Below are 288,358 nucleotides of genomic sequence, written 5' to 3' on the forward strand. Positions count from 1 at the left end.
GAAAAAAAAAATTGTTTTAATAAAAAGGTGTGCAAGGAAAATGTATCTCTTCAAAAAATGTTTAAAAGTGGAATATGTTTTCAACTTAAACGACTTTTTTCCCAAAAACTAATGAACCAATGATTTTCGTTCAGTATAATTTTTAAAATAATATGCAATAATCAGCTTTTACATAAACAATCAAAAAAATCAAAAGTTTTTCTCAAAAAAATTTATTTCTAGCTCATCTCTAAAACAAAACCACATCGGCAATCAGTATTTAACTTTCCTCCATTTTGATAAAATGCCCTTTCTTTAGTACTAATGCTGTTCAGTAAATATTAATATCTATTGAAACTGCAGAATGATTCAAGATATATTTGACCATAGGCACTACATCTTACCCTTTACGTACATACTTGTACAATATCGTTTCATTAAATTCAACCATAATAATAATAATGTACTTGATAGGTTGGTTTCCATGATAATATTAAAGCTATTACGTTATATTATGTTAATAATGATATTTATCACATGATAATATTCTAACAATATTCTATATTATTCAAGTTACTATGATTTGATTGTTATTGATATTTATCTTATTAAAATATTTTAATGTTGCTTACATTTATCATCAGTTTATTGCTCCAAATGAGGTTTATCGAAATCTTTACTCCTATAAAATTTATGAAAATGGACGTTTAATTCCAGTGAGTGTAGCTCCCGAGGTCAAGTGTTTTTTAAAAGCCTTTTTTCAAATACAACACTAGAAGCTTTTTGTTATTGATATTTATTGTATTAAAATATTTTAATGAGCCATTTGAAATCTTACTCCTATAATAAAATTAATGAAAATCAAAATTTCCAGAAAAATAAGACAATAAAAAAGTCGATCTGCTTAAAAAATCTAAGTGAAGTTTAAGAAATGACCTATGAAAAGTCCATTGCAAAATCATGTGCACAAACAAAAATATTCAAGGTCCAAGTTAGTTAGTTTTACATAAAAAATGTTCTATACAAAATATCCGTGAGATCAATTTCTAGAAGTGTGTCTATTAACAATGTTTGCTGATGGGCACTGAGTTTTATTTCGAAATATGAATAAAAATAATTTTTATGTTCATTTGAGAATATATATCATTCAATCAGCATTTACAATCATAATTTTTATGTGAAAAACTATAAATTTTATAACAATACATAACGTAACAAACATGGTACATCTATGGACTACTCTCTTCCATTGCTGGAATACACTATACACCTTTAACTCTGGGTTCACCGATATAGAATTTCGCCCATATAAAATAGAGAATATGTATGAAGTTTTGTATCTGCATTTCTTCACAAAATAAATTGGCAGTACATAGTCGTTGTGGCATAAGTCTTGTGTGTGCGACCTCTGTAGTCCACACGAATAACTTCCCAGAATGGGAAAAACATTAAAAATAGGGCTTGTTAGCCTTCATAGATTATTCTTCGAACATGTACTGCAGCTTATGCTAGAACGATCATTATTTCCATAGATAAATGCTGTGTTTTATCCACTTTTCAGATTCTGTTTATTCAGTTTTTTCCAGTTTTTTTATTATCATTAAAAAACGGTTAAACTAATGCTGTTGAAAACTCCATTTTGTCCAGGTATAATTATCAAAAAAATTTTAAGTAATTTCATGAAAGCCCCTTTTTCAACCCTCGGCACAAAGCGATAAAGAATAATGATAATTTGTGAGTTCTATTTTTAAATAGTTAAATCTGCTTACTTTCTAATGAAATGTATACGGGGCCATGATCGGATCATTTTTCACTAAGGTACAGGTGACAATTCTATTTAGCTGAATTTCTGTGACGGTAAGTGTATCTAGTTATCGTAATAACGTGAAAGGTACGTACAATACTTTAATAAAAATAAAAATATAATCATCGTTTTTATTCGAAAAAAATTGTATATAATAGGAACTGACTTTTACGAGAATAAACGATATAACGTAATATAAACTGAAGTCCATTATTTTGTAAATCGTATAAAATGAAATATTTTTCTTGCTTTCTAAGCAATAATGGAGTGTAAAATTGCTGTGTGACCCACTAACAGAGAAAAAAAATTTCCTTCTTGCACCAAGAAATTTTTCTAGCTTACGATAAATTTTTTCTCATATATTTTTATCTACCTTGATTTGAAATATTCTTGGTTAAAGAAAACATTTCCAGCAACAAAAAATCATTTTCTTTTTGTCTATGTACAGTGTCCTCAACATCAACATCGCCTGAAATAAATAAGAAAAATTTTCTCTTTGTATGGAATTACTTATAGATGAACCTGATTTTTGGATCAAAATTATCTTATGCACATAGTTTTATGAAAAATTGGAAACAAATATAGGTTTTTTCTTTGCAATTTTTCCTCTTCAAATAAATTGAAAAAAATGTAAAATAATGAGGTACCAATTATACTGCTTCAAATAGGTATACAGCTGACGTACATTTTTTGAAATAATGTATTTGAAACAAGTAAGAAATTTGTATGGACATAGTGCTTTGGTATAATACAACAACACTGGACATGAGTATTATCGAGAGAGTATTAAGCACCATGTCTCTTAAATTCTAGACCTGACCAATTTTTAAATGAAAATTAGAATTTTTAAAATGTTAGTGCTACAAGTGGACAAAGGCAGGAATTATCTCGATTATCTCCCAATTGGAATAAGAAAAAGCAAATATTCATGAATTTTAAGCTGACGGCGAAAATAAAATATTTGTCGAGTCCGGAACTCAGTCCGGAACACCTCTCTTGCTCAGTTTTGTTGGACTATCTTTGGCTTAAACCGCACAATTTTTTGTCGTATTGCAAATATGTACGCTAGTTTTATACCTAAAAATACAAACAATTTATTTAAAAAAATTTATTTTCAAATATTGTCATCAATAACATTTTTTTGTATTTTTCTAATTATTATTTTTCAGTTTTTGTTTCTTATTGAACATAAACATCACCTGTTTATTTCACAACAATTCGTGTGTGTAAAAAAATTTTCCGATGAAAGGAAAATAAACAAAAATTCAATCAACTTCTAAATTAAAAATTTACCGGTGTACAAACAACTAAATAAAAAACAAAATAAAATGGATAAAAAAATAGCACAATAAAAATTAATGTCGTCATATACGATATTGTTCTACGTGACGAGTTTCATATATTTAAAACAAATATTTTAATCATAATAAAATTTTAAATAATAAATATAAAAAAGTTAATTAAATCCAAAAAATAATCAAACAGCTCATAACTAACGGAACAATACAATTATTATTTTTATACCATGCATATATGTAATATGAAAGGTATACTAAGTTTAGTCCAAAGTTTGTAACGCTTAAAAATATTGATGATTTGAACAAAATTTTGGGTAGGTGTTCATAAAATCATCTTAGTAGGCTCTTTCCGGTTGTCTGGCTGTCTGCCTGTCGTTTGTGTGTCTGCCATCACGATAACTCAAAAACATCAAGCTGAAATTTGTATAGCATGCTCAGGATGTAAAAATTGAGGTCGAGTTCGCAACATAGGTCAATTGGGTCTTGGGTCTGTAGGACATAAAAAAATAAACAAGTTTTGTTTGAAACATTTTTTTTTGTAAAAATCACTGCTTACCCACGAAGGCGCAATTTAGGTGCAAATTTTAAAGTATGTATCATATGGGAATATCAATTATGAATTTGTAACTATCTAAGAGTGGATATCTTTTTTTACTTACTTGACGTCAAAACGATTGCGTTATAAACACTGTCTATACATGGTATTTTAGCAATTAACTCAATCAATTGTTTTTTTTTTTTCACTTGTTTTATTTATAATTAAAAGCATTAATTAATTAATTATTGTTTTTTATTTTAATTGTTATAGATTAGAAAACATTACTTTCAATTGATTTTATATTTTAATTAAATTTATTGAATGTAATATAATTTTATATAATATATTGTATATAATAATTTATTGAATACTACAATGAAAGATTTATTAGACGATATTCAAAAATAAAATATTTTAATTTATTGTATGAATGTTAATTTATTATATATAGAATTATAGATATTATATTCCTAACTAAATTGTTAATAAAGATGAAATTATGTCTATTATCCAGTATAAATCAACTTATCAAAAACGTTACCCTGCAAACGTTTTATTGTTAGAGGCGGATTGAACTTTTTTCTTAAGCTTAAAGAATGGTATTATCTTGATTGAAATTCGGTTACCAATCTTTTATGAATTATATTCACGCAAATTATATAGTTAGGTTAAAATAAATTTGTTATAAATGTACTTTTAAAAATTTATCAAGTGTACGTTTGTTGTTTTACTGTCTCGTACGGGATTTAGACGTTAATAATGGGTTTTATTGGTCCTATTTGCAGAGAGACCTACAGCCAATAAAAGTTATTCTAGGGTAAAAGGCAATCTTGAAATTTTTTATTTGAATGAGATTCAAAAATGACTAATACATTCCGTAAGATAATATATAAGTAATAATTCCATTCCTGCAATGTATGATGGAAAATGTGTCCAAACGTCAGTCAGGTTGTGTCAAAACATCAGACAAATTGTGTTAAAAAAAATCAGGCAGATTTAATATCATAAGTAAATTATGTAACACTAACAGATACCCGCACGCTTTGCTGGTCAATGTCTCCTTTAAAAACAAAGACTATCACGTTATAGCCCTCACTTATCCTCCCTTTTGTTCACAATTTTATGGATTTTAATTTTTTGTTGTGGAACTCTTAACTTTTTTGAAAATGAAGTTTTGCCCTAAATAGTCGCTGATAATCGATCCAAATATTGCACTATCTCAGAAACTCTGTATCTAATCATTAAATTAACCCGATTTTTATACTCTTTGGATCAAAATTACCACCGAGTTTCATCAAATTCCAAAACAAGAATTTTTTTTGCGATTTTTTCGATTTTTACAAAAGGGTAACACACCTTTAAAAAATTGGAAAAAAACGACAAATTTTGTTATCTCTAATTTCGCTAAAACTCAGTAAATAAAATTATTTTGACCCAAAAAGTACAAAAATCAGGTGCATTTGCTGACTGGTCGAATAGTTTTTGAGATACGGACTAAAATCGATCCAAATCTTGCGATATCTCAGAAAATCTGCATCCAATCATAAAATTAACCCGATTTTTATACAATCATTAAATTAACCTGTTTTTCCTTTAGAAATATTTAAAAATAATTCAAATTTCTACGGATCCCCAAAAATATTCTTGTGAAATGGCTTAATAATAATATTGCTATTTCCGTTTTTTGTTTATATCATCATGATTTTTAATATAAATCTGTTATTATCCTTATGTGTATTGGTTCAACTTGTTTTACCTTTAAATACAATTTAAATTATATTCATATTAAAAACAACTTTATTATAAAAACAGTTACGTCAAAATAAATTTTATCGTTAAAACTCGATCTAAAAAGTTTTTTATTTTATTTCGTAATATAATTTTGATTAATATCTCTTTCCCTTCCCGTAGTATCATTTTTATTTTATAAATTGTCACAAAAATAAATTTCAGGAGTAAATTAATGTTGATTAGATGAACTTTAGGAAAAAAATTTTTATTTTACGTTTACAACATTTATAAAATACAGGATGATTCAGAGTTCTTTATGGATTTTTTTTACATTTGGTTATTAGTAAGTTAAAGGAAAAAGCTTTCAATATCTTGATAATATTTTCAGTAAAAATTAAAAAGTTTCTTTCAGCAATATCTTCTTTTAAAACAAAGACTATCACGTTATAACCCTCACTTATCCTTCCTTTTGTTCACAATTTTATGGATTTTAATTTTTGATGGATTTCTAATTTTTTTGAAAATGAAATTTTTACCATGATACTCGCTGATATTGTAACTTGCTCAATTATTAAACTAACCTGATTTTTATACTTTTTGGGTCAAAATTATCCCATCCACCGAGTTTCATCAAAATTCAAAACAAAAATTTTGTTTGCGATTTGCTCGCGTACACCACTTGAAAAAATTGCAAAAAATCGAGAAATTTTTTTTATCTCCAATTTCGATAAAACTCACTATATTAGGTAATTTTGACCCAAAAAGTACAAAAATGGGGAGCATTTGATGACTGGTCGAATAATTTTTCAGATATGGACTAAAATCGATCCAAATATTGCGATATCTCAGAAACTGTAGTAAAAACGCGAACAAAAATATTCAAAAATAACTTCTAAATAGTATGATTTCTATCCTTTACGTGTTAAATATCGACAATTTTCATAATTTAAGGTAACAGAATCGTTAAAAATTCTTTGCATAATTTCGTGCAAAATTACTTTTAGTGTCATGTTGTTAAAAATACTTACCTGGTAATCATAATACAGAAATTATTATTAAGGTATTAATGATGTTTATTTTAGATTAAAGCATTATTACCAACATGTTGAAGTAAGTTTAAAATTTTACAATATTTATGTACAATATTAATAATTATTTTGCATGGATGACTATTATACTAACAAAGATAATTATAATCTAAACTAGAGGGAATTATATGTTTTATGTACTTGCTGAGTTAAAATGATATATATTTTTGGTGTACTTTTCTTTGTGTATCCAAGTATATGGTACAGGAGCTCGCAACGACGGCAAAAAAAGAATTTTATTATGGCTGATTTTATGATGTGTTGTTCTTCTTGATCTTTCAGTTAGAGCTTGGGCCATCTGGCTGGCGATAGTGGTTGCGTTTAACCTCTCTCGAAAACGTTGAGAGCTCCTATACTGTTACCAAGATTTTATGAAAATATTGAAAGTGACACTGTCTCTCAAAATTGCAAAAATACAGAGTGCGACATACAGAACACTATTTTGAAAAGGTGTATCAATAGAGAAAAGACTTATGTTTCCTTAGGTAGAATCCCTCTTAAACAGAGTGAAACATTGAGACAAAAATATGTTAAATTGTGCCGTTAATTTGAATCAAAAATTTTCATTAGTTTTAATTTTTGGACCGCCATTCATATAGAAAATAAAAACATGTGCCTAATATTTGTTCAAGCCTGGGTGGAGATTTTGAGTCTTTAAAACTAAGGTTGGTTCAGTCTGTTTTATTAACATCAAATGTTAACATCGTTTCATGTTTGGTTGGATATTGGTAAGTTTTTACTTTGAGGCGCCCCTTTATCACCCGTGTACTTTTTTCATTTTATATATTTCCTAGCTGTACCCTGCTACGCTTCGCTATTGGACTGACTCCGATAACTTAGAGTATTTTGTTTTTTTATTTGATATCAGACTTGGTTATATTTAAATATTCGATTGTTCATCCCCACTTTCACCTTCATCAACCGTTGCACCGTGGTTGTATGATACCCCACTTGAATATATTTGAAAATATTCGATTGTTCATCCCCACTTTACGCCAAACCTTTCCACACCCGAAGTTAATGATTAAATGAATTCACTATAAATAAATTCACCTTGAAGTGACCCTCATGGCCAAATCCAAGACCATCATTAGATTGTACGAACCTAATCCTACATACCTAAATCTATATAAGTGGTGCTTGATGTAAGTGCATTTTCTCTAACGACCAATTCTCTTTTATTCTCTAATAGAATAAACATAAATATGAATTAACCTCAAACTTAGTTTAACAGCCTTGGTTAGGCTGGCTGAAAAACCTTGACTTAGTTTAGATCCGGAAAATTTTGGGAAAATTTGGGAAATGGTTGGTAACTTAGCATTTATTTAAATAGTCTTGTGGTCCACCTCGGTTCTTTCGTCAAGTTTGACATCTCTTACTATAATTGTACATTTACAAGCTCCAAGTATCGTTTCAATAGATATTTGAAACATTTCTATAAACCACAAAAAAAAAACCAATTAATTTAATAGTTTCTAAAACCATTAGGTAAATGCCATCAGTAAAAAATTTTTTGTATAAAAAAGTCGTTCAAGAAAAAACGATTTAATTAATGATGATTTTTTTTTCATACCCTTCAGTAAAGAATCTTAAAGAATATTCAAGGAATGAAATATAATTTAAATAACAGTAGATAATGGAACATTTTCTCTTGCAGATATTTTCTTTACATGCAATTTAAGTGTTACGACATTGTAACCGTTTTATGATTAAATTTTATATCACTCATACGAGGAAACTACAAAAGAGCTTTTTATGTGTGTTGTCGATGTCGTGTTAGCATCTCGATGATACCTGTATAGTGCATTGTTTTATCATCAACATAAACCATCTAAACGTGTTTTACCAATATGTAAATTGTATATCTCTTTGCTAGATAAGAATGTGATGAATGTCTGTTTCATCGACTTGTAAAACGTTGCTGACCTAAACCGTGTTTTTTCCTGTATATATTGTAATACCCTGTATACCTGTATATATCAAGATATACTAAGTTTAGCCCCAAGTTTGTAACGCTTAAAAATATTGATGCTACCAACAAAAGGTTTGTATAGGTAATCATCTAATAAGGCCATTTCCGGTTGTGCGTCTATCTGACTGTCTGTCCGCCTGTGATCACGATAACTCAAATCGAGAAGAGATTCCAAGCTGAAATCTATAGCGTGCTCAGGGCGAAAAAAGGGGGGCTAAGTTCGTTCGTAAATGAACAGCATAGGTCAATTAGGTCTGCGTCCCGTAGGACCCGTCTTGTAAACCGTTTAAATGTAACAAAAATTTAAATGTAAAAAATGTTTCTTATACTTTAAAATTAAAAAACTTTTGTTTGAAATTTTTTTTCCAAAACTTCACTATTATCCCCTGAGAGCGCAAAGTAAAACAAAACTTTGTTGTTAATATTCTGCAAAAATATAAAAGATAGGGATTTGAAAATTTGCAGGTGGTTTCAACTAATGATCTTGTGAAACGAAAAAATTCTAGAAAATACTTTGACTGAGTAAATTATTAAAACACCTTGTTTAGAAAGTGATAATCAGTGTTTATATTATTTTTTTTATAAAATTAGAAGAGTTAAAATAATAATGCAAGCAGTGATATTCAACAATTTCGATACATGGTATTTCAACAATTAACTCAGTTAATTGTTTTCTTTCACTTGTTTTTTAAAACTTATATCAAACAACGGACAATCTGTCATATTGAGACAATATGGTTTTTGCGTTTGTTAATTATTTTTCTATTAGAATAAGAAAAGTACCAATATCTTTTATATTTTTAAGTTTTTCCGTAAATTCAAAAATTTCTGTACATCGTAGACTTGAAAGCCCTGCTTACGCAAATTTGCATAAAAACACAATTTGTATGTTCAGCAAGCATTACACACACAGCTTTTAGCCTAAGGAGTATGAAACAGATACTTTTGGTCTAGAAGGAAGCAAAATAGAATTTCAAAAATTTCAAAAATTCATTAGTATTTTCGTATAAACACACACTCAGTTAAGTCCTGGTCCAGGTGGGAGCAGCTTCCCTGACCTATACCCCTCGAGAGGCTCATGTTCGTCATCCAATGCTCTCATCTCAGACAGCTTTTACAATGATAGGCCATCAAAACATGTCCAGTTAGGTTTATGTTGATGGTTTACATTTTATGTGTAACACGGTAAATAAATACAGTTAGTAAATTACACATATTCTTATTATCTAGAATAACAATAACATCAAAAAACCTGAAACAGCATCAGCATCAGTATCAGTAGCAATAACAATGTAAGTACTCATAACATTGTTGTACGGTTCGTTGATTACATTTAGTAGACTAACGTTACACGACCATGCTAGATGCTACTATGATCATTGTCTCTGGTTATTTTTATTATTATAATATGAATATGTTTGTTGTTATATGTAATACGTAGCTGTAGGTAGCTAACAACAAGATGGTATATCATTACACAAAGTAAAGTGGTCACGTCTTCAATTTGTTTAAACATTAAAAAAACTTTGTGTTATCTATCTACTAGCTTTTACTTCCATATACACAGTGACCATTTTAATCTATATAACGGCTACTATCACGTTTTGTAGTTAACCAATCAAAAAAAAAAAATGACTTAAATAAATGTTACAGGTATTGATTGGGGTCGGTCATATTCATATTCTGATTGGACCTAGTTCTTAAGAATGCTTTAATAGCCAATTTAGATCCTAAAAGATAAGAGATAATTTAAATCATTTCTTCGAAAATCGTTATATTTCGAAGGAAGTGCGACTTAAAAATATGTCATTAATTGCATATTTAATCGAAAGAAAATATGCTAGCACAGAAAAATTTTGCAGACAAAAGTTATCAAGAACAATAAACGTCATTTGTCTGTGTTAATAATAACTTCAAAGCTCCAATATTTTTTCAAGATCATTTGACCTTAATTTTCAACTAGAATTTCTGGTCAAAGTCAAGGATACAAGAGAATGCCTTCTATTTCCCTTGAAAACTTTTGGCTAAAGAATTTTTCTGTAGCTAGCGTGTTTTCTTTCGATTAAATGCAATAATGACATATTTCTAAAGTGTTATTCTATCTCGTAAGATTTAAAGTGACCAATAAAGCAACTTGGAGAACTAGGTTAAATTTGATGTAAGGAAATTATGTCTCCCATCAAGCTATGCAAGTTTTTTTAAAGTTATTCCTTGATTAGTTAACTGAAACGACGAATTATATTAAAATGGTTCACCCTGCGCACTGTAATATTTGGTCACGAATCTGAGAATTTAGAACGGCAATTATTAACGAAATCAAGGCAATTTCAGAAGAATCAAAAGCGCTTGCAAACTTTTATATCCAAAATATATAGACATTTTTTATGATTTTGTCGATTTTACCAGTATTGCTGTTTTGGGAATTTATCAATACGTCCTTATTTTTGTACTTTTTGAATTAAAAATAATACACCGAGTTTGATCAAATGCCGATACAAAAAATTATTTGTAATATTTTGGAATCAAAAAGGTAGGTACATAATTTGCTTTCTATTATAGCGATAATAGCGATAAAGCTTTTTGGTCAAGATATTTTTTAGCCACAATTTACAAAATGAACTGAACAAATTTTCTTAAAATATAGCTAAAAACATACTCCATTAAATTAACTTTCAAATTAAAAAAAAAAAATTAAAATCCGTTCATCTTTTTAGGAGCTACGATGTCACAAACAAACAGACACACAAGCATAGGGGTCGAATTTATGGTTCCCTTTTTTTTTATAGTTAAAAACTATAAAAATCGAGTTCATTTGATGTGATAGGTGCAATTCAAGTTTTCCAGCATTAATTAAGATCTGAATAATAAATGAAAATCACAAAATTTAAAAAAAATTCGACAAATGTTTCGATTTTAGAACCCTAAACTCGCAATTGGAACACATTTAAGAACAATATCCATTAAATAATCTTTTTCTCTATAACTTTCACTAAACTGAATTTTTTCGGGTACGGAATCCTATACTCACACTGGAAGCAAAGCTAAGAACGCTCTGCATTAAATCTTTCAAACAACAGACAGGCAGACATATTATATGGATGAGTGATGGTATATTTAAACCAAATTTTTACAACACTTTTAGATTAAGTCTATAATTTTTAGTAGTAGTTAGGTATATAAAGAAAGAAAAAAACACTAAGAAAATTTTTATAAAACGTCGAAAGTTTTAAATGTTTATTTGTTTATAAAATATCGAAGAAAAAATTTTCAAGATGAATAAGATAGCAAAGCCCAGATCTCTTTCGCGTTTAAGATTAAATGACATTTTTTCAATGTTTCTTCTTTTGACTAAAGCCATTTTACGACCGTGGGACAGAAAGAGTGCTTTGTAAAATGATTAATACATAATTGAAATTTCATTAGTGGCTCTGCGACTTTTTTCGAAAGCGCTGCGTTCTCAAATGTGCACGATGAGCAGGGACTTTGTCATACACTATTACCACTTGATAACATTACAAATTAGGCAAAAATGAACTGCGTATTAGGTGAGGAATTTTTAAGGTCGTAAATAGAAGATTTCTCTACTTTAATACTTTCACTCTCAAACATCATTTAATAATGACGTAATCATATTATTTTTAAATAGCTAATGCATTAAGAAATAAATTTATATAAAATTATGTAGAGGTTAAGATTTCTAAAGATAAAGAATACATAATGCTCGAAATATTTGACTCATGCGCAGAACGCAAATCTGTTATCTGCAACGAAAAATTACCGGACGGTTAACGCGAGTGCTAACGAGTTAATACCCTTACCCTTTATGGTGTGGTCATACACACTTAACAATTCTCTAATTAAAATCAAAACATTAAATTAATTATTTGTTGTGAATGTATATATTCAGAATAGTTTTTGCTAATTTTATTTTGGTAATAATTTGATTTATACATATAAATTAAACACACACTTTGTTGATACTATCTATCATCAATATAAACTAAAACTAAAAACTTTTAATAGTTTATAATAGTTAACTTTTGTTTAGGTTCAGATACGAGCAGATAATTAATTTATGTTATACATTCCAAAATACATTTATACTTTATTATCGATAAATCAACAAATTACAAACTTTTGTTACACAGGTACTATCAACCTGTGTATATAATTATAAGAAAATAATTGCCTTGATTCTAAGGAATGAAATAATTCAATTTATGGTGTGGAGAAAATTGAATTATCCAAACTTTATATTTTCGAAAAAAATTTTTTTTGTTAGTTTTGTAATTAAATTGAGCCTCTGAACCGGTTATTCTGTTTACTCGGTAAGCTTTGCGGGTAGTTTTCGTATCCTCCAATGAGAGTAAGCAAGAAAGATATGTTCTGAGGTGAGACTAACTCACTTACACACAAATTAAAATCACTTACAAAAAAAAATACTTTTTCATATCAAAGTAACCCTCGCAGAAATTCAGAGATGATAAAACAGTAAGACTGAACCATTGATGAAATTGATTTAATAATTTAATCTATATTTTGTTCTTTCTCAACAAAAAAAAACATAAACAACTTTATTTTTAATCATTTTATAAACGTTATCACTACATATTTTCTATAATGTTCATTCTTAAAAAGATTCAGATATTTATATCATGTTTATATACAGGCTGTCCCTTCACTCGAAAACATAGATTAAGAGCGTATTCTTTGGCCAATTTTAAGTCGAAAGTGCCTTATATACTTTTGTCTGAAACCTAATAGTTAAGGAGGAATGGGCACTTTTGAATTTAACCAATACATTGTTGTGTAAAGTAGTTCAATGTTTTATTAATTAAAAATTTTTCTTCGTACACTACTAGAGGGACTATTTTCGACCATGTTAAGGATAGCTTTTTGGTTGGAAAGTTGTTGCTGTACGGGTCGTTTTGTATTAGCTTTAGGAAAATTACCCCTTTCTCCCAAATGACGGATGAACATTTAAGCACATTTGTTTATTAGGATTTCTTTGTATTCCCGCACTGAGGACAATATCCGTAAACAATTTCCGTGACAATATCCGTAAACAAGGTAAATATTGGGGTATTCTTGATTTGTAAACGTAGCCATTAAATTAATTTTAAAATTACAACAACCTTAAAAATAAAAGACTGCACATAAACAATCAAACGTCACCATAACAAGAATATCGAAAAATAATTACCTGACCTACCAGATTAATTTACTATAAAGTTTACTCCTCTTGACTATCATCGAGTCACGGGTCACTCTGTATATTTATTTAATACCTTATACACCATTACAAGTAGTTCAAAGTTGAACAAATTTTTGGCACAAAACCATATCTATAATATAATGACATACATTTTGGTGACTATATAATATCCTATCCTGTTCTACAGTAGATATGTCTCAGAAGTTCTTAACCACTTTTAATTAAGACATATCTCCTAAGTGGGATACAGATAAAATAATTCAAGCTAAAGTTATACGTATGAGGGAAGAGTATCTCATATAGATACTTTAAATTTAATCTTGGATACTCGATTTCGTTTCAGGTATAAGAAATAGAACAAATTTAAAATCTGTTGCACGAATATGAATAGATTTCACAGAAATTTAATGTAAAAATTTACTAAAACAATTAATTTTAAGTTTCAGCTCCAATTTCAGTTTTTAAGGGATGTTTTACAAAAAACGCTATTTGGCATTCAAAAACCCTATCTTATGACCAGAGTTAAAAATTCCAAGAGATTCTCATGTATAGATAAATTTCTACATTCAATTTCTGACAAATCTATTCATATTTCAAACACAAAAAATTAGTTTTTTTTTTTAAATTAACAACTTTCTAATTTAAAATTCTATTTCTTATCTGTAAAGAAATTGATTACTCCTTTAAGTGATCTTCAAAGTCCCATTCTAGAAGGGCATGAATTGCGCCATCTTCGATATAAACAGTTTTTGCTTGAAACATCTTTCTGTGTCTGACTTACCTTCGCAAAGAAGACTTGAAGGTTAGCTTAAGACTTCTGGAAAATACTGTACATTCAAGTTTAACATAGTTTCATTAAACACAAACTAAATATCCTGTGTAGAATACCTTTACAATACAAACATATTATAATGTGTAATATATATATTATACATTACATACGTAATTTGTTGGCAACGATTCTACTCTGGCCATGGACACATTTTATTTTATTTTACACGAATAGGTTTGTATTACGTTATATCATTTACATACAATATTGAGAGATTCAAAAATTTTGTAGGTGGAATAATCTTGTTTTTTATAAAATTCGATAAGTGTTCTTAAGATATGCGAAAATTAAGAAATTTTTATTCTGATTTAAATGAATTTAATTTTATAGACATTTATGTAGGAAAGTTCCTTGATGCTTTCGTATCCGATGAAATATTGCAATAGCAAAGTTATAGAAAGTAAAATTTAGTTTAATTTATTCTCTTTTTGTACGGGTATTCATGCTTACAGTTCAAATATTTACTGATAATATACCAAAATACAAAATTCTTTGAATAGTCGGTTTTCGATGACAAGTTTCTTAAATTACCTTCAATTACACTTATCGCATGGATATATTAATATTAAAGCTTTCTCAATCTTAAATAGTAAGAAGCGAATACAGGCGTTTCAGAACATTTATTTTAGTCCCTGAAATATAAAACGAATACTTGAAGACGATCAATACAACATTTAATCTTTTCAGTTTACTTTACGAAACAGTGTCAGAAGACGTATGTGAAAACCCTAAAGATTCTTTTATACAGTAACAGCTTTTATAAGGCTTAGGATGAATTAATTTTTTTCCTTGAATTATGATAACTAATGCGCTACTTATAAAAAAAAAGAGAAAATAAAGAGAAAAGCAACGTGCTAAATACATAAATTTGCTTAGGTTTTGAAGAATATAATACCGGAGTTTTACGCTTTTCTTGAAAATTGTTTCCTTAAAATAATATCAAATAACATACATTAAAGATATTAAGAAAACACTATTCGCTCCGAGCGTGAATTTCGTTTCCATGACAACGATACACTACTTTAATTATAGAATTAATGGATGCATATATAATTGTGTGGATTGCATTGAAAACTTACATTTAAAATTTAATATTCTTGTTTCACAAATTTAAATAAATAATTACGATAATTAACATTTGAAAAATAATATTTGTACAATTTGATTTCTTATTTTCACAATTTTTAATGCATTAAGTTTAATTAATTAGTGTTTTTCAATCATTTTAATTTGACAGTTTCTATATCATTAACATGTAAATAATTGCAAATTAGTCATAACAGCCCACTTTATCTCCAAAATTTTTCACTTAAAGCGCTGGCATCGATTTTATTATCCCTACCATGACTACGCACACAACGAATATCGTATATTAATTTATCGCATGTGTTTATCGGTTATGAAAGTCAACCAAAATGTATCAAAGTTCTAAATGTATATAAGGGGTGTTTTTTAAGAGGTTCACAACTTTAAATGAAAATAAAACAAAGAAAAATATTTTTAATATTAATGAATACAGCTTTATTTAATTAAAATAAAAAAAGAGTGTGATCGTGGGACTCCGTTCGAATTTAAACGTTAAATAAATACTTATATACAATTTTACTAACTTACTTTCTAAATCTGTATAATACATATAAGCCAATGAACCGATTTAAATGAAATTTGGTATAGAGATAGTCTAGAGCCTGAGAAAGGACGTAAGCTACTCTTTATGCAAATAAGGACTGTGAAGGGTTAAAATATGGGCAAATTTAAGGGGATGCTACTAAAATGTGATATGAACCGATTTAAATGTTTGGTACAGAGATACGAAATAGGGAATGCAAGTTTGTATGGAAATTACCCCATTTTTAAAGGTAGAAGCTTAACACTTTTTTTTTAGGCTTTTGATTAGATATAAATAAATACAACATTAGGAGATAAAAGGACAAAAAAGCTTAGGACCTAGAAAATAAAAATTTAGAAGAAATACAGAGTCATTACAAAATTTGAAATTGAAATTAACGCAATAAAGCAAAATAGGCGTTCATTTAGAAAGGTGAATGCAACAGAGGATATGATCGAGGCCACAGCCTTCAAGATATAGATTATTTCTCGTATAGAAAGCTTCATTATCACCGAGCAACATAGACTGTTTGCTAAAAAAATTAGGCTTCCTCTATTATATTATTATACTATTATTAGGCTATTCCAAAATAATAAAATCGACGAAATTGTGAAGAAAAGAAGGATAAGTGACGGTATACGAAGTTATAACACAATTATCTTTGTATTTAAAAATGAAGTTGCCCAGCGAAGCGGTTAGTTTACAGCTAGTACAGATATAAACTAATTAGTTACAATATTTTATGAAATAATTAACTTTATAATTTGTGGTTCGTTTAACACCTAACAGAATAGTAAGGAATTAGGTTAGTATCAAGTAGGCGAACATATAGTGATTGCCATGGATTTGGTACACGCTCACACACAAACAGCATACCTCACACTGTTACGTGACGATTTCTATGAGTTAGCTCACCATGACAACTCGCTTAGACAATCGATATGAAGATCAGTGACTTTAGATATCGTTAAAGAAGATAATCTTATAATCCATTTCATAAATAATAAAATTACAATAATTTGCAACTTTGATCAGGTGGTGTGCCTATTCCTTTTGAAATGACAAACTATTTTCTCCTGTAAAAACACTTGTTCAACAAACGAATGTTTCCACCCACTGATGTTAGCCTTTAAATAAAACATCCTTTATTAGATAAATAAATTTTATGTTCTTTTTGTATTGTATATATTCAGTATTTACACTGGGTAGAAAAGTGTACACTTTAACACTGTAATAATATTACTTTTTTCTCCTTACACTCAAAGTACTACACCAATGCGAAAATAACAAACTTATAGATATGATGTTACTATCTAAAATCTAATTAATGTGTAAAAATAAACTATACATCCTAGTATATATCTTCAAGAGAGATATCTTTTCTAAATATGCTAATGTTAAAATTATATCCTATATATATGCTTATTATATCTCTTATATGCGATATTATTATTTAAATGGGTTACTAGAAAGCTACTTTCTATATAGATGTAAGAAGTTTAATATTGTAACACTTCGGTCTCATAAGAAATTCCTATTGGGTATGAACAAGCAAGAAAGTTAAACATAGACATAAAAACTACTTGACACAAATGTGCAGGAACCTGAAAAACAGCCGATTATCTGAATTTACCAAAAAAGTTTTTCAAATATATCTATAACGCTTATATTTTTTATTAGACACAGCTTTTGGAGTTATGCCATGCTGTTACTAGAAACCTGGGTCTTGTACTAATTGGAAGTAGTTTTATGAAAGTTGCTAAAATACTTAGGGTAAACTGTTCTAAGAGTACGCAGTGAAGCTAGCGACCAAACGGTGTGCGACTTGAAGCTAATTTCAATTGTGCTTAGACCATCTAACAGTATGAAGGTGCGCCACGAAAAAAAATCGAAATAATAGTAAGACGGAATAATACAATCAAAATTGGTTGTAAGGGCAATGATGGGATCTACAATTTTGAAATGATCGCTATAATCGATGGTCGTTATAAGCGATATGTACATTTTATATTATTTTAAAAGTAAGTGCGTATGACCATATGTTTGTCGATATTGCTGACTAAATTCCAATGACAATTGATCGCTATAACCGTTATGGGAATTAATAAGATCCAAATAAAGTTAATCAGTCTCAAAATAAACTTTTTGCTAAGGTTCAAAATAGTGTAATGATGTAAATTTGTAGAAAGAAAAAGTATGAAGTACATTTATTGGACACTGTAGCCGATATGCCGACCTATAATTCCAAAGATTATCGATCGCTATAGCCGATATGTCGTTATAATGATGTTGTTAAAGACGATGCATTCATTTATGTGTTAAAATATAGATGTTTAGTCGGGACTTTTCAATTTCGTCGTTTTAAAACAGATTCGTTATTATATTCGACGTCACTATAATCAGTTTTGTATGTTGTCTGTACATGATAAAAAAGCTGTTAAACAGAAAAGGCACACTTCAATGAATTATGTATAAATACTTTTTAAATACACTGTAGTTACGGAATTCAACAAATATATCATCGTCACTAAACTAAATAATTCTAAAAACAATAAGCACATGTCTTAATATTTGATTCAGTGTTAGTTCTTCAATTACAACTACTAAGTATGCAAAATCATTGTTTCGTTACGATAATTTTATTGTTTCAACAACTACATGCCATTGTTGAGTTGAAGTGTGTGTTTTTTGTGTGTGCAAAGTTTTAAAATGAATCTAAAACCAAATACAAATGTGAAATCATTTGATACACGTTTATCAAATGAAAGTGTTTTTCGTCAATTTTGGGATTATGTTGTAATTTCTGCATTACCTGTAAGTACAATGCCATCCGTTTATTTTTAAACCTTGACTTATTTATATAAACAAGTGTTTTTTGTGAAATTTCTATGGCATGGCCATTTATCTATTGGAGAACCTGCGTATGATGGTTGTAGATCACAAACGGGTTGGCCAATTTTGAAGCATGTTTTTTATTATTTAATCCAGATAGTCCTTTACTTGAAAAAAAATTAGGTTTATTTAGAAAAATTCAATAATTCAATTATTTTCCTAAATTTTAAGGAGCCACTTATATTTTTACAAACAATAATCGGAGAAGTTTCAGTTACCACTAATTCCTTAATTTATACTTTGAAGTTTTCAAATCAAGAGTTCAAAAACAGTCACATCTTGCTTTTCGTTGTATCGTGGCTTGAAAGGTTAACAAAACTTATATCACCATCTTGATACTAATTTTAGTATTATATCGGTTTTTGTTTTATGTTGCATTATAGCGTACACGTGGCTCGAAATTCATTATTTAAACGAAATGTAATACTTTTGAATTTAAATTTTGTTCTTCTGGAATAATAATCGTAAAGATATTTTCTTGACGTATAAAGATATTTGAGGTTAATTTTTGTTAAATTTATAGATTTGAGCTGTTAAAGTTTGCGTTTTTAACATATGTAAATCCTATATTGGAGTGTTTTTAATGATATGCTTTATTATGTGACAGAGCTAAGTTTTTTAATATTTATTTAGAAAAGTAATATTCATTAGTTAAAAGCATGAAAAATATTTTCCTATAATGAAAATTATAACAAGCGCCACTCGTTTTTCCATAAAATACATTTAAAGTGATGAAATGAATGGAATTTGTGATGTTATTGCTTCTATAAGTGACTTTCTCTACATCTTTTGGCATCAATGTTTCAAAAACCATGATATATATCAAACAATTTTACTTTAAATTTTCGCCTAAAGTTCTAACAGAATCCACCATCAAAATTTGATCGTAAGTATTAAGCTTGAAAGTACAGATGATAAAATATACAAACTTAAAATTCTTCAAAAAATAGAAAAAAACAAAATTACAAAATTTTTATTTCGTTGGTCAGTTTTTCAGATTTACTTCGTTGATCAGATGAGAAGGTTTTCCGAATTACACTTATTTTTCCAAATTTAACTAATTTTTATTTAATAAAATTTTTTTTATTTATTTTTTTGTTAAAATTTTATTTGTTTTTCTTTCAATAAATTATTTCCTATTTTCAAATTGTAATTAAAAATTTACATTGAGATAATTGATTCTAATTTTCAGTGCACATAATTTTTAAATTAAAAATGTATATTGTAATTAATTTTGATAAATGTTTGTGATAAATAATTTATAATAATTAGTTATAAAGCTTTCATTCGTTTGTTGACAAATGAATTTTTCGTTGGTTTAACGTTTATTAATCTATAAAATAAAAAAAAATTATGAATTATTCATGAACTTGTTTGTGAAATATTGAGCTTGAAACATCTGTGTAATTGGCCATTAAAAATTGATAGCACATTGTTTTTTGGACATGATGCTTTTTGCGTAAATTATAAACTTTAACTATTTAGTAAAAGAAGGCAAGAGACAGCAAAAGAAGACAGGGTCGCCCAATAAGAAGATGGGAAGATGAAATACGCCTCACTCTGGGACCTTTATTGGACAAGGGTTGTAGGAGACAGAATACAGTGGAGACAGTTGCAGGAGGCCTATGCCAAAAGGCACATCGAATTGAGAGATACTATAAAAACTTTTAAGAAGTGGCCTACAATTCGGAAAAGAAAGGCTATTATTATATTATTATTATTTAGCAAAATAAACGATAACATTTTTTGTTTCTGATAAAAGGTCTGTGAAGTTTGAACGTAATTTAATTCTCAGTGTGCATGCCTTGAGTAAAAAAAGTCAACCTTGTGAGAAAAGTCGGTATCCCTGTAGTCCCTAATGTTTTTTATCCTGACGACAGGGCATAGCTTTTAACTACTTTTTATAATTTGACAAACGAGGTATCGTTGAAAACGTATTGATCGGCCACTGGTTATTGACTATGTAGCGTCATATTAAATTGGCCTAAAGTCATGAACTTAAAACCAATTTTAATTTAACGGTTATGTATGAAATGAATCATTACAATCGTGAAACCTCTTGCGCATCTTGTGTAAAAATGTTTATTCTTAAAGGGCCCCCCACTGTAATGACAATTTTATTTATCTTATTAAACATTTCAGATGACAATATTTTCTGATTTTCATACTTTTGAGAGCGTGATTTTGTAGTCGTGGGGGATTTTTTTTTTTGTACTTTATTTACACCGGTCAAATTTCTCCTACATTTTTACTTTATTATATTATAAATATAATATTACTTTATTATATTATAAATTTAATATTACTTTATTCTATTATAAATTTAATATTACTTTATTATATTATAAATATTGCGATCGAAAAAAAAATCGATATCGGGGTTTCAACGGAAATACACGTTTTGAGGGTCCCTGATTCCAAAAAAGTGGTTTTTAAAAAATTTTGCGTCCGTCGGTATGTCGGTATATCTGTTACCAAGCTGGAGCCTTCAATTTTCAACCGATTTTTCTCAAACTCGGTACATAGGTTCTGTTTGGTGATAATTCCAGATGATTTTTTCATTTTTTTCCTAGGCCTTTTATCAAGGGTACTTCCGTCTAGGCCAAAACAAGATTTCTGGGGTTCTCTCAAAAACGGCTCTAACGATTTCGATTAAACTTGGCACAAGGCTAGACCAAGGTCCTAGATTTGATATAACTCTCCTCCCCCTGAAGCCGTAAAGCTGGAGGGGATGAAATCGTCAAAAGTGGTCAAATCAGACCTACCCAAAATTGATCAAATATAATTTAAAATGTCTTTTTAAGTAACTTTTGTAACTTGGTAATCTTTGCTTAACCTCACCCTTACCAAACTACATACATCCTTTTAAATATTATATTAAATCCTGTAAAATAATTCTTTGGCTGCTTTCAATAAAAATATGACAAGAACAATATATCAATTTTATAATATAATAAAGTCTTGCCCGATATTTCGGACCGTTTATCATTGACTATTATCATTATGTAAAATGAAGGTAAATAATACTTTTGTTGTTGTTTTTAACATCCTCATATTATTAATTAACTAATCCAAAATTAATAAACAATAATAATAATTTTATGTAACATACAATCAATACTTAAAGTACATTATTACATACACATTTTAAATCAAGATTAGTTCCTACATGTAGATTAAAACCAGTTTGCAATTTATATTACAATATCAATATTGATCCGAGCAATTAAATTTTAAATATGTTTCTCATAAATGTGAAGTTTGGTGCCAAGTACTCGTACACTCTCTGTGTTTAGCTAGCTTTATTCTACAAGTTGACCTGGTATATAATTTAGATTCATTATATTAAACTCAAAGAGAACAGTTGCCACAATTTTCAACAAATTAAAAAATATTTTATGTAACAAATTGATTGAGTTTTAACACTAAAGAAGAAATTTATACAGTCGTGTATATGGTCAATTTTAAATGATGGTTATGAAAGTTTGACAATAAAAAAAAAGAGAAGTGTCGTGGGACACTTATTAGTAGGTAGGAACTATATTCCTTTCGTATCTTGGTAAATTATAAATGTTGCGCTTACTTTTTTATTTACAAGATATTTTTCTGAAACGTATTAATTTTAGAATTCAAATATTTGTTTGATTCGTTATAGAATTAAATTTTATAGCTACTTTTATTTTTTACTGTATGAAATAATTGTAGTATTAGTTTAAAAAAGACATACTTCTGATTTAATAGTCAACCGAATATGTATGTACATTACGCTTGGTTTGATTGAGATATTCATTATGACATAACATAAAAATTGCATTGTAGGTAATCAATTTTCTCAAAATTCGTTGGCAAGCTGAATCGATTCAAAAAGTTCCTTAGGTAACCTACATATTGGTTTTTGGGGTCGTTTTTTTTTGTTGCACTTTTTTGGTTTTTCCTCCTAACCAGCAAACAAATCAGATCGATAACGTACGATAGGGAACATAGTTTCAAAAATTGAAACCTATGACCTTAATGATCCATTTCTAACGCCTCTTTAATTTTGTAAATGGAGGTTTAAGTAATCAAACGACAGATATGATTAATTTTAAATAGGATTATTAGAAATGAATGTATGATAAATTCATGTATAATATTGCGGTGCCTCTAATCATAAGGATTATTAGTTAAATAACTAATGGACTATCTATTCGCACCGTGCGTGAGGAGGCGTTTCCATGGTAACGATACACTACTTTAATTATAGAATTGTATGGGTGCATATATAATTATATGGATTGCATTTATAACTTACATTGAAAATTTAATATTATTGTCTCACAAATTTAAATAAATAATTATGATAATTTACATTTGAAAAATAATATTTGTGCAATTTGATTTCTTATTTTCACAATTTTAATACATTAGACAATTAATGCAAAATTTGACATTTTCTATAAGATTAACATGAAAAGAACTACAAATTAGTCGTAACAGCGTCCTTTATCGCCAAAATTTTTCGCTGGAAGCGCTGAGATCGATTTTATTGCCCCTACCATGATTACGCACACAACGAATATATACCTAACCATGTTTAAAAATGCGATGACATTAAAAAACATTATAGTTTTATCTATCTCGTGATATATATTTTTAATTTTTTTTTTTATAAATAATAAAAATATTTTTAATATCACCATTTACTGATTAACTGAACTGAAAAACCAACAAAAAAATTATGGTTTGTTAATTTTGTAATTTAGTTATAGGAACAAAAAAATTATTATGAAAAATTATATCTAAAGGTTTTGTTAAAATTTTTCAGTTATTTGGATTTTACGTAAACAAAATAATAACAATTCGTTGAATTTGGAATCGATAAGTTTTTTAGGTATAGTGTTATACAATTATTTAGTTATTTAATTATTTAATATTTAATAGTCATTTTATGTGTATAAATTTTCAACCCTTAATCAATCTCAGGAACTCTGCATCCAATCATTAAATTAACCTAATTTTTATACTTTTTTAATCAAAATTACCCCTTCCACTGTGCGTTTTTCTCGATTTTTTCAAAGGGTACGAAAATCAGGTGCATTAGATGGTCGAATAGTTTTTGAGATATGGACTAAAATCGATCCAAATATTACGATATTTCAGAAACTCTGCATCCAATCATTAAATTAACCACATTGAGACCTTTTGAAAGTACTTTTCAGCGATATTTGGTGAAAAATTTATCAAAATTTTAGAAAGTTTGAGTCTCTCGAAATTTAATTTCGTGTGATAAAGACAAATAATTATATTTTGAGTTTTTATTTCATTCAATTTATTTTCCATATAATTTTCAATCATTTCAGTATATTTTTCGTTTTTCAATAATGTGTTCACTTAGAATCCTAAACAAAAAAGCTCAACCTTGATTAAATCTTTTTTATTTTTAAATGCCTTTTATATTATTGTCTGAAGTATGGGAAAGAGCGACCGTTTCTATATAAAAAACAAGTGAAAACAAACAATTGACTGAGTTAATATTAGAAATACCATGTATAGACAGTGTTGATAACTCGATCAAATTACACATACATACATGTCACACATAGATTACTAATATTTCCATCTCATACATACTATAAAATTTACGCCTAATTTGCGCCCTCACGGCTAAACAGTGATGTTAACGAAAAAATGTTTCAAACAAAAGTTGGTTTTTTTTATAAGGAATATTTTTTATATTTAAATTTTCGTTCTATCTCTTATGGTTTACAAAATGGGTCCTACGGACCCAAGACAAAATTGACCTATCTTGCTCATTTACGAACTTGACCTCACTTTTTAAGTCTTGAGTACGCTGTAAAAATTTCAGCATGATATCTTTTTTCGGTTTTGAGTTATCGTCTCCACAGACGGGCGGACGGACGGACAACCGGAAATGGATTAATTAGGTGATTTTATAAACACCTATACCAAAATTTTGTGCGTAGCATCAATATTTTGAGGCGTTACAAACTTGGGAGTATACCTTGCATATTACATATATGCAAGGTATAATAAATAAATCAAAATAATTCCATGAAGCTAAGCGAGCATAGCTACTGTACTTCAGATGTTTTGAAAATCGTGTTTATCTTGGTATAAATCCACCATATCATAAACAGTATAATATTTAAAACATTATTTTAGCTAGTTAAGAACAATAATTCTCATTCATGATGTAGAATTCGTACATTTGACTAATGTATTATAGAACTAAAAATAAACAGTCGATAACAAAAATAAATATTACTATTTTCTATAAAATATTACTTTTAAAATTCAAGGCTATTACATTTGAAAGCATACACACTTATGTCTGATATTTATTAGTTTGAAATTTATTTGATTGCAATATTAATGAATGGTATATAACGAAGGAGAAAAAATCAAATAGCTAAAAAAAATTACTGGTTTCAGAAAATATGGTCTTAATATCGTAAAAAGTAAATATTTTTTGGATCTAAGGAAATTATAAATACTTTCGCCCTATTTGCTCAGTTGATTAAGGCGTAACCAATTCCGTCCGCGGTATGCTTAGGGTAGCGGGTTCGATTCCCGTCGTCGACAAAACAAAATTAATTTAATTAATATTTGTGATGGACTGGTGTAGTGCATGGTATATGCATGAAGGAGGTGCACTCTGCCTCTGGAATTGAGAAGCTGATAAATGAAATTATCAGCGGAAAAGGTGATAAAACACATATATGGTATCACAAGCCTGAGTGTGTCCTTCGTGGACAGCTCTATAGCCTTAGTGTGTCCTTCGTGGACAGCCAATATAACCTAACGTAAGCTAACCTATATACTTAAATTATAGCTACAATATTCATTTTAGTATTTTTTTGATTCAAGAAAATAGTTACTTACTTTACTTTAATTTTTAAACAGTCAATTACTTATTTTCTTGAGTATTTAGATAATTTATTGAAGATTCGATCGATTTTACTGCGCTATCTATGAACATCATTGTAAAGCACAAATTAAAGATTTCTGTAAAAAGTTAAATGTGATACATATTATGGCCCTCAGTTCAACCAGGCTTTTCTGATATTCTCAATGCATTATGACTATTTTTACATTTAACAAAAAAATTGAAAACTGTATATATTTTTACCTGTATAGAAGAATCCCTATCCCTTGTTCGAATATTATGGCATCAGTGAGCCCAAGAAGGTGAAGGCTATTACGCGGTGGTCTTAAGGTACTTTAAACCGAGCGATATGGGCGGATATCATGCAAGTAAGAGCAGGTAAATTAGGTATTTAAACTAGTGAAAACAAACAATTGACTGAGTTAATTGTTGAAAAGCCATGCATAGACAGTGTTGATTACTCTATCACATTATACATACATACATGTCACACATACACAACTGATATATCCATATAATACTGAGTATACAATTTGCGCATAATATGCGCTCTCACGGTAAACAGTGATGAAATGTTTCAAACAAAAGTTGGTTATTTTTAAGGAATATTTTTTACATTTATACTTTTGTTCTATCTCTAACGGTTTACAAGATGAGTCCTACGGACCCAAGACGTCCTGAGTACGCTGTAAAAATTTCAGCTTGATATCTTTTTTCATTTTTGAGTTATCGTATTGACAGACAGACAGACAGACGGACAGATAACCGAAAATGCGTTACAAACTTGGGACTAAACTTAGTATACCTTGCATATTACATATATGCATGGTATAAAAATAAACTGTCCTCGTCATTGTTTATAAAAATATTAATTTAAAAAGCTTTTTTTAATAAGGAATTTCATATTCCTTAAATTGGTATTAAAATACAACTGTTTTTGTAACTATTTCTAATATTTCTGAGCAGAAAAGGCCCAAAATTAATATGGTTGGCTCGCGATAGTGATGAAAACTGTTTTTATTGGATTTTACCCATATGCCACCAAAAATTTTCTTAATTGTTTCCTGAAAGAGTGTTATTGGTCGAATAATCTGTTTATAAATGACTGTAGTATTACACTAATATCAGTGAAATATATTAATCAGATAACAGTGGTAATACTTCTAAACAAAGGGGTTTTTAAATTCATTTCACTATATAGTAAATAAATAACATTTAAAGAATTCTTTCGTTTATTTTTTGTGACACTTTTCATATTTATAAACTGTTACTAATTTATATAAAGTACAATAGGTGAACTGTTACAAAAGATAACTTTATAGGTCAGTGATGGTAGTTTAGGGTTTAGTACCGATTTTATTGCCAAACAATTTATGAAGCACAATTTAAGTTATGATTCGCTTTCAAAATTAATCGCAGATAGATAAAGAACGTTGTTATAGAAATTAAATCACCCTTAATCAACATTGCCGAATAGTTCGCCTTGAAAGCTTGTATTCGACCTGATCGTCGATATTTTAACAAGTACAAGTTACTCGTTAACAAGTACATTCGACGGCGAATGATTGCTAGTGTAAACAAGTCGTGGGTAGAGTCTGGTGTGACTCTTCAGGTCCTCACGAATAACTTCCCAGCATATAAAAAGTTAAATAAAATAAGTTTAAAAAAAAAAACACGTATTGCCGTTAATACGCTTCGATCGTCACCTCAACGAAGTGGATATTATTTTTTTTCGCGCGGTATTCTTTTCGGATTATTTGTCTTTAATACGCTTCGATCGACTTCGTTGAGGTATCGATCGAACACCTCAACGAAGTCGATATAAATTTTATCGACGAAGAAAAAAACGTCTACGGACGCACATACGAACAAACACACGCACACACACATACTTCTCCTCCAAATTGATGTTAATGCCTTATCCTAGCCATGAAACGTAAAGATATGTTGAAAATTTCAATTCGAAAATCGGTCCCATTACAGCTATTTCCTATAGTGGGAAGTTATCATGTTACAAATTCTATCTTATTTTTTTAAATCAATTTTCAGCGAAACTACTTTATCAACACCAAACCTACTTGAATGCACCCTCCTTCGTTAAAAATCAGTTTTAAGTAGATTAATTTCTACAACAGAATTGATTAATAAAGTATTAATTTTTTTTTTTAATGAAGGTTTTTTACAAAAATATTTTTTTCATATCTGTATTACAATTGAAAAAAATCAATCCATTTAGTAACTTTTACTGGAGACATATTTTCTTTGACTTACTTTTGTGGCAATTCTTTTTTGTTTCGAAAAGTTTCAAACTTTTTCTTACGGTACACTAAACGTTATTTTATATGTTCATGTTTAATCGATCTTTTAATATTGCCATTGCATAGTCAATAGTAGAGGAATATGAGGTGTTATTCGAATTTATTGTGTATACATTTAATAGTTTCCAACTTTTTTTTATGGTAATTATACTACTTTTTTTCTAACTAAATGTATAATGGATACATTTTTATTTAATGTAGAATTCATTGATTTTCAATTTACAAGATAAAATTGTTGCAGATACAAATCAAAATTATCATAGACTAGGAGTTACCCACCCGATATGCTATTTAATTCAATTTTCAAAACAAATAATGCCATCGTCAGCCTTGTCTTCAATTATCCCACCTCCAAAACACTCGCAATAATCGATAATCCCAACTTCAAATGCAAATCCACCGAATGCTATCGTTCAACTCACTTTCTATCGCTTTGCTCGCTCCGTAAACACCAACTTTACTTCAATTCTCTTCCTTCAGCCATGGAGCTCGCTGTGTTCGCAATTTAGTATGCATTGGCAAGTCCAATCATTGAGTCGAATTCTGTTCACAATTTCATGTGGTTTAATATTTTTCCGAGAACTTCTAACTCTTTTTCTTAAATTAAAGTAGTAAGAAGTTACTTCTTATAACATCAGCTATCCACCAGGGAAATTTCCGTCAAAAACAGTTAAGCAGTTTCGAGATTAACTGGGACAAACAGAAAATAAAAATAAAAATATTAATTGGTTTTTCATATTAGGTCTGGCTAAACATTAATATGCATTGAGTAAAAAGCTATTGATATTACAAACAGACACTTAAATTTTTTTTTATTTGTATAGATTACTCATTATTTACTACATTCTAAATTTTTCATGTCATTTGACGAGATTTAATCGAGTTTTTGATCTTCGTTGATGTCATTTCACGATAAATATTTATGAAATACGTCAATTTGTGTTTACGATGTTTGAAGTAATCAAATTTTGCTAATCTAAAATGTGGAATGTATCGGATTTAGATCTAAATTCATAAAATAATAGGTCACGGTAATTAAAGTCAAAATAAAAAGTAATTTTAGATATTTCAATAAATTTGTGTGTATTTTCCATATCATATTATGAATTAAGAGCCAGGCCAAAACAATTCTTTCAATTTACTAAAGCTAATCATTTGAGGATGGAGGGTGGTTATAGTAGTTGTGTACACACATACTTCGGTCAGTCAAGCGAACGATACAACAGAGATCAGATATATGCTATCGAAACGGTTGGGATTTCCGTGGTATTTAAATGATACACTAAAGCTGAAAATTGTTATACAGATTGTATATTGCATGTAAATAACAGTTATGCCTGTCAGTCAGTTAGGTATGAGAACAGAGCTGGTCAGTCAGTCCTAATATATGTACAATAAATAAATAAGTTTTAGTTGATTATGATTTTTTTAACACGAATATAAAAACGTAGTAAGTAATACCCAGTAATGAATATTTATTACATTTTTTTTTGTCTAACACGAAAATTAAGTAATTGACATGAATTGAGTTTGGCAGGGTATATAACTAAACTTCATTTAATATCATTATTAAAAAATTGTAATTTGTTTATTTTATAAATGGAATTAGTTTTATTTTTTGTACATTAAATTTATTCAAAAAAATTAACGTAAAATATTTTTTATAATAATGTAAAAAGCTTTTATAAAGTTCTTGAATAAACATTTTTTTTTTATATTTTAAAAAAATTAAGTGTTTTTTTATGTGTGGGAAATATATGTGATATAATACAGTCTAGTACTTATTTGTGTTCATTTTTCATTCAAATTCATTTTTCATGTAAAAAAGAGTTACTAAACTCTAAATTTTTATATTTATTACAAAAAACCTGTTTTAACAGCGATGGTACAATAAACAAGTGAAAACAAACAATTGACTAAGTTAATTGTTGAAATACCATGTATAGACAGTATTGATTACTCTGTCATATTACACATATTACATACATGCCACACATATATATAGCCATAACAAGCATACTATACAATTTGCGCATAACTTGCGTTCTCACGGGTAAACAGTGATGTTTACGAAAAAATGTTTCAAAAAAAGTTTTATTTTTTTATAAGGAACATTTTTTACATTTAAACATTTGTTCTATCTCTAACGGTTCAAAAGATTGGTCCTACGGACTCAAGACCCAATTGACATATGCTGCTCATTTACGAACTTGGCCTCACTTTTTACGTCCTCAGCACGTTATAAAAATTTCAGCTTGATATCTCTTTTCCTATTTGAGTAATCGTGATGACAGACGGACAGACAGACGACAGACAGACAACCGGAATTGGACTAATTAGTTGATTTTATAAACACCTATACCAAAATTTTTTTCGTAGCATCAATTTTTTTAAGCGTTACAAACTTGGGACTAAACTTAATATACAATATTTATTTCATATACATTATACATGGTATAAAAATTCTGATTCGACAATAGGGAACTTTCGGTAGTGAACAATTAATTATAGAATTAGAAAAAAGTTAAACTTTATGTAAAAATGTACTTAAATATTCTGATATCGAGTCATAAAAGCACATATTTCTTTTATAATTTTAAAATTAAAAATCGTAATTTTTAAACTGTATATCACGTGACCTAAAACGTGGGCAAGCCCTGATGTCATATCGGTATGAACCATAGACCATCAGTTAGTTCAGTGTAAACAGCTGGGTATAATATATCCATAGATAATCAATATTTATACTTATTATAATTAGTTGTTTATGAATATATCTGTGTTATTTCGTATAATGATATCGATATTACGTCACCAAATTGGATGCCCGCGTTTTTGACAGTTTAAAAAAGGTTTAAAATTTAATTTAAGTTTTTGGCAAGAAAGCGTATGTATTTTTCCGAAATAAATTTTTGTGGCTTTTTATTAGCAAAATCAACATTTTGAATTGCTTTTTCTAATGTAGTAGAATATCCTATTTTGACTGACGCCGTAAAAGCATTCAACGTTTTTGTTTTGTATTAGACCTCGCACATTTTCAGAACTCTAAGCGATTATTGGGATCGGAAGCAATGTTAAATGAATAAAAATGAATATTAAATATAGTTCGCAATCTCTACCTGTGCCAAATTGAAAGTGAGCACATTTAATTTTTGATGTATGGAAAACAAGAGCATCGGACAGAGTATATTTATAAAAATCATCTAAAGTTAGTTAATATTTTTTATAAAATACAGAATAAGTTTTACACTGAAAGTTTATGTGCACAAAATTTTTATTGATTTTTTCTATTTTTTAACACGCTTTTATGAGCTTGGTATGTATCTATGTATCTACAGTGTGCCGCATTTAAGATGGAGACAGCACCATATTTTCGTTTTTTAGAGGAATATAGATTTGAAATTTTGCCAAGTCATACAGGGTGATGGGTCACATGTTTTAAAATGTAACTCTTAACTGACCCTATCTCTTAATTGAAATCTGAAAATATTTTGCCTAGCGGTAGAGATGGTTTGAGAAAAAAAATATTAGAAAAAGATAATTCGAAATTTTTATTGTTTCATTTTTTAACGTGATTTTCACTCACTTCAAGATGTGTTGCCTTGAAACTTCGCACACTTATAGAGGACCGATGACAATAAAATAATTCAGAAGTTTGTCCAATTATCCTGTTCAGAAACGTCAGGATTAACGATTTTTTCCCATAGCTGAAAACACGGAAATTAAAAAGTAGGAAATAAATAATAGTTTAAAAAAATTAGTTCCAAAAAAAAATTAGAGTGATTACGATTTATCGTAAAAAACGTGGAGTGCTTTTTAAGATATTTTCCAATTATTTTACTTTTACCAATATCTTTAGTTTAGTTTTCTTATTAGTTCAGCTAGTTACAGAAGCGTGTTTTTTTAGATTTTTTAAACTATTATTTATTAAGAATGAAATAAAAGAGATATCAATATGTTCCCCTTTCTTTTTATTAACTTCCAACAGAATTCTTACAATTTTAATTTTTCTTTTTTTCAGGTAAGCATCACCTTTTCATACAATATTATTTTGGGAATATCCAGGTATAGTTACATAATTTCATATAAATATAATTGTGAAATTAAAAAATCAATTGTCAAAGTTTGCCTTTTTATATCCGAAATTTATCGAATAAATTAAAAAACTTTTTTTTTAAAGAATATCATGACTTCAACTGTAGTTAACACAATATCGCAAGAGGGTCGTTGCAAGAAACGATCATTGTTATGTGACTCAGAAAGTACCTTTATAAAAATTTTTGGTAAAGTATAGAAAAAATCATAACGAATAGTGAAATTAAAGTAGTAGCTACTTTTCCGAAATAAATCGCAAATCAAGCGCCTGTGTTCAAATTCAAAATACAAATATTATAAAACTTTCGAACCAAAGGTAAAGCTTCACTTTATGTTTAACTGCCTTTTCAAATTTCTTCTTGTTTCGGTATCTAATAAATTTTATAAATTATTAACTAAACTTTCTGTCTTATTTTCCTGTTAATGTTAAAACTCGTGTTAAAGTTGTATAATCTGCTTACGTTTTTACAGGAAATAAATTTACCAGATATTAAAACCGACGATCTTACAGTATTTGCAAAAATGTTATAATATACTAAAAACGTGTGGATTTACGCTCTCGTAGTCACCGTTACCCGTGCCTACCCTGTACCCGTGGCTAAAAATAACAAACAAGAAATTTCGTAGAAAAGTGGTGAAAAAAATCCAAAGTTCTTAAATTAATATTATTAGAACATGTATTAAAAATAGTACTTATATATCTAGAGTATTAGGAGAGGATCTGTTAAAACTAACATGTTCGCCTAATAAACTTATTATTTAAATTTATTTTTTCATACAAATTATTTGTCCACCGTGTTTTTTCCTGAGCGGTACACTTTTAGACTGTAACACTCTTAGACATAAATAGCTTGAAAAGGAGGGGTGAATCATAGAATTTGATAAAGGAATAAGGGAGATAAGAGTAGGACAGACAAAAAACTAAGATTTACACAATATTATATTAAAAATTTAAAGAAACCCCCGTCACAAAATCTTGTCTGATCGATTTGTTTACGATGTCGTGGCTTTTAAACGAATGAACCGATTAAAATTTTTTTTTTAAAGTAATTTGATCGAAAGTGTTTTTAGCTACGTTTATATAAAACCTGTTAAACCGTTTGAAGAAACCTTTTCTGGTTGTTATATACGTACGGAATCCTAAACTTTAACTTGTGATATATCTATGAACACATATTAAAATTACCTTTCAAACGGAAAGTCAAAATAGGTTCTTAAGCTTAGGAGCTACGATGCCACAGATAGACACACAGACACAAAGATATACAGACACGTAAAATTTAACAACCTTCTTTTGAGTCGGGAATCAAAAATAGTATACTTTTTTTTGCATTATTGAATTTTTTTTCTTTTCAAATAGTTGGTAAATTTTTTCGATAGTGTTTAATAATATTTTTAAGCATGGTGTATCCTTTTGATGTTGTGCGATTGAATGAATAATAAAATAATTACACGAACGTGCATTTCACGAACGAAATATTCAATTCACTGGAGAAAATAATATTTTTAAATTTTTTAAAAACTTCGGCTTTGAATTTTTTATACAAATTGTGCGTATTTGTGTAGATGATTAAAGCGGAAAGAAGTAGAACAGTTAACATTAATTTTTAAACAAATTTTTATTATTTTCTACTTTTTTTGAATGTTCTTTTCATATTTTTTCTACATTTTTCGAATGTTTTCTTATAATTTTCTTTCATCAAGAATTTTCATATACATAACAGTTTAAAATAAAAAAAAATAACCGTTGTTTTCAGTGCCGTATTAAGCCAGCGCAGGGAATGTAGCAAATTCAATTAACGAGTGTGTGTGTGTGTGGTTTTGTTAGTCTTCATAGTTCTTAGTCTTCACAGGTAGCGGCCTGTGGCCTTTACCTTGTACGAGATCTCCAAATGCGAAAGACCTCTAGTAGTATAGGAGCTCGCTACGTTTTCGAGAAAGAATTTGATACTTGCTGATTTTATGATATGTTGTTCCCCTTGCTCTTTCTGTTAGATCTTGGGCCATCTGGCTGTCGGAAGTGGTTGCGTTTAGTACGGCGCAGCCTATATGTACAAATATAGTAGTGTGAATAGGTAATTTAGAAAACGAATAAATAAATTGACAAAAGTTTGCAAAATTGAGGTAATAAGCGCAAATGAGCCAAATTTGTCAAAAGCATTAACATACAAATTTTGGTTGTGTTTCTAGTATTTTATTATTGTATTTTAAATAAATAATGAAGCCATTCACATGTTTAATTCAACATGTTTAAATGATTCTCGTCCGTAGTATGCAAATCATAAGCATCGCTTTCAACATGTGTTGAAATTTGATTTTACTGTCCAGTTCATCAAAATTGACATTTTTCAAAATTAAAAGTTTTTGGTATTTTTTGACCAGTTTTAATAAAAAAAGTACTCTTGTTATTTTTTATCTAGACGCTTAGTTATCGAAATAAAAATTCTTGAAAAATGAAAAATACAATATTCGATTTTAAGAAAAATGTGTTATTTTTTCAATCTCTGAGCGAATTCGCTTAGCTAACGCAGCTCCTGCGCTATGAATTTTTTTAGTTTTATTATTTCGTGATAAGGCAAAGAATTTCTATAAATTCGAAACAAATTTTATTGATCCGCAGAAAAAAGAGTGATGTTATAATTTCTAGTTTTCATGTATACTTTGTGTTTTAGTTAAAATTTTAATGAATAATGGTAAAGTCCTTTGCTAAGTTTGATGAAATTGAATGCGGCTTTACTATATTCATACGATACGTTCTGCTATTAAATTAAATACGTCCACTGACAAAGAATGAGAATTTTGACAGCCAAATTTTTTTTCGGCTGGATCAGATTTTTAAATTTGTTGTATACCTAGTGAAGAAAAAAATCCCTTTTTTTATTGTTTAATTGTTAACTGCAAACTTTTTATTTAAATCTACGTGTTTGCCACCAAAACGAATGTTATACAGAAAAAATCTAGGTTAAATAAATACGATGAATTTTGTCCATAAAATTGTAAGCATACCCGTGGATAAATTTTCAAATACTAAGCCAATTATACACAGTCACTACTATATCAAGTTTGTTGAGATGAGCTTGAGGACTGAATAGAGATTTTTTTTTGTTTATTTATTTTTTCTGTAGAAATTCTTTTTATACCGTGTATATATGAAATATTTCAAGGTATACTAAGTTTAGTCCTAAGTTTGTAACGCTTAAAATTCTTGATTCTTAAAGCAAAATTTTGGTATAGGTGTTCATAAAATCTATTCCCGGTTGTCCGTTTGAATGTCTTTCCGTCCGACAACACTCAGGACATAAAAAGCGAGGATGAGTTCTTTAATGTGCATCATAGATCAATTGGGTTTTTAGTTCGTAGGACCTATCTTGCAAATCGTTAGAGATAGAACAAAAATTTAAATTTAAAAAATGTTCATTATAAAAAACAAAAATTGTTCTTTGAAACATTAGGCGCAAATTAGTCACAAATTATAAAGTAGTACCTCGATGACCGAGCTTTGTATTTTTTGAGTTAAAAAGACACAAATTTTATCACTTATATAAGAACCGTTTAAAATATCTTCACACAAATACCAATTTGAATGTCCCGCTAATGTACTTTCTTTCGTTAATTACGATAAACAGCAATAGATGTCAGGAGTTTTTCCTGAAAACGCGTATAAAACGAAATTTTCTAAAAATGAAACCTTGCGCAATCAACATTGTGTATAGATGGTATTTCAACAACTAACTCAGTCAATTGTTTGTTTTCACTTGTTATTTATTCTTTTTATTTTTTACAAAATACCAACATATTTCACAGATTTATTTATTTAGTTAGACGAGAGCATATTTTTTTAAATCGTATGATCGTGCCTACATCTGTGTGAAATTTCATTCGAATGAACTTTTATGTATTTCGTCTGATGTAAATTTTTAATGAATATTTAATTTTTTATGCTTTGCAATAATAGAAGTAGTAATTTATAATTATAACAAGCCGTGGGTAGGGTTTGGTGGGACATTTGAGTTTCCACATGAATAACTTCCCAACATCATAAATAAATATAAAAAGTTTTTAAAAAAATTAAAAAATTAAAACTCGACCGAATTTTATGAAATTCTTTTGGATCATATTGCCATTAATACTCTTTGATCGACACTTCAACGAAGTCGATATCATTTTTTGTTCACGCGATATCGATTAGGAAATATTTTTTAAAAAAACTAGCCCTACTAGAAACGACTAGGCCGAATGTAATGAAATTCTTATAAGATCATATTGGTGCTAATACGCTTCGGACAACATCTCAACGAAGACGATATCATTTTTGTACGCGCGATATCGATGACGAAAAAATGACCATGAACGTACCTAAGTATGTACAAACTTACGTTCATACATACATACTTCTCCAAATTGGTGTTAAAGCCTTGTCCCAACCATAAAACGTAAAGATATGTTTAAACTTTTGATTTCGAAAATCGGACCCATTACAATCTCTTCCTTTACGGCGAAGTTAATAAAATGGATCGATTTGTAGGTATATAATTTTAAAGATTTGATTTGTTTACCGTTTTGTTTTCGCTCAGAGCTTCAACTTGAGGTTCATAAGTTCTTTACAACTTGAAAATTTCCTTTCTAATCCTTTAGTTTGAAGTATTTCCATTTATTTAAAGTGTTCCCTTTCTTTGTCGTGCAGAAAAGTGTTTTTCTCTGGCTCCTCCTTCAGAAAATGATGCAATCTAAATCTTAAATCTGACTTCGACGATGAATATTTTAGACTTCATCATCTTATACTTCTTTTTTTTCACCTAGACAATTGCATCTATAATCTTATTTAACCTGTTGATCGGTGGAATTGGTGATCTTATTAGCCTATAAATTATTATCCTTGTTTGTTTCCTTTCTTCATTTCCAGCATTGCCAATTTATCTGATGTAATAATCTTTTTAAGCTTAACTGCTACTTACTTAATTATCATTATTTTTCGAAAGGCAGTAAATGTTAGTAAGCTCTGAATTCAAGTTACGGTTAAGACAAATTATGTTTAGAAATTTTATTTTTTTCCTTGTTTTCATTGACGAAAAGGATATAATCAATAGAAATCAGGTATCAAACTAGAGAACATTAAACTTTCAATGCATAATTTAATTTTTCTAGGTTCAATTAGAACTATTTCCCATAAATATTTGGTCAAGAAACAACATTCGTATTAAGAATATGTTTAAAACAACATTTCGTGTATGAAATATAAATCAAAGTTCCCATCTTCATCAACATATTATAAAACCGATTTCAAAAGATATATTACGTAAAATTAAACTTGAAATGCTTTCGACTGAATGAATGGATGCATCCCTTAAGTATTTTAAAATGAAAATAGTTGACCTAAAATATATATGTCGTTCCCTGCATAGAACCTATATCTATCTATATGAGATTACACATTTATACAGATGCATGTTTCGTCTTCGGGCTTGATATCGTCATCAGAGCATCCCATTTGAACCGAATGTAAAACAACTTTCATTGCAATTGTCTTGAATAATATCTGTACGATATCGGATATCCAATATCTTAAAGACATGCATGAAATGCATGAAATATTCTTCAATACGATAAGGGAGCACAAATTTTATTTTAGGATATTTCATTTGTCTAGACCAGAAATTAATCCAATATGCGTTATAGTTCAAGACTCTAAAAGTAAAAAATAAGGAATATTCTTCTTGAATCGGTGTTTAATAAAGGATTTTTTTAATCAAGGATAGTGTACTTTCTGATTTCAAAGGACCGAAACTCGATTATCGCAGCCTTAGACCTCACTTCTATATATATTAGAAGCATGGAGTTTTCGGCATAAAAATTTTTCAAACATTCCAGTTTTCCAGACGAATTTTGTCCCAAACTGAACTATTTGACAACAAAATAGTTTCTACATAAATTAAGAAAAATTCCATGCGCCTAACTCGCCTTGGCGCCGTAGTAGCAAATAATTTTGTTTTCAGTTTTTAAAACTAAACAGACTTGTATTTGAAAACATGGTTTTGAAAATAGCTACTAAAATTTGTGTTTAATGCGTACCTAAAATAGAAATTTTAATTTTCCCTCCAATAAAAAAAAGTGGACGTAGTTACTTTTGAAGCAAATGTGTGAAAGATTTAATATTTTCTTTAATGATTCGAGTCACTCCTAGTAGCTCAGTTGGTTAAAGCGTAATCAATCCTGTATGCGGTATACCTAGGCTAGCGGGTTCGATTTCCGCTGTCACAACAGAAACTTATTCGTTGTGCTGGGCCATCCACATCATTTATATTAAACTACATCCAATATCCAATTAAATTTTTGTGATGTGGGTGGAGTCGGTTATTTCGTTCTTATCCAAGCGACGAAAGTGATCAATTTTACCGCCCCATTAATTATAATTGCTCTAAGTCCCACTGCCTGGATTCGAGCCCGCAATCTGCCAGTCAGTAGCCGAACGTTTTAAAAATGATTTAACTCGCTCGACCATTGAGCCGGTTGTGAAAGTGACAAAGAGAACAAAGTAATTGATAAAAAAATGGAAACGGTGATTTTTCGTCAGGTTTTCTATTCGTCTCGCAATAATAATAATCACATCTATGTAGTCGACAAGTTAGTACGTAGTTAACACTTGTGATTCACGCGAAAAGTAGATAGGAGAGAGGATATTGATCTTCAAAACTGCTTGAATACTTTTTTTTATGCATCAACATAGAGGTTTTTATCATTACTTCACACGTATAATGACTTTTTTTTAGAACATAGAATAAACACATTGAATGTTTGAGCTTACATTCTCGAATCTGATTTTTAACATACTTTTTACATTATGTAAAAAATCTCGTAAATTATTAGAATGAATATACCACGAATTTAAATACATTAACTTTGAAAATAGGTCGGTAAAAGAACTAAAAGACAATTTGTCGCGTTGGTCAATCCGACTTTTTCACTAGAGACGATTAAATGCTTAATATTCAAACCCTAAGAAAAAAGAAGCGGGCGGCTGAAAAAGGCTTTTCAAATTTCTTTAATTTCTTTTGAAATTTAAATTTGTATCAAACATTTTTCTTCCGTAACTTTAATAACTAAACATTTCAACTAAACCATTATTTTAGTCATTAATATCTTTTTAATTACTTAAAATTAATTAATAAAAGTACAAATTCAGTGAGGGCATTTAAAAATTTCTAAAACGGAAATTAAAAAAATAATACAGACGTGACATCATAGTACGGGCTTGTCAAATTTGTTGACATACTTGTATGATATTAATTACTTACATTTTATATGGTATTTCACTAAATTATACTATTCTACGGCTTTTTAATAGCGAGTGTAAATTCTGTGTTGTAAATTCATTTTTTTGACGTGTAAATTATACATTGAACTGTCACCAATTGACAGATCACGTACTTATACGTCATCAACAGAGCGCGCCAAAAAACACAGTTCTGGATTAACAGTTCTGGATGATAGAGTCTGTTGAACTACAGTTTTCATCGCTTCTATCACTGATTTTGAGTCTGAGATGGCTTTATTTTCAACGTTGAGCTGTTCAATTAATTTTAGACTTTTTAGAATGGCAAATGCCTCTCAAGAGAAGATAGAGAAGGACGACGGAAGTTTGTACCTATGAACGTCTTCGTTGATTACAATTGCACACCCTCTAGCATCGTTGCAAATTGACCCGTCGGTGAAGATTCGGGTGAACTGTTGTGAAACTTTATCTTCCGCATTTAAGTAAATCTATTCATTATTATATCCGCATAAAAAGTCTATTTTCTAAGCAAGTATGAAGTTTTTGTTCGTTTATCTTGTTTTTGAATATTTTTTCGTATTACTGAAGAAAAAAAAAACATTTCCAGAATCCTTTTGAGTATCAATTTAATAAGTATTATAACAAAAATCTTTTAATACCGTTTTACCAACCATTTAGATACCTAAAGTTTTAAAAGTTGTGTGTGTTTTCACATTACATAAATAATAGTTCCATTAATGACTACACAAACCTACCTAGAAGTTATTGTTAGTTTTCTCGCTATCAAGGGATTTCAAGATGTGTAGAACTCTATAGAGTTATGTATGTAAAGTATGACTATTTATTTAATATAAAGAGTAAAAAGTTCATAATAAAATATTCATTTAACTTTTGTATTATAAGTTAGAAGTTGTTACCTGTATGAATGTTTATCTATACGAGTTACCATCGGGATATATCCCAAATGTATAGAAAGACAAAACTAAATCTGTGCGATGCATTTGAAAATAGAATATGCAAACAGAATAGTTTATGTATAATTTGTTTGGGTGAATAATAAATTGCACTTTTCCATTTATTTTATATAAAAATATTTTAAATAAACAAGTGAAAAGAAACAATTGACTGAGTTAATTTTTGAAATACCATGTATGGACAGTGTTTATTAGATAGCCACTCTTACACACAAAGTAATAAGAGTATCTTTCTTCTCACTTTCTCAGTGGAAATACTCTATAATGCTATAAGAAACATAACACATACATAATATATGTAACGTAAATAAACGTATATAATTTGTGCCCTTACAGGTTTACAGTGATTTTTATGAAAAATGTTTTCAACAAATGTTGTTTACTTTTGATAAGGTACATCTTTTACGTTTAAACTTTTTTTCTGTCGCTAACGGTTTACAAGATGGGTCCTAACCAAAATCTAATTGACCTATTTTACTCATTTACGAACTCGACCTAACTTTTTAATTTCTAAACACGCTTAAAAATTTCAGCTTAATATCTCTTTTCGTTTTTGAGTTATCGTGATGATAGACGGACAACGGAAATGGACTCTTTAGGTGATTTTATGAACATCTATACCAAAATTTTGTTCGTACCACCAATATTTTTAAGCGGTACAAACTTGGGACTAAACTGATTATACCTTGATATATTTCATATAAACATGGTATAAAAAAGCTTTTTTAAGTTTTTTAAAAGTAAAAAATAAAAAGTACTTTTTAATGGACAAGCTTTTATTGCTCTTAAAACTTGAAAGTAATTTTGTCTACGAGTTAGTCATACATGACTATTTGTAAAAGCTGTAGGAGCTCAATTTCAAAATGAACTTTTCTATTTATTTGACAAGTTTTTATTAGGAGCGCCTCAAACTTAATTTACTCAAATAGTCATGTTTTAGTGATTCTTAATGAAAATTATTTTCTACTTTTTAGTACAATTAAAACTTGCTCTTTGCGTCATTAAAAAATAATTTTTAATTTAAATTTTTAATTTAAAACTAAAAAACTTATCAAATATGTTGGAAGCGACGGGAAGGAAAAGCAGGTCATTCTTACCATAAAAATTCCATTGTCATCCGATTAACATATGTCATTCATATGCTTCAGCAAAATCTTTCATTTGGAACTCATACCGTGGGAAGGTAAAAAACAATTACCTCGCAATCTTGTCCGCCCAATTTGATTTAAAATCAGTTGAGGATATCTGCTTTAAAATTCAGTCTCAAGATTATACGGGAACACATGCATACTTACATTATAAGTTAAATAAAAGCATGTAAAAAGAGCAAACTTAAAACACATGTTAAAGGCACATATGCTTCTGTATACGCCTTATTTCGTGGCCCAAGACACTATCATGCTTTCAGATATGAAAAACAACGTTTATCCTAAAGGTCTTGATCAGGATAATCAGACAAATTTTTCCAATTATTGTATTGCCATCGATCCTTGATAAGTGTGCGAAATTTCAATTCAATCTGACGCTTTGAAGTTTGTGAAAATCACTCAAAGATTTCGTTACAACCAAAAATTCAATATTCTACGGTTCATAGGTGCGGTTCATACGACTATGTAAAATACACGTACGACCTGCATACGTGTGAACGTTACAACAAAAGAAGTCAAACTAGCTTGAAAGCTGCAATAACAATACTTCCTTTATTTGCATGAGAAAATAAAAATAAATATGAGAGAAAATATTTTGAATAAAAAATTCATATTCCTAGAATAATTAAAATTAAAAATTTCCTCTTCAATAAATTTACGATCAACATCAAAAAAGTAACGTTTATAAAATCATTACCAAATCCGTGTATTTTTAAATTGAATGGAAATTGTATATTCTTTTAGATACGAGACATGATTCAACATAAAAAATGGTAATGAGTATCACCTGCAGGAATATATCTTGTTATGTTTAATAATTGGATCAAATACATTTACACTACTACCTTAGTGTAAATTAATTGATCCCAATGTTCAAAAGCATGCATATTATTTATTGCCTGTGGGATGTTATCGATTTTCCTCTCATTTACAGACAATTTATTGTCGATAATTTATATACCCTGTGTATATTTCATTTGAATATTTTTTCTTAACCCGTCAGCACTCGCGTCAACCGTTCAGTAATCTTAAGTCGCGTGATACGAGATTTACTCACGTGTTCTGCAAATATTTTGCGCGTTTAATATTCTTGCACTTTGTAAATAATAACCTCTACATAATTTTATATAAAATTTTTCCATGCACTAGCTAATTAATAGTAGTTTGATTACATGATTATTGAATGATGTTTGAGAGTGAAAATATTAGAGCAGAGAAGTAATCTAAATAATATAATTCATTTTGATTAATTTCATCATATTTCTGTCAGAAGTTCTTTTAATTTACTGAGTACGACTTATATTAAGCTAACAAAGAAGGCCCAAAAATTTCCGAAGTTAATATTTTTTGCTTGTACCTTTTCTCTCATGATGAGAGAAATTCTCACAATAGCTGAAGGACTTCAAAACTGTAGATAGGTCGAAAAAAATCTTAAAAAAGTCAGCAGAAAAATTGGATGCTCGAGATTCTATAAAGTTGAATAAGGTCGTTTTGCCTGTTCTTGACTGTCGTTCTACCGGTGAGAAAGTCATAGAAGTGCTTGAAGAGATCGAGAGTGCTTGAAAGACTGAGAGGTCTGGGGAGTAGGGTGGGTGAGGCGGAACTTCGACACTCAATTCGTTTAATTTTCGAATGGTGATTTGTGAAACGTGCGGATGAGCGTTGTCGTGGAACAGGATCGGACTTCTTCTGTTGGCCAGTGCTGGCTGCTGCTGACGCAATTTTCAGTACTTTTCGTCGATTTCCTCACAATAGAACTGTGAAGGTTTGGTTCGGTTGCAGAAAGTTATAGTGAATTACTTTTCAAGCTTTTAGGCCTCTCATGCATCTCATCCCACGCAGGATTCGCAAATCCCCGCCCAGAACAACTCTCTGGGCCGACCATTTGGGGGCTTATCTTCGAAGCTAAAATCTCTGAAATTTTGCAAACCAACGTCGAACAGTGCCTGGTTGCCCGTCGATCATTGTCCAAAGCCTGATTAATTTTTCGAGCTGTTTCAGCAGCGCTTTGGTTCAGTTTGAATTCGTAGAGAAAAATTGATCAAATATCGCTTTACGAAAAAAAATTAAAATTTGTAAAAAAAATGAACAGCATCATCACTGGTATATACTTCTGCATCGATCGATATATACCAAGACACAGTTGAAAAAACATTTATTGAGATATGGAGCTAGAAAATAACATGACATTGAAACGGACTAAACTTTCGAAATAACTTAATATAAACTGTTTATATGGGGAAGTTTACTAATTGAATCTTGATAGGTATTTAGTTGCCACATGAATGAACAATGAAATATTTAATGAAAAAGTTCAAGCAACTAAAGATAAAATTTAAATTGCTTGATTGAAAAGTTTCGGATGGTATATATTTAAAATTTGATAAAAACTTTTTCGTCACCTAAAAATATTAGGTCACCATTTTCTCGACAACCTGTACGTGCATCTAAAGCATCTGTAAAGTAAGAATATAATTTATATTAAATGTGCACGTAATATTATTACATAACAGAAAATTATTATTGCATGCTACAACAATGTTTTAGCTTAGAAGTTGTAGAAGCTAGCCACATAATATGCCAGGTGTAAAGAGCACAATTTTTTACAATAAAAAGTATTTAAAAAAAAACTTAGTAGAGTATTACAACTTTGAATGGGAATACTGTTTAGCAGGAGAGCTAATCATAGTAAATCCTTTCTAAAAATATTAAAAGCTTTACTTCTTAACGCGGATCGGCAAACGACTTAGGTTGAATCGAAGTTTTAGTGGATTAGATAAAGATAAAGAGAAAATGCTAATTCTGTTAAAGGATTAGTTTGGTAAGTAAAAATATTGAGATCGTTCGTTTATAATGGCCCTATATTTTCCAACTCTTTCCTCAACATCGTCTCTTTGTTTTATTTCGTCCCATTTAATCCATCGAAGTGCAAAATTTTCAGTTGATTATGAGCTCATTTTTTATGATAATTGTGTAACCTCATAATTTGAAATATATTTGAGTATTAACTTTGAGAGTGGCACTAATATTTTCTACCCACTTTATAAACGTATAGCATTGTAGTTTTTTCTCAAACTTTAGTTAATAAAAAAAATATTTCATCTAAAGCTATTATACTAGGTAAAATCGTCATTAGAGTCGTGGGCCTCTAAGATTAAAAAGTATTCCACAGGACCATCCCCCAACTGTAATGATCATTTTAGTTATTTATCAAAACAATTTAAGATGAAAATATTTGCTTGTTTCATACTTTTTGTAGCATAATTTTGTAGTCGTCGGGATTTTAGTTTTTAATCTTTTTTTTATTAAAATTTTGGGGGTATAATTTCGCGTGAGATCCATCTTTCCAGTTTTGAGATTGCTTCATAATTTTTTTTTTAATATTTAGATTCTAGGTACTTAAAATAGTGAAATTAACTTCTAGATTTATATTGGGAGAATCGTTTCAGAACTGGCTGAGTTTTGAAATTTAAATAAAATCTGCTACCTTTTGGTAACTAAAAATTAAACAAAGTTTAGTGTTTACAGAGAGGATTTACTACGGTCAGCTCTTAGACCATTTAATTTCTTTCTGTACAACAAGTTTGTGTAAAATTAAATTGAAAATTATTTTTTGTACTTCTTTTTTTCTTTTCGTTAAACAAAGTAATATTTCATTATGAAATCACTGTAGTTGGTAATTCTAGAGCTAGTTAGATAATGAAAAACTAAGCATAACTATAACAATTATCATAAAAAAAAGTACAAAAAAACTCTTTAGAAGTGGGTCATGATGTTATGGGAGCTTTATTGTTTTTTTTTTTTTTTATTAGGTATGTGGTACGTCGAAAGTAAAAAGTTTTTCTTAGTCCTTCAAATGTGTATATTTTTATATATGGTTTCGGAAGAATGTATGAGAAAGTTTCTAATTCTGTTGAACTTTTCATTTCTAAAATAGTAGACATGTTTATATTATAGTTTTGCATATTTTTTCCTGTTTAACCTTTTCCAGTTATTCTTTTAGGGATTGGTTTCTTAAAAGAGAAAATTTCTAATTAAATTTTTAAATTCTTAAAAGAGTAAATCTTTTGACCCTAAAGAGGAAGAAACAATAATTTTCATTTAGAGGAGGGCAAATCCCAATTTTTTTATCTAAAAATTTCCTTTCAGCAGGATTTTGGTATAAATACGTAGCTAGAAAAAATTTGTGGTATGTCTAAGTCCAACATGCTACTTTTCTTTTCCTCTACTCGATACGATACTCTTGAAAGTACTTATTCAATCTTGAAATATTCTTCCAACTACCTACTATTTTTTGTAATCGATCATAAATAAGATCTCATCATAAAAAAGAAAAATACAAAACTCAATGATTTCTAATTCTAATATAGAAGATAATAAATATGTGAAAGGGAGTGATATGGTTTTCTCGTTTGAAAGTATACCGAGTAGTCCGAGAATCTATAATTCGCTTAGAAAAACTTTAAAAACAAACATTTAACGACAAGTTTTGTTAAAAGAACAGTTAAACCTAAATGGTTTTTGTTGAAGGCGCTGCAGAGATATATTTAATAGTCCACCCGATAGTTCTTTAAATCTTTTCGATAATGGAAGGCGTATATTTTATTTTGAATTGATTATTATCGGACGCAAGCACTGTGAAGCGCTTTCTGCAACAAGAGTCAAATATGGTATCAAATTCGCATTAGTAGGTACTTCTATTAGTCGAAACTACGATTGTAGTATTTACGACCTAGGCCACCTAGGGGCTTGTATAATAATACTGAACCATTAAGATCCATAGCCATACTATTTGCGCTTAGTCGGTTATTTTCTTGTTAAAGAAATTAAATTTATTTTTATAAGAAAAATATTTTTCTTGCATCAAAGTTGTGGGCGAAATAATAACTATTATTGTACACAGCAGATGGTAAGCTTGGTGGTATAAAACTTTGATATGGAGTTAAAGAGAGTTTTACTCTTTTAATTAAGTTTCTTAAAGTCTTTCTGCCTACATGGGCACACTTTAATTTTTTATTATACGGACTAGATATCTTTATTAGTGGTTAAAAGATTTAGCGATTCTGTACAAATTTTCCAAAAGAAAAACAAATAAATGGCGGTCGGAAGGCCACCATAATTACCTTGGTTTTATAAACTCTTCTAATTTATAGAAAAATAACGCACTCACTGATATTCAACACTTTCTATACATAGTATTACAACAATTAACTCAGTCAATTGTTTGTTTTCACTTGTTCTTTTATTAACTTTTTCTATTTGATAAAAATAACTTTAATTACGATAGTAAGATAAAAACCTGATTTTCTTATAAAAATTGGTCTCGACAAAATTGTCGTAAAATAGTAAATAAAAACTTGACTATCTTATTATTTTTTATTATTTCCCAAATAACAATGGAAAAATTTTCTTCTTATATCCATGAACGAGCTATTATTTTGTCTAATAGAGATCATAGCATGAGTAATATTCGCGGACCGAATTTATAGAAATCAAGTTGTTCGATTTTCATGTTTCGTATTTCGTCGATTTTTTTGTCTATCGCTTATTGAAAAAAGTAATTTAATAGCACAATCGTAGGAAGTTTGAAACTCTCGAATGTTATAGAAAATAGCAGACAGAAATTTTGTTTCATTATTGGCTCACGATCTAATAGAACGAGCATACTGCATATCATACAAATTTTGAACTAAACTAAACAGTGGTTTTCAAAATGTTTATTACATAAACATTTCTATTAACTATTAGTCTAAGAGGTGAACGACCAAAAAGTGCAAGTATTTTCTAACGACCTACTTTATAATATTTACGTTATATGGAGTCGAGAAATAGCCTGTCGTCACTCAGCCGGTTCCTGTAGCGTTTGTCGCGGGGGTGACTTAAACTTTCTAAAATCTGAAGAATTTTATATTGGTGCAGAATATATTATTATAAATATAAAAATTATAATCAATCAGTATATTTCTGTAACCTGATGCGTCTGTCATGCGTTAAACTTGTCACTTTCAATCGGCGACTGACACTCTCTCTTACAGAAATATAATGCACCACTATACAAATTTTCATATTTTAGAAAATACTTACACGTTTTTTTTCAAAGTTAAACCGGCTGACGGACAACAGGTTATTTCTCTACTCCACCAATATATAACGTAACTATTACAAAATCAGCCTTTAGAAAATGCTTGCATTTTTTTGTCACTCACCTCTCCTACTATATATATAAACTTTGTCATCAAAACTTTGTTAGTTTATTTATTTTAAATAGTGGTTTTGAATAATGTGGTTTTGTCAGGTATTTGAATGTCATTTGGGAATTGAGTTTATACATGTTTTATACAATTAGTATTTGACACCAGGGGGTGGTAAATATTACCTATATTCATCGTAACAAAATGTGCACTGTTTTTACCATTCTAATAGAAATTACAATAACAGTTCATATAGCTATATCACTTAGAATGGTAAACTATATGCACATTTTGTGACGCAGAGTATACATAAAGGCTTTTACTTCCTTGTATAAAATAGATTTTTGTAATTGCAAAAAAAATTCTGTTACTTAAAGATGTCAAAAACAAAATTTTTTTGAAAAAGTGTCATTGAAACATATTTCATTGAAATTCGGCTTTTGAACTTAAATGCAAAAATTTTTTTCGAAAAATACAAAAAAAATCTTTTTATCGTTAAATAACTCGAAAAATAATGAAGTTACAGAAAAAGTTTTGGCAAAAAAATTAAGCTTTTTTTCAGCAAAATGTTTTTTCTTCTAAACTTTTTTTTGTAACATTTTTTTCGAGTTATTTAACGATCAAGATTATTATTATTTTTTTGTTTTTCATTTAAATTGAAATATTTATCCGAAACTGCTAGAACTATTTAAACCGGTTGCCAGTATCTAAATAAAGTTAATTGGAAAGAGGGAGACATTAATTTTAGTTCCTGTAATAAATTCATCAGTTTTTGTACTGAATAAAACATAAGAAGGAAGGTCCGATAAACTTTGTTTTCATCATAACTTCGTCAATTTTTATGCAAATGACTTGAAACTTTTTTAATTTTTTTATTATTTTCAAGGTTTTTTATAGTACTTTAAAAAGTGAACGATATACTTTTTTTCAAAAAACGTCCAATTTTCTATTATTTAACGTTAAATACTCCGAATTTCAATCGCCAATAACTCGGAAATTATTGACATGAGACGGTTTACAGGTTTTTTAAGCTTTTTTTGTATTCATCTATAATAAAATAAAAACTGTATAAAATAAATAAATATTTATTTTTATTACAGTTCATGAGTTTTATTATTATTTTATTATTAAATTAGAAATTTATTTGACTTTATATAAATAATATCACAATTGTTATTAGTCTTTATCGTTATTGTTGTATATTATTATTATTACACAGTTGTTCTTATTTTAGCTGTCATGTAAAATGTAAAATAAAAAATTTATATGGAAAATTTTATGTAATTTTTGTTTATTTTTTGTTATACTGAATAAGTAACCAAACGTCTAGATGGAAGGAAAGTTTTACCACACATATAAAATATTAGCCGTAACGCGCCCACTTCATGAACCATTTCAACTTTCTTTTAAACAAAATTATAAAATGAATTATCGAAGGAATGGATTCGATGTCAGAGAAAAATATCCTTTTTCTCTCTTCTCAATTCAAGCCTTTGATTGCATTGCAGTGGCCAAGGTATTCTCTTCATAAATTTCAATAAAATCGGTTTGACCCTTTAATGTTTACAGCCGAACTGATAAGCAGACAAATTTTGTAATATTTGCAACAGTATTCGAGTGTTTCAAACTAAAAATGCAATTTTTATAAGAGTGACAAAAAGATTACCTTATATACTCAAAATTACCTTAAATGCTTAATTTTATCGAAATTGAACACCAAAATTTTTTCTCGATTTCGGAAAATTTTCTAAAGGGATTGCTCATTTTTGAGTAGTCTTCTGATCAATGACTTGAATGTGATAATTGGTAATATTATTTTGTCGATTCTTTTAAGGAGGGTAACTCGCGAGTAATAGAAAAAAATAAATTAGTAGAAATTGATCCAATTTTTTAGTATGCCATAGTTAACGAAACATCTTATTATGTAAAAAACAATTTGGGTACCTTACCGATCAATTAAGAGGGTAAAATTATTAATTAAAAATACACTTAATAGCATATCCATCCTCATAAAAGTTATTTAATGTATTTTTAATTAATTAATTACTCATTTAATTGATCGGTGAGGTACCCAAATTTTTTTTATATAATATGTTTTGTTTACTATAACATACTAAAAGTCCGGATGATTGTCGATTAATTTAATTGATATTACTGGCGAGCCACCGTCTTTAATCTTCTTATTTAATAGTCGTCTTATAATCCGAGTTTATTTGACGTATCACATTTAAAAATTGAATTAATTAAACACCTATTTTATTTTGGAACAATGCAATTTCGATTTGATCGAGAATGAATAAAATTTGTTATGAAATATATGTTATAAAATGAATTCATTAATGTTATCTATAAAGCACAGTTTGAAAAAAGTTTTAATTAATCACGTACAAACAACATTAATCATCCAATTAATATGCATTCAATCATTTTCCATAGCTATTTCATATTTATAAATTTATGCGGTTGGGTGGTTTTTAAAACTTTTCAATTTACTGCTTATAATCTTTTAATAACAAATTTTCAACTAAGTAACTTTTATTTTATAAATATTTAATTTCATTTTTCTTTCATGTTACTTCTTATAAATTTCAAACAGACTTATTTTGTTTATTTTATTAATTTTAATTTTTCTTATTTTTCAGGTAAGCATCATTTGGTTTTATTCTTACAATTTGATTTTTGAAGAATTCCGGTACAGGTTTAAAAATTTAATTTATTTTTATTTCCATTAAAGAAAATAACAAGAACGATTGAGATAAACAATAAATTATATATTTTTGACTTGAATTCATCTTTTAAATTCCGGTACAAAACTTTTTTTTGATGCTTTCAAATTACTCAAGGCGGTTTATGTGCCACAAATAATTCTGAAATTTTGCATAATATATAGTTATCGAAGTTATTTTGAGAGATATCGATTTATATTGCCCGTTTAGTCACAAGTATTTATTTATCATAATTTTTTATAATCTACTTATGTCGTTGACGCATAATGCCCTTAAAATCCTAAAAAATACAAGAAATCCATAACAAATATTTTTTTTTCGATTTCGATGAGATGGTTATTTGGACCTTAAACTGCAGAAATTATAACTCCTTTTAAAGATTGGACGATCAGTTTCCGAGATATCGTACCTGAAATTGAATACAGAATCAAATTATTGTGTTCATATAATTCACCCTATAAAATCCCAAAATCATAAAATTTCTTTCAAAAAACATATTGGGACAATCAACTATGATTTTGTTTTTGGTCTTGTTTCAACCGCAAAATTTTTAATAAATCAACTATAACAATAATTTACTGAAAGAATTTCCTAATAGGAGTCTATTTAGGAACCGACACACATATACCCGCTTGGAACAAATAATATTTCATATTATTATTTTCTTGTTCAATTTGTTCAAATATCATTTTTATACGTTATGATTTTCCCTACATTTTTCTTGTGTACAGTTGGGTTCCAAAAAACAGAACCTTTATTAGACAAATTACCGGCGCAAAACAAAACGTATGTTTTATACGTAAGACAAAAGTAAAAAAATCATGTAAAAGGTTCATTAATAATTCATTAATTTACATAAAGTCATAAAGTTAAAAATTCGATTTTTTTGATAACACAGGCAAATTTGATCCGATCTTATTGGAATTTTTTTTGAAACCCACTAATTTTGGGTCATTTTTTTCAGATGCGATGTCGGTTTTTCGCTAGCTATCATTTATGTGCTTAATTCCGGGATCAGGACTCCACATTCTTGAAACCAATTAGAGCTAGCTTAATTTTGATCACAAATTTGAAAAGTATGATCCAAATTTAGTAGGACTACATACTTGGTTTATCAAAATTGGATAAAATTTGGATATGATAGAGCAAAAATAAATTTTTTTGGATTTTGATGACGTCAAAAAGTCAAAAAATTCGATTTTTTTGATAAAACAGGCAAATTTGATTCGATCTTATTGAAATTTTTTTTGAAATCCACTAATTTTGGGGCATTTTTTTCAGCTGCAATGTCAGTTTTTCGCTAGGTATCATTTATGAGCCTAATTCCGGGATCAGGACCCCAAATTTTGAAAACCTATTAGAGCTAGGTTAATTTTGATTACAAATTTGAAAAGTAGGACCCAAATCTAGTAGGATTACATACTTGGTTTATCAAAATTGGATAAAATTTGAATGTGATAGAGCAAAATTAAATTTTTTGGATTTTGTTGACGTCATCAAGTTACAAAATTTGATTTTTTTGATAACACGGACAAATTTGATCCGATCTTATTCGATTTTTTTTTTAAATCCACTAATTTTGGGTCATTTTTTTCAGCTGCAATGTCAGTTTTTCGCTAGCTGTCATTTTTATGCTCAATTCCGGTAACAGGACTCCGAATTCTTGAAACCTATTAGAGCTAGGTTAATTTCGATTACAAATTTGAAAAGTAGGACCCAAATTTAGTAGGATTACATACTTGGTTGATTACAATATGGTACTTTTTAATACTTTACACTTTTCCATATATATAGTTATACCCGGTTAAATTTTCTTCGTTTTTCCACAATTGCCTAAGAAGTCTGCCAGCTCTTTATAATAATAAAATTTTACATTGTGTCAATTTCCTTGAATTTGAGCTTACATACATCCTTATACCATATCCATACATTTTGAATGGCTTTGTTTGTTATAAAGTAATGTTTTTTTTTTTTTATGTTTTCATTTCCAGCCCATTCCAGTCATATCATTCCCATACGAAAGTTGTGTTATTTGTACGGCAGATGTGAACTTAGAGTTGTCTATACATACAAAGAGCATTGATTATTCCTTGAGAAAAAAATTTATGTTTATACAGAGTGGCTTTTTTAAGTTGACATATGTTTGAAACTCTAAAAATAACTTCTATTGATAAAAATGCTTCAAGCGAAAAATGTTTGGTGTGTAGGCGCACATATTACGCAGATATTAAACTTAACCTAGGTTTTCAAGCTCTACAACTGGTAATCGATAGATGAACATTTTAAATTAGAAAGAAAAAATTAACATTATTTCGCAATCCGTACAGTTTTCGTATCAAAAATGTTATTTCGTATAATTGTATCTGCGAAATCTAGACACTCTTCGAAACAAATTTCCTAATTTATCCAATAAAAGTGGTTTGTTTTTCCATAAAGACCATTTTTGTTCAAATTGAATGAACACACGCACATAAAGCTAGATTTTTGCTATCAATAACTGTCTAAATTATTTGGTTTACAAAAAATTGTTTCATACAAATGTTTATGTATTTATAAAGAACAACTTTTGAATTTAAAGCTTTCAGCTTATGTTTGTCAGGAATGAATCAGAGCGACGTTTTACTTGAACTTGAAAACTTAGATAGATTATCTTGAATTCGATGTATTTTCAAGAACAAACTTTCACATTTACTAAAAAATTCGCTAGTGTGTTTACAAATAATCTTTTGAATGTGGAGTAATAGAAATCTAGTTACTTATATTACGTTGAGATTTTTAAGCTAATCTAAGTTTACTAACTCGTGGAGTAAAGTAGACTTTTGAAACACCTTGTATATGTGTACAATAAAATAAGTTATGATTCAAGACATTGTATTATTTGTATGTATCTGTTACAATACACATTTTTAGATATTTTTTATTTTATATGTATCTTATCCGACTTTCTTTGATTTTTCCAAAAAATACATGAACCGTAATAGAAAAAGATTTTTTAAAATTATTTAAAATCGAATCCAACAAAAGCTCATATTGATTTTTAGTAGTAGTACTACCAAGTTATTGTAAAGAGAATTTTTTTGGAAATACTATGAACTCTTGTTTTGGTGAAGGTAGCTGTCGTGCTATGGACACAATGTCGTAAAATTCTAAATTTTTGTATACTTATTAACAGATATCCATTCGCATTGCTGGGCAATTTCAACTTTAAGAATTATAGCCCTTCACTTTCTTTGACCTCACTTATCCTTCCTTTTGTTCACAATTTTATGGATTTTAATATTTTGAGCGGAATCCTAATTTTTTTGAAAATAAAATTTAGCCCATGATACTAGCTGATAATGTAACTCTCTACAGGTGAAATAATTTTTAAATCGATAAAGTATTCAATCGATTATTTCAAAAATGACGAATATCAATTTCGATGCAAATCACCCCCAAAATAATTTGCTACTTCTTTTTAACCTCGTTAGGTGATGAATCTCAATAAAATTCTTCCATCAATTCTGTTAAAGAATAACTATACAAAATTTGTAGTAGATTATAACAAGGAATCACGTTGTCAAATACAAAATTTGCACCCGTTTTCCATTCCTTTGTTTGTGGAATTTCTGAAAATGCGGATGTCTACGCCATACAAAGAACACACCCACAAAGTTTCAGGTCCCTACGATCACCGGTTTAGGCTATGCGTTGATTATAACATGTATAATAAATACCATCAAATTGAAGTTGATTGACCGTCTTTAACTCGAGATAAACTTAAATTTATTAGACAAAAAGTATGCCTCATTTTTCTACAAGTTCATTTATACTCTTACCGCGTGTATAATCCAAAATTTTTTAACAATATTGTACCACGAAAATTGCCTTAAAAAATGAAACTTTAACTTTAGAGAGACTTAACAATCAGTCGTTCAAAGCATAAGATTGTCGACTGCCAATCAAAACTATGGGTGTCAGATATATTGTTTAATAGGAGATAATAGAATAATAAACACATCTCATTATTCTATCGACAGATTATTCGCCATTTCCGATTTCAGTGTACTTAGCTAATTAAATTTACTTTTAATATTAAATTCGAAATACAAAATTAAGAAGTAAGTGATAAAATTAAAGTGTTTTTATTGAAAACTTAAACATTTCTTTTTAAGAAAGTGATGTCTACGCACTTCCGTACTATGTTACAAAATCATTTCGACTAAAGACTTATCGCGCATTTGAACTATACCTTTAATTTTGTTTTATATCATATGTTAAATTAATGGTGGTTCTAGATTTTATCGATTTAGTTGCAGGTACAAAACAACGTAACAATAGCAATATAACTAATGACTTACTATTACAACAAATAATAGAAAACATCTTTTACTATTATTATTTTTATTAAAATGATGTACCATTGTACCATTTATTATTACAAATGTCAATACATTATATTTGATTCTTACAATCATGTTATTGTACCAAGCAAGCGATCAAATGTCTGCAACAGAATTCATGTTATAATCAATGCCTGGGCACTACGTAAATCTGTCAGTTTTAGTCAAATATACTTTTTTTGATAGGAAAAAACGATGTATCATCTTCTCTGTCACTGCCCAGCTCTTGCCACGAGGAAGCGGACTCACGTGTGCCAGCTTTTATTTGACAATCTCACCGACCTGAAGTTCATTGACATCAAAGCACTCCTACTGTTCTTAAACAGCTTTTAAATGATTCATGGAGTAGTGGCCGGGGATGGGCCAACGCTTTTTCAGTATCACAACGGACTCTATGGGCTAAGTGTGTTCCACTTCAGGGCAGCCACTTTAAGCTAACCTAGCCTAACTTATTGCGAAATAGCGTAAAGGTCCTTCTACCCGACTGTCCGGCGCAAAGGAGTAGTAATGTATTTATCAAGCTATACATGTATGTACGTTTGATATTTTGCACCACTTAAGAGACCAAGTACTTGGGCCGATTTTCAACCTTACGTCGATCGATTAGTCTTAATCTTGCAAGTTTCACAAAATGAATGGCAGTAATTTAAATTCAATATGGCGGCAACCAGGCGTTATTTCGTGAATATATTAAGTGAGATGTCATTAAAGAATAGGTATTAAGTAGACTAATCAATTTACGCAAGAAAAATTAAAATTAGTCTCGCGTTTGTTTACGCCCGAATGATCCTAAAAAATGCTTAAAACAGAATCGGTTTTTCAAACCACATTTAAAAATGTGAAACGACGAACTCGAACGTCGGGAATACACCAAAAACATTACTCATCCCATAATTTTTCATGGTCAATCGATCGTCGTCTGCTTTGATTATTGTCTAAGTGTCTAACTGTATAACAATCGTTAACGTGATGTGATCGGAGGGGTAAACAGTATTCTCTAATGGTAGGTCGAGAAAATCGGGCATTGTTGCATTGGTGTAAGCTTTGATTGGTTGTTTTAGTTTAAACTTCATATAACTTTTACAAAAACGATTAATGAGTAAGTTATAGAAACATTTAAACTATTGTTATTAAATTATCGGGCGGTTCATTTAGTAAAAACAAGAACACGCCAAATTGATTTTGAATTTAAAATGAAAACACATTACCACTCCTTTGCGTTGCTCAGTCGGGTAAAAAAATCAAGGATTCGTAGCAGCTTGTCTTTCTTGAATACCTTGGAGTTTCACATGGTTTTTTAACTTCATGGCTTGTTCGCTTTGACGCTTGTAATATACTATGGACGTATAATAATATACATTTTTCTTGCACTCATATTCTGTTTCGGAAATAATAACATAGCCAACCCCCCAACAATTTATTTAAATGTGAATTTTTGTTTTTTTTATTATAATTTTTAAAATGTTGAGTACAATTTTTTACGAGAATAATATTATTAATAAAATTTTGTTTTACAAAAATAAACTTGTATACTTTATATTATTAATAGTTGAAATCCGTTGAAAAAGTTTTCTACACTTTTTTAACTAATAGCAGATGCACTAAATTGGTATACAAACAAGTGAAAACAAACAATTGATTGTTAATTGTTGAAATACCATGCATAGACAGTGTTGATTACTCTATCACATTACACATACGTACAATATCACACATATATAACTGATATTCCCATATAATATATACTATAAAATTTGCACCCTCACAGGTTAACAGTGATGTTAACGAAAAAAAGTTTCAAACAAAAGTTGGTTATTTTTTTATAAGGAATATTTTTTACATTAAAACTTTTGTTCTATCTCTAACGGTTTACAAGATGGGTCCTACGGATCCAAAACTCAATTGATCTATGTTTCTCATTTACGAACTCGACCTCACTTTTTACGTCCTGAGTACGCTGTAAAAATTTCAGCTTGATATCTTTTGTCGTCTTTGAGTTATCGAGTTGACAGACAGACGGACGGACGGAGGAACAACCGAAAATCGACTAATTAGGTGATTTTATGAACACCTATACCAAAATATTTTCGTAGTATTAATATTTTTAAGCGTTACAAACTTGAGACTAAACTTTGTATACCTTGCATATTACATATATGCAAGGTATAAAAAGTTTATTTTTTTATTTTGCCACGACATTTATTATTTGTTTAAATTCTTATTCTCTCTCTCTCTCTCTCTCTCTCTCTCTCTCTCTTCCCCTCTCTCCATCTATCTATCAATTCGTTCTCTCTGTTTTGCACAGATTTTTTAATAAATTAAGCAACTGATGATATATTAAGAAAATAAATTCACACTTTTCATAGATTCAGATGACAACTCGCATCGAACCGTAAACAAAACTAAAAACTAAGCGCATAGAAAAATTTTATATTTATATCCTATCGTTTATTTCAAATAACTCCTTTTTAGGTTATTCAATGAAATATTTTTAAAAGGCTATGATAATAAAGATACATTTCAGCTTGAATCAATTGGTTGAATTTTATAGAATTATTTTCATTTAAAAAGATAATTGAATTAAATAAATAAGTAATTGAATTAAAACGGTGACGAATTTATAGTCGGATAAAGAAATACATAAAATAGCCAAACTTAGCACGCTATAAATATTTCAGCTTGATATGTCCTTTCGTTTTTGAGTTATCGTGCTTACGGACAGACAGGCGGATAGACAACCGGAAATGGACTAATTAGGTGATTTTATGAACAGCTATACCAAAATTTTGTTGCTAGCATCAATATTTTTAAGCGTTACAAACTTGGGACTAAACTTAATATACTATTATATATTTCATATATACATGGTATAAAAACAGTAATTTATATTCCTTCCATTAAGTAAATTATGCCACGGTATACACCATTATAATAACGTTATTTTTATTACCCACTAACGCAGGGTGAAAAATAATTTTATTGTTTTTTTTTTTATCTAGAAACGTATAAAAATACCAAATCAAAATGGTATATGATGTTTATATCGTCTTTATAAAATAACGTTTAAAACACTTTGTTACACGAGATATGAAATCATTTATCAACATTTAGCACATACCGGTTACCTGCCCGCATCGATAAACAGTTACTTTTGTTTTTCCTTGATTTGTTCTTCTACATACCTTCACACCCGTTCCTCCCTTCCTCTTGAACCTTCAACCTGGCGTAAGCCTTTTGAATTAGTAATGTTCATACAAATTTTCAGCTTCTTTACATTAGCATTTCTGATAGCAATTGATGTATTTTGATACCAATATATACTCAATGTCAATAAAAAATGCGCGATTTAAACCATTGTTAGTATTATTACTGTTAAATTATATGTGATTCAAATATAATGTTTTAGAAATAACACTTTAGAAAGATAAAACACATGTGTATTTTTTGTGATAAAGAGTAAAATGAAAACGATACATAAAATTTAAAATTTTATTTATCAATTAATCACTCTTTTGCTCGGTTTTTCTTACTTCTTTCATACGATAATCGTAAATTTAAGCTTAAAAATGCTTAAATTTACGACAAACAAAATTTAAGCTTAAAAATGCGATTTTTTTTTTAAATGCCTATATTTTAAAAACGGTAAGGAGAGGTGAAAAGAGTCAAGAGACAACAATTATTTTAAATCATCCAAAGTATGAGATACAACAAGTTTGAAGTCACATTTTCATCAAATTTTGTATCTAAAAAACGCGAGACAAAAAATGTTTGGAATACACCAAAATATAGGTTCCAACGACTTATCTCAAATTTCATGATTTTTCTGGAGCATAGTGAAGGACACTTTCTAATTAATTGGAATTAGTTCTATACACTCATACGAACATTTTGAGCCGGGTCCCCGAAAAAGTCATTTTGTTCCATAGAATTGCAACCTTATGACCATTTTCCGGCTTTATTTCTTATAGTATAAACTTGAATAACAACTAGAATCAATTTGCTATCACACAAAGTTAGACGGTATTACACTACAGCTACGTATCGTGTACTTTAATCAAATCAAATATTTGTGAAAAGGTTTTACCTCTTAACTGTATATCGTCATCGCAGGCACACCGTAGATAAAATTATTGATTTACTTATGTAGGTACTTCGGAAAGTTTAATTGAAATGCAACACCTACGTTCAAATAATATTCGGTAAACCCTAAAACGGCCGTCCATACATATAAAGATAATTTGAAATAAGTGTTGTAATCAGTAAGTCATGGCAAATTTTAAATTATAATTATCGTTTATTTTCACATTTTAGAATCGTTGATAAAGTTTTTTACGATATACGGATCTCTCAGTTTCAAGAAATCAAACATGCCAAAACGAGTTTCTTAACACTATCGATTGCTTTTCGAATTATAACCTGTTCAACAATGTCGCATATGTTGACATCTTTTTAGTAGTTTTGATATTGTTAGTCGAATAGTTAAAGTATCACGCAAAAATTTTTTGAAATCCTAATTTTCGAAATTTAAAATTGCTATTTGTATTCGAAGTTTTTCGACTAAAATCTTCTCTTTGTAAAATTCAAAATAAGTTCTACGAAAAGGTTGATAGTGTATGGTAACCTAAACAAATTGAAGTAAAAGTTTCTAGATATCTTTTCTGACCAATTAATTATATAACTTTATATAAAGTCAAACTTTAAACAAACATTGAAATAAGATAAATTATACATTATTGCATCAGGTAATAATTTATACATATATAATGGATTGTTATTCTATAATAAAATTTAACTATTCTATTTATACAAAATTATGAACAGTGATTCTTAAGCCTTGATTCATGAGATATCCTTGATCCAGATTATGGTCTCTCATTTTTGTCTCGAAGGTGGTTGAAAAATATTTCATTCTGAGTCTTTTTTACGTGGCAATCCCCAGACTTTATCCCAAATTTTTTTAATGGCCTTAATGATATATCTCTTTCACCCTTTCGCTGCGAAAATTACCATGTTTCCTTACATAAAATTAATACTCCTACTCTTGTAAATCGTAAAAATATCAAAAGGCTGTATTTTCGTTAGCAACTATTAAGACGTATTTGAAATCTCAATCCAATCGTAAAATTAGAGCTAATTTACAGGTACAAACTTAATTTAAGAAAATTTTTTTTAATTTCAGTGGCAAAAAAATACGTTGGATTAGAGACCTTCTAATCCAATTTGGAGTTGGATCTAAAATCCAACAATATAAATATATATAAGCAAAATGCAAACAACTGACTGACTGACTGATTGACTCATCACAAGGTCTCGAAAACTATACACTAGATTTATTAACTGCTAGTTTTTAATAAAAATAATATTAGTTAATAAATACTTCTCTTAATAATCATCCACAAGAGAGTTCAAAAAGATTGAGAATCACTGTTACAAAAAGTATATTTAATAATATCATTATTAAACATTAAAAACAAACACAAACTTTTGCAATTATTAGAATTGATAATGGTATCGTAATTGTCTGGATGATAATGAAACTTGTAGTCATTTCAAATTGAATTATTCAAATGCACAATTTTTTGTCGATAGACAACAATTTCTTAATGCAAAGATTAAGAGATCTGTTTAAAATATAATTAACTGATAGTTTTTAAAAGTTTCGAGACAATGAAGTGATGCTTTCTGTTTTGTCTTCCCCTCTCAAGTCTTTTGGACCTTTTTTCATGTAAAAATTACAGAAAATGACACATCGCTAGCTATGCCTATATCATGAATATGCGGTCAAAATAGGCGAAGCGAGATAATAGGTCTCATTGAACATGCTTGCACAAAACACCTTATTTACGATACTGTTATTATAGGAAATGCAATTCTTTTTCAACAAACCAAATGATGTTATATCCCAAATACCCAAACTAGGGAAACAAGTTCGAGTAATATAGATAACATGTATTCTCTGCCAGGTCCATCCAATTTTTTTCAAAATAATCTTCAGTTGAGAGATTAAAAATTTTTGAAACTATGTTCCTTATCGAACGTTATCGCACTGATTTGTGACCAAAAAAAGTACAACAAAAAAATCGATACCAAAACCGACATCTAGGTTACCTAGTAAACTAAAACTTTTTCAATCGCTTCAGCTTGCCATGAATTCTGAGAAAATGCAAAATATTTTTATCATTTGTCAATTTATATTTTTTGTCAAAGTTTTATGTTTTATCATTTAAAACTAATTGAGTTGTGACATCAGAAGTTAAAGCTTAAGTACAAGGGAATTTTTCTGTCACAAAAATATCCTGATCAAACCAAATGTAATGTTCGCACATATAGGGTTGATTACTAAATCATAAGTATGTCTTTTTTAAACTAATATTACAATTAATTCATAAAGTATACAGTTAAAGTAGCTATAAAATAAAATTCTTTAAATAATCAAGCAAGTATTTAACTTTTAAAATTAATACCTTCAATTTTCAGAAAAATAATAAAGATACGAAACTAATATAATATAGCTCCTACCAGGTGTTCCACAAAAATTTGCTTGTTTAATTAATTTAAATGATTTCCTTCTACATCAGAAACTATCTCTTCGGCATTTCGAATTTTTTAAAACTTTTTGCTAACAAGCAAAATTACTTACAATTGTGTACAATTATGTAAAAAAAAAAAAATAAACAACTTATATCTACTGAGATACAGAAATCTTTTATTGAAAGAAAAAATAACATTTTGTTTATAATAAACTTATATAGAACTTCTTCGTTAAGCTTTATCATATCATGTTCTAGAGCTTTAAGTAGAATGGTCGTCTATATTTGTTGATCTAGAAGTAATCCGACAACGAAGCTGTTACGATATATATAATTTTTTTACGATACATTTAACAATGATTTTTATTACAAAGTTCATAAATATCTTAAATAAAAATTGTTTTTATCTTTATATTTTTTGCGTTCTTATAATTTTTTTATTTTAAAGTGATTGAATTTATATATTTTTTAAGGTTCTACTGCCATTATTTTTATGTTACAGTTAGTGAAGTTTGAGAACTTTCAAGGAGCAAAACTATTGTGTCAGTCGTTGGTTGGACCAAATAAAATTTTTTTAATTCTTAAATACATGAGTCATTCCTGAACGCCCTAGAAATTTGGTGATTTTTGTCAAGGTCGTGGACCATATTTATATAGGCACATATTGAATAAAAACTCCAAAATCGCTGTAATATACACTAATAAATAAAAGACGCTAGATTTCACAATACTTCAAATTTTCAGAATTACCAAAGAAACTAATTGTACTAGACCTGCAAGGTAACGTACCACAAAATTAATCTTTTATAATTAATTACTAATACAGCTATTTGTGTTTTCAAATAATTTTTATCTTGATGTATATTCTTAATTTTTTTTGTCGCGCTTAATATTTTTAAAAAAATGGACAGAAAAAAAGCACAAAATGATATTACAAAATTGAAAAGGTGCATAATAAATCATTCAAATCAGCAAAAATCAAAGATCAAAGCAAATCTGAATAAAAAAGTAAGCGCTACGGTGTCCCTCAACATCTCTCACTTTTTTTTTATTTTAAGGTATTTCGAGCATGGTTACTATTGTAAAACCTGCTTTTCGATAGAATTTAACCATTTTTTCCCCAGGCTAAGAATAAGGGTTCCTATTAGATCTCTAAGTTTCAGAAATTTTGACCGTTTAAAAGGTGAAATAATTAAGGTCCCAATTTTGATCAATTTACATCAAAAAGACGAACTTTGGCATTATTTATCTCGCGTTCTAATCTGTCAAAATTCATGAAATTTTGAAACTTAGTATTACGCACTATTATTAGTCCGTGAAAAAAATTGGTTTAAAAGTTAAAAAGTGGTTAAGAAATTGGTTTAATTCTGTCGAAAAGTAAGTTTTACCGTGAAAGCCATGCTGGAAACACCTTAATGTTGCTCTAGTGGGTGTATAGCTTTAATGCATTATTGATGAGTTAAAAATATGTTTTAAGTTTTTTTTTTTTTTTTCAATAAAATGTTCAATAAAATCGAATATAAATACAGCAAAATTAAAAATTCTTTTTTATAAAATCCATATTTTAATTAAATTGAAAAATATGCTTTCCTCATACTAAATGAAAATATTGTAGATACAGTGTATCTAAAAATTCATCGAATAACTAAATAACTTGCCAAATAATATGAAACAATTGTATTCAAACTAAGTTAGTTAGTTAGTTATCGAAGTGATTTGTTAATGAAGTGATTTGAACACCTATATCCAAGTTTTGTTCTTATCATCAATTAAGCGTTAACAACTTAGTATAACTTGATATATCTATCTATATAAATAAAAATGTAATGTTGGTTTGTGTACGCTTCAAAAACTCAAAAATTTCTGCATCGAATCAGTTCAAATTTTTACACGATATACAACCTGCTTAGTGAATGGTTTTTATCTAATTTTACTCTCGGTGCAAGTGGGTTATGGAGGGGGAAGTGGAGTTGAACAATCGATTATTTTCAAATATACCCAAGTAAGGTATCGAATAAAAGGGCATGACGTTTATATTACCAACTATAATCTCCGACGCAAGGGGATATGGGAGTGGAATGGAAGTGGGGACGAACAATCTGAATCGGGAGGTTGTCAAATTTTTTAAAATTTTACAAGCTGATAAACTTTTCATCTATTTTTATGCAATCATAATGTGTGACAGCGGAGCGTGAAAGGGTACAGCTAGAATTTCATATAATTAAATACTAAAGTTAGTATACCTTGATATATATTTGATACATTCAGGGTATTAAAAGAAGCTTAAGTACACCTACATAATCATTGAGCAATTTTATAAAATATTAAAATTTATCGTATACAAAATTTACCTTTATTTTTTAATAAACGAATTTCCTTTTCAAATTAAATGCGCTATTGCTTTTATATTAGTAAAATGAATCACAGGAAAAAGGAAAAACATCTGGCTTTAAAGTGAAACCATATCGATGAGTATCAACATTTATTGCCATTCTGTACGTGAAGCTTTTTTAAAGACACGGTAAATTTTATCAAAAGTTCAACTTGTTGAAGTTATATATACCTATTCAATCATATTATATACCTATCAACTGCACTCTGGTCGTCTTATAATTGCGAATATATATTTTTACTAAGTATAAAATTATACCGTTACTTAAACCTTATGCAAGCGCGACTGCGGCTTGTGAAATGCAGGATTCGTATCTTTTGTTTTATACACATACTACCGTGATACCCACCCGCCTCGCTGGGTTAAAAGGTGAAGGCTGGTAAAGACCACCGTACTATAGCCTTCACCTTGCTCTCACTCATCCCTTTTCCATAATATTTGAAATATGAAGCACGAATACCAGAAACCTAATATCGAAGCTGAACCAGCGGCCATCCCGGCTAAAGACCTTCTTGATCCCTGCACCTTTCTTGTGGTAGACACAAAAGATTTGAACACTAAGAGTGCAAATCTTTTAGCGTAATATAGAAAACGAATCCGAAAACCTTCATGACTTTCTTTTCCTTTCTTTTAACAGTCTTAAGAAGTATCGCAAAGACAAAAACCGAAGTTTACTTGAAAGCCTATTTGATTTCTTTGGGAATAAAGGAGATATTATCGGGGTCAAGTTGCGAGGAAGAATATCATGTGGCGACTTTTTCTTTTATAAAGTTAAAATTATCCTGCAAAGCGGGCGAGTAACAACCAGCTAACTATAATAGTATATAGATAATGTATCACATATCGATATTGATTTAGCAATTAAATGGATTATTGCTAAATTCATGTATATTCATTACGGACGGATTATTGTTGGAGTTAAGGTTCCTAGAAGATATTACTTTAAAACCATTGCTTACACAGATAATGCTTATTCGATAAGGTTTTAGAATAATTCAACAATGATGTTTGTCTCCGTGCAATATTGTAAAAATTTAGGATTTATGACAGCAAGAGTACACATGCTTAGTAAGTTAGTATACATACTTAGTCAAATAAAGTATTCTTTTTAACTCTAATGTACAAACGCGATTTATTCTCGCAGTCAAACTTCTGTATAATCGTATTAAAGTTTATATGATAATAGACATCTCTGTCCAACTGCTCATACTCTAAATATAATTGTTTCTTTTCAACAATAAAATTTAATAACTTTGATGAATTATATCTCGCGGTCAATAATTTTAAATATATATAAATCCATATAAATTATCCGAACTTTTTATGGTAAATCTATTATTATATTATTAATAAGTATACAAAGATTTAGAATTTTCTGTCGATATGGCCATAGCGAGACAACACCCTTAAGTCGTCATTTTTCATCATTTGATAAGTAAAAAATACAAATGATCTTTATTTCGTCAAATATTAGAGTAAAATTGCCAGCAGATGGTGATCAATTGTTTCTCATGTTGATTGAGCTTGTTGAAACAGTTAGAAGGTAATTTTTCCGATGTTTCTCTTCTTATTGTTTTATTTTACTTATACCACAATTGTTTTGTTCCCTACAATACAGTAAAAATGGACAACAAAACAGTAAAAATAAATTTTCATAAACATTATAAACAATAAACATTCAAAAACAATATATTTATTTTGTTTATACATTTGTATATTTTGTACAATTTAAAATGAGTAAACAAAAATATTATTATTTAATTATAAAATTTACTACAGTATTTAACTGACATAAAAATAACATTCTGATAGGCTATCCGATACCTATGTACAGAGGATCCTTAGGATTGTTTAGACTGAATTATAACTGGGAAGAAACCGATTAAGATAATATTTATTAGTTGAAAATATCAACTATTGCTGTTTTTGAAAGGACTCCGTTCGAAATTTTTTGTAATTTCTATAATGAAAAAATTAAACTCATTTGGCTATTTTCATTTAATTTTTTAACATGTTTTGCATTGGACTTCTAAATTTATTTGAAAAGTGAATATGGTGTGATTAGGTTAGGTTAGGTTAGGTTTGGAGCTGTTTGGGAATATTAGGATTGCTTTGACGTCAACGGACTTCAGGTCGAACAGATCGACAAAGAATGGCTGGCTAAAGTGAGCCCACCTCTTCGTGGCCAAAGCTGGGCAGTGACAGAGAAGGTGAGACATCATTTCTTCCTCCTTGTCACTGTTACAGCTCCTGCAGTATTCATGATACACTGTCATGCTCAGCGTTCAGTGCCTACCGCCTAGCCAGTTACTTATAGGCGCAACAATTTTGCTAATAGAGGTCCTTGGAAGTGGTATAAGAACGTTCCTCCCTCAATCTTATATTGGCCTTTTTTAAGGTATTCTATTTCAAGAGCAACTTGCAGTTGGCAAATAAAACGTCATACAAAGAACACACCTTCCAAGTTTCAGGTCTCTACGATCAGCGGTTTAGGCTTTGCATTGATCAGTCAGTCAGTCATTTAGGACAAAGTATAAAATATATTTATATAATTTATTTATTTAACGTTTACGATCGCACTCTTTATTTAAAATTAAAATTTTTAAGAATGCTTCTCTTATTAAGAGACCATATAACTCCACAAAAATGAAGCATATCCAGTAATTCGGAGACTACGATAAAATCAATGTAAAAATTTCTCTAAGGTTTTTCACAAACTTCCTGTATTATGATTTCATAAATGTTTCATTAAAATGTAAGAAAAACTTGTATCAATTTTAAAATACAACAAATTATGTTGGTTGGATCAGGCACACATACAATGTAGTTCTATACACATGAACTATTTAAAATAATAAACAACAGTATAATATAATAAATTATATTTATAATATGAAATGAAAATATTATGATAAAATTGTACCACAAATTCTTGCAACAATGTATTATTGTTATATTATATTATATTGTGTAGGGATATTATATTTTAGTTTTGAATTGGTACTACTGAACAATATAAACAATATATAATTAAAAATATAATATTTTCATTAATTTAATTAATTCTTTAATTACAATTATAATGATTATATATTGTACTGGTTGAAGTTCACAACTAGCTGGTATACAAATTCTAAGTATTTAGGTCTTATGAGGCAGAATTTTCTATGTCCATTATACCTTCTGCACTGTAGTCTAGAATCTTGTGGTCATAATGTCATTTTCAATCTTTTCTCTGAATAATTCGTATATGTTGACTTTTGAAATTGTTGCGTATCTCTTGTTGATTTTCGGTCTTATTTCGAACGATATGATCTAGTCTTGGAAAGTTTTTAACAGTTTTTTTCGAATTAATGTAAGTTTTATGTTCGATACGTAAAATAAATCAAAAAATTATTGTTGTCCAATGTGTATATATCCAATAACATTTGATCGTTAAATTTTTACAATTTCAGATACTTCCCGTGATAATGTTTACTGAAATTATGGATTATTAGTGATTATTCGTTTATATTATTTCCCTAGCCTGTTTTTTCCTGGCCAGCGTTAGTCAATTTTTTAGGCCAAAAATTTTAGGCGTTAGGCCAAAAGTAGACACGGTCTAAAAATGTACCGTTTAGAAAAAAACTAGAGAAATAATATTAACATTTATTTTTATTCTTTATGTACACGGTTAGAAAAGTATGGCGGTACGTGCAATGCTGGTGTGGTATAGAGACAGATATAATATAGCCTATGTATCTATGTTAACATAAAGAAATATTACAGTTTTAAATAGGGCTATCCACCAAAAGTATTGTGTTATCGTCAACCATTATGGGCCTGACGCCCATATCGCATTGACTCGTCCGCCATAACTATTTCTAATGTTACTATTACCACAACGATCAAATCAATACGATGTACACATCGATACTAACATAGTGTAACAAGTTCAATCGTTTTTTAGTGATTAACAAAGCACATAAAAAACAGTTTATTGTTTTTTAATATTTTAGATTTAATTTCATTCTACTGAAAAATTATCAATGGTATCACACCGTTTAACGAAATTCTAATACTTTGAATATAGTAAATCAATTAAAATTGAATATTTAACATGGACTTAAACTAGAAAGTCTCCTGAAATGCACCTTTTACATCAAATTGAACCACAGTGTCTATTTATCGTAACTATTTTAAAAATGCCACTAACTCTTCAACTATAATAAAGAAAATATGAAAATAAACTCTTTCAAACTCACAAGAGAATAGTTAGTTAGCAGCCGTACGAAAACCTTAATTATATTTTAACTATTCTACATTAGAATAGTATAAAAAAAAGGAATAACTGATTTATAATTATGTTAAATACGAGATTGTATTAGTGTACAAGGTCTAACAGAACCGATTTTTATATAATTATCATCAATGTAGAAGGATGAACATTGGTATATCGACAGGAAAATTGATTTTAAAATTTAAATAATTATGACAATTTAATGAGTATAAGTGCTGGATAGTGAAGCATCCTTGTGATGATTTAACCGACTATGTTTGTTACATCTGAACTTTTGACTGGGTGAACCGATTTTGATAATTCTTTTTTGAAAGCTGGTGCTTCAAGTGTGGTGCTATTTCAATTTGGTCCAGATCCAGTTCTGGTAATGGCATCAATGAGAATGTCATATGAGTCTTAAATTTGCATTAAGTATGTCCGCGACAAATGGACAAATAACTCAATACCAACCGACTTCGATGATTCTTTTTTAGTGAGAAATTAGTTAGTGTACTTCAGATTCACTAAAAATCACAACAAAAAACGACTTAAAAAAAAAAAAACTATTCCGGAGCAAATTTAGTCAATACCTAAGAAAGTTGTGTTTCAATCACAAAATGAATTAGATTTTCGAAAATTGAAAAATAATTGATAATTATAAAATTTTGATGTCTCCGATTTGGATAAAAATCGTTTTCTAGACTAATTTTGATTCAAAAAATGCCAAATTGAACCCATTTGACGATTGGACGCGTAATTTTTAGTTGTTGCCTCCAATATTAGCAAAAGGCCATATTCAGGGTCAGAAACTTTTCAATAAAACTAAAAATTAATCATATCATGTCAAAATCAACTATTATTTGTTTCTGCAGTTATAAATTTCACACAATTTTGCATCCTGTATATGTTTTTTTTATTTAAAATTTATGAATAGACAGCGTTAAATTAACATTTCTTTTATATTCGCTAGCAACTAACTAAAAGTATATATCCTTACCTACATAAATATTACATTATACATATAATATATAAAAACTATAAACAATAAAAATAGAAGACAATTTTTATATTATATTAAAGCCCTACGGGTATTCTATTATAGTTCTAGGTTAGTTTCGTATGTGCATTAAACAAAAAAAGAACTTTTAATCTGCAAAATTGAGGTTAATAATATAATTTCGAAATTATAATTTTTCTTCGTTATCATTTTTATTCTACAAATGTATATGATAAATATGTCTATTGATATTTCTAGAAATTCCGTACCATTGACCAGAAAACATGAAACCGTGTAATCATACAATGAATTAAAACGATCTACAATTATCTGATCTACAATTTTCATCTGAACTAATTTTATGATTAAACTCACCGTTTCGCTGACAATCACGAAAAACCCGTTTTGTGACCTTTGAGCCTGCGTCAATTTTTTTTCCGTATCTAGGATCGATGAAGACTTCTCGTTACAAATTTCAGTCGGGTGCGAATTTTTCTACCTTCGGATGTTTAAATTGACCGGATAAACACAAGAGAATAATAGTGCTCCCAGTTTGATGAGGCTATAGTAATATTGAAAAGGAAATCGTAATTATAAAATCATATCTTTTCTCAAACAGCATACAATCTTAAACACTCATGATTTTCAACTTTTTGAATGAAGAATGTCACACCCATTAGCCAATAGAAAAACTAATTATTTTGGGTATCAACATCAACAATGAAAGGCAATTTGTTTGTTTGCTTCTTTCACTCAAAAACTACTCAATGGATTTTAATGAAACCTTACAATAATATAGCTTACACATCGATATAACGCATGAGTTAATTAAACGCATTAACAAAAATAATGGGTATCATGGTAGTTAGAAATAATACGGTAGGTAAGTCCTATTAATTTTTCTACCGATTTTAAATATAGTCAGGTTGATTTTTGAGGAATTCGAAAATACGTTATACCTAGAAGGGAAACTTTGACTAGGAAACTTTATACTTTTAGTTATTTTAATCTCACGAGACCTAAACTTACGTTAGAATTACATTAAATTGAACTTAAACATGCGTTGGTATTATCTCACTTGTGAAAAATTTTATGAAACGCAAGTTATTATTAAAAAGCGCGTAAATTTTGACACTCATATGAAGGACCAAAAATTACGCACAAAAAATTAAATATGTAAAAAAGTAACTTTTTTAAAAAGCACTTTTAAGTACTCTAAGTGTATGATTTTTTATAATAAGTTTTATCCTACGAACTTTCCTTATGCATCGTAATCATGCTTAATTACCTAATTTAAAAAATAATAAATTCTAAAACTACACATGATATGTTGCCAATGCCTGGTACAAAATTTTCTTTTCTATTTATTCAAATAATGCTGTCTACAAAATACTTTATAACAGGGACTAAATTAAAAGTATAAATTTTATTATAAAATATATGGGTTGTTTATTGTAACAGCTAGCGATTTAGTATTTGTGGTTTTTTTTAAATAGGTATTTGTTAATAATATAATTTATATTATCCATACCACAAATTCAATTATATGTCCATTATATTTTGAAACTTGATTATATTCAAATACAACGGTTTACGGTTTAACACTAACAAAATGTGGTCGAAAATAACACTCACGCGATATAGAGCTTAACTTTGAAAATAAAATTGGATTTAAATTTAAAAATTATATATTCAAATTAAGATGAGCATTTCTGTGGGCTGTATTATGCATTTTGTTAAAATATATCCCCTTACGGACCCACAATAAAATATTTAGCTAGATTATAAAATTATTAATTAGCTAGACCGGTTTCGATTGCTTTGGCAATCCTCTTCAGTAGCATTTCAGTAGCATTTAGCAATGCTACTGAAGAGGATTGCCAAAGCAATCGAAATCGGTCTAGCTAATTAATAATTTTATAATCTAGCTAAATATTTTATTGTGGGTCCTTAAGGGGATATATTTTAACAAAATGCATAAATTATATAGTTTTTTTTAAGTTTAAATTTTTTTAGAAGTTTAAATACAGCTTATATTTTCCGTAAAACAATTATTTTTTTTGTTCAGACCAAAAAAATTTCCAGATCTCTACTATTTCAAAATATTTGTCAATTTTGTATCCACTCAAATATTATCATTAACTCGTCAGAACTCGCGTCAACCGTTCGGTAATCTTTAGTCGCGTGAAGAGAGATTATCTCAAGCGTTCTGCACTTGAGTCATATATTTCGCGCGTTATGTATTCTTTAACTTTGTAAATCATTACCTCTCTAATCTCATAAAAAATTATTTTTAAATGAACTGGCCCATTAAAAATAGTTTGATTTCGTTATTAATGAATGAAGTTTTGAGAACGAAAATATTAGAGTAGAGAACTAATTTTACCATATTTCTATCACAAGTTTTTTAATTTACCGAGTACGACTTACATTAAACTAACGAAAATAAACAAACAGGCTCGAAAATTTCCATTAATTTTTTTTTGCTTACACCTTTACACTCGTGATGAGAAAAATTCTTAGAATTTCTGAAGAAAAGAAAATTATTTTCCAAACTGTAGATAGGTTGAACAAATCTAAAAAATTCATAATTAGCAAATACATAAAATTGTATGAAGATAGTTATTTATGTTTAAAATCGACCGTGAGCAAGATGCTCGAAAAGTGAGTCCTGGTTAAAACAAATAGAACATAGATGTTTTTGAGGTATGTTAATTTATATAAAACATAAGGCTAAACAATAAATTCGTGACGTGTCATGTTCGTAACATTAGAAAGTTGAAGTTGAAACTAATTTATTGAATGTCGCAGAAAAAGTTGACCAAACTTTGATGTATGAGGATTTAATATCAAAATAAAATAATTGCATACTTCGAATTACATGAATTGGTTTGAATGAAAACAAGTGGAAACAAACAATTGACTGAGTTAATTGTTGAAATACCATGTATAGACAGTGTTGATTACTCTATCACATTACACATATACGTATACATGTCAGACATAAATAACTGATAATCCCATATTAATACATACTATAAAATTTGCATCTAATGTGTGTCCTGGTGAGTTTACAAAAAAATGTTTCAAACAAAAGTTGTTTATTTTTTTATAAGAAACAATTTTACATTTAAACTTTTGTTCTATCTCTAACGCTTTACAAGATGGGTCCTACGGACCCAATTGACCTATGTTGCTCATTAACGAACTCGACCTCACTTTTTACGCTCTGAGTGCGCTGTAAAAATTTCAGCTTGATATCTTTTTTTAATTTTTGAGTTATCGTGTTGACAGACGGACGGACAGTCGAAAATGGACTAATTAGATGATTCTATGAACACCTGTACCAAAATTTTTTTCGTTGCATTAATAAGCGTTACAAACTTGGGACTAAACTTAATATACTATTTATGTTTCATATATACATAGTATAAAAAGAAAAATAAGGAACAGGTTTGAAATAATGTGTTGAAAGTTTGAAGAGCTGCTTTTTCGAGATGCGGTCGCCGGCTATTTCGAGATGTTTACCAAATGTTGAATAAAAACTATCCAATTTTATTTTGGATAAAAGTATACCCAAGAAAATTTTTTATATTTTAATAATTGAGTTTTATGTTCAGTTACAACTACTGTATTGTTTTTCCAATATACATTTTGTCACTCCATAAAGCGAATTTAAACTACTGTGAAAATCACATACAAAGTGAATAGTTTTTGAATTCATTTTGTATGCATTTATGTAAATATTGATATTGATTTAGTCAAATACAATAATTTATTAGGTATATTTCAATTTAAATTACAAATTACTTTTACAATTTAGTAAACAATATATATTTTAGGTAAAATGGTACCATTTAGCTCGAATAATGATGTGATGTAACCTTGTCGTGTACTGTATCATTTTCAATTTACATAATAATGATAAAATTATTTTATTTATACATTGTAATTATATGAATAAAAATGCTAAATTAATTTTAAAATATTTTATAACTAAGTAGCCCAATGTTTCTGTATTGTGTACTTTTTGGGTCAAAATTACCTTATATACTGTTTTTATCGAAATTGGAAAAAAAAAATTTCTCGATTTTCTGCAATTTTTTTAAGAGGTGTACTCCTTTCAAAAATCGAGAAAAACGCAAAAAAAAATTTTGGAATTTGATGAAACTCGGTGGATGGGGAAATTTTGATCCAAAAAGTACAAAAATCAGCTCAATTTAATGATCGGATGCTGAGTTTCTGAGATATCGCAATATTTGGATCGATTTTATTCCGTATCTCAAAAACTCTTCGACCAGTCATCAAAAACACCCGATTTTTGTAATTTTTGGGGTCAAAATTACTCTATAAACAGAGTTTTATCGAAATTGGAGATAAAAAAAATTCCCCCATTTTATACCATTTCTTAAGGGGTACCCCTTTGAAAAAACGAGAAAAACCCGAAAAAAAATTTTTGATTTGTAATTTGATGAAACTGGGTGGATGAGTTAATTTTTATCCAAAAAGTATAAAAATCAAGTTAATTTAATGATTGGACCTATAGAAAGTTACAATGTCAGCGAGTATCATATATTTATTAATCAATTGGGTAAAAAGTAGCCGGTTGTTAATAAATTTTCATGCACCCGTTTTTCCTACATGGTTTCTCAGACCTACGCCTAAACATGTCAGTTTAACGACTATATGCTAACGCCTCAATTTCCAAAGTTTTCGTAAGTAAAAATGTTGTAGGTTACACTGAAGCTTCGTAGTCACGAAGTCATACCCCCTTCTGTACTGTAGACTATTTCCTAAGACAAAAATGACACGACCTGACCATTTATCACTAATGATTTCACGCTCAATAAGTGCTCACTACAATTCGATTTCAACAGTATTTTCAAGAACAAAGATGTGTTGTATGAGTCAGCTATAAAAGTTATTTGTATAAAATAAATATTATTTGAGTTTAAAAAAGCTTTTTTCATATTCCTTTAATAAAAAAAGTCCTTTTGATTTAACAATAAACACTCTAAAGTATATATCCCTGGATATATAATGATAATAATAATAATAATAAATGATAGCAAAGAAGAGGTTACCTTTTCAAATTCATTTTATCTCGTCTGTGGCTATCCAACCGTATACTTATCGCCTCCTGTCTGACATAAAAAAGAGACACATACAAACGTATATCGTTTAACCCAACCAAGTAAACCTTTTTTACGTTTTATTATTACAAAAAGCAATATGGATTTCATTTTTAAATTGTTGTGTGTTTTGATAATATCGGTGAAGTATAATACATATAGATACATGTATCGAAAATAAAATATTAAACTTTATACAAGATGGTTTTGAAATTCAATGATGGTCCTTATACAGGGTGTTCTGCCATTGACTGCAGATCGTTGGTCTACAGAATGAGCTCATATAGACGAAGGGAAAAGTTATTTACCAATTTTCTATCTGAGCCCTACTTTGAGAGATAATTAACTAAATAAATTTATATAATATTAATACAAAGTAAATAGTTTTATCGAATCACAGTTCACTTAGATATTAAAGGCAATACCAGCCTATTACATGACTTGATGATTCAGACATGTTTATTGTATGTATGAAAATTGTATACTAAAGCAGACTAAAGCTTTGACTTTTTTTATTTTGCCCTAACTCCAGTCGTTTGGGCTATGCGTTGATACATCAATCAATCAGTCAGTAATTCTTTTATATATATTTTAATTTTTCCGCCCCGAAGAGTGTCATTCTCCTCAATCCAAGCATTGGTACAACATGGATATAAACTTTGTAAATTTAGTCGAACTAGAATGATTTTCATACCCCAACTATTCCTAAGATATTTTTATGTATTTTACGCCATCAAACCAAGTTTCAAATAAACTTTTCTCTAAAATGTCAAAACTTTTTGCTTTGGCAAAAATTTGTTTTTGTCCATTTAAAACAATAAAAAGGTCTCTTTTCGTAAAATTGATTTTTTCTGTTACAAAATAATTTAATGTCTTTTTTCGTTTTTGAGTTATCGTGTTTTCAGGCGGACAACCGGAAATGGAATAATTAGGTGTTTTTTTGAACATCTATATAAAATTTTTATTCGTAGTATCAATATTTTTTAGCATTACAAACTTTGGACTAAACTTAGTAATACCTTTATTTATATTTCATAAATATTGGGTATAAAAATAACCAATTTAAGGTCATTTCTATCGTTATTTTTATTGTAGTATTTTTATTAAGTAGATAGAGAAGAAACTAACCCATTACAGAAGTTGTTCATACAAAATAAATTCGGCTATAGTTTTTATTCGAACATAAATTCTTCAAACGAAAAGTTAATAAAACTGTTCAAATAAGATTTATTATGGTGTTTATTTCATGTGTTATACCAATTGCAACTTCCTTGTACTAAATAAACGAAGTATTCAAAGCACAAGGAAATTTAATACTCAACTTTCAACGAAAATATCCATGGTTTCATCTATCGAGAGAACTGTGATAGCTTTTAGCTGTGACACTCTTCCACTTCGAAACTTCCTTGCACGATATAGAAACTGCTCGATTTTCAGATTTCAATAGAATTATTTTTGTGATTATCTCCAAATGCATGTTTCACTATTATAAGTGAACAAGGAATTCTTGTGTTGTCCAGGTTTTTATGCGGGAACATAAATACATATGTTCACTTATACATAGCATACTATAATCTTGTTTTGCATACATTTTAATAAATGTACTTGTAATCAGTATGCAACTCGAAACTTATATTCATTCGGAAGCTATATAAATCATAATATTTGATAGTTTTCGTGTTACACCAAATTTATTTTCGTGGATAACCACAAACCATCTTCTCTAGTTTTATAGTTTTTTTTTTGTGCCACATTTTAACCAATATACCACTTTCTTATTCTAAGAAACGTTTTGGATTTAAACCAGAATATATTTTCACAAAAATGTTTCGGGAAAAATTGTATGTTTGTGTACGATTTACAGAAAACAGAAAACAGTTTGTGTACGATTTACAGTGTTGTCGATTGACAATAACTTACTTCTAGATAAGAAAGCTATAGAATTTCGAGATTTTTGAGGAAGGAGGCTGGATTGCTGGTATTATATAAACCAAAATAGTTCTTGCGTCATCATGTATTTTTTCCTAGAAATTCAACCCTAAATATTTAAAAAAATCCCCTTTTCCCATTTATTTGAAATCATGTAACACCGGAAAGTAGTATTTCTTACAAAACATTTTACGCCATCAAACAGTACCATTCATTTTCCTTCAAAAAGGAAAAGTCATTTTTAATTTTTTCAGTACTATTGTTTTTATTAAACAAATTGAATAATAATAATAAAATCCTATGCATTTATTATGGGTGTAAATATATAATACTACCGTGATACCCGCCCACTTCACTGGGCTTAAAAGTTAAAAACACTGCTTAATAGACTCCACCTCTCTTGATCTCACTTATGCTCCTTCCATAACACTCGCAGGAATTGTTTTACACAGCTAAAATATATGTACCGTATATCAGAAAATATGACCATGAATTGTTTGACATTTACTATTTTAAATTTTTACAGATATCTTTAATTTATGGTTTAAAATTATGATCATAGATGGAGCAGTAAAATGTCAGATTAAAGTTAATTTTTTTTCATTTTTTTCTTTTTAAAATATATCTTTAAAGATTGTTGTTCAAGTGTTATATTCTGATGTATGAGGAATATTGTTGCACAGTTTCATTCAAATCCGTTCGGTAGTTTTTGCGTGGAAGCGTAACAAACGAACAAACAAATAAACAAACAAACAAACAAGCAAACAAACATCCTTAATTTCACATTTATAATATATAAGGATAATGATCAGGAAGATAGTTATAATAAATTAATTGAAAAGGAAAAACTGTTGGAAAAATTCAAAGTGAATTTATAATAGAGAAAAGGAAAAAGAAGACTTTCAATTTCCATATGGAATAAAATTATTGTAAAAATAATTCATAAACTAGATGTATTAGAGAAATTTCTAAGTTGAATTCGAATTCAGCACTCCAAGAACTATAAAAAATGCTCTTTTGAAGTTTTGAATCAATATGACAAAAAAAAAATCAAAATTCTGTCGACCTGTGGTATTGAAAATATAGGACTAATGAGTAAGAAATATTTTAATAGATAAGCTCAATAACATTTTGACGTAAAACTATTTTGATCTATAATCTATATCATTCAAAATGCCGTAAAATACTATTTTAATACAAATTCTATGATATATCATTCACAAATAAAATTTAGTTTGGTCATTTAGAAAATAATAATCAAAAGAAAGAAATCGTTTTATAATTAAATAGGCGTTGACAATTATTATATGATCCTTTTTTAATTGAATATAATTGGATTTAGGTTAAAATTTCCTTTTTAATTTTCTAAACTATATTATTTAAATGAAAACTTATTCTGACAAAATTATAAACTACAGATGGTAGTAATTTTAAATAGTAGGTATTATTATTTTGCACAAATGTATTTGTAACAATGTAATAAGGATTAGGGAAAAGGATTGTTAGATATAGGATAATAATAGGATATATAATTATGTACTATTATGGAAAATTGTAAAGTACCTTTCTATAACATGTATAGATTATTATATATAGGTTGGCTAGGATAATTCGATGCAAACCTTGAAAGATGTTTTTTACTTGAATCTAAGGTTTTCGCAGTTTGGCTTTCGGAAAGTACTATTTCAAAAAGGACAAAAGTATACGGGTGTCGGAAAAATCGCGTTGAATAAATTCTTCCATCAATTTTTAAAATGTCTGTAAGATTGAGTTTTAGTTTACTCCGTCAAGAAATTTTACTATTTTCTTAATAATTGCATAAAAAAATACATAAAATATTCATTCCTAGAGACTCCTCAATAACAGCTCCGATTTTGAGGATTTTTTTTAATGTTTTGATATATTTATTTAAAATCAGAAACCTTTTAGAAATGGAAAATGATGGGGGAGAACGCAATGTCGCGACTGATACATCGACGGCCAGCCTAAATCGCTAATGATAGAAATTGGTAATTTAGAGAGGATATTGATTATATACTGTGTCATTTAAGAAAGGTTTTTTCGTAATTTATCCTCTAAAAAGATGAAATAGGGTATGAAAGTTTGTATGAAAATATATACAAACCAAGACTTTAAGTGCGAACTCCTAATATTTTTGAAAATAAAATACGGCTTTGTCACTTGCTGATAATGTAGCATTCTATAGATGAAAGAATTTTCAAAATCAGTTAAGTAGTGAAGTTTGTATATATTTTCATACAAACTTTCGTCTCCTATTTGATTCCCTTTAAGGAATGCATTTCGAAAAACCTATTCTTAAATGACACCTACAGTATAAAATCAGTCGGGACATTGCATTTTCCTCCTTCAGAAACATTAATTGATGCAACTATAAACAAAAGTTTTTCTCTATATCTTTTGTTACATTACTTTCTGAAAAACGAAGTACAATGGCGAGTGGTGAAAATGTGTGAATATAACAGAGTCTTCCAGAAATTGGAACTTTCAAAAAACTTCTTAAAATAGCAAAAGCCTGATGATCAATATTAAATTTTTTTAAACGATTATTTTAAATCATATTGAAAATGACAGAACGTTCTTAAATGTTATGAAATTTACAAAGACAAGGTTGACGTTACAGCTAGTATGTTGCAACAAAAGACAGTATACTCTTCCTGTAGATATAATTTTGATCTCAATAGTTGCAACACGTATGTGTAAAGTATTATTATGATATATAGAATACATGGTATTGTTTTCTACTAAGCGTTCAGTAGACTCTTCGTCTATTGTTGTAAATTATTCATGTAGTAAGAAAAGGAAAGGTCTTTGTGAACACCGCCAACTGCAAATATTTTAAAGTGATATTGGCGTCGACATAATTAATTTATAAGTATGAATGCCAATGCCGATAAGTTTAGTCGTTACTAGTAGATTAGTATTTATTGTGGTATAAAATCGCAGGAAGCTAATATTTACTCTCAAAATATGATTAAAATAGACTGATATGATTAAATAGTTTGCAAATGTAAACAGAACCAGAAAATTATCGAAAGAATGCCAGTTATATTACAGAAAAAAACATCAAAATTTAGAAAGATAAAATATTTGTGAAAGTATTTTTTCGCAAACCTTCGCAGTTCTTTGAATATATGATCATTGTAAAAATCCCAATTAAAATGACAAATATGAGCGGCTGTAAAGATTGTGAAATAATCCTGACATCTATTGACGAGTATATACATTGTACGTGGTTCCCTTCTTGTATGTCCTGTATAGTGTGAAGTCCGTGTGGAATTGTCAGTTTTGGTTGATATATACCTGGTGTGATATATACGTATATCGTAGATATCGAAATAAAAAAACATTACTGGGATATATATTAGTGATAACATTTGTGTATTTTAACTAAAAAAAATTAAGGTACTTTTGTATTATTTAATGGATACCAATCTGTAAGCTCTATTGCAAATACAGATATATGAATAGATATGTGCATATGTATGAATGTATGTATGTATGGCACGCCATTTTACTATTTAATGTCCGAAAAAAAATGATCGTAATAATAATACATTATTATTATGTAATCATCATAATAATAATCATTTTCATTATGTACATAATTTTAATTCAATCATTTTTATTATGTACATAATTTTAATTCAATCATTTTTATTATGTACATAATTTTAATTCATATTAAATAGTAAAACGGCGTGCCATATATTTCCATTATGTACATAATTTTAATTCAATCATTTTTATTATGTACATAATTTTAATTCTCTATTTCCATTATGTACATAATTTTAATTCAATCATTTTTTTTTAATCTAATTCGAATAAAATTAACTGATTTATTATTATGTATCATCATAATAATAATACATTTTTATTATGATGATAACATAATAAAAATGTATTATTATTATGTATCATCATAATAAAAATACATTATTATTATGATGATATATAATAATAATACATTTTTATTATGTTATCATCATAATTTTAATTCTCATCTCTCTTTTCTCATGTTATCTTATATCAATCTCTCTTTTACTAAGATTTATTTTACAAAATATAAAATATAAAATATAAAATTTCTGATTGAAAAAAAAAAATTAATTAATTTTTTTCTCGATAAAAATTTGCCTATTAAATAGTAAAATGGCGTGATATGTATGTATGTTAGGATTCAATTTTCTGCTCATATATTTCGAGAACAAATGATGATATTGACATGAGACCAGTTTCATTTAACGCATTATTATGTAACTTAGACCTGATTAGGTTTTGAGCAAAATCGGTCAAGCCGTTTTTTGTACCGAATGAAAAATTGTGTATTTGTCATTGTTATCACTAATCATTTATATAGTTTTAACGTCATAGAGGGTGCAGGGGGCGAAGCCCCCACTGGGGGGTCCACGTAAGCATGAAAAAAATTTAAAATATTAAAACATATTATGGTATTTATTTATCCTTTCCACTGGACGTAAATATTACTTGAAAATTGTCGACGCCGCGCCGGTCAAATAGACATTTCTAATGATAGAGTATAATGATATGATTATATTCCGACCTTTAGTCTACGTTGACAACTATTATTATATACAAAATGAGGTTTGATTGTTGTAATAATATTTTTGGAACTCGTTATATTATCAAATTATCCATTCAGTAAGTGTCGTAATGATACTCACATAATAATAAATTAATAATTATACTATATTTAATTAGATTAGATTGTAATATGTCTTGATTGTTCCATATACTATCAAGATATTTTCCTATTTATGGTCGTTGTTATCTAAAGACTTCATATCTAACCAATTAAATAACCATTACATTAATTGTTCTTTGATTACTGGCATTTTCTTGTTCTTGAAATATACAGTCTGTTTCATAAACATATCGATTAAAATTTTAGGGATGGTGAGGGCAAAACAAGCATTTTTTCGCACTAATACTTCGTTTTCCAAATACAAAGCACAATGAAATTAAATATTTCAAAGTGAAACAAGTGAAAACAGACAATTGAGTTAATTGTTGAATTACCATATATAGACAGTGTTGATGACGCAATTGTTTGTTTTTTGACGTCACGTAAATAAGATATCCACTTTTAAATAACCACACACAAATAACTGATATTCCCATATTAATACATACTATAAAATTTGCACCTAATTAGCGCCCTCGTGGGTAAACAGTGATGCTTACAAAAAAATGTTTTAAACAAAAGTTGTTTATTTTTTTATAATGAACATTTTTTACATTTACTTTTGTTCTATATATAACGGTTTACAAGATGGGTCCTTCGCCCAAGTGACCCAAGACCCAATTGACCTTCATTTACGAACTCGACCTCACTTTTCACGTGCTGAGACGTAACAGGCAACCGGAAATAGACTAATAATTAGGTGATTCTATGAATACCCATACCAAAATTTTATCGTAGCATCAATATTTTTAAGCGTTACAAACTTGGGACTAAACTTAATATACTATGTATATATCATATATATACATGGTATAAAAAATCTTATAAATTTTCCACAGTTGTTTATTAGGTTGTAAAAACTTCGTAAAAAAGACGACTTATCAGAGGCGCCTGATTTCCTTTTTGGGGTTTAGTTGGGGGGTTGTAATCAGTTTTTTACGAATTAAAAAAAAACTATGCAGCAAATAAAAGAAAAGTTGAACTAAAAATTCTAGCTGATTTAATTCTACACATTTTCCGACTTTCTAGTTTCAAAATTGACTGAGATAAGCAAATTTTAAAATGGAATTTATTCCGGATTCAATCAAAAGAAAAAGTATCTATCTTGTATACCATCTTGTTAGAAATAGAACAAAAGTTTAAATGTGAAAGTTATTTCTTATAAAAAAATTAACAATTTTTATTTGAATCATTCTTTCGTAAACATCACTGTTTACCCCTAAGGGCGCAACTTTTTGATTTCCATTTTCTTCAAAATTCCCCCCCTCCCATAAATGTGTAGCGTGATTCATGGACGGGTAAACCCAATGATAATATAATTTTACATCATATCACCGTACTAAGGAAAATACTGTGACTTTATAAAATAATAAAAAATTTCCCCAATTTTTAATACTTTTCGTATGATGACGATAGAGTAAAATACATAAAAAAATGGAAAGTTTTCTTTCTCAATAAAATATAAAATTTTTATTATATATCGTAAACGAATTTTTGCTTTGAAAAACGATATATTATATTGTACATACATATGGTATAGGTATGGGTACAGATGTGGTATTTGAGGGAGTTTTGTCAAGTTTGTGTGTTAAAACTGGGAAAATTTTCTTTCCTGGAGATTTCTCTTTAGGGGCATTGAAAATTTTTAGTTGCGCGCCGAGCTTTTATATACAACAATTAACAATTAAATTTATGAATATTCATTGTAGACGATATTCAGCAAACAAGTTAATTGGCTAAAGAATACACAATCATTTTGTCTGACACTGGTGAGAGGTTGCTCTTACATCTGAAAATGTAGAAATCTAAAATACGAAATAAAACCAAAAGAAGCATATTTGAGAATTTATTCCGAAATTCTTTGAGTACAAATAACAGGTGTTGCTTAGGTAATGTTTGTCTACAAAGCAAAGTCGCATCTATTCGTTGTGTGCGTAGTCATGTTAGGGAGAATAAAATTGATGCCAGCGTTTCCAGTGAAAATTTTTGCGATAAAGGACGCTGTTATGACTAATTTGCAGTTCTTTACATGTTACTGTTATAGAAAATGTCAAATTAAAATTATTGAAAAACACTAATTGATTAAACTTAACGCATTAAAAATTGTGAAAATAAGAAATCAAATTTCACAAATATTATTTTTCAAATGTAAAATATCATAATTATTTATTTAAAGTGAGACAATAATATTAAATTTTCAATGTAAGTGGTAATTGCAATCCATACAATTATATATGCATCCATACAATTCTATAATTAAAGTAGCGTATCGTTACCATGGAAACACCTCCAAAAAAACTCACGCACGTAGCGAATCGAATGTACATACATTCGATAGAAACGCAATTGCAATGTCGTTACATTACCTCCCCGGGCCAGAAAAGAAGAGTGTGTGGGAACGAACTAAGAATAATATGAATTTCAGTTTCCAGATACTTTTTTCTTAACGAAAACAACAGATTCAAAAAGAAAATTTTGTATATATGTTTTTTATTCGTGTGATTATTCGTAGTTAGTATTAAAAACCGCATCTACCGAATGTACATACATTCGATAGAAACGCAATTTCAATGTCGTTACACACTCAACTAAACCGAACAAATCAAAAATTAATTAATTTGAATAATCGCCTTCAGTTAATATTGATAAATTTTCTCCAAAATAAGAGAGAAAAGTCCTGAGGTATGAAAATTTTCGTAGAGGCTAAAGTTGTAATGCACGACCTAACAAATATATAATTTAACATATTTTCCTGAATAATCTCTGAAATTTCCAGTTGTGTTGAAATGACGGTCAAATAGATTCTATGTCTGACTCTAGTCCTTATATTATATGTAAGTGTAGTGTAACTGATCTTTATTTTGTTGGGTATACATAGTTCGGTCGCTTTGTATACTTCATTCAATGAACCTATAATATTAAGTTTATGAGAATACTACAATGAAATTGTATACTGTGTTTTATGTAGGTATCCAATACCTAAAAATATTTCTAATAAATTGATTTTTCGAGGAAACTATAAAAATAATTCGGAAAAGCTTTGTGAAGTATGTTTTAAAGAATTTTTCAATGAATCTTGAAGATTCAGTAAAGTTTACGACAAAAAAGAAGAAAAAAAAACTTTTTTTAAATCTTATATTTAAATCGCTTTCTTGTCTTTTGCCTGCTACAAATTTCATATTCAAAATGTCGACTAATTGATCCCACTTTGGCTTTCGAAATTCTACAAATTCGTTTTAATAATTGTTAAAACTATGGCAGTATTTATTTGATTTACCTTAATTCTAACAAAAAAATGGACACTTCCAATTTATGGTGTCAACGACTCACATTTTAATTTAATTTTTTTTATTTTTTAGGTAAGAATCATTTGGGTTTATGTTTAAAATTATTAAAATTACCATTTTGTGAATATTCAGGTACAGTTTTGTAATTTTATTTTAGAAAAAAATTTTTCTGTATTGCCTAGTAAAAAAAACGTACTTTCTGACAGCATTTGACTCTAGAAAGAACGACTTCTGTGGCTTGCTAATAGATTACAAGCCCATGCTAGAATCGGGAGAAATGACCCACCAGGAATCATGTTGAAAAATATATAAGTAAGATCCTATATATAATCCTAGGGGTAGGGTTTCGGAAATTAACGGGAGATACAAAATTCTGTTTAACTTCCAGGACCGAAGTTACCGGGATTATTTCTGTACATTTTAATTATCTATATAAATATTCGCTTCGACGCTTCGAATATTTGTACAGAGTTAGAATCAGCAACGCCGTACACTGATATAATAGGGGTGCGGCACCAAGGGGTGTGACATTTTTACTCTCACCTGTACTCACTTGTACCGCACAACTGACGTTATGATGCTTAAACTTAACTTTATGTATGGGAGGGTCATTTCACCCGAAAAATTTTATCATGGGCTTTAAGTTTATAAAGCTAATAAAGTGAAAGCGTGCTCTGAATTTTGTTACTAAGTAGCATAGCAGCATTTTGTTGGCATGATCTGTCAAAATAAATCTGCGTAAATATAAAAGTTCCTCGTATCATTCCTCATCATTATTGAAATCACCTGTAATTGTATTTTTGTATTTTGATGACAACAGGTTTTATCGCATCCTTTTTACTAGAAGACTTTTCACATGACTTTTCATCGTATATAGGTTAGCTATGACTATGACACCTAAACGTATGCTTCTTATATACAACATACCATATACGGTATGGTTCAGAATCGCATGACACTATTTAAGATATGCGCTCAAAATAAACAAGAAAAATTTATATAAACTTTTGCTTTTGGGCTTGTTATTAAATGGCCCTCACGATTCCCGATTACCGACAGATTATTTTGTGTGTGGCTGGATGAAGTCTATGTGAAAGCTATTAGGCTTTCAATTAAGATTTGAGAGCCCTAATATCACAAATGTCATAATCTTCGAAAAAACAACCTTTTTTGTTTACCAAAGGTTTTTCATCTGGCCAAGTAAATCATTCTTATTGAATTCATTTCATTTTTAAGATTATATAGCAGTTTTCTTTAGCATAATAAATTTTTAATTCCATAGAAACGAAATAACAAAAAGTGAAAATTAATTTTAATTTATGTCAAATAAATTTTTTTCCGAATTCTCGACCTTTCAAAACGTCACTTTTCTCTTTTAAATATTTAACAATTATTTAAGAGAAATAATAAAAATAAGAACAATACAATTTTGATTTCTTCTTAATAAAAAGCCTAGATAGGGTATCTCTTATCTAGAAAACCCAATAGTAAAAATTACTATGGATTTGATATTGATAAAATTAATATTTTTAAGCTTGAGAAGCTTCTCGATAACAAATTATTTTTAGAAATATGCTACATGCAATTTTGAAACACCCAATATTTGTTGTTTATAAATGACGACATTGGATATACAAAACTTATTGACTTGCAATATATTTGTTATACTTAAAACCCTAACCTTTCTTTTATGTGAATATATCGAGATAGGTTTTTTTCTTACCAAATGTTTTAAAATTGATTGACACTATACACAACATTTCCTTTTTTTAGAAAATAATTATTTTAAGTACTTTATTTATTTATTAAGTGCAGAAGAAATTCGATAAAACTTGAAAAAAATTCAACATTTTTCTTTAAAAGTAAAAAATTTGGTGGAAGCGCTAATAAATGCACTGTCCATGGTAAGAATTGATATCTTGCATAACTGAATTGCGCTTCCACCATTTATTTACCGTGGATATTGATATTAAGTCTTCCTGCTTATCTTTTCGTAAGTGTGATTTTAAGAAATAGGTAAGCGGTTAGTGCTCCTGTTTGATTATAAAAAATTTTCATAAAGGCCAAAAGTGAAAAGATCTTATTGTACCAAATGAGCTAGTGTGATATGTCGGGAAGCTACTATTCACGGTATAAGAATCTGGAAGTCGTTGAAAAAGGTCTTTTCCCAGGTTTTATGAAGTTATTGTAATCGATCTGAAAATCCACATCGAAATATTCAGCATATCTTTACGTTTCATGGTAAGGAAAATGTATTAAAATTACTTTTAGATTGAAGCCTGTGTGTTCAAGGATATTTTTTGTTCACTATTTTTCTAGAATAAAAGGTGATTGCGATGTAGGATTTGCGAAAATCTTTACTAAATAGCATTAAAAGTGCATGTGTTGCAAATACTTTCAAACGGTGCTTAGGAATTGGGACGTTGGAGGTGAGTTGCCGGAGAAAAATTCTCAGTATCTCTTGCTTATGTAACTTCTACACATCTCTGTTCTTCCAACAATTAACATTGAAGTGTTTTACGATGTTGCATTTTACGCTTTTGCGCTTGCTTTCATAGATACATAACTTCAGCTGTCCTGTCTACTCATGTGGTTGTCTTAACTACATCACTACTTTGCGATTATTTTTGTATGTCGTTGCACCAACTTAAAAAAGATTGTTTAAAACTATGTTGCATTTCAAACCAACAATATTTGAAATTTATTAGACAATATATTACTTTCAAAGAGACATAAGTTCAGTATACCACTCAACCCTGTACGGCAGCTGCATCACATTCCTGGCTCGATTGGCCAAATTTGCTCTCACGGCGAAGTTGGGACAACCTCATACCGGTTGATAATAAGAATTTTTTTCAGTTCAATAATTAATATTGCAGTGTTTTAAGTAGTTTGGGAAAATTATCTTCCCAAACAATTTATAATTAAAGAAACTATTTTCATCATCTGGGAAGTTAAATGTGTGGTCCATAAGGGTGGCATTCAAATGAACAGTTTGTTTGTGCTATGTTCTTATTTAGAACACTTTGTTTTTTCTCAGGTATATAAAAAATTGGAAATATTTATGGTTATTACGTTCCCGTATATGTAAAGAAGCCTGACTGGGATCTTTCTTGAACATTTCATGAATGAATAGAATATATTGAACATTGACAAATTTTATGAAATATATTTTCTTTATATACATAACTTTTCTAAGTTTATATGTGTTGAAATGAAAACATATTATTTATATTTTTCATTTGACGCGAAATTTTTACTATATTAGGTTTTATCACCCAAATGGGTAAAAAAATGTTACGTTGGTTTTAAAGTTTATGACCTTTACGAGTTATTACGCTTACAGCTAATATATCTAGTCAATTTTTGTCATTTTTTTAATGAAAACAAATACAAAAAAAAAATCTTAAAATAGAAAGGCATATTATCAATGACATAAAAAAGAAAAAAACCAAGTGTCTCCATCCATTATGAAGGTAGCAGGAGGGTAGATTTAAGGTTGAAATAATTTTTATCTTATTTTCATCTTTTATGTTAAATTTCATTATAACTTATTGAATTTAGACGAAAAATAAGAATACAATTTTTCGATATCTACTTTGGTTTCCGATATGTATAGCTGAATTTTCAATTTCGTATTTGGAAAATTACGCCAGTAATCAAAAAATTGTATTATTATTTTTCGTCTTACATCGTCAAGTCAAAACAGTTCAGCATCAAAATTGAAAAAATATATTGTTGGATTCGAATAAATAATAAAACAAATACTTCAATAAAAGATGTGGGAGATTGTTTTTTATTTGTTTATCTGAAATTATTTATATCATATACGCTCATACATCTCAAAGTAGCCCAAGTTCATATTTGTCCTTGATGCTTTCTCTATTACTGGTACATGGTGTAACAAAAAGTGAGTTTTCAAAACGAAAATTCGGAAAAAGTGACACAATGAGTTAATAATACTTTTTTCAGCCTTTTAGTTACAGATAGGGCAGTTCACACGAACATCAATTTCAACGCATATTAAACTTTCATTATAACTGACACCATATAATTATCCCTGTAATCTTAACTTCTTTATATTCACCATTCTTTTTTTTAAATATTGCCCGCTTAGGTCATTCTTATTGTTAGTTATATATATAATATCTGGATGACCGAGCTTTGCTCGGTTATTCGCCAATAGATGTCAGCAAGAGTCATATTTTTCACTTTAGACTACTCAAACGCCTCCTTTTTGTTATGTTATAATTTGCATTGTATTTCATTAACTACGTTATACACCAATATATGTCTGATGAATTTTTCATGAAAAGACGGATAAAACGACATTTCTGATAAATGAAACCTAGCTAGATCGACTTATCGCCCCAAAAAACCCCTACATACTCATTTTCATGAAAATCGTTGGAGCCATTTCCAAGATCTTGTATATATATATATATATATATACAAGAATTGCTCGTTTAAATATATAAGAATAAAAAATAAAAAATAAACTTTAACCTTCTTGAAAACCACCGTGCCTATCTCATAAATTACGAAATCTGAGGGTTAATGAAACGTTTACTTCAACACTTTATTTCTTCCATGTGATAATAATTATACAAATGGAAAAGGTAACATTAGTCAGTCACATTTGAAGAAGACATTTTAATATATATAATCGATAATTCAATTTCCTTTTGTCGAGTAGAAAGCTTTTTTTCTATAAGGAAAGTTCATTTTCTTTAATATCAAAGAAAAGAAAAAAGTCAATCATTTGTAAAACTAAACTGGCAGACATGATTTAATTTTAAAAAGGGTTTCGTACAAAAATCTTGACAAATTGCTTAATTAATTTAATTACTTTTAAATATTTTTAGCATTACACAAACTTTTTGAGAAGACATTTCCCTACGATTGTTGATGCAAAAATTTATTTTTCTACTCAAAAATAGGCGTCAAAATAACGCTTGAGTAAAAAAGTCAGTTGAAGATTTTTATTTTATTTTAAAGATTCCAATCTACCCAAATCCTTAGACAAGAGATGTTTGAAAATTAATTTGAATCCAGGTTTCAGAAAATTCATTCATTCGTTGCAGACGTTTAACCCCCATCCTTCAAACTAGATTTAACACGTATAGATTTGCTTAATTTTGATTTCTTAGCGTTAATTGTTAAGCAATGAAACGCTATATCTACATGGGATTTTAATAGCTTTATTCTTTTTGGTTTAAAATTATAAGCTATATGCCTCCAAAATAAATAATAAACAAAACAAGTGAAAACAAACAATTGACTGAGTTAATTGTTGAAATACCATGTATAGACAGTGTTGATTACTCTGTCATATAAAACACACATGCATGTCACACACATATAACTGATATACCCATATAATACATACTATACATTTTTCGCATAATTTGCGCTCTCACGGGTAAACAGTGATGTTAATTTTTTTATAAGGAACATTTTTTACATTAAACTTTTGTTCTATCCTTAACGGCTTACAAAATGGGTCCTACAAACCCAAGATCCAATTAACCTATGTTGCTCATTTACTTACTTTTTACGTCCTGAGTACGCTGTATAAACAGCTTGATATCTCTTTTCGTTTTTGGGTAATCGTGATGACAGACGGACAGACGACAGACAACCGAAAATGAACTAATTAGGTAATTTTATGAATACCTATACCAAAATTTTGCTCATAGCATCAATATTTTTAAGCGTTACAAACTTGGGACTAAACTTAGTATACCTTGGTATATTTCATATACATGGTATAAAATGTAGGTAGGGATCCCTAAACAGAAAAAACTAATAGTTTCTAATATAATAATTCCGGAAATTGGTAAAATCACTGTCACTAATGCAGATAAAATTTTAAAAAAACGATCATAATATGAATTACAGGTACTTTTAGCATAATTCTAAAACTTTTTTTCGTTACCTATCATATTTTTTCAAAACACTGTTTTCTGTTTATTATGTAAATCATTTTGTTCATACCCATCAGCAATGTGGGGTAGTTGTTCAAAAACCATACCAGAAAATTAGAATAAATATTCTATGGACTCGTTCATGAAATCTTGATATTATTATTTATAATGTAGAAAAGTGATTTACCTACTTTGATAATAATAGTTTATCTTGGATCATCTTTCAGATTCGTGAAGAATATTACAAGACTGAAAAGCTTACTTATCAGGGTGTGAAATACAAGTTTTAAGTTACAAAAATTAAATAATGATAATGTTGAAACTCGAATCATTTGTTTCTAAATTCTCAGTCAGAATCATTCATTGATGATGAACAAAGACATTTGATTTGTATTGTCTTCTCTATTAAGTTTGAAATAGTGAAAAGTCAGTACAAAATAGTGATTTATTATACTTTTCACTATTTCGTTTTTAGTGAGTAACTTTTGTATATCTTTATTTTCATTTTTACGCGTCCATATTTCGAAAAGTTAGGTATCAAAAATTGTACTTATTCTTTCTTTCATCAATTTTCACCATCAAATTTTCCAACTTGTGATTAAACCCGTAATTGTATAAAATATTAAAAAATTTACTGTACCGGACAATGGACATGTTTCCAATTTTTATTGCACTAAATTGAGCAAAATTATTCTAAACGAGAACAGTCGTAAAATTAATCATGGACTTTGAAAGAAGCGGAAAATTCATTATTCTCACAAACAAAGAGAAAATGATCATGAATAGGTTGTTAATAAATTATTTTCTATGTAAGTATAATTATTTTAAAGGAAATAATTTATGTATTTAACCCCCCATAAAAATGATTTTTGTAGGTAATGTAACATTTATATTTACACAGATCAAAGATATACATAAAGTAAATTTAATTAAAAACAAGTGAAAAGAAACAATTGACTGAGTTAATTGTTGAAATACCATGCAAAGACATTGTTGATTATTCTATCACATTACACATACATACATGTCACACATATATAACTGATATTCCCATATAATACATACTATAGAATTTACGCCTAATTTGCTCCCTGACGGGTAAACAGTGATGTTTACGAAAAAATGTTTAAAAAAAATTAAAGTTTGTTATTTTTTGTTAAGGAACATTTTGAAGATACTACGGATCCAAAACCCAATTGACCTATGTTGCTCATTTACGAACTCGGCCTCACTTTTTACGGCGTGAGTACGCTGTAAAAATTTCAGCCAGAAATGGACTAATTAGGTGTAATTTTATGAACATCTATACCAAAATTTTGTTCATAGTATCAATATTTTTAAGCGTTACAAACTTGGGTCTAAACTTAGTATACTTTGGTATATATACATGGTATAAAAATATTGTCCCAAACCTTCACATAACTTCTATTAACACAGCAAAATATTGTCTCCTAAATTTAAATGGATTTTTAGCACAAAACAAAGCGAAAAAAGGAGGAGCTTTATGGCGGGGAGAAGCATACACATAAAAGTTTCGCAGTTGTTATGGAAACGAAAGTTTTAAATGCTTAGTATAGAGTTGTAGAAAATCAAATTTTAAGAGATTTTTATGTTAAAACCTAACTTTAAATTTCTATATTTAAATAAGAATAAATGATCTATAATCTAGGAGTGGACAAGATACATTAAAACAAACCGGAAATGCTTTCCTTCAGAGCTACAGAAATTAGGATTTTCAAAAAATTGTTTCTAACCAAAGTTTTTTAACTCCCGAACTTAAAAAAAGGGGTGTTATAAGCTCGGCCTATGTATGTGTGTCTGTCTGTCTGTCCGTCTGTGGCATCGTAACGCCTAAACGGATGAACCGATTTTGATTAATGGTAATTAATTTTTTGGTAATTTAATGGAGAGTGTTCTTAGATATGTTTCAAATGAGAGTTTAGGATTTCGTTTATGAAAAATTTGCCGCGCGCTTTGTAAATTTTGTAAATTTCACTTGTTTTGTATCTGTAACGATTTGTTATGTTAAGAGATATTTTTGTTCTTTCGGCTTTCCTAAGTAGTTCTCTAACTTTATTTCTGTATCTCTCACAGTTTTTTACAAACTATAAATGCCAAAAATGTTTTTCATAAAAATACCAACAATTTATTATTCTGGAGTTCACGAATTCATTGTTGTTGTGCCTTTATGGAAGTAAAATATTTTTGTTGCTTGATTTTAATAAATTAATTTATTAAATCTCTCTTAGAATAATTATTATAAAGCCCATTTACGGTCTTTCTACATCCATGGTATGTAAACAGCCTCAGGTACATTCAGAACATTATTCATACATTAAATATATGTATTTAGTAATTTGCCCCCAGAACGATATTTTTTGGAAAATGAAAAATTTTTTTTAACAAGCAGTTTTTTTGTTTTTCTGGGAAAACTATTGATTTTCACTTATAACATTAAATGGGAAAGTATAAGATATTTCAAAAATACGTATTTCGAGCCAAGACCAAAATCGACGAACTTTTCTCGAAAACGACGGGGGGGGGGATATAATAAAAGTATGAATAGGAAGTACTTTTTATGTACTATTTATGATATTTTTTTCATATTAATGAAAGTATTTCACTTTTCAATTTTATTATAAAGGTTTTTGACGTGTGTGTATGGTAAAGTTGAGTGTAGCCCTCTTCCTACCCTCACTCTAAATTTTTCTTCATTGATACAACAAATCGTTGCTTGTATACACTATTGTATACACTAATGGTATTATTAGCTAATTGCCGAAGGAAAAGAGCTATTGCTTTTGTACTGATGGTGGATATATATATATATGTATATATATATATATATATATATATATATATATATATATATATATATATATATATATATATATATATATATATGTTTGTGTCTATGTATGTATGTATGTATATGTTTATGTATCTGTAAACTCTCTAGCGGTCGCAATATAAGTCCGATTTGAATTTAATTTGATATCAAGAAGGGTTGATTTTGGTATTGGAAAGGTCATGTTAAAAATTTAAAATTTTTCAATTTTTCAAATTACTCTTGTGATTTTTTCTCCAGGCGCTTAGTTTTGAAATAAAATTCTTGAAAAATTAAAACTGCAATATTCGATTTTTAGAAAAATGTGTTATTTTTTCAATCTCTGAGGGAATTCGCTTAGGTAACGCAGCTTCTGCACTACGAATTCTTTATTGAATGTTAATATGTATAGAATAAAATCGATGTATTGAAATTACATTGAAACAATTTTCCTTTCAGTACCTATGTTTTACTATTTGTTTTGTAATGTTAGTTTTTTTTTCCTATTTGTATAATATTGTTTTATTTATTTTCCAATATCAGTGTAAATAGTATTTTTGTTGTATGTTTTTCAACACTAGAAAATGTATCACAGGAAAATAAATTAATTAATTATATGTTTAATAGATAGATATAGATCCTTTCAAAAGTTTTATATCGTTTCAATCATTTGTATTATACTATGATACGTTATAATGTCATATTTTCTGTTTTATACAGGGTGGGATAGAGAAATGTGTAATTACGCCACACAAAATTTATTGTTTAAACTGATTTTTAAGTAAATTTTCAGTGGTATTTTTAACTAATAAAGTTAATTCAGTTATAAATTGATCAATCTAACTTTTAACGAAATAGAAGAGTATTGAAGTGAGAGAAACTCAGGACAACCTAACACCTTTGAAGCGCTGAAAGATCGGAATTAACAATAGGGTATTCCACTATTTTTGAAAAAGTACTTCAAAATGTTAATTTTGCTAATAAAAAGCCGCCAAAAATTTATTTCGGAAAAATACACACGCTTTTTTGCTAAAAACTTAAATTATATTTTAAACCTTTTTTAAACTGTCAAAAACGCGGGCATCCAATTTGATGACGTAATATGGGTATCACTATATGAAATAACACAAATTATTTTGACCGATATATTCATAGACATCTGATTATAATAAATATAAATACTTATTATCTATGTATATATTATACCCAGCTGTCTACACTAAACTAATTGATGATCTATGACTAATACCGCTATGACATCACAACAGGGTGATATACAGTTTAAAAATTACGATTTTTAATTTAAATATTTTAAAAGAAAAATGTGCTTTTATAACTCGAAATCAGAATATTTAAGTATATTTTTACATAAATTTTAACTTTTTTCAAATTTCATTATTTATTTTTGACTAACGATAATACCCTATTGGTGTTTCAAATTCTGTGGAATTTAATGAATATGTTAGTCCTCTAAAAGAATGTGCAGGCCTGGAATGGACGTCACAGTACTGGAACTGTGTATCTTATTTAAAAATACAATTTATAATTGACTTGAAAAAATAATTTATGTAATTTTCTTAAATCTTTTCTTATTTTAAGATGGTAAAAAACAGTACAGAGTTTTTAAAATCGCACTTTTCTTTGCCTTAATCTATACATTTTATCTTCTTTTACCTACCAACCTTAAAGTTTTTTATGGGCAAACCATGAAAAGACAAAGATGTTATTCTTGGCTGAAAGTCGGGTAAAAAATGAGACACTAAAAGCCGTCTTCACAGTTTTTACTAGCTTTCAGTAACCCAATGTAGGTGATGAAAACACATCGTTGTCCACTTGCCACAAAAGTTTGCCTCATGAGATCTTCATACGAAGATCTCATGAGGCTTGGCAGCCCCTTCAGAGAAATATTTATTTAGACTTATTGTAAACTTTTCTTTTTTTTGCTTTTTTGAATACAATATCAAAAATTTTTACTTAGTTAAAACCTCAAAAACTTGGGATAAGGTTGTAAGCTAAAAAAAACCTTTTTTTGTAAATTTGAAGCCGGTCGTATTTTTTTTTTTTTTTTTTTTTTTTTTAATTTTTTAATTTGATTAAAAATTGTACTTTATATTAGAAAACTTGTGTAAATAAAAAAACGAACATTTTCAATTTTAATTGCTTTTTACGCCTGAAGTATTCTTTACATTTTGATTGAAATGTTGATATTAATTAATCAGAGTATCCTTTTTGTAACAAATCTAACAATCAATGTAATTTAAAACCCTTCTGAAATTTCTTATAAATGCAATTTTTTTGTAAAATTTATTTTCCATTGTTCAACATATTCCTTAAAATTAATACCTGATAAAATGAAATCAGATACAATATGATTACAATAATACAAAAATATTTTAAACTTAGTCCAAAGTTTTAACAGTTAAAAATATTTAGGCTTATTATTATGTTTTCCTGGTTGACTCAATCAAATATTTCTTCGATCTCAAAAAAACAAAAGACTTTATAAATACTCCATGTATGTAAAGAATAAACCTCGAAAGCTTTTATCAAGTTTCCAAGCTATCCTAAATTATGGTCCGCTCAAAATAATACTTTTTCGTGAACTTATTCAAAAGCAAAAAAAAAAAATAAAAAAAAGAAGGTTTCGACATCTAGTTTAAGATTCTACTAACGCGTAGTCTTAAAAGTGCTGGGGTTAAAATCTCGAAAACCACCAACTTTATGAAAAAAAGTTTCAAACAAAAATTTCCTTCCTTTTTTTTTAGTTTTTTTTTTTTTTTGCCTTTGAATAAGTTCATGAAATCGCTTATTTTCTGTTATTTTGAACGCCCTACTAATCAAATTGTATGTATGTTTGATTTTTTAATTCGCTTCAAAGCACACAAATGACCCATTAATATAATATTTATATCATATGTGTTACATATAAATATATTCGAAATAGCATATTTCGAATATATGTTACGCTAGAGAATTCTGAATAGAAATGTATTATTTAATTTCTGGAAAATGTACAAATTTGTAATGTGTATAAAAGTACATTCAAATAAAATATCAAAGTCAAAATTTCAGATTGAAAACATCGTTCTATATTATACAGAATGCTTTTATTATTTATAAGTTCAATAGAAATTATTTCGAAATAATATCATGTATCATCAGTTTCATATAAAAAATTTAAAATTGCAGTCTAAAGAAATGATAATGTGTACTTTAAACAATGTGAGACACAAAAACTGGTTGTTTGAAATGGCTGAGGGTCGTTTTCAAATTAACGCAATTTAATCGGAAATAGCTTTTCTAAGTAATTTACTAAAATTGAAATACAATATTAATAAAAATTATTCTTTTTCAACGTATTGAAACATTAATTTATGACGAATTTTTTGGTACCAAGAAAACAGAATGGATGAGCAAATCTCTCATCACGCAACTAAAGATTACCGAAAGATTATCGAAATCTAGAAATGTTTTTTGGAAACTATCAGATCAGATTTTTGACTCATTCTTCAGGCAGGAACTGGTCTATTACGGTACATTTAATGTTAAAACTTTCTAAATATAAAAACGAAATAAAATATTGTTTGTTTTTTGTTCTTTCCCACGTGTTAAGTCCGTTATTACAATGCTCAGTAACACATAAAATATTCAAACGAAAAATACCAAAAGGTATGCTATAAATTATTTAAGAATGAAAAACTTCTATATATTTTTCTGTTTAACATAAGATATAAACATAGCGTATCTTCAATAAGTCAAAAATTGGAGTTGAAATACTCCATAGCTAGTTCACGAACATTAAATAAAAACGCTAAACGCTTTTAAAATCGCCAAATTTTTAAATTGATGATTATTTATTTATTTTTTTTTTTTCATTTTTGTTACTTATAATAAGAATCAAAAACTAGGGCAAACATCCTGTAATACCGACACCTTAGTATACCGACACCATGTTTTTTTACTTGTTGTAAATAACTCCGAAAAGATTTGTGGCTAGCTTTATACCTTTATATATCCAAGGGATATAAAACTTATTCAACCATGTTACAGAAAAGTATTTGTCTACAAAAAGCCCTTTAGTCAATTTTAACACACTTAGATAATTAGACGAAGGAAGTTTAATATATTAAATTTTATAATTACATCTTCATTTTCATTAATTAAGAAACCAATTTACAACTTATGTAATTGACTTCTGGGGTTCATATTTCGTGTATACATATAATTTCGACCTTGCCTGGATAATATATTGAGTGAAATAAAATTAATATGTATTTAAGATTATTCCCAGCATGGTAATTTATGACTATCTATTAAGTCTCAAATATCTCGAAAAAGAAAATTAATATCAAAAACTTTTTTTATTTATATTATTCTGTCGAGAGAATTTTTTAATATCATAAAAAATAGCTGAAGTGAGTATTACATGCTTTGAATGGGGAAATTGTGAACTTTGCAGATAATTATCTCGGGATTTAAACGATCCCTAACTCTCTGAAAAAAACGACCAAATCTCTCAACAAGTGCATTGACGCTAGAAAAACCTTAATACACTTTTGAATAATAAATTGAATGAAATAATAAAGCATTCAACTCAAAATATAATCCAAATTTTACAAATATTTCCCTTCAGCAAAAATATTGCTACTTTTGAATTTTCTGCGTTCCATTTTACAAATGGCTATTGCTAAAAGTTAAGAAAGTCATTCAAGTTCACTATATGAAAATAATCCTGGTACTTCAAAAAATGTACTTAAATTTTAGAAAATGTACTTTAAATTTTTTAGAAAACTATAGAGATTAACCAATTATTCTTTTCTTTTTTCCAGGTAAGCATCATTTCATCTCTTTTATATAATTACACGGAGTATCCTGTAACAACATATTAGTGTATGTATTACACGTAAATCAAAAATTTTATTAAAAATCACACAAGCTGATTAAAAAGATTCCAACTGATAAATGTGTTAAATGTTTAAAAACCATAAAAAATTAATTTTCTTAAAAATCCCGTAAAACAGATAAGTTTGCTTTATGCTCTTTTGAAATGGAAAACGAATCTGAAATCGATAACGAATTCGAAATACTTGTTTCTAATTTTTAACTTACATGTGCTTTTAATTTATTTATTCCTTGATAAATGTAAATTTGTATAAATGTTAACATGTAAACCGTGAGCTGAAAATGAAGCAAAATTTCTATGATTATGCTGTCTGTCATTTGGAAATTTGATAAAGCTTAAAATTTGATGATTTGGAGAACGAAAATGTGTGTTTAATCGTCGTTTAATTTATTGAAGTTGAGTTATTTTGATTTTTGCGTTTTAGGGCGATGTTTTGCGTGTAGGGTATATGTCACAATACGGGAAAAAAATAGCAAGTTTGTAACTATCGCAGGGGTTTAAACATGGAGAAAAAATTGTGAAAAATATAAACCATTATTCAATCCTTCCGTAAAAATCGCTGCTATTTTTTATGCATCTAATGTTGATCATGACTTTCGGCAGTCAATATTAACCATCAAATATCCATGAAGCCACTCGAACCACGACTTAAACGAAACAAATAGCAGCTAAAAAAAAAATTCGCTTCATTATGGGCTTATGGTTTAATATCTGGTTCGTAATAATTATACAGATTTTAACCGCATTATATAATATGAATGTCAGACAGTATAGAAACAACATTTATAGATGAAATAATATTTTATACCCTTGAGTTTATGCTAATTACAAATTAATTTATTAGTATTCTTGCAAATTAGCATTACCGAGATATTCTATAATACATACAGCACATACATGGCTTTAGGGTTGTAACGAATGTTTGTTTTGGCTTTCAAAATATGATGGCATTCACATAAATTATTTATCACCTTAAAATATGCAAAGCATATAGGTAAAGTTAACATTCAAAAAATAATTTTCGGGCCTTTTGCGAAAAGTACAAAATTTTGAAACTTGAAATTTCACTTGTAAATTTTCCAATAGACGCTAAGTTTTCGAGATAAAAATTCTTAAAAAAATAAAATCTCTGAGGGAATTCGCTTAGCTAACGTATTCCATCGCTACTAATTTTTTAATGACGACATGTATGGTTAATTTCATAATTCGAGTGTAGTTATGTCCAATACGGTTTATTAATTCAGATTGGATTATTCATGAAATCAAAAATGTTAAAATTGTTCAAGCATATTAGTTGATGTGATAAAAAAAAACTTTTAACAAAAAGAAAACTGAATTCAAAAGAAAAAACTTTTCCAAAACAAATTAATATGCACTAAAAAGTAAAAAAATAACGATAATATAATGTAGTTAAAATTATTGTTATTTTTGGAGTCGGTGTCAGCCATGAAACAACTCTGACAGAACAGTTTACACAACAGCTACATTAGCTTGGCTATTTTAACTACATTAATTTTTTACTTTTTAGTGCATATTTATTTATTTTGGAAAAGTTTTTCTTTTAAAGTCGGTTTTCTTTTTGTTAAAAGCTTTTTATTTTGTGATTTTTAGTGAATCTGAAGTATAATAACTAATTTTCCACTAAAAAAAGAATCATCGAAATCGATTGGCGTGATATTAAGTTATTCGTCCTCTTGTCGTGCATAATTAATGCAAATTTAAGACTTGCATCGTTTTCTCATGGATGCCGTTGTCAGAACTGGACCAAAATAAAATGTAACCACACGGGAAGCATCAGCTTTCAAATAGATAAAGAATCATCAAAATCGGTTCACCCAGTCGGAAATACTGAGGTAACAAACATAACAAAAAAAAATACAGTCGAATTGAGAACCTCCTTTTTTTGATTGAAGTTTTTTAAAAATACAATTTAATTAGTATTTATCATAAATGTATTCGTTACAGCCCTAGCTTTGTTTTTTAACCAATTAAAAATTATAAGTCAATTTTTAATATATTTTTATACATATCGCTGCATTAATGTTTAAATTCCTGACCTATATTTAAAAACAAATTTTTAATGTGTTTTACAAATCAAATAAATAAAATTATATACCTATACCTACGTTTTTTTTTATTCAAAATACAGTCAAATTAAATTTTACGATTTACAGTTACGATCGTTATTAAAAATTTTTATTACGACACATAAAATAATTTTATTAGTAGTATTTTTTTTTGTAGATTTTTTTCCCCTAATTATATACAAAAAATTAATGCAGTTTTTTTGCACTTTAATAAAATTAAAAACAACCTGTATTTTTTCAAACAAATTTTATTATTGGCTAATGAGAAAGATTTTCAGAAATTGTTTTTTGTAACGTCTCTTATTGAAATACGAATTATAAGCATTTTTAAATCTGAAAAGAAAATGTGTACTTTTAATTTTCTATTTATTGGGCAAAAAATCGAATTTTTGTTTCTTTTTGAGAAACTTTATTATTTGTGGCAAAAAAGTTTACATGTATCGTACAAGCATTGAAGAGTATAACAAAATTTTTTCACGAGTGATAGTTCTAAAAAAGGAGTCTTAATCGCTTACCACTCTAGCATCGCTTTCAGTGGTCAGAAACAACTAAACCAAACAATATTATACTATTAATATCATCTTCTTGCCTCTAAATGACAATATCAAGTTATTAAAAAAGAAAAAATCAAACTAAATTTCAAATTTTTTTTAATTTTTTTTGTGAAAAAAGATGGGTTTTTTTGTCAAAAATTAATATAAAAATGGCAATAAAAAATTATTTATTTTGTGACAGATTTTGGACATTTGGCAAATGGTTTTTGGCAAACAAGTTTAACAAAGATTTAATTGATTCACTAAATCAAATAGTTTTTTCAGAAATCGTGGAAACTGTAAAACCAGATTTCAAGGAAAACCTGAGTAAAGTTTTATATAAATTGTATATTATACTTACCTAAATATACTTACCTATCATTAGAGATTTCTGGTCCATTTAATAATTCAAATAAATCCTCATTAGCAGTTCCTCAATTAGGTTTTAATTTTTTAGAACTGATTATTGAGTTCGTCAAATAACACGCTAAAAATTGGTATTTTTTGTTTTGTACTTTCGAATTTTGCTTTAAAATTTTTGAAGTATATTTTCTAAAATCCCTTCTTTAAATCATATTCGATTTTTTTTTAAACTTAAAAGAAAGACCTCTTAAATAAAAAAACTACCCTTCTTAAACTTTTCTATAGTAAAATACATCCAAACTAATAAATATTTTGTGTTAAGGTAGCAACCTAAGTAAAAGAAAAACATACAAAGAATAAGAAATAACTCTTTAAAGGGATGTGATGTGTATATTTATTTAAAGCATCGAGAAAAGAACACTTTCTGAGTTTCTGAGTAAACATATGTCGTTCACAATAGAAACAATTTAAAGTTTAGAGAAAACTTTAATTTGAAAAAACTTTCATATTTATTTCTTTTATTCTTGACTTTTTTCAAGTGATTGTAAATTGAGATATTCTATTTGAGATTGACTTAATCAAGAAAAGAAGAATATCGAGTGTTTATTCCGTTTTTTTCAAATAGGTTTGAAACTTTTTCACATGTTTAAAATCGATGAAAATGTTATTTATTTTCAATTCAACCTTTTGTTTGTTTGTTACACTTTCACGCTACTACTGCCGATTACATTTGAATGAAACTGTACAACAATATAGCTCGTACATCATAATAACACATGAGCTATAATTTATAAAGATATATTTTTAAAAAAAATTAAATTTCATCTGGCATTTTACTGCTCCATCTATGATTATCACTTTAAACCATAAATTAAAGATTTCTGAAATAATGTAAAATAGTAAATGTCAAACAATATATGGCCATATTTTTGATATACTTTTCTGATATACTGTGCATAATAAATTTTAGCTTTGTAAAACAATCTCTGGTAGTGTAATGGATAGACGATAAGTGAGATCAAGAGAGATGGAGGCTATTAAGTGGTAATTTTTACTTTTAAGCCCAATGAAGCGGACGGGTTTCACGCTAGTTGTTGTATAAATATGTTATGATATTATGTACGTAAAATTACTTGTTTGCATAGAAATTCAAAAATAAAATATATCTGGAATAAACCTGTTGAGTAAATATTTCAATCAATAATTGCACTAATGTTTGCTGATACTACTTTTCCGTATAGGATGCAGATAGGTGAAGTGCTCTTGATATACAAGTGGAATTCTATTACCATACATGAAATTCATACATTTCTCATAACATTTATATGTTACTAGCAGATACCCGCTAGCTTTGTTGGGCAATTTCTCCTTTAAAAACAAAACTATCAAAGACGTTATAGCCATCACTTATTCTCCCTTTTGTTCACAATTTTATGGATTTTAATTTTTTGAAAATGAAGTTTTACCCATGATACTCGCTGACATTGTAACTTTCCATAGCTCCAATCATTAAATAAACCTGACTTTTAAACTTTTTGGATCAAAATTACCCCTACAAGGGGTACCCCATCCACCGAGTTTCATTAAATTCCAAAACAAAAATTTTTTTTGCGGTTTTCTTGATTTTTACAAAGGGGTGTACCCCTTAAAAAAATTGGAAAAAATCGAGAAATTTTTTTTATCTCCAACGAAAATTTTACAACCTAATAAACAACTGTGGAAAATTTCAAAGATCCATAATTTTTTTTCCTTTTAGATATTTAGTTTCATTGTACTATAGGGTATCATAATCATTTAGTATAAAAATTTAAAAAATGCTATGTGGTTAAGAAACAAAACCATTTAGGTAAGCCATTAAAATTAAAGCATTATAAATTTCCGACATTTAGCTACTAAAATGTACATAACTTTATGCTAAAATTTCTAAACCAACGACCATAATATTTGTTTATTTTAGAAAATTAAAGCATTTATTATTCTAAAGTATAATAAAATATTCGTCTAATAAATACTATGTAGTAATAATAAATATTACTATTTTATTAACGCAACAACTCAGTGTTAGTAATTAAGTATAGCTAATGAAGCAGCAAAAAGACCAAATCGTAAAATTTTTTCGGAACTTTAGATTTGAATCAAACCTGGTGAAATGTGTTGTTTGGTGTGCTTATAAAATTCTCTGACTCTTAAGAACATATGTTCCCTAAAACGGGATAAATTTAGTCCGATCCGCTTAGTTTTGCATTTATTGAAAATAAATGTTGTAATTGTGATTCTTCAATTTTTCAGTTTTTATACAATTTTCAAGCGTTAAGATTCAACCGCCTCAAAACTAATCGATATCATTTCGAATTTCTGCTAAATTCGTCGAGTAAAAGTTATTGTTATCTATATTCTATGTATATAAAAATGTTAAGTTAGTTTTTTGTTTCAAAAACTCAAAAATTTCTGCATCGATTAAGCTCAAATTTTGACGCGAACACAATCCTCATCGAAGATTATTTTTATTTATTTTTAAAGCCCGATGTAAGGGAATATAAAGGGTAGAAGTGGGAATGAACAATCAAATATTTTCAAATATATCCAAATGGGAGTTTTTAATCCACGTGCTCATTAAAAAAGCCTCCGACGCAAGGGGATTCAAGGGTTGGAAGTGGGGATAAACAATCGAATATCTTCATGTATATTACAAAACTGTGAACTTGCAAATCTGTTGAGCCGTTTAACAATTGTAAACTCTATTATCGGGGGTCTATCAAATTTTATAAAATTTACTAGCTGTTAAACTTTTCATCTATTTCACAGCGGCAGGGTATATCTAGTAATATTACGTATTTTGAAGAGCAACTTTTGTTACAAGAAATCTTTTGTTTCAAGAAACTTTACTATTTGCTACAAATCGGAAATGGTGCGATGAATTTGAAGCAGCTGTATCTCAGCCATTTGTTTAGTAGAAAATCACATCTTTTAGAAATTTTACTTTAAAAAGTTAAAGTTTTCTTTTTTTAAAGCAACGTACCAATAAAATCCTAGATATTTCGCTTCGATAGCTAGACTACATATATTGTGCATGTTAAAGTGAACTTATAATCGATTTAATAATTTTATTACCATGATATTTATTTATTAAAATTATAACTGTTTAAATTAGTCATTATAGACTAATTTAATACCATAATGTGTGCCTATATCAATATTATTGTTGCATTTATTTAAGGTCATTATGAATATAAACCTATTTATATATATTTTCTATTTATGAATCTATGGGTCTCGTTATTTCGTCATACAATTGATCGTAATTCTATCTTAAATTTTACAAATACACAATATTCTAAATACACTCGATGCTCATAATATGGATAAAAAATAAAAATACAAAAATTCTTTTGTTCCACACTTTTTGAGAATATTTTTGACTGACTAAGTGCCTGGTTTAAAAATTAATATACAAATAGATATAACTGGTATAAAAATTAATAAAAAATTAGGTTCAACGACCAAAGCTTGTTTATTTTACAGTTATAAATATTTGGCTAGTTTAGTTAGGTTTTGAGACAAATAAATTCATAACAGGCACTGACTTGGTGGAAATTTTAGTAACAAAACATAGTTCAACATAGGTCAATTGGGTCTTGGATTCGTAGGACCCATCTTGTAAGCTTTTAGGCATAGAACAAAAGTTTAAATATGAAAAGTGTTCGCTATAAAAAATAAGCAACTTTTTTCGTAACATCACTGTTACTGTTACCGAAAATTAGGTTAGAAAGGCTATCTTTATTTATTTATTTATATATTTTTTTGAATTATTTTCCTTTTACTTATTACGCCAACTTATACTTTTTATTAATTACACTAGTGTATATCTATTTTTTCATTTTTTACATCTCTTTCTATCATTTTTTAAGTTGTATGTAATGACAATGTTACCATAGGCCAAAAGTAAACTGTATAGGAAGTTATGGCAGACGGAAGACGGAAGAACAGTAGACGTTTTATGTAAGGATATAAAGACAACACTCAAAAAAAACGTTAAAGTCAAAGTCATGGACACACATGAATTGTCTTCTATTGCCCTTGACAATTTTTGGCTAAAGCATTTTTCGTAGTTAGCGTGTTTTTTTTCGATGAAATGCAATAATGAGCTGACGGTTTTCGAATAAGTGGTTTTGTTAAAAAATATTAGTTTTTGATGAGGATATACTTTCTAATTTAAAGTGTTATTCTATCTCTTACCGTTTCGGATCTAAATTGGCTACTAAAGAAACCCGAAGAACTAGGTCTAATATGATGTCAGCCACCATCATCAAACTCTACAACTTTTGTTTAAGTTATTTTTTTAATGGTTAACTATAAAACGAGCTATGAGCCATTATATATTAAAACGGTCCATCCTGTATCAATGAAACGATAATTTTAAAGATGCTGAACCATATTACATGCACAAAATATAAAACGTTATTCGCCTAAATTGTCAACAATCTCAAAATATCTTCACCAAACATTTCCTTCAAGCAAATTGTTTATTAATTCACAAATGTATTTGATGAAAACTATTTTATTAGAAACTCTCTACAGATGCAAGCATAGTTGCATCAAATTTACTCCAAAAGTGCAGTGAATTGCTCATATTTGACTCACAGATTATACTAAATCAAGTATGATATAAATCCCAAAGAACTTCATACAGTGTTTCAATTTAATATAACTGTAGTGATTTTATTAAATAAAATGTGTAAATACAGGAGAAGGTAAAACATATATATTTAATTAAAATGCAAATATTAGTATATTGTTTGGGAAGAAGTTAATGTTATATACACACCTTTATATTATACAGGTTGGTTCACTAATTTTAGATGCAATGTAAGATTTGAAAATTTCGATAGATCAAACTTACAAAAATGTTTCGTTTCATAATTTCAAAAACTTTTATCATTCCCGCAAATTAAATTTACTAAAATTACGCTATGAAGTAACAAATACGGCAGATTATATCTAATCTTTAAAAAAAACTTTTAACAAAAAGAAAACCGAGGTATTCGTCCTCTTGTCGTGCATACTTAATGCAAATTTAAGACTTTTATGGTTTTCTCATGGATGCATTTGTCAGAACTGGATTAAAATGAAATGGTACCACACGGGAAGCACCAGTTTTCAAATAGATAAATCGGTTCACCCAGTCAAAAGTTCTGAGGGAACAAATATAAAAAAAAAATACAGACGAATTGAGAACCTCCTTTTTTTGTTTGAAGTCGGTTAAAATAGAAGGACTGCCGATAGAAGTGAAAAATTAAAACTGTTTAATTGATTAAACTGCCGTTGTATGCAGAAGTACCGAGACCTAAACTCATGGTGGCTCTACGGTTTCCCAGTTCCTCTTTTCTAACCCCTTTGTCCTCTCACTTTGTAAATATTAGGTCGTAAAAATTCTATAAGATAAACAAAAGACATAATAATAATGTGGATGACCTCTGTTTGGTTGTCATATTACATTTAGGAAAACTCACTTTAATGGTGCCATGCTGTAAAATTAACATGATAAAATAATTGTATTCATTGTTTAAAGCTTTTTACAATCTTTTATACATATATATATATATATATATATATATATATATATATATATATATATATAAATATATACCGGAAACTCGTCAAAGAATAATTCCATCCGGCTTTGTTATTCTAAATACTAGAGAAAATCACGAAATAAAATGAAAAAAATTCAAAAAATATAAGAGAGAATAAGCATGTTATAAATGAATATAAGCTTAATTATAAGGAACATAAAAATAGGAATAAGGAGGAATATTTTTATTACCAACAATTTCTATGTGAAAAGTTAATTTTTTTGTAACGTTCTAGAATAATAAAAGTAAATTATAAAAAATTTATCTATGTAACTAAAAATATATACAGGAGGATGGAGCATTTTGAACCATAGGTTGTAAAATCTTGTAGTAATAAGTCACCTCGGGCTTGTTACTAACTATAAAAAAAAGGCAAAGGTCTTTGCCTTTGGTCCTAAAATTTTTTTCGTAAATTGAGTAGGTTAACAACTATACATAAAAATATAATTGTTTAGTTCCATTTGTGAGACTAGGAAAAGATGCAGGAGAGATTATTCACTTTCTCTTAGTAACTATCACTTCTAAAAGGAAACAGCAACTTACTTAATAAGACAAAGCTTATTATATAATCCAGAAATCACTGACTAATGATCGATAAATATTGATAAGATATACATTTAAAAACAACTTTAAACGTGTTTTCCTTGTCGAAATGTGGTTTTACAAATCGGTTCCCACGATTCTGAAAGAACAATTTGACCTAGGCACTTAAATCTTCGTAAAAAATAACCAAAAAATGTTCCTAGATGTCAATAATCTATTTAAAAATTCATCAATTATATACCAATATAAATCAATTTTATACCAATTTTTGACCAAAAAACCGTTTTTTTTTTTTATTTACTTGCTTTTTTCACAAAAACACGTGCGTTTGTTTTGGTTTGTTTAACTATGACTAATTTTGACATTTAGGGGCTAGAAGGCGATATTACTAACAAAATTTTGTTTTATTTTTTGTTTGTTTCTGAAGCAATGCTGGGAATCGATATTTTGAGCTATTCCCGACAACGTGTTGTAAACATGTGGGCTACAAACATTTTAGAATGTTTGTGAATCTGAGCGCCTGTTGTCAAACACCTCCTTATTCTTCGAAAAGAATTGCCGTTTCAAAAGACTTGTAAACATTTTATATTGCGAGGCTATAATTTTGTATTTGTCCGTTTTACCAAACCCTAATACAGGAGCAATCAGTTTTGAAATATTTACGTTGTATTACGAGCGAAATATTATCTTTTACGAGCATTCGATTTGAGACAACTAGAACAAAACTATTGTAATTTAGTTTCAAAAAGTCAAAATAAATTTGAGCAAGGGTGGTCTTAATATAATTTTTGTTTTTGTAAATAAAAAGCTTCGACCAAATAAAATAAATTTGTTTTAAATTATTTATTTATCTAGATATAAATCTCGTACGAAAACCCGTTGGTTAAAACATACAACTACAATAAGCTTTTCAAATTTGAGAAAAGGACTTCATAAGTCCATACTAATTTACATTTTTTTTTTTAATGTAAAAATTTTATTATTGTGATGCATTTTTCAAAATTCGACGTTAACCTCCTGAGGTTAACGAAACAATATGCACAAATAACTAATCTTTTTCGTATTACATAATTTCAACACATATTTCATCGAATTTCACGAAAAAGACTACCTAAACAGGAAGAGTTAACTTTGACATCTCTTTTGGCATTCAATATTTAATTTTACATACTCAAGAAATTATCTATACAAGAAAATAACATTATCTCCAATTCTTTGCTATATTCCAGCAATGACGTAACCTTCAAAACTGATCACTTCCATTTCAAAAAATATCGTTTATGAGATATTCTAAGGCAACTTTGGACGGTTCAGAAAACTATTTCTAAATATGTAATATAATATCTCATTTATATAATACAAAATTTTCAAACCATATCGTTTATTTGTAATACGAAATGTGGTCTTTAGAATAAATAATATTTTGTGGCTACACAATCCTTCAGCTCTAGGTGGGATACCTTTATCATTTATACGAAAGCAATGTGATTTAGTTTAATTTGAAACAAACTAAAACATATATACATTTCCATTCTCATAAATTTAAATTCTGTTTTATTCGCACGATATCATATGACATTTAACAATTAATTTTAATCGTTGTTACTTCAATTAATGATAAAATATATTTTACTAGAGTGATACCCACCCGCTTCGCGCTGGGCTTAAAAGTAAAGATTGATAAAGATTGCTCTCGCTTATCCCCTTTCTATAACAGTCGAAATAATGCAAGGATTGTTTTACACATGTAAAATATATGTATGGTTTTCTATTTTTTTAAATGTATAACTCAAACCTTGAGGCTAGAAAAACTCGATAAATTTATATTTCCCGAGCTTTGGAGGTTCGAGCTTTCGAATTTGCACTATATCATTGTATATATTTTTGCGTGTGGAATAATTCAAACAATTGTGGTGCGTGTCTCCCAATTTACCCAAACACTCAATCTTAGTCTCTATTGTTTAATTAAAGATATTATCCGTATATTTTATCCCAAATTTTGTGTTGAATAAACAGAAAACATTTAAAACTTCATAAACGAATGTTATCGGTAGACATATAAAATATAATACCTAAATAAATAAAATGATATACCTAAAAAGGGATAAAATGGTACAGGGTGGGTCGTTTTAATCAATAACGACTAAGAACTCGTTTTGTAGTTAAACAATCAAAAATAACTTAAACAAAAGATGTAGAACTTGATGGGGAACATCTTGTTCTGACATGGCGTTAGCTTTCGGATGATATGCGACTTAGAAAAGGTCATTATTGCGTTTAATCTAAAGAAAATACGCTACGAAAAAACATTTTGGCCAAAAGTTGTCAAGGGTAATAGAGGACATTCGCCGGTGTCCACGACTTTGACCTACAATTATCGATAAACTTTAAGGGTATTTTATATCGATTAAATGCAATAATGACTTATTTTTTTAAGTCGGATTTCTTCCTAAATCTAACGTTTTTCGAAAAAAAGGTTACTACAAAAATTATTACATTTTTTACGAGGATCAAGTTTTTAATTTAAAGTCTTATTCTTTTTCTCTATTGCTTAGAATCTAAATTAGCTATTAAATGTCTCTGATGTCAAAAAATGATGCCTCCCATCAAACTCTTCAAATTTTGTTCATGATATTTTTGATTGGCTAACTAAAAAACTAGCTATTACCTATTATAGATTTAATTAGCTCATCCTGTATACCTAAATATGTATTCAACAAAGAAACATGATCCTTTATTTTTTCAAATATATTTATATTAAATATGTATATGATTATATAACATTATATATTCTCTTTGGTTCAAACTATCATAGAAAAGTAGACTAAAATATTTCTAGATAATACACAAAAGCAGATTATTTTTCAATTCACAAATCCAAATATAAATATGTATTTTTATTAACTGTTGGTAATGCTATAAATTCTTATGTAAGGTAAAAGGCATAGTTATCGTATTAAAAATGTTTCCAATATTATATTCACAAATATTTATAAACTCACTGACTGCATGAAATCATTTTTTTCAACAATATATAATTATTAATCTATGTTCCAATTTCCATAAAACTCAGTATATAAGGTAGTTTTGACCCAAAAGTTGCATAAATCGGGTGCATTTGATGACTGGGTCAAATAGTTTGAGATACGGAATAAAATCGAAACAAATGTTGCGATATCTCAGAAGCTTTGCACCCAATCATTAAATTAACCTGATTTTTATACTTTTCTTTGTACTTTAGGTAATTACGAGATTAAGTAAAGCGATATTTTTTTATAATTTGTTTCGAACTTTTGAGGACTTTAACTCAAAACGAATTCACAAACAAAAATTCATGGCCGTGCTAGTTCAATAGAAATATAATAAATTCCCTTGAGATTTCAAGTACCTATTATAAATTCCCATTCAATTACCTCATTAATACCTCTATCGATTAACTTAGTGAACAATTTTTGCGAATTCGCGGAAAATGATCCATTTTCCATCTTTCTTGGCAAAAGCATTTGAAAAAAATAATTGAAAATATTTTTACGTATGTATTCTTTTAAGAATTTCAAAATAAATACGATTATTATATGCGAAGGAAAATGTCGTTGTATTTTAGGGTAAAATGAATTATTTGAACTGTATAATACATATATTTTCGCATTCATATATATTTTATATTAAGGCATTACTATATACCTGACATCGTTTCAAAACTATATAGTAAGTAGGTTAAAAAGAATGTCTCATATATCTTCTTTTTTTTTTGTAAGGGCAATGTGAAGGCTACACATCCATATACCATACATACTACGTCTACCGAATTACGAAAAATAAGTACTTTTGGAAATATGAAATAATAATTTTTATTTTATGAAAAGCATTTTAGTAACGTTGAATCTTATAAATGAATTTTTATAATCATTTTATTCCAATTAGTTTTTTTTCAGTTATTCCTGATTACTTATACTATACTATTAAAATCGAAAAACTCGGTGTAATGCTGCTTTTTTGGTATGTTATTTGGACCCCTTAGAGAATGTCAAACTACGTTTATTACGTAGTTCGCAGGAAGCACAGCTTTTTTTGCTTGCAAAACTTACTCTAATGGGTCCAAATAACATACCAAAAGAGCAGCTTTACATCGCTTTTCGGCACGATTTGTACTAGTTTTCGAAAATTTAGAAAAATTTTTTTCAAGAAATTTTGATAAGGCTCACTAATTGAAGCTATTTACAAATTTTCGTCTCTTTATCTTTTATATTTTTGGAGAAAATGGTCACCAAAGTTCTGCCAAATATATTATTTTTTACGGTTCTACGGTAAAAATAAAATTGAGTTTCATTATTACCTCACTTAAAATTCACGGTTTTCGAAATATTCTTTATTTTCTGAAAATTTAGTAGCAATTTTAACGTATAAATTCTCCGTTAATGATCCGTTAAAGCTTATATCCGTTTTCAAACCAAATTCAACTTGGAGTCTACTAATCAATCACATTTTGTGTGTTATTTTGGCTTATTAAAAGAGGCAATAAATGCTTTCTTTTAATGGGTTTTTCATACCAAATATTAAGACTATTTCGAAAATTGTGAACTTTAAGCGAGGTAAACTCTGATGAAACTCTTTTTTATTTTCACCATGGAATCTAAAAATAAAATAATATACAGATTGTTCCATTTAAAAAAATAAAACTTTGATACTTTTCTTGTTTTTTGGATGTCCTGTACATTACGAAAATAATTTTAAAATAAGCCTCCATCTTTCCCAGAAACAAAATTTTCTTAAAATAAAGCAGTTAAGCCATAATCATTCGTGTCGTTTAACGTGAATGACTCTATATATGGTTCTAAAGTAATAACTCTTTTTTAATAGTCGAGTAAAAGATGATATGCGTATCATAATTAGATTAAAATGTTATCAATATAAGAAATAAACTATACTATGCATGCATACAAGCTTTAACTTATGCTAGAATATAGTATATATTCTTAGAAAACTTCTATTCAAATGAATAGTAATACTGGATATGTATAAAAGTTCTAATTCTAGTTTTGCTGGCGGGGATTTAAGATCAAGTTTTTTATATTTCATAACTAATTCACCAGACCTTTTCACGAAGTCTTATTTACTAAATTTTTCCCCAGCAACATTTCTTTAAAATTCGATATTAAAATTCATATTTATACACAAGAACTAATTTTTTTTTGTTGGTTTACACAAACAAAATACAAAAAATTTTGATTAAAAAAAGGTATCAATAATTTTTCAGTATAGTCAGAGATTTAATACATTCAAAGGTATAATAGATTATGGAAGATGAAATAAATCGCTCACTTTTTGTTAAAATCTGGTGGAATGTGTTTTTGAGGTACCAAATGTTATTTGCATAAAATGATATCGACTTCGAGGAGGTGTGAATCGAAGCGTATTAACAGAAATATGATGCGAAAAGAATTTCATAACATTCTTTCGGATCGTTTCGATCCCGTCAAATTTATTTATTTATTTTTATTTTTTATTTTTTATTTTTTTATTTTTTTTTTAACTATTAAACATTATTTTTTTTTTAAACTATTTACAATGGTGGGAGACCCCGTTCACGGCTTGTTTGAATGCGACGTAACCATCACCTAAAATCCGTTCCGATGATGATTCTCAGTAAAGATTAAAAAATGTAATGAATAACTATTATCCATTGCAGGATAAAAAAATATAACCGATATGAATTATACACAGTTGTCAAGCTATACTCAGGGATGCATAACATTTTATATTTTTCGTTTAGAAAAACATAGAAGCATTAATTTTTCTCCGTACACAATTTACATTACTCAGAAAACTTTATTAAAGTGATAATTATAAAAAGTTTTTTCTTTCTGCTGACAAAGATTGTAAATTATGAAGCGTAATGTAACACATTTTTCTTTTATCAAAATAAAAAATTACTCGAAGTGTCAAGGTATAATATGATTGTCTCGACTTGATGATAACCGCACAAACGTGATATAAATATTTTAAAAAAATAAAATTTTTATTACTAATTTAATAAAAAAATATTTTCTATTTAATTCAAACATTAAAAAAGTACATAGATTGTTTTAAAACATTTTTAATAAAAAATTTTATACTTTTAAAGCGTAAACATTAATTAATTTTATGCAGATTTAATTTTATTCCTATGCCATGCCTAATTAATAAGCATACCTACTCTCTTCAAAATTGCAATGGTAATTTTACTAAAAAAATTTTGAATGCTGTAACATTACTAACATTTTTTTTCAAATTATTTTTGTTTCAAATAAAAGTTATACACTTTTTGCATGAGTGCTGTAAAGTCGAAAAACTTATCTAGTAAACAGACCCGGTAAAATCCATTATTGAGCATGCAGCATCCCGAACGTGAAAATGCAGGTTGCCGGTGGTTGACCTGGTAGGATATTGTTTAAACTAAATAAATAATATTGTCCAAATCGTTTTGGCCTAATTGCATTTTAAGTGCATTATTGATAATAATTGTTAAGATAACGCGTGAAAAACGACCCAAAAATAACGATTTTCTATTCTATACATGCTAGAAAGATGGCATTTTCATCAATAGACTCGAAATAAAATCAAATTAACAGAAAAGGTCGAATAATTTTATTTACCGATAATTTATAAGGAAAAATTGTTTTTCCGATTTTCCAATTTCTTTATTACGCCGTTAGAAATACGTTAATAATTGAAACTATTAGCAAATCTTACTCCATCTTATTATTATTAGTTATAAAAGATTTCCATGAGGACTGAAATATTCAAAATAGTGGCAAAATTGTCAAATAGCGAAAAAAATTGAGAAACTGCAATTACTTTGTCTTGGAATTTCAGTAAAATGTGAGTTATACGATTGCGGAATTCACGTTTTACTGGATTGTTGCATTCTGTAGTGCATTGTATAACATTAAACACACTACGATAGCCCTGAGTTCAAAATTTGGAGTTGTGTTTCATTTTAATGGTAGAAAAATCAAATAATAGCAGACAGTTAGTGTCCTATAAAATGTCTGGTTAATTGAAAATTTAAAATACATATTCGTAATAAAATTTAAAATACATATTTTTGTATATGAATGGAAGTCTTCGCTTTATTGTTTTACAACTAAACGAGTATATATATGTACATCAAACTAAGTGGTATGTGGTTTTACACATAAATTTCCCATTTTACGACTGAACTATAATTGAATTACATAAGTTTTATTATTCACAAGTATCAAAGATAAACAGTAAATAAAATACTTAAAACAATACACACAAATGTCAGAAATTAAAAATTCTTTTGGGAAAACTTCAAGCAAATTCTAGAAACTGTTATCATAAACAATAATAAAAGCCCGAAATATGAATATTAATGTGCAATTTGCATGAATTAATGACTTTCGATTCAATTTTGAGAGTTCATATTAAGAAGACGAAATAAATCACTATATCATGAAAACTAATTCATAATTTATTAACTATCAAAATCTCAATTTTTTTACTTGTTAGGCTTAGCATACTTTTAGTAAAAAGTCAATTCGAAAACGTAAAAGAGAAACAAAAAGGATGATTTTGTATTGTTCCATAGCGTACGGTTATCTCGATTGTCAAAAACCACTATCTCTGTTTTTAACCCCCAAACTAAAAAGAAAAGGGGTGTTATAAGTTTAACCGCTATGTGGATGTGTCTGTGTGTTTGTCTTTATGTTGCATAGTAGCGCCTAAACAGATGCGAGCTTAGGGTTAAAACTAAAAAATTGGCGATGATCTCAAAGTTAATTCAGTTTGGAAAAGGCATGTCATATAATTTTAACATATAAATAATTACTATGGAAATGAATGGTCAAATAAACCTTGCTCAATTCATTTCGAAAAGTGAAATGGTAAAATAATTAGGTAATTCATAACAATAATACAAAAGAACACAGTCAACTCAAATATTTCAATTTTAATTAAAATATTTCCAAATATTGGTCCCCAAAAATGATAGCTAAGTATCTTTTCATCTCATCTGATGTCCTAGACCATCACTTTGATATTGATTTAAGAAGGAGTGTTATAAGTTTAAAGTGTTTATCTGTGCGTCTGTGTGTTTCTCAGTGGCATTGTAGCCCCTAAACGACCGAACCGACTTGATTGAGAACATTTTATAGCTAAGTTTCCAAAAGTCGGTTTACAAGAATTAATTCGCATTTGTCGGGGGTTTTTTTAATTTTGTAAATTTCACTTGTAATATTTATCAAAAGTTTTTTTTGTTTTGACCCATTAGCAAAAGTAGCAAAACCCATTAAGAAAATTTTATGTTATTCGGACTTGAACGGTAGTTTTTTACACATAGAAAAACATATTTATGTATAAATTTTATATTTAAAACATTTGAAAGTAAACTTTTCAATTCTTGAGCAAATTATTCGTGAAGTATCATTTCAGAAAATAAAGAAATAATATAACATGAAATATGCTAATTATTCATCCGGATATACACAATGTATTTATCTATGTAGTAGTTACTTTCTTACCTTCGCTATAGGGGAGGGTGTCGTAACCAAAGAATACAAATTTTTGAATTCGGAAGAAAAATTTTAAGATTAAACTGTTTTCAATAAAAACTGCAATCAATTTTTTTTTTAATAATGTATTATCCATGGTACACAAGTGAAATTTACTAAATTTAAAAAACCCCCGACAAATGCGAATTATTCCTTGTAAACCGATTTTTGGAAACTTAGCTATAAAATGTTCTCAATCAAGTCGGTTCGACCGTTTAGGGGCTACAATGCCACTGAGAAACACACAGACGCACAAATAAGCACTTTAAACTTATAACACTCCTTCTTAAATCATTATGAAAGTGATGGTCAAGGACATCAGATGAGATGAAAAGGATATTTAGAGAGTTATCATCACCGACATCTGGACTATCATTCTATCGCTTTTTTGCGTTCTGATTAAAAAAGCTGTGTCTTCATGTAGTTTCTTATATAAAGCATTATCTTTCAAGAAAGTGAAGAATGATCCCAAGGTACAACATCTTATCCTGCATATTATATTGTATTATATACACATTTTCAAATAATTTTAAAAAATAAAATTAAAAGTAAGTACTTACTTTTCATATTTTTATTATTCACATTCCATTTAATGTGAGTAATATTCTTCTTTTTTTTTAATTTCCATATTTTATCCTCTATATTTTTACAGTAAATTGCTTTAGCTCGAATCGAGCTCCAAATATTCGATCTTAACTCGATTCGAAGAACTCGATCAGAAACGACTCGAGCAAAAGGATCCGATTTAAGTATTTTTATAATCGAAATTACACTAAAAAATAATTTTAATCGAAATCCGAGACAAAAAAAAAACAATTTTTCCCTTTTCTGAATAGGTTTTCTCTTAGAAAAATCAAGAAAATCACATAAAAATTATTGTTTTGTAATTTTATGAAACTTGATGCATAGACAACTTTTGATTAAAAAATAGAAAAATCGTTTTTAATTAACGAATTCCTGTTGCAAAATCGAAAAAATCGTACACAAACTTGTTTCGCAATTGAATAAAATCTAGTATACAGGTTATAATTTTGTCCTAGAGTGTTCACTTAATGATTTAGAGAGTAGCCTATAATACTGAACGAAAATCGGTTAATTTCGGAACGATTCTTGGATAATCTTGGTAATTATTATTACTCATCTAATCGTTAAATGAGCTGGATTTTTATGTTTTTTGGGTTCTTAATAATCTAAAAATACAAAGAATTTGAATGATTTACGATTGAACAACAAGTTTAATGTTCAATCTGGACAGGTTTTACTGTATTTTGATTGAAAGCAATCTTGAAGTAAAAAATCAAATAGGAAAATAAAGAGTAAAAATATAATAATTACTACGATTTCGAATGTATTATATCAATTCAGATAAATAAGCAACATGACTGCTGTGCTAATAAATACTTAGAATAAACTTGGTCGATTTTATTCAATTTGTAGAAATACTCTTGACAAACCACTCAAGATACTACTATATTCAATGCATTTACTTCGATTATCTCCATACCCAACCTCCGAATTCTTTGTATGTTGAAAAATATTATTATACGCTACACTAGTAGTTACCCGCCCACTTCGTTGGATAATAACTATTTTCAACATAGTTCTCAGAATTATTGTAAATAATGATTTGATTCATTGACTTATTCATTAAATAAACTTGCTTATTTGCCTAGATTCTCTATTTTAAATACAATACACATTATCCCTTCTTACCCCTTCTTATCCCTCTAATCTTCCTCATTTTATTCCATTGATTCCACAATCCCTCCTTAATTCAGAACAATGCCTACCATCTCGGAATTGGTTATATAATATATGTAGTATCTTTTTCATCTTGGTTTACTGAGAACATACTGTTCATTCTCAGAACTTAAAGTTGTCCCGTAACTAATGTCATCTAAATCCGTGAAATTAAAGCAGACAGACAGACCGACAAATAAAACATTTTCGTATCTGTAAATCTTAATATATATATTTCTTGTGTTCGTGTGTATGTGACTGAACTCCTCCTAGACGGCTGGACCGATTTTGATGAAATTTTTTGTGTGAGTTCAAGGGGATTCGAGGATGGTTTAGATTTACAATTTGGTCCAGTACAACTGTTTTTGAGGGCTCCGTACCAAAAAAATGAAATTTCATTAAATGGTGGGAGCGCATATAAATCATATCACATTATGTATACTATGTGTACTATGTATTTTTAATAGTATTCAGGTATTGTCAATAGGCATTTATTAGAGCCATATGCGAGCGCAGCGAGCTCTACTATCAAAGGTCAGGCCAAAGGTCGAAGGTCAGGCCACTCCAATAAATAGGAGTTAAATTGGGGTTTAGCGGGATGGGTTTAGCGGACAGGCTAAACGTAGTAGAGGTATTCATGAATTGGAGTTACGTTTTTACGGGACAACGTCCGTCGGGGCCGCTAGTCCTCTAATAAATTTCATAAAAAAAAATGCCAACGAAAAATTTTTACTTATGAAGAAGAGCTTGTTGCAAAAGGTTTGCAAGAAAGAAATACTCAAACTAAATTTTTTTTTTCTTCTAATTCATATTTTATTTTATCTAAAAGAATACAAAAAAGTTGAATAAATTTATTATGAAAATTATATAAGTTCAATGACCCATAAACATTCGGCAAAAAACAACTGTATTTATACAAGCGGATAAAACTATTTGCTATTGTGACAAAAATAAAACTCGATAAAATATTTATGAATTATATAAAACTGGATACAATATAAAACATAGTTTCACAACTTATAGTACGTCGACCATTGAAATTTTTGGCGTAGAATATGCGCATCGTTGTTATCTTGATTTGGTTTGTTGTATTATTCGTGCTGAATGCGAATTTAAACTCCTTTTGATCTACCAGCAGGACATGTTCAGTGTCGACATTTTTGATATTATATTAACGTTCAAAACTATCTGAGTTTTTATTTTGGGTGTAATTAATTGAAATTTTTCTTGTTTATAAACTGCGCAGGCAGAAAAAGAATACTTTGTAGGGTCTTAGACAACATAACCTTGCTTAAATTTGTTATAGGATGATTAAGTATTCATTCTTTACTCAAAAAAGTAAAGCCATTGCTGTAACCAGAATATGGTTTGGGTTGAAGTGTAATTTTAATTGATACATTATTTTCCGAGGCCATATTCCTTTGAATTAGCTGATGGACTCGTTTTTCTGGTTAGAAAATATATACGTTCTCATCCTATACGAATTTTAAAGGTGATTTAAGGGTTTTATAAGTCCCTGCCAGGGATTTTATCATTTTTCTCTATATTCATTTGTCCCGCTGAAAAATTCAAGAGGAAAACCAAATGGTAACGGTGTACATCCTACGTTGAAAATTTTTACTGTTCGACGTACCATAAGCACCTAAATTATATTAACTATGGTTTTATTATACACAAAAATTGATAACATCAATTAAATGGAAAAAAAAATGTACAATTAAAATTGAAGGGGATGTATTTATTATCTAATATTTTCAACTTGTATTTACGTTTTTTATTTATTTATTTTAAAACGTAAATTGTGTTTTAATCGATTTTCATATATATATGTTAGACCATGAATAAAGACGAAATATTTTAGGTTCTATGCGATTTTGCATCATATTTGAGTCTCTCTAAGAAAAGCTTTCTAAGCATGCTGTCGTAAGGAAAGCCATTTTCTTATGTTATTAGACAAATTTCTGTAATATCGAAAGATAAAATACCTCGAAACCTATTCTTTATATCGTCAAACTATTTGATTTTTGTATTCTGTGAAAAAATCAATAAAAATATTTTATTTCGAAATTTAATAAAACTTGGTATATAAGATAACTTTGAACCAAAAATTACAAAAATCGGTTCATTTCACGATTGGAAAAGTAGTTTTTGAGATATCACTTAAAATCCTTTTCGAAAAGCTTTTATCTTGGAATGATTTGAATCTTAATCAACATTTATAATAGAGACACTACTAATATTTGGTTGATTTTGCGATTATAAGGTAAGTTTCTGTAGTATTTATCGAATGAAGAAATTGGTCCGGCTTAAGACCCATTGTAGACAATTTTATTCGATCAAACGGACCCAATTTTTGAATTTGATGAGTCAAAATTACTAGTAAAAAATCGAAAAAAATTTATATTTCTTTAATCTTGGTATAAACCAAAAATTTGGTTAATTTTATAATTGGGTGATTAATTTATGATCGCTTAGAATCGTGTATGAAAAACTTGTATTCGAATCGATTCTTAAGATATCTGAACAAATATTCGTTTAATCTTTAAATAATTTGGACTATTATGTTTTTGTGTCCTAATTATCCTAAATAATCCAAAAAATATCAAAATATGAAACAATAATTTTAAAATTCTTTTACAATCGTTAAGGGAAATATTAAAATAGTTTTGAACTGTAAGAACTTTTCACACTAAAGATAAAATTTTCGAAGCTGTTATTTTATTGCTACGGAATCCTGAATATCCATAAAATAGTGTACAAAATTAACTTTTGATTAGGAACTTTGATTATAATTTCATATATATATATATAACGCATGTATTAACGATCTATTCCATCGAACAAATATTCCGTTCGTACTTCGTACTCATATAAATATTGTACCTAATATACAGGTTTGCGTGTTCTTATAAAATTTAACCTTGCTGATAAAATTGAAAATTATTTGTTCCTTTTTTAACTCATGAGTATGAGGTCTTTCAATAAGAGTGGTACCTCTATTAAAATGTGAATAGAGAATAAACAATTAAACATCTCAAATTAAATTGTCCTTTTTTCGTCGCTGGTTCAAATCCGAATTGAAGAAATACCATTTTTTTTAAATAAATCTATTAGCAGGTATAAACCTTTTATTTATTTTTTACCTGCTCGTGTAGTTGTGACAAACACATCAGTATTTTGTTATAATATTTATAAGTGGTAGAAAAAAAAAAGTATGTTGCATTTCAAAACAACAACATTTGAAATTTGTTAGACAGTATATTACTGTCATACAAACAACTCATGCGTTTGTGTCAACTTCACCACTCAACCCCGTACGGTAGTTGTATCACATTCGTGGCACCATTCGCCATACATGCTGAGGTTGAGACAATCTCATAGCGGTTGATATTAAGATTTTTTTTTCACTGTAAGCTTTAAAATAAAGCACAATACTTTAACTTGTTTTTTTTCTTCAAATTTTAAGATGTATTTTTCTTATTGGAAAACTCAATATGTTGTGAATTAAACAAATCCATATTCATATTTTCAGCATTTTCCTTTTGGTATATTTTCCTTTGAGTAAACATGCTACCAGCTCTCATCACTACACCAAAAAAACCACCAAATGCTATAATTTTATTTAGATCTATCACACAAATCTTATGATAAACCACTCATAAATTAAAAATTACCTACTTTACTAATGCGTAATTTTTGTTAAGAAAAATAAATAATAATTTTGCTTGTTGGAAATTTTGCATATTTACCCTAAAAATGTTAAAGGATTGTATAAAAGGGTCAGCTTTTCTTAAAAGGGTCAAACTAATAGTGTTAGTCACGCATTTTGCAACGTCGATGTAATAATTAAGTTCCCCGCCCTTTTTTTGTTATTGCTGCTTCTATACATATAAAATGCTTTGTCGAAACAAATGTTTAAACTAAATGTTTTAGGAAATTTGTAGATTTAAAAGTCAATCTTTCAAAAAGTCAAAGTAAGTAATTATCATTTTCTTGTTTAAACAAATATTAGAAGACATATCGGGCAAATAGTCAATAAGTAAATCGTCATAGTCGTATAAGTCATAAACGGTTAGTGATACAAAAGTTAATTTACAAAAAGAGGTAGATAATTTAATTATCTACAATAAGGATTATTATCATTTTTGGTCTAAAGTGCACGGTTATGGAGATATAGCCTAAAACGGTTTTCGTTAAAATGGAGGCATTTCCCCCATTAATAAAATAACTCTTGTTATTTAGTGCATTATACACAAGAGTAACTAGCTTCTATATAACCTGTAGTATCATACTTACATCAAAGAGGAATATAAAATATTGTATATTAATCATTAATTTCTTTTTTGATGACTGAATTCATCATATTTAAATTTTCAAATCAAATTATAAGAAAATTCGTATTCAGATTTGAAAGGTTGTCATCACAAAGTGTTTATTATTAATATATTATTCTTTAATTTAATATTATATTGAACTGTTTTATATACGGAGTGTTTTATTTAACTGCTGACACAAACGAAAAGGGTGTTAAAAGTTTGATGTGTGCAAATGTGTATATGTGTCTTCCTGGAGCATCGTAAAATCGATTTTGTTTGGAGAGAGTTGCAAGGAAAAAATCGCATTTGTGTTTTTTTTTTTTTAAATTTTGTACAACAATTTCTATCTGAACTATTATGTTTTCAAAACAAATGTTTCAACTAACAAATGTTGATCTTTTAATAAGGTACAGTCAATCCTAGTAGCTCAGTCGTAGCCAATTCCGTCCGTGGTATTAGTTTAAGCGATTCTCTTGAAATGTATTCCACGAATAATTTAATTTAAAAAGAAACGAAAAAAAGAACAGTGTTTATTAATTTTTTTATTATTATTATAAACCGATTTCTTGTAGAAAAAAGTGATGAAAACTCTCCATTGTCTTCAAACAACATTTATAATAAAATAAGGTATTCTACTATATTTGAAAAAGTACTTCAAAATGTTGATTTTGCTAATAAAAAGCAATCAAAAATTATTTTCGGAAAAATACACACGCTTTCTTGCCAAAAACTTAAATTAAATTTTAATATTTTTTAAACTTTCAAAAACGCGGGAATCCAATTTGATAATATCGGTATCATTATTCGAAATAGCACAGATAAGTTTGACAGATATATTCACAGACAACTAATTATAATAAATATAAATATTTTTTTTCTATGGATATATTATACCCAACTGTCTACACTGAACTAACTGATTGTCCATGGTTCATACCCATATGACATCACATCAGGGCTTGCCCACGTTTTAGGTCACGTGATATACAGTTTAAAAATTACGATTTTTAATTTGAATATTATAAAAGAAAAATGTGCTTTTATGACTCGAAATCAGAATATTTAAAGTATATTTTTACATAAATTTTAACTTTTTTTAAATATCATAATTTATTTTTCATTACCGAAAATACCTTATTGTTTCTCAATAAAAAAACTCATTAAAACGGAAAAAAAGGATTTTTATAACTCAATCTGTATAAGCTAAAGCAGTAGTGTCATATTTTATGTATTCGTTTACTATATAAAAAAAAATATTTTACGTTTATTCAGTATTCATAAAATATTGAAAGATATTCATTTATTCAAAGAGTCAAAAGAAAATTGAATTATTTATTAACTGTGAGTGAATGAGTATATATCATAATATTATTATTGAGACGGGAAAAATTACCCGTTCTAAAATTAACAAAAAGTCAATTAATTTTCATATTTATTCTCTAAACCTAAACTAGAGTGATACCCACCAGCTTCGCTGGGTTTAAAAGTAAAGATTGATAAAGATTGCTCCCGCATATCTCTTTTCTATAACACTCGAAATAATGGTGGTAAGAATTGTTTTACACAGGTGAAATATATATGATTTTCTTTTTTTTTTTAAATGTATAATAAATAGTAGTAATTATTCATTGAGTATATCAGAAAAGATGTATATACTAACAGTCAATATACAACATAATAGGGTATTATCGTTATAAATCAAAAAATTTGAAAAAAGTTAAAATTTATGTAAAAATATACTTAAATATTCTGATTTAATAAAAGTCATAAAAGCACATTTTTCTTGTAAAATATTAAAATTAAAAATCGTAATTTTTAAAATGTATATCACGTGACCTAAAACGCGGGTAAGCCCTGCTGTGATGTCATAGCGGTATGAGTCATAGACCATCAATTAGTTCAGTGTAGACAGCTGGGTATAATGTATACATAGATAATAAGTATTTATATTTATTATAATCAGTGTCTATGAATATATCTGTAAGTTATTTGTGTTATTTCATATTGTGATACCCATATTACCTCATCAAATTGGATACCCGCGTTTTTGACAGTTTAAAAAAGGTTTAAAATTTAATTTAAGTTTTTGACAAGCAAGCGTGTGTATTTTTCCGAAATAAATTTTTGGCGGCTTTTTATTCGCAAAATCAACATTTTGAAGTACTTTTTCAAAAATAGTGGAATACCCTATTTATCCATCATTTCTCTGATATTACGATGAACGTGATTTTTTTTATATATCAACGATATGAGACAATATATTATGATAAATAATCATATTTTATTATTTTATCCTTTGAAAAATTGTTTCTTCTTTTTCGTCGACTTTTTTAATTAAATATTTTTCATTTTCAGTTCGAATTTTATTTTATTATGAATTCTTGTTTTACGTTTTTTTGGTTTTTTATTTTTTCAATTGTATTAATGAATCCATCCGGTAATTTTAATGTTCATTCTATGAAAAATTAGTTTCTGAAATGTTTTAATATTACCTACCTCTGTGTATTACCTACAATATGAAGATTCTGTTAGAAAATTTACATTTGAATTTTTCCATAAATATTGCTTTTAAACAATAACAATTCAATTAAACCATGACTGTGGCAGAAGAAAATTCTTATTTTTCATAATCCGCTATTTACATTACACTAGCATTATATACAAAGATTTTGACAAGAAATTCTTTCTGATGCAATAGTTAAAACAAACACTTGACATGTGATATTACCGGCTGGCAAGTAGTGCATTTTTTTTACCAAGAATTGCCTGAACAACACGATATTGAATTTTAAAGTTATGACTGTTTGTTTACCTACACGATAAGAAATGCATGACGTTTATTAGAATGATGGTATGGTATAGGGAAACAAATCTAATAATACTCTATATAATATTGCCGTAAGAAGAATAACTATGGCGTTATTTACAATACTGTATGGTATAAACACTTACATGAGTAAATACTAAGTTCAACTCAATAGTATGATCTTGAGTTCCAGTCACATTGCAGATGTCGCAAAGATATCTGTTTTTCCCGCTATGATTTTCGGCACGTTTATCATACGCATTATTGAACTACGATCCTATTCAGTATAGGTGTAAACGCTTTGTTTGCTGTCGCACTGCTCGTCTCGGTATTATTCGTAACCTATTTTGTCATTTTAATAAATATTGCTGATATGCCATGAGTATCATCATGTCACTGTGTTAAATATTACCAGAAGTATTGTGGATATCACTAGTCAGTATGGACCAGGCACCCATACTGACATAGGCTCATGCGCCCTTACTGTAAAATTTTATAGGAAATTACTATGTTTAAAATTTTACAGCAAATCATCGAAACCATACAGTATTGCGTTCACGCCTATACTTGCATACTGACAGCAAAAAGTTTCTTTCCGTATTTGTGATTAAAACAGCAAATCATGAAATTTTAGCTCAAGAGCCGCCTTAACAACTCGGTAACCGTAAATATACCGTGGTCAAACCACAAAAATAAAAAAAACCACTTGGGATATAAACAAGTGGTAAATTTTATTATTGAGAACTTTGTATAGGAAAACTCCTTTCCCTGGTTTTGAAGCATACAAATAATCATAGTTTTCAAAGATATAAATAACCAGCTTTCAAAAAGGGTATCTTTATGAATTTAACGCAGAAATAAAACAAAATATATAATCTCTGCTAGCATGCCTTTTCAAAAGTGTTTTGGTCCTTGTTGAAAATTTGTAAAATTCCAAATAGTATGTATGCAGTGTACTAATATTCTCGCACAGAAAACCAGTTCGAAAGTAAAGTATTTATCCTGCTCATCTACTCATATAGATTTTCACTTTTTATTTTGTTTTACAACAGCTTAAACTTTTCAACTGTGAGCTTGTGGTCTGTAATTTAGTTAGCATCATAAAAATTGTATATTTTATGAAACTAATAATAAAATTGTATAAAATAACACTTTAATCATTGTATATAAAATACATATTTACATTATTCATCAACCTTATAGTCCCCATATGCGCCGACATACTCAATTTCTGCATATTACATCGTTCTTTGACAATCGTATTACCCGATTTAATAATACTATTAAGCATACGACTCCTTAATATAGTCGAATCAGGGATACTAAAATATATATACAGCGCGAAATATATATAAAATATATATCGTCGAAAACTTACACTACATCCTTTTAGGCCCTGGCATATTGTTTCGTAAAATATATTATAACTTTTAAAAAGAATTTTTTCATATTTTGGGCGTTTTATCACCTGGCCGCCATTTTATTAAAAATGGCGTTATCTAAAACCTTATTATGCTCATTAGAAAATTTGTACTTTCTAGTTTTGGAATCTATTGCGAAAAAACTTTTATCATCCCCTGCTGCTTTGTACGGAGTATGAAAATGGTGAAAAATGTAAAAGCTTACACAAATTTAAAAAAAAATTATTTTCCAAAAATTTTGATACGCTTCAAAATTTTATATAAAATTCAGGGAAAACATTTCAACCCTCCGTGCAAAGCGGTAAGGAGTGATGGAACGCTACCACTCTTACGTACGAGGTATACTTCAATACCCTTTCCAAATTCAATAATTTATGAAATCACCTAAATTCAACCGTCTTCAAATAAACTATTGAAAATTTTGCCAATATCATATCTAAAATGTTGGTTTTTTTGAATAGTGTATAATATTCTACACCTATATGACATGTTGACAGACATTTTATTATATGAAAACCTGTAATACTTTGGTGGTGTAATAACGGTTGCATGTATATTATGTTATGAAATATTTTATATGGGTATTAAAGTTTATACACTTCATACACCATGAGTCAACTAATGACGCAACAAGTATAAAAAAGATTGTTAAACATGATGTAAAAAGTATCAAAAAATTATTTTTTTTATAAGATTTAAGAAGTGACACATCATGGTTTATAAAAGTTCATTTCTTAGATGAAAATATGGTTGCTTAATACAAAACTTTAAAAAAAATGTATAAGATGTCCCAAGAAATACGATTAAGAAAATAAGTAATTTTACAAAACATTTTGAGAGGTAAAAAATAAATTTAATAAATCAAAAAACCCGACTGTGTTAAATAAAAACACCAAAAAAATGTCCAGTAGTTAACTGAGCGACTTTAACAGTCGGAATACATTAAAAATCTAGACTGGCTCAACTCTTCCATTAATGGCCCCCGACTGTTAAAGTCACTACGTAAACTATTGTACTTGTTTTTTTCTATTCAGTTTTTATTTAATGCAGTGGTTTTTTTTATTTATTAATTTTTATTTATTTATACTTTTTAGTTAGGATTCTTAAATACTTATTCGAAGATATCCCACTTATAGTTCGTCGACTTTCATTTTTCTCTTTTTCACAATCTGCTGGTTATTTCTGTAACGTTTAAAAATAGAATCGATGTTAATTAACTTTCATGTTTATTTTGTTTACCTGAATACATATCTAAATTTTACTGTTATTCTTGAACCACCCTATATATTATACTTTATGTCTAATGCAGAATTTTCAATGAAAACTCGATTTAGAATAGTCGATATTATACTAAACGATGAAGTAAATTGATAAATTTTTTATCATCATTGCAGATGAGTTCTGTCGTAAAGGAAGATGAAATGTAACAACAGTAACTAGAGAATATGACGGAAAAATTATAATAACTTTAATATATGCGGAAAAGTAATAATATTCTTGACGTTTTCTAGCACACAAAACATACGATGTGACAGCAAAACGGTTAAACATATTTAATTAGAAGGAAATTTCCAGGGGAAACGCCTTTTGAGTTGTGGGATTGAAAATCTGTACGTAAGCTAAAGAAAGAACAAGAAAAAGACCTGATATGCATCAATTTTAAACTGTCTTTGCCATTCAAAATTTTCTAGGCCATAATTTAAGGAACATGTGGCACCCTCAATAACTGGAAAACTGTGGAACCACGAAAATATTTACTTTCTTCTATGTTTTCCATACAGAACATAATATTTTCTTGTAACTACTTGGTACATTTTTCCACAGTGTAATGTTGTTGGGTCTATCAACAAAACTTTTGACTTGTTGCAAATAATTCCAAAAAATGTACAATAAATTTGTGTCTATTATATTCAAAGAAAAAAGTACTCTTTCTTAAAACGTCCTGTGAACTAAAGTTAACGAAAACTAGGAAAGAGTGCCAACTGTATAGAAATAAACATTAAATGAAATAAAAAACGTATATTCTCTTTTCATTATTTTATTTTGGACTTTTGTTAATTTTTTTTACTATATTTTCTTGTTATTATTTTCATAAAATGTAATTTTTTTTCTTATAAAAATGTACAAAACACAGACATAATATTGTCTAAACACAAAAATTATTTTTTTTTTTTGTAATTTTATTTTCAATTAAATTAATTACATATTCTATACTTATTTTCTATTTTCATCTTTTGTTTTGTAATGTTTATTTTTTGTAATACAAGCTTTCAAGAATTCGTTTTATGAGAATGAAAAAACATTTTCCAATTATATCTCAGACACAGTATTTGCATGTATAAAATTATGGTGTGAACAGACACATAACCTCTATATTAGACTAGTTCTTACTCTGAACAAATGAAATTTACAAAATTTAAAAAACTCCCGACAAATGCGATTTATTCCTTGTAAACCGATTTTTGGAAACTTAGCTATAAAATGTTCTCAATCAAGGCGGTTCGACCATTTAGTGGCTACGACGCCACTGAGCAACACACAGATAAACACTTTAAACTTATAACACTCTTTGTTAAATCATTATCAAAGTGATTATCAAGGATATCAGATGAGATGAAAAGGATACTTAGAGAACTATCATTTTTTGGGACAAATTTTTGGAAATATTTTAATTGAAATTGAAATATTAGAGTTGAGTTTGTTTTTTTGAATTATCCTTTCACTTTTCAAAATGAATTGAGCCAGGTTTATTTGACCATTCATTTCCATAGTAATTATTTATATGTTAATATTATACGTCATGCCTTTTCCAAAAAGAATCGATTTTGAAGATCATCGCCAATTTTATAGTTTTTTCTAGAACGAAACTCTAAGCCTGCACTTGAAACATACCTAAGAACACTCTCCGTTAAATTAACTTTCAAACTTATAGCACCCCTTTTTTTAATTCGGAGGTTAAAATGGGTCAGGATGCTACTTACATTAATTTTGAGAATCCATCTAGAAAGACTGGACAGGATCAATCGTGAATCCAAGTGTATTTTTTTCCTTAATTATTCATTAAATACTACTTAAATAATATTCTGACTAATTTTGACTAAGATGATCGGGTTACAGGGTATTTTTAACGCTCAAGACCAAAAGAATCTTTAAAAAAATTTTATTTTAATTTGTTTAAAAGTAATTTTTTTATGGAATGTAATTCCATCTAATTTGTATTTGAAACAAATACTTAGTTAAGTATATAGAAAAGAGGATTAATTTATTTAGTAAAAGTATTTTATACTTTTTAAGTAGATTATCATAATTATCATTAAATTTGAATGTAAAATTTGTTTTTGATATCATATTTCTCGCCTGATTATAATTAATTATTTTATAAGATTGTCTACCATGTTTGAACATCATCAAAGCAAAAAAATTTACTAAAACTTTCATTGTTATCTTTTTCTAAATGCCTCTATCTTCGTTAGAAGAGAGAGAGTTGGAGAGCCTCAATGGCCAAGCGGTCTAAGGCATTAGACTATGACCATCCGTCTATTAAGATTGCGAGTTCGAGTCTAGGCGGCGGCAGTGTGAACAATTAAAAATTAAAGGGACGGTAGAATTGATCACATTGTTGTCGATTGGATAAGAACGAAGTAACCGAATCCACCCACATCAAAATGTAATTGATATGTATGTAGTTAAATAAATAAAGATTAATAAATAATGATGTGGATGGCCTCTGTTATAGATGTATATGTCAGAGAAACGGAGGTTAAGCCCCATTATTATCTTCGTTAGACAATTCCAAAAAAGTAGGTAATGTAAATAAACATTTTAACCTTTTGTTGTATTTTAGGATCTCCCTTCGAAGACCCGATATCCAAAATGATACGGGAGTATCATCTCTTACATCATGCAAAATGCAAACATAATCGATGACAACACTCCCCGCCCCACCTAGGTAAACTTGCAAGGTCCAATATTTTCCAAACATATTCTATCATGCAAATTTTTTATTAAATTCATTAACTTGTGTATTCAAACTTCAATAAGTAAATTTCTATACATAAAAAGTTTTTTCTATTTAATTTACAAGCTAGTACCTTCTCACAAAGTATCCAAATCTTTTATTTAAACGTTATAAGTTGACATCTTTACCGTTTATAAATAAAAGATACTTTTTCATGGTCTTTTAATCTTTTACTTTACTGTTCTTCAATTTATAATAATGAATCGTAAGAGTTTGGTGAACTTAGAAACATGAAAAAGGTTTGTTTCATAAAAGTTTTATTGATATTTTATAATGTAGCTGTCGGAATATGCTTTTTATTTTATTAGAAAAAGACCTTACATATATGTTTTTCCGGTTTTGTCCATAAAAATTAATTAAAATTATCTCAAATTAAAATATTTCTGAGGATGTAAACATGCTTAGAATTTTTGGAATGAAAACAAATTTCATACATGAGAAGCAGTTTCAAAACTTCAACAAAACATCGTACCCTGAAAACCTCTGTTTTTCCTTGTGTCTAATTCAAGTTTTGCTTAGAAAGTCATGAATTCATTTTAAGCTACCTTGACCTTAGCCCCGACTTTCCATAAAAACTGTATAGGATTCTTTTACATTCATATTTTGTTTTTCAAATAAATTATTTTTTTTTAATTCAGTTACGAAATGTTGAAATTATGACACTATGACAAAAACGTTCATATATATATAAAATATGGTGGGAGCGCAATTAAATACATAATATATTGTAAAAGTGTATATATTACACTATTTCTTTGCGTTTCCACCATCACTGCTTATGTACTCTTATGTCATGTTTACACGATACAAATTAGTATTTCATTTATAATAAATTATTACATTAAATAGTTTTGCATCTACCGCAGGAATCAAACTTGATAACATTTTACTTTAAAACTGTTGTATCGTTGTTTATTAAATTTGTACGTGATAATGATTAACATTGAAGCAAAAACTACTCCTTATAGCCCTTGCGGTAAATTAGCTTCCAAGGGATATCTATCATAATGATGTTTATGCCTAATACACGGTGAAGACGGGGAAAGCCCACGCTAAAATTTTTCGGGTGAAAGACCCATTCCATTAGTTTTGCACTGTATGGGTGAGTACAGGTGATAATTGAATGCCACACATCTTGATGTCTCATCGCTATACCATCAAATATGTACGGAGTTGCTGGAAACTAACTCTGCATAAGTTTTAGAAGTGAATTACATAAATGTCGTATACAAATAAGTTACGTAGGCGTTCGGAAATTAAAGAAGATCCAAAATTTCTTTTAACTTCCGGTACCGCTACTTTCATCGTAACTTCTCATTTGTACCTGTGACCGCGAAATTCTCACTTGTACCGCGCAAAACTGACGCCAAGGTTTTAACTTACTTTTACATATAAGAGCATCTTTGTCAACATAAAGAAGCATCTTTTTCAATAATTCCTGGCTCATTTTACCCGAAAAATTTTAGTATGGGCTTTTAGTCTATTTAGGAAGAGATATAATTTGCATTTTGTGGATGGTGAATATCCGAGATATTAATTAAATACAATTATGTACGTTATAATATCGAAAGGAAATGTCAAACGAAAAAAGTGTAAAATTTTCTAGACATTTTATAAAATCATAGAATTTACAATTATTATCCTTGTAAAACGTGTATCCTTGTAAAACTTTTGGATTGTTCTTTTTAGCTTCGTATTCAGTGTAGAAGAAAACAGTCTTACACTAGAATATCACTATATTTTTTAACACTTAGTATATCACACCGAGCTAAAAAAAGACAAACCATTTATGTTTATTTAATAAACAATATAAACAAATAGAGAATATGTTAGAAATATGTCTAAAATCCGGTAATAATATATTATTTAAATAAATTCTAAAAAGGTATATGAGTTTTTTTTTGTGAATATTTCATTTGATTATGTACCTAAGGATAAAGGATATCTATTCGGATTAGGTTTTCCCTTTAGAGATATTCGTCTTTGGTTTCTATATTTTGTATCAATTTATCTGTTTCAATGTATTTCATTTGATATTTGTTTCTCCGGGAATTCTATTTCTTGTATATTCCAATTTGTATTCGCAGAAAAGGAATAATTATTATTTATCTTGATTGAAAAACCGACTAGCAGATTGAAAAAAGACGGAACCATAAATTTAGAAATATAAGAACTTTAATCCAAATACTGAAACATTGTTTGCTACATAATTTTCAGAAATCATATCCTGCAAAGCATATTTTGTATGTTTGAATCAATACTATCGATCCCCTTATCATTGAATACTATTCACAAAAAGTCTGTTCTCGACAACTAATTCCGGAACACTATATTCGAATCCATTATTAAGCTCCATGTGGGGTTACATCAAAAGAATTCAGAACTGCAATATTTTTTCCCATAGGGTTTAACCTCCGTTTTTCAGATTTCCATCCAAACAGAGGTCACCCACATCATTGTTTTTAATATTTATTTTATTTTAAACCACATCCATAAATACAATTAACTTTATGACGTGGGTGCAGTCGGTTATTTCGTTCTTGTCCATGCGACAACAGTGTGATCTCAATTTACCGCCCCATTAATTACAATTATAATTGATCAGACTGCCGCTACCTGGATTCGAACCTGCAACCTCCCAGTCAATAGCCTGGATGGCAACTGAATCGGTTCAGAACTGCAATGTTTCCCTGTTCTTGATACACATATTTTCTTATTTTTATATCCCAGACATGTTTTAGTTTTCAATAAAAATTTATATCAAGAAATTAATTTTTATGTATACTGGTTTAAGTCACAGTAAAATTGTTTTTCAAAACCAAAATTTTTATCCAAAAAGAAAATTAGACCATTACGGATAATAAATTTTATTCAATGCTAGTAGAACTATTAAAGTCATTGGGAGAATTTAGTTACAGTATACATTGCTTTAGTATCTATGTAATAGCAACTATAACAATAAAATTACAAATAGTTTGAAAGAAATGTAATGGGTAATTTTGATTGATTCATTCCATTAGGAATTTAATTAATATATCGGGTGAACCAATAGCTATATGGTCAAAAAAATCAAAATCGGTTCATACATTTAGGACCTACGATGCTACAAACAGGCATACTTATAACAGCCCTCTTTTATTCTCAGGGGTTAAAAAAGATACTTAAAGAGAAGTTTCCAATAAAAAAACTCCCACTCTCTGAACTATATCTCCTTTACTTATAATTTTAATTTAACGTTAGAAATATTTCTCCGCGCGTCATATTTAGGTTGTTGTAGTCGTGTTATAAGCGAGTACGTCACACTAAATCATTTTTGTAAGGTAAATATCAATTTAAAAATTTGAAAAAATTATTGTATATCCCAAACACTTTAACGAATGTATTACCGTTAGAAATTTATCTTAAAGTAAATTTTTCAACAAGTTACACTATTGTTAATTAACAAAATTTTATCAAGTATAATTTATATTTTTTTCAAGTGTAATTCATTTCAAAAATAAATAAATATACATATAATAGGCTTTTTCCCACTAAGAATAAATCACTTAATAAAAGTTTCTAATGGTTAATCATAATATGTAGATAACAAAACAAAAAATTAATTTTAATAAAATTTGAGGATCATTAATATTTTTAGATAATAATATTCATAAAACTACGCATTCAGTCACGTGGCAACAAACACAACTCAGATGTACTTTAATGGTACTACGTCATCATATGAAAGACTGTGTAAGATTACAAATACAAACACATAAAAAATTGCAAATACTTGTAAAGATGCATATACATAAATGATTACTTGTCATGAATTGACATCATTCAAGACGCCATTACACTCTACTGTGTTTTAGTACTAAATTTGAATTTAAAAATTATATGATACTAATGTAACATATAAATTAATTTTTCAAATTTAGGACAAAAGCCTATTACGTATTCCGACGATTAAAAATTCTTAAAAAATCTTTTAGAATTATTGTTGAATACCCGTCACTATTTTATAGAATAATATTTATTATCTTAAGACGAATGACTTTTGTTGTAGAGGAAACTTCTTGATAAATAAAATAAACCATACCAAAACCAACCATATAGTAGTTATTTATTTCTTTAGTAGACTCAAGTGTATTGTGTGAATAGATGATAAGTTTTCTTTAACAATACAGCATACATACAACATACTATCCTGCTCAAGTCTGACTTTACTATATGTACCTCTGTCTACTTGCATGTGTTCCTGTCTTCAAAATATTTTCTATACATTAATCTAGATATAAATATAAAACTAATAAGTTGATTGAAATTAAAATAGAAAGAGAGAACTGTCCGTGATATACAATGCTTAAAGATTTTTTTACTCCTTTATTAGCTTCCTTGATTAAAAAACGGGAAACTATACAGAGTGTTGGAAAATTATGTTTTATTTATCGTTAAAATGAGATACATGAAATAGATCTCTATTCGTTGTGTGCGTAGTCATGGTAGGAACAATTACATCGATGCCAGCGCTTCCAGTAAAAAATTTTGGCGATAAAGGAGGCTGTTATGACTAATTTGCAAATCTTTACATGTTAATGTTATAAAAAATTTCAAATAAAAATTATTGAAAAACACTAATTAATTAAACTTAATGCATTAAAAATTGTGAAAATAAGAAATAAAATTGCACAAATATTATTTTTCAAATGTAAATTATCATAATTATTTATTTAAATTTATGAGACTATAATATTAAATTTTCAATGTAAGTCATAAATGCAATCCATACAATTATATATGCATCCATACAATTCTATTATTAAAGTAGTGTATCGTTACCATGGAAACGCCTCCAACAAAACTCACGCACGTTGCGAATAGTAATTTATTTTAATTATTTTATTCATTAGAAATACAGGCTTGTTTAATACGATGTTTCCACTGAAATGATAGATATTTTGTCTAAAAATGTGTTAGCACTTAAATGGAAGAGTCGTGTATTTTAAGCATAATATAAAAGTAATATTTTAAGTATATAGAACTATTATGTTATTTCCTCAAAGTAAACGTCAAGAAATAAAAAGTAAATTTTTCTACCATTTAAATATATTTACTTTTTTACGCCATTACTTTTTGTATTACCTACTTATTTTTTATGAATAAAATTTTTAATATTCAATATTAAATCCATTATTAGTTCACGAATATGGTTTAAAATATTTAAATTAAAAAATTTTTGAAAATACGCAACTATAAGTAATTTTAACAGTTTAAATAATAACAAAAATCAATTAAATAATAACGTGATGTGAATTTAATATGATGTATAATATGCCATGAACTTAGCTATTACATAATTTTTAATTGATGTCGACTACGCGACTTCGCTTAATGTAATTTTCATAAAAGTAAATTTCCATCTTACTGGTAGGCAGCTTGATTAAACAGGTGTGTTTACAAATTATATTTCGAAAAAGTTATTTTCATCAAGAATTTTTTTTTAAATATAAAGAAGGTTAGATAAGGTTAGGTTATATTATCTGTCCACGAAGGACACACTTAATCTATAGAGCCCATTGTGATACCATATATGTGTTTTACTACCTATTCCACTGATAATTTCATTTATCAGCTCCTCAAATATTTTCAGAGGCTGAAAATAACCTGTAATCGCACCGTGCGTGAGTTTTGTTGGAGGCGTTTCCATGGTAACGATACACTACTTTAATTATAGAATTGTATGGATGCATATATAATTGTATGGATTACATTTATAACTTACATTGAAAATATATTGTCTCACAAATTTAAATAAATAATTATGATAATTTACATTTGAAAAATAATATTTGTGCAATTTTATATCTTATTTTCACAATTTTTAATGCAGTAAGTTTAATTAATTCGTGTTTTTCAATAATTTTAATTTGACATTTTCTATAACATTAAAATGAAAATATTTGCAAATTAGTCATAACAGCCTCCTTTATCGCCAAAATTTTTCACTGGAAGCGCTAGCATCGATTTTATTGTCCCTACCATGACTACGCACACAACGAATATGTGCATAGTTTTATAATAAATATTTTATTTATTTATTTAACAATGATTCTCCGCTAGAAATGCGTTAGAAAACAGCCTGTATATATTTCTACGGCATCATAAATATTTCTGGCACAAAGTTTGATACTGCTCTAAACGGATAATCAGAGTATTAAAATAAAGAAACCTATTCTGATTTCCATCTGTACATTTTAACAGAAAATATGAACAAGAAATATGAAAATGAATGGAATATCCTTTTTGTAATATGTCTACATTTAATAGAAGAGTTACCTTCCTTCTCATTTATAGATTATAGTCTTCTTCGCGTCGTCTTCTTTATAAAAGATTTTATTCACTATTCAAGCCTTTCTATTATTTAAAATGTATGGCAATGACATTAACAATATATACTCAAGCTCAAAAACAAAGTTTTCGTTAAAAAATTTTTACACAATGTTAATTGAATTTTAAATATTGAAGAAAATAACCTATCTTATCTTTGGTACAGTAAACAAAATTTACTGGATTGAAGCTGTTGATGTTCTAACAAGTAAATATTTCTTAAATCTCTAATGGATAAACAATAGTTTTTAAGTGCATTTAGTTTGGAAATTATTAATTTCTAAAACAAACAGGTTTTTATCCTGATATATCTTTCTAATCTTATTTTTCCCTAAAATAAAGACTTATGGATTGTATCGAAGGTCAACAGATAAAGGCGAGCGTGTGATATAAATCCGTTTCATGTCCCCTAGAATATGATTCATGGAGTTTTGGAGATATATATGTGTACAAAGCGGGGTTCGATTCCTACAATTTGGAAGGGATTCTTAGGAGAAAAATCTTCTTTTTTTTTTAATTTTTAAACCTGTGCTCATCTCCACAGCCCCTCCAAATTGAGATAGCGGGTTGGAAATTTTATGTTAAGAAAGTGCCTTTTGATAATGTCGAGTACGTGACCCGCTTCAAAACTTTTATGCAAATATTTAATGTGTTCAGAAACATGAAAATTCAGAATTCCAATAAAAAAATCCCACGACACCTGTCGTTCTTCTTACACACCTCTTTTCAAAATCAAATCGGACATTTTGATATTATTACGCAACGATTCACGAGATATCGTCAATTTAAAAGTGGTGTTAATATATTAACGTGGCCATGAAACGAAAAGATATATTGAAAATTTCGATTTGATTATTCGGATTGAGAAGTTAATGATCACGATCATCTAATGAGGAGAAAACATGACTTTAATGATGAAGCTCTGTTGACCAAAAGTTTTTGAGTTCTAATACGTCATGCCCACACTTTGAACATAAAATTTCATATAAATTTATATTAAAATTTATTTTATAACATAAATGCTGCTCTATCATATTATATTCGCTGATAAAATCGTAAGTGTATGTACTTTAAACTAATTTATTCTAGCTCAATATAAATATCCTTGGAATTACACTGCTCAACGTGAAGAGCTTGGTTACTTCACCAATAACAATAGATTAAAACAACATGCTCTCTAAAGTTATATATTATTAGTTTATACATTATGAAATGTTACGATATGAATATTCTACTATCTATTTTGACATAGTTCATCTTACAGAAAAATACCTTCCACCACTGGGCACTAGTTAATTAAGTCCTTGAAAGTTGTACGTACTACCAGTTTAATAACATAATTGTTATAAAATATTTATTCTATAATCATTTAGCAATTGGTATTTTGAAAATTAAACTAAATTTTAAAAGTTAAATCAACGCGGAAACAACAGGAAATATGTTTTAATTGCTTGGAAATTTGGTAGGACTAAGTATATTTTTTGAAGGTATAACAAGTGAAATTTACAAAATTTAAAAAATCCCCGACAAATGTGATTTATTTTTTGTAAACCGATTTTTGGTAACTTAGCTATAAAATGTTCTCAATCAAGTCGGTTCGATCGTTTAAGAGCTACGATATCTCTGAGAAACACACAGATGCACAGATAAACACTTTAAACTTATAACACTCCTTCTGAATCAATATCAAAGTGATGGTCAAGTCCATCAGATGAGATAAAAAGGATACTAATAGAGCTATCATTTATGGGACAAATTGTTTTAATTGAAATTGAAATATTTGAGTTGACTTTCTTCTTTTGAATTATTGTTTTGAATTACCTAATTATTTTACCAATTCACTTTTCGAAAAGAATGGAGCCATGTTTATTTGACCATTCATTTCCATAGTAATTATTTATTTATTATGTTAAAATTATATGTCATGCCTTTTCCAAGCTGAATCGATTTTGAAAATCATCGCCAATATTTTAGTTTTTTTGGGTGTAAAACTTTAAGCTCGCTCGAACACTCCGTTAAATTACCTTTCAAATAAAACCAAAAAAATCGGTTAATCCGTTTAGGCGCCACGATGCCACAGACAGACAGACTCACACACATAGCGGTCAAACTTATAACACCCCTTTTTTTAGTTCGGGGGTTAAAAATGTTGCTGAAAAATTCCATTAGAGTTTGGAAAGTTTAAAAATTCTAGCTTATTTGAAAAAATAATCTCAACAATAAGCCACGCGAAAGTTTAAATTATAAACATTAATAATAAAATACACACAGGATATTTAAACAATTTATCAGCTATCATATTTCTTGTTAGACTAGTTTTAATCCCGTTCGCTTGAACAATGCATACTGAATTTATTTAAATCAATTCATTTTTATTCATTAGCACGGAATAGTACCGATAAATTATTACATAATATCAAAAAAAAATTATACAATAGCTTATGTAAATATGTTTATTATTATATTATTATTAAAAAATTATTTTATTATGTTATTATTTTATACATGAAAATTTAAACCGATATACAGCCCAACATATGTACCGGAGTTCCTAACGCAAAACGTAACTCATTTGATTCACTTCGTTTACTTGGAAAAAGAATTACTTAACGGTTCGCAGATTGGATCTAATAGAGTATACAAATCTGAACAACTTTTTTATATTTTTTTAATATTTTAGACCTGTTTTAAAATAAAATTGACCTGTTTTTATACCATGTATATGATATATATCAAGGTATATTAAGTTTTTTCTCAAGTTTGTAACGCTTAAAAATATTGATGCTACGAACAAGATTTTTGTATATTAGTTCATAAAATCCATTTCCGATTGTCCTTCCATCTCTCCGACTGTCCGTCTGTAAACACGAGAACGCAAAAACGAAAAGAGATATCAAGCTGAAATTTTTATAGCGTGCTCAGGACGTAAAAGTGAGAAAAGTCGAGTTCGTAAATGAGCAACATAGGTCAATTGGATCTTGGATCCGTAGGGCCCATCTTGTAAACCGTTAGAGATAGAACAAAATATCCTTCCTTATAATAAATAAAAAAACAACTTTTGTGTGAAACATTTTCTCGTAAAAATCACTGTTTACCCGTGAAGGCCCAAATTAGCCTAGAAACATTATATAGTATTTATATAAAGGTACCTATAATTTATATTTTAAATTTATACGTTACATATATTATGTATGTGTTTGTCTGTTTATCTTTCTTTGCTTACATGACGTAATAAAACAAACGAATGCGTAATCAACACTGTCTATACATGGTATTTCAATAATTAACTTAGTCAATTGGTTGTTTTCACTTGTTAAAATTCGTTTTAATTCGTATCTAAAGAGATCACGCGCCATTTATCAAGCACATTAAATTTTGTATTGAATGTAATGGTTTTAAATTAAAATCAAGTTTAAGAAACAAAAAATTCAAATCATTGTATATTTCGAAGTAAACGTTAATAAAAATTATCGAAATAAATTAGAATTGATTTCCTGTTAATTGAGGTTAGTTGCTTTTAGACCACAAACCCGACCTATTTTCGGCTGGATACCGATCTATGTACATAATATAAAAAATTTATACGCAATGTTTCGTACACATGATACATTCAGTATCGTTGTTTTTTACATCGTTGTTCGTCATAATAATTATTATTAATTTTTTTTTTGTATTTTTTTTACATACTTTCTTTGTCTCTGTGGTATATAACATGAATACCTACAGTTCAGAAAAATTGAACTTCCTTAAGAAATTATGGAAGACGTACAATCTGTATACTCATGTATACTCCATTATCTAAACCAAAAAGCCCAACGAATTCAGCGCCAATAAATACTGCAACATAATCCAATCCATCGATAACTTCTACCTTCAAAATGGCAAAAATTTTGTATAAAAAGATGTTAAAATTTAAATTGGACATGCATATTGTCCAAAAAGATAATTATACTTAAGTGGAGAAACCTATACGTCTTATAATAACATATCTTGGACTATAAAGTTGTTTACACTTGTTGAAAGTAGATTAAATGGATTATGAATTTCGCGCAACGATTCAATTTTTTTAAATTTTGGCTATACATTTCTTTTTTATTTACTTTATTTAGTTTATAAAGCTTCATTCTCGCTTCATAAAAATCTATATGCTGGTTACAAACACTACGACATAGCGCGTTTTGTATTATTTTTTATGTTGTTTATTTTAATTAAAAATTCATATATTTATTTATGATATAAATTCTATACAATACACTAACCTACTCAAAGTATTCTACAGAGGAACTTTTAACAATTGATAATAGGATAATTGAGAACAACGGTGATAATTCCGTAAATCCACATCATGTTTCGCTTTCGTCCATCCCTCTAATTTGGTTTTTTAACTTTCTAATAAAGGAGGGGGGTGCAATTTCAGGCCAATCGATATAAAAACGCCAATCGATGCGTAATTATATCGAGAGGGGCTGAGTAGATTACCAAAAGTGGCACTTGGAATCTACACAATTTACCTGAAGTCACTGCTTATTGGTAGGTATGTTGTAAACACATCGGCATGCACCTTGAATCAACAACATACTGTAACCACTGGTCAATAATTGAAGATATTCTCTAAATTTTTGAAGATATTCACAAACGACAGGATAACTATAAATAATATATATATAAATTATGAATGTGTTTAGATGATTTTCTTTGTAAACTTTTTGTTGGAAAAACCGGAAATATCTCGGAGCTAGAATCAGATTCAGCAACTCAACAAAGATAAAGAACTGTTGACGAACTGACTACTTGAATAACCACAAAAGAGGTTATTTCTCTCAGCTGTTTTATTGAATTTCTTGAACTGAAATAAATAAGTTCCACAAATAATTTGTACATGTTTTATGATCATTAATTATTAAAAATCACTCGGTTTGTGGTAGTGTCGTATATACAAGGCTTCTGAAAGTATTATTATATCTCTGGTATAGAATAGAATAACAACAGTACCTACTACCGAAACAAAACAAAATTTTATGTTAAATATATATATTTTTTTTATATAAATGAAAAATCGTAATAATTTATGTCAAGGAGATAAAGCGCTGTGTAACAGCCGAAATGAAATTGATACAATTTTTACTCAATTATTTCATTAAGCAATTTCAAACGTTAACTCATTTTTTTTTACAGTTTTCCTTCGAGATTATATTTTTTTAAATTTCAATTATTTTCCGACTTTTTAACTTTTTGATAAAAATTTTTTGTTTTCATATTTGCTTGGACTTAGTCTTTACAACATTGTGTTAGTCTTACGAAACGAATGCTCGTAGCTCGACACTTTCGACACTTTGAGAATTGAAATTTTCCATATATCGGAATACGGGCTTTTTTTTTTACGTCTTTGATCGGTGCTGTTAGACAGGCTACCTAAGCACTTCGTCTACATAAATTTTTAGTAAAAGTTCAGTTTAGGTACTTTTCTTAAAAATCATCCTAGCACATCAAGGAAAGTAGATATGTATAAATATAACAATAAATATCCCTCAAACAAAAGAAGATTTAAAACATTTACAAAATTAATACAATCATAAATCTCTTAGAATGTTCCTTAACTTTTTCAAAACACAAACTTTTGACTTATTGCAAATAAAAGGGGATAATTCTGATGTCGAATTGGCCATTAAAATGTAAAACTAGACTTGATACAATGATTAAACTTGATATTAAAATTGATTCAAAAACGAAGAAGTTATAAGCAATCGAAGATTGCATTCAAGGGTGGTCCATCTCCTTACAGCAAAACAAAGATTTATATGTAATCTCCATGGCGATGTATTTATCGCCTCTCGAAATATAATTTTAAACGTTCATATCTTAAAAAACCAACTTCAATTTTCTGTATGTCTAGTTAGAATTCTTCCCCTGAAATGAAGTGGTAAAAAAATTTAGTCCGATTCCTTCTTGCAAAAATATACGCTAACTTTATATCCATTAGCTGAACACTAAATTTTTCATGGATATTTTTTTTAAAATTACATAGTACTTTTTAATTCATATATCAATAAATTATACTAGAATACCATTATCCAAGTCAGTATATACAGAGTATTGCAATATTAACTCGTTTTCGTATATTTTTCTGTAAGAAATTATATATTTCGTTTCTATATGTTATTGACCTATAACCTCAATTAAAAAAAAAATTTGCATGAGTCTACTACATTTGCATAAAAATTTTGAACACTTTGCCTTTGAATGAAGTTTATTTTATCTGATTTCACTCATAAAATGCTGTTACACGCAATAATTCATGAATAAGCCATCCACACCAATTTATATAAAAGCATTATAATAAAATGAAAATTAAATATAATTATTTTTTTCCACATACAATTGTTTGTATTTCATTTATCCTGAAAATGATTTTGATAGCTGCTTAATTAAATTATACCCAATTTAATAAATAAAAGACACTGGGTGGTCTGCCAATAATCAAATAATTACAATAATTATATAGAAAAAAGATAACAAATTATTATTGAAACTATTTCTATTCTGATGAGGTCAAAAACTAAATTAATGTATGATTTTTATCTCTTTAACCCCCTAACTAAAAAAAGGGGTGTTCTAAGTTTGGTCGCTATGTGTGTGCGTCTGTGTAATTGTCTGCTTGTGGCATTCTAGCGACTAAACGGATGAACCGATTTTAATTTTTTTGGTTTCATTTGTAAGATAATTTAACGGAAAGTGTTCTTAACTACGTTTCATGTGCGAGCTTAGAGTTTTGTACCCCAAAAAACTAAAAAATTGGCGATGATCTTCAAAATCGATTCAGTTTGGAAAAGACATGATATATATTTTTAACATATAAATAATTACTATGGAAATGAATGGTCAAACAAACTTGGCTCAATTCATTTCGAAAAGTGAACTGGTAAAATAATTTGGTAATTCAAAACAATACAAAAGAACAAAGTCAACTCAAATATTTTAATTTCAATTAAAATATTTCCAAAAATTTGTCCCAAAAAATGACAGTTCTCTAAGTATCCTTTTCATCTCATCTGATGTCCTTGACCATCACTTTTATTATTGATTAAAGAAGAAATGTTTGTCCGTGTGTTTCCATAGCCCTTAAACGGTCGAACCGACAAATTGATTGGCGTAAGAATCATTAAATCTATCTGGTCTATCTAGACTCTTTAGTCATTTGGGGCCCTCGGGCGCGTTTAGTCATTTGGAACCCTCTAGATTCTAAAGGGTCCCAAATGACTAAACATACATGGGCTGAAAATTAAAGTCGATGAACGATACTGTAAATTTTCATATTTGTGGAACATCCTATGTTTTTGAAAATTAAAATATTGCATCTGTCATTTTCATAAATACTTTTGTTTTTATTTCTATAATAAAGGCATTGAAAGTTCTTGTCCATATTCCTTCATAAAAATGTAGAATGTTTTGCAAATAATAATTATACCTAGTTAGAAAAAAGACTGACCTCGTTATAAACAATACAAATACTGCAGTCACCTAAATAGAATATCTACCTATTAGAATAGGTAGATTTTTTTTTTTTTATTTGAAAATCTTTCGATTCAAATTTTCGTGTTCATGACTTTTTGTACCTGACGTACATGTTTAAAAAAAGCATAAACGACACTTCGTCCCGAATAATCCGATTAACGCATGCTTAAAATTCAAATTTATGCACCCGGTAGGAACTATTTTCCTTTCGTATCTTGGTACATTATAAATGTACATGTAATTACTTTTCTTATTTACTTACAAAATATTTTTCTGAAAATGTAAAGTATTAATTTTAAAAGTCAAGTACTTGTTTGAAGAATTTAATTTTATAGCTACTTTTAGTTTTTACTGTATGAATGAATTGTAACATTAGTTTAAATGAGACGGATTGTGATTTAGTAGTCAACCCAATACGTGCGTACATTACGTTTGGTTTGATCAGGATATTTATTATGGCATAACATAAAAATTTCATTGTACTTACTTTAAATTATCTCTGTTATCTTTAACTTCTGATAACTTTCTTAACTCAATTTTTTTAAATGATAAAACATAAAATTTTAACAAAAATTACAAATTCACAGCCATAAAAAAATTTTAGCATTTTCTCAAAATTCATGGCAAGCTGAATCGATTGAAAAAGTTTTAGTTTCCTAAGTTACCTAGATGTCGGTTTTAGATGTCGTTTTTTTTTTTACCTGGCAACTAGCTAACAAATCAGAACGATAATGTGCGATTAGAATCATGTTCCAAAATAGATCTTTAGAACTTTTTGTACCTCTCCTCTGGGGTAAATTAGTTAAAACATTTTATTAGTTAAGCATCTTTAGCAAACCGTGTTCTTTAAAATCTCCTCATTTTGTACAATAATATTCCGTACTCAATTTCCAAGAATACTAAAGCTATCTTTTTCATATTAAATTACCTATTCTTAACACGTAAGAAGTGAATGTGGATTTTATTCAATTTAAAAACAATTTATGGTGAAAATTTTTTCGGTAAAATAAAAAATCCACAAATAAAGAAAGAAAAATGAAAATAAAAACACCTTTTTCACATACCAATAAAATCAACAAGTTATGAAATATTATGAAAAATTTCTCTATAGATGGATATTATATTAATACAGCGACAACATAAGGATACTACAAACTCCAACCTTGACACTATATGGGAACGCGATTGAAGAATATTAGGTGTAAAAATAACTCACTTTTTACATAATAATAGAAAAATTCAATAAGTTCATTGTTAACTTTGATAAGAGTAATTAGTGTGTTTAATGGCGTATTTTGAAAAATACTTAGAAATTATAAATTTTTATCTACACATACAGATTACAATATTAGTTGTATTGAATTTTGGGATATCTATAAGCAAGAAACTAACCTCTTACAAAATGATTATCATAAAAATTCCAAAAAAGAAATTACAAAAATTTCTTAATGTCACTAAAAAAGAAATTTATAAACTTCCTATGGAAAAATTTTTTGAGTTATCTACCGATCGTAAATTATTCCCGCATATTTGAAGATTCAGGAGAACCTCAGGAGGATTCCTCTTCTTTAGATGTTCTCAAAGGTAGTCTTTCTATTGATAAAAAGATGTAGATCATAATCTGAATTGGTGTATAGATCCAGATCAAAATCTCAATGGACCAATAAGCGTAACATTCAAAATACACATAAACATTTGGAAACTACACATTATCCGTCTTTGAATTTTTTGAAACTTTTGAACAGGAAGTGTAGCGGGAATATTTCCATAAAGTTTCAAACAAATCAACAAGGAATCTTATAATACATCTATTAAAAATGTCAATGTTCTGAACATTTTTAAATTTTCAATGTAATATTTTTTCATTAAATATAGAGATTCGCCACTAGATTTTTTTTTTTTATATAAATTTAATCTTTTTACTCAAATAATCCAAGTAAGACGCACTACAAAAGTTATTATAAACATTTAAGTCAACATCAAAAATTAATGATAACAGATATCTCAGAAATGTAATCACAATATTTTTTTAACACCAAATATGCTATATTAAAATTTTGCTATCTTTTTTAAGATAATCTACTTGTATTTAAAAAATAAAAATTTATATTTTCATTGGTTAGAGTAATCTCTGTTGTGGATTCTCCTTCAACGGAGTTTGTTCCACTTATTGGCAGTTCCAAAAGAACAATTACGTACATTCAAGGCAGTCACCTCTCATTAAATTGGGTAGTTCTGACCTGGAGCTCGAAAGTGTCACATAAACGTAAGGGAAAGAAATTTCTGTGCCGTAGTGCTCAGCAACCGGATTATATGTTATTATATCAAAATTTTGAAGGGCAAAAATGTACCCGCATATATTCTACAATTACAAGTGGAACAAACCAAAATTTAATCTTAATTTCGTTTAATACTTTAATGATATTGATAAAACAAATCAAATATTTCAATGTTTGCTGATTTTATATCAATATTTTTTTTTTTGGAAACGATATAATTTAAACTCAGATATCCACTATCTCTAAAAGATAATAAACTTTATTAACCACCTGTAAAATTTTTTATCAAACTCGCAAAGAAATAAATCTTTGAAAAAACGGGCTGTAAATTACATGACCAAAATTGTATAGCCTCCATACGACTCAAGTGCGCGTTAAAACATTATAAATTTTCTGACGCCCTAACGATATCATTTTTATGAATTCGTATGAAGTTTACTACTACGTCGATACTTGAGCATCATGTCTATTTTATATACTTTTAACAATATATTATTGTTTTAATAATTTCTTATTATTATTATTATTATTTATAATAACCGATAAATAATATTAAAAATTTTCAAAAAAATATAATCCCCCATATGGTATAAATCTCGTGTGGCCTAAAGCGTGTGAACTAAAAGTTACACGGTGACTTACATACCAATCATGATTATGGTTACTAGTAAGAGAAGGTGAATGTGCGTCAATTTGTAGTATGTTAATTTTTTTTTCAATAATATTTAGATTGAAAGAAAAAAGAAATTGAAAATAAATATATTAGTAATTTACACCGTTGATACGTTTACTACGTTTTTTAAACAGTCCCAGGTCTACTCTACTTGAAAATTGTTGATTATTTACCTATTTACTAAAGTATTTTCATTATAAGAAAAATAAAATATTTATTTCATTTGAAATTAATAATATTAATTAAATTAGTTATCAATTCGTAATTCAATATGTGAAAGATATAATATATTTTATTTTTATTAAACCTTTTTTATACATATTTTATTGTTTAAATGTGTTAAAAACACTGATTTGATTATCATTTTAAAAAATATTAATTACCTAATATGTCGGAATGTGTAGTTTAATTAATAATTATTTGTTAGTGTTAATTTAATTTATTATTTATGTTTTTTTTTATAATATTTTTGTTTATTGAATGTAATGTTTTGCTCCCAAAATAGTATCAATAGTTTGTTAGAACTTAATGTTAAAAAATTGTTTAAAAAGGTAGGTCAACTTAATCAATTAATTTAAAAACGCACGTGAATCAATGTAAGTTTGGATTAACGTAGGTCAGTTTAGTAATAAAGGAAGGCTTGATAGTGGCGATATATTCGTAGAAACGAAGCAATGAAGTTCGAAAAATTTGAACAGTAAGTCGAATTTGCATGCGGTTTTCGGCATTCGATTCGTTAGAGCTTCAGGAAATTTGGTGACCTAAATTGATTTATAAGAAATTCAATATATGCAATTTGCATAAATAATATGCATTTAATATTTGCATTTTAAATTAACCGTATAAATATACAAAATTTACAATTCGATTAATTGTGATGAAAACGATTTCAAACTAGTTTCTTGGGAGTTTTCGGGGTCCCTGAGCTCAGAATTGATCTCTGATACCCACGGTACCTGCAATACCCTGGGTACCCCGGCACCGTGTCCAATTCTGTCGCGATATTCGTGTTTAGTAACCCCAAAAAACCCCTTCGAAAAAGTTCGAAAATATTCCCTTGATTCATGATCTGAAAATAAATCGTAATTATTTGGAATTTATTCAATTTAAAAAAATTTTTTTTTTTTTTTTGTTACAGCAACCGGCTAGAAGCTGGATTGAAGCTACATTTCAAAAACGAGAATGTATTAAGTTTATTCCTAGTCCAAAAGATGAGCACCGGTAAGTCAAAAGTTTGAGTATATTTTTAATTTCTCACTCTTAGTTAAGACATCTCAGCACTTGTTCCGTAGTTTACGTTCTGTGACGAACTAGCCGCAGCAATCAGATCCTTTCGGTTGATATACAAATTTTTCTTTTTAAATTTTATAAATTAATTAGTAAAATGTTAAGTTTAACAATATAGCTAATATTAGTAGTAATGCGCCGGGTATCCTTCATAAAACGAAGATACGTATCCGTTTCGATTTTGGCGATTTGTATCCGAATCTTTTCTATACTTTGTTTAAAATTATTATAGCATATAGGAATTATGGAGCAAGAGCTTGCTGCAAAAAACCTGGCCTATCGAGTTACCGGATGAAGTATTTTTTAAATGATACTACTCACTGTAACTATTAAAAAAATCATTTAGTGCCAGGGCAAATATGGTGCATAACCTTGCTATATTTTTTCTAAGGTACATTTTTTGGACATAAACTGTACCAATCGAGTAACCGCTTGAAACTGATTTTAAAATGTAGTTTCGAGTGAGTAGAAAATAATTATGAACAACTGCCTCGGTCAATCTGGTGCTAACCCGTTGGCACGACACATTTTTTAATTTTTTTTTTGTTGTGTTACCGTACCTATCGAGTAACCGCTTCAAACTGTAATTAAATTGAAGTTTAAACATTTCTTATTAAGAAAATATATTAGTGCCACTTCTATTTTAGTGACAAATGCCCGGCACGATACTTTATATTCCTTCAAGTCCCATACTATTGCTCATATAATCTATAACAGATACATTGGGGACTAAATGAATAAACATCAAGTATCAACATAAAATACAATGAAAGTTCTCTCATATATTTTACTATAAAATTAATTAAAAAAATTTAAATATCAAAACTTGTCAAAAGCTGTCCAAACTTGATGCGAACATTGAGCGCGAATATAGACGAAATTGATAATTTAAGAAGTATGGAAATATTGCAAGAATATACTTGTAAAATTTATGGAATAAGTTGTAACAATGTAAATGATGCGAGATTATTAATGTTTCAAAATCGATTTACGTCAACGTCTGTAGCAGAATATTTTATGAAAAATGTAAAAAGATTTGATTCAACTCAACTTCCACCATGTTGGAAGTCACTGAAACAAAAATTTTTACGAACTATCTATGTAACTTCAATGTGGCAGAATGCTACTGAAGCTAACTGCATCAATTTCTCACCAGAACAATGCGGATGGACAGTAAATGACAATAAAATTGAACCGCTTTAGTTCGAAGGTGATCCAACACCTCTCTTAGTTGAAGACATTGTTATGGTAGAACTTGATGAAGTAGAGCTTAATGAAATTGATAATTGTGACAATGATCATGACGATAGTGATGATGATGATCATGATGACATTTAATAATAATTCTATATATATAGTTCAATGTATATTTTTAGATATTTAAGTTTTTTAATTAATTTTATAGTAAAATATGTATATGAGAGAACTTTCATTGTATTTTATGTTGATACTTTATAAAATACTCGTATAAATAAAAAAAATCACTTAAAAATTACTGTAATTGTTATCCATTAGATGTTTATTCATTTAGTCCCCAATGTATCTGTTATAGATTATATGAGCAATAGTATGGGACTTGAAGGAATATAAAGTATCGTGCCGGGCATTTGTCACTAAAATAGAAGTGGCACTAATATATTTTCTTAATAAGAAATGTTTAAACTTCAATTTAATTACAGTTTGAAGCGGTTACTCGATAGGTACGGTAACACAACAAAAAAAAAATTAAAAAATGTGTCGTGCCAACGGGTTAGCACCAGATTGACCGAGGCAGTTGTTCATAATTATTTTCTACTCACTCGAAACTACATTTTAAAATCAGTTTCAAGCGGTTACTCGATTGGTACAGTTTATGTCCAAAAAATGTACCTTAGAAAAAATATAGCAAGGTTATGCACCATATTTGCCCTGGCACTAAATGATTTTTTTAATAGTTACAGTGAGTAGTATCATTTAAAAAATACTTCATCCGGTAACTCGATAGGCCAGGTTTTTTGCAGCCAGCTCTTGGACCATTAGACATATAGAAATTAGAAGAAATCGAAAATTAAAATCATCAATAAATTGCATTAACTACAGTATTTTTAACAGTGCGAATAAACAAATCGATAAAATTTACTCAACGTATCACAGAATGCAAGTTATTTTAGAAAATATTTTTTAATTTTTTACTTAAATTCTACATGAATTAGTTTAAACACACATTAAACGAAATTTGTAGCTTTAAACCAAAGGTCTTTATAACGTTTCCGTATCCATATCTGCTAATTTACTTTTTGGCTTTTCCGTAACATCACAAACAGCTACAATAATAATTGTTTATATTAATTATAAATCACAAATATCTTCATTATATTTTCTCTTGAGTTTGTTTAATTTTTAATTACGAGTAAAGCATAAAGTGTTTCTATATTATTACATGGTAGAGAGACTTCATTATGACTATTACAACTATTATACAACTTGCTACCAGGCACAGTGCTATCTATAGTAATTATATTCAGGGATGGATAGTATTGGGGGATCCAATTATTTTTAAATATTCTAATAACTTATTTTTTAAATCTACAAATTACCTAACACTTTTGCTTAAAACTTCTTTTTTCTAAAATAAATATTTATGAAGTCATAACGCGTTTAATTTTGCAACCACCGGATGCAATATTAATAAAAAAGAAGTATACATAGTGTAATGATAAAAATTCAAATAATAGTTAATAATAATTAGCAATAAATAGTTTGGCTTTATACTAACAAAGGCAGCGACCATCCCCGAAAGTGCACGGTACGGGGCTAACGGCCTCTTTAGGCCGTAACGGTTCTTCTCAAAATGGCAACACTTCCGCCCTCCAAATTTGTAAGGATTTTGAGCATTTACATTCAGTACGTGATAATTAACCTACTTTTAGAAAAAAAAACTCCTGTAAATTATTGCAAGAAAAAATTCTCAATTATCTGTAGCTGTAGTGCGACATTGAACGTGTAATATCTTCAACAATATTAATTTTACAATGAAAAGTTTAAAGTAAAAATTTTAGAATATTTGTAGATTTAAAAGTTAAGTTATTGTTTAAACAAGCATTTTATTGTTTAAACAAATATTAAAAGAGATATTTTCAATCGTATAAATCATAAACGGTTAGTGATACAAAAAAAAAAAATATTTTACAAAAAAGTACAAAAAAGATAGGAAATTTAAATATCTACAATAAACCCTTTTGCCATTTTTGGTCTAAAGTGCACGGTTATCGAGAAATAGCCCAAAACCGCTTTCCTTAAAATGGAGACACTTCCTCGGAGATAGCGTTTATTACACTGTCACATTACACATACAAACATGTCACACATACGTAACTAATATCTCCATATAATACATACTATTCAATTTGCCCCTAATTTGCGCCCTCAAGGGTAAACAATGAGGTTTACGAAAAAATGTTTCAAACGAAAATTGTTTATTTTTGTATAAGGTACAATTTTTACATTTAAACTTTTGTTTTATATCTAACGATTTACAAGATGGATCCTACGGATCCAAGATCCAATGAAACTATGTTGCTCATTTACGAATTCGACTTCACTTTTTACGTGCTTAGTACGCTATAAAAATTGATAAGGTATATTGATTGATGATACGCTATCAACTTGATATATCTTTTCGTTTTTGAATTATCGTGATGACAGGCAGACGACAGACAGACAGACAACCATAAATGGACTAATTAGGTGATTTTATGAACACCTTTACCAAACTTTTGCTCGTAGTATCAATATTTTTAAACGTTACAAACTTGGGACTAAACTTAGTATACCTTAAAATATATATTACATATATACATGGTATAAAAACTCCTGTAATTTAATGCAGAAAAAAATTCTCTGTAGTCTGAAGTATATAAGAGGTTTTTTATTAACTGTTGATGTGATTTATATTATTTTTAAATACGTTTTGCTCCGCTCATGAGTGCTGATGACAAATGGTTTTACATGAATATTACAAACAAACACATATATTTACAGAGTGTATAATATAGAAGATAATTTACACTTCATAACTAATTCATGTGAACAAATAACTTCACAAATGTCAATTGATTTAAATATACCGGGTTTAAAAAAAATACCAGTACCTCAAAATTACTCGAAGTATATCGGTATTTAAGTTCAGTTCATTTGCTACTTTCGACCCACCATTTCTTTTATACCCGGTCTCCCCTACTAAAGTTGAAGGATTTAAAAAGTTGTACCATTTTTAAACTATACCTTAAAGTCTATTTTCAATGTTATTTTGTGCCTAAATTGAGAATTTCAAATGAAAACACCCATTTTTGGCATCGCAAATAAATTAAGCACAAAATTTTACCTGGGAAAATGTTCACGTGGCCCGGGTTAACATTGAATCAAAAGGTTGTGTGAAAATCGATTTATAACACTTTTTTAATTTGTTTATCTAAAATTACTTGATCATATTAGCTCATACTTATTTAACCATCAAAACATAGTATAAAATAAATTCGCTTCTCCCTGTCTGTCCGTCCCTACGTATGATTAGATCTTTAAAACCACGCAACGGATATTGATACGGTTACTATTTCGCGCCAAAGATCCCCCGTTTTGGGGGAAAATTTTTTTTAAACACCTATCTAAAGACACTTGGGTTTTTAAGACGAATTCAATGAAACCGTAACTGTCGAAATCCATTGTGCCATTTGGAAGTACGAGGTATTAAAGAAATTAACAAATAAACATACCTACATACAAGATGACCCTTGACAGTCGGGTAAAAAAGTGATGGCTTTGAATTATATGGTTAATTGTAACACAAGTGAATAGTGTCTTTGGTTTTCAGAATGAGGTTTAGTGAAACAATAATCCTATGGTTAATATTGTGATAAGCATACGATGTAGATATTCATATGTTGAGGTGATATTCTGTTTAAACATAATGTATCAAAACACTTCAAACATAATATAATACTTATTAAAGTAGAGTGTATTTCATGTAAATTGACATGATCATCAATTCTACGTGTGTATTGTGGATTTGTGGCTAGATATCCATCCTACTACTATAAAAGGCATATACAAAACACAAACTACATTTATTTACAATAAACCCGTATTATGAAAGGGAATAAAATTTATTAAAATATTCTAACGATTTATATTATTTAATAAATTTTTTTAATCTACATACAGTAAAACTTGTATATAGACCGAATTTGAGTTACGTCTAGTGTCTCGAACCTTTTTTCGGACTAAGGACTTTTCTATATACATAGAAATTTAAATCCAATTTTACATATCAAACAATGGTAAACAGTTTTAATTCTATAACGTTCTTTGACATGATTTTATTTTAATTAATTGCATACGGAAAAAGTAAATTACTGCTTCCATTTGATTGTGATAAAGAAACGAGACAAAGACATTTTGACATATTAAACACGCTACACAATCAATCGAATAAAACTCTGGGCATTACAGAATGGCTCATAAAATTTTACCATATTTAAAATTTTTTACTTGAATACAATGAGGAAAGGCAGTTAGTCTTCTCGTAGTATGCTGTAGGTTGGAACATTTTATAGGCCTTGTACTGTACAACCAATGTCAATTTAATAAGTAACAATTGTTGATGCTGTACATGAAATATTTTTCATTCATTTAGGTCCTTAAAAATTTCAGACACTTAGCTTATAGCATACAGTCCTGTTGAAATCTGTAAATAATATCAAAATGTATCATCTGTAAATCGATAACATCATAAATAAAAAGCTTGACCCAAAATTAGTGAGTTTCAAAAAAAATTCAATTCAAATTGAATAAATTTTGTCTGTGCTATCAAAAAATCGATTTTATGAACATAGTGACGTCATCAAAATCCAAAAATTTTAATTTTGCTCTATCACATCCAGATTATATCCAATTTTAATAAATAAAGTATGCAATCCTACTAAATTTGGGTCATACTTTTCAAACTTCTTGTCAAATTTAACCTACCTTCAATAGATTCAAGATTCTGGGGTCCTGGTCCTGATATTTACCACAAAGATGAGTGGCATCGAAAAACTAATATTAGAAATGAATAGTTTGACCAAAATTAGTGGGTTTCAAAAAAAATTCCATTCAAATCGAATAAAATTTGTCTGTGCTATCAAAAAAATCGATTTTATGAACATAGTGACGTCATCAAAATCCAAAAATTTTAATTTTGCTCCATCACAGACAGATTATATCCAATTTTAATAAATAAAGTATGTAATCCTACTAAATTTGGGTCATACTTTTCAAACTTCTTGTCAAATTTAACCTACCTTCAATAGGTTTCAAGATTCTGGGGTCCTGGTCCTGATATTTACCACAAAGATGAGTGGCATCGAAAAACTAATATTAGAAATGAATAGTTTGACCCAAAATTAGTGAGTTTCAAAAAAAATTCCATTCAAATTGAATAAATTTTGTCGGTGCTATCAAAAAATCGATTTTATGAACATAGTGACGTCATCAAAATCCAAAAATTTTAATTTTGCTCTATCACACCCAGATTATATCCAATTTTAATAAATAAAGTATGTAATCCTACTAAATTTGGGTCATACTTTTCAAACTTCTTGTCAAATTTAACCTACCTTCAATAGGTTTCAAGATTCTGGGGTCCTGGTCCTGATATTTACCACAAAGATGAGTGGCATCGAAAAACTAATATTAGAAATGAATAGTTTGACCCAAAATTAGTGAGTTTCAAAAAAAAAACCATTCAAATTGAATAAATTTTGTCTGTGCTATCAAAAAATCGATTTTATGAACATAGTGACGTCATCAAAATCCAAAAATTTTAATTTTGCTCCATCACAGACAGATTATATCCAATTTTAATAAATAAAGTATGTAATCCTACTAAATTTGGGTCATACTTTTCAAACTTCTTGTCAAATTTAACCTACCTTCAATAGGTTTCAAGATTCTGGAGTCCTGGTCCTGATATTTACCACAAAGATGAGTGGCATCGAAAAACTAATATTAGAAATGACTAGTTTGACCCAAAATTAGTGAGTTTCAAAAAAAATTCCATTCAAATTGAATAAATTTTGTCGGTGCTATCAAAAAATCGATTTTATGAACATAGTGACGTCATCAAAATCCAAAAATTTTAATTTTGCTCTATCACATCCAGATTATATCCAATTTTAATAAATAAAGTATGTAATCCTACTAAATTTGGGTCATACTTTTCAAACTTCTTGTCAAATTTAACCTACCTTCAATAGGTTTCAAGATTCTGGGGTCCTGGTCCTGATATTTACCACAAAGATGAGTGGCATCGAAAAACTAATATTAGAAATGAATAGTTTGACCCAAAATTAGTGGGTTTCAAAAAAAATTCCATTCAAATCGAATAAAATTTGTCTGTGCTATCAAAAAATCGATTTTATGAACATAGTGACGTCATCAAAATCCAAAAATTTTAATTTTGCTCTATCACAGACAGATTATATCCAATTTTAATAAATAAAGTATGTAATCCTACTAAATTTGGGTCATACTTTTCAAACTTCTTGTCAAATTTAACCTACCTTCAATAGGTTTCAAGATTCTGGGGTCCTGGTCCTGATATTTACCACAAAGATGAGTGACATCGAAAAACTAATATTAGAAATGAATAGTTTGACCCAAAATTAGTGAGTTTCAAAAAAAATTCCATTCAAATCGAATAAAATTTGTCTGTGCTATCAAAAAAACGATTTTATGAACATAGTGACGTCATCAAAATCCAAAAATTTTAATTTTGCTCTATCACAGACAGATTATATCCAATTTTAATAAATAAAGTATGTAATCCTACTAAATTTGAGTCATACTTTTCAAACTTCTTGTCAAATTTAACCTACCTTCAATAGGTTTCAAGATTCTGGGGTCCTGGTCCTGATATTTACCACAAAGATGAGTGGCATCGAAAAACTAATATTAGAAATGAATAGTTTGACCCAAAATTAGTGGGTTTCAAAAAAAATTCCATTCAAATCGAATAAAATTTGTCTGTGCTATCAAAAAATCAATTTTATGAACATAGTGACGTCATCAAAATCCAAAAATTTTAATTTTGCTCTATCACATCCAGATTATATCTAATTTTAATAAATAAAGTATGTAAGCCTACTACATTTGGGTCATACTTTTCAAATTTCTTGTCAAATTTAACCTACCTTCAATAGGTTTGAAGATTCTGAGATCCTGGTCCCAATATTTACCACAAAGATGTGTGGTAGCGAAAAACTAATATCAGAAATAAATAGCTTGACCCAAAATCAGTGGGTTTCAAAAAAAATTCCATTCAAATCGAATAAAATTAGCCTGTGCTATCAAAAAATTAATTATTTGAACATAGTGACGTCATCAAAATCAAAAAATTTTAATTTTGCTTTATCACATCCAAATTATATCCAATTTTGATAAACTAAGTTTTGATTAATAAGTATGTAATCCTTCTAAATTTGGCTCTTACTTTTCAAATTTTTTGTCAAATTTATCCTACATAATAGGTTTCAAGATTCTGGGGCCCTGATCTCGACGATGAGTGACAGCGTAAAACTAATATCAGAAATGAATTGCTTGACCCAAAATTAGTGGGTTTCAAACAAAATTTCATTCAAATCAAATAAAATTTGCCTGTGCTATCAAAGAATCAATTTTTGACGTCCAAAAAGTATAAGGAAGATTTATCAGAATAAATTATATTTTTTGAGTTTCTTCAATTTTTCTCAAAAACGAATGCAGTTATTTTTATCACAGATTTTTTAACTCATTTTGAAGCCTCCCAATTTTTCTACATAGGAAAAAACCAAAAGTTTTTGTTTTTCGAAATTTCGATTTGAATTTGCGGCAAAAAACATTTTTCTTAACGCTCTAAAAAATTGTATTTACAAATTTCGAATTCGGATTCATTACGCTTAAAATACATAAAAATCCGCAGAGAAACCGACTTGAATTTATGCCAGGTACAACTATCCGTTTACTGGATATAATTAATTCAACAAAACAATAGTAATAGCAATATAAAGAAAGGAGAAGGACGAAAGAATCGTTAAATGTAATTGAAAGTTCAATAAATGAAAAGTAAAAGGTGAATGCAACAGCATTTATTATATTATCTTCCTCTACATATGTGTTGTAGAATGGTGTCGCATTGCAGCATGTTGAATTTGAGGGTAGTTCTGAAAACAGCTCCGATCCGATCCGTTAGTCACCTACATGTAGTTAGAATGTATGCTTACTTACTTTATCTACTCGTATATGCGAAAACTATTTCATGACATGTGTTACTGTTCACACATAATATTTCTGAACATCGAAAAATACATATACATATTATACCGAGTATATCAGAATATATGGTCAATAACCTTGATAGTGATAAGGTTCTTATCCTATATAAATTTTTTCTTTAAAGCTATAATAACATGAAGAAATAATTACATAAAGTAAGCTATAAAGCTCACAGAATATTCGAATTAAGGGGATACCTTTAAATGAATACGTAGAAAAAAAAAATTACTTCAATGAACCATTTTAGAAGATTCAATAATCTAAAACTATGTAGTGTATTCATGTGTCAAAATTCAATATCCTTTAATGTTTGAGTGGATATGATAAAACAATTTTCTTTATCAAATTTTCATCGTTTATAAACGGTATGGAATCCTAATCATTCCTTATAACTTGTTTCATGTGCAAGAGCCTTAAAAACGTATCATATCCTTCCTTATCATCAGCAAACTTTAGATCAATGACATTATTGTATATCTACTGTGTATATAAACTGTTAGTATTAAGTTCATCATAACATATTACAGGATGATTCACCGAGTGTACGGCAATTCTTTGTTTTTGTCTTAAATTGCTGTTTAATTAGCCTTTTTCCTCTGAAGATTAAGAAAATATCCACTAGATGTCAGCACTAGGGGAACTACATCAAAGAACGCACATGTCAAAACACCACGATAATTTTTCTAAACGAAGAAGTCAAAATTTGACAGCCAGACAAGTTGCAACAGATAGATGTTAAACTTTTTTTTTTAAATCCAAGGAGGTGTTATTAAGTGCATATTGTAAAAAAAAAATAATTTATAACAAGAGGTCTGTCATTAGCTCAGTTGGTTAAGGCGTAACCAATTCTGTCCGCGGTATGCTTAGGGTAGCGGGTTCGATTACCTTCGTTGCAACAAAATTAATTTAATTAATAGTTGTGATGGGCTGGTGTAGTACATGGTATATGCATGAAGGAGGTGCACTCAGCCTCTGAAATTGAGGATCTGATAAATGAAATTATCAGCGGAAAGGTGTTAAAACACATATATGGTATCACAATGGGCTCTATAGCCTAAGTATGTCCTTCGTGGACAGCCAATACAACCTAACCTAACCTAAGAGGTCTGTTAGAAATTAATCCACAAAAATTGTAAGCCAAACAAATTTTTTCAAAAATAGGTTATTATTTACTGCAAGTTGTGTAAATTTCTAGCAGTGTTTTGAAAAAAAATCTTTTTTTCAACTTAAATTAAATTAAAAAAAAAAAAGATAACATGTAACATGTTTTTCAGTCTTACTAGTCTTTCTAGTAAAAATTTACTTTATATTTTTGAGGTGTTAGATGGGTGCCTTTTTCTGTTATGGGCTCTTATACCATGAATGTTACAAGAAAAGGGATTTGACGACTCGATATACCATTGTAAACCATAATTGGAAAGAATTTTCAATGATTTTTTTCTGCGTGGCCTATTTATTTTTTTCAAATAATTCTGTACTGAAATATATTACAATTTGTATAATATCCTTCCTATATTCTGCAGTGTTGACATTAAAAGGTCACATTTTCGTAGATATATATCGAAAAATATATTTGTAGCCTTTAATAGACACTTCTTATAATTATTTTAACACTCAAATGAATAATAATATGTATCAGATAAAATTTTATGTCAACTAATAACTTTTAAAGGATTATTTTGTGTGGTTATTTAAAGATTTATGTAGAATTTACATCTTAATCTTAATACTACATATTTAGGTTTTATCTGACATTATCGGATAAACTAATATTACTTCTTGTCCAAACTTGTACCAAAAAAAATTTCTGTGATTTTTATCGATTTATCCTATTAAATTTGGACGTCAGAGTTCAAGTTATCGAGTTTTTCTACTTGTAAAGGTTCGAATTGTCGAAGTAAAAGGCTTCAGGTTTTTCAATTTTTCCTTCCCTTCATGATTTGCAAAATTATCTCCCTATCCATGTAGTTAAGTAAGTAATTAATCTGATTATTTTTCTTTTAAAGATGTTGCTGTGGTTTATCATTTACATATCATGCTGGCTTACGAACGGATATCGGTGAAAAAGGAGAAATATGGAGTCCAGCCAAATATACTATGCCATCACCCACCGACGCGTATGGAACAATTGAATTTCAAGGGGGTCCACATCCAACAAAAGCACAGGTTTATAAATTGCATTTAATCTATATGCATATACAAGTTGTCTCCCCATAAAACTATAGTCACAGAAATTCCAGCTTGATTTTGACACAATTGTTCCGCCACTTAACAGGGCCAGATTTAGAATTTAGAGCTCAAGTTGGACAACATGCATAATACATTTTAAAAGTTTATTCTTAATGTTTTGTTCATTTACAATCGTTTTGCAATTCTATGCAAAAACAAACTCTGCTCGATTTCTTGTTCGCAAAAGTGTTGATAATATCATTAAAATTCATACCAAGTATGTCGTTTTCCAAACTGAGACGTATCAAATTCGACAAGCGTTCTTCATTCATTAATGTTCGTAATCTATTTTTAATGATCTTCAATTTAGAGAAAGATCTCGCGCCACTACAATTTGTCACCATAATCGATAAATACGTACCTACGTAGTGTAATTTCGGCATTACAGAAAATAGATAATTAGATTGGATATAGATTTGAAAAATTATTCGATACAGAAAATTTTCGTTTGATTCATCCTTCTTTCTTTCGTCATGGAATCTTTCGGTTAAAAAATTTAGTTACTGTCGGGTTATAAGGTGAACCGACAAAAAATAAAAGAATTTCCGATTTTCTAATTAGTGGAGGCCCTGTGGCCTCGGTCCCGTTGGCCTCATTCTAAATCCGGCCATGCGCTAATCACAGAAACATGAATTTAGAAGGTATGCTTCTCAGTAAATTTTTTAGCGCATTACGAAGATATTTTTTAAAAATACAGTAGAGCTTCGATAATCCGTACCCCACTCCTGCCTTTGCAAACCCACGTATTTCTAGAACTTGGAGTGCTACGCAGTAATGTGTCCCACATTTTAAGTACTACACATGTCGATTTTCATACGCCACACAACGATTCATCTTTCTGTTTTATCTACCACTGTAGAATGCCCACACTTTGATTATTATTTATCCTTCAAAATTCCTATATTCTATAAAAATGTGTTTTAATATTTCACATACTATAATCTATCCGAACAGAATTTCAATTTTGGGTGTTTGGGTTATCGAAGCTCTACTGTATATACAATTACCAATTTGTTTTTTCAAATATTGTAAATCAATGTTTTATCATTGTATTTTTCAGTATGTTCGATTGGCTTATGATACACGACCGGATCTCATAGTACAATTATTTACAAGAGAATGGAATTTAGAGTTACCAAAACTATTAATTACTGTTCAAGGTGGCAAAGCAAATTTTGAATTACAACCAAAATTAAAAAAAGTACTTAGGAAAGGGTTACTTAAGGCTGCAAAAACAACAGGTGCATGGATATTCACAGGTGGAACAAATACAGGTTAGTTTACATAATTTATCACAATTTTTGTTTCAATAAATTTTTTTTAAATTACCACCAAAATACATCATGGTTTGAAAGGGAGCGTTTTTGATACACAAAAATAAACAATAAATAAAATTTCCAATAATTTTTAGAATAAATAAAAACTGATCATAATGAATACAAGTTATATCGACTAAAAACTCTAATAAAATCATCGCTCATATCAATTTTTCTAGGTGTAACGAGACAGGTTGGAGACGCATTACTTTTGGAACGTTCGCAGCGAAGCGGGCGTGTTATAAGCATAGGTATTGCGCCATGGGGAATTGTAGAAAATAATCATGAACTTGTTGGACATAATCGTGACGTACCATATCACTCAATATCATCACCTAGGCAAGTATAATTTTGATTTGAAAGAACTCTTCCCCTAAAACTTTTATTTTTCTTCTCAATTTTTAGTTTTAATGTGGATTTAAAAAATATTTTTTGGTCCTGTAGATTTAAATAGGAACATTTAAAAATATCAAACTTTCAAGAACGAATCGTGATTTCTATAAGCCACGAATATTCGTGTTTCGATTAAGCCACAATTTGAAACGTGTTTATTATTACAGATCAAAATATGCAGTATTAAATAATAGGCATGCTTATTTCTTGTTAGTGGATAATGGCACTGGAGGACGCTATGGTGCCGAAATTATTTTACGTCGAAAGTTAGAAAAATATATATCAAATCAGAAATTACATCCATGTAAGTACAATTGATTTTTATACCGATTATAGAAAGCAGCAAAGGCAATATAATGCTTAGTCTATATAAAACTAAAAAGTCAATGATAATTTGCAAACATCGAAGATCCTTTTTCTGTTCTTGGACAGAGTTACAAATAATGCAAAGCGTAAGGGTGGGTTTCGGTTCAAGCCCCTTTAAGTAACTAACTAACATCTCTCACAAAAAGGTATCACCAGAAGTCTAGTTCTTAAGTCTAGTTCTAATTCTTTTTTCACATGATCCTCATTTTCAGATACTCATAGTAGTACCCCAGTGGTATGTTTAGTCATCGAAGGGGGTACAAATACAATTAGAGCTGTGCTAGAATATGTAACGGATACACCTCCTGTGCCAGTTGTTGTGTGTGATGGCTCAGGACGGGCTGCGGATTTAATCGCTTTTACACACAAGTATGTAACTTGACTTTTATGTACCGATCTTTATATCTCTAATTTTTAAATTTGTTCTATTATAGATACGCTTCCGAAACTGGGGAACAAAATGTATTAGAATCAATGAAAGACTATTTAATAAATACAATACAAAGGACATTTGAAGTTGGTTTAGAGCAAGCTGAATGTTTATATAGTGAATTATTACAATGTACGAGAAATAAAAAATTGGTAAGTAATAAATAGTTTTTTATATTTTTAAACATAATATTTATAATTTAACTTGTATTTTCATTAAAAAAACAACTGGTGTTAACATTTAACTTAATGCTTATTTTAAGTAGAAATAAAATTTAATGTTTTGTCTCTAATTTTCTGAATAAATCATATCAGCTTGGAGAGGGAAATATTAACTTTTTATAAGCGTTTATTTGTTAATAACACAGGTCTGAAAAAAAATTTATTGTCAGCTGCATGAGATATTTTTACTAAATTATATTTTTTATAATGTGCTGATTTCAGAAGTGATGGCCATTTTTTTCTATCACGTAAGTTTTTTTTGCAAAATCAAACACAAAAAAATGGTAAGCATAGTGACATCCCATCTTCCTTGGTACCGTGTCTCGATATCGCGGACATCCTGGTGAAACCGCTCCCCCTGTTCTTCACTGTAAGCTCCCAGGTTTTCAGGAAAATATTCTATGTGGGAGTGTAAAAAATGGACCTTCAGGCTTATTTTGCAACCTTGAGCTTCGTATGCTTTGTAGTCAGAATCCTTATTATTTCCCAAAAACTTTCGCACTACATCCTTGAACGATACCCAAGCTTCTATTTCCTTCTTAATCGTACTTTTCACAGAGAGGGAGTCAGTTAAAAGCCTTCTTATGTCGGAGCCAGTGAAAACTCCCTCTTTCAATTTTGCTTCTGACAGCTTCGGGAATTTTGTACATAGATATTTAAAACAGTCTCCATCATTTTGCAGTGATTTCACAAATTGTTTCATCAACCCCAATTTGATATGGAGAGGTGGCAACAAAACTTTTTCTGGCGGCACCAAAGTAGTATTGATAACATTTTTCTTCCCAGGTTTTAAAGTTTCTCGGGGTGTCTAATCACTTTTAGTCCAGTGCTGTTTTCTGACTCTACTATCCCATAAGCTTAAGAAGCATGGGTATTTAGTATATCCTGCCTACTCACCCAAAAGCATCGTGAGTATTTTGAAGTCCCCACAAACCATCCATTGATGGTCCTGATATTTGATTTTTCCAGGGTAATGGCCAAATTGTTATAATTAGTTTTCTTCCATATGGACAGAATAACCCATTGGAAGCGAAACTAATTTATTTTTATTGTGCAATAATACAACTTTAAGACTAGTTTTATATAATATTACTATAAAATACTATATAATACTACTTTAAGACTAGTTTATGTTACTAATATCTATGAAAACCTATGTGATAGAATGTTTTGAATAGTTTTCCTGTTTTTGGGAGGTCAAAATCTATAAAAAAATGTAAAAAAATCCTATGCAGTTTTTTAGTCGCAGACCTGTGTAATTTTATACTTTAACTTTTCATACTCTTACCTTTTAGTTTGCTTACTGAGACTAAACCTGTTTACTTGAGAAAAATACTGAAATCTGGTTCATTTCGTGGTTGAACCGAAGGGCTAAAAATTACTCTTCGTATACGACTTTGGACCCAATCACAAAAATTATTCGCCCAATCGTCATATGAATGCGAATTTTGAATATTTTTTAGTAAAATTATTCTAAAAAATGATTTTTAACCAAATCGGACTCAAACAAATCTTCACGATTTCTTGCAAACTTAAAGAGTAGTTTCCCTTTTAGAAAATCGAAAATAGGATAATTTTGACATAAAAATACAATATTTGGGTTCAATATGTGTAGTTTTTACAAAATAACGTAAAATTTTGAACGAAAGAATAACACTTTAAATTAGAAAGTAGATCCTCATAAAAAACTAACAATTTTTGTTCATAACTTCTTTTCGAAAATCGTTAGTTTTCGAAAGTAATGTGACTTTAAAATATATCATAATTGCATTGAATCGAAAGAAAATATTCTTTTAGTTTATCAATAATTGTAGGTCAAAGTCATGGACACATGTGAATATCGTCTATTGCCCTTGACAACTTTTGGCTAAAGCCTTTTCCGTAGTTAGCGTGTTTCGTACGATTAAATGCAATAATGACATATTTTTAAGTCGCATTTCCTCCAAAAGCTGACGATTTTAGTTTTTTTATGAGGATCAACTTTCTAATTTATAAGTGCAATTCTATCTCTTACCGTTTAGGATCAAAATTGACTATTAAAGAACCCCAAAGTACTAAATCCAATCTGATGTCAGAACATGATGTCCGTCATCAAACTCTGCAACTTTTGTTACAGTTATTTTTTGATACCCTGTACACCTTTGAAAATTTTAAAATAAATGATCTAAGCTGTACACCTATTCGCTCCGAGCGTGAATTTCGTTTCCATGACAACGATACACTACTTTAATTATAGAATTAATGGATGCATATATAATTGTGTGGATTGCATTGAAAACTTACATTTAAAATTTAATATTCTTGTTTCACAAATTTAAATAAATAATTACGATAATTAACATTTGAAAAATAATATTTGTACAATTTGATTTCTTATTTTCACAATTTTTAATGCATTAAGTTTAATTAATTAGTGTTTTTCAATCATTTTAATTTGACAGTTTCTATATCATTAACATGTAAATAATTGCAAATTAGTCATAACAGCCCACTTTATCTCCAAAATTTTTCACTTAAAGCGCTGGCATCGATTTTATTATCCCTACCATGACTACGCACACAACGAATAGAAATAATTAACAGTATATTTGTTAATTCACACAAAATAATTAACATTACGCATAATTTACTCAAAGTCTTTCAAAATCATTATTCACCATATATAAAATTCAATTTCTATAATATCATTTAAAAAAATCATTTTAACTCATTAATCTGTTTATGTTTTTTATTTATTTTCTGTAAATTCTCTCATATTTTTCACATTTTTGTTCATTTCCTCCTACAGTTTGCTTTTGTATTTCCATTTCAGCACAAGAAGACTCCTATATTGGGACACAAAACGTTTCATCATTACATATTTTAAACTATTCTATATTACAAGGTAACTTCTTCAAGACCTCTATCACTTCAATTCTCTCTTTTTTCGGGATATTTTTTTTTAAACCATCATAATAGTAACGACTTTGACTAAATTATTGCTCAATTCTAAGTCTGGACATCTGGAGTGGTTTTCGAGTTACGGGCGATTAAAGCTACGAATATATTATAAATTTCGTATATGACTAGGAAAAAGGCTTTCTGTGGAATTTTTTCAAACTGCCCCCAAAATGTTCTTCAGATCTTTTTAATCAGAAACCCTCCCGACTGAAAAACTTTTCAACGGGTAGTTTTCGAGCTACGGGCGATCAAAGCTACACGTATATCATATTTACAGTACCTATATGACTAGTAAAATGGCTTTCTGTGAAACTTTTTCAATCGCCCCCGAAAATGTTTTTCGGATCGTTCTGATCAAAAGCTCTCACGACCACAAAATTTTTTAACGAGTAGTTTTCGAGCTAAGGGCTATTATCTATAATGTTTGTGTAGCTTTAATCACCCGTAGCTCCAAAACTATTCGTTAAAAATTTTTGTGGACGTGTGAAATTTGGATCAGAATGATCCAGTAAACATATTAGGGTGGGTTTGAAAAAGTTTCCCAGAAAGCCATTTTCCTATCTAATATTGCAGGGTCCTTTCCAATTAGAACATGATCTGACAATCTTAAAACATTTTACCAATTATAGGTATCACTTACTCGTTTCATCAATTGAGACGTTCAAAGACTTATAATTAGACCATGTTTATTCAATAAATTATATATTGTCAAAGTCAAAGTTGGTACTAATTTTTCATTGAAAGAAAGTCTTATCCACGGAAACTTTAAAATTTAATATTCCAAATCTAACATTTTCCGTCATCTACATATATTCAACATTTTTTATGAAATTTGCTCTGATTACTGCTACAAAAGTCGTTTACCGATCTTTAAAATGACACATTTCACATTTTCAAACTTCAATAGGTAGTTATTGTTTAAGAGTAGGACGATTTTTTATGACGAAATAAATAAAAGAAGAATGATTGCTGAATTTTGCGCTCTTTCTGTCTTGTGATGAATACATATACTATTTATTTATGCATAAACTATTTGTATTGATCTTCATAGAGTAATCAAAATTTGTATCTATTATAAAGGAAAACAGGTCTAAGAATTCAGCATTTTGACAATAAAAATAGTGATTTATTTTATAAACCAATTCTCAGAAAGTTTCAAATCAAAGTTTTATATCTGTTTATTAAATATATTAACTTACGTATGTCGCAGCTTACTAGTTAATTAGCAGTTCAGTTAAAGGTCTAGCCTTTTTACTAAACGGCGCCGTTCAATAAGTGGCCTGAATGATATTCAGCTGACTAGAAATATCTAGAAATTGTTTATTTTCATAATTTTAAATATAACATATTTTTCTCAATAACAAAGTACACATGTAAGTAACTAAAATATTTTTTGTTAACAAGTTAAATCTCCATGACATTCGCAAAGAACTTTGTTTCTAAAACACATCTATTATTGCGACATTGATTCACAGAAAATGGACTCTCTCAAAGAAAATGAATGGGCGTTCTGAAATTTCCTCACTATAGTTTGTATTGAATACTGAAATACTTGCCGCAAAAACTTTTTTAATCGTACAGTACTTATTTCTAACTTTTTGTCACTACACTATTCCATTGTACTTTTCTGCGTAAACGCAATCAAACTGTGAGAAATATCAACATATTGACAGTGTGTGAGATTCCAGGTGGTAGAATTCCATTTGCCTTGCTGTTTGATTGAATGGCTGAATATCGTTCAAGTCATCAGTTTAACGACGCCGCTTATAAAAAGGATTGCCTATTAATATTTAACGGCTAATTAAGCTAGTTAGCTTTGTCTGAAGGGAAGGTTTTCATAAATTTAAAAACAAATATCGCGCTTTAATAATAGGCATGTAAATTTGTTATATTCCTTTTGCCTTCTACCAGGACTCACTTTAGGAGAAAAAAATGAATTTGAGGTGAATTTCCGCTTGCTATGATATCACTTCAATCATAATAGTAATTGGAGTGATGCATCTACAATTTCATTAATCTGCTTTTAAAATGAGCACGCCTAGATGCCAAAAAAGATAACAAAGTTACATGTCTGCAAATAGTGTCACGTTTTTATTTTTCCGGAGTGTATTTGGTAAATATTATAGAAATAATTAGAATTAAATTTCCAAATACAACAAAATGGTATTAGAAATATTTTCTGACAAATGGCTTTTTAGTTTTTAGTACACAATAAATATTAAAGCTTTATTGAAATTCGCGTAGCTAAAAAAATTTGATTTCAGAGACAAATATATTTATTTTGTGATTATTACATTTTTTTTAGATAACAATCTTCAGGATATCAGAACGTTCCGAAGATACATGTCAAGAACTGGATCAAACGATATTAACAGCATTATTTAAATCACAACATCTATCACCATCAGAACAATTAAGTTTAGCATTAACATGGAATCGTGTTGATATTGCACGCTCTGAAATATTTATATACGGACAAGAATGGCCAGCTGGAGCATTAGATGAAGCAATGATGCAAGCATTAGAACATGATCGTATCGATTTTGTTAAATTATTATTAGAGAATGGTGTTAGTATGAAAAAATTTTTAACAATACCTCGATTAGAAGAGCTTTACAATACAAAACAGGGACCTAGCAATACATTAGGATATATACTTAGAGATGTTCGACCCCATATACCAAGAGGATACATGTATACGTTACATGATATTGGATTGGTTATTAATAAATTAATGGGTGGTGCATATAGGTAATCCTTTTTTTTAATTCGTCCATTCTTGCTTAAGGTAGTGGAACCAAGGTTGGCCCGAGTTTTATCATAGCCCACATTTAAAAAGTTTTATCATAGCCCACATTTTAATTCGTGGGCATACTTAAAAACTATCACAAACAAAAAGGCAACCCCACTCCTTGACACAAATACACCGCCATTTTAACTTATAAACTTCGAATGTGTAAAGTTTATAAAATTTGTATTGCCAGTGAATATGTAATTATTTTACTCATGACAATTTTTTGAAAAAATTTAATTTAGAGAATTTATGGCGTTTTGAAGTTAAGTGGGCCTTATATGATTCCATTACCTTATTATAAAATTTATTGTAGTGTCGTTCATAAATAAATTTCGATTTTTGCCCCAATTTCTTAAATCAGTTTTTTGTATTTTTAAAATACGTATTTTCGACTACTAAGTAGTCATCATCAGTAAGAATTAGCTAGTGATTACTCTTATTATGAATGTTACTCTTTGCTAATTTGGTGCAGTCCGCAATAGAGAAAGGATATCGGTTTATAGTGTAACTTATTGTATGAAATCATTTTGAAAACTATTTTTGTCTCAAAAAAAATAAATGTTTACAATAAGATAAAATTAAAATTTATAATAAATGAAAATTTGGACATAGCAATAGCTTTTGTGAGCAACCTCAAAGCTTAAAACTTTAAATAGAATTTCATTCAAACTGGATACCCGAAAATCTATTACCGACCTTCCTTCTCAATCAATTTACCTTAAAATAGGAGACTATACTAATTCAAAATTGTACTATAAATTTAATCTCAAACGGCAAAATTGCGGTTCCTTAGCAGATTAAATTTTTAATTTGGATATATCTTCCCTTCACTTTCAATATGATTTGAGCTTCGATTAACGTGACTCAGGCTAAGTTAGGCTGGATTAATAAAGGATCAATTGTGCGATTCTAAGTCCGGGACCTTAATGTGCCAATGAAACTTCAGTGTATATTGATGTCCCTTGGTGATGCTCCCTTCAGTCAAAATTAGTTTTAAAATAATGTATATCAAGACGTTAATTATACCCAAGTCTACAAAAGTAATACCCAAAGTTTTCAATCTCTAATATTACAAACACTCTTTATATTTTTTTAATAGTGCGACATTTTATTTTAAAATTTTCTTCTATTTTTAGAGCTTATTATACTAGACGAAAATTTCGACCAATTTACGCAAAAGTAATGAATAAATCGCCTCATGTTCATCGGAATTCAGCATCTTTTATACGTTATTATTACGGTAACACCTTAAGTGTATTAGCCGAAGCACTGCCGGCAACAAAAAACATGGCACTTTTTGATTACCCATTTAATGAACTATTAGTAAGTATTCAAGAGAAGTATTTTATCTAAACTTTTTATTAATATCCATTTAAAAATGTTTAGATTTGGGCTGTACTTACAAAACGTCAACAAATGGCATTGTTAATGTGGCAACATGGAGAAGAAGCCTTAGCGAAATCTTTAGTGGCATGTAAATTATACAAAGCAATGGCACATGAAGCTGCTGAAGATGATTTAGAAACTGAAATTTATGAAGAATTACGAAATTATGGAAAAGAATTTGATTCAATTGGTAATAGTTTTTAACCTAATTTTTTATAGTTAAATCAATCTCATGCTAGACTATATACCTCCTCTCCCCAGAGAAAGTATTTTATGAGCCTTTTGTTCAAATATAATGTTATTTTTTCAGCTTTAGAATTATTAGATTTTTGTTATCGACAAGATGATGACCAAACCCAACAACTATTAACATGTGAATTACAAAATTGGTCAGGACAAACATGCTTAAGTTTAGCCGTAGCAGCAAATCATCGTGCATTATTAGCACACCCATGTTCACAAATAATTTTGGCTGATTTATGGATGGGTGGTTTACGTACACGAAAAAATACAAATATTAAAGTAATTCTTGGTTTATTTTTTCCAATATATATTTACAAACTTGAGTTTAAATCAAAAGAAGAATTACAATTGATGCCACAAACGGAAGAGGAACATTTAGAAAATGAGAGTTTAGATGATGATGCGAAACAAGATGACAAGCCATTGGATGGAGAGGTATTATTTTTGATTATATTTTATAATAATATGTTTTTTTAATTTAAAACTAGCAAAACAATAGGCAACTTATTTAGTACATAAACCCGAACTTTTTTTATTTATTTAACTGGAAGTAAATTAAGTTATTTTTTATAATCGTAGACTGTCTTCTCTCTTAACTTTCTTTTTTTCTTTTCGAAATGCTGGCGATACGAAACGCTATATCTTTCAGAAATTGAGTATGAAAAGAGGCGGTAATTGCATAAACCTACAATTGTTTTACGATAAAAAATAAGGTCTTTGCATAATTTTGAAATAATATTTGGCGAATGTTAACCCGTTTTATTTGTAACTGTCTAAAAGCATACGAGGTACGGTATGCTAACTGTCTAAAAGCATCCGAGGTACGGTATAGAATGCTAGGATCCGAAAACATAATGAGAGAGGTCCTATTTGGAAATTCGTAAGCCTTCTGCGTTACCAAAGACCGCGATACAATCGTATAGTTTATTTTTTACTTGTAGCATAATTTATCACATGAAAGTATTCATTTCTTAATATCATGAGTGACAGTTTAAAAAGAGAAGAGAGGTCTAAGTGTTATAGGGACAAGATTTTGTTATCCTTGCATTTTATGCAATGAATATTTCACGAATATATAAGTTTCACAACTTTCTAAATTTCTTCAATTATTTAAATTTACAGACCAGAAATGATTGGCAAATGTATCTTTCATAATTTTACTTAATTTATTTCCAAGTGCAAAAATTGTCTGTACGAAGCGAATTTAACTTATTAAAAACCAATTGAAATCAGTTTTACGCTTCGCATAAACATAAAACGATTTTTTTTGTTTTGATTTCCTTAACTAATAGATGGAAAATAGCTAGTCATACACGAACACTTTTTTTTTTATTTAGAAAATAAGAGAAGAATGTGGCAGAATTGGTGTACAATTAAAGCCTGAATAAAGTTGTAATTAATATTTATAATAGGTTTTTGTCCACTAAGAATAAATCGTATGGATAAGAGTTTCTAATAATTAATCATGATATGTAGATAACAAAACACAAAATTATTTTTTGTAAAAATTAAAGATAATTATTATTTAAAAAAAATAAATTCACAAAAATTAGGCATTCAGTCACGTGACAGCAAACACCAATCAGAAATTGTTACGTCACGCCATGCGAAACGCTATTAATGTTGCTTACATTTTAATAGAACGAAGTAGGTTACTTGATATTTTGCCATACTCAAAAAATATTACAACTGCTTACAACTTTCATATACAATAATGATTGTTTAGCATGTCGTGATGTCATTCAAGACGCCATGACACTCTACATTGTTTTCGAAGTAAATTTGAATTGTTGTTTGAAAATGCCAAATATTTTTTGGTGTAAATCAAATATTAATGTAACGTATAAACCAATTTTCAAATTTAGGACAAAAGCCTATTTTAAGATTTACAAAAAATTATTTTCTCAGGTACATATTGCATACATTTTGTACAAATAGTTCTGTAAATCATTTCTAATAAGGCATCAATGAGTGTGAGAGAGTACACATACATTGAGAAATGTGTATAAGAAAGAAAGAGTAGGTTAGCTAGCTGTATTAAGAGTGGGTGGATAAATACAAACACATTATTTATTTATTTATTTATTTATTTATTTATTATACACACTTTTATTGAATATAATGCTTCTCGTACTCATTAATGCCTTATTAGAAATGATTTACAGAACATTGTATAAATTAAACCAGTGAATATCAATATGTTCAACAATGAAAGCTTACACACTTTTTTGCAGTGTTAACAACCAAAAGAGTATCCCTGTATGGCTAACTAATTTAGAAATAAATTAATTTCATTTACTAATATTATCTACGTGTACTTTAGACCGTTACTATAGGTATACATGGAGCACTTGTAGACTGCAGTCGCAACATATATACTCAAAGACATAAAATATTACGATTAATTCATTTTTTGAAGTCAATAATACTTTTCATCTCTCTCTACTCATCACTAATTTTACTTCATGATATGTAGATTTCATTTTAACGACTCCTTAATCGCGTAGTGTAACGGCGTAGTGTATACTCCTGCCTTCAGAAGACGCGTTGCATTCAGCGAGGGCAATGAGGACAAACAAGCCTAGTTGCTAAGAATTCGATTGCAAAATCCTCAATCGTTTATCATTATTACATTTTTATTATCTATAATGAATCAAAATTTGAAAAAAGTATTCAAAAAACTTCAGAAGTATTATATACATATAATACTGCTGGAACTCTTTTTAAGATCAAACCGACAGCGACTCTTTCGCTAATTCCATCGACAAATATTCTAACCGTTTATTTCCCTTATATTATATATATACGCAATGTGCACCATTTTCAAGATTGAAAATAATCTCAATATCAAATAAGATCCTAGGGCCATTTGTTGCAATATATTTTCACAAAACGATCCATGACAGATAATTAATACTTTTTAAACTCCATTCAAGTTTTCAAAATTGTCCTCAAAGAATTATGTCGCTGAGTATATTATTGTATTCTAGATACAATATCTTTGTAAATCGTTTTTAAATGCATGATTTTAGTAGATTTATTTATGTACGTAGTCAAAAACCGTTCACAATGTTCTTTTCCAAAATCGAAATCAGCAAGAAGTTATTTGATACATTCCAATATTATTTAATTGTTTTTTTGATCGCGGCTCTAATTGATGTTTATTTATAGACTACAAAACGTACACGGAGCATGAGTATTCGAAGTAAATCCTCAAGTCAACAAGGTTTCAAGGTAGTTTAATAGATTCTTTTTTTTTTTTAATTTTTTTTTTTTTTTTTGTTCTTGTCGAATCATGTGCTTTGAATGTTTGAATGTTCCTTTCGCTTTGTATATTTTGTGATTATTGCATTTTTAACACATAAATTTGGTAATTAAATGGTGTCAGGTAATATAGTAAGTATACAACAAGAATCGGCTACACTAAATCCTGTTTCCGTATATTTTAGACTACATGACGCAAACCTGAGGCGGATTAAGAAGTTTTATGTTCATAAGCAGTTTTAAAAATTAGCGCCCCTGGTATCAAAAAAATATATAATAAATGCCTTTTTTAGTCCTTTAATTTCAAGTTATTTATTTTTTAGAACCTATAAAACCATGTTGGTTACTCGGGGCAGTTCTCCGGCTTTAGCTATCGTTTTTAAATAAGAGCGTACATTGTCTATAATTACTACATACACTGTCTATAATTACTAGATATACTGTCACTCTGAAAGTTTCCTCGCTAGATGATGGAGAAGTAATATTGTAATATCATATATTGTGAGCTTTCTCTTCCGTATTCTTTTTGTGCTCTTTTGATATTCTTTGACTATTGAAAGTTCCAAGACTTGCTGTTCATTTTTTTTAATTTCCTCTAAAAATTATATGAATTAGTCATACATTTGAATAACTGTAGGTACGAATGTCAATATAAACGGACTGTAATTTTCTGCAGACTTACTTACACAATTAATTTTATGTTTGTTTAAAATTTTTCACACCCGCAACCTTTGTAATCTCGCGCCTGTAGGCACGTTCCTACTTTGGCTTATGGATAATCCGCCTCTGATTGCAACAACATGATAATAATAGGATGGTAAAAGATATTCATTTCATCGTCGTGTACTCAGCTAAAAACAGGACTTGGTGTTATAAATTCTTGTATTATAATATTTATGAAATAAGCTTTATCTATCAACTTCTATGTAATTCTATACTGTTTGATTTCGTTTCGCGTATTTAACTTAAATTATAACAATTTTGAATCATGAGAATAAACCCTAATATTATTAGGTTTACATAAAAACTCCGAGTTGGTAACGAATTTATTAATATTTTGAACATTTTTTGACTATTTTGAATAAAATTAAATTTTTTTGCACGTGTATCTTGTAAGATATTTGTTTAAGACGAATTAGCTTAGAGAAAAAATTTGTATACAAATAATAAATACGGTATTTCCAATTAATTCTGAAATTAAAAACTTCGATTTTTTTATTGTAAGTTATTCATAGACCTGCACACGTTGTTATTGAATAATATAATTTAATCTAAATATATATGAAAAATTTTATGGATAATTAATTATGGAGCTGTTCATTTAAGCATAATCGTTGCAACAGGGAGGAAGCTCTCATGAAGGAAAAGAATAATTTATCATTAAAATTTTCTTAATATATTTAGAAACTTTTGTATTATAATTCAAATAATTATTTCTAACATTAATTTAAAAGCCATCAAGTAATTAAAAATTTCCGTTAAACATTCTTTAATCTGTGTTGAGATCTATTAGCGTTGCCATGTTCTTGTTTAAAACTTAAAATTTAAAATTTACAATTTCAATATATTCTATTTAAAAATCCTTTTTATAGGCATTAATTGGTGATAATTTTTCAACACGAGAGACTGTAGTCCACGAGAATGGTAAAGTGATGCCTGATTGTGACGAATATAAAGAATATTTACACATTCCATTAGATTATTATGAAATTAAACAAAATAGACCATTACGACTAAAGAAAAAATTATATGAATTTTATACGGCACCAATTACTAAATTTTGGGCAAATGCAGTAAGTATTCAATTTGTATTTTATTATAATTGAAACTACAAGTTACTTCAAGCGGATTCTCCGATGTGGATACGATGGGCATGCCACACTTTCATATTAAAACACCCACTTGCAGTTTCTAGGCAACGTTATAAATAAATACCGACTTTGGATAGAAAAATGGAAAAGAGAGTGTTAAAACGATTACGCCATACCAAAGTCACTAGCTCAGCTCATTGAGGCATGTGCTTAAAATTTATACCCTAATATAAATATATCCCGGCCATCATAGCTACCGCAGAAAGATTGTTTCCTACTCTTCGTAGAGTAAAATCTTTGTTCCGCTTAAGGGTACAGGAAAGATTATCCAGATTAGTTCTCTTAAATATACACAAAGGGATTAGAGGATTTGCATCCCATATCAATACGCCACGGTATATCATATTTGGTTCAAATGAATCGAGCTTATTATAATAAGTATTATTTTTTAACACGCTCTGCTCCCATATATAACGAAAACATGTTTCAAAGTTAACAAATAAAATTCATAGTTCTGAAGCACTGATAAAATTCAGGAGTTCTGAAGCACTGATAGTACAAGCGAAAAACAAAATCAATCGAGTAAAAATAAATTTAAATGAATTTAGCACCCAAAAAAGTTTTCCTGGCTTAGGTTTTAAGGATGTAATGTTAAAATATTAAAATTAACTCATAGTAAAAAGTTATCATATTCTTTTGTTTTAGATTGCGTATGTGTTTTTCTTAATGATATTCAGTTATACCGTACTAGTGAAAATGGAACCAGAACCGTCATGGCAAGAATTATTTTCAATTGCTTACATCAGTACTTTAGGTTGTGAAAAAATTCGTGAAATTGTATCATCCGAACCAGTTGCAGTTAGTCATAAATTTGCTGTTTGGGCATGGAATATGTGGAATCCTTGTGACGCAGCAGCGATTATATTTTTTCTTATCGGTTTATCGTTACGTTTAAAACCATCTACAATGGATGTCGGTCGTGTTATATATTGTGTTGATAGTATTTATTGGTATTTGCGAATATTGAATATTTTAGGCGTAAATAAATATTTAGGTGAGAAATATTTTTTGAATTTGTTTTTTCTATTTTTATTTTATCCCAATTATTTAACAGAACCTTATTCCGAGTAGAATCTTGAATAAAGTCATTCACTATTTCAACGCGACTGCATTAGGACTAACTTCATCATTTACTAAATTTTTGCGACCGTATTTTTAACTTACTTAATAAATATTAAATTATCATTTGGCACATGAATACACAATTTGTCCGGTTTTTTTACCAAAACCAACGATAAGTAGAAAAATAACTTATTAAAGCATTTAAAGGCGTTTTTTTAATGATTTATTAACTCTATAGAATCTAATTGAGACACTTTTCAAAAATGGGTGTAATACCTTATTTTACTAAATAATTAAATTTAATATTTAATATTGTTTTAGGTCCTTTGGTAACAATGATGGGAAAAATGGTTAAAAACATGATTTATTTTGTGGTACTTTTGGCGGTAGTTTTAATGAGCTTTGGAGTATCTAGACAAGCAATATTATTTCCAAACAGTGAACCTGGATGGTATTTAGCGAAAGAGGTATAACTATTTTACAATATGTGAAATAATCGTATTGTTAAAAAATTTGAATTTTGTAATATAGATTTTCTATCAACCATACTTCATGTTGTACGGAGAAGTGTTCGCCGATAGTATTGATCCTCCATGCGGCGAACAAGCAGGAATGGAGCCATGTCAAACTGGACGTTGGATAACACCAACCGTAATGTCTACATATTTATTGGTTGCTAATATACTTCTAATCAATTTGCTGATAGCTGTGTTTAACAATATTTTCAATGAAGTCAATGCAGTTTCACATCAGGTAATTAATATACTTTGCTTTAACACCATGATACGCCTGTCTTGAAGGGTTTGATATTTGATCTTTTGAAGGGTTTGTAGATTAGATAAATTAGAAAATTAAAAACTGGACCCCCGTTTCACTCGACCCCCGTTTCAGATTAACTTTTTCCAAGTTGATGAAGGGATGTGAGTGAAATAAGAGGATGTTTAAATTTTAACTTTATTCTTGTTAAATGCAGTAAAATACAATAATCGAAAGAAAATAACTTTGTAACTTTTTTGTTTACAAAATCGTTCATAAAAGATTCAGACACATTGACGAACTAAGACAGTTTTGACTGACAGAATACGTCGAAAAAAGCAATAATACCTATTATCATTGACGTTCCAAATGTCCCAATTAAATTTTCTCTCTATGAAACTTCTTCGATTTCAATTGTGCACGCGTTGAGCCCTTAGTCGATGCGAGATCCCAGGCAGTTGCCTACTCTGTCTAATGGTTAATCCGACCCTGGGCACATAATGGCCTCTTCATCCCCAATCCATTCCTTGTTGTAATTGTCCTTGTTCAATTTTCATTTTATAATAAGCTCTATCTATTAAGACTATTACGCATTTAAAAATGAAATTTATTATTGATTTTCTTTTAGGTATGGATGTTCCAAAGATTCACTGTGGTTATGGAATATGAACAAAAACCAGTATTACCCCCACCATTAATAATTCTCTGTCACATATTTTTAATATTAAAATATTTAAAACGGAAAATAAAAGGTGTGCGCGAAACATATGACAATGGTTTAAAATTATTTTTGGAAAAAGATGATTTAGAACGTTTATACGATTTTGAAGAGGAATGTGTTGAAGGATATTTTCGAGAAAAAGAATTAAAATTACAACAATCAACAGATGAACGGATCAAATGTACAAATGAACGAGTTGAAAATTTATATCAAAAAATTGAGGACATCTATCAAAAAGAAAATACTCAACAGAATGCTATACAGAGTATAGAATTTCGTTTGCGAAAAATTGACGAAGTTGCCGAACAAACTGTAGCTCATTTAGCCGTTATACATCGATTTATGGCCACACATATTCAAGATCAAGAACTACCTGAAATTAAAGTCGTGACAGAACGGTTTCGAAAAGCTAGTGAAAGATCTGATGGTATTCCGGAAGGCGATTCGCATTTATCCTTACACCCACCACGTAGGCGTGTAGGGCGATCATTAACAGAGGTTCGGCCGGATGCGTACATATTCGATGATGGCTTACATTTTGAAGTTCGACCCCTAGAAGAGGAAGATGAAGGAAGTGATACATTAGATAATTCTCGACCAAAATTAAATTTAGAAGATAAACAAAGGAGTAGTGAATCAAAAGCGTCCATTATCGAAGAAGAGGACGAATTTAATGACGTCAAAGATGATGTTTTAGTTGAAATTAACGAAAATGTAGGTAGTATTGAATCATTTCGAGTACCACATTCATTATATAAACGTCGTGATTCCGATGGAACTGGTCGAAGAAGTTCAGAAGGAGGGGGTGGTGAAGTTACCGTCAGAGGTCACTTAGCTAGCTTTAGTCGACGGCAACTTTCTCAAACACATTCCGAACCAGATAATACTGATAATTCAATTCATATAGTATTCCCACAACGTGCGGGCACTGTTGAACGTGGAGTACCATGGGTTGAACCAAAAATTAAGGTTATTCCACCAGGTACAAGTGGCGGGGGTGGAACTTCTAATAGATCAATGCTCCTTGCAATGCACACCGAATATACCAGCATCACTGATGAATTAGAGACAGTTTGTGGTTTATTAAGTCCACCCAAAACACCAAGATTATTATCACCTCCACGTCCAGGACAAGCAGCTCCACAAACTCCCCCACGACGTAAGAGACATGCATCAGAAATGTCTAACCCTGAAATGGCATTATATTTAGAGAAGGAACACTTGCGTGATGCTGAGGAATCTGATTATCTGTTAATGGAGAATTTAATTCAACGACGTTACGATGATCCTGAATTCACTGAAAATGATGAATCGTCGAATGCATGCTATTTAAGTGTTGTACATGAGCATAGAGAATTTCGCCATCCTAAAGGGTTACGACGATCAAGTGCAGTAGAAGTTGGTGATTTTCCTACACCGGTTCATGAAATATTTCCATCCTGTAACGAGGCAGATGAAACTGCTGAAGAATTTATCGAAAATTTATTAAGACCATCAACATCTGGCGAACATAACACGACTGAAACTGCAGAAAGGCAGAATTCTTGTGAAACAAATCAAACAAGTAGCAGTGGTTTAACATCAAATGTACTTGCGCCATGCGATACGATAACACCACGACGTCCAACAATTGTCATTGATTCATCACAATTACCAATACAGAAACCAATAACTAAATCAGACAGTAACACTAGTTTACATATGCAATCAGAAACTATGTGTTGAAAATTTGAAATTCAACCTAAAGAAGAGATTTTAATTTGTTAGTCAGATCAAATGAATCATTGATTTGATATTGGATGTGTTTGAAATACCAGATCTTTTACGCCCTACCTCCTAGTTATGTTGGCTCAGTCGATGGTATGTGAAACCACGGATCAGTTAGGTATCTTAAAGAAAAAAGTTTAAAAATGAAACTATAACGTAATCATTTCTTTTTAAGACTACAGAACTTTCACAAAATCCGTTTTTAAATATCTCTATGCAAAAATTTTACTGTTTTTACTTCTAGTTTCATAGGTCAGGCAGTATTCTTAGGCTATTGATTAGGTAACGAAAACCACTGATCGTTTTAGCTTGGACGTTAAAAATAAAAAAACTGCGTAATAAAACAATGAAAACTTCAATCACATACCTAAGGTATCATAAAAATCAATGGTAAACCATAAAACAAACAAAAAATTGTTTTAAACATTTCATTAATATAGTGAAACCTGGTTAAGTGAGACATTAAGGGACCTCCAAATTTATCTCACTTATAGAATTATTTATTCACTTACCCAATGTCTTAGATATCCAGGTATAAATAAAATATCTCATTTACAGAGGGTTCCATTAACGGAGGTCAGAATATAGATTATTTCGATTATAGAAGTCCGATTATTAAATAAAATAACGTATTATTTAAACACTATACGTGAATTTTGATCTTTATTGGGAATCAAAAAAAGATAATAAAGGTATAATATATAAAAATATTCATGTAAATAATATTCATCCTTCAGAACATTGTGATTGAATTTTATCTTTATTCTGAATTATTCTACAAAGAGTAACTTCGTTTTGGCATTTTTCAATTAAACATCCGTATGATAGGTGGTAAAGAAAATCTAAAACTGAAATTCATTGAGGCAAAAGTGCAGAATTTACGAGTAGAATAAGATTAAGTAAGTAAACAAACAAAACAATGTTATCTCAGTTACAGAGGTTATTGCATATAAAATTCACTCTCTGTCTCAGTTATAGAGGTAACTATGACGATCAACTCGAAAGAACGAATCAAAGAAATAAAGATTTCCTTCGTCCCATTAACAGAGATAATTCAGTGCCAAAGTGTTGGTACCTCAGCATTCCAGTTATGGAGGCTTATCACTTATCCAGGTCCCACTTAACCAAGTTCTCCTGTATTTGCTTTTTAGTAGAATATTTTTAAATGATATTTTTAAAGTTCTGTAGTATTGTCAGTGTATTTTTTTAAACATAGTAGTTTGAAATCCATAACTACGTAAAAGTCAAAAGATTTATATAAGCCAGTTGCTTATATGCCGTAACGCATGCGATTAGCAATTGAAAATAATGTTAATCACTTTATTGTCTGCAGTAAACTATCACTAATACGTACTGCGGACTATTCAGAGATAGTTGACATGTTTGTCTATGTTTGGCACGGTCTTCTATTTATAATTATCAATATTTTATTTGACATTCTTTATGGAGAAAATTACAATCAGTGTTGATATTGCCTCGGGTCAAAAAAAAAATTCACATCTATGGAAAAGTGATTTAATCATGACAGGCTCGTGCGCAAGAAGTCATCCAAAGGGGAAGGGGTCAAACTTTTGTTCATCATGTTAGGTCATAAAATCAATAAAAACAAGAAATTCTTTTTTCGAGTAAGAGAACATTTGACCATGTCTAAATTTGTGATATTCAGTCACTATTTTCAATAAGTTAATACTGCGAGGTAAAAAAAAAAAAAAAAAAACTTCCAGAACTCTGTACGCATGGAACTCTACACCACATTATATATATATACCGATTTATATTCTTCGACCTTCAGACATTGTCGATCTAAGATATGTTTTGAGACGACGCAAAGTTGAAAAAGATCGTTCATTCGTCGCTGTTGTCACAGGTAATACTGCCAGAATGCGAATCATTTGATAGACGTTTGGAAAAGCATCATTATTGCAAATATCGAGTGATTTTTTGACGTCCCGTACAGTAATGCGTTTTCGCCAAAGTTTAACTGCTCTGATCCAAATGTCACGGAAATCATCGTGAAAAATTGAAGAGTATGGCTCAAAAAGTTGAGAGCAAGAGTCTTCATTAAAATTAGTCATTTTGTTGGAAAAGATTCAAGAAAAATTTGATAAAATATTGTGATGATTCAAAAATCAATCCTGTAAATGTGTCAGAAACAAATCAATATACCCGGTACGTAGATTGTGATCCGGAAATAATCTTCAACTGAATCAGTCTGTACATTCGATCGTTGAGTCTGTTTTGACTCGAGCGTTGGCTTACGCTATTTCATATAATTTCAGTAGCGCCTTATATTGGTAAACAAACGATATCAATACAATGATTGCTATTTTTATAACATTAACTTTAACAGCATCCTCCTTATACTCACATTTTCGTTTTCAATAATGCATGATAACAATGCATGATTTTTACACAAGAAACAACGAATATCCATGGTCAACAGTCTCTAGATCAAAAATCAATAAATGTCGAAACAGCTTGAACAGCTACCTAACTAATCATTGGAAATGCATTTCATAAATGGCTGCATTTACAGGACTATATTGTTAGTTCAAATTTATGCGGAGATATCCTCAATAGAGGGAGGTTGACCTCCCCAACTCCCCCCGTGTGCACAGGTTTGAATCATAGAACTATTTTAACACTATTTCTTCACTCGGGTAAAAGTAATACCAATGATTTTTTATTCTAAAATTGTCATATTCATATCAGATGACTTTCAAAATACACCCGTCTTTAAACTGTTAGAAGAGTCCCAAATCAAAATTTTCAACATAATTGCTTTGGATTTTTACTTATTTCTTTACAATACAAATTACTTGGGGATAATTTTACCCAGTGTGACTAAGCCGTAATTTTAATGAAATATGACTACAAGTAGTGTTCATTATTCATCGCCAAATTGAGCTCGATTTTTAAGTTACTTCAATTCATGAATTATTGATTTTCATATCGCGTCTAAATAATAGTAATTTCAATTTAAATACACAACTTTCAAATAAATTTTGTTATCTTTTAACCGCGAAAATTTATTTTTTAATATATAATGCCATTAAAATACGTATTTTAGAAAATAAATAAATAAATATATATTTTAAATCGAGAGACAATGTACAAATAATGAATATCCGATATAATTTTACTAATTTGTTATTATTTGATATTATTTTAGGAATTTGTATATAAAAATATATTATTTTTAACTTTGTACAAAACTTGAAAAAAAGTGTACCTATGTGAAACATTTAGAAAAATCGTTTCAATAAAACAACTAGTCTTTTATAAAATTGTTTTTTTATAAACTTCCCATTTCGACCAAAATATTTAAAAAAATTCTAATTAGTCAGACTGATCGGGATACCGAGCTACTCTGGCGTTATAGGAAAAAAAGCAGCGAACTCATTGGCAGGAGAAGAGGTATTCTAAATACCAGTTTCATTATGTTTTAATTATGTTTAATCTACATTTTTCTAGCTCATAGTAAGAACTCTTTATAATATATTAGCTCATACGATACCCTTTTGTTACTGGCGTTTACTTTAAGAAATAACGATTTAATTTTTTTGTGAGCCGAAAATGTAATATAAGAATAAACTTATTTTCTAGTCAAAATTGTCTCCAGAACTACTCAGCCTCAATCTAGGATTAGAATCACCTTTGACAACTTTGGAATACTAAAACTAATGATTTTTTAAATTATTGCTACAAAAATCAGCTATTTAGTCATAATCCGATGCACCCTAAAAACCAAAATGGTTTGGTGTTTCTGGAAATTACTCCAAAGTTATAGTAGAATTTGCTTATTTATATCATAATGTTTCATAGATGAGTACTCTCTTGAAGCTACCTGATCAGTAGCATACTCTTTCGGCATAAACAGAAGGTTGGTAAGCGCAAATATTTGCATCTCCATATTCAAATTCATCTAATGAGTGCCAAAGTAATTATTTGTAGAAAATGCTCTAATTAAATTCGAGCTTGATCTTCAGTAGTCAAAATTCAAAGATAAAATTTTTCCTAGTGCCATAGGACCAAAGAAGTGTTCGAGATAGCTTTATAACTTGCAAGACGTTATTCAAAAAGTGCAAGACGTTATTCACCTTTTTTTTACGTTTTAAAATTAGGTTCACTAGCTATTAGTTTTTTCTCTTGACGCCTGTGAAAATGAAACAATTTTAGGAGACAATATAATTTATTATTACATTCTATAATAATAATACAAGACTGATGCAAGTTTCGAAAATTAAAGTACGTACACAATATAAGAAAAAAAGCCGTATTTTCTTTAGATACATTTTTAAAGTAAAATTCAACACTGATCATCATCAACATATACATCGTAATCTTCGCATGGATAATTATCTTCAGCAGTTATTAATGGAATCTTGTGACATACTGTACCAAATGTGTATTGTGGTGGCGTAGATTTGTTTACATATAAATTTGGACAATAAGCAGCTGGGCCAGGATTGTAACTTTGTAAAGGTTTTGGTTTTAATGCTGGTCGCATTGTATATTCAGGAGGTTTTGATTTATAAACATCTGCTGAACATAATCCATAATTAGCCGGACCTGGTGAACTGTTACCTGGTATTTTTGGCGGTGGTAATCGTTTAGCCCTATCATTAAAAATCGTTATTATAGGTGTAGTTATAATGATTAGCTCATATACAAAGTGAGTAATACATTTTATCATGGGACTGAAATTTAAGAGCTAGTGCCAAGATCGCGTCCTCAATTGTAAACCTATTTTCAAATTTGAAAGAGAGAATAGTTGCCATTGGATAGAAAATTTTTTTTCTCACAAACATAAACCATGGTGTTTTTCTACATTTTCCGAGAATTTTGGAAAAAATCTAAGTATTTAAGAGGGGGTTTATTTGAACAGCAATTTTTTCCGAAACGGGGAATAAGTTAGGTATTATAGACAAAAATGAGTTATAAACCCCGAGAAACTATGAATCGTATTTATTCAACCCGCCAACTGGCGATAAAAATTTGCACTAATTAAAACAGGAAGTGCACCGCTTTTTCAGTAGTTTCAATTTAGATTACCAGGCTACTTACCATTTATCAATCCCTTAAGTGCAAATCTGAAAAATCCTCAAGATTATGGAAGTGACTGAGAATAGCTTCTGAAAATTCTATCAAAATGAGTTGCCAAAATGTATACTTGCCTGGCACAAGACCAGTAAAAAGGAAGTCATAAACTTACATAGTGTAATACGGATAAGAAGTTTCACAAGGTAATGCATATGAGGCGGGTCCAGGTGATTTGAAAGTATCTCTCATTCCTACTCTTTTTCCCATGCTCCATTCAGGTGGTCTTTTACCTTTCATAGGTGGTACTTTCTCTGGACAATGAGCGCCTGGTCCCGGAGTACCTGTCTCCCCTTATAAATAAATGAATTTTTATAATAAAATAATTATTTTAATACAAAATAATTTAAGAAATAAAACTTTTAACTTTGAAATAATTTATTATAGTCTGAGAGACGGTATAAGGTCAATCTTTAACCATCACATAACCAGGCGAGCGTGTTTATCAATCAAAAAATATTTCTCATCTGGTTATCAGATGGGTGAAGGCGACCTTATACCGTGTCCTGTACTACTATTACGGATATATAATTTAGATATTTTGAAACGAGATAAGTTCTCGAAAAGCTTCACTGTTCTTTTTGTGATATTTCGTCGATTTGTAATCATTACTATATCTCAGAAATGGTTACTTTTATTGAGCGTGATTTTTAGAAAATTGGTTCTGTTACAAATTATTACCGACAAATCATTGTTGAAAGATCCACGATTTTCAAAATATAAATTAAATAATAAACCTGTAAGAAATTATTTCAAGCTTTGGTGATTTTCTAGGATCCATATAAATTAAATTTTTACTTTTTATTGGCAGTTTCGGTGCCATTGTATATTCAGGTTCTGTGGCTTTACCAAAACGAGTCATTTTACATAATTCATATCGAGGTCCAGGTCCGTAAGGCTTCGTAAAAGACAATGGTGGTCGTAAACCAAATGAATATTCCGGATTCCGATATCTAGTGACATCATGATTTTCGTAGCCTGTTAAACCGGCCAACCTATAAGCTCCCGGCCCGGGACCTATTTAAAAATATAAAAAATTCTTATTTTTTTAAAATATTATAATAAATAAAATAAATAATTTACATACCAATTGCATGACTCATTTTAGAAGCAATGTCAAAAATTTAGAACTAAAAGATTAGATAATTTGGAAAATACATCAAAAATTAATTTTGTTTATCAAAACCATGGCTTGTTAGATAACATTTTTTAAAATTCTATAATATTGCATGCTGGGTAGTAAAAGGACCGAATCGAATCGAATCTTTTCACTCCAATAACAAGCATTCCCAGTGGCGATAAAAACTACGAAGTTTATTTCTGTTGATGGTATAAGAGCCCATAACAGAAAAAGTCACCCATCTAACACCTCAAAATTATAAACTAAAAATGCCTGAAAAACATGTTACGCCCGCCAGACTAACTATTAAAAAATAACTATTATTCATTCATAATTATTTTAGGTGAAGTATGTACAAATATATATATATATATAATAAAATATCGTTTTTAGCAATTTTTCTGGTTTAATTATTATTATTCAATATTATACCTACTTTTATCTTTAATCCTTTGCGTCGATTTCAGGAATATCAAACGGAACCTACATTTTTTACAATATTACATATTACTACAATTATTCATTTATAGGTAAGTTTATTGAAAAAAAGGTGAGTAAAAAGAAATACATACTTAATGTAAAAGAAAAATATATACTAAGTTAAAGAAAACAAGTTTATTATTAAAGATGAGTAAAAGGTATGTATATTACATTATTGAGAATTATAATAAGTTGAAGGTGGAGTGTTGGCTAGCCCAGTAGCCTTCGGATACAGAGTACCTTGGTTCGCATCTAGCATTGTGCCAATTAATTTTTATTTAAATAAGAAATTATGCCGAGAGAAGTCTTTTTTTTAGAAAATTTTAATGAGAACCAAAAGCGACAAATAAGTAAGAGAGCGAGGGGTATATTTTATGTTATATTAATTCCCACCCATAGCAGAAGAGTGATTTATGATATAAGTAGGAAAGTGGGACTAACATAATTAATTTTTTTTTCTTTGTGTGAAATAACATGTTCTCCTATTACAAAATCTTATAAAATTTCATTTAATAATAAATAAATTTTAGCATGCAGAACAAAAAAGGTAAGCAACATAAATATTTTTTTTCAATTTTGTAATAGGCGAATATGTTATAAAAGAGTGGGTTAAGTTTAATATGTTTTACAAATTTTAGTCTTAACGAGCGATTTTTTAATTTTATAGCTCCGCGATCTTAGCACCTCATGTGCGGAATTTCGATTGACCAATTATACCATCTGAAAGGTCAGAAATTGGTCATAAAACGTCAGTTGGTCTCATTAATTGGTCAGCATCAGAAAATTTTTTATTAAAGATTGAAAAAACTCCACCTATGCGCGATCGGGAAGCATTCGCTGATAATTGGTCAGCTAATATAAATAATTGGTCAGTTTAATTTTATATTCAAAAAATAATATAATTTCGAAAAAATTTTCAATTTTTTCAACATTTGTACTAGGAGAACATAAGTGGGAATTAGTAGTTCCTGATAAGGAGAAAGGTGAGTAAGTGTTTTCACCCCGAAAGTCTAAAATTTTATTTTGGCAGAAAGTTATTGGTCTGCCCACTAGAGGTCACACTCACCAAACACGGGTGTGCAGACCACTAACTTTCTGACTTACGAGATGACAACAATTACCTTGCTATCAGGTACTACTTATTCCGTCCGTCCTTGATGTTCTCCTAGTAGAAATGTGAAAAAAATTGAAGTTTTTGAACGAAAAAAAACTAATTTTTTCATCATTTACTAGGCAAACATGCTGTGGTGGAAATTTGAAAAAAAATGAAAATAAAAATCAGATTTTGCTTAAAAGATTTAATTGAACTTTTTTTTAATATATGTCCTCACCTAGTTTCGAACCAAAGGACTATTTATTCGAAGTCAGATACGCTAACCATTATACCATTAGGGCTCTGTTATTCGTATTAATAAATAATTATATTCATATTTTCGACTTTCTTAAATTATAACAAAAAGTAAAACTCATTTTCGGAAAATTTTGAGTAGTATTATTACAAAAAAAAATGGCAAACGAAGTTTGAAATACTTACCTATCGTGAAGTTCGAAATACTCACCTATTTTTAACTGAAATAATATTGTATAGCTACAGAGAGATGGGGAAAAATAAAATTAAAACAGGGTTTGAGTTTTCAACTTTATTTAAATGAAATCAAAATACATAAAAACTATTTACGAATTACTTGCACATAATTCCATATAATTAATTTCATCTTAAAAAAATTTTTTTGCATTAACTTTTTTTTTACAAACCAAATACCACACAAAAATAAAATGAAAATCCAAAAAGAATATTACGTATTTACAATCCAACTTCTTTATCTCACCTATATTTTATAAGAATTTGTTTGTACCTTTACTAAAAAAAAATTAATTAGTTAATTAATAATTTTGTTCTGAAAGGAAAAATGGGATAGAATAAAATAAAACAAAATTTAAAATATATAACGATATTTATTTATTTATATTAATTTGAAAACGTTATCCCGAAAATTGATTTTTTACTATATAAAATAACCATTATTATTATTCATTCAAATTTTTTATAGGTGACATATGTACAAATATATATAATACAAGTGAAAACAAACAATTGACTGAGTTAATTGTTGAAATACCATGCATAGTCAGTGTTGATTTATTTATCACATTACACATACAAACATGTGACACATACATAACTGATAATCAAGTATAGTACCTATTATAAAATTTCCGCCTAATTGGCGCCCTCACGAGTAAACAGTGATGTTTATGAAAAAAAATTTTACATTTAAACTTTTGTTCTATCTCTAACGGTTTACAAGATGGGTCCTACGGACCCAAGACCCAATTCACCTATGATGCTCATTTACGAACTTGACCTCACTTTTTACGTCCTGAGTACGCTGTAAAAATTTCAGCTCGATATCTTTTTTCGTTTTTGAGTTATCGTGTCCACAGACGGACGGATGGACGGACGGACAACCGGAAATGGACTAATTAGGTGATTTTATGAACACCTATGACAAAATTTTTATACTAACATCATTATTTTTAAGCGTTACAAACTTGGGACTAAACTTAATATACTATGTATATTTCATATATACATGGTATAAAAAGAGTGAAAAATTTAAATAAAAGGAAAAATTCATTTTTTTAAAAGTAAAAATTTTATCCATTTTTTTTTTTTTTTTTGATATGTACTACTATCAAATATACATGTATATTTGATAGTAGTACATATCAAAAAAAAAAAATTATAAAAAAAATATTTCCCCTACTCTGTCTGGTTTATAGTGAAGAGCTGTGCGTAAGTACTCACTGCCCTGATAAAACCATCCGGCTCAAAGCATGCGCGTTACGACAGAGACAACTTTTTTAATTTTTTTTAATATTAAATTAAACTGACCAATTATTTATATTAGCTGACCAATTATCAGCGAATGCTTCCCGATCGCGCATAGGTGGAGTTTTTTATTTTTTCTGCGAATGAGGTGCTAAACTTATTAATTGACCTTGAAAAACTTTAATCTTTAATAAAAAATTTTCTGATGCTGACGAATTAATGAGACCAACTGACCTTTTATGACCAATTTCTGACCTTTCAGATGGTATAATTGGTCAATCGAAATTCCGCACATGAGGTGCTAAGATCGCGGAGCTTAATACAAATTTTAATTTTTTGTAATAGGAGAATATGAGTGAGATAAACTATATGACACGTTCTCTTATTAAAAAGTTTCAAATTACAAAAAAGGTAAGCAACATAAGTATTTTTTTTCAATTTTGTAATAGGCGAATATGTTAATAACTTAGCCATTTTTGTGCATATTTTTAATATTTTGTAACAGGATAACATGATTTTAAAGAGTGAGATATATTTATGATTATTTACATTCCCACCCCCTGACAGTATAGTGATTTATGACATATGTATAATTGACGTTATTTATAGCAAGAGGGTGGTTTATATAGAAAATTTAAACTATAAAAGGAGTGGAAATTTAAACATCAGGAAAAATTCATTTAATTTAAAAATAAAAATATTAACCTCCCCAGGATACGAACCATCGTACTTTGGTTTCATAGTCAAGTGTCGTACCCACAAAGCCACCTGGCTTACTTGTAATAATATAATTAACTTAATATGTACTTACCTTTCATAAATAATTAATTAATTGATAATTTTGTTCTGAGAGAAAAAATAGGATAGAAAATTAAAAAAAAAAAAAAAAAAGCTAAATTTAAAATATATAACAATTTTTATTTATTTATAACAAAAAAAAAAATGTTTTAAATTTTTCATGAAAAATCATATTGTACATTTTCATAAAACAAATTAACAGAGATTTTTCTTTTCTTATTAAAGTTTTTATACAAAATAAGTGAAATTCTATCTCTTTTATACAATAATAATAATAATAAAGGGTGTACAAAGATTAACGCCTGATTCAAACTTGCGTTAATTTTGGAACACTTTTTTATAAAACAATATATACTTTCTTATCAATACTACTAACTAAGCCATAGAAATATGAAGACAGCGAACGTTGCTTGTAAGTGGATGCGATATGCGAAGCGAGAGAGAGGACTGACAGTAAGTTCCTTTGTGTCCTTGTCTAATACATATACTTATACTTACTAATACATATACTTATACTACTAATACAAATAATAAGTATATATGTACATGTGATGTGTTCTCTCTTATTCATCATATCGCATCCACTTACAGGCTAGCAGATCCCTCGCGTTCTCTATGTACAATTAATATTCTATAAACTAAACAGGTAAGGCACAAGAGGTTAATTATTAATTATTATGATGTTACAAGTTATTTTTGGTTTTCTTACTTTGATATTACTGAAGTACGTTAAAAAGTCTTTTCCCCAGCATCATTTTTCTTCATTTCTCTCTTCCTCGTACAAATCTACAAACTCACGACAGAATTTTTAGTCGAGAAAAACCAAGATTTCACTTCCTATATTTTCAACATTTGAGACCATCCAAACTTGGAGAAGTGAAAAATAAATAAAACAATTTTTTAAAAAACTTTAACAAATTTTATTAACAAAATATTGGAAGATGATTTGTGACGTCATATTTCAAATATAAAAATTTTCCTTTGAATATTGTTATTTTTGTGTACCAATAGTTTTTAAGACATGACCAGGGATTAAGCAAGAAAAAATTGTTCGTGTCTTTTTCCACTAAAATATTAAATTTGGCACAAAAACTACATCTATTAACAACCTAATCAAATCGTTTGGATTAAATGTTTGTATATAAACGACCTTAATTGCCACCTAGACAATAATAATGAAAACCTCGACGTCAACGCCAGAGATATATACAGTCTTGGTTACAATACGTTTTCACATAAATGTGCCAAATCAAATATGTATACAGGGTAATTCAAAAATATACTAACAAACTTCGGGCGGCAAGAGTTACTTGCATCAAAAGAGGCAAAAAGTTCATATGAACATATTATGGTCTAAAACATCATTTTCGAGATGAAGGGAACATATGGCCAAAAACTTTTCATTTTCGAGATATGTAATCATCAAATGATAAAAATCTTGTTTGGAACAAAAATCTTTAAATATTGTGTAATCAAATGAAAGCAGTGTTGCATCTTTGAAATTTGACAGTAGTCGATTTTTCGGTTCGAAATTGTTACAACCAAATAAACAACCATGCCAAATTTCAACGATGCAACACTTTTTTCCTTATTACCAAGATTTTTTTAAAAATTTTATTGTACTAACATCCTCTAAATGAATAGTCTTTCACCATATGTTTATATTACCTTATTACAATCTGTTTTTTGCTTCTTTAGATACTAAGAACCCTAATTCGAAGGTTATTAGTTCATTATTGAAATAATTTTTTAATTATTAGATAATTCACAAAATAAACTAAATTCATTATCACATTTTATAATTAATCATTTAAGATATTTGTGTAAAATAAATTATTTTAACTTATAATATTTTGAAACAAAAAAAAAGAATGACTAAACAGGTTGTAACAAAAATAGAGGTAAAATGAATACATTTTCAAAGAACATTACTTGGAAAATAATTTGTTTTCAAGATATAGCCCAAAACATTTTATCGAAAAAATTTGCTTATCCGCGAATAAAATAAATAGCTCTTTTAAACATCGACGGAGGAAGCAACAATTATGTCAACTGGCATATGTCAACTAAAAAAAAACAACCTGTATTCGTAAACACTGTAAAATCATTTTTAGGCATGTACGAAATTATAATTTTCTAGATTATATTTCGAAAATAAATCATTTCCCAATCAATGTTCGTATGAAATTTTTTTTGTTTTTCATTGATACAATTTTGTTACATCTTGAAAATCTAAATATTATCAAAAAGTATTCATTTAAACTAGAAACAAAGGAATGATAAAATTAAACATTTAATATAAATTGAGGATTAATGTATACAATCATAAAACTTAAAATTTTCAAAAAAAACGTGAGCCCAAATAAAGTTTTTCAAAGTTTGATTTAGAATACGTTCGAGAAAGTGAGGTAATAAAGCTTAAAATCATTAAATATTCTTAATTCTCAAGAAATGTGATATTTGAAAAACTATACTACAACTGGAAACCAACTATAATTCATTTGATCAAATGTTAGTCCGGGGACACACAAGCGTTGAAACTAATGATTTTATACTTTCTAGAAAAATATATTATTGAACTAACAACTAACACGCGCTAAAAACGGACGTTTTTTCCTACCAGAATTGAGATGCTAAAATACCCTATCAAGTTTTTATACGATCAAAATTAATTATAAGCCTTTGGTCACACAAGCATCAATTAAAACGCACGTACTGTAGGATCATTAAATAAATATGCAAAGTGCGTTAAAATTGATGTTAGGGTTTCGACGTTAGTCTTCGACGTCCAATTTAACGCAGACGTGTTGAAAACGTGCGTTAATTTTAACGCACGTGTGACCGACGAATAAAAAATAAATGTCTGATAAACGTTTTACATTGTAAACTGTTTCGTTGAAATGGACATCCGTAATATTTAACATTAATGTGACCCAGCCACTAATAACGACAAAAATCAAACGTTTATGAACTAATCTAAAAGCGTAGTTACAGTTAATTGCAACGGATCGTTAGTTTAAACTATCTTGTGACCCCGCGCTCAATAGTATTTTGAAATTTTAAATTAGTACCAAGGACCAACAAAAATTTGTCCGTAAAAAAAATTATTAAAATTTCCCTAAATTCTATTACGATTTATTTCAATAGTTTATAAACCGGTTTATAAAAAATGCAACAATATCGGGTTTTTTTAACTTGACATGTACGTGAAACTCGAAAAATAAGTTTAATCGAGGAAAATGCTTCAAAAGAAATATGTTAGTTCCAAAGGCTTCTACGGGTGTTGAATTCGATATAAGTTTTCAGGTTCAATTAAAACCTCACTCTGATTAATAATTGGCAAACATTACACGAACACTTTAAATTATAAAGTTGTTCTCTATAAAAACTGAAACATTTTTTTAACCGAATAGTTTAGACAGTAATTGATAGCAAAAATTTAGCTTTATGGCCGTTTCTTCATTCAATTTGAACAAAAAAGTTCTTTATAGAAAAATAAACCACTTTTATTGGAAATTTTTTTCGAAGAATTATTCCGCAGAAACAATTATACGAAAACAATTTTGGGTAAAACTATTCAGTTTGTTTTTGTTATATACGACCGTGGTTTTTGTCTTAACTGTACAGTTTGCGGAAAAATGCTTCGAACAAAATATGTTACGTTTTTAATCAATAACAACACTTCTTATTTAAAATGTTCATCTATCTTTTAGATGGATTCGAGTAAGCTTTTCATTGAGACTGAAAACTTAGATCAATTTTAATGCTCGCGTAAGATGTGCGCCTATACACCAAACATTTTTTGCTTGAAGCATTTTTATCGATAAAACTTATTTTTCGAGTTTCAAGCATATATCAACAAAGACACCCTGTATAAGTGTCGCATTTTTGTACGCGAATATAAAAATTTGAATTCAAATTTCATCTTAGCTCGAGAAAACAACTCGTAAAGATTTGATATTTCAAATAAAAACATTCAAACATTCTCAACGTTTTAAAAAATCTTATTTGGAAAACCGTAAAAGATTTAAGGGAAATTTGAATTGTAACTTATTTCTCAATGCGATTTTCCATAATTCAAAGATTTTTTAGAGAGAAATTATAATTATAAGGTGCGAAGCAGAAAATATAAATTATAAAAGTACAGTTAATCTCTTGAGGAGTAAGAAACTTTATAAAAAAAGAAATTAATATAAGTATATTGGATGAACCTTATTCTTGTTTAACGATTTACGACAATTTGGACATTTTTTAGAGGTTTTTAGTACTTGAAAAATACAATCTTTACAATACACATGTCCACAAAAAGTTGAATACATTGGTCTAGATTGACTAAAATATTCCAAGCACACTGGACATTCGTTTTTTTTTTCTACACCATCTGATGTTGAAGATGATGTTGTTGGTTTTGCTTTCTGTGATGTACCACTGCGTGAACCAACGTATTCAACACTGCATGAACCAACGTATTCAACATCATCTTCGTCGGTGATATCAAGTGTTTGATCATGATATTCAATTGGAACATCATTATCAATTAAATCCGATAATACTGATGGATTAAATTGATTAACATCAGAATCTTCTACGTCGTAATCAATAAAATTTGAAGATCTAAACATATTATCCATTTCAAAATTCAGATTTCGATCTAAAGCATTGAAATCCTCATTAACAGCTACATCAAAGTCTACATTCCAAGGATTTGCTATACGTCCTCGAGCTCCAACTTCTTCGCCATCACTGTCGCTAGATAGGTATATTGCTGAAGATCTAGTAGTGAAAGACGTTTTTCTAGGCTGAAAATACAAAAATTTATTTAATGGTATTCTATATATCTATCTATACAGGGTGCTTTCTTTTTTAACTAGACATTTACCAAAAAATAAAAAAATAAGTTATACAAAAAATTGTTTTAAACAAAAGTTTGATCATTAAAAGCCTCGATCAATTCCAAATGCTTGTTTATTTCTATGTGGGCGGGTTCTAGAGCGGGTTCCAACTTCATTTTTTCAAATGGAACCATATAATTATAGTGTGTCCCTTACTTGTAAATTTCGTTATTTTGCATTATAAGAAAAAAAGTCATTCTTTATAAGAAGTTTTGCTTATTCTGAAAAGCATGTAGGTATATTTAAAACTTCTTAATAATGTACAGGGTAGCCAAAAATTTGGAATTACTATTTTTATTTTTGATAAACTACCCTTTTTTATAAGTTGGCGAAATATTACTAAGAAAAGTTACTCGCAATTAAAAATTATGACTCTATACAAAATATCAAGAGGATCCGTGTATTTTAATTATAGCATCATTTTTTATTTGAACACAAGCTCTAATTATAAAAAAAACGTAAGAAAGAAAATAATAATAAATCAATTAACATGTATTATCCGAGAGTGTAATTTTTTGTGGACTAGTTTAGAAAATTAAAAAGAAAATTTATTTTCTCGGATAAACATTCAATAAGAATGGAATTGTCAAAGTTGGAAAGATCTTCTTGATATTTTGAATAGAGTCATAATTGTTAATTTCGAGTTACTTTTTTTAGTAACATTTTGTCAACTTTTAAAAACGAAGGGTAGTTTACCTAAAAAAAAAAATAGTGATACCAAATTTTTGGCTACCCTAGACATTATTTAGAAGTTTTAAATATTCCTACATACCTTTCATAATAAGCAAAACTTCTTATAAAGAATGACTTTTTTTCTTAAAATGCTAAATAAGAAAATTTACAGGTATAGTTACCTCTATCCGGGGACACACTGTATATTTTGTAGATGATTCGTATTTCATAAGAAGAAAGAGATATCTTTTACTTGAAAAAAATTTTTTTTAATGCAAATTTTTAAAGATCTAAGCAAAAAATAACAGATATTTTTATTGATTTCTAATGCGAGAACTGTTGTTTTTTAAGAAAATTCGTAGAATGTGAAAAGATGTTTTTTATTTAAACACGAAATCATCGAGAATTTAGACAAATTTGTTTCATATATTTTTTTTCAAAAGGTCAAGTTAAAAAAGCATCCTGTATATTGTCTCGAGCGACAACTTTAAGTTCAAATAAGCTAAAATATGTATTGTTATACTAAGCGGATCAATGTTATAAAAGGGAGATTGATTTAAGTAATTTGGAGGAGATACCCTGGATATTTTTTCGACGTTATAATAGCTTTACGCATCTGTAAAGCATACCAAATTAAGCTAGACAGTTGAAAATTTGCATCTTAATTAAATTTATGGAAGTTCCCATCGAGGGTGTAAAATTTTCAGAGCTTCTGCTCTCTTTGTGCCCGTCTGCGTGACATAAAGGAGTGGTCATAATGTGTTTATCAGTCAATATATATACGTATGTATGTATATTTCTTTGTCTTAATCCTGTGAGTGTCACTAAAGACATGGCAGTAATGAAAATTCAATATGGCGATAAGCAAACGTCATATTATGAAAATGGAAAAAATAAGTAGGTGAACTATGTTAATTATCATTGAATAAGTATTTGAAAATCCTAACTAAGTGTTAAATAAAAACAAATTCAGTAGTTCAGTAGTAGCAGGGACTTGAACAGTTGGGACACATTAAAAACCGGCTCAAATTTTCCCAATAATGGGGCCCTACTGTTAAAGTCGCTATGTAAACTACTGGAATTGTTTTTTTCTTTTCAATTTTTATTTAACACTTTCAGGTTTTTAGATTTTTTGATATCATTTGGTATACGATTATGTATTTCTCGATTTTTCAGGTTTTATCATCTCTACGGCCCCTCTAAATTGAGTTTGATAATAATAAAAATTTAATAGAGAAATTTTCAAAATTATAATAACGGTAATTAACGAAACCTTATCTTATTAATGGCTTCTAAGGCTACAATTTCAGGTTATATCATGTATTAGACTAAACGTAAACGAAAATTATCAGAATAAGATAAAAGTGTTGCTTAAAGAAATCTGGAGATCCGGCTTTCCTCACAATAGCCGAAATTGATGTGAGTGCCATCAGGATTAGGAATATTATTTTTGCATTGGAATATTAGCAAAATATAAATATAAAATTTAATTACTCTTAATCTTGGAGTCTCCAAACCTTCGTTGTTTGAACGCTTTTTGAATGAAGAGTGCACCTAAATATTTTTTAAAAACAGGTTATAACCAATTTTTTTTAACATATAAAAATCGAATGTAAAATAAATGATTTACCTTTCTACATTTACGTGCTCGCTCCATGTTCTTTTAATTAAATATTTTTTTAATTGTTTATACGTTACGTACTTCTTTAGATGACTAAACGATAACTAAAATAAAAAATAAATTTTTACTTTGAATTTTGTTTACAATCATTTACAATGATATTTTTAGTATTTTTAACAGTTTTTAACCTTTTTAAACAAACTATAAACACAATATTTAGTGATTTTTTTTTACTAGATTGCTACTATTGGGATTAAATATAGTTATAGCGCGAAATTTGTGTAATTTTTTTTTATTTTCCAAATGTTGAAAATTATTAAATAATATTTGTTTACAGTGTATTTGTTGCTGGGAAAATTTTTGTTGTTGTTGGCTACACATGACATGCTAAGCTCAAATATATAATTAAAATCTTTCGATCAGCTCTATAGTGTGATCAAATTAACTTTTTGGATTTTTTAATTCGGAGTTCGGAGAAAAAATTGAATTAAGTAGGTAATTATGATACAAATTGAAGAAACTAAAATCAAACATTTTTTGATGGTCGAAAAAGGTCCAAAAAAATGGTAAAGTGGCCAAATCCGGTCTTTCGCGTCAGACACCGTCGCATTGAGTTAAAAATAAAAAAACCTTTTTTTTAAGCTAAGGCGCCGTAAAAAGACGAAAAAAATGAGCTGCGAATGAACCCGATTGGTCCATTGATGTCCCCTCAAATTGCAAAAAACAAATGGTTTTTTTTAAGGTGTTCCTAGGATTGGTATAAGCCACATATTCGGGAAAATTCGAGAAAGCCCACACCCTAGGGGAAACCATTTTTTTGGGGTTTTCTCAAAAATGGCTCTAACGATTTCGATTAAACTTGACACAAGGCTAGACATTAAGGTGTTCCTAGGATTGGTATAGGCTACATATCCAGGAAAATTCGAGAAGGCCCACACCCTTGGGAAAACCTATAATAATATAATTATACAATGGTATAATTATTAAAATTGCTCACATAATCAAATAAATAAATAAACAAACTTAATTAAGCCAAATTATTGAAGTTAAGAAACTAAAGCTTTTCCTTGTTTTTTAATAATTCTTACAATTGACTGGTTATCTTCTGTATCCAGTTTGTATAACCCGATCATCTTAGTCAAAACAAGGGGTCAACCTCGGAATCTAGCTGAATATTTGAGCAAACCTTTATTTTTATGGTACAAATATTGTCTCAAAAGTAACATATGGTCACGTGTCAGCGTTCTTAGATAATCAAAGGTCGGAAACATCAGTTTTTAAGAATATCTCGTTTTCTTGTGCTTTTTCTTCATCCCAGGAGTTTCCAACGTGGCTAAAGAAGTTTTCATTTCAAAATCGAAAGATTTTAATCATTGGTAGTAAGCAAGCACTTTTTGTAATGTATTTTAATCAAATTTAGCGCTGACTGTTTCAAAGACTGCGCCACTTGCGTTTGGAATAGATTTGTTTCGTATAATATGTGATTTTGTTAAATTCCATTAGCCTCGGTGTATAATTAAGATAGCTCTACTAGCAGCCCTGTAAGATTAACATTTAAAGGGGTTTTAATCATTTTAATAATTTAAATTAAATTACTATTTAATTTTGTGTGCTATAGGCATATTATTAAATCTAGCTTCAGCAAAAATACGCAAGTGTTAAGGCTAGTTAGGGCTGAACTGTGTGTTAAAATTAATTATAATATGTATTGCTTAGAATTTTTAACTTTATAAAAATACTTGAACAATAAATTTTCCTTGATTGTTAAAAGCAATTCAAAATACAATTTTAAACAAAAAAAAAAAAAAAAAAATACAATATTAGTTTTCTATAAATAAAATACGAATAAATTCTTATAAATACGTTTTTATTTTCAAAAGAACCCAAAAACAAAATAATTTAAATAAAATTAGAAAACAATCACCAATTTAGCGCCACCTTCACACAATCCGTTTTTTCATTACTTTCATGAACAATACCATATCTGCAAAAACAATTTCCTTTGTTTTTTAACCAAAATTATAAAAAGATGTGCTATTGAGGCATGCTGTAGGGCCAAGTAGGTCAACTTTGCAGCAGTACTACTTTTACTAAAAATAAAAGCCTTAGGTTGCGGGTTCGAATCCAGGCAGCGGCAGTGTGAACAATTATGATTAATGAGGGCGGTAGAATTGATCACATTGTTGTCGCTTGGATAAGAACGAAGTAACCGACTCCACCCACATCAAAATGTAATTGTAAATATGTTTGTAATTAAATAAATAAAGATTAACAAATAATAATGTGGATGGCCTCTGTTATAGGCGTATATGTCAGAGAAACGGAGGTTAAACCACATTATTATTACTTTCAATAAAAATAAAATACTAACAATATGTTTCTATACAAAGCGGGGCATTGTAAAAAACTTTTTTCAATGCGCGTTTTTCTTGAAACTGCGTTTTTCAAACAAGTTCGACGTTTTTCTCGTAGTCTGTGCGACCGACCGATCTCTAAAAACCAAAAGTTTTTTAAACCCCCAAAAATGGTGTTTTTTAAATTTTAGAAAAACGTGGATACAAACCATAAAAAAGGTAAAAATTTAATTTTTAAAGGTTTATTTTTTAGTTTTGTGTTTGCAATTCTAAATGGGAAAATTTCCTTCAACTTTAATAGAGCGTATTCGAAAAATTGAAAAAGTGTCGAGCCTGTTCAAAAACTCACGATTATCATTCTGGACGTAAAAAATGTAAAAAAAATTATTAAAAAATAAATTTTCGTACTTATAAACACTGCCATAACAACAAATATCATCACCCACATCCAACACTTCCACGCTCGTTTGGAATGTTCCGTTAATTTTTCAGATTCAGTTTTCAATTTATCAAAATTCGATTCGGCAAGACCGCTGGACTTTTTCAATACCTATAAAATAAATCAAAATTCCATTTGTGTACCATTTATTTTGCTTTAAAAAAGGTTTCAATTTATTGGGAAGATTTGAGCCGGTCTAGATTTTAATGGGCTCGACTTTTAAAGTTTCAGGTTTTTTGATATAAAGAGGAATTGAAGTTCTCTCAATTGAATATTTTACCTGTGTATCTTTCCTAATAATATCACCTGCCAGCATAGTTTGTTCTTTTAAATTTCTAGTTAAAATCAGCATTTCTTCGGCAATTTTCTCTTGCATATTACCATGATAATTTAAAAGCATATCAACATTATTTTCATTTTTTTGAATTTTACTATTATTTCCATTTTCACTAAGACCCAATAATTCATCTTTAATGTTTTTAAATTTTGGTTGAGTAATTATCACTTTCTCTTGTACATTATCTTCGTCGCTATTTTCCAATGCATTATCAATCAATCTTTTTCTAGTCGGATCATTTAAATTTTTCGATAATGACTGTTTTAATTTTTGTATTCGGCTTGTATATTCTAAGATAGTTTCATAATTTGGTTTACTGAAATAGTTACATAATTTTTTATGATCTTTTTTCAAATGATTTGTCTTGAAAGTTTTAAAAAAGTTTTAGGTTCAATTAAAACCTCACTCTGAGTCATAACTGGCAAACATTAGAAAAATTTTAAATTAGAAAGTTGTTCTTTCTAAAAACGCAAAAAACTTTTTTGCAAACCGAATAGTTAGACAGTAATTGGTAGCAAAAAATTAGGCTTTTACGCATTACTTCATCAAATTTGAGCACAAAAATGGCTTTTATAGAATAACAAACCTCCTTTATTGATTCCGCATTTTGTCTAAACTGTACGGTTTGTGAAAAAATCTTTTGAACAAAAAATGTTACCTTTTTAATCAATAACAACTTTCTAATTTAAAGTTTTCATCTATGTATTACCAGTTATGGAGTATACTGAGCTTTTCATTAAGGAAAATCTAGGTCAAGTTTAATGTCTGTGTAAGGTCTCCAAACATTTTTTGCTTGAAGTATTTTTATCGATAAAATTTATTTTTCGAGTTTCAAGCATATGTCAACACCTATATATTGAAAAGTAAAAACGGTAGAGTTATTTAAAAAATGCCAAGAATAAACAAATTTTTAGAATGGTCTAAAATATAAATTTTTGACCAGAACCACAAAATAATCTTTATTTTTGTTAGTAACGAGTTAACGGTGAGGTTAGTTAAAAAGTGTCAAGAATCAAAAAATGTTTAAAACCGTCCAAAATATAAAATCCAATAGTTTTTTTTTAAAAATGTTTTGTCTGCCCCCCTTTATGGATGTAAATCGAAAAAGCATAAGTTCCATAAATACGATTTTCTTGAATACACTCAGACAAATTGTTTCCACAGGCTCCCATAAAATCTACTGGCGCAGATTCGATTCCTAGGCCAGAATTATTTTTTGTTTTATTTCCTCGATAATAAACATTTATGAAAATTATGAAAACGCGAAAACATTAAATTTAAACAAGTAGTTTACAGCCTTTATAATTCTATACGAATCCGCATTTAGTTTATAATATATTATCTCAAAAATGTTTAATTCTATTACCTACTGTTGAAAAAGAGTCACCATTTTTGAGATATGTGAGAAAAACTTTAATTAATGCCCCTCAAATTGATATCGAACTTTGATAAAACTTTTTCAACATTTATTAAGCCTTTATTAAGCGAAATATCTAAATTTTCAGGCAGTAACGAACTCTGATAAAAAACTTTTAACAAAAAGAAAACCGACTTCAAAAGAAAAATTTTTCCAAAACAAATTAAAATGCACTAAAAAGTAAAAAAAAACGATAGTATAATGTAGTTAAAATTATTGTTATTTTTGGAGTCGGTGTCAGTTTGAAGTCGGTTAATAAACATCTATTTTCATGGAAATTTCAAATCGGAAAGATGACGTGTTCGCATCCCTCATGCTTAATTTTAAACATTAAAATCGCCTAATAGGACGAAAAATAAATGAATATAATAGATATAAAGAGTATTTCTGAAACCAGATTACTTATTTCACTGACATTCTCGAAAATCTTTGCCTAATGCATAGTCGAAATTGGTCGAAATAACGTTTGTCAATATTTTGTTTTAACAAGAAACCAAGATAACAATTTCTGATAATTTCTATCAAAAGGATACAAACTAGAAAAAATTAAGAAATAAAGTAAACTTACGGGTTTGCTTTTTCCAATTCGATTAGCATATCATCCAACGAATCTATATATTTTTCTAACCTATCTTCATTTTTATTCCCTTTATCCTTTACCATTAATTCACATTTTGCAATCAATCGTCGAATATTTACTTCTGTACGTGAAATTGCCATAGCTAAAAATACACTTTAATTTCTTTATATTTTATAAAATCTCATTAAAAATTTTCTTTTGACATGTTAAAAACATATTGAGAGCACAGTCAGTAATGCATCGTGTTCTATTTATTTAACGTAAGTAATTACATTAAAAATTGTCATTATCTTAATTTAACTAATATTATTTAGAAATAAAGTTTAATGATAATAATGATTATTTAAGAAACTCCGCAGCCGAGACATTATGAAAAATAATGTATTTTTTTAATTGAAAAGTAATGCCGAAAACTTAATACCATACTTTCAACCGGTCTAAAAATGTTTTTATTATTCGATGTTTTACATGTTTAAAAATTTACTCTTAATAAAAGCAAAATTTATCATAAAAATGTGAATTAAGAAAAAAAAAATTTTTGACAAGGAGGTGAAAACCACATTTTGGAGATATTGTACATTACAAAAATACACTTTACGTCTAACTTCTTTCGCTAACTTTCGTATTATCCAGTCAAATTATACTTTGAAGGTTACAAAAATTCCCATAGGGCTAAAAATTTGTTATGAATGTTTAGAATACTATTATAAATGAATTGTGAAAAGTCCCCATCAATCAAAATTTTATTGAGGTGGAAAATTTGCAAAAATAGGTTTTTCGTGTTTTTCAGCAAAACGGTGAGTTAAACAGCAAAAGTAGTTTAGACAACAATTGTAGATCATTCAATTTGCTACAAAATGTATCTCTGCACCCTTTTTTATAAGTGCTACCATTTTCGTGATATAGCGGTTCAAAGAATTGAAAAAATTATTTTATTCGTAATATGCAAGTTTAGATACATTTTTGAACCGTTATACGAGTAAAAATATGAGTCCCTATATCTTATACATACAAATTTTAAAATTTTTAGAATATAAATAAACGTCAAGAACTCCGTGCCTATTTTTATTTAGTAGCATGGCCTGAGTAACATCTGTCTTCCATTCAATTGTCAGCGTGGTGATGCTCGTATACCTGCCTCGTTTCAAAGGTCTCATACTCCACAAAATACTGTTAGTCGTAATTATTGAAAGAGGTGGTGAATTTTCAGAGTACCTGAAAGACTAGACATCTGTAAAAATTCATGTGCAATGTCGAAAAAATTATACTCGAAAGAGTAGCATTGATGCTGTGAAAAAACAGCGCCAAGAAGAAGAAGCTGGTTCATCAAAAATAAGTCCTATTATTTTTACTCGTATAACGGTTCAAAAATGTATTACAAAAAAAATAATTTGTTCAATTCCTTGAACCGCTATATCACGAAAATCGCAATACTTATGAAAAAAGGTGTAGAGACACTTTTGGTAGAGAATCGGATTATCTATAATTTTTGTCTGAACTATTTTGCTGTGAAACTCATCGTTTTCAATCACAAGGGGGATTGATGGGGACTTTTGACAACTCATTTATAATAGTATTCTGAACATTTATACCAATTTTTAGCTCTATGGGAATTTTTGTAACCTTACTTACATTTTATCGACTAATTTGACTGGATAAGTAGTCCTTTTTTCGAAAATTTAAATATAGTATATAATTAATACAGACATGATTTATATTTCAGCAATTTTAAAAATGGATGAAATTGAATATAAATTAAAGAAAAATAATTCAATATTGGCTGCACACTCAATTACAAAATTAATTGATATTATTCGTAATAAATATATTGCTCAACAGAATATTTCAACGGAGCAACGAGTAGAAATAGTAGAATTGAAAGTATTACGTGAAAAATGTAGCGATGATCAGAATATTGTTAGTTTAACAGCTTGTCAAGCGATGGTTCATTTAGTGGACGAAGGTTTTTTACAAGTTGCACCCACCTTATCCGATTTTATTGCGGCTTTATCGTCAACAAAGTAATTATTCAATCCTTATGCATAACAAACGAATGTGTATTAGTTCGTTGAAAGCGTAGTTTAACGATGGATTTGAAATATTAAAAATAGGGAATATTCATGTAATATTTTTTATTCATTGTTTACACCGTTATATCAAAGTAAAAAATATAAATACTGTTTAAAAATACTGTATTTAAGTGTAAAAAAATATTTAAAATACATTATAATTTTGAGATATTTAAACGTAGCTTTTTGGCGCTCTCTGTTGATGACGTATAAGTACGTGATCTGTCAATTGGTGACAGTTCAATGTATAATTTACACTTTAAAAAAATTAATTTACAACACAGAATTTACACTCGTTATTATTAAGTTTTCCAATAAAAAGCCGTAAAATAGTATAGTTTAATGAAACACCATATAAAATATAAGCAATTAATATCATACAGTATGTCAACAAATTTGACAAGCCCGTACTATGATGTCACGTCCGAATAAAAATTTGAATTTCCGTTTTAAAAATTTTTAAATGCTCTCACTGAATTTGTACTTTTATTAATTAATTTTAAGAAATTAAAAATATATTAATTACTAAAATAATGGTTTAGTTGAAATGTGCAGTCATTAAAGTTACGGAAGAAAAATATTTGAACCAAATTTAAATTTCATGAATATTCCCTATTTGGTAAATTAAACTACAACCATAGAATAAAGAGCCGTATATATTTAAATTTCAATAACCCCATATTAATAAAAAAATTAAGAATTAGAAATCCATGAAAAGCTGACTTTGAGTCATGTTGAGTTCGATTAAGTTTATCTAAAAAATTAAACAGGATGTCGATAAATTTTAATCCTTTTTTGTCGAGTTTTATAAGAATCGATAACATTTTTATTTCTTTTTATCACTGTTTTGTTTGAATATGGTTCAAATACGGCCGATACACTAGCGCTGATCTAGAAACATTTTAGGGGAGAGTAATTTTAATTTATATTTATCATGCTTTTACTATGGTAGCTTTTACTTTTAAGTTGGTTTCGTTGAAAAAATACAATTAAGTTATTGAAATATTGACTGAACATATTACTAAGGTAAATCATCTCTCGGGTACGATTTTAGTGTTTTTTTTAGGTCAAAATTACTAGAAACTAATATGTAGTTATATCTTAAAATCCTTTACGAAAAACTTTTATTTCGGAGCGATACTAATAATGTCTCGAAAAATAATAATTTTAGGTTCTTATTAGTTATCCTAAATAAATCCATAGATACGAAAATCTGGTTGATTTTCTAAGTGCAAGTATCGGCTGAAGAAATTGCTACAGGATATTACCCCTAGTATACTATTTTAATAATTACAAGTTAATTACTTAAAATAGTCTTTACTCTTTGGAGAGTAAAATTTTCCTGATTACTTCTCTTCAGATCTGCGCTTGCATTACGTAACACTTTACACAGATAAATACCTTATAGTCAGCGGGACAGCATCCTTTTTGTTAAATGATTTTGAAACTTCGTGAGTGACTTCCTTTTGATGAGTCTACCAAACTTTCTCTCTACAACTTTTTTCGAAAGTGCTGCGTTTTCAAATGAGCATTGTAACGTTATATTTAAGCTATCGGTCAGAAAAAACGCAGCAGGGATTTTTTCGGACTCTATGACCACTTGATAACATTAATGATTATTAACCAATAAAATATTTTGTTCGACAAAAATACTGTACCGATGAGCTTGTCTACCACCTCGAACATGTCGTACTTAAGTATTTTTGTTTTTCAATACTTACATAACTCAGTTTTACTGAATTGTTTAATAATTATTAATAACAAGTGGTCATAGTGTACGAAAAATTCCCTGCTGCGTTTTTCCAGACCGATAGCTTAAATATGACGTTATCATGCTCATTTGAAAATACAGCACTTTCGAAAAAATCGTAGACAGAAAGTTTGATAGACTCACCAAAAGGAAGCCATCCACGAAGTTTCAAGTATGTATTGATCATTTATTTAAAAAAATGCTGTACCATCGGACTAATAGCTAATTTGAATTAATAAAAATATTTGATAAAGCAATTATACAGGGATAATTCAAGGAATAGGAAGCTTACTTCTTCATGACATGGTTCGTCAAATGAATGATAAAAAGGAGTATGAGTGTTCATTTTCAATATCCTCGCCGCAGCATCCATTAATAACAGTTTTACGTCAGCACAAAAGTACTTGGAGTCATGTAATCAATCAAATTCAATATTTATTTTATCATCACGATCAAAAGTACGTATTTAGAAGTTCTTTGAAACTACGATACAAAATGAGCTTTAGAATACAAGTTAATAAATTCTGTTAATTTCTGATTTTTTAGAATTGTTAAGAACAGCTTTATCCTTTTACGGCCTGTAATTATGTACATTTTATGTGATCCTTGTATCGATGCACCAGAAAAATGTCGTTCCGAAGTATGGAATATACTCATACGTTTGTCTTCAAAATCGAATGTACAAGAATATATTTTGGATTTGTTGCCATGGATTCAAGTGAGTATCTTTATCTCTTTATCTTTTCCCTGTCCACATTGATAACCGGGAGTTGCAATCCAGCCAACTGGCAATAACAGTTCGTACTAATTATAAAAAAAAAGTGGATTCCTTTTCAGTAATTCCAATTTAGACTACCATAGGTTACTTATCATTTATCTATATATTATAATTGCGAAAGTAAGTTTGTTTGTTACGCTTTCCCCAAAATACCTTTATATACCTTTACCCGCCCGCCTGCTTCGATGTACAATTTCGAAAACTATTGAATGGATTTTAATATAGCTTTACAATAATGTAGTTCATACATCAGAATAAAACATGTCTATAGTTTATAAAGATACTGGCATTTACCTGCCCACTTCGCCGGAAAATTTCTATTTTAAAAGCAAAGACTAAATATTTTGAATTCATAAAAAGTATTTCGAGTGTTATTGAAGGGGGGGTAAGGGAAAGCATGGGAGGTGAAAGCTGTAACGTGGTGCTGGTCTTTACTTTCAAAATGGAAATTTCCCATCGAATTGGGTGGGTATCATATTGGTTATTTTGATTGCCCGAATAACTATATGTGTCAATCTCTGCCATTTATTTGATGACGTAAGAGTAATCGATGCGCAGTTAATTTTCTTGCACCCATGTATACACGGGAATTTAAAAAAAAAAAACAATGAATTAAGTAAGAGCTCTTTTTTAAACTTTATTTAATTTTTTTCCAGAGTCCAGAATCACTTTTATTCAAAGCAAACTTAATATTGGAATTGATTGAAACAGCTTATATTAAAAATATAACACCCTTATACATTGGACTTCTACCATATTTGGCTTCATTAACACATGAAATTATAGCACAAGGAGAAGATCCACGTCCATATTTATCAACAATTAATAAAATTATTTCGGAGAGCAGAACAACTGAAGCCAATAATTATATTTTATTTATATTCTGTGAGACTTTAGTAATATGCCCATCAATGTATTTAGAACACCTAGTACGAATGTGTAAGTTTTTACAACCTAATTGAAACTCCAAATGATCCCTGACTAGACCCGTACGTAAGAATCTTTTATCATTCTAAATGATATAGCTATATGTAATGTTATAGTAATATCAATTAGAATGGTAAAAACCCTGCAAATTTTGTGACGATGAGATACTGTCCGGCAATGCGTTTTCGGAAAATAATCGTGCAAAATTGAAGAGTATAATTCAAAAAGTTGAGTGCAAGAGGCTTCATCAAAATTTTCCATTTTGTTGGAATGGGACAAGCAAAATTTGATAAAATAATGCGATGTGTCAGAAACAAATCAATGTACGGTATATAGATTGTGATCTAGAAATAATCTTCGATTGAATCAATTCGTACATTCTAGCGTTAAGTCTGTTTTTAGCGCGAACCACGGCTTACGCAATTTCATGACTAGCGTTTCCTCTTCTTTCAATTAAAATCTGTTTCCCAACATCAGCCGAAACAGCTAACTAGTCAGTAGAAATGCGTTTAATAAATGACTGCATTTATAATTCGAAACTCTCAAAATTATTTTCGCGATATTTAAAAGATTTTATTTTTAGGTTCAAAGATAATCAAACTGGGTAATATAAATCCCATAATATGTGAAATGGTGATAGCATCGTTCCTACAATGGATGATATACCCATCGATTATTTTAAAAACATCTTTGGATATTGCACACGATACAATCAAATATATTCATAAAAATTATAAAATTGATCAAAAAGCCGAAAATATCTTAAAAATTATCTCAAATAAATGGCTTATAGCGTCCACAAAAACTGATGCACGTGTACAGCGTGTCACAATGTTAATAAAACTATGTGAATCATTTCGTGTGTCACAAAAATTAATTGTTGCATGGCTAAAACGAATTTTAACATGTGAACGTATTATGGAAAAAATTCTACCATTAATACTTGGTATTTTCATTACGGATTACAATAATTCGGAATTAAGTGAAACCATATTAAAGATATTGCTAATTGTTGTTAAATTTAATTCCGAATTGGGTGCGAAAGTATTGATTTTAATTTTACATAAATTATCCAAAGAGCATAATCCAAAAATACAATTGTTATTGTTGAATAGTATACCAGAAATGGCTGTACTGAAAGAGAATGTACCGTTAGTGGCGCATACATTAGAGTCGTTGGAAAATGGACCACGTGATTTACAAGGCATGTCTATTGATTTGTATACAAAATTATGGAAAATTGAAGTGCGATGTTATCCATACTTGCAACGTGTTTTGTTACAAACGCCAAAAAATCAGAATCTATCTACGGAATTGGATATTGTTAAAGCTACAGCACTTAAAGAAATATGTTTATTAAGGTAAGCTAGCCCTTCCCAGACCATATCTTTATACGCATGAGTCAAGGACCGAAGATCTATCTGATGCGGGGGCTATGGACATAGAATATAGAAATCGATTCCTCTTGGTCAATATGCGACGGTTTTACAATCAGAAATATTCGCCATGCTGAGAGAAGCCCAGATCTGTAACACGAAAAGTTACAGTGGGGCTGTGAGGAAAATTTCATAATCTGCTTTGATAGTCAGGTCGCTCTTCGCACCTTTGCGTTAAGATTCTATTCGAGGATGCTCTATGAATGTTTCGAGGAGCTGATTCAAAAGCTTTGATCCGTCAATCCTGGGAGAAATCCCGGCGGAGAAGCTCTGACGAAGAATCCTATAACTTCATCTGTTTAAAATAGCAACTCTTATCCGAATACGTCTCGCCTTCGGGTGACAGAGACCCATTTGCGATATCCCTCATATGTTTTATTATTATTGACGTAAGCAGAAATAAAAGTAACCGAAGCTACGATCTTCGAAGATATTTATAATATTTTCATCTTTTTATTTATTAACAATTATTATCATGATATGCACGGCAAAAATCCGTACAAAACGCTGATGTGGCAAGATTTTTGACTCGCACTAAAAATGCGATTCATCATTCTCGCTTTTCTACCTATCTCCCGGACCAATGCATTAAATGTAATCGATAATATTATAATTGCTATTTCATTAATACAAATTTGTACTTTTTTTTTGAAATTATTTAGACCTGAACACCATGGAACTGAAGTGGTTTCGTTGTTATCAAATATTTTAAATCGTTGTGGTGACAATAACGGCAGTTTAGCCTCATCTTTAGCACTAGAAGGTATTGCAGCTTTATGCAAAACTAGTATTGTTGATGTTGGAAGTACATGGAAAGCTTTATCACCAAAATTGAGTAAAGATAAACGACCATTAGTGATATCTAGGTACAAAAAAGAATATAAAACTATTAGGAAAATATTCTTAGAATAATTTTTTTCATTCTTATTTTTTAGTTTATGTAAATTATTTAGTGAGGTACCAGCGTTAAGAGTACCTTCCCACGAATATGATAATCTCGAGCATGAAGTTATCGCTAAATTATGGTCATATGTGATATCAAGCGATGATACGGAAATTATAAAGGCGGCATTTCACGCATTATCAGCGTTTAACATACAAAATTTCACGTTAAAAGAAATTCCACAACAATTTTCACAGAATTTGAAATTACCAGCACAATATACGAAAACACCAATTGATGCAATGAGAAAACCGGAAGATGTTTTACTTTACATACCAGGTAAGGTTCAATATCTTCATTTGCTTTTGTCTCCAATCGTTCTGACATTATTGATTATTACTGATCCTTCTTTCCAAAATTAAAAATTACTCAATATAAAAAAAGTTCTAAATAAAATTTGCATATCTGATCAAATTTGAAAAACTGATTAAAAACTAAAATTAAAAATTATTTTGTACTTTGGCTTTCTCTTATGTGATATAACATACTCTCCCAAATTACTATTCCGATTTTTTAGGTGAATGTTGGATCCAATTGTTGCAAAATGTGAATGAAAAAGGTTTAGATGCTGCTTGCAATTATTTAATTTCATGCGTAAAGGAAGAAATATCCGAATATCGAAGTAAAGTTTATAGCGTTCAGCATGGACAAGGTGAACCCTTTAATTACAATGCAAATTTACCTGCAAAAAGTATAGTTCGTGCCCTTGCCACGTATATAATACACAAGGTAATTTTTACAATACAAAGTCAAAATTAATTCTTTAAAGAATTAACCTAGGACATACAAAAACTTGCTCTTTAGTCATCATTAAGGGGTCTTTTCAGTAAAAAAATTTAAAGCGTTAAAACTATAAGTATGTACTCATCAAGAAAAAATTCGGCACTGCATTCGACATATTTCGATCATGCTCATTTGAAAACGCAACACTTTCGACAAAAGTCGTAGATACAAATTTTGGTAGACTTACGAAAAGAACCACTCACTAAATATCGAGTATTAATCATTTAACAAAAGGTGTGCTGTCCCGCAGACTTAAGATATTACTAGATAAAAAAAGAAAGCGATATTAGATTGTGAATCGATTCGCACTCCGCAACCGGTTAGAGATTATCACCAAAAACATGTTATTATCACTGAAAACGTGTAATATTTTTTGCCATAAAAAATAAAGTTTCTTTATTTCTAATTTATATATCAGAAAAATAATTCATCTTGTGTTTGAAGCAAAAATTATAAGAGCGATAGACCAGCTTAAGAATATTGAATGGTGTTACAGCAAAACGTAGTCCTTTTAATAGAAAAGCTTGTGCTTTATAATTTATTGGGGTTTTCGCTAAGGTCGTGTGTGAATTATATAAGGCTCAGAGGTTGCAGGTCGTGTGCGAATTGTATAGAGCTAAAACAAAACCATATAAGAGTAGAGTATGCATTTGGATCTAATTTTAAGATTAGCGCAGACAATTCTAGAACTTTTAAATACTGAAAATTGATAATAAATACAAATTTTCATTTTTAGGCAGCAAATACGATAGACAATTCGAAACGCGATATAACTACATATTGCTTAAGAATATTAAGTCAAGATTATGATAAGCCATTACCACCATTAAATTGGTGTTTTCTCCATGAATTATTTCACTTGGGTATTGTCGAAAGAAAATTGTGTATTATTTTAACAGCGAAACAAAGTATTACGTCTGGAACAGCTCAACGTTTTATAGAAAATTACGTTGTTACTTTTCAAGATTTTGAGCAAAATGTAAAAAAAATAAACTGTACATAGAGACCACCGCAGGTAGAATTCTACCCTGTGGCCTCTTGTACTAAAATTCCATTAAATTGGTCTATTTTTAAATAAAAATCTATTTTCTAGGAAGAAGAAATGTTAACTTTGTATTCAGTACTTCGTCATCTAGCTAAAACTGTACAACCCAGTTCATTAAAAGAATTTCTCGATAAATCATTTAAATATGCTTTTGAAAAACCTCAAACAATGTTGATAAAAACATTGTTCAGTTTACTCAAAGACACTTTATTAGATTCAACAATACATGAAGCGAATCGAAATTTAATATCACAATTATTAGAATTGTATTTGGATAAAATTCAATCAGAAGATGAGGTAAAAATGACTTTATAATTGTATTTTGCATTTATGTAGGGTTTGTATAATCGCAGCCAAAAACAAAAATACAAAATAAATGTTGGGTGTATACTTCCGTCACATGGGTGTATACTTCCGTCTACTCCTCTCGTAATATAGATACACGGACTATAGCAATAGTTGAAAAATTCTTAGAAGAAGCATAAATTCTACTCCTCTCGTAATATAGATACACGGAAACTGATTTCCACAAATATGGGGGCCAGTTTTATTCCATGAAATATTTGCATTTTTAAAATTTGTCCCAATTAGAGTAAAATTTCATTAAAAAAAATTTTTTCTTACAGATATTTGAAAATTACACAGATTGTATTATAGAACTTTCTCAAGTTTATATCGAAAGAATGACATCACCCACAGTTTGGTGGGAAGTAAACGAAGAAAAATTACGAAAAGCAATTTTAATACGCAAAAAGATGGCGTTACGCACAGATATAGAAAAACCATTAGTCTGGTTTAACGAGTGTATTGATGCTGTAATGTCATATCCAAGGTAATCTCGGCCCCTCCCTCCACTTAGAAAATTATACTTTTATTATTTTGTAATTGTTTTTAGTCAACAAATTTTTACATTACGTCAAATTTATGATGTATTATGTAAGAATAAAAAGGAAGCAACTATTATGGATTGGTATTTGGAATTAATGGGCCGTATTCAATCAATTTTACTGGATAAAGAGATTACACAATCAGCAATTGAGTTCTTTTGTGATATATTCATTTTGGTTGTAATCACTGTTGCTGAGTATAATTGTTTGACGGTTTCAGATGATACAATCATTATATCTAGAGAAATACGAATGTCGTTGTTACCACAGGCTACTCTACAGCTTTTAGAATCTTCTCAATGGGAATCAACAATTGAGGAGGTAAGATATTAAAAGTTACCTAAAAATAAATAATAGTTTAAAAATACAATACGTAATTATGGTAGCAAAATTATCCTTATTTACTAAGTTTCATTATATTCCGAAGAAAAATTTTTTTGCGTTTTTTTAAGTAAATAAAAGATTCAGTATCAGCAGGCAACGAAACAAAATTAAAGTAAGAGCACCTGAGTATGAAAAGTAATAAATTTAAATTGCTCAAATTGACCCCTCCAAAAAATATATTGGATTTGCACTTGAATGTGTAAACTAATTTCCTAATTACTTTCTTTTTACAGACAATTGACTTCTACTTACATATGATGTCAGCTAATATAATATCAAACTTGTATAAAAATATGTTTCGAGATGGTTTAATTGCCTTAAAATATGCCAAACACTTTAAGAAGCATTCGATTTGGATGCGATGTTTAACGAAAGTTTTATAAAAAAAAAACGTATTTATTAAAAAAAATTTGTATTTAATTATTAACAATTTAAAAAAATAAATAAATAAAATAAAAAAAACGTCTATTTTACAGTTTCTTTACAAATAAAAAAAATCTACACCTTTGCACAAAATTATTGGGCGCATTCATAATATGAAATCAATTTTTCTCCTTTCTAGCCATAAAACTCTATCTTGTGTACCGATCATTGACACAAATAGATAATTGAAATATTTCTCTGATCTCTAACGTTAAAAAGGCGCAGCGAATACTGACCCTGATCCCAAAACGAACTCTTACATACTTAATTTTCATAAAAGTGTAGCTGAAAATGACAAACTATAATTTTTTTAAATAACCACATGGACGCCGCCAGGATTACATTCAGGGAGATGCATTTGCTTCTATTTTTTTTAAACTTTCGGTACATAAAAATTGCTGCTATGCACCTCTAGAAAATTATTTCCAAATATGAGCTCTTAATGATAGGAAGGTCCTCCCCATCAGAGTTTTCCATTTTACCTCAGTCCCATATGAAAAAATTAATATCTTGCTATTAATTGAATATCTCAACACATATTTTTGTATGAAATTGAACGCTCTACAAAAGAGGTATCATACCTTTTCCACTAATCTAACCATTAAAAAGATATTTAAGGACAAAATTTGAAGAAATGAGGAAAATTTTTTTCTTAATACCTGACGGACACAGCACACAGTTATGTTATTACCCACCGATATAGAATATATAGCTACTCAGCCAACATACATCGTACGCCTTCAGGTTTTTTCGTGTTACCATATGTAAATTATACACAGTACGTATGAAAAAGCATCTATTGTATGAAACTGATAGTAACCTGACGGGCACAGCACGCATACAACATTAAGGAGTAAACTATAGTTTTGCGTTGGATTTCACACACAAAATTTTTAATAATTACCTTAGAAAATATGATTTTAACTCATTTATTTTTTATATAGAAGCCCCGTGTAAGGTATGTATAAATGTGAGCTTTTTTGTAGTACATTATCAAATGTTTGCGACATTCAAAACGATTCATTAAAAGCTAGATCTTATTCGATTTTGAAGTTCATTGATTAAGCAGTTTCAACCTCAAAATATCGAGATCTATTATGAATTCGATTTTTAGAAATCGGACTGAAACCAATAATTTCCTTTTATACGTATTTTCATTCCGTAGGCGCCCATTAACAGTAACAAAAATAGTAATAAAATGCATAAACTATAGGCGATTAAACCGAAGTTTCCCCATTTTCAGTCGGTGGCACTTTATGTACAGACAATGTTGTGGGTCGAGTTTCGATTGTATTATCCGTAACTGTTAATACATCCTCAACAATTGGCATTTGAACACCACCATAAATGTTTGGTGGTCGTAATCTTGATGGATCCAATAAACTACGATTTTTATCCAGTAATTGTGTGGGTCGTAATCTTTGCGGTGTTCGATTTGGTGATGATTTTCGACTGTTAAATGATTTTAAAAGTTTCGCACTGGAAAAAATAGTACTATTTTAGTATTCGATCATATAATTTAAAAAATCAAGAGATAAATCTATTTCCGCTAAAATCGCATGTTAGCCCTAAAGCTTTTTTTAATTTCAATTTTTTCGCCGTTACTAACAACTCTTTGCCAAAAGTCACCTACTCTAAAATAAGTTCAAAACTTGAAGCCCCCTTTTTTCAGTAAAGAAAGGAGCGCCTTGAAATTCGTAACTAGCGTAATTTTTTTGACAACAAATGTGTCTTTAACAATATTTCAATGAATGCAATATTAGAACTTTATTAGTTGTTATATCAGGAACTTTACTTACGCATCGAGTAATTTTAACAGTAATCGATTATAAGCTTGATACTCTTCATCACCGAATTCATTTGGATCATGACGTGCCTGTTCATAAAAATCACAAAATTGATGAATTAATCGTTGACCAGTTCCATTTAATGGAGCAGCCAATGTCGTAAGAAGAAAAGCTCGTAAATTTTCTGTTGGGTGACGAATTAAACATGGATCTTGTTTAGCAATTTCTTTTTCTACAAGACAAAAAAATTGTATATGGACAAACTTAACTATTGAGTGATTAAATTTTGATGCATGAAGTCTCTCTAGAAGCTCTCTCTTAGATAGAGAAAACTGAGTACATACGTAATAATTTAACATCATCAACAGCTTTCAATCGATAATAATAAGATGGTAATTGTTGACCACGGTAGAGAATGTACTTATCATCGCCACTTGTTAACAGCTCCGGTTCATAAACAATTTTAGGTATTAAATCAATACGACGTTCAATTTCACGTTTCAATGATTTTTTGATATCATGTCCAATAGGAAAATGTGGTCCACGTCTAGATCTTAATGTAAATCTCATAATTTGCCGTTTTGCAAATATAAATAGCATTAAACATGTCATTACACCTCCGGCAATAATTATCACGATTGTAACTCCCGAAAGTTCTTCGGTCATCATAAAAGACATAATGATACTATTTTCAAAAAAATTCAATGAAATAATAATATTTTTATGAACGATTTTCTTTAAAATTTAATTTTCGTTAACATTTTTCAAGTCTTATAATTCGACATTTTTTAAATTTTTGACAACTCTTTTGACATTTGATATCATAGACTAATGAAATGACAAATGTATAGACTTTTGCATTTTAAAAAGTTATAACCTTTTGTTTCGTATAGTTTATTGAAAAACTAATGTGATAAAATGAATAACAAATATTTTGTATCTTTGTCCAACTTATTACTGTGTGTCCGAAACAATAATGAATCGTAATTGAAATGAAAAGGTCTATTGGTTCTTTAGATTTTTCCATAGAGGTAATATAAGATCAAACATCAAATCGATTCTAGTGCTTCCAGTGGATAATTTTAGCTTAAAAGGTGGCTGTTATGACTTATTTTTAAAGAAAACAATGTATTGATTAATTGTCCCAAAATTGCGTGCAGAACGTTTCGGAACCGAAAAAATCTTTAATAATTGGTGATCCAAATCACAGATTATAATTTATTACATAAATAGATAGGCAACTCAACTGTACATGAAATGTTGTCCAAAAAGCCCTCTGGAGTAAGGCACTTACAGTGAACTATTTTTTTTTTAAATGGCGGGAATTAGATACTATTCGAAATATTTCTATTCAGTTTATCATTTTTTTTTTAATTTTTTTTTGTATTTATTTGCCTTCTAATTAAATAAAGTGAAGTTTTTTAAATAAAATAACAAATATTAATAAAATAATAATTAATTGCAATATTTGAAATAAATTAGCATATTTATTTTAATATGTATTAACATTATTAATAACAATTAATTATTAGTTTGATGTAACGTAAGTTAAATGCAATGTAAAACCATTTTATTTCGTTGATAGTCAAATTATAATCACAATTAAACACTACCTAAATGTAATTAACAAATGAAATTGATAAATTAATATCAAAACTAATAGATGGCCTTACACGAATATAACGTGTAGAGCCACCTGGAGAAAGGCACGTTCAGAGAACGAAAATAGTAAAAATTTTACAAGGAGTTGCAGATCTGTTTTAAATAAAAAACTATAATCTGTGATATAAATATTATCGAAGATAATAAATGAGAATATTTTCGACTACCAAGTAGTCATCATCAGTAAGAATAGGCTAGTGAATGTTACTCTTTGCTAATTTGGTGGCAGGTGCAGTCCGCGAAATATAATCTGTGGTCTAGTGCCAGTAGGTAACGACTAAAGAAACAAACTAAAAATAAGAGTTTTCTGTAAGCTTATATTTCAACAGATAATATACAATTTAGGTTACAATTAGGGTTTTACAATTAAGATTTCAGTGCCATAATGTCACAAATAATATCCATCATCTTCTATAAAATAGTTGTTTTTTGTTTATCATTTTTTTTGCAACTGGTCAAGTAAATCATTCTTATCGAAATCATTTTATTTAAGGTCAAATAGCAGTGTTTTATCAAAATATATTTTAACACCATAGAAACAAAATAACAAAAATTGAAAATTATTAATTTATGTAATATAATTATTTTTTTCTAACAGTTCAAAGTTCAGTTCAATTAAAACTCGGTAGTCAACTTTTTCCGCACTGGTCAGGTATGTGTACATAACACTTGGTTCCAAAGACTTTGAAGTGAGTAAAACTTACTTCCTTTCTGAACCATGGTTCATTCGGAGCCTTGACTTGAACGGTAGTAGGACCAGTTCGATTTGAGACATGAGCTACCTTATTTACAGCCTCAGCATCTTTAACTAGAATTCGATTTTCTCTACCTGCCACAACAAAATTAATCTCTCATTTTTGTAGTGAAACAGAATCGAATTCACAAATGTTATATCCTATGTATTTACCTCGTTCAAAAAGTCTCTAAGCACCTTGGAACTTTAGATTTAGCCTTAAGAATTTATTATTATTAATTTGGTACCCTCAATAGTTATTACTACTTATGTGTATTAATATTGTTGAGAACAACAATACAGGTTGTTTAACGACGATGAGGGTTCTTAATAAAAACGATATAGTATCTCTTAGTTGAAAAATCCAATACCTTTATCATATACCTACAGCTATGTAAAAATCTTCATTTTCAGGCGACGGTTCTTGCTTTTCTGTTCCGATACTTTTATCTATATTACAAACATTTATAAGATACAAGTTTTTCACACGTACGAGTTCGTTTATGAGAATCTAAATGATGTCGATGTGTAAATGTTCTCCCACATGTATCGCACGAATACGGTTTTTCACCAGTATGAGTTCGTTTATGTAAAACTAAATTCCACTGTTGAGTAAAAGACTTTTCACAAACATTACATGAGAAAGGTTTTTCACCAAAATGAATTCGTCTATGTTTAGCTAAATTCCATTTTTGCGTAAATGTTTTATTACAAACATCACATTGATACGGTTTTTCCCCCGTATGAACACGTTTATGTCGAGTTAAAGTACTTTGATCGGTAAATTTTCTATCACAAACATCACATGAAAATGGTTTTTCCCCAGTGTGAAAGCGTTTATGTAGAGTGTAACTAGTTTGATCGGTAAATGATTTATTACAAATATCACATGAAAAAGGCTTTTCTCCCGTGTGGGTTCGTTTATGTACAACTAAATTCCATTGATGGTTAAATGTTTTGTCACAGACATCACATTTGAATGGTTTTTCACCATCATGAATTCGTTTATGCTTAATTAAATTAAATTTTTGAGTTAATGTTTTATTACAAATATCACACTTATAAGGTTTATTTTCACTGTGAATTCGATTATGACGAGTCAAACTAGTTTGATCGGAAAATGCTTTATAACAAACCTCACATTTAAACTCACCCGAGTGGATGTGTTTATGTGCATTTAAAACACTTTGGGCAGTAAATGATTTTTTACAAATATCACATTGAAAAGGTTTATTTCCATTATGACTTCGTATGTGTAAATCTAAATTCCATTGATGTTTAAATGTTTTGTCACACATATTACACGAAAAAAGAACTTTTTCTTCATCGTGAATTCGTTTATGTCTACTTAAATTCCATTTTTGTGTAAATGTTTGATGACAAATTTCACATTGAAAAGGTTTTGCACCAGTGTGAGTTCGTTTATGACGGGCTAAACTTCTTCGATTCGTAACTATTTTATTACAAATATCACATGAATATGATTTTGTTTCTAAATGAATCTGTTGATTTTCAGGAATATTTTCTTCTCGTGATGTTTCATCTTTAATTATAAAATCTGTAGTTATTTCGTTTTTAATTTCAGTATTTGTATATTTTTTGTTGATGAAAGTTTGTTCATATTCACCTGATTCACTGTCTCTTAATATTTCTTGTTTAATTATTGTTTCTGAATGAAATTCTTTAGTTTGCATATCTTCATCATTAATTATATCTTCACCATATGATTGGTATTCAGTTTTTATGTAAAGTTCCGGAATTATTAACTCTGTGGGTAATTGTTCTTTAGGCTCGAAGAGTTCTTCTTTGATTAACAAAGGATTATTAACATCTTGAAATATAAAATTCGACATTGTTGATATATGGTTTTTTATACATAGACCACGACAAATTAAATTACGAAATGAATTTTCTGACCTGAAAGTCTTTTTCTATTTATTTTATTTTAATATTAAATTCAAATATATAATATACCTGCAGTAGTATTAAATATGATTAATAAATCACAAATTTTAAACAACATAAATTATTACCAAATAATTTTGACATTTTGGCTGCATTCATGTTAAGGTGTCGATTAATAATTAAATTTTTTATCATATGTAAACAAAGATATTGTAATAGTATTATTATTATTTTATCTATGATATGTAAATCTATTGGATTTTTTATCTATTTCATTTTTGTTATCTTGAAGGTTTCTTATTTTATTTTTTAACCGACTTCAAACAAAACAGGAGGAGGTTATCAATTCGACTGTATTTTTTTTATGTTTGTTACCTCAGAACTTTTGACTTGGTGAACCGATTTTGATAATTCTTTATCTATTTGAAAGCTAGTGCTTCCCGTGTGGTCCCATTTCATTTTGGTCGAGTTCTGATAACGGTATACATGAGAAAATCATAAAAGTCTTAAATTTGCATTAAGTATGCACGACAAGAAGATATAATATCACGCCAACCGATTTCGATTGTTATTCTTTTTTGTGATAAATTAGTTAGTGTACTTCAGGTTCACTAAAAATCACAAAATAAAAAATACTTTTAACAAAAAGAAAACCGACTCCAAAAGAAAATTTTTTCCAAAACAAATTAAAATGCACTAAAAAGTAAAAAATAACGATAATATAATGTACTTAAAATTATTGTTATTTTTGGAGTCGGTGTCAGTGCATTTTAATTTGTTTTGGAAAAAATTTTCTTTTGAAGTCGGTTTTCTTTTTGTTAAAAGTTTTTGATAACTCTGTATTGCTTTAATTACGAGTTGGTTAGGTTGAGTTTGTCGAAATATTGTAATATTTGGATCGATTTTAGTTCGTATCTCAAAAACTATTCGACCAGTCATCAAATGCAGCCGATTTTTGTACTTTTTGGGTCAAAATTACCTTATATACTGAGGTTTATCGAAATTGGAGATAACAAAAATTTCTCGATTTTTGCAATTTTTTAAAGAGGTACGTACCCCTTTGAAAAAATCGAGAAAAACGTAAAAAAAAATTTTGTTTTGGAATTTGTTGAAACTCGGTGGATGGGGTAATTTTGATCCAAAAAGTATAAAAATCTCGTTAACGATCTTCCATATCTAATATACTCTACATATATTTCTCATTAAAAAGACGGCTGAGAATTTGATGACACATACTATATGCGTCATCCTGTTTAATCGCTACATCGAAATATTTCCGTTGTGGATATAGCGTTTTGAGAAAATTTTACAAAATCTTATATTATTATCTTATATTAAATCTTATGTTATATTTGAAGGGGGCAGCTTACGAAGACCACGGAACTTTCAAGTTTGTTGAAATTCAACTCATATTCGTAAATGATGAAAGTTATTCTTTATAAAATAACAAACAGCTTTTATTAGAATATTTATAATATTTTTTCTCACAGGAATATGTGGACAAATAATAATGTTTATTTTTTTAGTATATTTTCATTTCAGCAACGTTTCAATCAATATTTGATCTTCCTCAAGCATCTTGTGTTATATTTTAGATGCCTGAGGAATGTCAAAGGAATGACTGAAACGTTGGTGAAATACATATATACTGAAAAAAATGAATGACTGAAACGTTGCTGAAATACATATATACTGAAAAAAATAAATAAATATTCTTACATTATTATTTGTGCATATTCCTGTGAGAAAAAAACATTAATTAATCAATGTCAACTTGTATTTTTCCTTCACACTCCCATCTCTTAGGAATTAGAACTCCTTTTAGAATTAACCAAATAAAACACAACAATTAATAAGCATAGAACATTTTTTTTTTTAATAATGAAAATAAATTATTACAGAATGGTGAAAATAATCATTTTTAAAAAGACGTACAAAATACGAAATAATTTTAAGTGTACTGTTAAACATTAACAAACAAAAACTTGTGTAAATGGGTGTGAGTAATTTTATCTTAAAGAAGGAATACTTGAAAAAAATTTTTACATGGGTCTACCCATACCTCGACCAGCTGGTGGACCACCATCAGAAGCTGATTTAGGACTTTTAACTGTTTCATCAACAGACAATATTAAACAAGCAGCTTCAGCTGCCGCAGTTAAAGCATTAATTTTTATGATAGCTGGTTCCCATACACATGCTTCAAAATTGTCAGTAATATTTTCTTTGTTAATATCTACACCATACCAACAATGACCTTGCGCATGTTTTTGCCGTAATTTATTCAAGATATTTGTTGCATCAAAGCCAGCATTATCACATAATTGCCGTGGAATTACTTCCAACGCTTTAGCTAATGCCCCAATTAATAATTGTTCTTTGCCAGCAATTGTACGTGAATAATCGCGGATTATTTTCGATAGTTCCATTTCAATAGCACCACCTCCAGCTACAACAGCATCGTTCTTGATTGTACGACGAACTATCATAATAGCGTCGTGAAGTGATCGTTCAGTTTCTTCTAAAAATTGTTCGGCACCACCACGAAGTATAAGTGTACACGTTTTGGCATTTGGACATCCTCTAAATAGATTATAACGTTCACCACCAATTTGTCGTTCTTCAAATAGGTCACATGAACCAAGTACTGAGTCGTTTAGATCGTGAGTTGTTGTCATAACGGCACCGCCACATGCTTTCATTGTTCGTTTTAAATCTTCTTCTGGGACACGACCAGCGCAGAACATATCACTAAACAAAAAATGGTTATTTAAGAAAAGAAAATTTAGTAATTTATCCTGATTTTATTAGTCAACCAAAATAGGGGGAATCTAGTTTATTTGACTACCAGACAAACATTTTAAAGAAAAATATAAAATCTGTAAGAAATTAACCTCATTCGGATTTTGAATGATATTTTAGAATTAATGGTTGTGAGCTTTAATTTGTGCAAGTTCATTTCAATTTTATTTTTCTAAAATCGGATATTTTAGAAACTTAACATTTCCTCCAATCAACAAATAAACTCGATTTATTGTATTTTGTGGATCAAAATTACTTAAGCCATCGAATTTTATCGACATTAGAGATTTTTTTCCTTTTAGAAGAAAATTAACATTAGCCCAGTTATTTAAACTTACCGATCAGCAAAATATTGTGTCGCAACATCTCCAATAGGTAATTTTGACAAAACAACTTGAGCACCAGATTCATGAATTTGTTTCAATTTATTATACAATATTTGCCATTCGGCATCGACAATTTTTTGATATTCCTTAACGCTAGTAACTCGAACTTCAGCATTATCACGTTCCGCTTTCAATTCTAATTCGATGTTAAGTAATGCAATTTTACAATTTTTATAACTTTTCGGTTGCATTTCAAATCCAGCATACGAGAACGTTTTTTTAAATGCAACACCATCAACGAGTAAAGAATCTTCTAAAGCACCTCCAGAAACTTTTTTAATACCAATCATGTCTAATGGCAATAGTTTGTCCAATGTTAGAACAGCATCTACAACCATTTTCGAGAAGAAATCTTTTTGTTGATGAATTAATTTTGAGCTCAACGCTGTAGCTGCACATTTTTCGAGTAAACTTCTTTGTTCTGCAGGATTCTCATTATTAATTTTAACTGCTAATGCGTTTATTTTCTCAATACAAATTTCTAACGTTTTTCGCACAGCTTTGATAATTATTCTTGGATGGACACCTTCTTCAATGAATGGTTTAATTTGTTTTAAGAATTCACCAGCTAAGATTACAACACTGGTTGTGCCATCTCCAACTTCAGCATCTTGTGATTTTGCAATGTCGACGAGGGTTTTGGCTGCTGGATGTACAATATCCAAAAGTTTCATAATTGTGGCTCCATCATTTGAAATAGTTGCCTTTCTGTTGTTTACAATTAACTTATCCATTCCCCGGGGGCCAAGGGTTGTTCGAACACAATCAACAACAGCATTGCATGCGTTTATATTTGACATTAATTGTGGAGTACCTTGGGAATTATCTGTCCCTTCTTTCAAAATTAATATTTGAGGTTGCTAAAACAAAAATACATCGGTTAATAATAATAAATGCAACAAGCAAGTACAGCAAGCAGATCCCTAGTACCTAGACCTGTACCGTCTTTGACAGGTTCAATTTTAAGCAAATGAGGCTATAGATTCTGCACAAGCCAAAGCTACCGCAGAAAGCCCGGCTCAAGTACAGCTCCGAGCATCTATGGACCCAAAGTTATAAACCCAAACAATCGATAAATGACTCTCTGTAGGCGTTTACAGGTGCAAATATCATGCATGGAGACTTCATCGTCCTCCATATAAGAAAGTGAATTATGAAGAAGGTAGTTCAAACGCGATGTCACGGCAAAAGACCCCCTACTGTTTTTTATTGTATCCTTATCAGTTTCAACCGAACAAAGTCAAATGATCTAGTTGCCGTTATACACAACTTAAGCCTGTGCAAAATCCCGGCGTTCAAGATGAGCTTGTCGTAACTACTCGGTTAATTACGAAGATGATGCAATAGGAATGCGGGTGGGACGTTTGAGATGACTTTTCCGTGTCAGTAAACTCGCTGCACATCAGCTTGTCAACTTCAGGCATTAGGGTTGCCACCTCAAACTTCCGGGAAGTCGGGAGATAAAACAAAAAGTCGGAAGATAGTGAAATTAATCTAATTATACCACCGAATTATAATACTGTTCGATATTTGGTGTACTCAGTACTAATGATTCAAGTAATTTAAAATAAAAGCTACCGTCTAATTTTCCTGAATATGAAACAATAATCAAAAAAATTTTTTTTACTGAACTCTGGAGAATTTATGTTGGTATCGGGAGTCGGGAGAGATTACACAAATTCGGGAGTTTCCCAATCAAATCTCGACAGGTGGTAACCCTACCAGACATTCTCAAATTAAAATAACAATGACATTTTTTTTACAAGCCATTTTCCGGATTTGGAAAAAACGACCAACAAAATTTTTTGTGATAGTCTCCCATTTTTGAACGCTTGGGCTAAAAAATTCAAAACCCAACCAACTCCTCTATAGTGGATAAACACAACCAACCATTTCGTAACTACATGAATACTCCGGGTCTATAAAATTTTCGATTTATTTTTTCCGAATACCCATTTTCCACCGGGAAAATAATAAAAGTTGACAAGAATAAAGGAGATTGATAAAATAACTGCTTAAACATAAAATTAAATAAGTAAAATTTCGAAATTTTCTAAAGTTTTGAACTTTTTTATAAAATACCTAAACACCGCCTACATAAAAACAAACCAAAAGGTACAAAAAGTTGTAATTTCCATAAATTACCATCAATTTAATAAAAAAGCATGATAATTAATCGAAACATCATAAAGAAAATTTTTTTAAATTTTGGGTGTGAATTGTATCATAATTCGAGTTCGAATTTTGACAAGATTTTTAATAACATTTCGCCGATGTTGAGGTTAAAAAGTCATATGTTGAAAAAACAAATTCTTAATGAAAAATCGAAAATTATATATATTTTCGTCGAATTTACATAGATGTTTTAAATAAATTAAGATTTTACTTACCATTTTCGATTAAAAAGAATTACAAAAGTACAAAAAACAAAAATCACTAACTTTTTTCACTGGAGGTTTCTTTCAGATTCACTGATTCATACAACACTGTTGCCAAGTTGACAATTAATCTTTAAAAGAAATACCTTTTTTTGAATTGTTTAATTTGAAAATTATATAATAAATATTCAAGTAATTTATTTATTAACTTCGTAAAGATAGAGTCTGATTCTAAATTAATTTAATTTCGAATTAATTAAAGATTTGACTCCAATTCGATAAACTAAAAAATGCAACACTGCATATGTCCCGGGATAATTTGTAAAAAAGAACATTCTATAAAATTGTTATTATTAATCAAATTAATTAAAATATAAAAGCATTTTTACGATTTAAAAATTAGAAAATTTTATATGTGGATGTTTTTTTGATCAAAATTTATTAAAAACAGGTTATCGGCATTAGGTATCAAATTCCATTTCTATAATGATTGTGAAAATTTGTCAAAAATAGTGATTCATAAATTTAAGAAAAGTGCAAGAACTTTGTAATAAAAAAATGTTGGATTTTAGAGAAATTTTTGTAATTTTATTTTTAATAACATCAGTGCAAAATGTTGCTCATTATTATAAGGAATTTACTGTGACTATAGAACCAGGAACGGATACATGTTTTTATCATAATATTAAGGAAGGCCAAAGAATCGATATCGAATACCAAGTAATCGATGGTGGACATGGTGATTTAGATATAAATTTTCAACTAGCCGAACCATCTGGACGAATAATTTACGCCGATTTTAAAAAATCTGATAATGTACATCGTGCTGATATTAAAACCACTGGCGATTATAAATTTTGTTTCGATAATACATTTAGCCGATATAATTCAAAAGCGGTATTTTTTGAGTTAGTGATCGAAGATGCAAACGCCGAAGAAAACGATAAATGGGATGATAATTTGAATGCCGACTTTTTAGATGGTTTAACTAAAGAAGAAGTTTACGATATGAAAATGAGTGATATTCAAGATGTTATCGAACGTGTTCGATTACAATTGATTAAAGTGAAACATATACAGGATTTAATACGAACGCATGAAGCTCGTGATCGTAATGTTGCCGAGGAAAATTTTTATCGTGTGAATACTTGGTCAATATTTCAAATAGTTATTATGATAATTGTGGGTATTATTCAGGTAGTCATGGTTAAAAGTTTATTTGATAATAGTTCGTATGTAATGAAAATTTTAAAGAAAATTAAAGAATAAAAAACTGTGTTCTTTATTAAATTTAAGACAAAACTAGTCCTTAGTTTATAAAGCTCATTGTAAAAGACTTGAAATCAGTTTTTTTTTATCATATGATGTGCTAGTTACTTATTTAAGGCGATTAAAAAATTGATTTCAGTAGTCCAAAAAAAAAAAAATTCCTGAAGACTAGACAATAAATGAATTTTATTTAAGTTTTGAATCGTTAAGCTAATTACGTAGTAATTTTATAAAATGTACAAATTTTACTGTAAAGTCTTGATAAATAAACAAAGTTTGAGACGGAACTGATACACAATAAAAATGCTGTAAATAATCTCAAATTTGGGTTAAAGAATGGTAGATTTAGAAATATCAGTCTTTTTTATACTAATTTTTCGATTCTGACAACAGCCCCTGTATAATACTACACGTGGCCTGAGACGTAATACAATGTTAAAACGAATCATCACAATAAAAAATATAATAACCCTTTCTTGATCAAGATTTGTCTTAATTTCTTCTCTCGCTTAGCATAAATTCTACTTCACAAGATCAGCCTATTGAAAAGTACCTTTTTACGAAGTTTCAGCCTAATTTCAATCTGCGGGGCGATTAATTTTTAAGTAGCATTAATTAAAATGGCCATATTTATTATTAAATCATACTTCGTTTATTTTCTAATCTTCAAAATTTTCTGCTATACCTGCAATGAATAATTTTGTATAAAATTTTGCTATTTGTCGTTGCTTGGAAAATCGAACACAAAGAAAGAACTATTCCAGCATTTTTAATTTCTTGTACAATATACTATACTTGTCTCGATTCGTGCGAAATTCCACAGTGCGATACCAGTGACTAAAAACAGGCCAGTGATAATTGATACAAAATATAAACAGTAATTTACTTTCTTTTTACTGTGCAGAGGCAATTTGATTACAGATATGATATACAAATACATACTACACACTAAACAAAATTATATCTTAATAACCAAATCAGTGCGGTTCATTTTTAGACCATGAGTCTAGTTTTCATCGTTAACCAGCGCGATAATCTTTAAATTGAGAGACAAATCGTGGATTTTGATAAAAGAAAAATGATATATAAGATTCTCAAAATAAAGTTTTGCTTGAAGAATCTCTATATTCTCAATCTTTACAAACTGTCTCCGCATAATTTCAACCTGGCTTGAAAACATGGCTTGAGAATGGTAAGAATAGTTTTGTAAGAAATCGAGCTCCAGACTCGTACCAGCGTGGCAATTATTCACTCACATTTCACTATCTCAAAATAATGAGTATACTCAATTAATTATATTTTGGCCATAATTATTATAGTTTTAATATGTGCACAATATTACATTTTTTAATTAATTATTGATAAAAAATACAACGTTTTTTCTACTTTTAATTTGTTAAAGGTGATCATTTTTCTTAGGCGCCTCACTCGATGTAATGAGGCTTTGATTCGACAAATTTGAGTTATGCCAAAAATATTAAGGGAAGAATGGTCAGCCGAAATTTGTTTGTTTTTTTAGTTTTAAGTAATTTATTATGTAAAATTATTAAGCCTGTGTTTTTAATTTAACCATATTCGTTAAAGCCTTAATTTTAAAAAGGTTTTTTATTTTATAATTATACATCACATAAGAGAATCACCATCGGATATAACGAGCTTTAAAATTTATTAAAATTATAGGAAGGGGTAAATGGACCCCTAGCTATGATTCTAATTTGAATAATTTAAGAAGCAAAAATTTTCTTTCCTGTCTTTAGATTCCTCTAGATTTCACTAGCCATTGAAATTACTATGAAAAATGGCAATTTTCTTTTACAGAATTTTGCTCATTGCTAATTTTGTTCTAACTATCATTTTATTTCTAGAAATATGTTTTCTAAAATACGCTAAAAATTATTTTTCCATGACCAGGAGTAAAAGTAAGTTTCTGTGATTTGTGATAAAGTTAACAGATATACCCTTTAGGCTAATAGAGATATACTTTTACTCCCAAAAATCTAGAGAAAATATCTTTTTCTTTTGTGTTATTCAAAATTATTTCTTGATAAAAATAGTATTTTTTACTTTTATAAATAAATTTAGTACAAATGAAAATGGAATAGATAATTTTGATTATTTTTTTGAATATCAGTTTTCTGGTGCTTAATAGGACAAGGGTTTGAACCGAAATTTTTAAAATTTTTGTAGTCTTGTAGATATTTATTATAAATGACTCGACTTCGACTCGGGCATTATGGCGCGCAGTTCAGGGCCCTCAAACTTTCTGTCCAAGTGATGTATACTATAGTTTTCTTTATTTTTAGCCGGAAGTATGCACTTTCGGCCGTGGTTGAAGAAAAATTAATTATTGCATCACTTTTAATGCTAAAGGAGTGTAAAACAAATATAGCTCAAGCTCAAAATTTAAAAAATCAAAACTAAATAAATTGTTAAGAGTTTACTTTTCAGATAGAATGACCAGAAAAGTGAATTAGAAATAATAATCTGTTTAAATAATGTGTTTTAAATATAAGAAGAAGAACTAGTGTGATATACTCGCACGACCTCTGTATATTATAGTTAACTATAACATATCAAAGAATAAAATTTTTCTTAATAAGAACCAAATGATTATTTTTTAATTTCCTTTTCATAACCTTCCTTTTAAATTGTACGTACTTAATAAGCTTATTGAAATAGGATATTTGACTATTCTACTTTGATTTTATTGTTTTAATACTTTGTACATGAAACCATGACCTAATTAACTAATTTTGCTCGTTTACTTTTGACAAAACTTTACTAATTTTGCTTGTTTCTATCATTAATAATTCGAACGTTACGAACTGTAGACTAAATTTAATATACCCTTCATATATTAAATATACTCTTCATATATTAAAAAATACCGGATATTAATTGATAAAAGGTAAGTAACCTGGTAGTCTAATAAGGAACTTCTGAGACGGATCCACTTCCTGTTTTAATCAGTACGAATTATTATCGCCAGTCGGCGGTATTTATCTGATTTGATTATTTTTTAATTGGCCTTTAAAAATTGTAAGTATAAATATTACCATCTGGTATTCTAAATTACTAAACTACTGAAAACGGGCACTTCCAGTTTTAATTAATACGAATTATTAACGCTAATTGACGTATTGAAAATCCCAGTTATAAATGAAATAAGATGAAAAGTAAGGTGTTGGGTGATTTAATTAATTTAGATCATATTCATTCGTTTTTTAATTTAAGACTGATTAAGATCACTTAAAATTAAATAATTGAAGATAAACCCCTTAATCGTTTGACCTGGAATGACGTTCTGTAAACGTCATTTGTTTTGTTATTGTACCAAATTTTGATACGATTTTTGGGCACGTTAGCTATTATCTTTATTTTATCAACTGTTTATTCTTTCTGTTATCTATTATAAATTGTAAATAGGTTTACGCGTGTTTCCAAGAGCAAGCACATTGCATTGGATTAGCTAGACTTTTTTTTCCTAAGGTCGGCAGTCGTATAGGGGCCTCCAAAATACTCTCAATGCCGATGGAAAAATAATCTTTTCGGTGTTTTGTAATTAAAAAAAATTTTTTACATAAATATTAAATGACAATTTGTCCCTAAAAGTTGAAATACATATCTAATTCTAAAAAATCGATTTTAGTTTAAAATTTATTACATTCTCATTTTTTAATTACTTTTTTCATATTTTCGATAAATTGATATAATGCATAAGAACCGTAGTTTCTGTCGAGTAAAAATGAAAACAATAAAAACTTTCGATTTTACTGGGGTGGACAATGAACTGCACGAGGTGGACATTGCTCATCCTTGCTAGGACAATAAGCGCATACTAGATCATATAACTTTCATATTAACACAAAGTTAAGATGAAAGTTAATTTAAAAAAACAAAAACAAATTTTAATTTAAATCATTTTATTCAACTTTGGATCGTTTAAATTTAATTGGTTAATCCAATCTCAAAAGACTGCTGGAAAATGTGAAACGAGATAGATTATGTTTCTGATACATTTTCATTTCTTCTCTTCATTAATTTGTATAGGTGATACAACTTCCAAATTTGCTTAACAAATCCGCCATTTTGAACTTCTCCCAACTTCTTGATAAGTAAAAAAATTAAGATACAAAAATTATCACAGTCATTTTTTATGAAATCTGAAATTTGTTATTAGTCTAAAAAGTTAAAATTGGATTGAATATTATACATAAAAAACTTACAACATGACGTCAATCATCATCCGCCATCTTGAATTGTTCATGATGTCATGTGTCTTAATCACCTTTAATGAATTATTTGATTAAATTTCAAATTTATGAATTAAAATTTCGGATTCTAATTCATAAAGAAATTTACGACTCCTTTATATAAATTATTTGTGTTGAGTAAGGAATTTGCTTTAATTTACAACATGTTGTTCACTCTCATTCTCGTCTCCCATCTTGAGTTTTTCATGGCGCCAGATAAGTTGTATTATCGTTGAAAGCCATTACATTTTCCAATCATTTTTTAAGTTTGGTTGATTTCATTTCAAATTCAATAAACTTGCATAATAAGTTTTCTCAAAAAAAACCTTCTTTATGTATATTATTTATACAAATAATTACTCTTATGTGACTTATTTGCGAGCCCCGAAGGACTCTTAAAGGAAAACAACAGTTAAGGAAATGGGGTGTGAATATATTTATAAAAGAACAAATGATTCAGGAATTGGTGATTAAACTTGTGATGAGGTCGAGAGTTTGTTTTTATTATTTTAACGATGAAATAAACTGTAAATAAAAAATTTTAAAAAAACTTACACCATCCATGTTGATATTGATCAATGTACACCATCTTGAATTTTTTCATGACGTCAAATTTCTTAACCGAATTATTTCTGATGATTAATTTCACCATCTAATTTTTTGTTTATTTGATTAGTTCCTATGTCCAATTCAAAATAAGCTATCTTGAGTTTCGCATCCATTTACCAATTTTTTATATTTATTTGTTTCCATTGTAGAACCAATACTTCCAAAAAAACGTTTTTCACAGAAAAACGTTATTTTATGTTTATGTATATTTATTATACAAATAATTACTCTTATGTGATTTATTTGCGAGCCCCGAAGGACTCTTAAAGGAAAACAAAAAAAAACATAAGGAATCAAAGGATTAATAGGAGATTGGACAAAAAAAAAATTAAGGAAAAAATAACATTTATGAATTAAAATTTGGTATCACAGTTAAGGAAATGGGTTGTGAATATATTTATAAAGGAATAAATGATTCAGGAATTGGTGATTAAATTTGTGATGAGATCAGGAATTTGTTTGTTTAAAAAAAAAGTTGAAATATACAGTAAATAATACATAAAATAAACTTAATATACGATCAATAATTCATTTTTATGTGTGTAACGATTGCACATTGCAACGATGCATCTTCTTTATATGAGTTTACCTCATATTTCTATCATTTAGGCATCCTTGGAAGACAATAAAACACAAAATGAACAAAAATAATTGACAATACGATGATTAAAAAAGTAAAGGGGGAAACTATGTTTATAAACAGTGGATGAACGTAAAAAAATAATAAACAAATGATTTCAATTTTTGAAAAACAGAAAAAAATAATGAATGCCGAAATGATTTTTAATCTTAAAAGATTTGTGTGATTAAAAATATATTTGAGTTTTAAACTATCTTCAATAAAAATTCTCCACATATTAAAATTTTCTCTAATTTTTTCCAAAATGAATATTTATAAATTTTTTTATAACAACAAAAAAATTTCAATATACTTTCTTTTTTTTTCGAATTCGTACTTTCTTCTAAATTTCAAATATATTTTTAATATTCACAAACGAGTCTTTTAAATATTTGTACTGATTTTGTTTTTACAATCGATTTAAAGCATAATAAACATAATTAATTAGTAATAAATTTGTTACAATCTTTCATAAATTATTGAATTTTTCACAATTGAAAAATATTTGAAAGCAGTCCCTGCAATTTAAAAAAAATTTTTTTTCAGATTGGAAAGAGAATGAATTATAACAAAGAATGTTGGAATGTGAGAAAAATTGGCGTTGTATACGAAGAATGTCTTAACACATTTTTTTTTTAATGATCACAACACAATATTTCTGTCCCTCACTGCACTTTTTAAAAATGATCATTGTCTCTGTAAATGTAGAAAACGATTGTTTTGATTTTAAAAAACACAAATTTTCACAATCCAATCGAAATTTTCAATCAGCAGCGATGTAAAAATTAAAACAAAATTGATTAAAAAAATAAAATTAAAACACAGAATTTTTGAGAGAGAAAAATATTTTAAAAGCAGTTTTTTTTTTGGACGTTTTTTTTTCTGGATGTTGCTGATTGAATCAACACAACAATTTTTGACCTGACTACTTTCAAATATCACAGACAGCACAACAATTTTCAAATATACCTACAGTAATTACAATGTACAATTAATTATTTTTAAAAATGACATAAAATCTACTGTTTTTTACTTTGTAGTAGTATTTTTTTTGAATTCTCAATGATAAAACAATAATTATATGACCGCCTTTGACTAGAGGTCTTTGCCTAAACAGAGTTGTGTAGGGGTACAGGGAGATCAATAACAAAAATCTTCACAAGATTGTACGTTTTTTTGTTTGTTTGAAATATGTAGTTAATTCCGAAGTATTTCTTACAGGAATAACTAGTAAATAAAACAAAACACATTATTGGCTGAGCCAATAAGTATGATTGCTTTGGGTGCGCTGTTTTTGAGGTAGTTTAAACACTACATAATAATACTGATACCTTTTTTTAAAGTATAATCATTTCCAATTTTTCATTCTTTTCGTCTCAAGTAAAATTTTTCCAAGCTTTCTCTCAAATAAAAACACCTATTTATTTATTTTTTTGTAATTTTTTTTATATATATATATATATTTTTTTTTTCATTTTTTTTATACTTTTTTTCCATTTTAAAATAAATTTTGATTTAATCCCAATTTTGAACAAAAAAAAAATTAAATTTTGTGGTAATATTGCACAGCAAATATTACTTAAAAAAAAAAAAGTGCAAATGATTATGCTTAAACTTGTGAATTAACTACATATAACAATTTTAAATTCTTGAGTATCTAATTTTTTTTACTGAAGCACCCTGTATATAATTCTAATTCAATAGTACATTTAAATGTAAAAAACCAAAGCTGTATTATTTTTTTCGGTGTGGTGTTTTTTCTTTATTTTAAAGGTGTGTGAATTTGTTGTTGTTTTTTTATTCTCGGGAAACTAAACGAATTCTTAAATTTTGATTCTTGTACAATTGAATTTTGAAAATGTTTTCTTTAGAAGTAAAATCACATTTATTTTTATATACGTTACTTATTATATCTAAAACTTATATGCTAAAAATAACTAAGAGTAATCATGGCTTTGCCCGATTGTAATTTTATTTTGTTGTAAACAGTTGTTTTTGATAGGTTGTTTAGTATATGGCTGAGCAGGACAATGTTTACAAATATCTACTTACATTAAACATTTTGAAATCAGTCAAAAAATATTCGAGTTAAGAATATTTTTTCATTTTAAAAATTAATTTTATTTAAGCACTAGCTTGCGCGTTATTTATTTATATATATATTGACTTTATTTTTCTTCAGCCAAAAAATTTTTTTGTCCAAACAATAATAGATTTTCTTTTAAATTTTCAAAAAAAAAAATGGTATTATTTTTTAAAAATTTAAATAAGAAAAATTATTATCGAATAATTCGATTATATACGAATCTAACATTTAAAAAATAACTTTTTTTAATGAATATTTAAGTTATTTTTTGAGGTTTACGGGTCAGTTAGATTTGTATATTAAAAAAATATATATTTGTTTGGATATGAAATATATATTTTTTTTTGGATTTAAAGATGGATGAATAATTTAAAAACTAAAACATAAAATACAGTCTTTAGGTCACCATTGTCGTGCTCACTCGTACACCCAAAATTCATCTCACTCTAAGCTTAAAGTATATAATATGTAGAAATTCTGTAATAGTCAATATTTTTGTTGTAAAAATAATAATAAAAGTCTGTTTTATAATTGTTTTGAATGTTTATGTATTGTTGAGTGCCACTGCTAGTGTTGTTAGGTCAAGCCTGCACATTGAGCAACATTTTAAGATGTTTTGTAACATCGTTCTGTTTCGATGCACTACGACTACACTTTGGTGCAAACATTAATTGTGTCCATTGCGTTGGTGGTGTTGGTAATTCAGTTGGTGATGGTGGTTCACTCCATTTACCACCAGCAAAATGTCCCGATAATAGACCTGGTGACGTTCGCGGTGATGTATTTGGACTCAGTCTAAGCTCACTAAATTGTAATTGTTTACCCCGTACGGGTGTTGCAAGTGTGTTAAAATATGTTGCACTTTGTACTTTTGGGCTACGTGACTTTCTCTCCGATTTTGATTGTACATTTCGCCTTTCAATATTCTTTCCGATCATCTTTTTAGCTGAGTTCGTCATTTGAAATGATGATAAGTAGTGCACTCAAAACTTCAAACAAAAGCCAAAATTTGGTTTTTGTTGTGTTTTTCCAAAATGTCTATCACAGAACAAACACAAAGAATTGTTTATCACAACAGCTGTCGGTTGTACTAACTAAATATAGCATACGACGTAAAAGGTGATCTGATACAAGATGGTGGAATATAGCTTTCAATTATAAACAATGGACTCGACTTGATATTAGAATCGTTGCTCAACTTACCGACAATAAAAATTACACATTAAATATTATTTATTTTTTTATTCATATATAAAACTTCTCTTTTTTTTAAATACGTATTCTTCGATATTTTACGATTTTCAAAAAACATAAATTTATACAGTAAAAAAATAAACTTTTACCGATCACAAAAATTCAATCGTCTTCCATTTACCTTACGCTCTCACAATACACATAACACAGTTCACAAACAACAACCACTTATATTAAATGTGTATACTACGCATACGTGGTGCGCTGATGCGTCATATCTCACCCAGAATGGGCCCAATATCCTTGGTTGGCTGGTAAGTTGTTTTTGTTGTATGTTGTTCTTGTTCATGAGATGAAAACATTTGTGATTTATATGAGACAGACAGCATTGAAGGCAAGAGAAAGCGATCGAATTAGCTAGAATAATACCAACTGTTTAATTTAATCACTATATAATTTTCTATTTAGGTATATTTTTTATTTAATAGTTGGTGTGTCCGTTTTTGTATTGTTTTGTTATTTTTCTTTTTTCAGTATACAACATAGAATATATAACCTTACGGAGTATACAAACAAAAGGGGGATAAAGAAAGAATCACGTAATTTTACATCAATTTTTCTGATTAATTTCATTTCATTGGGTTTCCAAGGTTTAAAATTCTAAATTTATTCATAATAAATAAAATTTCATGAAAATATTCAATTTTCTATGGCTGTTCTTAGCTTTTTAAAATAAATTTGCCATCTGCTAAATAAAATATATATAAACATTATAACAAATAAAATTCCACTTTAAATAATAATTTTCAATTCCCCGTTCTCTATTTAAAATTTCGAGACATTTTGAGTCCTTGTTGAATCTCAAAAATATAAAACAATTATTCCCTATTTGTACATAAAATTTGTGTGTATTGGGGTGCCGTACCAAGGGTATCATAGAGGCCATTGTACCTGTCATTCTGTTTTGCTATTAATTTATCAAGGAAATCAAGTTGATGTGAAGTTAATCGATAAATTAAAGTGTGGTTACGGCAATCCCATCTTCTTGAATACTGGGAATCTGTGCATAACATGTGACTTGTTTACATAAGCGCATGTTTTATCATTTGTCTGTGTTCGGTTGATCAGAATAAAGTTCGGAAGGGTAGTGGGTCTTTTGACAAGACCTTGTCAGTTAAAATACCATCCTCATAATTTGAGGAATGATCAGTGCTGGATTAACCCATGTCGGGGTCCTTATAGATGATTTAAAATCAGATGACACCGTGATTGGTCTTTCTCATAAAAACAACTTGACGCCCTCTTGTATGCAGCTCTCCTCATAAAAATTTGTTTTTTTAGTCTTCGTAAATCAACTTGGGGCACATCCCGTTACGGCGTCCTTCTCGTACAAATTTGTCTTTTTCTCTTTTGACCTTTCCCGGGGGTCCCTAGACAGTTGCCTAATGCATCTAATCGTAAATCCACCAATACAAATGATTGCACCTGTTGGGCTTATAAAGAGGATGAGAAAACTTTCATGCATATTATTTTCACTTGAAGAAGGCTACAGGGAATATGTTTGTGTCCGAAACTTTGGTTCCATCGATCCTGGATGTAATGTCTGGAGTAAAGAAGTTTTAAAGCTTTAGGCGCTGCTTCTCATCTCGATAGAACCATGTTGCTCCATTTGCTTAAAATAGCACCTTTCATTAGTTCTGAAGGAAGGAAGTTTCGTTAGGTCTAATGCTAGGAAAATATATTTTTATGTAAGTACTAATGGATTAATGCAAAAAGAGTGTAAAATGCCACACAAACTAACTGGACTAAATTCTTCATACAGAACCTTTAATATACATGTTAAACTTCCCACTACACTGATACTTTTTGGGTATTAAAATGTGTGAAGGTTGTTGGGTGTACACGGCTAACTTCATATCATATTAATTATAAGAATTATTTTGTATGTAGTGAGTACACACAGCCCATTCGCATTATAAGCATAGCAGTTAAAGGTGATTATTGACTGCTGTTGTGATGTCAGTACATACAGTTTTTTGATTAACATAAATAGCTAAAAAAAAATTAAAGACTCTTTGTCTTCATTCTGTTTTGTGTGTTTGAATTGTGTATAATTCTAAAAAAAAAAATTGTAAATATTACTAATAAATACGTTCATGTGTCATCAATATTATTGATAAATTCACTCTGATTTAAGTAAGTACGAATTGTTAAGTACACCCACTGTAGGCTATTATGGATCAATAGTAGTGAAACAATTTGTAATAAGTATTATTAGCTAATAATAATTATTGCTCAATAATTTTTTAAGCTGAATTCTCTGTTTTAATTTGTACACCCATATGGCATTGAAATTGAATAATTATCACAAAAAAAAAATAAATTATCTTATTTATTCAAAGAATAACATCTATAAAAAGCCATCTATTGTTGTGTATTTGGAAACAGACAACATTTATTGCATGCATTGTGTTATATAAATAAAAATTAAGCAATTTTTAAGAGTTAATTATATAAAAAAAAAACCTGGTCGTATATACGTTAATTCGGATTAAGAGGTAATATTATTATGCTTGGGGAACAGATTATTGATGTAAAAAATTATATGTGTCTCGTTATTACATTCGTTGTCTTCAAAAATTTGAACATCAATGAACCATAAAACTTGTGGAAATTGAACCATAAAGTGATAATATTAATATTTTTCGAAATATTAAATTTAATAAAACTTGGAAAAAAACTTTTTATTATCGATGAAAGTGAGTGTAGATTGTGAAAGCCACGAATTGAGTAACTAATTTTAATTTGACGATGCGAAACGTTCACAAAAGTGTAAGAATTGACCACGATTACTATTCGTTTCAATGTACACTGTTTTTAATGTTGCCAAAACAGACAGTTAAAATTTCGTAGTTTTATCAAATTTTACAGTTAGAATTTCGTTCGATGGGTTTTCGTGATCTAAAAAGATAATAAACAATAGAGAGTGCAGTAATTGAAAGCAACCCGTCAAGGCGAGACAACTGACAGGCATAGGGATGTGTCCTGACATTATTTTCTATTAACCATTATAAGCAAATGAACTACATTAACAAAATTCTTAGTTTATCTATCAGGATTTCCTCCAAAGAAGAATTTTATGGGCTACTTTAACATTGAAAGAGAAAATTTACTGAGTGTTCTTATGGAATTTACTACCAAAACTTGTGCTCCAAGCAAAAGGGTCTTTAGTACCTAGATCTATATGTGTTCTGTACTATTCTTGAGAACAACTCGTCACCTGAAGGCGGAGCGTCTTCAGACGAAAGGTGTAAATTAAGGCAAATGAAGCTATAGGATAGCCGAGGTCATAATTTCTCTACTGGAATTGTTCCCAGGATCAAATGATCCAAAGTTACTGACCCAAATACTCTATTGCTGACTTTTTGTAGGCTTCTACAAATAACATGCATCGAGCTTTTATCATCCTCTATACAAGCCGTAAAAGTGGGAACATTGTGATTCACAAATTGTGAAGATGATACCACAATGTTCCATCAAAAGATCCATTATCAATCTCAACTATATTCCAGTTAGCTTCAGCCGATGACAATTATATAATCTACATTCGCATAAACGCAAATAAGTCGGTATACCCAAAATCCATGTCAAATGAGAGTGGCGGTTTAAACATGAATGATCCGGTACCCGAATCAACCTGTTTTATTAAATACGAGGCGGTATGGTTCCCCGAAGCATTCATAGATATTTCTCGATTGGAGTTTCGATGCCTCAAAAATTTGAATTGCGACACCGCTCATAATACTTCTCTTTTGCTTTCCTCGTTTTAAAGATGATTTCATACACAACAATTTTTGTAAAGTTAAATTTTCATTATTGTAGAATGAATCAAAATAATCATGGGGCTTCAAGGCGAAATTCATCCTCATTTAGTCGACATAATAGTGGAAATCATTCAAATCGTCAAAATTTATCACATGGACATCAACGTTGGCCAAATCGATATCCTAAGGAATACAATGATTACGAACAATGTTTTGAGTAAATAATATTTTTCTATTAACGGTGTGGATTATTTTGCTGCATTAATAGAATCAATACTGCCAGAAAATAGTTTAGTTTAAGCCAGAAAATAGTTCAGCTTTTTATTAATTATCAAAAAAAAAGTGTTGTATTTTTGAATAAAAAACGACTTGTGATTGGTTGTGACGTCTTTATATCCGTTAAGGCTGGGAACCAATCGGAATAACGCTAAATTCACATTTTTCGACTTGTTTCCATGTAAAATTATGTTTTACATTTAAACCATTCATCATGTTGCATGTTATTTTACCATTTCTCGAAGCGATACGTTGTCGTCACTCTGAATTTACAGTTAAAAAAATTTTTTTTCTTAGTAATTTTTAGTAAACTTCATTCAGTACATAAGAAAGTTTTGATCCAAAAAATATAAAAATCAGGTTCATTTCCAATTAAATAAGAAAAATGTGGATAAGTATTTCGGTGGCATTTTTATCTATTTCGGCTGTCTTTCTTTTCGATTTCAAAACTATTCTCAGGCATTATTTTTGTTTGTTAGAGAAGTTAAATATCTACACCGTTCCAAAAAATTGAATAGTCTTTATTAACATATTACTATTTCAGTGAATGTCCAATAAACAATAGTAATTCTCCAAAAGATTCGGGATTTTTGGGTCAAGGTTATCCAAAACAACAGTTGTCGCCAAATTCACGATCTAGACACATTATTTATAATGGTGATAATACTGTATCAAGAAGGCATAATGGTAACAATCAAATGGATTCACCAAATGAACGTCGAAATCCATTGATGGGTCCATCGATACCATCAATGTCTGATCGGCGTCATTTACCATTAGTTTCAGATAATCGTCATTTAGGCGGTGATCGACGACATATATCACCTCCGTTACGTATTAATATCTGTGAAAATGGTAATACACATTCGCATAATTTAAGTCCTGTACAACAGCAAGGGAATAACATGCCGTTAGAGTATTCACCAAGGCGTAATGGACGAGGTATGTATCAACTAAGTAGCCATTGTATCAACTAGTAAAATCTTGGGAACTTGTATAAACTTTAATATTTTTTGAGTGCGTTAATTATCTTAGATTCACAAGGTTTTTACCCATACCCTAATTTTTAAACATAAAGATTTTTTGGACCGTGTATTTATAGCAATTTTTTTTATTTCAAACTTACAGAATTACTTGTTAGCCCTGTACAAATAAATCATTCCCCTCCTTTCTATCGTACATCCAACTGTGATGAAGGTATCAAAAGTGAAAGTCCGTCCAGAAAACGTCGTCGTCTATCAAGATCTGGACACCATCAAATGGTTGAGCAAAGTACTCAAGTGAATTCATGGGAGCATAACGTACAAAGAAGATCTCCACGACAACATCACCCACCGGTGGCTACAGCGAATACAGTCATACAAAATACTCCACCAATAGTTATGAGACGTCCACGATTTCGGGAACGAACGCCTGTGTGGGCTCCACCACCGCATCAAGAATATTCCCATCACCGTAATAATTTTGGTCCAGTGAATCAACAAATCTCACCAGAAAATGGCCACCATCATCAATCGTCAATGTTGTTGGATATCAATCAAGTCCCCGTGACTTTGAATCATCATGAACCTCCAACAATATGGACTTATACCTCGTTATGTTCCGCTCCAACACCCGCACCTCCAGTTACCTCGCATATACATTCATGTAATATGTACCCTCAATTTACTCCTCAAGGTTGCCAATTAATACCGCCACCTCCAACTCCTCAATTTGGTAATTGTCTTCAGTTTCCACCACATTCGTCATTGTCCATTCCACAACATTACTCGCATACACATCAACATTTACCACCTCAAGTACGGCAAGATGTTCTACAACGACCTGAAGGTTTGGACGTAGAACAATTACTTGAACGACACACACATCATCCTCATGCGGCCGCATTACATCATGCTAGTGCCGCATCCTTACACGTACCTCCCTTACATTCTTCGACACACTTAACAGCACAAGTATCATCCCCCCCAACACTGTTTTTACCAGATACAAGTCGTGGACCACCACAATTAGATATAATGCACATGCGTCCACGTCGTTTAAGTACTACATCGCGTAGAAATCATACGCCACGCACACGATGGCATCCGGGTGCATTACCATTAGCAGCTCCAGCTACTTATCCAGGCTTCGTTTTGCAATTTTTGTAAGTTAATTTAATTTTTTTTTTTAATTGTACAATTTTAGATCAGTCATTAGAAGATATTGCCTTAATTTTAAAAAATTGAATTTAGAGGGTAATCAATGTACCCCAATAACCTGAGCAAAAAAAGTAGGTTCATAATGCAATTTTTTTACTGAACGGATTTTCTTGTTGGAATATGTTAAAAATATATTTGATATAACATGTTTTCCAAGATGGCGAGGAAATCCTTGAACATATCCCAACAAGAAAATCCGTTCAGTAATAGGCTGTGTGTGTCAACGTCGAGCCTAACAAATTTTTCAATTTTTCATATTCCTCAACTTTATATTTGCCGAGAAAATGAAAATTTCCAGATTCTCCTGAAAGTGTGCGGCTATAAAAATTTTAGTAGAAGAAACATTATTATGCGCTTCTTTGACAATAGACTCCCAAAGTTTAGAAATAACTGTCAGAGACTACTTTCGGCGCTAACCTAGTTTCGAAAGCTTTTGCATACGAGTATGCACATATCGTTCTGTTTTTCTAACATTAGAAAATTTAAATTTCGATTTTTTGTAAAACTTCCATAACTTACTAAATTTACTTTTGTAGAAAATAGATTTTAAATTAAAAATTTTGTAATTTTCTTTGTCGTTAAATTTTAGGGCAATGTTCTCAAATCCACCACTATCACCATATAGTCAAGCAGATCTCAGTGGGTCAGATACAAATGAAACTGAAAATTATGAAGCATTATTGAATTTAGCTGAACGATTAGGTGAAGCAAAACCACGTGGATTAGCTAAAATGGAAATTGAACAACTTCCAAGTTACAAATTCAACAGTGATACTCATGAAGGTGATCAAACGTCATGCGTTGTATGTATGTGTGATTTTGAAGCAAGACAATTGTTACGAGTATTACCTTGTTCGCATGAATTTCATGCCAAATGTGTGGACAAATGGCTACGAGTAAGTGTTTTGTTTGTTTTATTTATTTTATACTTAAGAATATTGGATATTGATTTAAAAAATATAGCGGACCTAAAAATTACGAACCAAAATGTGGTGAGCCCAAGAAGACAAGAAACTTTGATCTCTTGGATTCTGAGAAAACTAGAAGCTATATTTTAGATTATTTCATGAGTTAAAGCTACGTTACTAGACCAAAAATTATGTAAGATCTAAAAAGGACTAAATTTTTGCGCCTTTTGACTTTGAATGTTGATTATTTGAATATCTATTTGTGACAACATTTGTACTATCGAAATAAAGATTTGTACAAATATTCATCTTATTCCGAGGTTGACTTCTTTTTTGATTAAGATGATCGGGTTATGAGGCAAATATAATATTTTTGTATTTTTCAAATAATTATGAGATTTTAATAAATTTTTATCGTTTTTTACAGTCAAATCGCACGTGTCCTATATGTCGTGGAAATGCATCAGACTATTTCAATAACAGTGATTAATGTGCCATTAATATTATTCCTTAAAAATATCGTCTTCTCAGCATACACCACAATCACCAAAAAAAAAAAAAAAAAAACACAACCACCCCAAAAATCTACATATATAAATATGTATTTCTTAAAACAAAAAACTTCTGTCTCAGCAGCATTCATGTATTGTGCCATTTGTATAAATAATAGCCGCATTAGGCAGGCAAAGTAATGGAGCCTCAAGCTTTTTCGCGTTACATATGTGTATCCAAATAATAGAGTTGCTTTTCGTTTTTAATTATATAAAAAAAAAATGCTAATTACTACTCATGTTCACATCTACCTCCTGATGCCAACTATAATTTATTTTGGAACATCATTTTTGGATCATATCAACATTAAGGAATTCCATTTACACTTGGATAATGCTTTCTTTGGATTAATCGTAAATATGGGCTAATGAAAATATTAATGCATTTGTAAGAATTTTTCGAGATTTCTATTCCACGGAATAGTGGCAGATAAGTATTGGTATTAATTATCTGGAAGAATTTTTACAGATTTTAAAAGTACATTGGTATTACCCCCTTGGAGCCCCTCTTTAAAACGAAGTAATTCAGAATTGAAAAAGCATTATATTTAAAAATAGAAGGGAGAATTTTGATTTATAATTTTATTTTGGAAAAAATTTAAAGGATTTAATCCTTATTTGAACAAAATTAACCTTTCTATATAAAATTTATAAGTAAAACTATTTATGTTTAGTGTATTTTTTCATCATAATCAGTTATCTTAAAAATTATACACAACAACACTGGGAAAAATGGAAAAGTCTCATTCAATATTCTGCTTAAATTATTGAAAAACAAAATATTAAAGGTATGAAATTTTCACATTTAAATGTCGTTTATAGATTCAGAGCCAGGGGCAATCTTTGACAGTCGTTACAGAACGGTTTGAAATTTTAGAGTCTGTTGTAACACTTTTTTCTTTTGCGGAAAGTTTCGAAGGCAGAGACGAGGCTTTCAGGGCACTTGATAAATAGTTATTTTCAATTAGGATGAAATGAAATCGATAATTGTTAAAAAAAAGGAGAAGTTCCCGTCTGCAATGACTGTCTTTTGCCCCAGACCTATTAATATTTATTACAATTTATTAAATTCATTTATTTGGTATAAAATTACTTTTCATGTTAATGTCTTTAAAAAGGTAACTCCGTTTTCCGGAAGAGAAAAAAAAAACCAAATTAAGACATTATTAAAAGTTAAATAAAATGCTTCCGATAACTTTCGTTTGAAATTGATATATTCTAAAACGGATATTTTGATATTTTTCGCTTAAACCTTTTGATCGTCGATTTAAACGGACTTTTAACAGTTGTTTGTCAGCATTAAATGGTGTTAAATAAAACTATAACACCCGTTGAAATTTACAACCGTATGAATAGTTATATTTAATATGTACAATGAATTGAACTTGCGTTAACTTTGACGCTCGTGTTACTTAAGCCTAAAATATTGTAATTTAAATGTGACATTTTGAAAAGGCAAATAATTACAATAATAAAATGTTAAAAAAAGAAACAATTTAGTATTAAAAACTCTACAAAGGATATCTTATAAAAAAAATTTCAATTTCAAACGTGGTTTCAGATTTCTCGGTACAAATTGATTAAAAAGAAATTAGTAATTTTACAAATTACTAAAATATTTTTGTCGTTAACGTTTAAAATATATTAATTAATATTATTTCAATTAAAGATTTTGAATAAATACAAATTAAATTAAACTTTTATAAATTGTAAAGAAAAAATTAATAGTAAATTATAATCAATTTATATTTTCAAAAAAACATTACAAATAATTTATTGTTGTAAGTAAGTGCATGTAAAATTTTTGAATGTTTGTATTATATCTGTAGATTTTTTGCAATACTATTAAACAAATTTTCTATTTTTTTTTTTAGTGAAATTTTCTTTTAGTAGTCATTTCTACTACCGCATTTATTGTATAATCTTTTTTGGATCGGCAGGAACAAATAAATGTTCAAAAAAATCATGCAAAACAATTTGACGTGATTCGTTCTTGACTTATTTTTCATTTAAAATTCGGTAGTAAGAAGGGCTAATTTTTTTTTTTGTAAACGAGGTTTCACTGCTTATTTTGTGTAATTTCACAATTATTATCTTTAAACCATAGACATATATAACTAAACGATGCACATCATATAGAGATATGATTTAAAATGTAAAAAAAAAGAAACGATTTAGTATTAAATACTCTGCAAAGGATAACTTATAAAAAAAATTTCAATTTCCAACGTTATTTCAGATTTATTGTATAATCCCTCACAAATTCTGGTTTTTTTATTTGTAAGGGTTATTTTTTTAATAGTGTTTATTAATTTCAACGGCGTATTCCGTGTTTTTTTTAAATTTATCATTGGATTATTAAATGTGTCTATGGCTTAAATCAACTTAATATTTGAACATTCATTGCTTTAATATTTTTTATTAAACCATCGGGATTCAATTGCTCCATGTTATTTTTGGTTTTTTTACGTGGAAGTAGTTAATGTGATAAATTACGATTCTCGGTACGAATAAAAGCACATCACTCGGTTACATTATCTTTGATTGATGTAGGATCTAATCAAATCCTGATTTTTGATAACTATAGTAGATAACCGGTAAGGCCATGGGTAAGACCGGTAAGACCAATTCGAACTAATGATTAAGATTTTGAGCTACAAAGCCTTTCTATGTTAACGGGATAAATTTTTTAAGTTATATATTTCGAGTAATGGAGATTTTTACGCTTGAAAAGAAGGGCACGAGATTTTGTCGTTATTATTATTTTAGATACCTATAAATTTGATATTTTTGAATATATTTTATTCTTTATATTCGGTTAAAATGTTTCATCTAACTCTTTCTTTGAATGTTTAATTGTTCAGCTATGATTTCGAAAAGATCGGAAGCAAATTATAGACACCTAACAAATTTAAAAGTTTAATAATGATAAACATTATATATTATCGTAGATTAAAAAAAAAAATAAAAAATCATGGATTTGTAATTACTCAAGGGTGATGAAATCGACTTGTAAGAATATTTTTATTAATAAATAATCTTTTTTCGATAAGTCGGCCTATGAATAATATTTCGATATTAATATAAACAGTATTAGGTAAAGTTATTTTACTTTAAAATGTGTTTCTGCACAAAAGTTGATTTTGTGTTTTAAAAGTAAAAATGATAACCAACGGTGCAACTTTTGAGTGTAATAATAGACTTAATGCGTTTTTTACGATTTTTATGTCTTCCAATTTTTTTGTTTAATATTTTTTAAATAATTTAGTATTTCGCTTGAGCGCACCAAACATTATTATAATTGTAAATTAAGGCACTTAGAAATTAAGAAATTTTTTATTAATTTTTTTAATATCTATTTTTTTCGTGAAGATAATGAATAATGATTCGAAATATAAGCGGGAGTGTATGTATCCTACCAATGTGTAGTGAAATGTTGCAATGGATACAAAAACATGCTCTTTTTAAATTTTGGGATACACTAGCCTTAAAATTTCATAATTTCACTTCAAAAATTTGAAATGGTAATAAAATTAGAAAGAAAATAGTTTTACCTAGTAAATCTCTTAAGAAATCCCACTTACGCTATCATATTATAGATTTTATCATGTACTAGTGTATCCCTTCTTATTTAATTACATTTTTAATCAAAAAACATCATTTAATGGAATTTTATCTATTTAAATTTTCCATGGAAAATGGAATAACGACAAAAATACTTAACCAAAACAAAAAACAGAGAGCAGATAGTGAATAGAGACTTCAGGGGTAATTAGTTTAAGTGGAAATTATTATATTGGTTTATTAAAAACGAATCAATTCATTATTGTGTTTTGAATTGAAAATATATATCAAGCTTTTCCAAAACGTGATTTAAAAAAAGAATAATATTCACCAAAAATGAATTATTTAAATGATTTCTCATATTATTAATTGTAATAAATAAAAACGCGATGGGAAAACTTGAGTATTTGTTTTTAAGTGAAAATAAATTCACTATTATTTTTGTGTAATATACTCGAAACTCAAATCAATAGAGAAGACGCATGAAAATTTTCCATAACACTTAAAAAAAGAAGTTTAACTTTTGTTTTAAATATATTTTAAATTGTAAGTAATTACTATACTATCTAGGCGTTAACTACGTTTATAAATGAAATCTCTGGCAAAATACATAAGAGGAGTACCGTAAATGGGTCTCTAAAATCTAGGCCAAGGGGTTCTTTGGGCTACTCTTGATAATAACCTATCACCCAAAAGTGGGACATCTCCGGGTAAGTGATGCTATTTTAAGCCAATGTACCACCACTAACAGACGACACGCAAAAATCCCAGAGTTTTTCTGCTGAGAATTCTCCCAGGACTGATAGATCTAAGGTTTCGAACCCAAACATTCTGAATCCGGCGCTCTGTAGGTTTCTACAGGTGCAAATAACATGCATGGAGGTTTCATCATCCTCTAACACATCCCAATTGCACCACCCTTCTTAACTGAGTTTCAGGCAAGCACAGTCGAATGGCCTAGCTGTGGTAAGTGGTTTTACAGTTTGGCGTGTCGCATGCCCTGCACAAAGCCCCAGTAATCAAGATGAGCTTGAAGAGTCAAGCTTACCGTATCACCTATTTAATTTCAGTAAGAAAAGAAATATATATAATCCACTCTCGAAAACGTTACCAGCTTCCGTACCATCAGCTCATATTCGAGCGGAGCTATTCATTTCACCGTTTAAGTTTTTCTATTAATCACTAAACTCTGAAAAATAGCTTTAATGATTTTTGAACGCGTTTGAGTGATCTTGTCACAAAAATTTTATTAATCGTAACGGATTGTCGGTGTTATATGCATGCGTCTTCCCTGTTTCTTGCGTAGGTGTGTGTGCCTTGTCTTGTACAACTCTATTGATTGAATTTGTTTTTAGTTTTTTCCCAAAAAAAAAAACAGTTTTTTTTAACATTTTGTTTTTTTTTATTGTGCTGTTATAAATTTAATTGAACTGTTATATTAGATAAATTAATAATTATTATGAATGAGTTCTTCTCTCAAAAAGCACATTTTCTCATTTTTAAAATCAAGTTAAGTTTTTGCTTGTTTTTGTGATTTCACTTTTAAGTAAATTTGTTAAATTTTGTTTTAGTTTTTTTTTTTGTTTGAAAAATCCAAGTCGATATCAAGAATCAATTTGATCTCAGTGTTCAGAAGATACACCAAATTGAAATGTAAAATATTTTGTAGACGGATTGTACTGTTGGACATTTCCTTCTATTTTGTCTGACATAAAGAAAAGGTTATACTCAGTTTCTTATCAAAATTTATTCCTTTCTCTCTCGTAAAGCAAAGTTATACTAATTAGACACTGCTTAGCTGTAATATATGAGGGATATTTTAAATAAATTCAATCTAAAATTTTTAATGCCTAGAAATATTGATAGTAGAAACATTTTCATAAAGATCTTCATAAAATCGTAGTATTAGTTTATTTACGTCTACCTGTCTACCCTAGATCTACCCATCTGCGGTCACAATAATTCAAAAATAAAACGAAATCGCAATCTGAAATTTTATAACTTTATCAAATTGTTTTTTTTTTTGTGACCTGACCAAATAATTGATTTCTAAACTATTTTAAACTTACTACCCAAGATCTTATATCTCTCTCTTCTGGGAGCTTACAAAAAACGTATGTTATAACTAACGTTTTTTCTTCCGATTATTTATTCTTCCCAAAATGAACAAGATTTTAAAATTAAACACCTCATTGCTTTTACCCAAATTATCTTGATATCGATTTAATTTTTTTTTCTTCATATTTTCAGTTTAAATTTAAGCAAAATGTTTCCTGTAATTTTAAGTTAAACTTTGTAAATTATTGATTTAAAAAAATTGTATTTATAAATCAGCAAAGGAAAAAAGCAATAAAACGTGTTTTTTTTCGAAAAATCTTTATAAAAAGCTACTAGGGTAGATTTACAAAAGAGTGTAGTTGATGTAAATTAGAATCTAAAAAAAAAGAAAATTTCAAAAGAATTAGAGAGATTACTAATTACACAGTGTAAAGATGAAAATTAAAGATAAAAGATGAAAATTTTTATTTATTTTTTTTTTTTAATAGTTATAAATTTGGTTTTCATTATAAAAGAAGTTATTTAAAAAAAATTCGTTTAAGTTATGTTTCTTTTTGTAATTATTTTTTGTGAAATAAAACCGCTGAAATTGTTTTTTCAGTGAATTGTTATTACTAATATTAAATTACATGGGAGCAATTTGTATAAATTTTTTATAAAATTTTATACGAATAATAATACTTACTTTTAATTTTTTGTATCTAAATACTTTTGTTTTATTTTTTTACTCTTTGTGTTAACATTATGGCATCACGGGCTTTATAATCAGGGGTAAAGTTCAAAATTTTGAACTGTTTCGCTGAAAATATTAAGATTATATACTGTTAAGAACTAAAGGCTAAGGGAGATACGTTCGTTAATGTAATCCATATAAGCTTGTAAGTGATTCATTTAGGTGGTGCGAATGGTTTTTAAATGACATAAAATATCGTTTACGAAGGCGTTAGCGAATCACTTTACACATAGATTAGTGACGGTAGGGGCAAAAATTAGTGCTAAAATACAAATAATTGGATAGGATAAAAGGTTAATCTTGTTAATTATTCAAAATTCAAACTACATCCACTTCCGAGAAGTATTACAGACAGTTCTGTTTATTTTATAATTTTCACTTACGGCGGTAATTGGTAAATACTGCTTGCATTGCACATTTACATCCTTTAGACGACTCTTTACCCGCTTGCATCTCCTTATTGGCGGCTGAATGTATAAAACAGAAAGAGGCAAGTTTACTTTTTAAAGAACTTTCTGTAATCCTGTCAACAAAACTTGGTGGTATTGGATAAGTTATGCATTTACTAAGTTAAAATTTAATATTTTACGATGCATAGAATAAGATTTTCCCAGTCATACGAATTGCTGAATATAACTCCTGATTATAATCTAAATAATTGCGCTCGGTTTCTTATACGGTCTTGTATTATGAAAATTCAAAAGGCAAGGTTGAATGGGAAACCGAACATCTTTTATGTGAAAAATTCTGATCTCAGATATAATTTTAATTTTATCGTTTTATTTATAAGTGTAACTCTAGAAGTTGGGACTCAAAATGAAAATCGAGCCATGATTTTTTTTAAATTTCTTATGTATTGTTCTTTTAATATTGACATTACATTTGGTGCTGAGTTAATTTTATCTATAAATCCTAACATATGCAAACAAAAAAGAAGATTTCTGGCATTAATTATCAATATTTCATGTACATTAAACGGCTAAATTTTAAGACAAAAATTTAAATTTCAATACATTCTTTTGAATTTTATTTAGGAATTTTGGAATACTTTCAAGATAGCAATAATAATTTATGGCGGTATTGCTGTTAACATCTGTAATGTGGAACAAGCTCTTCATAGCAGAATATTCTTTTCTACGTTTTTTATTCTAAACCATGACGACTTTTAAAATGAAATTTTTTTCTAATTTATCATTTTTAATTTCTTTAATCTACCGCATCAGTTTAATGCCTCCATTTAACAAGTCCCGTTGATTACCTACTCAAATGAATCAGAAATTCAGTTTCCCAATTAAACCCACTCAAAATTTTAGAACAGGAAATCAATATTTTTTTACACCAATGGCGCTTAATTTTATTCCAATAAATTTGAGATCAGGATTTACGATTTCTGGAAATTCCTAAATAATTGTGTGATGCAATTTACTAATAATATGTGATTTTTTTATATTGTTAATTTTCTTTTAAGTTAAATAGATGATAAAGAAAAACAGAAATAACAATTTTTCATATGAAAATTTTCATAGCCTACTATCCAAATATAATTTATAAGAGATGTCGCGGATTTACCAGTAATGAATTTCAAACATTATGAATCTTATCCCAATAATTCTTCAACTAGCCGATTAATCCAACGAACTACTACAATTTTAAAGCCTTCGTTGTTTGATATCATCACTTGATTCCGGATCAATTAAAAAAAAAGCAATACAAATTTTTGATGTACTTAAAAAATCCAATAGTTAAATGCACTTTTTTTTCTGTTTGTAGCCAAAAACATGATTTTATGGGGTACAAATTTTCTTAGTTTAGATTTAAAAATAATAAAAATAAAATACACCATTTTAGATTTTTCAGTAAAATTTAAAAATATATAATATCTGCTATTTTTCTACAATGATTTCAAATTTTCCTTTTAGACTTTAGATTTAATAAAAAAAGTATATATTTGCAAAACGATTCGATATAAAAAGTCTCTGAAAATTTCTTCTTTGTGGTAGTTAAAACAAAAAGAAACAATTTGCACATTTTAGTTCAGTCTATGAATGTATTAAAACCAGAGTTGTGGACAGAATATCGTAACGCCAATGTTTTACCTAAGAAATAATCATACTAAAAATTTTTGAATCTAGAAGTAATAGCATTCATCTCAATAACGGTTAGTCTTATCATTCAAACGTAGCTCTCCTTTAAATCTACGATTGTTTTCAAGATAAGAATGGAAATAGCGGCAATCGAACTAGGGTGTCCTGTCTTTTTAATTTAAGGATTTTATTATATAAGTCATTTTTGGCAGCTCGAAAATTTCTGTTGAATAACTATTTCATTGACTGAACTATAAATAAAATCTGTTTGTTTGTTTCAATTGATTTGTTTGCCATTAGTGCGCTGATGCGAGACCAATCATCAACTTGTGTGGAGTTGATTAAAATATGCAGCAATACAATACAAAATATTCTAAGAATTAGATGATAACAAATATAAAAAAAAATTTTATTTGGTCAATTTTGCTATGTATAAACAAAAAATATATATAATTAATTAATGTAATTGTAATATTGTGGCTTAAAAATGAATGATTAGAGCTTCAAAATAATAATAATAAAACAAAAATCAGTTAATATAAATTTTTTGTATTATATTTTACCCAATTGTCATTATGCCCACCCGTATCGCTTGAACCTTCCAAATCTGTATCTTATATGACGCAGACAGTTTCCACTCTGATATGATTTCATATTTTCATTTAAAAACTACTTAAAATTATAATCGAACTAAATGTAGAGAAGGGAGTTTAATAATTGAAACAAGTGCAAAGAATCAATACATAGTATAAAACAAAGTCGCTTCCGCCTGTCTGTCCCCAATCCCTATATATGTTTACATCATTAAAACTACACAACGGATTTTGATGCGGTTCTCGTCGATTCTATTTCAGCAGGACTTTAATTTACCTATATTTAGAAATTTGTAATGCAATTTTTTGTTGCAAACTATTTTTTATCAGTAATTTGCCAATAAAAATGAAATAAACACGGAAACCGATTGGTTGCAAAATACTTTCCAACTGGTATGCAACATAAATTACAATCGTAGTACGACATTAATTTTTTTTTTTTTTTTTTGAATTTGTTTTAAAATAAAACAACAATTTATAATTAAATAAATTTATTAAAAATCTATTTTATGGTCAGATTTTACATATGGCTTAACTTTACGCTTTTTCTTCATACGTATTTTAGATGGTTCTAAAATATTCCGTTTTTGTAAACTCTTAAATCGATCAAATAACAATGAACCTTCCGGTTTAACATTGCGTAAATTACCAGCAATATCCTGACCTAAATTAAATTCTAAATCAGGATTTTCAAATTTTGTAGCAGCTAAACGTTTTGGTTCTAATTCCGCATATTTTGCTTTTTTCTCCCGTTTCTCTTTAAGTATTTCGCATTTTTTATCGTGTGATTGTAAATCTTCCTTTAATTTAGTTACATTTAGTATATCATGGATTTTCTTTTTTTCCATTTTTTTCAATTGTCGTTGTCGTTCTAATAGTTTTTGCTCTCTTTGTTTGCGTCGTTGTTTTGTGTCTTTCTTTTTATTTACGACAGGAGCATTTATAGCGCCATATTCTCCATCACTTTCTGATAAATTTTCATTAGTTTTCTTTTTTTTACCTTTTTTATTTTTCTTTGTTTCAATCGGTAATCCTTCAATTAGTTCTGCAAAAGTATTTGCCTGAAAAAGTTCAAAATAATAATCATTTAGTTAATAATAACAATATAATACAAGAGGTGTGCTGCAAAAGAGTCCCCAGCACGTCGACCAAGATGTCCTCTCTGTCCTCCTTGAGAACAACCTGTCATTCGAAAACGAGAAGTCTCCGGGTAAGGGACGGTATTTTAAGCAGATAAAGCTATAGGATTCTGTCGAGGCCAGATACCACGAAGAAGTCCATAGCTTCTTCGTCAGGATTTCTCCCATGATTGATGGATCCTAAATACTCTGAACCTAACATCCTGAAAATTTATACAGGGGCAAATAACATGTATGAAGATTTCATCCTCCTCCATACAGTGTGCTGTCCAGAATCTCATCACCCTCCTCAACTGTGCTTTAGTAAGTTTTAAGCGAGCAGTCAAATGGCCTAGCTGAGGTTATACTCAGTATGGCCTGTCACATACTCTGCGCAAAGTCCCAGTAATCCAGATGTACTTGTCGTAGCCATACCTGGATTCGGTAAAATACGGAACATCTTGCTATGTAAATAACAGGCTTAGGTTAAAGGGGCTTTTGAGACGACCGTTTTCGTGCCAATGAGTCCGCTGCTTCATTCCCTTTAACACCAGAGTTCAGTGCCAGGCGATTACGTTCCTCGAAGCATTAATAGACTATTCTCAAAGATGATGGAAAGATGCTAATATGTGCCCTGTGGTGAAAACTTCTGCTTGAAAAACTAATCTGTTAAGTAAAAAAATCAATTCGCTGTCACCTTTTGTGGTAGACATCCATCTCGTGAAGTTTTAAACCGAAATATACCTTATTAGTCGGCAACATTAATACCGTGTTTATATACGGGTAGATTAGAAAATAAGATCAACTTAGAGTGATATGTTTTCAAAGTTTTTCTCTGATATCTAGATGGCATTTTAAACCCTTGCAACATTAAGATCAAAGATTGTCGCAATCGCAATTGATTAGCCAAATCAAACTGATTTGGATTATCACAGATTCAGATCCATTAGCTTGTGATTGGGCGGCTCAAAAATTATTCTCATGATGGGAATTTCGCAGTTCGCTTAATATTCCGGGCACCAAATAATCGAATATGAAAGCAAGTCTTTTCTATTTAGCCTAGTGGATTTAGATTAGTATAAATATGAATAACAATTACCTCCTTTTGCACAGCGGACATTCGTTTAAACATTTTAGTTGTAACACGATTCAAATGTTGATCTCGTTTTATTAATGTTTCTTCTTTATCAGCAATTTCTTTCAAAAGATTTTGATGATCCTCTAAACTTGGATTATACGACATTCCACCTCGTGGTGTCTCAATTGTAGGAATAATAGTTGGTTTTTTCTGAATAGATACAGGAGTATGTTTTTTTAGCTTTCCCAAATTTGTTAGGGTATGACGTACAGTATCCTTTTCTAACCACATATCTTTCTCTACTATATGAACATCTAAACAAAAAAATATAACAGAATTAATTATTTAAAAACTCAGTATAAATTTATAAAAAAGTTAATAAAAATTTGGGAGTTCCATTTACGAACAGCAAGTTACTCCTGAAAGAGGATATTCTGAAAAAGCCAATCTTAGATGGAGGAAAGAACGTACTTGTGGTACTACAAGAGAGATATGGTCTGAGTACAATCGCAGGCGTTCTAAAGTTCTCATATCACTTCCAAGGGCCTCTGTTCGCAAAGTTGTTGCGGCTATCACAGGACACTGGCTGTGCGGCAAGCATGCTGAACGCTTAGGCCTGGCAGTGTATCACGATTACTGCAGGAGCTGTCACAGATAGACGAGGAGGAGACAATGTCTCATCTTCTCTGTCACTGCCCAGCTCTTGTCATGAGGAGATGGACTTACTTGAACCAGCTTCTCTTTGACGACCTCTCCGACCTAAAGTCAGTCAACGTCAAAGCCCTCCTGCTGTTCTTAAACAGCTCCAAATGGTTCATGGAGTAGTGGCCGGGGATGGGCCAACCCATTTACGGTATCACAACGGACCCTATGGTCTAAGTGTGTCCCACCCCAGGACAGCCACTATAACCTAACCTAGCCTAATAAAAATTACCTTCTACATTCCAAATATCCTCTTTAGTTTCAAACGGTGTTTCATTTTTCGTTTTTCTCTTCTTCTGTTTATTCAATAAATTCATACTTTTTTTAATTTCTTTTTCTAATCGTTTTTTAGCAACAAGTGGATGTGATTTTGTTCCTGGTGGTTTAACATGATTTCTTTTACTAATTGGATCTGGAACTTCCGAATGACTTTTTAACATGTTAAAACATTTTGGTTCATACGATATTTTACGAGTTTTTGTTGCTTCATTTTTATTCGATACAGGTTTTGTATCGATTTGAAATAATTCATCATCTTCACGTTCTGCAAATGGTTTTCTAAAACACGTAGAGATTTTAATCAAATGTTTATTTCTGAAAAAATAAATTTTATACTAACCCCAAGCGTTCTTCTAAACGTTTATCTTCTAAGAATTTATCTACATCTTTAATATCGGTATGTTTACGCCATGCAATTTTGTTTTTCTTCGAAACTTTTTTCTTTTTACCCTTTTTAGTTATCGTTGTCATTTTCACGTGGTATATTTTAGACAAATAAATTTAAGAAGAAGCAATTTTTAGAGGTTATATTTTGACTGGAGACAACCATTGTTACCAGTTATAAAATTCAAAATTTCCTAAATGAATATAGTTTTCCTAAAGCTTACATGGCAGCGGGATAATTTAAAAAATTTGACTATAATGAGTTATGTGGAAATTTGTATCGTTTTGAACTACGATTATGAATAACACAGGTCTGCAAAAAAAATTTGTTTGTCAGCTGCATGAGATATTTTTACTAAATTATATGTTTTAGAATGCGCTGATTTCAGAAGTGATGGCCATTTTTTTCTATCACGTAAAGTTTTTTTGCAAATTCAAAAACAAAAAATTGGTAAAAGCATTCGTTTATTAAAAATTATACAGTAGCCTGCAAGCATAGTGACATCCCATCTTCCTTGGTACCGTCTCTCGATATCGTAGATATCCTGGTGAAACCGCTCTCCCTGTCCTTCACTGTAAGCTCCCAGGTTTTCAGGAAAATAGTCTATATGGGAGTGTAAAAAATGGAGCTTCAGGCTTATCTTTCAGCATTTAGCTTCGTCTGATGCTAGTTGAACAATGGTTTTGTAGCCAGGATCCTTAGTATTTCCCAGAAATTTTCGCACTACATCCTTAAACGATACCCAAGCTTCTTTTTCCTTCTCATTCATTCTTTCCACAAAGAGGGTGTCTTAAGAGGTTAAAAGCCTTCTTATGTCGGGGCCAGTAAAAACTCCCTCTTTCAACTTTGCTTCTGACAACTTCGGGAATTATGTACACAGATATTTAAAACAGTCTCCAACCTCTTGCAGTGATTTTACAAATTGTTTCATCAACCCCAATTTGATATGGAGAGGTGGCAACAAAACTTTTTCTGGCGGCACCAAAGTAGTATTGATAACATTTTTCTCTCTAGGTTTTAAAGCTTCTCGGGGTGGCCAATCATTTTTAGTCTAATGCTGTTTTCTGGCTGCTGACCCAAAAGCATCGTGAGTATTTTGAAGTCCCCACAAACCGTTCATTAATGGTCCTGATATATTTGATTCTTTCCAGGATAATGGCCAAATTGTTATATTTAGTTTTCTTCCATATGCACAGAATACCCCATTGGAAGCGAAGATAATTTATTTTCATTGTGCAATAATAATAATTTAAGACTAGTTTAATATAATATTACTATAAAATACTATATAAATCTACTTAAAGACTGGTTTATGTTGATACTTATATCTATAAAAACCTATGTGATAGAATATTTTGAATATTTTTTCTGTTTTTGGGAGGTCAAAATCTATAAGAAAATGTAAAAAAAATCTATGGAGTTTTTTAGTCGCACACTTTTAAACATAGAAATATCTGTTGTAACTTGTAAATAATCATTACAAAACTCGGATAGACTTTCAACTTTCTCACGGATTATGGGGTATAGATTTATCTTGTGTAAACAGTAGTGGAGATGTCTGTTTTATTAAAATATTTTGAGGGTAGAAAATCTTCCTATCTTGCGGCAATATGTTTTATTAGATAAGAATTCGAAATTTTATTCTCACATCTCACAGAAATTCTTATTATGTAGGATTTTAACATACAGATCCATAGAGAAGAAAGACTTTCAGTACCCGACTACCCGACAGCCTAGAAATAAGTTATATTATCTCTGGTTGTGTCAAGTTACTCTTTGTGATTTTTACATTTTTATGCTAAAATTTGTTATTTATTTTGGAAATATTGTAACAAAAAGTGAGAATTTGAAACTTTTTAATACATAAAAATTATTTATACTCAAATCATTAAATAAAACACATCCATAATAATTTGTGAATACCTTGGAATTCAAAGAAAATAAAAATGTCAGATTATTTGTTTCAAGATGTAAATAATCCTTTGCCAATTAAAGAAGAACCTGAAGAAACATTGGATACAGAATTAATGATTCCTGAAGTAAAAATTAAAATTGAAAATACAATAGCCGCAGAAGTATTAATTAAAGAAGAATCGCCCGAAGAAAGAGATTCCGATTCATCAATTGACTATAAAAGTGAGGAAACACCTTTTATCTGTAACATTTGTGATAAAAAATTTACTCAAAAGAAAAGTTTAACTGAGCATAAACGAATTCATACTGGAGAAAAGCCGTTTTCATGTGACGTGTGTGGTAAAAGTTTTACTCAACCAAGTACTTTAGTTAAACATAAACGAATTCATAACTCTACGCAAAAGAAAACATCTAAACGGGTTCATCACGCACCGAAAGGACATTATCCATGTGATGTTTGTGATAAAATATTTCTCTATCAGAGTAAATTGTTAATTCATAAACGAATCCATAGTCGAGAACAACATTTTGCATGTGATTTTTGTGGCAAAGCTTTTGCACAAAAAATCAATTTAATTAGTCATAAAAGAATTCATACGGGTGAAAAACCTTTTTCGTGTGAATATTGTGGAAAGTGTTTTACGAATCAAAGTAGTTTAGTCAATCATAAACGAATTCATACAGGTGAAAAACCGTTTGCATGTGAAGCTTGTGGAAAAACTTTCGTTCAACGGAGTAATTTAGTCGAACATAAACGGATTCATTCCGGAGAACGACCTTATGCATGTGAAATATGTGGTAAAACATTTACGTTAAATAGCAATTTAACGAAACATAAACGAATTCATTTGGGTGAAAAACGATTTGGTTGTGATGTGTGTGGAAAAAGATATAACCATCAAGCTAATTTAATAAATCATCAACGGATTCATACGGGTGAAAAACCATTTTCATGTGACTTATGTGACAAAACTTTTATGTACCAACCGAGTTTAATTAATCATAAACGATTACATAATGGTGAACATATTTTTAAGGATAGAACATTAGTTAAACGCAGACCAAATCCAAATAGTGAAAGGCCATTTTCATGTGATGTTTGTGGGAAAACATTTGTGCAAAAACAAACGTTAATCGAACATAAACGACTTCATACAGGTGAAAAACCATTCGCTTGTGAGGTTTGTGGTAAACGATTTACAAGACAAAGTAGTTTTGTTAATCATAAACGAATTCATACGGGTGAAAAACCATTTTCCTGCGATGTTTGTGGTAAAACATACACGAATCAAAGTAGTGTTGTTGAACATAAACGAACACATACAGGAGAAAAACCATTTTCCTGTGATATTTGTAGTAAATCATTTACGCAACGAAGTAATTTAGTAGAACATACACGAATACATACTGGAGAAAGACCTTTTCCATGTAGCATTTGCGGCAAATCATTTAGTTCGAATAGTAATTTAACGAAACACAAACGGATTCACACCGGGGAAAAACCTTTTACGTGTGACGTTTGTAATAAAACTTTCACTCATGAATATAATTTAATTGGTCATAAACGAATTCATGATGAGCAGCAAACATTCTCCAATATCCAACAAAATATTTTGGTTAGTGAAAAACCAATTCATACGGGAGAACAACTTTTCTCGAGTGATGTTTGTGATGTAACCTTCAGTGAAGGAAATAGCAGTGCTGGGGAAGCTGAAGACAGTAAAGAACCACTGTCTTCTAGTCCTTTAATGCAAGCTCCTGAAAGTTCTCATGCATCAATCACAATCTCCATTAAATCTTCTCCTAGTGGAAATGATGGCACTCGTCCGATCTTTGAGGAACCTCCTGATCCACAGCATCCCCTTCCTTATTACATGTCTAATATTCGATTCCCCGATTTTCGTGGTGCCGAAGGTACGTTCCCAATATGGATGCGCCAACAAATGGCAGAAATTGTACAAAAAACTCAACCCAAAACGGAAATTGAACCACCCCCCGAAATTCAAGAATCTAAACCAATTAAAATTGAGGAAAATATGTTTTCTTGTGAATATTGTGATGAAATGTTTTCCGATAAACCCACTTTAATTGAACATAAAAAAATTCATGCAGGAGAAAAATCTTTAACGTGTGAGGTTTGCAGTAAAACATTTACCACTCAAGCAAATTTAGCGAAACATGAACAAGTTCACACTGTGGAGAGACCTTTCTCTTGTGATGTTTGTGGAAAAGCGTTTATTAAACGAAGCACTCTAGTTGAACATCAACGAATTCATACTGGAGAAAGACCTTTCTCTTGTGATCAATGTGGGAAGACATTTAGCTCTCGATGGAATTTAACGAAGCATTTACGAATTCATACCGGTGAAAAGCCATTTTCATGTGACGTATGTGGTAAAACATTTGGATCCAAATGGAATTTAACGAAACACAAACGAACCCATACTGGAGTTAAACCATATGCATGCGATGTTTGTGATAAAACATTTGCCCGAAAACATAGTTTAATTGAGCATAAACGATTCCATACCGGGGAACAACTCTTCCCGTGTGATGTTTGTGATAAAATTTTTACACAACAAATGAGCTTAGCGAATCACAAACGAATTCATACCGGAGAGAAACCATTTATTTGTGATATCTGTGATAAAACATTTAATCAACAAGGTAGTTTAATTCAGCATAGACGTATTCATACAGGAGAACAACAGTTCCCATGTTACGTTTGTAATAAAACGTTTTCACAGAAAATAAATTTAATTAATCATACACGAATTCATACGGGGGAAAAACCGTTTGCTTGTGATTTTTGTGAGAAAACTTTTACCAATAGAAATAGTTTAGTTGAACATAAACGATTGCATACGGGTGAAAGACCATATTTATGTGATGTTTGTGGGAAATCGTTTACGCAACGTACAAAGTTAGTTGAACATAGACGAATTCATACGGGAGATAAACCATATGCGTGTCATATTTGTGATAAAAGATTTGCATTAAATAGTAACTTAACTAGACATAAACGATGTCACACTGGAGATAAACCTAGATTTAAATCGTTAGCATTTTGCTAATTAGATATTTGCATGAATAAATGTTTAAATCTAGCGTATGTCCACAGTAAAGATAAAATATTATACCGATCATGAAAAAATTAATATCGCATTTCAATAGGCTTCCTAAATCTAAGTTTTCTGTTTCTGTGGTCTAGTCGTCTTGAAAAAAGTGGACTACATAGGCATTTAAATTAATTTTATGTCCCAAAAACCATCGCAAGCTATTCACAGGGTCCTTGAAAACTTTAACAAATGAAAACAAACAATTGACTGAGTTAATTGTTGAAATACCATGTATAGATAGTGTTGATTACGCAATCGTTTATTTTTTAAAGTCATGTAAGTAAATAAAAATATCCACTCCTCTTACACACCGGTATACTCCTAACCTAATTTGCGCCTTTGTGGGTAAACAGTGATGTTTACGTAAAAACGTTACAAAGTTAACCAGACTTAATAATTTTGTGTAATTTGTTATGAAGGTACAAATACTACGTGGTTGCTCCATTGTGTCCGTTAATCCACTGTCCCCCACCTGCTCCCATACCGTGAAATTTTTAAAAACCTTATTTATATCCATACTCTGTGGAAGCGGATTTCATGGGTTAACATGGAGTACGATTGAAGATACATATGAGGTATATGAGTGAAGTATGAATAAAGTGAATGTCGTATACAGGTCGTTTTTGTACCATCTAGGAATACCAATATCATTAGTATGACAGAATACATGCCTTAAGGCATGCATCTAAGTGAGAGGTATTATATATATGTGTATATCAATTAATAATATTTGTATGCAACAAAACTCCCACTTTCTCCATGCACAAGAAGATCTGTCGTATCGTATCTGTAGAGGCTAAACACATATATATATATATATATATATATAATACTTCTCACTTAGATGCATGGCTTTAGGCATGTTTTCTGTCATACTAATGATATTGGTATGCCTAGATGGTACAAAAACGGCCTGTATATTATTTGAGTGTGAGTGAAATGGGTACAGCTTTTATTTATAAAATCTAAATACATGCCATTTTCATTCTAGCATGTATTTACGAACAGAAGCGCTATTATGTCTTATTAATTGTAAATATTGTATATTTTTATAAATAAAACAAAATAAAAACAGTAAAATAATTTTGTTTATTAATTTTATCTTTAGTTTAATATTAATATTACACTAACTTTATACATTACAGCCTGCATCAAATCCGGTAATAGGGAATATTCATGAAAATAAATTTGGTTCAAATATTTTTCTTCTGTAACTTTAATGACTGGATATTTCAACTAAACCATTATTTTAGTAATTAATATCTTTTTAATTACTTAAAATTAATTAATAAAGATACAAATTTAGTGAGGGCATTTAAAAATTTCTAAAACGGAAATTCAAATTTTTATACGGACGTGACATCAAAGTACGGGCTTGTCAAATTTGTTGACATACTGTATGATATTAATTACATTTTATATGGTATTTTATTAAATTATACTATTCTACGGTTTTTTATTAGAAAACTTAATAATAAAGAGTGTAAATTCTGTGTTGTAAATTCATTTTTTTAAAGTGTAAATTATACATTGAACTGTCACCAATTGACAGATCACGTACTTATACGTCATCAACAGAGAGCGCCAAAAAACTGCGTTCAAATATCTCAAAATTATAATGTATTTTAAATATTTTTTTACACTTAAATACAGCATTTTTAAGCAGTATTTATATTTTTTACTTTGTTATAATGGTGTAAGCAATGAATTAAAAATATAAAAAAATGCATGAATATTCCCTATTCTGATTTTTCTCAAACTTGTTTATGATGTTGACTTGTCTAATGACTAATCAAAGTTTGTGCCCTCGAGTTTTAAATACAAATTTTGGTCTAAAATACAAAAATATTTATTTACGATCCTAGTGGGATTTAACTTACGCCTGTAAAATTTGCACAACGAGTGCGTAGCATGAGTTGGGACAATTTCAGAAGTACGTTAATAATGCGTTATCACACGTGTATCGTACAAAACTTTATCTACGCCTCTAAAATGCGAAAAAACCGATAATTATTATTTAAAATATGTTATGGCTTATTAATAGAAAATTAAAAAAATTTACTACAGTAACTTGTGATTAGTTTACATTTTGACAGTAATTTGGAGTGTTGTAATGAATTCATTACCACACTAGGGCGGGGTAATGAACTATTTTTCCACGCATTCTGGGTGAGAAAATTATTTCTTATTTCACAGGCGTAGATAAAAAAATAAATATAATAAGTCTAAAATACAAATAAAAAATATAAGAATAAAGAATAAAAGCACTATATATTGCGTATGCGATGACGGTGTGTCACTTCATTATACCAGCTTTATTTTGTTTTTAATGCAAGCGTTATATAGGTCTGTAGTTATGTTATGGCAAAGATATTAATATTATTTTATCTATGTGTTATGGATTATAAAGGAAAGTTACGACAGTTAAATAATAAAAATATTTGTCTTAAAATAATTACGTTCATGTTGGTGTTTTGCTATCACTTGACCTGAGTCATTAAAAGTTCTTTGTTCATGAAACGGCGTTGCCATCAATGAAAATACATATCAAATCTTTACCTGAAGTTTTTGAAAAAAACTTATCAAAATTATCAATAAACAAGTGACAATTGACTAAGTTAATTGTTGAAATAGTTTATACAGACAGTGTTGAATATCAGTGCTTCTATTATTTTTATAAATAAGTTAAAGTGACAGTCGGGCCAAAACAAAAAGATTTATGTAGGCTAAAACGACAACCATTTTTACCTCAAAAATTTTTCAAAATTTTGTTTTTTTTTTTTTTTTAAACAACATGCTTTGAAACGAATTTTTAAACAAAAAATTTTCTCCTGAAAATTGATCCCTTTGATATTATCGGATGGGTTTAATATGAAATTAGAATCAATGAAGCTCTACCTACAAATTTTCAACTCATCATCTTTTATAGTCTTTGAGAAAAAAAAATTAAATTTTTCCCCTAATTTGAACCCTCACGGGAAAAAAACTTATTTACGAAAAATTGTTTCTTATAAAAAAGTTGTTTACTATACACTAAGATTTATCTTAAAAATTAGTTTAATTATAAAAAGTAAAAGATTTTACTTTAAAAAGAAAGATTTTTTGCTCGGACCAATCTACAACACACGCAGAATTTGCTACCCATTTAAATTTTCCCGCAATTGAGAGTACGAACAGCCGCAGCCAATCAAAAGTAGGCACATTGCTTCCCCCCTGAGTGATACATCCCCCTCGTCTAAAGTAGGACTTTATACGACATCCCTACTATAATTACTAGATCCGTGGTTTTGCTTCACTGTGTTTTGATTTTTTTTTATATGTGCTTTGATCAGTTAATTTTTTTCCAGATTCATCACTAGAACTTGAATTTTCTTTAGTATTAATTATGTTTTTCTTCGTTTTTAGTCTTTCACTGTGTCTTAATCGTTTTAATCTTTGTTTTTTAAATGTGCTTCGATCAGTTAATTTTTTTCCAGATTCATCACTAGACCTTGAATTTTCTTTAGTATTAATTTTGTTTTTCTTCGGTTTTAGTTTTTCACTGTGTTTTAATCGTTTATGAGTACATAAATTTGCTACTTGATTAAATGATTTTGTACAAAACTCACAAGGAAAAGGTTTTTTTTTCTCGTTTAGTTTTCTATCTTTGTGCCGTCGGTGATTATGCGAATTTAAACCACTTTTGCATCCAAATGATCTTTTACACGGATCACATGTAAATATCGTTTCGTTATGACAATCTCGTTTATGACAATCCAAAAAAAACTTCATTGTAAATGTTTTGTCACAAATATCACAGGACAATTCTTCACTATGTATCTTCTGTATATGTTGCGTCAACGAATCTTTCTGTTTAAATATTCTATCACAAATTTCACAAGCAAATGGATTTTCGTGATATTGTACATGTTCTTTATAACTACCTTTCCATCGAAATGATTTCTCACAAATTTTACATACGAATGGTTTCTCTCCTGAATGAATTCGTTTGTGGAGCTCTAGGTGAGTTGCCATAATAAATGCTTTATTACAAATTTCACAAGTAAATGGTTTTACTTCGCTGTGCATAGCACGTTTATGTGCAGTTAAATAAAATCGATTCCTAAATGTTTTATTACACGAATCACATCCCCAAGATGGTTTTACTTCGCTGTGTATATTGAGTTTATGTCTAAGTACATTTGTTCGTCTGGTAAATGTTTTATGACAAATATCACATGTAAATGATGGCGTTCCTTCACTGCGATTTAATTTTTTTCTGGTAACATTACTAGAAAATGAATTCTCTTCAGTATTAGTCGGCTCATCTTGAATTGAACTATCTGATTTATTAAATGTTTCTTCAAAATCTAATGAAAATGGTGTATGAATCTGCGTTTTTTGGCCTTGTCTGTTTAATGTTTCTAAAACATTTACATCTAATATTTCGTCTTTTATAATAAATTCTGTATGCAATTCGTTTTCATAATTAATTGTAGACGAACTTTCTTCCTTGACATTAATTATTCCACGTTCCATACTGGCATTGCTACCTTCTAATATTTCATTTTTAATTCGTCCATGTTCAAATGTAATACTGTCTTCTAGAATTTCGTTTTTAATTCCCTTTTCTAGCATAACCATAACATTTTCATTTAATATTTCTTCTTTAACATCTATTAATTCTGTGTTGTCTTCTTTTTCAACTTTTATATTTTCCAATTTGATAAGTAAGTACTTATTTACATCATAGAATGAATTATTTGCCATTTTCTTTTCAATTTAATTATGATTTTATAAAGCAGTAAAAAGAGTCCTAGTAAAAAAACACCAACAACACCTACTATATTTTATCCGTGACTACAACAACAAATACAACAGTTTTAAGGCTTACGTTTGGCGGTTATTTGCTATTTTTGTACTGAGGGAGATAAGATACATGTAGCGTGAAGTGTCATTGATACATATTCTCTATGAAAGGACTACAATCTCTGTCATAGATTATAGCATGAAGAATGTAGAACAGGAGAAAGATCGCTATGTACTAAAGCATTAGCGTACCTGTCCCTAAAAATATGTAGAATTTATAGTTCATTTTTCAGCCACCAGTCGCGCTGTCAACAAGAAGTTGTATCTGTGAAGTTAGCTGTTGTTGTTAGCATAATGTACAAATTGATATATCATTTGAAATTAGCGCACAACAGACCGCTTTTATTGATACTACATATTGATCGCAGCGCCTCACTTATTTTATACATATTTTGGGGACAATATTTTCTATAGCGATCGTTCTCCTGTTCTACATTCTTCATGGATTATAGTTTTTAATTTAAAACAGATCTGCAACTCCCTGTAAAATTTTTACCATTGGCGAACGAAATTACCTAGAGATGGCTCTGGTGTGAATGCAATATGGCCGATATAGAGGATTTTCGTTCAAGTTGTCAAAATAAATTTTTGCATTTTTTTTTGTTTATTTGTTTTTTTAACATGGAGAAAGCCCTGGATATTAATATTGGTGATATATTTTATCTACTTGGTGGATCAGTAAGGCCGTTGATGGAAGGAGAGGCGCTTTCTCGTTCCAAAAACTTGTTTTTCTGTGGTATCCAATCGAAGCAAAATAATTGTTTATTAATCAAATCTTCATGTTTGCAAACGTCGAACATCACCGAGAAACCTCATGAGATCTAAATCAAAGTGTTTGTAGCCAATGACAACAAAAAAATCGAATGCTATTGTTCTTGCAAAGCGGGCGCGGGAAGCAAGTGCAAGCATGTTTTTGCGACATTGTGCGACAACTGACGCCTGTAGATCTTGTTTTCCCACACTGGGGAACACCACAACGTTTTTCATTTTTGATAATTTCCATCTCAACAACAAAAACATTCAGCACTTGTGTAGCTGTCAAAACTCAAAATCCTCTATAATAGTTTCACTAATCCTCGCTGCGCGGCGCCACCGTATCTTGCGATCGCGAATTATCGTTCTCTGAAGGTGCCTTTCTCCAGATGGCTCTATAGTCTATACGTTATATTCGCGTAGGGCCATCTATAGTTTTGATATTAATTTATCCATTTCAATGTTTGCTGAGGAAACAATATTTTATATATTTTTAAATAAATAAACAATACGTCTTTCAAAATTCGTTTGCATGTCATTAAAATTCGTTAAATTTCTTTGAGTGTATTCTCAATTGATTGTCTTTACTAACATTTTGTGGATTATTTGAATAGTGGCATTATTGAAGTATTTTGACCGTTTTTATTGTGTCCCTGTTCATTAACTAATCAGTGTAATTTAGTCGTTTTAGGTGTGTTTATATTATTTTCCGATTTTTTAATGGTATGTACTGAGTTTATTTTAGCGCTTAGGTCTTGTTAATCATGTTTATTACATTTAGGTAATGTTTAATTGTGATTATAATTGACTATTAACGAAATAAAATGGTTTTACATTGCATTTAACTTACATCAAACTAATAATTAATTGTTATTAATAATGTTAATATTAAAATAAATATGCTATTTTATTTCAAATATTGCAATAAATTATTGTTTTATTAATATTTGTTATTTTATTTAAAAAACTTCACTGTATTTAATAAGAAGACAAATAAATTAAAAAAAAAAAAAGATAAACTGAATAGAAATATTTCGAATAATACCTAATTCCCGCCATTTAAAAAAAAATAGTTTATTGTAAGTATCTTTCTCCAGGGGGTTTTTTGGACAATATTTCATGTGCAGTAGAGTTGCCTATCTATTTATGTAATAAATTATAATCTGTGCACTAGACCTTTTGTTTATAGACCTTTTCATTTAAATTACGATTCATTATTGTTTCGGACAGATTATAATAAGTTGGACAAAGATACAAGGTATTCGTATTAGTTTTTGGCATAATGTCCGAAACAAGAGATAATCACTTTTTAAAATTGTCCAATAGGCCCTGTATTCGTCCAATAGGTCTTTTCGTCGATTTGCTTTGGTTTCGTACAGCTGTCAAAAAACTATTCAACCTACATGACTTCGATTATTGCATGAAATTACTCATGCAATAATCTACTTTTATGAAAAAGATTTTTATCCAAATCGAACATAAAATAACTTTCGATTGGGTGAAATTTCAATCGGAAGCAAAAATTTTTATGTTAGTAAGTCTATATTTATTTAAACGTCTGTGGGAAACGAACATGTCAATAATTTCCATCTCTATTATTGGTTAAAATGTTTTGTAAACACCTTAATTAATTAAACTAATAAATATATAATAAAAATGTCGAATTATTTCTTAGAAGATGTGAATAATAGTTTATTAATAAAAAAAGAATACATGGAACCTGACGAACAATTACCAAAACCAACAGAAGTAGTAAATGTAGATGTGAACATAAAAACTGAATTCCAATCACCTGCTGCAGAAGACACAACAATTTATGAAAATATAAAAACTGAAGAATTAACAATTAAAGAAGAATGTATAGGAGTTAATGAACCAGTAGAAGATGATGAATATACAAATATTGAAAATCTACTAGGAATATCTACGGATGGCGTAGTTGAAGAGGAGAAATTAGAAAAAAATGCTCCAGAATATCAACAAATCAATTTTGGGGAACATTTTTTGTGTGATATTTATGACAAGACAATTAACGATGGTAATAATTTACTTAATAAACAAATTGATAAGGAACTAAAACTATTTCCCTGTGATATTTGTAATGTAACATTTAGTTCTTACAAAAGTTTAACTACTCATCAACAACAGGTTCACCCTGGAGAGAATCTTTTCTCATGTGATATTTGTGGGAAAACATTTAATCGACAACCTCATTTAACTCAACACAAACGAGTTCACAGTGGAATTAAACCGTTTTCATGTGACCTGTGCGATAAAACATTTACTACACAAAGCAATTTAGTTGTACATCGACGTACTCATACTCAAGAAAAACCTTTTCAATGTGATATTTGTAACAAATCGTATTCGCAAAATAGCCATTTAACTGTACATAAACGAACTCACACTGGAGAAAAACGTTTTTCTTGTGAGGTTTGTAATAAAACATTTAGCTCGCATAATGGTTTTGTTTTTCACAAAAGAATTCATACAGGCGAAAAACCTTTTTCATGTGAATTTTGTAACAAAACATTTAGTGGACGTTCTAATTTAGTTGTACATAAACGGACTCATACTGGGGAGAGACCTTTTGAATGTGACGTCTGTAGTAAAACGTTTACCCATCACAGTCATTTTGTTGTTCATAAACGATCTCACACCGGAGAAAAACCTTTCTCATGTAATGTTTGTGATAAATCATTTACTACGAAATGGGATTTAGCTAGACATAACCGAATTCATACAGGTGAAAAACCCTTCTCGTGTAATATTTGTGACAAAACTTTTACGGATCGAAGTAATTTAGGTCGTCATAAACAAACACATAGTTATTAATCAGTTTTTGAACAAATTTTCGTTGACAAAACCTTTTCAAAAATTTCTTTGTGCACTTCGCTTATTCCATTAAGTATGAGTATGTTTCCTTAAATGAAAAATCAGGCCAGAGAGTGGCTTTACGCTCAGATTAATTTTTAATTTCCGTTTTAAGAAATAATTTTATTAATTTTTGTTTTGAGATATCAAATTGTGATTTTATGTGATATAAAATAAATAAAATTAAATATAAATCTTTTGTATTTTTTTATTTTTACCTGAATATTCAATTTCAACATAGCACTTCACCAAAAAGAGTGAAAAATGATAGCGCTATAGAGTTCCAAAAGTCGCAATTTTCGCCAAAATTTTTCCGGTCTGAATGTAATTTTCTTGAAACCTACTAACTTTGAGTTAAATTTTTTAATTTTCATGATAGTACTTCGCTTTTATTTGCTATGTAGCATAAAAATAGATAAAAACAATCCTTGAAGCTTGTTGTATGTTTTGTCCTTTATGCTGAATCGATGCACAACTAATTTAAGTTTCTGAAGCAAACTCCTTTTAACACCTATTTCAACTCTTTACAGCCCTTTTTTGCATTAAAAAGTAGCCTATGTGTTAATTCAGGTTATAAACTATCTCTGTACCAAATTTCATCCAAATCCGTTCGATAGTTTTTGCGTGAAAGAAGAAACATCCATCCATTCATCTATCTATCCATCTAAACTTTCACGATTATAATGTATATCAGATGAATTATGGAAAATAAAAAAATATTGGAACAATATATTCCAAATATTTAAAAATTATATTTTCTTTCAATTCGTTTCAATTTTTTAAAAATGAATATTACTCGATTTTTCTTTGCGTTTTCGCCGTTCCATCATGCGTCTGCAAGGTTTGTAATGCATAGGTTCTTGAGAAACTCTTAAAGTATAGATAATTTTTTTTTTTAAATTGCCGTAGGATGCTTCGTTAGCGTTTGCGCAGGGCTTTTCGAAAACTCATATTTTCGCAAATTGTGCGGAAACCTTATATTATTTTGCGACAACGGATTTCCTGCGATTCATTCAAACCGAGAAATTAATAGGCGAAAAAAAGCGATATTTTTGATCATAAAACCGTGTTTTTCCGTAAAGTTTCGATCGGATTTAACTTTAGCTAGTGTCATTTTTTTTAGCTCTTGGACGCTCTATTTTTTGTTTTTTATCAAAATCATTTTCCCGGTTTTAATTTGCAAAAAACCTGTGTTTCGTAACTTTTCGATGGTTTTTAAACAACTTCCTACACTTCGATTTTATCCAAAGTATGTTTTCTTAAAAACTACTATTTTTATCATAATTATCCCGTTGGAAAACCGGACGGGATAATTATTTTAAAATCTGAGGTATTTTCCTACGTATTTACTGCACTATAACTACTGTATTTTTTAATTTATTAACGGACAGATGTTGCCCGGGTTTTCCAACGTTAAGCTGACAATTCAGGGGCTAGTATCATCCAATTCAATTTCAGGGGTAACTATCATCCCTTAATTTGAATTTCCGATTTTTGCCTTTTTTAAAGAGTTTTGCAAGAAAATCTGTAGTAATAGAAGGAAATGTATATTTTTGGATTTAGCACTCTAACATATATACATATAATTTACCAAAAAAATCCCATGCAGCTGGGAAAAAATTTGTATTCAAACCTATGCAAATGTATGTATTGTATGTCGTCTCAATGTCTATAAGAGACATTGAGACGAGCATTTTATAAGTCTGTGATCTATACAATGTCAGATGAACAAACTGGGACAAACCTATTTGACGAAACACGAAATAAATAGTTATTAACAAACCAAACAAACAAAAAATAAATAAATAAATAACATTTTAGTCCTTATTAAAATCACTTGGGAACAAATTTAAAAAATAAACTAAAAATGCCCAATACTTCTTTTTTCGACGAACAAAATTCATTTGATTTAGATGAAAAAATTAAAATGGAACAAGAATTGCACCCAGAAACAGAATTGATGGTTAAGCAAGAAGTATGGGAAGAAAATGCTTCAGAGGAATTTCAAAAAGATGTTTTAGAAGAAATTCCAAATGAAGACAATCTTTTATCACGTGAAAGTGAACGAATACCTAAGAAAGAAAAGCAATTCTCTTGTCAAGTTTGTGATAAAAAATTTACAAAATTGTGTAATTTACGTGAACATAAACTTATTCATTTAAGCGAAAACAGTTTTTCTTGTGATATATGTGATAGAAAGTTTACTCGACAAAGCAGTTTAACGCTACATAGACGAAAACAACATGCCACAGAAAAACCATTTTCATTTGATATTCACGATAGTTCATTTAACACTGAACGTAAACAAACTGTTACAAACGAGCCTTTTTCATGCGATGTTTGTGAAAAAATGTTTGAATCTGAATTTAATTTCATTACACATAAACGTTTTCACACCGACGAGTCTTTTTCATGTGATGTTTGTGAAAAAGCTTTTACACATTTATTGGAACATCAAATTTTGAGAATTGAAGATAAACCATTTTATATCAAAGTTGAAAAAGAATTTCATACAGAATTAATAGTCAAAGAAGAAGTACCCGATGAAAGTGTTTCTTTGGAAGAAATTCATATCGATGAAAACAACGTTAATTACGGATCAGATAAAAATATATCAGTGAAAAAAGAAGAAATTAAAAGGGAAGAATCAAGGGAAAATATTTCAGTAAGTCAAGTAAGTTCAGTAAATTTAAATGAAAAATCATATTCATGTAATTTTTGTGGGAATAAATACCCTACAAAATTCTCTTTGGGTCAACATAAACGAACACATACTGGTGAAAAACCTTTTTCATGCGAGGTTTGTGGTAAATTATTTCATAAAAAAGCGAATCTAGTTAAACATCGTTTAATTCATACCGAAAAAGACAAATCGTATTTATGTGAAATTTGTAATAAAACTTTTAGTCAACAACGTTATTTACACCAACATAAACAAACTCATTCTGCAGAAAAGAAATTTTCTTGTGATATTTGTGGTCAAACTTTTGTAGTGAAAAGTTATTTGGACAGGCATCTACAAACACATACCGGTATTAAACCGTTTGCATGTGATATATGCGATAAACGATTTTATCGATCTTTTCGACTTAAAAAGCATAAACGAGTTCACACTGCTGGATCTGAAGAGAAACCTGTAATAAAAAGCTCAAATTTGTGTGATTTATGTGGTAAATCATTTTCGACCAAATACATTTTAACAGTTCATCAACGATCTCATACGGGAGAAAATAAATTTTCATGTGATCTTTGTGAAAAAATATTTTCGTCTCGTAACACTTTAGGCAATCATCTGAAACTTCATTCGAAGGAAAAACCATTTTCGTGTGATGTTTGTAACGAAAGCTTTGTCCTTCGAAGTCGTTTAAAAAGACATAAATTAATTCATTCAGAAGAAAAGCCTTTTTCATGTGATGTGTGTGGTAAAAAATTCACTCAGAAACATGTTTTAATTCGACACCACCTGATTCATACTGGTGAAAAACATTTTTCTTGTGAAGTTTGTGATAAAGCATTTCGTGTGAAAAGCAGTTTAATTATACATAAACGAATTCATACTGGGGAAAAACCTTATGTATGTAGTGTTTGTGGTAAATCATTTAATCGTAGAAAAAGATTACAGGCACATCAACAGAAAAGCCACAGTGGTGATAAAATTTTGTCTGTTTTAAATTTCGTGTAAAAAATTTAATTTAAGGCTGTTTGTGTTTGATTACGGTGGCAGTTCTTTTAGACAATTTTTGATGCTTTGTAGTACACTCAAAGACATAGAGAATGGACTGGGTATTACCCACAAAAAATTAACGAAAATTAAAGCGTCTGTGCGGCCAATGGCTGTTTCTTTTCTATAGATCTGTAGAAATTCTAGAAAGAGACATCTATTATTGCGACATTGATTCACAGCAGGCTTACAACTACATTTTTGGAATACCTGACCATCTATTGATTACTAATTTGCCATATCCTCTCTCAAAGAAGACACTACACTCTTCCATCGCACTAATTTTTGGATAAACGTAGTCAAACTGTGAGAAATATCAACAACATTGTTGCTTGCCGTTGTCATATTGACAGTGTGTGGGTTTCAGCGCCTAGTGGCAGAAAGTGGAACTAAATATAAATGATTAGGCTGGGCAAGTAGTTAACGGTTATCTATCCAAACGATTTGCCTAGCTCTTTGATTGAATGGCTGCATATCCTGCTGGCCGCTAGTTGAGGCCGACGTTTATTAAAAAAGGCTTGTCTGTTAATTGAACGGCTAACTAAGCTAGCTGGCTGCCATATATACATTGAGATACCAAAAAACATATCAGCACTCACAAGCGCTCAGTTTGTCAAAACACGTTTATTTTTTATTTATAAAATAATTAAAATCTGTTAAAATCAATTTGTATAAAATAAAGAACTATTTGTTAAAATAAATTGAAAAAACCTTAAAAATTTTGAGGGAAAAAATTTAATAATGAATACCTAATCAAAATTTAGTAATGATTGGCCTTTAAAAACGGTAAGTACACATATTGCCACCTGGAAGTTTAAATTGGAACTACTGAAAACGAACCACTTCCTGTTTTAATCAGTACGAATTATTATTGCCATTGTTAATGGTGGGTTGCAAGTTCCAACTCCCTAAGGTAATATAAAGACCCTTTATATTACCCATGGAGATTAGAGAGAAGGAGAACGATCGCTTTAGGAAATAGTGTCCCAGAAATATGGACAAAATAAGTGAGGCGCTGCGATCGCTAAGTTGTCTCAATAAAAGCGGGCTGTTGTTAAATTTGTACATTATGCAATTAACTTCATCTACTTATACTCATAAACAGCTAGCTTCGCAGATACTACTCACCGACGAATTTTTAGGGACAGGCGCGCTAATGCTTTAGCGTGTAGCGATCGTTCTCCTTCTCTCTAACCTCCATGATATTACCTTACAACTACCAATAAGATATTATCGTTAGTCAAAAATAAATCATGAAATTTGAAAAAAGTTAAAATTTATGTAAAAATATACTTAAATATTCTGATTTCGAGTCATAAAAGCACTTTTTTCTTTTAAAATATTTAAATTAAAAATCGTAATTTTTAAACTATATAAAGTGACCTAAAACGCGAGTAAGCCCTGCTGTGATGTCATAGCGGTATAGCGACATAGCGAGTCATAGACCATCAGTTAGTTCAGTGCAGACAGTTCGGTATAATATATACATAGATAAGTATTTATATTTATATTATAATCAGATGTCTATTAATATACCTGCCAAAATTATTTGTGTTATTTCGTATAGTGATACCCATATTACGTCATCAATTGGATGCCCGCGTTTTTGACAGTTTAAAATTTAATTTAAGTTTTTGGCAAGAAAGAGAATGCATTTTCCCGAAATAAATTTTTGGTGACTTTTTATTAGCAAAAAAAACATTTTGAAGTACTTTTTCAAAAATAGTGGAATACCCTATTATCAATACCACGATGTCATCAATATACATTGTGCTGGTCTATATTTTAATATAAGTTTGTTAAATACAAAACCTGTCATGTTTGTCAACATAATGTTTATTTTTATTCAGTAATTAATTAAAATTTTTAAATTTGAATAAATAGTATAAAAAATGTCTGAATTTTTATTTGAAGATGTAAATAATCCTTTTCTAATCAAAGAAGAACCCGAAGAACAATTGCCAACAGAACTATTAATCCCAGATGTGAGCATAAAAACTGAGTACTCAGCTGTGGAAGAAATAATTAAGGATGAAAATATAAAAACTGAGGAAGAATTTCATTCAGAAATAATATTTAAACAAGAAATATTAGAAGACAGTGAAGCAGTGGAACATGAACAAACTTATAAAAGTGAAGAGTCGTTACACGAATATAAAAATACTGAAATTGACGAAAAATTGCATACAGAGTTCATAATTAAAGAAGAAAATGACGTGGATCGTCAACGAATAAATATTGGAGAAAATTTTTCATGTGATATTTGTAATAATAGGTTTATTTCCCATAAAGACTTAGTTAAACATAAACGAATTCATAGCAGAGAAAAAAACTTAGTAAAAAAAGTTAGTCAGAAAAGAATTAACGCTAGAGAGAAACCTTTCTCGTGTGAAATTTGTCAGACTACATTTAACTATCGCCATAATCTAGTTAGGCACAAACGAGTACATACCGGGGAAAAACCTTTTAAGTGTAATGTCTGTGGTAAAAATTTTCGACAACAACAGCATTTAAATTCTCATAAATTTCTTCATACCGGCGAAAAACCTTTTTCATGCGATATTTGTGGTAAAACTTATACCGAACATAGTAGCTTAGTTAAACATAAACTAATTCACACTGGAGAAAAACAGTTTTCATGTGATGTGTGTAGTAAAAAGTTTGTATACCAACAATCTTTAGACCGGCATAAACGTATTCACACGGGGGAAAAACCTTTTTCTTGTGATATTTGTGATAAAACATTTAATCAAAATAGTCATTTAGTTTTACATAAACGAAATCATACGGGAGAAAAACCTTTTGCTTGTGATGAATGTGATAAAAAATTTACAACACAATACAGTTTAACGACACATAAGCGGATCCATAATGATGAAAGACCCTTTCTATGTGATATTTGTTGTAAATCTTTTACTCAGATTAGTATATTAAATGCTCACAGACGGATTCATTCAGGAGAGAAACCTTTTCCATGTGATATCTGTGATAAATTCTTTAATGTAAAAAGTAATTTAGTTAAACATAAACGAGTTATGCACTCAATAGAGAAATCTTAAAAACGCTAAATTACGATTTTTCTATTGAGTGCAAGTTTAAATATATTAAGTATATATAATTAGCTTTCCTTCAAGTTTAGTTTACTTGACGGTGGGCTTTCTGATATAAAATTTTAATATTGAAATAAAATTTAAATATTGAGTGTACATAGTTTATGAAAAATAAATCTATTAAAAAAATCGAGCTGTTATTTTAATTACTCAACCGTTTTTCAATTTTCTCAACAATGAATCTCGACATAAAGTTTTCTAATACAATGGAAATTCATTCGTAGGAAATTGGATTAGGAGCATAAATGATTTATTTAAATAAATTGAACGTTTTAAATTATACAATCTAATTTAATTTTGTGTCCTAATAGGGAATATTCATGAGATTTAAATTTGGTTCAAATATTTTTCTTCCGTAATTTTAATGACTGGATATTTCAACTAAACCATTATTTTAGTAACTAATATCTTTTTATTTACTTAAAAATAATTAATAAAAATACAAATTCAGTGAGGGCATTTAAAAATTTCTAAAACGGAAATTCAAATTTTTATACGGACGTGACATCAAAGTACGGGCTTGTCAAATTTGATGACATACTGTATGATATTAATTACTTACATTTTATAAGGTATTTCATTAAATTATACTATTCTACGGCTTTTTATTAGAAAACTTAATAATAATGTATGTGTAAATTCTATGTTGTAAATTCATTTTTTTAAAGTGTAAATTATACATTGAACTGTCACCAATTGACAGATCACATACTTATACGTCATCAACAGAGAGCGCAAAAAAACTGCGTTTAAATATCTCAAAATTATAATGTATTTTAAATATTTGTTTACACTTAAATACAGCATTTTTAAGCAGTATTTATATTTTTTACTTTGTTATAATGGTGTAAACTATGAGTTAAAAATATTTTAAAAAAATACATTAATATTTCAACAATTAACTCATATGTTTGTTTTCACTTTTTTTTTAAATAAGTCTGTGGGCCATATTTGTTGTTGTTTTGAAGTTGAGTTTGTAGGTTAAATTAATATTAACCTACTTAAATAGATTTAAGTTCTTTACAAATAAAAATGTCGAATTCATTTCAAAACGTAAGTAATCATTTTCTAAATAAAGAAAAACACATCGAACCCAAAGTGCAAATGCACCCAGAAGTAATTGAAGATATGAGCATAAAAACTGAACAGCAGCTTCCTGCAGAAGTGCAAGTTAAAGAAGAAAATATTAAATCTGAAGAAAAATTAGATCCAGAAGTAATAATTAATGAAGAAATACTAAAAAGTAGTGAAGAAAGATGTAACTCTCATCGACCTGGAGCCGTAATAGTTAAGGAAGAAGATGATTATGATTTGATAGATGAAAGTATAAAATCTGAACAAGAATATCATGAAGAAAGTGTTATTGTGAAACATGAACAAACATTTATCGAAGACAAGCATTATTCACGCTCTCATGAATCATTTAATGCCGAAGAAAAGTTTCAACAATTTACACATCAATTAAATTTAGTTAATCCTGAAGAAAAACTTTTTTCGTGTGATATTTGTAATAAAACTTTTAAACATAAACAAAGTTTAACCGAACATAATCGAACTCATACGGGAGAGAAACCGTTCTCTTGTAGTGTGTGTGAAAAAACATTTACTCGCCAAGCGTATTTATTTCGACATAAAAAAATTCATTCCGGAGAAAAACTGGAATGTGACGAATGTGGTCAAACTTTTACTCACAAACCAAATTTAATTCAACATAAACGCATACATAGTGGAGAAAAACCGTTTACATGTAATGTCTGTGGAAAATCTTACAGACGTAAACATAACTTAATTCAACATACACGAGATCATACTGGAGAAAAACCGTTTTCTTGTGATGTATGTGATAAAAGGTTTACTCGTGAACAATCTTTAATTCATCATAAAGGACTACATTCCGGAAATTCATTCGTTTGTGATGTTTGTAATAAAACTTTCACTCATAAACAGTATTTAATTCAACATACAGCGATTCACGTTGGAGAAAAATCATTTTCATGTAATACTTGTGAGAAAACATTTACTCATAAACAATATCTGATTAAACATGAGCGTATTCATACAGGCGAAAAACAATTCACGTGTGATGTTTGTGATAAGAAATTTTATCAAAAAATTTCTTTACTTAAACATAAACTAATGCACACTGGAGAAAAACCTTTTTCATGCGATATCTGTTACAAAACATTTAAGCACCAAGACAATTTAACTTATCATAAACGATATCATACGGGAGAAAAATCTTTTCCGTGTGATGAATGTGATAAAACATTTACCAATAGACCAAATTTAATTTCACATAAACGTTCGCACACGGGAGACAAACCATTTTCATGCGATATTTGTAATAAAAAATTTAGCATGAGTAGTAATTTAATAGTGCATAAACGAATTCACGGGGAAAAACTTTACTCATGTGATATTTGTGATAAAACATTCTCACAGCCAATTAGTTTACGTCAGCATAAATTAATTCATACTGGAGAGAAACCTTTCTCATGTGATTTTTGTGAAAGAACGTTTAGATTTAAAATCAATTTACGGGAACATAAACGAATCCATAGTGGCGAGAAGCCTTATTCATGTGATATTTGTGATAAAAAATTTATTCAACGTAATTCTTTACGTCATCATAAAAGACGACTACATCCTAAGAAACAGCAAGATTAGTTTAGGGATGGTGAACCAATGGCACGCGACATAATATTTTAGGCACGCCATCGATCACAGTTCATTATGAAGTATTACATTACGAACGAATGCGAGTGAGAGTGATTCTACCTCATCTGAAAATGGCATTTTGAAACAAATCACAAATTCATAAGTCAAAGAAAAGGAATTGATTACAAGTGCGGGAAAGACAGATATCAGATATCTGGAACTTTCTGGATTTACAGAAATCCAGATGTTAGTTAGATAAAATAGTTAGAACAGTCCTTCTTGAAATATAAAATCATGTTTTTTTTTTACAATAAAACATACTTTGAGAGGAAAATTTAAACGTGACACATAGTTCAAATCGCCGGTGGCTCGACGGATGTCAAGTGTAAGTTACAACTCGCCGAATGGGGAACACCATGAAAATATTTTCCATAATTATTATACTTTGTTTTATTCTAAAAAATACATTTATTTTCATATACATAAGAAATCGGCCAATAAAATGTACATTTATTTGTCGGTTTCATCCTTTGCAGGATATTGTGTTTGCATAATATGAAACAATTTATCAGCGGTTTTTACAATATCTTCGGACGATTCACAATGTTTACGAATTGATTCATTGAAATAATAATCACCATAATATGCTCCAGCTAAACTACCCGCCATACATGCTATTGTATCCGTATCACCACCTAATGAAATCGCATACTGTATGGCACGTCTTACAGGATTATCAGTCTAAAACAAAAAAAATAAAAATACAGATCTTATCTTTTATAATTATCAAAAAATTTACAGGGACAACTACTACCAAAAAAAGCTAAATTTGAAGACTTTACGGTAAGATTTTTTGACTTTCCTTACATAACTGTACGACACCAAAGAGCTCTAAAAGTATTATATAAAATTCTGTCTTGGATTCTTATAACGATATATTAACTATTCCACTACTTTCAATTTGTAAATAATTTCTATGAAATCAACACATTTTAAATTATAATTTAAAATTTTCCATGTCTGTGTCAGTTCTCCAAAGTAGGATATTTCGTTCTATTTCACAAACACTGTCGTGAAAATTTAGACTATAATTTTACTTGAAATTACAAACCTTTATCTCTTTCATAGGTTGCGTTGCACGTAGAAAACAATAGATTGCTGTTGGTACAGAGTATAAAGCTACAATACGATTTCCTAATTTGTTAATAACATTTTCATCATAGGCAATATCTGGATTTTCTAATAAGTTTTGGAGTTCAAGCAATTGATCTTGATATGGCCGTTTGAAATCATGTCTGCAAAAGAAAATAAACAGATAAAGTGCGTATTAAAGAAATGAATGGGTAAAAATAATTCTATACTCTAATCAATTAATTGTCCGTGACGATCTAATTACTCGACGATGATTTATTACAAATATATTGTTGGGTAATGTTAGGTGATAGTAGTACATTGTTAAGGGTTTTTAAGTTTACTGGTAAGCTTATTTTATTTAAATATGTTAAAATATTGATTGAAATGAATAAATAAATTGTTTTAAAACTGTTTAACTGTGTTATATTCTTAATTGTATATTTGTATTTTCTTAATCTTGACCCTTACGAGAACTTACTTACATATCAGAATCAACATTCTCCAAAGTCTCCATTTTTGTTGCAATATCTTGAATAAATTTCAGTTCATTTAAACGTTCTTGTGGCTCATTTTTTAATAGCAAACATTGTTGAATTGCAATACACTGTAACAAAGCACCATTAACTCCAATAATATTTGCATGCGTTAATTTTGTTGAGTTTGTGGCAACTTCAATCATTTTTTTAAAATTTTTATGATAAAATAAAGCTATTGGTGCTATTCGCATTGCGCCTCCATTTCCATAGGATCCACTACCACCAAATTGTTGTTGGGCTGGATCGTACAAATTTGAATACCTTTGTTTACGTAACTTATCGAATACTCTTGGTATCGCTTCACCATAACCACGTCCTGGATCTGAATAAAATTCATTTACGAATTTCTTAGCCATATCTTTTGCATCAAATCCTTCGTTTTCGATTAAACTATTTGCAACTGCTTTTGTCATTGCTGTATCATCTGTGTAATTCTTTACTGGGCCTAAATGTAAAGAAAATGAAAAATAAAATTATAATTTTTCAAAGTATTTATTAATTTAAAAATTTTCCGCTTTTATAAATCTTTTGGCGCCACAATAGTACATTCATTCGAAAATCATATAAATCCATAGTTTTTATTATTCGCTGAAAATAAGACTTATCTCGTCGTGCCGAGTTAGATCAGTTAGTTATATTTGAATACAAAAATATTGTAAAGAATTAGAAAATGGTATTTTTAGTAGGACAAGCTCCCCATTTTTCAAAAAACTGCTTTACAAATTCTTTGAAAAATTGTTCACAATATAACCATTTTTATTGCTAATCCTAGTCCTAGTCGAATCAACTCTACAAGGAAGTGTGTGCATTATTGTTTAAAAAATTGATTTTTTAATTCTTATTCGAATACTTTTCGATATCCAGTATTAAAACCAGAAAAATACTTCTTTTGATAGATGTCCCAAATTATTTATGCACCTGATGTATATTCTCCATACAATTTGTCCATATAATTATGTAAAACTAATCTTGATCCCGGTGTCATTGTATCGCCTTCAAAAGGTGCTCCAAGGCAATCTCCTGTTAAACCACCTAGTAAACATCCTCGAAACCGTTTTTGTAGATCCATTACAATTGGAATTCGCCCGATTTTCATCGAAAATACTGATTGTTTTTAAACTAATCACAAAGAGAAATTTACAAAATTAACCCAAAATTTTGATGCCAAATAATTTGTATATACCTAAATTTATTACTTGCCAAATTTTATTTACGCTATGCATTCTAACCCCTAAAAAAAAGAATATAACCTCTAAAATTCTCAAAATATTACAAGTTAAGCTAGGATTATAAATATTCATTTCAGAATTTGGTTTATTTAAATATTCATCAATTGATTAGAATGTAGGAGATTTCGATTAGGAAGTTTTGGGGGGTTATCTACATTCTTCATATTCAAGGTTGCCAGGTGTCAAACTACCTAGACCTAGATTCCATAGGTTTAAAAAAATTATAGACGAATAAATGGTAATAAAACTTCCGCTATTTTTCCCAGTTTCCATTTACCTCGTTTTATAGGGTACCTATTTTAAATTAAGTTGGAATATTTAATTAAAAGGCAGAATTTTATAAAAATCTTAAATTTATTTAATCTTAAATACAAAAAATTTATTCCTCAGCGCTAGCTTTGGCTACACCAAAAGGCTCTGCAACTTCTTCGGCTCCACTATCAGCAATAACCACGTCGTTTACTGGCTTATCTCTGCTATCTGTTTTTGAGGCTTCAATTTTACGAACAACATCCTAAAAAAAATTAAAAATTCACTATTTATATTCTATAAAATTTGGAAAAATTTTCAATCATACCATTCCTTTTATTATTTTTCCAAAGACAACATGTCGTCCATCCAACCAACTTGTTGCTTTTGTTGTGATAAAGAATTGTGAACCATTTGTATCTTTACCGGCATTAGCCATTGAAAGCCAACCAGCTCCATAATGTTTCAATTTGAAGTTTTCATCGGCAAAACGTTCACCGTAAATGCTACGTCCTAAAGCCAACCAAAAACATTAGTAAAAAATGGAATTTGAAAAAATAAATCAGTATTTACCTCCTGTTCCATCTCCTTTGGTAAAATCTCCACCTTGGATCATGAAATCTTTAATGACTCGGTGGAATTTGCTACCTTTATACCCTTCACCTGCAGGTTTTTTTGCCAACTCAACAAAGTTTTTCACAGTTTTTGGTACGGTTTTTCCAAACAAACCGATTTCAACGCGACCGGCTGGTACGCCACCAATTTCAATATCAAACCATACCTTTTAAAATTTTTTCAAAAATTAAATTTCAATCAATAAAAAGATTAATTTTTAAAAAATAAATACCTTTTCGGTTACTTTAGGTCCTTTCTTCGCTTCTTCACTGCTTGCACCACCTGAAGCGGTTATTCCTACTATTAATGTTGCTAAAAATATACACTTTGCAAACAACATTTTAATTAATTTTTACTAAACAAAGGCTTGAACTAAAATGATTGCAAATGCAATTTCTGTCAAGAATCAAAAAAACACTTCATTCAAATCTTGGAAGAATACAAAAAGGGGAGATCAGTGAACCTATAAATTGCTATGCTTATAATTAGTATGACAAAGAAATATGACAGCACCTCATGCTTTAACATTAGTATGTGGACGTTTACGATTGGTAGAAATCTTATGTCAAGGTTATTCTAGCATTAACCCCTCTAAAAACAGGCTTAATTAACGGTATAATATTAGGTTTTTTTTTTTTTTTGATATTGTTTTTACAAATTTTTTCATCAAAGTATTCATTTTTAATAATAATATACCTGTATTTTACTTTCTAAAAACAATAATTATTGAATTTACTTTGAGTTCTTATATATAGGTTGGGCAAAAAAAAAGGTGTGTCATTAGAATCATCATTGTTTTTGGTGATATTCCTTTGTTATAAATTAGAAAAATTTTATCAATTATAAATTGGCATAAATAAATCTTATTTTACCTAAAATAAACTTTTATTACAAATAATAACATTGTAAAATACAGTAATATATTATCTAAGCCAAACATTTTTAAAGTTATGCAAAATACAACGCACGTATGCAAGATTTTAGGATTTTTTAATAATAATTCACTTAGAGTAGCATAAATCTAATTACCCAATATTGTTTGTCTAGCTATCATTAATTTAACGGAAAATACTTGACGCTAACGTCAAATAAGGTGCGTTTCCTATGGCTTGGCTGACGCTAGAAAGTATATCTAAATTTCCTTACGATGTGGGTTATTAAATAGACTGTACAAGAATCAATTTGTGAAAGACAATACATGGAAGGAAGTAGCAGAATTCTTTTTATAAGTTATGAACTTCAGCATTACCCTCAAGCAAAAAATGTTCCAAGAAAATTTTTTCTTCTCAATTTCTTCAAGCATTAATAGGCGTAAGAGGTAAGCATTAATAGGCGTATACTCCACTTTGAAGGGCCACACACAGCTGACATTTCAGAATTAACAATCAAGTACGCGATAACAGTGCACGTCAGACGCTCAGCGATAGACGCTGGCGTCAGCCACCTCTTTGTGAACTACCTTTAGTCACCTCACAGTCTGACTATGATATCAGTTGCTCTTAAAATGATACTTACATTCACTCATGTCTTAATTTAGCAGTTCTTTCGAATTTCGTAACAACTCTTCCAATAATTTTCTTGAAATGCAGTTTATTCGATTCAATTCCTATTAAACATCCTAAAGGAGCTGAAAATCGAAAAAAATAAATTTGGTGAATCGGTCTCTTGGGTAAAAGTGATTCCGGAATCGAATACTGATTAAACCAACTAATTTTTTTTTTTAAATTTCAAGAATAAAACAAAAATTTTTCCCAAATAGTTATATATTTGTGGCAAAAAAAATTGGGAGTGTAAATAGCTTGTATATATAAAGAGGTCATGGTACGTTCATAGTAATTTTTTTGAGGTAACCTGTATAGTGTATCTGTATAATATAATAGATAGTAATATTAATTGTAGGGGAAAGCATGAGAAAGTAGATAAATCAATCAAAAAACAAAATAATCGAAGTAATTTTATTAAAAAAAAAAAAAAAATTGATACTTGCAAAATTGAATCATTGATCTTTTTGGGTCAATGCTATTAAAAATTTTGTGAACAGAATAATTTTTAAACTTCTATTTACAGAATACATCTCTGTAATATTCAAATTTAATTTTCCCGAAGTTTATATAGAGTTTTATAAATTTTTCGGAATTACGTTTGTCATAAAGAACGACCATCTCTAGCATCTAGTAGACAAGAGAAACAATATATAATATTGACAACTGTACATATACTTTTACCTGTGTAAAACAATCCCTATCAATATTTTGAGTGTTATGGAAGGAGGATAAGTGAGAGCAAGGAAGGTGAAGACTATAATGCAGCGGTCTTTACTTCAGCGAAACAGACAGTTATCATGCTACTACACATTAAATAAGGATGGTAAAGCTACTGGAAAGATAAATTCAAACATCATTCATCTTACGGATGCTACGATAGACACTTCCCATAGGAGAGGGATGGCATACTCAGTCTGAATTGTTTTGCCCAGTTTCTAAGTCTGAATATTCAGAGAGAACTTATATGCAGTGTAAATTTCATAAATAAAAAACTTTTGAGCAGCATAGCGTCATAACTAAGGTCATATATCCCACGTTTCTTATTGATATATAAAATAAAAATCGCTAAAACCATGGTATTTAACAATGAATTTTTAATGTAAAAATACCTACTGAGATTGGCGTTAAAAAAGGTAAAATAAGATTGGAAAGTTAGTTGACATCCCAAAAAGGTACACATATATGCTTGACACTAACTTTCATACCAATTTTCGATCCTCTAGGTCTGTTTGGAGGGATGTAGAAAAATCCTTAAAAACCGGGAAAAACTTGTTTTTATGTTATAAAAAATGGGAGCAACGGATGTTAGAAAATTTATATTGCTAAAATATTAGAAATGCTTATACACAAATTGTACACACACCCAGCTGCATATTTAAAAATTGTTTCTTGTGTTTGTCTTTCTGCACCGGTATAAAAAAACATTAGGAGCAAAATTTAGGGATCGATTTGACCTCGTTACGTTTTTGGTGTGCAACCTATCCTACGCACCTTTCACTTTTTAGTCATGTGTGTGAATAATTTGTATACTTGTGTGCTGTCGACAAAGCATCCATTGTTTGAAACTGATAATTACTTGACGGACACAGTACACAGTGAAGTTTTTGTTCACCGTCCCACCGATACAGAATGACTACATAGCTACTCAGCTAAAGTACATCATACGTATTCGGGTTTTTTTCTGGTTTCCATATATAAATTATACTACATAGGACGTATAAAATACAAAGCATCTATTGTTTGAAACTGGCAATAACCTGACAGACACAGCACTCTATAAAACAATTAAGGAGTAAATTCCATTCGTGCGTCGCAGCTGAGACACAATTTTTTTAACAAGAGGACAAAGATCCGTTTTCTTGGTACCAAAACGTATAACAGACAAAGCATATATTGTTTGAAACTGATAATAACCTTATGGACACAGCACACTATTAATCAATTAGTTCCAACTTTCCAACTTTGATAGGGTATATGTTTTTTAATTGACAATTCTCGTTATTTTTAAATATCTACTCAAAATTTTATTTCATTCTGTATAAAAGTATGTATTTCTATGTGTTTACGGACATTCTACCTTCAGTACCTTTTAAGGAATAAAATCATGTTAAAAAAATAATTTTTTACATTTATCCTATATCTACAGATATATGTATATAACAGAAAACCTTTCTATGCGAGAGGTGAAAGGCGTTTTTATTTCGATTAGAGGAAGGCAGGATATTATTAAGGAGATGAGATATTAATCGTTCGTCAACGTTATACGACGGTATATTTGTCATCAAATATGAGTATAAAAGAAAAAAGAAAAATGAAACGTTTTAAAAATGCAACACACAGCGTTTGTAGTATCACACTTACACTCGCTCATAATGGCACATGCACTTCGAAAATTTTATCTTTCCCATTTATCCACACACCCCAAACGTTTCATGATAAGTGGACGAAATTTAGTTCATAGTCACAGGATGATACATTGCTATCTATCTACTAATTAAAATTTCATAATTTTTAAATTGAAATTGATAACGCGTGTATAAAAAACTATTATAAATAAAAAAAAGCAATAACACACGGTGTTTTCAAGCACTATCATAGCACTAGGTGTGCCCAATATTGGTTAACTTCAGTGATCGGACTAGATACATTGTTTTCGAAGTGGTACCTTGATGATTCGAATCTATAATATTCCCCTGGTGGAAAAAATATTTTAAGAAAGAATAAGAAATTCTGAAAAAGTCTTAGGAACTTTGAATTTCTTAACGTTTTCGGACTAGTCTGATTCAGAGTTATTCAGAGTTCTTAATACTTTCTTAAATTTTCTAAGACTTTTTCAGAGTTTCCTAAGACTTAATTAAATATTTTATTTATTATTTTTTCAAATATTTTTTCCACCAGGGTCCCCTACCAAAAATCGTCTAACGCGCCTATAGAAGTTTTCAGTTTAAAAATAACTCCTGTAATTGAATACAAGAACAAACTCTCTATTATCTGTATAAAAATTTGGATCTGAATTAAAAATAACGAATCAATATAAAAAAAAAAAAATTACCTCGAAACATTTTTTCGAAACATCATACGCTACCCTGATCTAATCTAATTGTGAAATGTGTGAAAAAAAACCTATGCGCTTTTTCTGGAGCGCATGATCCAAAAAGAAAAATCATCAATACAACACACTTTTTTTTCAGTAATTGGTATAAGATTTCAGAAATGAGTATCAAGAAGACATCGACCATTATCAAATATGAAATATATGTGTGAAATCATCTCGAATCAACCGCCATGAAGCCGCATATTAAACGGTGACCTATTCTTTTAATTTCTAAATGCTGCAGGTTAGAAAATTTCGAATATTCGGTGAACAAAAATGAGTTTATACAGTGTATGCAAAACGGATAATAATTTAAATCAAATAAATGATTACTGTGATTGGTTGGATGACACGAACAAATTAGATGATTCGATTACACGACCTAGAGATGATAAACCACCATATAGTTATGCCAGTTTGATACGACTTGCAATTAGTAATGCTCCAAATGGTAAAATGACTTTATCGGAAATATATCAATTTATTATACATACGTTCCCATATTATCGAGATGCTGGTACAGGGTGGAAGGTAATTTTTAAAAAAATTTTTTTTTTTTTAATATTAAAGTAACTCCCTTTTTTTTTTTTTTACAGAATTCAATTCGCCATAATTTGTCGTTAAATAAATGTTTTAGTAAAGTAGCTAGAAGTAAAGATGATCCTGGTAAGGGGAGTTACTGGGCAATTGATTATAATTATAATCAAGAAGATTCCTTTGTACGAAAACGAAAATGTAATTCAGCATTTCGGGTAAGTTTCAATTGTTTCTTATTTCATTTTAAAATATACTTTACTAGTTAGGTATAGGCAATTGTTATATCACAGATGTAATGGCTACAACATAGCTTTGTAGATAGTGTAGAAGTGACAAAATTATAATCGAAAATTTGATTAGACATAATGATTTATTTCCTTACCCTGTCTTCGAATTCGAAAATTACATTTATCAGAAGCTTATGAAGTATCTCAAAAACTATACACTTGCCGATCATTTAAACTAGATTCTCATAATTCTTGGGTTAAAATTGGATTTTTTTTCTTAAAAAAAATTGAGAAAACTATTTTTACTTTGATTGACATGAAATACATGTTTTAAGGGTGATTAAGACCCAAAAGTAACGAAAATCTAGTTGACAATTTGATCAGACCCACTGTTTCGATGAACGATGTCCTTACTTTGCCTTCGAATTCGGAAATTTCGTATTCCAGAAGCTTGAGAAGTCGTTATTATAAAAACTATATATTGAGACCTATTTAAACTGATTTTTGAAAAAAATGTTTACGATTTTTTCAAAGGCGGTCCCTTTATATACGAATTTGAATTAAAATCCAAAAAGAAGAACTAGTATTTCGAATACTATAAAAATTGAATCATTGTTTTTTTTTTCCTAGAATGTTCCATATAGTCCACAAAGTAATGAAAATAGTCGTAGCGATTGGAATATATATCCAACAAAAATCACCGATACATCTGATGATACAACCCAAACATCTACGTCATACATGCAGCAACAAACTTCCAAACCGGCCAACAATAATGAATCGGACATAGAATTATGTCAACGTATTGGTTTAACCAACAAAGAAGAATTCCATAACGTATTAACTCAATTATTAGAACAATGTAATGAAGATAATATAATCAATAATAATAATAATAATAATAATCATACAGAAAGTACAAATATACAAGAGTCAAATAATATAAATTGTGTTCGAACTTCATCAGAGTTCATTTATGATGATCCATTACAACAAAATAATGAGAATCATATA

General features: G+C 29.1%; 21 protein-coding genes across 25 annotated transcripts in view; 10 read left to right on the forward strand and 11 right to left on the reverse strand.

Moving 5' to 3' along the window:
- The first annotated feature begins 18,857 nt into the window (after positions 1–18,857).
- LOC123299077 (transient receptor potential cation channel trpm) lies at positions 18,858–179,767 on the forward strand. Of its 3 annotated transcripts, XM_044881284.1 has the most exons (18): positions 18,858–18,880; positions 147,843–147,925; positions 159,325–159,484; positions 160,608–160,821; positions 161,043–161,202; positions 161,424–161,560; positions 161,835–161,991; positions 162,057–162,204; positions 167,519–167,964; positions 169,144–169,330; positions 169,394–169,583; positions 169,704–170,071; positions 172,808–172,870; positions 174,493–174,693; positions 175,417–175,765; positions 176,155–176,300; positions 176,365–176,586; positions 177,218–179,767. In XM_044881284.1, exons 3-18 carry the CDS (start codon positions 159,416–159,418, stop codon positions 179,033–179,035), a joined length of 4,875 nt encoding a protein of 1,624 aa, XP_044737219.1. In that variant the 5' UTR covers positions 18,858–18,880; positions 147,843–147,925; positions 159,325–159,415; the 3' UTR covers positions 179,036–179,767. The 3 variants fall into 3 exon arrangements, with proteins under 3 accessions (XP_044737219.1, XP_044737220.1, XP_044737221.1); XM_044881285.1 differs by lacking the exon at positions 172,808–172,870; XM_044881286.1 differs by lacking the exons at positions 18,858–18,880; positions 172,808–172,870 and adding an exon at positions 147,200–147,255.
- Positions 179,768–183,310: 3,543 nt separating this feature from the next.
- On the reverse strand, positions 183,311–185,357 carry LOC123298391 (outer dense fiber protein 3-like protein 2). Its single transcript, XM_044880382.1, has 4 exons — positions 185,265–185,357; positions 184,976–185,194; positions 184,293–184,470; positions 183,311–183,696 (listed from the first exon to the last, which is right to left on the reverse strand). Exons 1-4 carry the CDS (start codon positions 185,278–185,280, stop codon positions 183,387–183,389), a joined length of 723 nt encoding a protein of 240 aa, XP_044736317.1. The 5' UTR covers positions 185,281–185,357; the 3' UTR covers positions 183,311–183,386.
- Positions 185,358–193,526: 8,169 nt separating this feature from the next.
- LOC123298452 (E3 ubiquitin-protein ligase complex slx8-rfp subunit slx8-like) lies at positions 193,527–196,733 on the reverse strand. The gene is made up of 3 exons (XM_044880452.1): positions 196,603–196,733; positions 196,467–196,526; positions 193,527–194,207 (listed from the first exon to the last, which is right to left on the reverse strand). The coding sequence occupies exons 1-3, from the start codon at positions 196,627–196,629 to the stop codon at positions 193,596–193,598; spliced, it is 699 nt and encodes a 232-aa protein (XP_044736387.1). The 5' UTR covers positions 196,630–196,733; the 3' UTR covers positions 193,527–193,595.
- A 1,749-nt stretch (positions 196,734–198,482) lies between these two features.
- Positions 198,483–201,960, reverse strand: LOC123297758 (vesicle transport protein USE1). Its single transcript, XM_044879527.1, has 4 exons — positions 201,709–201,960; positions 199,667–200,039; positions 199,356–199,497; positions 198,483–198,577 (listed from the first exon to the last, which is right to left on the reverse strand). The coding sequence occupies exons 1-4, from the start codon at positions 201,858–201,860 to the stop codon at positions 198,534–198,536; spliced, it is 711 nt and encodes a 236-aa protein (XP_044735462.1). The 5' UTR covers positions 201,861–201,960; the 3' UTR covers positions 198,483–198,533.
- A 1,481-nt stretch (positions 201,961–203,441) lies between these two features.
- On the forward strand, positions 203,442–213,105 carry LOC123298668 (focadhesin). The gene is made up of 13 exons (XM_044880760.1): positions 203,442–203,741; positions 205,794–205,997; positions 206,086–206,257; positions 206,974–207,256; positions 207,828–208,605; positions 209,343–209,546; positions 209,616–209,902; positions 210,141–210,352; positions 211,143–211,385; positions 211,500–211,748; positions 212,078–212,283; positions 212,347–212,659; positions 212,956–213,105. Exons 1-13 carry the CDS (start codon positions 203,455–203,457, stop codon positions 213,103–213,105), a joined length of 3,588 nt encoding a protein of 1,195 aa, XP_044736695.1. The 5' UTR covers positions 203,442–203,454.
- Positions 213,106–213,193: 88 nt separating this feature from the next.
- Positions 213,194–215,730, reverse strand: LOC123297541 (protein C1orf43 homolog). Its single transcript, XM_044879242.1, has 3 exons — positions 215,277–215,730; positions 214,945–215,164; positions 213,194–214,624 (listed from the first exon to the last, which is right to left on the reverse strand). Exons 1-3 carry the CDS (start codon positions 215,608–215,610, stop codon positions 214,363–214,365), a joined length of 816 nt encoding a protein of 271 aa, XP_044735177.1. The 5' UTR covers positions 215,611–215,730; the 3' UTR covers positions 213,194–214,362.
- Positions 215,731–217,053: 1,323 nt separating this feature from the next.
- LOC123298669 (zinc finger protein OZF-like) lies at positions 217,054–219,180 on the reverse strand. Its single transcript, XM_044880761.1, has 2 exons — positions 218,955–219,180; positions 217,054–218,885 (listed from the first exon to the last, which is right to left on the reverse strand). The coding sequence occupies exons 1-2, from the start codon at positions 219,178–219,180 to the stop codon at positions 217,783–217,785; spliced, it is 1,329 nt and encodes a 442-aa protein (XP_044736696.1). The 3' UTR covers positions 217,054–217,782.
- A 1,969-nt stretch (positions 219,181–221,149) lies between these two features.
- On the reverse strand, positions 221,150–224,929 carry LOC123297352 (T-complex protein 1 subunit eta). Its single transcript, XM_044878983.1, has 3 exons — positions 224,811–224,929; positions 222,373–223,280; positions 221,150–221,983 (listed from the first exon to the last, which is right to left on the reverse strand). Exons 1-3 carry the CDS (start codon positions 224,811–224,813, stop codon positions 221,275–221,277), a joined length of 1,620 nt encoding a protein of 539 aa, XP_044734918.1. The 5' UTR covers positions 224,814–224,929; the 3' UTR covers positions 221,150–221,274.
- Positions 224,930–225,222: 293 nt separating this feature from the next.
- LOC123297354 (transmembrane emp24 domain-containing protein 5) lies at positions 225,223–227,154 on the forward strand. The gene has a single exon (XM_044878984.1). It carries the CDS (start codon positions 225,357–225,359, stop codon positions 226,065–226,067), a length of 711 nt encoding a protein of 236 aa, XP_044734919.1. The 5' UTR covers positions 225,223–225,356; the 3' UTR covers positions 226,068–227,154.
- A 7,061-nt stretch (positions 227,155–234,215) lies between these two features.
- Positions 234,216–234,572, reverse strand: LOC123298670 (proline-rich nuclear receptor coactivator 2-like). The gene has a single exon (XM_044880763.1). The coding sequence runs from the start codon at positions 234,570–234,572 to the stop codon at positions 234,216–234,218; it is 357 nt and encodes a 118-aa protein (XP_044736698.1).
- A 2,237-nt stretch (positions 234,573–236,809) lies between these two features.
- On the forward strand, positions 236,810–242,621 carry LOC123298200 (RING finger protein 44). The gene is made up of 6 exons (XM_044880143.1): positions 236,810–237,024; positions 238,711–238,869; positions 239,473–239,870; positions 240,057–241,074; positions 241,719–242,025; positions 242,465–242,621. The coding sequence occupies exons 2-6, from the start codon at positions 238,712–238,714 to the stop codon at positions 242,525–242,527; spliced, it is 1,944 nt and encodes a 647-aa protein (XP_044736078.1). The 5' UTR covers positions 236,810–237,024; position 238,711; the 3' UTR covers positions 242,528–242,621.
- A 9,493-nt stretch (positions 242,622–252,114) lies between these two features.
- LOC123298671 (ribosome biogenesis protein NOP53) lies at positions 252,115–255,319 on the reverse strand. The gene is made up of 4 exons (XM_044880764.1): positions 255,138–255,319; positions 254,751–255,076; positions 253,838–254,130; positions 252,115–252,681 (listed from the first exon to the last, which is right to left on the reverse strand). The coding sequence occupies exons 1-4, from the start codon at positions 255,266–255,268 to the stop codon at positions 252,115–252,117; spliced, it is 1,317 nt and encodes a 438-aa protein (XP_044736699.1). The 5' UTR covers positions 255,269–255,319.
- Positions 255,320–257,128: 1,809 nt separating this feature from the next.
- On the forward strand, positions 257,129–260,959 carry LOC123298672 (zinc finger protein 208-like). Its single transcript, XM_044880765.1, has 3 exons — positions 257,129–257,277; positions 257,383–260,737; positions 260,791–260,959. Exons 1-2 carry the CDS (start codon positions 257,129–257,131, stop codon positions 260,168–260,170), a joined length of 2,937 nt encoding a protein of 978 aa, XP_044736700.1. The 3' UTR covers positions 260,171–260,737; positions 260,791–260,959.
- A 1,768-nt stretch (positions 260,960–262,727) lies between these two features.
- Positions 262,728–264,964, reverse strand: LOC123298673 (zinc finger protein 595-like). Its single transcript, XM_044880766.1, has 2 exons — positions 263,824–264,964; positions 262,728–262,774 (listed from the first exon to the last, which is right to left on the reverse strand). The coding sequence occupies exons 1-2, from the start codon at positions 264,962–264,964 to the stop codon at positions 262,728–262,730; spliced, it is 1,188 nt and encodes a 395-aa protein (XP_044736701.1).
- Positions 264,965–267,489: 2,525 nt separating this feature from the next.
- On the forward strand, positions 267,490–268,752 carry LOC123298344 (zinc finger protein 239-like). The gene has a single exon (XM_044880324.1). The coding sequence runs from the start codon at positions 267,530–267,532 to the stop codon at positions 268,649–268,651; it is 1,122 nt and encodes a 373-aa protein (XP_044736259.1). The 5' UTR covers positions 267,490–267,529; the 3' UTR covers positions 268,652–268,752.
- Positions 268,753–270,466: 1,714 nt separating this feature from the next.
- On the forward strand, positions 270,467–273,028 carry LOC123298962 (gastrula zinc finger protein XlCGF57.1-like). Its single transcript, XM_044881063.1, has one exon. It carries the CDS (start codon positions 270,558–270,560, stop codon positions 272,370–272,372), a length of 1,815 nt encoding a protein of 604 aa, XP_044736998.1. The 5' UTR covers positions 270,467–270,557; the 3' UTR covers positions 272,373–273,028.
- A 1,275-nt stretch (positions 273,029–274,303) lies between these two features.
- LOC123298674 (zinc finger protein 525-like) lies at positions 274,304–275,470 on the forward strand. The gene has a single exon (XM_044880767.1). The coding sequence runs from the start codon at positions 274,304–274,306 to the stop codon at positions 275,468–275,470; it is 1,167 nt and encodes a 388-aa protein (XP_044736702.1).
- Positions 275,471–276,494: 1,024 nt separating this feature from the next.
- On the forward strand, positions 276,495–278,641 carry LOC123298963 (zinc finger protein OZF-like). Its single transcript, XM_044881064.1, has one exon. The coding sequence runs from the start codon at positions 276,554–276,556 to the stop codon at positions 278,186–278,188; it is 1,635 nt and encodes a 544-aa protein (XP_044736999.1). The 5' UTR covers positions 276,495–276,553; the 3' UTR covers positions 278,189–278,641.
- On the reverse strand, positions 278,637–281,094 carry LOC123298964 (ADP-ribose glycohydrolase ARH3-like). 3 transcript variants are annotated; one of them, XM_044881066.1, is made up of 5 exons: positions 281,033–281,094; positions 280,768–280,968; positions 279,796–280,294; positions 279,291–279,474; positions 278,637–278,920 (listed from the first exon to the last, which is right to left on the reverse strand). In XM_044881066.1, the coding sequence occupies exons 2-5, from the start codon at positions 280,943–280,945 to the stop codon at positions 278,690–278,692; spliced, it is 1,092 nt and encodes a 363-aa protein (XP_044737001.1). In that variant the 5' UTR covers positions 280,946–280,968; positions 281,033–281,094; the 3' UTR covers positions 278,637–278,689. The 3 variants fall into 3 exon arrangements, with proteins under 3 accessions (XP_044737001.1, XP_044737002.1, XP_044737000.1); XM_044881067.1 differs by having other exon boundaries at positions 281,050–281,091; XM_044881065.1 differs by lacking the exon at positions 281,033–281,094 and having other exon boundaries at positions 280,768–281,024.
- Positions 281,095–281,413: 319 nt separating this feature from the next.
- Positions 281,414–282,389, reverse strand: LOC123298966 (peptidyl-prolyl cis-trans isomerase B). Its single transcript, XM_044881068.1, has 4 exons — positions 282,175–282,389; positions 281,901–282,108; positions 281,656–281,840; positions 281,414–281,592 (listed from the first exon to the last, which is right to left on the reverse strand). Exons 1-4 carry the CDS (start codon positions 282,280–282,282, stop codon positions 281,458–281,460), a joined length of 636 nt encoding a protein of 211 aa, XP_044737003.1. The 5' UTR covers positions 282,283–282,389; the 3' UTR covers positions 281,414–281,457.
- A 4,267-nt stretch (positions 282,390–286,656) lies between these two features.
- LOC123298675 (forkhead box protein I1-like) overlaps positions 286,657–288,358 on the forward strand; it is a 3,380-nt gene continuing 1,678 nt past the window's right edge. The window contains exons 1-3 of the mRNA XM_044880768.1: positions 286,657–287,111; positions 287,177–287,332; positions 287,975–288,358. The exon at positions 287,975–288,358 is cut by the window's right edge and continues 40 nt beyond it. Coding sequence (XP_044736703.1) covers positions 286,857–287,111; positions 287,177–287,332; positions 287,975–288,358 — 795 coding nt within the window. The 5' untranslated portion in view covers positions 286,657–286,856. The remainder of the gene's footprint in view (positions 287,112–287,176; positions 287,333–287,974) is intronic.

The sequence above is a fragment of the Chrysoperla carnea genome, chromosome 4, assembly GCF_905475395.1.
Source record: "Chrysoperla carnea chromosome 4, inChrCarn1.1, whole genome shotgun sequence".
In the NCBI taxonomy this organism is placed as follows: domain Eukaryota; kingdom Metazoa; phylum Arthropoda; class Insecta; order Neuroptera; family Chrysopidae; genus Chrysoperla; species Chrysoperla carnea.

Excerpts from the sequence above, each read along its gene's own strand:
- LOC123299077 (XM_044881284.1), top strand. The coding sequence starts at position 159,416 with ATGCCATCACCCACCGACGCGTATGGAACAATTGAATTTCAAGGGGGT. Across the intron at positions 170,072-172,807 it reads ACAAGCCATTGGATGGAGAG|ACTACAAAACGTACACGGAG; the intron begins GTATTATTTTTG and ends GTTTATTTATAG. Across the intron at positions 174,694-175,416 it reads CTAAATTTTGGGCAAATGCA|ATTGCGTATGTGTTTTTCTT; the intron begins GTAAGTATTCAA and ends CTTTTGTTTTAG.
- LOC123298391 (XM_044880382.1), bottom strand. Across the intron at positions 184,471-184,975 it reads ACCGAAACTGCCAATAAAAA|GGGAGACAGGTACTCCGGGA; the intron begins GTAAAAATTTAA and ends TTTATTTATAAG. Across the intron at positions 183,697-184,292 it reads TCTTATCCGTATTACACTAT|GGCTAAACGATTACCACCGC; the intron begins GTAAGTTTATGA and ends TTTTAATGATAG.
- LOC123298452 (XM_044880452.1), bottom strand. The coding sequence starts at position 196,629 with ATGGAGCGAGCACGTAAATGTAGAAAG. Across the intron at positions 196,527-196,602 it reads GAGCACGTAAATGTAGAAAG|GTGCACTCTTCATTCAAAAA; the intron begins GTAAATCATTTA and ends AAAAATATTTAG. Across the intron at positions 194,208-196,466 it reads TGGAGACTCCAAGATTAAGA|CCTAGAAAAACGTCTTTCAC; the intron begins GTAATTAAATTT and ends TTGTATTTTCAG.
- LOC123297758 (XM_044879527.1), bottom strand. The coding sequence starts at position 201,860 with ATGGCAATTTCACGTACAGAAGTAAATATTCGACGATTGATTGCAAAA. Across the intron at positions 200,040-201,708 it reads GAATTGGAAAAAGCAAACCC|TAAACCAAATTATGAAACTA; the intron begins GTAAGTTTACTT and ends TAACTATTTCAG. Across the intron at positions 199,498-199,666 it reads TTATTAGGAAAGATACACAG|GTATTGAAAAAGTCCAGCGG; the intron begins GTAAAATATTCA and ends TTTATTTTATAG.
- LOC123298668 (XM_044880760.1), top strand. The coding sequence starts at position 203,455 with ATGGATGAAATTGAATATAAATTAAAGAAAAATAATTCAATATTGGCT. Across the intron at positions 203,742-205,793 it reads GCGGCTTTATCGTCAACAAA|CAATTATACAGGGATAATTC; the intron begins GTAATTATTCAA and ends TATTTGATAAAG. Across the intron at positions 211,749-212,077 it reads AAATTCAATCAGAAGATGAG|ATATTTGAAAATTACACAGA; the intron begins GTAAAAATGACT and ends TTTTTCTTACAG.
- LOC123297541 (XM_044879242.1), bottom strand. The coding sequence starts at position 215,610 with ATGTCTTTTATGATGACCGAAGAACTTTCGGGAGTTACAATCGTGATA. Across the intron at positions 215,165-215,276 it reads TGATGATGTTAAATTATTAC|AAAAAGAAATTGCTAAACAA; the intron begins GTATGTACTCAG and ends TTTGTCTTGTAG. Across the intron at positions 214,625-214,944 it reads CTGTTAAAATTACTCGATGC|TGCGAAACTTTTAAAATCAT; the intron begins GTAAGTAAAGTT and ends TATTTTTTCCAG.
- LOC123298669 (XM_044880761.1), bottom strand. The coding sequence starts at position 219,180 with ATGTCGAATTTTATATTTCAAGATGTTAATAATCCTTTGTTAATCAAA. Across the intron at positions 218,886-218,954 it reads ATTAAGAGACAGTGAATCAG|ATTTTATAATTAAAGATGAA; the intron begins GTGAATATGAAC and ends AAATAACTACAG.
- LOC123297352 (XM_044878983.1), bottom strand. Across the intron at positions 221,984-222,372 it reads ACACAATATTTTGCTGATCG|TGATATGTTCTGCGCTGGTC; the intron begins GTAAGTTTAAAT and ends TTTTTTGTTTAG.
- LOC123297354 (XM_044878984.1), top strand. The coding sequence starts at position 225,357 with ATGTTGGATTTTAGAGAAATTTTTGTAATTTTATTTTTAATAACATCA.
- LOC123298670 (XM_044880763.1), bottom strand. The coding sequence starts at position 234,572 with ATGATCGGAAAGAATATTGAAAGGCGAAATGTACAATCAAAATCGGAG.
- LOC123298200 (XM_044880143.1), top strand. The coding sequence starts at position 238,712 with ATGAATCAAAATAATCATGGGGCTTCAAGGCGAAATTCATCCTCATTT. Across the intron at positions 238,870-239,472 it reads GATTACGAACAATGTTTTGA|TGAATGTCCAATAAACAATA; the intron begins GTAAATAATATT and ends TTACTATTTCAG. Across the intron at positions 241,075-241,718 it reads GGCTTCGTTTTGCAATTTTT|GGCAATGTTCTCAAATCCAC; the intron begins GTAAGTTAATTT and ends GTTAAATTTTAG.
- LOC123298671 (XM_044880764.1), bottom strand. The coding sequence starts at position 255,268 with ATGACAACGATAACTAAAAAGGGTAAAAAGAAAAAAGTTTCGAAGAAA. Across the intron at positions 255,077-255,137 it reads CGTTTAGAAGAACGCTTGGG|AAAACCATTTGCAGAACGTG; the intron begins GTTAGTATAAAA and ends TACGTGTTTTAG. Across the intron at positions 254,131-254,750 it reads GGATATTTGGAATGTAGAAG|ATGTTCATATAGTAGAGAAA; the intron begins GTAATTTTTATT and ends TTTTTTGTTTAG.
- LOC123298672 (XM_044880765.1), top strand. The coding sequence starts at position 257,129 with ATGTCAGATTATTTGTTTCAAGATGTAAATAATCCTTTGCCAATTAAA. Across the intron at positions 257,278-257,382 it reads GTATTAATTAAAGAAGAATC|TGAGCATAAACGAATTCATA; the intron begins GCCCGAAGAAAG and ends GAAAAGTTTAAC.
- LOC123298673 (XM_044880766.1), bottom strand. The coding sequence starts at position 264,964 with ATGGCAAATAATTCATTCTATGATGTAAATAAGTACTTACTTATCAAA. Across the intron at positions 262,775-263,823 it reads GAAAAAAAAACCTTTTCCTT|GTAAAGATTTGATATGTATT; the intron begins GTGAGTTTTGTA and ends CAAAAACTTCAG.
- LOC123298344 (XM_044880324.1), top strand. The coding sequence starts at position 267,530 with ATGGAACCTGACGAACAATTACCAAAACCAACAGAAGTAGTAAATGTA.
- LOC123298962 (XM_044881063.1), top strand. The coding sequence starts at position 270,558 with ATGCCCAATACTTCTTTTTTCGACGAACAAAATTCATTTGATTTAGAT.
- LOC123298674 (XM_044880767.1), top strand. The coding sequence starts at position 274,304 with ATGTCTGAATTTTTATTTGAAGATGTAAATAATCCTTTTCTAATCAAA.
- LOC123298963 (XM_044881064.1), top strand. The coding sequence starts at position 276,554 with ATGTCGAATTCATTTCAAAACGTAAGTAATCATTTTCTAAATAAAGAA.
- LOC123298964 (XM_044881066.1), bottom strand. The coding sequence starts at position 280,945 with ATGAAAATCGGGCGAATTCCAATTGTAATGGATCTACAAAAACGGTTT. Across the intron at positions 280,295-280,767 it reads GTATGGAGAATATACATCAG|GCCCAGTAAAGAATTACACA; the intron begins GTGCATAAATAA and ends CTTTACATTTAG. Across the intron at positions 279,475-279,795 it reads GAGAATGTTGATTCTGATAT|ACATGATTTCAAACGGCCAT; the intron begins GTAAGTAAGTTC and ends TTTCTTTTGCAG.
- LOC123298966 (XM_044881068.1), bottom strand. The coding sequence starts at position 282,282 with ATGTTGTTTGCAAAGTGTATATTTTTAGCAACATTAATAGTAGGAATA. Across the intron at positions 282,109-282,174 it reads GACCTAAAGTAACCGAAAAG|GTATGGTTTGATATTGAAAT; the intron begins GTATTTATTTTT and ends AAATTTTAAAAG. Across the intron at positions 281,593-281,655 it reads GAAAAATAATAAAAGGAATG|GATGTTGTTCGTAAAATTGA; the intron begins GTATGATTGAAA and ends AATTTTTTTTAG.